Below are 260393 nucleotides of genomic sequence, written 5' to 3' on the forward strand. Positions count from 1 at the left end.
TTGACTGAAAAGGAAAACTCTCCCTGTCAATCCTTATGATGAGTAGAGTTGTCATATTTTGACGGAATCTAAAATGGAGAAATATGACGCATTCCCAGAATAAATGATTGGCGACCCTGGACTCAATTGGAGAAATTGTTCGTCTTGATGTATGCCATCACCCGTCTTATTTTATCGGTAGAGTTTTGAGACAACCTGTAGATCGGGAGCATTCTCCTGAAGACCATGGGATACTGTATATGGCGAATCTAGGCTCACCTCTTCCTTGCACAGAACTCTATCACCTCCAGTCAGGGGAGAGAACTCTAGTCAAAGTGATGATTTGAGACCGAAAGATACCCAGGCCACATCGCCATATGACAATATCGGCTCAATGATTTGAGACCAATGGGACGGCAGAACGAGAGCAGGCCAACACTGTGGCTTAGACCAGTGGTTCTCAACCGGGGGGCCATATGGCCTCAGGGGGGGGGGCCTGGGACATTCCAGAAGGCCACGAAGAAGTTTGTGGAATGAAATTTTTTTAGTCACTCTGACTAAAAAAAATTTAATTTCAAACAAAAAATGCATAGAATATATTTTTCACAATTTTTCCGCTATTCAAGTAGCATTAACATGAGGAAGGAAACGCTTTTTTCAGTGGATTTACGCCTTGGGGGTGACAGTAGGCCCTGACACAAACTATACAAGAGGTTTAAAGGAAAATAGAGTAACTGTAAAGACAGAAAGTTGTGTGTGTTCGATGACTTTTCATTCAAAGAGGGCTGCCATAAAGAAAGCAGACAAAGCTTTGTTGACCATTCATTGACATTCTTTTGAGTGCTGGTAGTAAATGCAATCCAAGAAGTAGATGGGTGAGAAATGAAAGCTTTTAAAAAAAACCCATCGTTTTCATGCAATTACAGACGGATAGCCATCCAGTTTAGCATAAAGCTATCTTCAACCGGCACTGAGTGGTCTGATCATTCATCATTTTTGTCGCACCACGGTCATTTTATGCACACGAGGGCTAATTAGACCGGGACCTACAATTTATTGCCGATTCCGAACGGCAGGCTTGTTTCTTATACTCATCGAGAGGTTGGTATGGTGCGCTAACCCCCTCGATGGGAACTCCCTGCGGTAGCAATTTTCCGCTGCGGTCAAGTCGCCATTTTTTGTTGTACCCCCCTATGTCAGGAAAGTTTTCTTACGAGGACGAACCGGGTATCGAACTCGCGGCACCTCTAAACCTGAGTGGTCTGATGGGGAATATATTTATGAAAATCGAATAAAGAATGATTGCTCTGGGGTGTTTTTTTATGAATTTTTGGGGAGGGGTGTCCCAACACCCATTGCCTCCACTGAAAAGAAATAAAGTCGAATTCAGACGAACTCCATCCAAGAGACCAAATCGTACATGAGGAAAAATACCCGCGAAATTAAATTTTTTAAAACTACATTGCTGTATAACTTAAGAAACTGTAATTTCATAAATTTGCTGTTGTTTCAAAATCGCAAGTGTTCGTATGCCATTCATTTCAATTGAACAGGAAAAACGTGATTTTAAACATATTTACGACGATCTTAACGTCATTTGGTTTGTGCTGATTGGTTTCTATATGCAATTCCAAGCAGATAATGTATGGGGACTTCCTCTAAGATTGACACCACATCTTTAAAGTTTTTTTAATCTATACTGTAATGCTTCCTATTAACTGCCCTACTACGTAAGCCTGCTGCTGGCCTGCAACATCACAAATAATTTCAATGCAATTTTCCTATACTGTAAGAACAATGTTGTGGACATTAAAAAAAAAAAAATTCTAAAATGGCGTATGACCGCATTTAAAGCAATTTAAACCCGTTTATTTGAGACTCGCTGCATCTGCTGATTTCTCAGAAAAGTGCAATAAATTCTCACGTAAGTCTTCACATTATGTCCACAACCGGCTCAATGCGTCTCTTTGTATCTATCAACCTAAAATTTATGGTTTTTAGTGTTGATAACACGCATACAAAACCAATTCAGCGACGCGTTTTCACAATCTGCAAAAACTGCGTGGATTTGATAGTTTGAAATGATGTCATAGGGCCGTATTCACCGACATGGTTTAAACTATAGTCATAATTTTTTTATGAGAGATCGACACGGATCGGTTAAGTTCAGGTTTTTAACCAATCTATGTTGATCTCTTATACAAAAACTGTGACTACAGTTTAAACCATGTCGGTAAATACGGCCATAAATGCCAAAGATTTGGAGTTCGAGTCAAAATGAAAATGCCAAATAATTGAAATTGTGCTTCGTATAAATGAAATATTTTAATATTGAAAGCTTTAATATATATATAGAGAGAGGTTAATCGTAACCATAGTCAAACGTCTCATAAATGTGAAATTTTGTCATAAAACTGAGAGTGAGGCCCGAATCCTCTTGGGAAGAAGTGAAATTTCAAGGCATTTACGCACAACCGCGAGCCCCCTCGGCCATTTTTCTTTTTTTCTCCCCACCCTTTCTTTTGTTTCCTTCTTAAATTTATAAAAGTAAAATGACATAATCATTATAAAAAGGACTGCTTTCACATCAAATTGCAAAAATATCAGATTTTTTTGGTGGGAATACAGTCAACCCCATTATAATGAACTCCAAGAGACCGGAGTAATGAAGAAATTTCGTTAAATTTCATATTATTACTTAGGATATCTCAGTGAATATTGCACTTAGAAACGATGAATTTTTTTGTTGAAGACCGGGAAACAACTTTCCAATTGGGTTTCGGGGCACAGGGTGTCCACATAAAAAGTTAACATTTTTATTTTAATAACTATGTAACCCCTGGCAACATGAATCTGAGTACTACACATTATTCGGGTACTTTTTCCAACTGGAAGTATGCCTCTAGGACCAATGGTTCGCCATTAAATTGCCATATGCCCCGTTACCTATGCGCCTTGTATATTAAATATAGTACAGAATATTATGTGAAATATTGTGTTGTGTTTAAGCCAACTCGCACGTTGCTTCGTTCCCCTGCGAGAGAGCGGCCATATTACGAACCAAAAAGCCGCTTGAATGCAGCTTGTAATCCAACGAAATATCAGATTTTCACCGTATCGAAATTGAAGTCAACAAAGTGCTAAGAAGGGGTTTCGGATTTGCTGACTTTTGATGACGGGGGGGGGGGGGGGGGTTTGAAGGTTGCTTACGTCATCAACCATCCCTTTTTGAAGATATGAAATATTCTAAGCTGCTGACGAAATTTGCTGACAGGGGAGGGAGGGGATCAGTGTTTTGCTGACAAGGGGAGGGGGGAGTCAAAAATGGCTGAAAATCTGCTTACGTAATACTTGAATGGCCCGTTATTTATATTTTCCGTCGGGCTTGAAATCCTGATAATGAATCATTATTATGTTCACATGAACAGTTTTGTCACTGCGTTACGCAATGACAAAACCCGTATATACTGGGTGACTCGAAATGTTACGCCGTCCACCAATAGCAGTTTTTTTTTTTTGCCTTGTAGCATTTGCAGCGAATTCACAACAGCACTAACAATTTTAAAAGGGAATTAAAATTTAATACTCTAGAAGACTTTAAGAAACTCATTTTTAAAAATATTGTTGGTGCTGCTACCTACTTTCAAAATCAGAAGTGCCTTATGTGGTGATGACGAGAAACTCAGGTATAAAAAACTAAATTCTTCATTCAGCTACGCTCCTTATAAACAAAGTTTAAAAACTGACCTGAAAGATCAAAATTCCAGTTCAGTAATTTTTTCAAGACCCAAGGACACATCCAAAACAAAGTACATACCTCCACACAAGCAAACCACAGGAAAGATCGTAAAAAGTCAATTTTTCGACGCTCCACTTTATAGTAATGTGCTGCCATCTAATGTCAAATTTGAAAGCGACTCATGTGGTGATGATGAAGTATAAAGTAAAAAAACTATATTCTTTATTCCGCTCAGTTCCTTATAAGCAAAGCTCGTGAACTGAACTAGAAATTTGAACTATAAGTTCGGATATTTTATTCAAGCATAAGGAGGCGTCCAAAACGAAGAACCTCTTAATGAGCAGACGACAGACAAGAAGTGGGTTCCCTACAAGCTGAGCTCACAAACAGAACTGGAAGTTTGAACAGCCAGTTCGGTTATTTTTTCAGGACACAAGGAGACGCCTAAAACAAGTAACCTGGAGAGAAGCAGACGACAGAGATTATATATTACAGGAGGGAGCATCCAGCCACCTCGACTGCAGCGACATCAAATGCAAGGAAATTACGTCACTCGGAGAAAACAAACTTCCCGCCTGGTAATTTTTCCATAGAAATGTACAGTTCGGTCTCTAAATATTGGGTTTTTAAAAAAGATTAAGATTTAAAAAAAGATAGAGAACTCATCTAAAGGTGAAAAAAGATTAAATTATTTATTTCATTAATACTGGAATCATTTCTTTCATTAATTCTTGAATTTTTCTTCATTATTTTTTGAATATTCTTTCATTAATTCTGGAATTTTCCTTCATTATTTTTTGAATATTCTTTCATTAATTCTGGTATTTTCCTTCATTATTTTTTGAATATTCTTTCATTAATTCTGGAACTATTTCCTTTATTAGTTATTTTATTTCTTTCATTAATGCTGAAATTACTTCTTTTATTAATGCTGGAATATTTCGGTCATTGATTCTGAAATTATATTTCATTAATTCTGGAACTATTTCCTTTATTAATTATTTTATTTCTTTCATTACCTCTGAAATAATTGCTTTCATCAATTCTGGATTTGTTTCTTTCATTAATGCTGAATTATTTCTTTCATTAATGCCGAACTTATTTCTTTCATTAATGCTGAAATTATTTTTTATTAATGCTGGAATTATTTCTGTCATTGATTCTGAAATTATACCTCATTAATTATGGAATTGTCTCTTTCATTAATTCTGGAATTTTCCTTCATTATTTTTTGAATATTCTTTCATTAATTCTGAAATTATATCTCATTAATTATGGAATTGTCTCTTTCATTAATTATGGAATTGTCTCTTTCATTAATTATGGAATTGTCTCTTTCATTAATTCTGGAATTTTCCTTCATTAATTCTGGAATTTTCCTTCATTATTTTTTGAATATTCTTTCATTAATTATGGTATTTTCCTTCATTATTTTTTGAATATTCTTTCATTAATTCTGGAACTATTTCCTTTATTAGTTATTTTATTTCTTTCGTTATTGCTGAAATTACTTCTTTTATTAATGCTGGAATTATTTCTGTCATTGATTCTGAAATTATATTTCATTGATTCTGAAATTATATTTCATTGATTCTGAAATTATATTTCATTGATTCTGAAATTATATTTCATTAATTCTGGAACTATTTCCTTTATTAATTATTTTATTTCTTTCATTACCTCTGAAATAATTGCTTTCATCAATTCTGGATTTGTTTCTTTCATTAATGCTGAAATAATTGCTTTCATCAATTCTGGATTTGTTTCTTTCATTAATGCTGAAATTATTTCTTTCATTAATGCCGAACTTATTTCTTTCATTAATGCTGAAATTATTTTTTATTAATGCTGGAATTATTTCTGTCATTGATTCTGAAATTATATCTCATTAATTATGGAATTGTCTCTTTCATTAATTCTGGAATTTTCCTTCATTATTTTTTGAATATTCTTTCATTAATTCTGAAATTATATCTCATTAATTATGGAATTGTCTCTTTCATTAATTATGGAATTGTCTCTTTCATTAATTATGGAATTGTCTCTTTCATTAATTCTGGAATTTTCTTTCATTATTTTTTGAATATTCTTTCATTAATTCTGAAATTATATCTCATTAATCATGGAATTGTCTCTTTCATTAATTATGGAATTGTCTCTTTCATTAATTCTGGAATTTTCCTTCATTATTTTTTGAATATTCTTTCATTAATTCTGGTATTTTCCTTCATTATTTTTTGAATATTCTTTCATTAATTCTGGAACTATTTCCTTTATTAGTTATTTTATTTCTTCCGTTAATGCTGAAATTACTTCTTTTATTAATGCTGGAATTATTTCTGTCATTGATTCTGAAATTATATTTCATTAATTCTGGAACTATTTCCTTTATTAATTATTTTATTTCTTTCATTACCTCTGAAATAATTGGTTTCATCAATTGTGGATTTGTTTCTTTCATTAATGCTGAAATTATTTCTTTCATTAATGCCGAACTTATTTCTTTCATTAATGCTGAAATTATTTCTTTCATTAATGCTGAAATAATTGCTTTCATCAATTCTGGATTTGTTTCTTTCATTAATGCTGAAATTATTTCTTTCATTAATGCTGAAATTATTTTTTATTAATGCTGGAATTATATCTGTCATTGATTCTGAAATTATATCTCATTAATTATGGAATTGTCTCTTTCATTAATTATGGAATTGTCTCTTTCATTAATTATGGAATTGTCTCTTTCATTAATTATGGAATTGTCTCTTTCATTAATTCTGGAATTTTCTTTCATTATTTTTTGAATATTCTTTCATTAATTCTGAAATTATATCTCATTAATTATGGAATTGTCTCTTTCATTAATTATGGAATTGTCTCTTTCATTAATTATGGAATTGTCTCTTTCATTAATTATGGAATTGTCTCTTTCATCAATTATGGAATTGTCTCTTTCATCAATTATGGAATTGTCTCTTTCATTAATTCTGGTATTTTCCTTCATTATTTTTTGAATATTCTTTCATTAATTCTGGTATTTTCCTTCATTATTTTTTGAATATTCTTTCATTAATTCTGGTATTTTCCTTCATTATTTTTTGAATATTCTTTCATTAATTCTGGAACTATTTCCTTTATTAGTTATTTTATTTCTTTCATTAATGCTGAAATTACTTGTTTTATTAATGCTGGAATTATTTCTGTCATTGATTCTGAAATTATATTTCATTAATTCTGGAACTATTTACTTTATTAATTATTTTATTTCTTTCATTACCTCTGAAATAATTGCTTTCATCAATTCTGGATTTGTTTCTTTCATTAATGCTGAAATAATTGCTTTCATCAATTCTGGATTTGTTTCTTTTATTAATGCTGAAATTATTTCTTTTATTAATGCTGAAATTATTTCTTTCATTAATGCCGAACTTATTTCTTTCATTAATGCTGAAATTATTTCTTTCATTAATGCTGAAATTATTTCTTTTATTAATGCTGAAATCATTTCTTTCATTAATGCCGAACTTATTTCTTTCATTAATGCTGAAATTATTTTTTATTAATGCTGGAATTATTTATGTCATTGATTCTGAAATTATATCTCATTAATTATGGAATTGTCTCTTTCATTAATTCTGGAATTTTCCTTCACTATTTTTTGAATATTCTTTCATTAATTCTGAAATTATATCTCATTAATTATGGAATTGTCTCTTTCATTAATTATGGAATTGTCTCTTTCATTAATTACGGAATTGTCTCTTTCATTAATTCTGGAATTTTTTTTCATTATTTTTTGAATATTCTTTCATTAATTCTGAAATTATATCTCATTAATTATGGAATTGTCTCTTTCATTAATTATGGAATTGTCTCTTTCATTAATTCTGGAATTTTCCTTCATTATTTTTTGAATATTCTTTCATTAATTCTGGAACAATTTCCTTTATTAGTTATTTTATTTCTTTCATTAATGCTGAAATTACTTCTTTTATTAATGCTGGAATTATTTCTGTCATTGATTCTGAAATTATATTTCATTAATTCTGGAACTATTTCCTTTATTAATTATTTTATTTCTTTCATTTCTTCTGAAATAATTGCTTTCATCAATTCTGGATTTGTTTCTTTCATTAATGCTGAAATAATTGCTTTCATCAATTCTGGATTTGTTCCTTTCATTAATGCTGAAATTATTTCTTTCATTAATGCCGAACTTATTTCTTTCATTAATGCTGAAATTATTTCTTTTATTAATGCTGGAATTATTTCTGTCATTGATTCTGAAATTATGCCTCATTAATTATGGAATTGTCTCTTTCATTAATTCTGGAATTTTCCTTCATTATTTTTTGAATATTCTTTCATTAATTCTGGAACTATTTCATTTATTAATTATTTTATTGCTTTCATTACTTCTGAAATAATTGCTTTCATCAATTCTGGATTTGTTTCTTTCATTAATGCTGAAATTACTTCTTTTATTAATGCTGGAATTATTTCTGTCATTGATTCTGAAATTATATTTCATTAATTCTGGAACTATTTCCTTTATTAATTATTTTATTTCTTTCATTACTTCTGAAATAATTGCTTTCATCAATTCTGGATTTGTTTCTTTCATTAATGCTGAAATTACTTCTTTTATTAATGCTGGAATTATTTCTGTCATTGATTCTGAAATTATATTTCATTAATTCTGGAACTATTTCCTTTATTAATTATTTTATTTCTTTCATTACCTCTGAAATAATTGCTTTCATCAATTCTGGATTTGTTTCTTTCATTAATGCTGAAATTACTTCTTTTATTAAAGAGCAAGTATCACCACCGTTCGATGTGATGAACGATGACACTTTAGCATTGGTTCAATTTCCGTAGAATGTTTCGCGGTAAAAATTCAAAATCATGAGAATATTTACTTTTTGTTTACATCAACCGCTGATATCGTATATGAAATACATCAAAATTGTTTCATATTTTTGTTTTTTATATGTTACTGTGCAACACCCGATGTATACGGTCCTGAATCTCGTACACTTGAGGACGTCCAGTAACTATGCCCAAAGATAGAAAACGCTCTTGATTTTGGCATGACCAGGATGGAGATGTCGAACTATGACAAAATATCCTTGGAATTATAGGCTAACTCATCCGCCATCTTTGAACAAATGGGTAACGTCAGTAGCACAGACAATCGCTGTTCCCAATCATTTTAATGATGTTAAAAGACATTTAATCGCACGTTGGACGAATTTTTTTTTTTTTTTTTTTTTTGCCGCTGTGGTGGTCGAGTGGTCTTAGTGACAGACTTGCATGGCGAGGATCCGGGTCCAAACTCCACCGTCGCCGCAGTGTTGGTCGGCTGAAGTTGGTATTTTGGTATTTCCTAACTTCTTGGCGTGAATGTGAGCTGACCTCCCCATTAAAAAGTCCCGCCGCAGAGAGCAACAGGCCTACAACGGTGTATAATTATTCATTCATTACACTTCAAACACAATGAGGTGAGAAAAAAAAACTCAGTTTAAAAAAATTGATTGCAGATGGCTGCACTACACAGAAACAAACTGCACGGAAAGTTCACTATACGTACACACGCACATTCCAAAATGCACCAATTCGTTAGAAGTTCCGCAGAGGAATATGGACGAGGTGCATGTGTGGTTTAGTAGGAGCAGCAAACCGGTTATTAGCTCAAAGACGGATGGCGAGCCCGCTCTCCTTTATTGCCACCTTAAAGCAGGCCACATCCTACTCGATATATATTTGAAATAACGAGCATCAATTTATATTACTTCGCTCCAGGTAGAGGCGTACGAAAACCAGATTTCTGCGTGTTCAGCATCGCGCAGGGTCTGAACCAAAGCTTTCAATGTGAACGCAAATTCACATTGAAAGCTTTGGGGCCAAAGACACTTATGTTATGATCATATATTTTTTTCTTGCTATAAATTCATTATTGAAATCAATGTCACAATAATAATATCATTAATTTATAGAAGATTCAGCCAAAGATTAAAATATTCACAATTGGCTCATAATAAGTACAAGCAAAATAACCTGCCGAGTTATCGCTTATTCAGAAGACAGATGACAGCACTTCTTGAACACAAAAAATATAAATTTATTCAAACACACAGCATCACATTAGGTGCATAACACATTCCGGCATGTGCCGGTTTGTTGGACAACTCCTCAAAGGAGTTTTTACTAGTAGTATATGTAGTTTTGTAGTAAGTTAGCAGAAAGTGCAACCTCTCTCTCATAATGGACAGTCCCTGTTAGCAGACACTTTTGAAGCCCAAATGAACCGGATTTCAATGTATTTCGCTGTATATTAACTGACACTCTCCCTGTTAGTGAACAAAAATTTCAGTCCCGTGGGTATCCGTTGTCGGGAGATGAAACTGTACTGGTACACATTTGAAGGGTTAGGAACTTTTTCAGTGCTGTTTTTATGATCACGCACGTCTTCCCACGCATTGGTACGGGGGAAGGGGGGTTTACCCCCTTCTGTACTTCTTAGGGTACGAAAATACTTCTGTACATTTTTTAGAATACGAAATACTTCTGTGCATTTCTTGTGATGGGGAAATCTACAAAAATGTACTGAATGCCAAAATTCTGTACATTTTGGATTTTTTTCCATCTTCAAACTACGCAAGTCTCCTATAAATTTATAATAGTATGCAATCCTCCTTTTTTACGCATTTCTAATACACTAGACCTTCGATTATCTAGCCTATCCAGTAATCCGGCGTTTTTTCTGAGCAAAGAAGAGGAAAACATGTCAAATACAAATACAAATACAACGCCACAACAGGCAAATTGCCCAACGAGGTGGCTGACTTAAGAACATCATGGATCCCCGAGCCATTTTTTGGAGGCCCTACCTACTACTGCTACACCACAAATGCACCCCCCCCCCGCGGAACCCCCCAACGAATCAGTACATGCGGGAATGTGCGTGTACGTGTAGTGCAACCTGACGTAAAGCTTGCTTTCTGTGTAATGTTTGTTATGTGTAGTGCTGCCATCTGCCACCAGTTTTTCTAACTATGAGTGAAGTGTTATGATTGAATGATTTATCGTTGTAGGACTCTTGCTCTCTGTGACTGATTGTATGTCTGTGCACAGAAGTTTATATTATTTAAATGGGTTTTGTACAATTGACTTCCAGTAATCCGGTGATTTTGATAATCTGGGACGCTCTGGTCTGATATGTGCCAGATTAGCGAAAGTCTACTGCAGTTCGGAAGCTCCTATAATGTATAGAAATAGAAATACACTATATTTCTAGGAATGCGCAAGCCTCATATGCATTTCTAGGAATGCGCAAGCCTCCTAAGTATTTCTAGGAGTTCGAGAGCCTCGTGTGCATTTCTAATTGTACGAAAGCTCTTATGTATTTCTAGGGGTGAGCAAATCTTCCACGCATTTCTAGAAGTAAACATATTTCTAGAAGTAAACATATTTCTAGAAGTAAACATATTTCTAGAAGTAAACATATTTCTAGAAGTAAACATATATCTATGAGCATGCTCATTTCTACGAATACGCACAAACAAGCCTCGTATTCACCTCGTATATGCAAGCCTCATAGTTATTTCTAGTGGTACACAAGCACCCCTCCCCCATGCATTTCTAGTGTTACGAAAGCTACTATGAATTTCTAGGAGTACGCAAGCGTTCCACACATTTCTAGGAGCATGCAAAGCCCCTACTCATTTCTAGGAGTACGCAGGCCTCCCACGCATTTCCAGGGAATGATGGGAGCATAGATACATCTGGTTCTTCAGGTTCAGTAAATAAATAAATGGTGATTGGGTTTGGTATTGTTTTCAACTTCAAAGTACATAAATGAGACACACGCAATGTGTATATATATCGTATTATTTTATTAAAGCTCCAAAAAGTTCCGTATCGAACGGAAATATCCGTTCCAATAAAAAAATCTCGAACATTATATATTACTTATTATCATAAACGATCACCGTGATCACCGTCAGTCATATATAATACGGGTATGATGATAATGAGGATGTTCGTGGTGATGGTGCGGAGATGCTTCTCCGTGATGGTGAGGAGTCGGCTCATCATGATGGTAGTGGTGGTGGTAGTCATAGTCAGCGTGGTGGTGATGATGATGCGGCGGGACGTATTCGTAGTCGTGGTGGTGATGGTGCTGCTGATGATGATGATGTGGATGGTCGTACTCGTAGTCTTCTGGATGTTTGTGATGGTCATGGACGATAATTTCGCGCGATGCGAAAGCCGGTGCTGACTTAGTTTGGCCGAGGAGGGCGGTCATTGCGATCAGCATAACTACAAGAGGCTTCATTATGAGAGAGAGAGACCTTTTTTGTGGTTATTACCTGGAATGATAACATAAAATAATAATAATCTATATATATATATGTATAAATTGTTTTTCTATCTGTGTATGTTCCCCATACGAATCTACAATTTTCATCGATCGTCATCAAATTTTGCATATATGCCAAACGGGACCCGACTTGAACGATGTGCTATTTTAAAAGTTCGTCAGAACTGCACAAATGGGCAAAAACTGTCGGGAAACAATGGTTCCTGAGCCTCAACAATCATTTTTGGAATGTTCACTTTGGTTACTGTGGTTTCGTAGCAATGCGTTTCAGACATTCATAATGGTTTGTCACTTCTTTAATGCTGCCCGTATTATGTGTAATAGTTTGTTCCTTTGTAATGGTTTTGTGACTTTTCCAATCCTCCCAGTAATACCAAACAGGGCCTGGATTGAACGATAGGCTACTATAAAAGTTCGTCAGAGTTGGGAAAATTCTCAAAATGGGCGAAAAACTGTCGGACAACAAGGGTTTCTGAGCCCCAACAATCACTTCCGGAATGTTTACTCTAGTTTCTGAGATTCCCTAGCAATGCGTTTCAGACGAGTATATGTCTATACAATGGTTTCACTTGTTTAACGATGCCAGTATTACGTATAACAGTTTATTCCTTTATAATGGTTTTTGCCACTTTTTCAATCCTTCCAGTAATTGAAGAAACCCGGATACAGCGCTGGGTATTACGGCTAGTATATGCCCAGCCATTCTCGAAGGTTTAAACTAACTCGTGGGTCACAAATGATAATGTGGCCTCTTAACGAATTCGGGGGGGGGGGGGGAGAGACAAAAAATTTCGAAGGCTTCTGTTTTCATATTTTTTTTTATATTTTTATGAGGGGAAATTCATCATTAAAATGCATTTTGTATTGAGATAACACTAAAACTTACACTTTGTAAAACACCAAAGAAATTTAGAAAAGAAATTGGTAAAAAATAGTTTTTTTTTATTATTATGCATTTGCCCTGTATATATGTCCGGGACCATAGAGGGTTAGACACTCGACAGTTTGTTGATGAATATTTATTTTTTGAATGACCCATGGTCTTCTGGAGCGCACTGTGCATCTTTTCTGCATCAGTGAGGAAGGACGTCGGCGTTCGTGAGCGGGCCTCGTGAGCGCTGAAGTCCTCACTGAAGCTGAAAAGGTGCACAGGGTGCATCTTGTAGCTTACCCTGCTAGATGATGCCGGGATATATTGAGTACGCTTCGTGAGCACCGTGGTCTTCACTGAAAGTAGGGAAGATGCACCGGGATCTCACCTAGAACTCTATTAGCAGGATTCGTGAGTACCGAGGCCTTCACTGAAGCAAGAAAAATGCAAAGGGTGCGCTTAGTGCTCTGCTAATTGATGTTTACCAGCAGATCCTGGTACATCAATATACCTGGGCCTATCTCGATACATTCCGACATGAAGTGGCAGAATACTGGGCTCACCCTGTACATCTTTCCTGCTTCAGTGAGGACCTTGGTGCTCACAAATCCTGCTCAATACATTTCGACATCAACTAGCAGAGTACTAGACGTTACTTTCGTCGACGAGCATCTTTCCTGCGTCAGCGAGAACTTTGAGTCCTGCTCAAAACAATTCAACATCAACTAACAGAGTACTAGGCACACCTTGTGCATCTTTCCTGCTTCAGTGAAGAAATGGTGCTCACGAATCTCGACCAATACATTCGACCATCAACGAACAAGGTACTTAGGAGCATCCTGTGTATCTTTTCTACTTCAGTGAGGTCATCGGTGCTGAATCTATTCTGATATCAAATACTGTACTTGACGACTTACCGACTAAAGGATCATCGAAACTATTTGTTTTCATATACTTGTGAGGAGCCAAAATAAAAATTAAAAATGAAAATAAATGAAACGAGAAAAAATATTTATCTCTTATTTCTTACTTTGATCTTCTTTCTTATTTTTTAACCCTTAGGGCGGAGAAATTGAATGAGATTGTTTCTTATGGTATCAAATTGGAATTTCTCCTTAATGGGATTGGTACACCCATCCCTTAAATTCAATATGAGAAGACTCCAAAGGATAGAAGAAAGAAAGGAAGAGAAAAATAACAACTAATGTAACGAGGTCGGGGGGAAAAATAAAGAGAGGAGTAAACGAAGTTTTTTTTAATTGCATTAATTGAACTCTTAATTTGATTTCCATCATCTCAGGAGATAAGATCGAGAAGAGAAAAAAATCTGCCGGATTTTCCCTCATCAATAGATCGGATGGAGGAAATTTCTTCTCATCTAGTCAAGATCGTTTAAGTATTTTGTGGCTTGAACAGATCGTCTTTCAAGCATAATATCAATTACAGAAAAAAAAACCCCATTACTAGATACATTATTTTATTTGGTAGAAAATCATTCGCATTTGTGAATAACATTTGCTAATACCGCTAAACCGCAGATGTGCCTCGTGATTATCACTCATTTTCTCACGAATTGTTGCATGTTTGACTATCTATTGATAGTTGACTAACTATTGATATGAAATTAATTTAAAAAATTTGAATATATTCAATATTTTTTTAAAATACTTCCCATGGGGGGGGGAGGTTAATATTTAAATCTCAGGTTAATTTTACTAACACACATGACGAGTAAACATTTCTGCAAAATTTCAACATTTTTGGGATGTGTTTGTGTGTGTGCGTTGTTGTGTATGTGTGAGTATTTTTTCTCTAATATCACGGATAAATTCAAAAACTGCAATGCCAGAAAATCGTAATAACAACCACGCTAAAATTTGAAAAAAGAGCGCAACCACACTTGCAAACACACAAGAGAGGAAAAACAACTGGTTTTCTGTGTTTCTTTCGGGTTGGTTATACGATGGTTATCTATTCCAAAATCACCAAGTTATATGTTTTGTGTACGTTGGCAAGATTGTGAAGTGACGTAATCAATTTTTAAAGAGTTATAACTGATTAATTATAGGTCAAATTATTGGGCGGTCGATAGTTACCACCCTGTATGATGATTTAAAATGCAATTTTTAATGCTAAGAATTCGATTAAAAACGATATTGCATTGCGGCAAGCAATACATCAGTGTTTTTCATCATTACTTTTCGGGTGGGCTTTGTGGCGGATGCGATGGGACAATGCGTTGGGTTTCTGCACCTAATGGGGTGCTCTGAGCCTCCGTGGGAGGTTTGCCTTCTTTCCTACGTGCTCTCTATACGTTCGTTAGAGGTTCCTCTTGGAATGTTTACGTGGGAACGTGTGTGGTTCTCTCAAGTGTTTTTCATCACGTATTGTTTAATTTCAATTTAACATGTCCGTGTCTAGTTGGCCTGACACTTACATCATATCATTGTGATTTTGACCTTGGCGAATAAAGCACTGTTGGTGAAATTGTTTTACACTAGCCACGAATCTCCGGCTAAAGATTTACGAACGTTTCGGACACAGAAAAAGGTTTAGGTTCAATAATCTGATTTACTTCCGAGCAAAAAGCCCTTTCGTGAGAATAACGGTTTTTTTTTTACAAGCCGCACTCAGTACCAATTCCTTCAATATTCACGAATTTTTGAACTATTTACAAATTTATGGAAATTCCTGTATTTCAAGTATCCTGTATTTTCAAGATTTATGCTTGCATAAAGCTGGGTCAACACCTGCAGCTCAAAAACCGGTTTTGGGGCGTTAGGTACGGAAAACCGATCATTAAAATCACCAGCGCAGTGCTGGCTACCTATGCCTCTAAACCGGTTTTTGCACTACGGGTATGGACCCGGCTTTACAGAAAACCTAAAATCATGCTGATTAGAGTGCTTATTAGTCTTCCTCACCAGCAGGTTGCATTGCAGAATTACTAGGCTCTTTACAGTAGAACGGACTTTCCAATTAGGCATACAGACTATATATCAGGTGTTTCTTGTCCTTTATTATTATACGTCTCTCTACTAAAGGATATATATATCCACGACTCTAGTTAATTGCTCGTTGTCAGTTACGTTGAAAAGGGATACAGAAACGTCCGAATGCAGAGCAAAACGGAATTCTGGCGGCAAGCACGTTTCCCGAAATCGGTGACAGTGGCCCGGTGATTGTTTCCTGGGATTGACGGATGGACCGCAAATTTCCCTTGCCGTCAATCATCCTTTCAACTGAATCCAGAGGAACCTCCGGATCCCCACCACAATGAGACGAGGTATGTAAACTGTAAACAGGTCGATGTCGTTTCATTCTATGTTTACTCCGTGGGTGGGGAGATGCTCTATGGCAGTCTTATTGCCTGAAATAGTATGTATAAACACGATGATTGGCATTCCTATTTTCTGGACATCACTGGTGATTTATTAGAAGTAATTAGTAACGATTTCGAGGGTGAAGAGGCGTTTACCTTGAGCTCGGAGCAAATCAAATCGAATGAATTCGTTCCTATTGACCATGCGCCTACGCCTAGCTGAATGCTCATCATGTAGAGGGTGAATTTCAACAAACATGATTCAGTGCCACATGAAATTTTACCATAAATTTGTGATAATATCAGTGATTTGATTAATCCGAAAGAAATATTGTTGTCAAATCAGGGAAAAGGTTGGCAAAATTAACCAGCTAAAACTATTGGCGAAAACCAGCTGGCGAAACTATTTTTCTCGAATAGGGTTGTGAATAAATGGAAATGCTTACCTCCGTGATCGTGAATTGTAACATAATTGGCATGCTTAAGAAGAAATACGATAGACATAGTGCGATGAATCTAGAAGCTATCAATACTTAGATAAGACCAGGCCTGTAGCCAGAAATTTTGTTCAGGGGGGGGGGGGGACAGAAGTGACAGAACAATAGATGTGGCCATCTTTTTCCCTTTTTTTGTCATTTTCTCACATTCCGGGAGGGGGGGACCAGACCCCCCAATTCCCCCCCCCCCGCTACGACCTTGGATAAGACAACCATAATCTTTTCTTGCGAGCAGTGCATTATATATTATTAAATATCAGTTTTTTATTTCGTAAATATTCTCTAATTTTGGGTTGCTATAGTTTTGCTATATTTGACATCAATATTTTTATGGTCATATTTTTTCAGTTACCTCGTTGAACAATTTTCCTCTTGCGGCCTTTGTGTTTGCATTTGTATCTGAAAGTACCACTACTTTTCCGTACATGCATCTCGTACACATTACTCTACGGGATTTGTAACGAATTGGTACATGCCGGAATGTGTGGTCTGAGTGTATGTGTGCTCCTAACGTATTTTTGTTGTGAGAATTGCGTCTTGCTACCATCTGCCCTCCTTATTTTGAAACAAAGATGGTAAATGCTTGAATTTTGATGTGATGTGAGTATCGTGTTGTAGGTCTGCCTGCTCTCTGTGGAGAGACTTTCTTTTCTTTAATGAAAAAGTTCGAAGTTGGAAAACCGCAAATAACCAACTTCAGCTGCGCGACAACGGGGTTGGAACCTGGCTCCTCACGATCAGAGTCCAGTGCAATGCCCACGTGAAAGCACAGTGGCATCATCTTACCCACTGCACCACTCGGCGCTATGTCCCAGGGCGGCAAATTGGTGGAATGAGTGGTCAAGAAAAGTAGACTAGAATGGGAAAAGGGTGGCTGAATTTGTTTAGCCTCACAGGTGGCAGTGAACATTACTGGTGATTTATTAGAAGTAATTACTAAACAAAACAATAAATCCAGTTTTTCCTGTTCGGTTACATAGTTTTAGAGGTAGTTGATGATCGCGGAGAGCAGGCAGACCTTAAAACTGTATTCGTCACATAAAATTTAAATTTAAACATTTAGCATCTTGACTTCAAAATATGGAAGACAAATAGCAGCATAAGCAAGAATACGAAACAAGCAGAACTTTAACGTATTTATGTTGCTGGAGACGACACATAAAACTCACGCAGATTCCGGCATGTACCGGCTCGTTAGAAATTCAGCAGAGGAATGTGTACGAAGTGCATGTAAGGTTAAGTAGTAGCACTAGTTGATGGTACCAAAGCTCATATGAAATGTTTGGGAATGAAATGATAAAGAGTTGGAGCAGCACAGATATCATGGGATTCCTCTCTCTGGGAGAATATTCTCTCTCCGTGTCTCCAATGGCAATGCTTAACTAATTGCGGTGAAACGGAGATTGATGATCCACGCAATCCCTAGGAGTAGGCCAATGACATTCCTGAGGAATGATATTGGATCCACCCTGTGGATTAGTTTCTAAAGTAAGAGCAAATCTTCAGAGAGAAGGTCTCTCCCTCTCTCCAACGATTAGTCACACCTCTGGCAATTAATTAAAGATGGTTTAGAAGTTCACTCATACGTCATCATTTAGGGCGAATGTCCCCCGACAAAAATTTCATCCGTAGAGTAGTACAAAGAGTAGATACTCGCAAGCATAGTTTGTATAATAATTCAGAATTAAGTTTTATACTCTGTGAGTTTGACTGAAAGCAAGTCTGGGTTATTTTCAGATTGAAATTTTCCAATTTGGAAGGCACTGGAAGCACTAAACAGTGGATTAAAGTGATATTCACGAAATAGAACTTTTAAAAACATTACAAATATATGAGGTAAATATTCTTATTTACACTCGTAATTATCATAATACAAGTTGGGGGAAGATGAGAAATGGTCACCTTTATTCACAACAATTTGTAAAATCACCCCTCCCAACAGCGAGCTCTAGATCCACCCCTGCTTCTTGCGAGGGGTTTTTATGCATGGCCGTCTCAATATCATGGGTCCTTGAACAAAGAGATGCTCTCGGGAGGCCCCCCAATGCTCAGCTGGAAGTAACAACTTACATATTTACAAACTTACATTCGAAAATCATCATCGTGCAGGCCACGATACGAGGCCCCGGGTCATGCTCACATCGGCCGATAGGTAAGCATGACCATAGTTCTATGGATTGCTCTGCTGGATTATGAAAGTAGTCAGATTTTTCCTAACATATTTCACTTGAGATCATTATTTCTCCACAGCCCTCTGTGGCCCCTTTCTCACTAGTCGTGGCTCCCCTTTCCATCTGATTTTCATCCGTGGCCTTCTTAAAATATCTCACGACCACAAGGGGGGTCATATGGCCCCATGTTGAAAACCACTGGATTAAAGCTCTCCTGAAAACAATTCAGTAAATTCAAAGGTATTTATTATATATTGAATTAATCCTCCGTAAATATAATTTTTTTCAATTCCAGTTCCTAACGAATATATTCGGATTAGATCTTCAAGAAAATTCGATGCTTAATTAAATTTGTATTTTGCAACACTTGGCATGAAAAATAAAAAGGGGAATTGCAAACCCCTTTCATAAAACCCATTGCATCAGCATTCTGCTGATGCCATGAAATTAAAATGAATTACTTCTCAACCAAATCCGTTTCCCTCCCCTAATTTTTCAATGCAATTTTCAGAATTTAGGTAACACTTTTTGTATTAAGACGATGATGAGAGAGAGAGAAAAATCATTTTGTAATATTTAATCCAATAAATATCCGAACAGTGTTTCTCCTTAAATTGCATGAAATGAATGTGGTGTGTGAAAAAAATTATCAAATGGAAAGTTGTGATTTTATTTTATGTAACCGATTTCTCGAAAATTAGTTTTCTATGTAACCTTTCCTTCCTTAAACTCGTATAAATCCAGCGATTTCCGTGACATTCCGCAGGAAATTTACGGTTACCATACGTCCGGAATTTCCTTGGACATTGCCGTGTTTTCACGTATTTCCAACGACGCCCAAGTTTAATTTTCATTTCTTACTGAAATGAAGGAATATAATTATCTCTCCCAACTCTTAATTATATTATGATAATTACGAGTATAAATGAGAATATTCATCTCACATATTTTTCGTGTTTGTAAACGTTTTATTTCGTGTATTTCATTTCAATCCACTGCAATTTGCTGTAGTGCTTCATTTCCCCCACCGTTGGCAATTTTTCAGTGATATCAACGATAGTTTGCAAATTTCCTTACCTATAGTGGCATTTTTTGGTGATACAGAGTGTTTTCCCGTGTTTGGGTAATACTAGGCTGATCATATTTGCTGGAGAAAAATACAGGAAACCGGGGTTCGAAATACGGGACATTGCTATTCATCGCTAAAAATGGTGCCAAAAGTAAGCAGAATCACGCGCGCGCGCGCGAGCGCCAACTCGTACTAATCACAGTGAAGTCGCGAATCGCGGGAAATGACGCATCGCTTTATTGCAGTGAATTAAAATAAAACAAAAACATGACAAATATATGAGATGAACATTCCTATTTGTAGCCGTAATTAAGTCGTAGTATAATTAATTGTCGTAGTATAATTTCTGAGTTAGGAAGACGATTTTATTTGTTGATTAGAAGAATAAAAAGTCGAGTTGGCTTCTTTAAAAATACGTAAAAAATCGGGACATTCTTGCAAAAAAAGTCGGGGGCAGCCAGATAAACAGAATTACCGGGATTGTCCCGGGAAATACGGAGCGTATGGTCACCCTAGAGAATACCAATATTTCCATATTACTTCTCAAGGAAATATGGTCACTACAAAAACAATTTGGACTTTTATTTTAAAGGCTGACCATATATATCACCGAGAAAAATACGAAACATCAATTGCCGTCATAAGAGTAGCTAATTACCGTTAAAATCGGGGAAACAGCCAGTGGTGGGAAATAAAAGGCAGGTGCAAATCGAAATGAGTTGCAACGCTTTCACGGAAAAGCCATTTACGTGATAAATTAGTGCGATGAAAATTTTCATGTATAGTCGTAAAATGTCATAGGACTTACTGGATAGGCTTAACTTGCTAAAATTATCTTCATCCACGGGTTTAGTGAAGATTACAAATTCAAATTAACTTTGTTAAAAGAAAACGGGAAGCACCGGGACAATTAAATAAGCAAAGTTGGGACGGACAAATATACGAGAAAATACGGGAATTTCACGTAAAATACAAGTCACATAGTCATCCTATATATTCAATACATTTCATGCTAAAAATCTGTCTTGAAAGGAGACTTCTTTCGACTTTTCTACTCACCCTGTTTTTCAGACGTCAGATACGAGACTCAATAGGAAGTTCAGTGAAAGCTGCAGTTAGTTTCGAAACCGTGACTTCTACGGACGACTCTTGTAACGACAACTGGCATTGGAATCAAATAGTTAGGGGATCGAGCTCAGCATATACGGTGCTCACTCGGTCGTTGTCTATCGAAAAACAAAAAAACAAAAAAAACAATTTAGCTTATAGAATTTAAGTATCATAGAAAATAAAACACGAGTTACTTACCTTGGCCAACGCCTTCTATAGCAGAAAGCCTTCGCGCGAAACTCGTGACGTCACACAAGTCGTCCAATTCTCCTTTCGTCATTGGATTACTGCAAAAAAAAACTTAGATTTCGCATGCGTCGGACCGCTATATCCAATGGCTACAGGTGAAATTGACCATCCCAGTGACGTCGAAGTTCGCGAGGAGGCTTTCTGGTATACAAGGCGTTGCCTCGGCCACCGCCGGATATGATAATTCTCTTCGAAAGTTTCTCGGTATTTTATTTTCTTAAAGCAAAAAAAAAATCTGCATCCTACACCAGGGAGCACCATCAACATCTCGCGAGCAGCAATTTGGTGCCACTGGTCAAATTACAATTTAAAAACAAATACGATGACCATGTTCGGGTGTAATTCGAGAAACTATACATAGAATAATACAACCATGAATATTTTTCATGGGCATTATATAATATCTTTTTCATGCATATATAGTCTTTAGTTTTTACAATTGCATTTTTAATTGTGTTTCTGTGTTTTAGAAATATATGGCATCCATATTTGTTATGGGCATCTTTTTGTTCGGGCCTCCACGTCGGGCATCTGTATTTGTATTATGATTAAGATTTATCATTAGATCAGCGCATTTCACTACTACATTCGATCTTTCACAACATTTTGCATTTGCATCTTTAATTCACAAATACCGATGCTATTATGATTATTCTACCACATATGACGCGTGCAATGTCCACTCCCTTCCAAGTAGATAGGAAATGAAATATGGAAAAATAACGAGGAAATATGTTTACTTAACTAACACCCTGCTGTTGAGGGATCAAACCCCGGGTTTTTGACCCGAAGGTTTTGGCTGAGCCAAGGCCCTACTACAGATATTATTTAAGAATACGAAGCAAATCCAGAGAATTAAGAACAAAAATGACATTTCTGGTCTCACACAGAGTTTTTTCATTAAATACTCATTGACAAAATGATTGAAAAATTTCCCATTTCCTCACTTTTATTGCTGAAAAATATCCCAAATGCATTTCATAACAGAATGTAATCGAATGTATTTCTCCCCATTTACCCGACAAGAAGAGAAAAACAGCTGACTGCCGTGCACGAGACGCGATTTTAATTTCGTTTGCGCCTTTTCCATTCGCATGATATCCAACAGGAATCGAAACATGTCATACGAACTGACATCCAGGCAAGATTAAACGCCCCATTACTCTGAGAGAGAAAAAAAGGAAATCACTCTGCAAATGGACCAGACGCCATTATGAATTCAGCCTTTGTTCGGAGTTGGATTTTATTAAGTTGGACTGACAATCGATTTCTGTCTGTTATACGTGAGTTTTCGTGCCCCTAAAAAATACAAACAGTTGAAAGATGATAATACGTGTATGTGTGCGGCCGCCACCAATGCGTAAATTGATAGTTTCGGCATTTATTTTTGATGCAGAAAGATTTCGGCCTTTAATTATATATAATTTGTTTTTGATGGATAATTTCAATGATATCAATTGAACATAAATGATCAGTATAGCCACCTGTAGATCATTGCAATGACTGTAATATGGGGGAAACTGTTGTACGTACCTTGACCATATCATTGATCATTTGACCATTGACCACGCAAACTTGACCTTTTTTGGATAATTCTAATGATATCAATTGAACATAATTATCAGTATGGCCACCAGAAGGTCATTATAACGACTGCATAATATTGGGTGGTGTTTCTCAACTTATAGTCCAGACTTAACTTATACCAGGCTTGATAAAATTACTCGCCCGTTGCAATTAATGGGCTCAAAAAATATTGTACTTTCATACTCAGGTTCACGAGCCGCCTCTGATAGATTACATTCTTCTTTCTGGCACTAAACGGTCCCAGGCCCTGCCTATTAACTGAAGTTTTCTTCTCCGTTGTGTAATTATGGCTCAACAAAAAACCTGATGACATGTGAATTTTTACTATGTGAAGTTTTGAATGAATTAGAATTTCTCGGCAAAATATTTTACTTAGAAACGTGGATTTTTTTTTTTTCAGGGGAGAGACAGGGAAACAACTTTCTAATTGGATGTGTGAGTGTCTAATTCAAGTGTCCGTATATGAAGATTTTTTTTGAGACCTCAATTAATATACAGTCCCGTACAACATGAATGGCGTATTTCAGTTCTACGTGTTAATTTGATAATTTCTCCAATTGGAAGTACGCCTCTACAATCAACGGTTCGCCAGTAAAATGCGGCAAATGGGAATTAGGTGATCACCCTGTGTATAAAACAACGTTCTTTGTGTTTCATCATAAAATCGTTTCACGTTCACACAACAAAACAAAGTTTATCAAATCCTAGGGAAAAAAATTGTCAAAACGAAACCTTTTTGACAAATCCATTGCGTATATTTATCTTCCATTCCCCTTATATAATATGTTTGGAATATCTCTCAAAATAATCTAAAAATAAATCTGCCAACGTAGGTGTCTTCTTCTTCACGTCGCAGTCATACGCAACTGTCGTCTTGAGATTTCTTATTTCCAGAAAACTCGACGAAGATCCGTTCCCATGTTTTCCGGTCACTTGTCATGAGGTGGGGGCGGGTGGTGGTGGTGGTGTCTCGTGTGTGTGTGTGTGTATACGACGTATATACTCGGCATGTGACGCAACTGACAGGAAAGAGGTGCGAAAAAACATCGATCTTCATCATCGTAACAATTTTATATACAAGGAGCAAAAAAAATCAAATTTTTCTATAAAACCGTAGGGGCCAAACACACTTGTGCTGCCGAAACATTCATGTCTACGCGTTACATTATTGTTCCCTATGTATTTTAAATTCATGGATGTGTCACATTTTGTAAATATCGAACGAAAATGTTTAGCCTTCGAGAACGAATTCATACGGATGGGGGGGGGGGAGAATTTTGGCCATTTTCTCACTCCAAAGAAACGCAATTTTCTTTTTTATAAATTTTGATAGCGAAGAAATGCGTGGGACATTCTTCAGGGGTCTCAGGGTTTCTGCATCAAGCAACTGCGTTCATGATAGGTTTTGAAACACCCCTGTTTATTCCCCCCCCCCATCCTAAATTTATGTCATCAAGGCTCTAGAAAGAAAATTGATGAGTCTAGTGTCGCACATCATCCTAGATGTCCAAATAACAAAAAACTGTATTGAACAAACGCAGAAAGAATTGTTACTTAAATGAGCCGAGGACCGTATAAAAGTTTAGATTTATGTATTAACTATTATTATAAAAAATAGATTATGTATTAAGGGTCCGGACACACCCCGCTTCCCAAGGGCAATCACCACAGGGAATGTAATAAATGCCCCATTGTTCATTCCGTGGTACAGCATCTTTAGGGGACATGAAACCAAAGTTTTTAGTGGGCACATCTACGGTTTATTGTTAGCATAGAAAAAATAATAGTATATATATTTAGTCTATGGTTGTTAGATTAAACTTTTTAAGAATCGGTTTGATCTTTAGTGAGAGTATTGGATCGTAAATCACGATCCATTACATACCGTCACGTCTCGGCATATTCATGGGACCACGACCGGAAAGAATGAGATCCACGATAGATGTCAGGTGCACAAAAGAACGTCGACGTTGGCAGCAACGGCAGAATATGCGTGATAGAATTTCGTTCCCGTCATTCGATATGGAATCCTGGGGAGGTGAAAACGAAAAAAAAATTCGACTCTAATAAATTTCCGCCGGAGCCCATGAGCTCCATCCAGAGAGGGAAAAATGAATAATTAATATTTCAGTGAGCAGAATCGTCGCGGTACTGGAGGCCGCGCTCATACATACCCGTACGTGCCAAAGAGAACGATTAGCTCTCTTAGTGGGTTTCATATCCCTCAATTAATCAGGAACAAGTCACACGCTCCAATACCACATATGTCATGTAATTAACGAGACATGGAGAGATGGCGGATTCCCCCCTTAACCTCTCGGATAAGTCTCACATCAAACGTTCTTGATGCAGAATTCTTGTCTAAAATGCATGGTTTATTCTTTGAAACCTTTGCGTGTACTTGACAGGCGTGTGCAATGTCACTTCTATCTCCCTTCCGAGAGTGTCATTCCTAAAAGCCACGCAAATATTAAAACGTTATCTTACAGTATAATTCTTAGGATGAGTATAAGTGAAAGCGGAGGTGGTAGCAACAATTGCTTCGCTTGATTGCCATGGGCACCATCTTGCCCATGGAACCCCCCCCCCCCCCCCCGCATGGAAAAGCCTGATGAACCTCTATCGGTATGAACTTTCTGAATTTTTTTTAATGTAATTTACTATAACAATTAGATTATAGGGCTCTGCATGTCTTTTACCTACACACATCAAGGGGTCCGTATGCCTCCTACGTATCCCATGTTCCGTATTACTGTGCCTATCTACCTCAACGATTTTTTCTGGTTTTCTGTGCTATCAGCAATTAATTTTATTCACAACTCATCTCGTTATCAAAAGAACCTGTTAAATCCAGACAATACCCCAAAGTAAATTTTTACAGTCCGCCAATCGCAATGTTGTTCACTATAGACTGATAAATAAACTGATTTATTGCATTGCCGAAGCGAAAATCCCTTAGTAATTTATGAGCATTAAAAAATAGAAAAAAAAATTCTTTTCTGATCGAATAAAAGCGAATTTTCAGTTTCGGGAAGTTTCCAAATTTATTATTGAGATTAAAAATGTCTTCGCCTGTGAAATCTCTCGAGGTGCGCGATAACGCATGAGCACGATCTCAATAAATTTAAAAGTCACTTTTCTATTGAATTAATCTTCGGTAGATAAGATTCTTCTTCTCGATTCCCGACGAGTAGAATCGAGATTAGATCTTTCCAGAAAGTTCCACTGTAATGTATTCGGGCTTTGTATTTTGCGACACGCGATTTCTTGGAATGGGAAAAAGGAAGGGAATCGATAGCCAAAGTGTTGGCGACCGAGAAAGTAATTAATAACTTTTCAAGTATAAACCCACCAGATTCTTCTTTTTATCACTTAAAATATCGGGAATGTTTTCTGAGAATGTTTCTGTGAAAATGTGTCTGGCTCAAACTTAGCTACAAAATGTGCAAAAAGGGGAAAACCGGAGTCCTAACAAATTGCAAATGAATTTTTTTCCAGTGTTATAATGTTGGTTACTTGTTCCGTACTTCACGGAAGCGATAATAATATCTAAATTATAACATTATCCATGATTATCGCTTATTAAGCGGACGATTCTAGCGGCGTATACTTTACATGTTTAAAATAATCAAGTTCACTAAAACTGAATTTTTGAAATATTTTGTAACTATTTTTGATTTTCTATACCGGATCCAATTAATTTTTTTCCTGAAGATACAGACGCAAATCCGAATGAAACGGGAAATTAACTATTTATCAGTTGATTTGATTTACATTAATTATCTTTTTCCACTAACTGAAAATTTCTGATCATTTGTTATCAAGTTCTTAAGGTTCGAAATAGTTTCGATGAGAAATTTCTTCTTCCTGACATTGATAATTAGTTACTTAGTTTTCTCCAATTAGTTGTTTGCTATTCGATTCGCTGATTACCGGAGATGAAGCCTCAAAAATTAATTAGTTTGTATTTAATTACGATAGATATATATATAAAAGAAATTAAATTAACTACATTTCACTATGCGTTGTTACTTAACAGATTTCAAGAGAAAATACATACTTGTGAAACATTAGGTAATTTAATACAGGGTAATTTTACATTTTTAAAATTAATTTTAAAATTTAACGTATTAATAGTTTCGAATGAAAATTGCATAATTATGAAATTGGAGAAGTTAATTGATTACTTGAAGCGATTTCGGTGACTTCAAATTCGTAAAATGAAATATAGATGGTGTATGTGTATGCATTAGAGACGCCCTCTAATTTCCAAATAAATGAATGGAGACGTTCGTAAATATAGTTGGAAATTTTTTTTTCATCTATAGTTTATTCAATTATTGCTGTTGCAACCCCTGTGAAAAAATTCATAGCTTTTGATAAGCGTAACATGTAGTAATAGTTGGAAAATCCATGCTGGTATTAACCTTTGATCTCTCTCGCTCTCTCTATGCTGACCCCCGTGGGCCCTTGGCACCCTTCTAGAGCAACGGTTCTTAACCGGTACTCAGTGTGCACTTCCCAGGGGCTTACTAATATTCTGGGGGGGGGGGGCGTCCGCGAACCCAGCTTGGAACTTGAAGGTTGCCTGTGGCAAGTAAGAGATAACCTGTATCACAAGGTTCCTGGGAAGGGGTCCGCGAACTCAGAGCATAGGACTTAAAGGTTGCCTGTAGTAACTAAGATATTATAATCTGATCACAGTTATCCTGGAAGGGGATCCAAAAAGTCAGCATCGGATTTAAAGGTTGTTTACACAAATCAGAGATAATAGCACGATATCACAATTATCCTTTGGGGGAGTATAGAGGGCACGCAAAATCAGCAGGGGACAAAGGTTGCTCGTGGCAAGTAAGAGATAATAACACAATAGTATAAGTATCCCGGAGAGGCACCGCAAAGTCAGCACTCAAAGGTTGAATGTGACAAGTAAGAGATTATAACAAGGTATCACATGTACCCTGGAGGGGAGGGTGTCGCTAGACTCAAAGCGTTTCCTTGGTTAGTAAGAGATTGTAACATGCCGTGCCCTATTTCTGCATGAGGAAAAGAAGCACTTGCGTAGTTACCCATAATTTTGGGAGTCCAAAATTAAATAAAATTGTGTTTGCTAACTCGGCAAACAAGTGTTCAGCCTTGTCCTAGGGCCCCCTCTTTAAATCCAGTTTTGCCAAAACAGGTCGCTGATAACACAATGCCACAAACTTCCTTGGGAGGTGGTTCACGAAGTCGGAAGTGAAACTGAAGGGGTGTCTGTGATAAATAAGAAATCATGATCAATTCAATCAATCATCGTCAATGTCAAGGGAAAATTAAAGGGCAAAAAAATTCGCATGTGAAATCTTGATTGGCCTAAGATTTTCCTAATTTCCCTCCAAGCGCTCTCCAAGAAGGCAACTAAAGTAATTGCTAGACAGAAAGAAAGAGTATAGCGTATATAAAATACAGATCATTCCATTAACACTAACTGAATTTTCTCATCTCACGTATAATAAACTCAAGTAAATGCTTCTAGGTACTTTGAAACAACCACCAGATAGACCCGAGTTGTGCTTGGTTTCAAAGAAACAAAGTTAACGGCATTAAATTGTGATATGAAACAACCTGACTAATTGCTTTCCGCAAGCACGAACACATTCCAGTGAATGTTGCACAAACTACGCACTGAAACTTTTCCCATACTCAAAACCCTGGAACATATTTCCGTAACTACTAACATGGGCGTCTGAACATTAAGGAATTAACTGAACTTTTTCCTGAAGAGATAAATTTTCTCAATTGGTATTTAACACGAGCTGTATATCGTTGGACATCGCACTTGCGTTCTTAAAAGAACGTACAGGTGTAGATGGATGTATAGAGAGCTCTACATTCTTCTCCTTTCCACGTTATGTTCTTCATTGAGTGGAATTTGAAACAACACGTTTTCGACGAGCTTTAAGAGCTTTGAGCTCTTTGTTAATACTCCAGGAGTACTTGGCACCTCTCCAGGGGAGATTAGCAGCCACTTTAAATTTGCATAATAGCTCAATCAACCATTTCCAACACCTGAGAATGTGCTTTGCAAATCTGCAGTTTTACGATCGAGATCAAGGAGGGAGCCTTGTTTGAACATTAAATTTCAGTTTGTTGTTTAATTGCTCAAAGAGTCGCTACCAATTCTCTGCCCGAGACACTTCCAGTTGATTTATCGAATAATTTCTTTCTCCTTCGACTAGAAAAACATTCAATAGATGGAAAATATTTTAGTAATTTGTTGAGCGAACCCCTCCATTAGAAAGTCTCGTCACAACGAGCAACAGACCCTACAACGGTAGAAATAATCAATCATAAAAACTACTTCAATTTACAGATGGCAGCACTAACTTCACATGCAATACCAAATAAGCTACGCACACTCTTCGGCACAACTCATCCCCTGTAAGTGAGTAAAACGACAAAATATTCTACAAATTCTACTACTGGCTCCGCTTCATTAGCAACTGAAGATGTCCGCCTAAGCTTCATTTGCAGCTGAAGATGTCTGTCTTTGCTAAGGCGCGGATCTAGGAGTGACATTGTAAGCAGGAAAATTTGTTACCCCGTAAAATTTTTGGGACGATCCCCCCTACAAAATGAGTCGCCTCTCCCGAGATCCGTTTCTGCCCCGGACAGGAACAATTTCCAGTAAACATTGTTAATAATTTAATAACATTAGATGGAAGGGATAAAAATGGTATCATATTAAGCTAATGAATTAATTTACATAGTATAATTATTTTTCCCAGGTTATCGAATTAGTTGGGGCTAAAAAAAAAGAAATACTTTGATGTCCAGAGAATGAGATTTAATTAAAAGATTTCTCACAGATTTGTTTTCATTAATTAGAAAGCTACGAAGATGAAAGTTTTCGTCAGGAAATTTTGCAAATTTTATATTGATCGATTTATTTCATTGTGTTTTTGCACTAAAATGGCTCTATCCCTGCTTGTTTTCGCTCGTCCCAATAGTAAATCACATGTAACACGAGGGTTCTTAACCATGGGTCCATGGACCCTTCGGGGAGTTCGGAGTTCCTTGGAGGGACTTCAAGGGGTCCGTGAACTCGAATGAGAAAGAAATAAACTTATTCTTTTCACATCATAATATATTGGATATCATTCAGTATATTCATTCCCCCTTATTTTACTGCATAAGAAGGGAATCTATAATCTTCATTTTATTGGCACAGGTGGATCCGTGGACTTACTTTCTTGACACTATGTGTCCGTGGCCTTCATTTTATTTACATGGAGTAACGCGGGTGGTGCAGGATATTCATTTTATTGACAGAAAGTGCATATAGCACCCATTGTAGTAGCACAATGTATTGTTTTCATTTCATTGGCACAAGGTGTCAATTGCTTCCATTTCATTGGCACAATTTGGTATTTGCTTCCATTTCATTGGCACAATTTGGTATTTGCCTTCTATTCGATTTTCTGCGTGTATGTTCTCTATACAAATCTACTACAATTTTAGACCGATCGTCGCCAAATTTTGCATGTAGTATACCAAACAAGGCAAGGATTGAACGATAGGCTACTTTAAAAGTTTCTCAGAGCAGGGCAAATGCCTGAAACTGGAGAAAAAATGTCGGGCAACAATGGTTTCTTGGCCGCAGCAATCACTTTCTGAATGTTTACTTTTATTAGCGTGGTTTCCCTCACAATGCGCTTCAGACATGCATAGGCTTTTGCAATGCTTTGTCACTTGTTTAATGCTGCCAGTATTACGTATAATACAGTGTGGGCAAAAAGTCCGCAAAAACTTTAAAAATTCACAAAAACTGGAAAAATAACCGAAATATAAAAACGGTTTGCAGGGAATTTTTTAAGACCACGGGGGAACCACAAAAACAGCCGATAGGTGGCGCTGACGCAAGAAAGTCGAAGAAAAGATACGCAACTAACGAAGAGAATACCCCCAAAATCGTTTATAACAGTAGCATGTGTTCCACATCACCACCACCACGGGGGTAACACATTTCAGGCGAGTCACAAATCCCGCAACGGCAGAGTGCAGCAGGTCCACATACACGGTTTACAATGGTGAACTGGTTGCGGATTAGGAGCGCAAGTTCTTATAACCGTCTCATTTGCATATTTTCACTGATGTCGCTCGTACCAGCGCCACCTATCAGCTGTTTTTTGAGGGGTTTTTTTTTCCTGTCTTAAAAAGACACCGGTTTTTTTCCGGTTTTTATTCATTTTTAAAGTTTCTACGGACTTTTTGCACACCATGTAGTTTATTCCTTTATAATGGTTTGTCACTTTTCAATCCTCCTGGATCTTGAAGATAACCCGGGCAGCGCCGGCTATTATAGCTAGTAAAAATAAATTCTTCTAAAATTTATACCCGAAAGTTCTACCTGCTGTATAGTTCGTAGATAAATTCCGGATAAGGGAGTGGGTGGTCAGCAGATTGTTTTGGAACTTTATATAGACCATACACGAACTAGAGAAAAATCGGCTGTCAAAGCCAACGGGTGTTTTTCCTGTAAAAACATGAAATTCCACAGATTGCTTCGGCCGAACTTTAGTGGATCGCGATGGGGATCCTGCGATTCTAATGGAGTGTAATGTTCTATCGATAACAAGTTATTAACTGTTTGGAAATTATTAGATGGGATTTGGTCATGAAATGTATGGATTCCATTTTGTGGGGATTCTAATTAATAATTTTGTTTAAAAAAAACAAAGCCGATTATGTAATCATATTAACGGCGATAATGAGAAAATTACGAAATTATGATATTGGGAAAGTTTTTCATTTTGTGTGTATTTTCCGAATTTTCTCACCCTTGAATTGAAATTTAAGGCAATTATAATGGTAATTGCCCGATAAATATGTACTTCAGCATCTTCACTGTGCTGAAATACATATCTGTTTGGCTATAATGAATTAGGTTATATTCCGTTACGAATTATTGGATCATTGAGAGAGTGTATTACGCGCAAAAACTTACTGTTGAGGAGCTTATTTTTTTTTTTCGTGAAGTATTGTTGAAAGATATGTTATAATTGCAATAAAATATTATTTTAAATTGTATGTATCTTTAATGTTTAAAACTGCGTGTGCAGAGAATTGTTTAATAAACATTTTCCCTCTAGTAATTGTTTTAAATAATTGTTAAACATCAATTAAAGAAATCATTTTGAGATTATAGAAACATGAAAAAACTTAACGCATTGTTGAACAGCATCCTTGAAGTATTGATTAAAAACGTTTTGTCTTGACGTATTGTTGAAGGGCATTATGTCTTGAAGAATTTTTGAAAAGCATTCTGTCTTGATTGAAGGATTATTGAAAAGTATTCTGTCTTTTTTGAAGTACTGTTGAAGAGCATTATGTCTGGAAGTAATATTGAAAGTAATTTTGTCTTGAAATATTGTTGAAGAGCATTCTGTCTGGAAGTATTATTGAAGAGCATTATGTTTTGAAGGATTTCTGAAGAGCGTTTTATGTCTTGAAGAATTGTCGAAAAGCATTCCGTCTTAAAGGATTATTGAAAAGCATTGTCTTTTGAAGTACTGTTGAAGAGCATTATGTCTTGAAAGATTGTTGAAGAGCATTATGTCTTGAAAGATTGTTGAAAAGCATTGTCTTTTGAAGTACTGTTGAAGAGCATTATGTCTTGAAAGATTGTTGAAAAGCATTGTCTTTTGAAGTACTGTTGAAGAGCATTATGTCTTGAAAGATTGTTGAAAAGCATTGTCTTTTGAAGTACTGTTGAAGAGCATTATGTCTTGAAAGATTGTTGAAAAGCATTATGTCTTGAAAGATTGTTGAAAAGCATTATGTCTTGAAAGATTGTTGAAAAGCATTATGTCTTGACGTAATGTTTAAAATAATTTTATCTTGAAGAGAAGGATTGTTGAAGAGCATTCTGTCTTGAAGTATTGTTGAAGAGCATTCTGTCTTGAAGTATTGTTGAAGAGCATTCTGTCTTGAAGTATTGTTGAAGAGCATTCTGTCTTGAAGTAATGTTTAAAATCATTTTATCTTGAAGAGAAGGATTGTTGAAGAGCATTCTGTCTTGAAGTATTGTTGAAGAGCATTCTGTCTTGAAGTATTGTTGAAGAGCATTCTGTCTTGAAGTATTGTTGAAGAACATTCTGTCTTGAAGTATTGTTGAAGAGCATTCTGTCTTGAAGTATTGTTGAAGAGCATTCTGTCTTGAAGTATTGTTGAAGAGCATTCTGTCTTGAAGTATTGTTGAAGAGCATTCTGTCTTGAAGTATTGTTGAAGAGCATTCTGTCTTGAAGTATTGTTGAAGAGCATTCTGTCTTGAAGTATTGTTGAAGAGCATTTTGAAAAGCATTCTGTCTTGAAGTATTGTTGAAGAGCATTTTGAAAAGCATTCTGTCTTGAAGTATTGTTGAAGAGCATTTTGAAAAGTATTCTGTCTTGAAGTATTGTTGAAGAGCATTTTGAAAAGCATTCTGTCTTGAAGTATTGTTGAAGAGCATTTTGAAAAGCATTCTGTTTCGTACGAAGCACTATTGAAAATTGTTCTGTCTGGAAGAAAGTTGCAAGCATTCTGTCTTTCAATATTTTTTATATCTATTGTGTCTTTTAATATTGTTGAAAAGCATTCAGTCTTGAACCATTATTGAAAAACATTTTCTTGAAACATTGTTCAAAAACATTTTCTTGAAACATTGTTCAAAAACATTTTCTTGAAACATTGTTCAAAAACATTTTCTTGAAACATTGTTCAAAAACATTTTCTTGAAACATTGTTCAAAAACATTTTCTTGAAACATTGTTCAAAAACATTTTCTTGAAACATTGTTCAAAAACATTTTCTTGAAACATTGTTCAAAAACATTTTCTTGAAACATTGTTGAAAAAAATTATCTCGAAACAATGTTGAAAAACATTCCGTTTTGAAGCATATACAGTTGGAAGCGCATCTCCTCTCGAGGCAGGTGCACATGATGAATTGCTGAGAAGCGTTCTCACTTTATCAATGAAGAAGCATTTAGAATTTTCGAAAAGCATTTTCATTTAAAACATTCTCATGTTTCAAGCATTTTGTAAAGACATTTGGTTACAGGAATTTTCGGAAAGAATTTCATATCGCGAATCTCATCGTTTATAAGCATTTCTTCAACAGCATTTCTGCAAGTTTTGCTAGAATCTCACTGTTGAAACACATTTTTTTCTGAATCATTGTTAAGGAAAGTCATTACCTCAAGCATTCGCAAAACAGTCCCAAAGCATCCTTCAGAAGCTTTTAATCAAGTTTTCTACAGACTAATATATAGAAATTTTTACTAGATCTTTCAAAAAACTCATATTACGAGCATATCTTTTTAAATCCGTAACTATGTGTACAAAACATACCCAGAAGCCGTTTTTATCGAGCAAAATATCAAACGTAAATTGGATAAAACCTTATGATTTTAGCACTTATGAATTATTATTAAAAATAGCACTCGCTAATTTTTTCCTTTAGTTTAATCCCTCGAAGATATGTATTTTGCTTACGAATCAAATTTTAAAATAACTCGCAAGTTTATTTAATCCAATTATTTTAAACTGAAATTATAGAACTTCCAAAACCCGCTACTGCACCTAAAAATGAAATCTTTTGTCAATAAAATATCTTTATAGTTTGAATATTAATTTTTCCCCCATCATTTTGATTTAAAGCTCAAATATACAGGGTGTCCTGTAATCGCTAATGCGACCTTTATCGAATAAACCATCCATCGTAGAAGTGCGGTTGCAATTTAAAAAAAAAAAATTTCAAAAGGCGTTCAAAACTTACCCTATACCAGTTTTGAGAGGTTATCGTGGTGGTAAGATGATCGTCTACCACCGTGAAGGTTGCTGTCACGGTCCCGGGTTCGAACACGAGGGAAGGATATAGATAATACATTTTCCCTAACAAACTTGAGGCGACCATCGATAGACAGCGCCTTCATTTCCAACCCATCTCATTAATGGCAGTAAATAGCGATATGGCCAGAGTTGTTGTTTGGTGAAGTAGTTTTGAGAGTGAAAATATAGTGTGTGACAAAATTAAGGAAATCTAAATTTTTTTTTACGTCCCCAGGTATCTTCTAACATCCAATTAGAAAGTTGTTGCGCGCTGTCTCTCTTGAGACCAACAGAAAAATTTCCCATGTTTTCCAAGTGCAATATTTGCTGAGATTTATTTGAATTCATAAATCGGGGGAAAAGTAATGAAAGAACAGAGCAAAAATTAACGGACAAAGCTACTTTTGATTTTTGAATTCGAATATCTACGTGAATATTGCACTAAAAATACAAATACAAATACAACGCCACAACAGGCAAAATGCCCACGCTTGGAATGCCAAAACTTGGAATTGTTTTTTTTTTTGTTGGACTGAAGACATTGGGAACATATATTTTCAGCCGAAAGTGATATAAGTCAAAAAGTAGAAGTCATAAAACAGAAATGCAGTAGCTGGAATCGAAAGAATGGTAAAGGATAATAATAACTTATTATTAATAAAAAAAGAATTGATATAAAGTAATGCATAAGAGAAAAGTAATTCATAACTACATCGGAAGAATGCATAAGAAAATAACTACATCGGAAGGAACCGAAAAAAAAATTAATAAATATAAGTTGTTTTTATTTCGTATAAGCTAAAGAGAATGTTTATGAGAATTTACGGAGTATTAAAAACTCAGATAAAAAGATCATGGCTTCCAGACAAGAAAAATTACTGCAATAACTGATCATTTCTCATCAAGGTTACGTGATCCCATGCTTATTACTTGTTCGAATTTCGTTGATAAAATAGGAACTGAAAAATTCTTTAATTTTGAATTTAGACAGTATTTTTAAAGTTAAAAAAAGAAATTAGAAATTCAAATTTTCAATTCCAATCTCAATACTCCAGAGGACGTTTGAATATTCCGCATTCTTTCCGGTCTTTCAGTTTGTATCGTGGCGTAAGAATTTCATTATGTAAGAAAGGGGAGAAAAAAAAAGAAGTCTTGTTCTTCGTCTTCTGAGGAATGTTTTACATTCTCTGCATTATTGAGGAAAACCCTGATTAAGAGCAACGAAGAAGAAGAAGAAGTTGAAGCATAATTTTTTTTTTTTACTTTACGGCGATCTCGATTTTCAACAAGGATTTCGGAAGTTTCATTTCGATTTCTTCGAAAGGGGACCGTTCAAAGACCACATTTAGTACAATTTTAAGTTTCAAATTTCCCATTATTTTTTATCCCGTAGTTTTTGGGGAGATGTCTTTTCTTTTCCGTTGGCTAGTTAGTTTCTTTTATCTTCTTTCAACAATCCTTTTTCTCATTATTTAATTATTTATCCATTACCATTTCTCGTCCTTATACATTTATTTTATTATTTTCTCGTATCCTACCCACTGCTACTACAACATTTACGTTTCTTCACTTATAGGTGTTTCCTTCTTTATTGTTCCACTTCTCTTCTTATTTGTTCTACTTCTATTATTTTTTTTTCTACTTCCCTTCTTTTTTGTTCTACTTCTCTTCTTTTTTGTTCTACTTCTCTTCTTTTACTTGTTCTATTCTTTCCTTTTATCTTCCCTACCTCACTTCGTTGTTTTTCTGACTTCTCTCATCTTCTGGTTCTCATTGTGTCTTTAATATCTCTCGTTTGTCTCTCATATTCTACTTTTCCTCTTCGTCTCTTCAACTTTTATTTTTCTATTCTACTTCTCTTGTTTTTCCTATTTATCCTTTCAAATTTTCTTTCGCTATTTATTCTACTTCTCCTGTTTTTCTTTTCTACTTCAGTTGTTTATCCGCTCTACTTCCCTTTTTTTTAATTTTTATGTGCAACTTATTATCTTTCTTTTTTAATTCTTCTCTTCTATTCTACTTCATTTCTTATTTTCCACTTATTTCCTTCATCTTTTCTATTTGTTCTATTTTGCCTTTTGTCACACTTTCACGCTTTTCCGCTTCTACTATTCCTCTTTTTTTTGTTTCCTCATATTCTATTCACATTTCTTTTTTACTTCTTTTTTTCCTAGTTCATGCTTGGACTTCCTTCTTTTCCTTCTCCTATACTTCATCTTAATCTACTTCTTTCACTTATTATTTTACCTCCCTTAACATGTATCATTATAATTTTGTTGAAAAAGCTGCCTAACAAATCTAAAATGTTAATGACTTTAAGAGAAATTGGCATGGTGCTTTAAAACAAAGAAAAAAATTATAATTTTTTTTTAAACCAAAAATTATTCATAACGTCCTCCCAATAAGTATAATCCATCTCGAATTCACATCACGTGATTTAATGAACCGAAAAAAAAATGGAATTAATAATATTAATTTGCTGATACGTGATTGCGTTGTCCCTGAGATAAAGAATAATTCTATAATATTAAAAAAAATAAACGCAGGGTATAATATAAATTATCCAGTGTTATTATTAAATGCATGATTTTTCAAAAAGAATCAGACAAAATGATCGGAAGAAAGAGCATAATTGCGGTACTTAATTAGAATTCAAACTGCGAACATGAATTGCGGCTTTGCAGAAACGTGTATTTAGTGGGTGTTTGTCTTTCTTTTCGAATAAATATACGTTGCCGATCGAATCCGGCAACTAAGGGGGAGAAAAAACTGTATTGATAATACGATTCCCTCGAGGAAAAAATAAAGGAGATTTTGTTGTCTTCCCGACCGAGCGGCAAAGCGGAAAGCCAATATGAAATACTTGGTAAATCGCAAAGATGGAGGAGAGGGGTGGAGTTTGCAGAGCAAAATAAATGTCTTTGCTTTTGCCGAATCCTTACAAAACAGGTGTTGGATAACGTCGGCACGTGCCGTCGACGGTCGATGAAAGAATTGCGTGGGCCGAATGAGCGAACTTGTGTCGACCACCAACGACGTAACGAACAAATCCCGTTGTTGAATCATTAGCATTACGTGCTCGACATTATTCTTACGGATTAAGACCATTTCCTATCGTCGAGGCTTGCGGGGAAAAAAAACAAACATTGCGTAATAAGATGAGGAGGTGCACTCTTCATGAATCCATGCATCTTTAATCTTAAATCTGATGATTATTTATTTGTTTTTATTTATTTATACAATATTGATTGGCCGAGGCCTATACAAGAGGATGCAGAATTATATATGGCAAAAGTGTCGATTGATGGTACGAGAAAATTCGGAAATCGTAGAGCAATCTACAATATTTGATGGTAGGTTGTTCCAGTCGATAATAGTTCTTGGGAAAAATCTAAATTTGTGACAATCTGAAGAGGCAAAGATGGGCTGTAATTTTTTTGGAATGATTGAGTCTAACAGAGAAATGTGAAGGTTGGATTAGAATATTGGATGTGTCAATATTAAAAACCCCATGGAGGAGTTTGTAAAGAAAAGTTAAACGAGAGATAAGTCGAAGAGAGGAGAGCGGTTGGATATTGAGTTGTCGCTTGAGTTCCGTTATGGAGACAGATGAAGACCAACAGTTAAAAATGAAACGAGTGGACTTATTTTGGATAGATTCTAATTTGTCCATGTTGGTTTGGGTGTGGGGGGTCCCAGGCTTCACAGGCATGGGAGAGGGCAGGGAGAATATATGTTTGGTAGCACAAGTGACGAACATGACGAGTGGAGTGTTTTAGGTTACGGCGAAGGAAAAACAGTTTTAGGAGACATTTATTAAAGATATAATCAACGTGAAGGTTCCAGCGGAGATCGGAAGAGATTATAATGCCCAGGTATTTATATTGGGAAACCTCAGAGATCAAAGAGTCGTTTATAGAATAGGGGAATTCGTGAGGAATTCTTTTACGGGTCACTTTCATAAAAACAGTTTTTTGAGAAATTGAGGGGTAATTGCCCAGGTTGAGCACCATTTGGAAATAATGTTAAGGTTGTGTTGGAGAGATTCTTGGTCAGAAAGATTGAACACTGTTTTATAGATGACACAGTCATCAGCGAAGAGTCTAATATGGCAGTTTATGGAGTCGGGTAGATCATTTATGTAAATTAAAAATAATAATGGCGAGAGGACCAAGCCCTGGGGTGTGCCAGATTTGACATGAAGAAAAGGAGAATTCTGGCTCTTGTACGAGACAAACTGGCTACGGTTAATAAGGAAGGCCTCCACCCATTTCAGCAGTTGAACATTTAGTCCAAGGTATGAAAGTTTTAGTAGAAGTTTATTATGGGGCACCCTGTCAAATGCTTTGGAAAAATCTAGGAAAATTATGTCGGATTGGAGGTTTTTATCAATGGAGTCTGTTAAGTCAAGTGATGAAAAGTGTTAATTGGGTAAATACTGAAAACGATGATCGAAATCCATGTTGGTTAGGGAAGAAAAAGTTAATCGAATCGAGGTGGGTACGGATATCCTTGGCAATTATGTGTTCTAAGAGCTTGCAGCAAGAGGAGGTGATTGCAATAGGTCTAAAGTTGAGAGGGTGGGAGAGTGAGCCAGATTTATGGATAGGAATTATCTTATTAATTTTCCAGTCATTGGGTAGGTTAGAATAGAAGTATTCAGTGAGACGTTGAATATAATGAGGAGATAGTTGCAAATTTCATTGGCACAGAATTTTAGGATATGATGGGGATCCCATCTGGGCCAGTAGAGTGGGGTTTCAATTTTTTTAGGAGATTCAGGAGACCGGCTTTAGAAAAGGAGATGGGACAGGAGTTATAAAGTGAATCGAAAAAGACGTATTTGGGGGGGGGGGTGAAGGATCAGAGGAAAAAACAGAAGAGAAGGCCCGGTTAAATTCGGAGGCAAGATCGAGGGGAGAGGTTAGATCCGAGTTGGAAGTTTTGAGCGAGGAGGTACCTGCTGATTTGGGGCGAAGAAAATTCCAAAATTTTGAGAGATTAGTTTTGAGATAGGAAGGCAATGATTGGGATAAGTAGTTGGAGTTGTGGCGAGAAATGAGGTCTTTGAGGTTACGGATGGAGGTCGAGATTTTGTTTCTGAGAGTAGAGGAGTCGTTAAATTTGAGTTTAGAGACGTCACGTCAAATACTTCTTTTGAGATGGATAATGTCACGGTTGATCCAAGGGTTAAAGAAGCTTTTAGATGAAGAGCATTTGGTAGGAACAGTGGCTTTACATTTATCGATAACAGCTTTGAATTTACTCCAGAGACGTTGGATATCTTTGGAAGAGGAGATGAAGTCAGGAAAGTGGGTACGAAGGATATTTTGCATGAGGGGGTAGTTGGCCTTGTTGAAGTTAAGTTTTCTGGCGCGAAAAAAGGGAGGGATGGTATGATGAAGGAAGAAATCTAAAAAAGGGATTTTGTGATCGGAACAGCCATCAAAAACTGAAAAACACTGAAAAATTGGAAACCGGAATTTTGTTGGAAACTGCAATTAGGTCTAATGTGGAGATTGAGTGATTGGATATTCTTGTGGGTTCCAAGATGGTTTGGACGAGGTTAAATTTTAGGAAAATGTCGAGAACTCTATTGTTAATACCATGGTTTCCCGAGAGGGACTGCATTTTATGCCAATCAATACCGGGTAGATTCCAGTCACCGGCTAAAATTAAAAGATGAGAATTATATTTCAGTATTGTTTAAAGTTCAATGAAGTAGTGAGGGTCCGAGGCAGGGGGTATGTAAAGGGAGAAAATTGCAATGGGAGTGCAGTTGTGATGATTCCATTCGGCAGCGACAATTTCAATATTTGATTCAAGAGGGACTTCAATTAGGGGTATAGAACTGTTGAAAACAAGGGCAACGCCTCCTCCGCGTGTGTTTCTATCTTTACGAAAGGCAGAGAAATTCGGTGGTAGAAATTCGGTAGAATAAATAGTTTCTACATTTATTTTTTCAAATACAATAGGACTCGGATTATCCAAGCTAATGTAGACAGGATCTACCTCGGATAATCCGGAAATTACAGAGTTTTGCCGTTAAATCAAATAAATAAAGTAGTAAATTGTGTAAATTACGTTTACATAAAATTTATTTGTAATTGGTGCGTAGTGCAATAAAATAATCAAATGAATATAGTAAATTTACGTGAAATACTGCAACGTATTTGCAGTTCACAGCATTTCGAAAATTACACGCACTGCATTTAAAAACCTATTTTTTCTATGTTTTCTGTCGTCGAGAACTCTTGAATGGAGTGAGCCATTGGTGTGAGCCACTTTGAAAATTTTTTTCAAGACAAAGAAATATGCATTTGAAATCACTAGCAATTACCGTGTCACGAAAATTATATTGTTGCCATATGTAGGCCATTTTATCAACCTGAACTTGCACCTCGTCATTTCTAATAGAGTATCAAATACAAATGCAACGCCACAACAGGCAAATTGCCCAACGGGGTGGCTGACTTAAGAACATCATGGATCCCCGAGCCATTTTTTGGAGGCCCTACCTACTACTGCTACACCACAACCCCCCCCCCCCCGCGGAACCCCCAACGAATCGGTACATGCGGGAATGTGCGTGTACGTGTAGTGAAACCTGACGTGAAGTTTTTTTTGTTTCTCTGTAATGCTTGTTATGTGTAGTGCTGCCATCTGCCACCAGTTTTTCTAGCTATGAGTGAACTGTTATGATTGAATGATTTATCGTTGTAGGACTGTTGCTCTCTGTGGCGAGACTTTTTAACGGGGAGATCGGCTCGCATTTGCGCCTTGAAGTTGGGAACCACAGAAAACCAACTTCAGCCGACCACCACTGTGGGGTTCGAAACCGGATCCTCCCATCGCGAGTCCGTAACTATAACCACTCGACCACCACAGCGGCTTACTACGGCAAACATCTTAGTAATTTTATGTGACTAAGTACACAAAAACCAAATCTGGACTTACACACACACACACCACTTGATTTCCCCACTCTCCATTTTTATGTGATGTGTAATTATTGAATATTTGTACAGTTGCAGGTCAGTTGCTCTCAGTGGCGGGATTTTTTAACGGGGAGATCGGCTCAGAATCGCGCCACGAAGTTGGGAACCCCACATGTTGTATCTGTAACTTTTCCCGACCACTTCCGATTCGTTCTAGTGCTTTTCAAAAGACATTCATTGAACCTTCACAACCCACGGAGATCTTTTACAGGCTGTGGCATCCTGTGAACGAGTTTTTTCGCTACAGTAGGCATTTAGCACGTCGTTTTACTGCGTGTAATTTTTAAAAGGAATTTATGAAAAGTACCTCGGATAACCCGAAATCCAGTTAAGAGGGGCTAGGGTGATAAGGGTCCTACTGTATTCGAAATTTTCGATTACTAACACCAGTTATTTAGGTTGTGAAAGTCTCGGAACTAGTGCTCACTACCATGAAATTTTGTGATTTAAGAAACTCCATGATATATCTCCGATCGGAAATCGAAGACTTGAATTCTGGATCAGCAGAACATGGAACTCAACTCATTTGTTAAGTCACTGTGAAAAATGAGAAAAGAAATAAGAAGATAGATATGAAAGAATGAGAGAAATAAAATTCATACAAATAAATTAAAAAAAACATATTCATTATGCATGCAAAGTTGCAAAATTATAATTGTAAATTTTTGTTTATAAATGATAATTTTTCATTATTTGTTTTTCTTTTAAATAATTAGCAGTAAAGGGGTTTAGTTGATTTCAATTAGCTTTTTACTCCTACTTTAAAAAATTAATTTGTCAACATAACTTCTCTCAAAAAAGCTCAAATTTTCATAATGAAAGGCTTGAATATTCATGTGCACATGCCAAAATGTCGGGAGACATTCTAGCCTTATTACTCTGATCATCAATCCAAATATAAAAAGAAATACCTTTTGAGTACAGTGAGAAAGATGAAAACCAACGATTAGGACTCAAAATACGAAAAAAGACAGCAAACAGCTGTTTCGAGGCTAATTATAGCCCCCCTTCTTCAGTGGTAGAAAAGTCTGTTATAGCGCAGACTTTCGGAGACTACACGCTTGAACACAACACGTGGTTGATGTCAGGCCGAAGCACGATAGTGATGATGGTAGAGGAAGAGACTTGACTTGACTTGATAGTGATGATGACGATGGTTAAACGGGGGGGGGGATGATGTATCGATGATGGAGTCGAAGGAAGGGACGATTTTAAGAATTAGGTCCAAATATGAGAGAAATGTGGAGTACTTGAGAAATCGTTTACCAAAGAGAAAGAAAGTTCATGAATGTGAAGTGCTTCAAAGAAATCTAAGTCCAGAGGTGGACTTTTTTTGAATGATTTTGGCAGAATTAAGGTCAAAATAATTCAAAAAGTGTTCTCCTCCTCTTAACATGGATCTCTTTGGAGCACTTTACATCCGTAAAAATTATTTTCATTTGGGATTCGATTTCTCCGGTACTCCATATTTCTCCAATATTTGGGCCCAATTCTTAAAATTGTCACTTCCTTCCACTCCATCATCGATACATCCCGTGTAACTATCGTAATCGTAACATCATCGTCACTATTAAGTCGAGCCAAGTCTATTCCTCTTCCATCATCATCACCATCGCAAGTCGGCCTCATATCAACCACGTATTGTGTTCAAGTGAGTAGTCTAAGCCAAAGCCGCTAAGTTAATGCACTTTTCTTAATGCAGCTCTTAATGCAGCTTTGAGTCTAAGCAAGTGATTCTCAACCGGGGGCCATATGGCCCCGCCCAGTGGTACTGGGATATTTCAAGGGGGCCATGACATGATTTTCAAGGGGGGCATGGGTGGAGATACGGGGGGGGGGGCATTGTCCCACCAGCACCAAAGGTGAAGTCGAATGATCTAATGCATATATGTATATTAATTAATTGACATCATCATCATCGTGCCCCCCCCCAGACTTCGAAGTCTATTCCGCCTATGATGACAGGTGGTTTGGAGGGCTGCAGAGAGCTGAGGAGAGAAATTAAGGTGTGAAGAAATAAAGCTTTTATATTAGTGACTATACAATTGCAGAATCCAAAAAAACCACCCATAAAACCAGTACCGTCTTAGGGCAAGGGCTCACCCGGGCCTTAACGCGTACATTTTGCAGCAGATTCTCTAGGATGGGGTTTTTCGCAGGCCCCTCCTCTATACAAAATTATAGTGTGAAAAACAAAAAAATGATGAAAACCATATCTCATGTTAAGTGACTCCACCTAATGATATTTTGTATAGTACAATACATTTCGGAAATAAGTGGGAAATATGCAGGCTGTTCATTTCCAGCTAAGTATGGGTTACCATAGCATCACTTTGCCTAGGGGGGGGGGGGCCCATGATGTTGAGACGGTCCTGAATAGAACTCGGACTATTTGGGAGCTCAATAAATTCCAGGCCAGTGGTCTGGAGGCCAATCTTATTTGCAAAATTTTCATTCAGTATGAATTCACTGAAAAAAAAAATCCATTCAATACATATAAAGGATCTTGCTTCTAGATGAGGGTCGGAGATTCTGAGTAAGACAGGGGAGCCACGAGAAAAAAAATATGATTCAAAGGGGGCCACGAACAAAAAGAGGTCTAAGCTATTACAGATTTTCTAACTCTGAAGGGGGGGGGGGAACCATGGTGCCTTATTTTCGGATTTGGAGCTAAAATCGTTGGTTTTCATCTTTGTCACATCACACCCCTTATAACGATCGCAGCTAGCACTCATACAGCAGAACGTTCAACGAAATCATGTATAGCATGCCTATTCGGATACAGAAATGAGCAGTAGAAATTGAGTGGAATTTACGATGAGTTTCCAAATTTTATTTGCATATATGTATACATATATATGTATATATTTCGCTGATGATTGGAGAATTTATTTAGAATTTCAAGATCACGAATCGATTTCTTTAACGGAAAAAGAATCAAATGCAAGTATATATATATTTTTTGGGGGGAATAAATCTCATTTCTATTCGGAAAGATGCAGTTTTTTTGTTGTTGGTTCCTCTTTCAATTCTAAGTTGGAGATATCATAGTTGGTGACGTTGGCGAGTTTCTGAATGAGAGAGAGAGAGAGAGATTGACTGACTCAGCAGGATTTTAGATATGACTTTGAGATAGAAATCATTCCTCCATCCTCTTCCGTGGACTTCCGTCTTTTCCCCCTTGCAAGAGTGTTTCCTGTTCAATTTTCTTCTTGAAAGAATCCATTTGCCACGTTTTCTTCCATTTTTTTTTTGTTTCTTCCATATTTTGGGTTCGGAATTTTATGATGTTTGAAGTCGAGTTTTGGTAGCGAAAAAATATTTGCATAATTTCATAATAGTCTGTAGAAGATATCCGTGAGATGATTTTTTTCAAGGTATTGAAAGAGGGAAATATAAATTATAGGTGAGTATTTGTTTGGGAAGTTTGTTCAAATTTGAATTGCAAATTATCATTTTTTTTTAAGTTTTTTCTTAATTTTTCTCATTGTCTATTTTTTATACAGCGGCAATGAATCTATATTCAGAAGTCACCAACAAATAAGGTAAATATACGAGAAATACAAGGACGATACATAATATAATATAAAGGACTTTTTTGTATTTTTCGGGTATTTGCCTTATATCCGTTGGTGACTTCTTAATATTCTTGGGCAAAGTTGATCTATTCTTCCAAATAAATCTATACCATCATCTTGTGGGTGATTTTCTGTCCATGGTTAGAGACAGTCTTCAAATATGTTGCATTCCCGGTCTAACGATCCTAGGCCATAGCAGCTAACCCAGCCCCGTAGATTGCCTCGGTCTATGGGCCACTCTTTTGGCCGCTCACATGCTTTCGCAGTCTCCTGGTTACTCGCATGATTTCTCTCTCTCTTGGTCTCTCGCATCCTTCCGCATTCCCTTGGTCACTCACTCACATGGCCCTTCGCTTCCTCGGCCACACTTTTGGTCACTCACCTGCATGCACAAACTCAAGGTCACTTGTATGCTTGCGCAAAGTCTAGGTTACTGTTTTGGTTGCTCGCTGAACTGGTTCATCTTTTGGTCACTGATGTGCTGGAACACTGTTTTGACCGCTCATATATGCTTGCACATTGTTTTCATCAATCACATGCTTGCACGATATTTTGGTCACTCACGTGCTTGCGCAATCTATAAGTCAGTGTTTTGGTTTTTCACTGAGCTGGTCCGTCTTTTTGCCACTCTCATGCTTGCACACTGTTTTGGTCATTCCCGTGATTGCACACTTTTTAGTCACTCCCATGCTTGCATCTATCTCTAGGTCACTCTAGAGATAGATATCTTCTTTCCCTCCTTCTTCATCCATTTTCTCACTGAATCCGTTTGCCACGTCTTCTTCCATTCACTATTTGCATCTGTGTTTTCGGTTCAGGATTCAATAATATTCAAAGTTAAGTCTCGGTTTTCAAATTTTATCATAGTCTTTAGAAGTAAATTAATCTCGTTCATCATCTTGAGGTGATTTCCTGCCCATGATTGGAACAGTATACAGTGCTGTATAAAGTGAATAAACCAAAATGTGAACTATCAATTGTACTTTTGTTTTCAGTCTACAGGATCAACCATAAAACTACCACACAATGAACTATAGCAATGTTCTTCAAGATTTTCATAACCGTGGGCCGGTGAAGAAAAAGTGAAAATTTCGTAGACACGTGAAAATGGGACAAAAAGTAAATGCATAGGATAAGTAATTTGAGAACCAGCAAAATATGCATAAATAGGAGGAAGTATTTGCGGACGGTGATAAATAAATAGATAGGAATGTTATGTAGTTTCTTTAGATTAGTTGTTAACGTTTACTATATAACTTATTTAGAAATTTAACTAGGGTTGGCCGTGAAGAGAGGGGAGGGGTATTATTCCACGCACCCAGGCTCGTTATAGCTGCAAAACTTACAACAACAAAAAACAACACAATCTCGACTAACCATTGACACCAGGAGTCCAAGTAATGAGAGATTTAAATAATGAAAATTTTAATGTACAATGAGCAAAACAATAACACTTGGTATAAACTTAGGGGCCCCCTATGGAATTATATAGACAAAAAAATTTAACACATTTTACCGTTTCTTTACAGCTCGCATGACGGTGTAGCTGTCAAGATGGGGGAGGGTAATGACATTACTTGGGCGAAACATATGCTTTGTCAGAGGATTAGAGTTCATTTACTTACGGTCCAGGATAAGAGCATGATCGACGACGGAAGATCTAGTTGACCGTCAGAATTCATCGGGGTTCATCATCATGGATGCGGCCTATCGGAGGAAGACAGCTCTAGTCGCGATGAGGTGGAAGCTGCGTAACCGAGGAAGACAGTGAGGTATTCATTATGAAAGCGGATCAGCGTGGTGTTTTTGATATCGGAGACGTAGCATTCTGCAGGCGGCTGACATCGCAATGGTACTCGGGTAGTGATTGACCAGCGCTCATACGAAGAAGTCGTAGCACACCATGGAAAGTCCTGAGGGTCTTTTATTTAGGAAAGCTCAGGAAGCGGAATCCCCTTGCCTTGATAGACAACGAGAGTTCAGGGGGGGGGGGGGGAGTCGGGGTGAGAGACCCACGGAGACAGAGAAGAGTGTGTCCGAACAGCATCATCCCATCGACAAAAAGCCCCGTTTTTCTCCACTTTTCTCCAGATCTTGAACTTTGTCTGCCTTCCGATTGGACGCGGAGGGGTCACGGGATGACCACGTCATGCTCCTCTCGATGAAAACGCGCGAAAATGGTGACTCACCCCTGGGGGGAAGAAGAGGAGGAGGGACTAGGGAAGGGAGAGCAAGCAAAGTTTCATGTCGAAACACGATCATGATAAATATCTGGAATTTGATGAAAATTGAATCTCTGCTGAAATTATGAGTTGAGAGTTCTGAGATCTTGAATTCGATTTCTTGATTTTATTCCCCGTCGAACGAGACCAATCGCTGCGTCGACGAACAGGGTTAAGTTTGACAAAAGAGGGATTTAACAATTTTAAAATATATAAAAGATAATACAATTTTCAGCCTCGCTGAAACACATAATAATTAATAAGAGTAATTAGTGACTGTGTAGTGTTTGTTTTTACGTGTGGGCCACATATGAACAGGGAGTATTTACGTGTGTGTGTGTGTGAGTATGAAGAATGATAATCACAAAAATAACACCACTACACCTTCCATTTTTCCCATTCTCCATAACAGGAAGAAATAATTTGGGAACCGGAAAAAGACGATTTTTGAAAGGTTTCAAGACCGCTTTTGGTGAAAAAGAGCATCAAATATCTGTGAAAAATTATTCGATGTGGTTTATGGCAAACTAACGTTTTTTTTCCTTTACGTTCCTTCGTAACATAAAAGACGACAAAATTCTTGATAACAAAGGCTTCAAGGCAGTTAACGATGATAAATGCTACAAAGACAACGCTGTGTAGCGAAGAATTCAACGTAGTTCCTGGTAATAATGGCAGCTCTAGTGACAATTTTTTTTAAATCACGGGTCTTCGGGACGCAAAAGGAACAAAATTCTCAATAATAAAGATGATTCCCGGCATACAAAGATTTCGAGAAAATCCTCGCTGAAAGTCTACTAGGCAATCTTTGGTAACAAACACTTAAGAAGCACCCAGCGTTCATTGCTCCGATCAGAGGGTTTTCATACTACATGGTAGTTTTTCCTTGAAAGCAACTTGCTACTTCACCTCTCTTGCCAACCCCTGGTCATATCGTTATATTGCAATTTACTGCCATTAATGAGTTGGGTTGGAAACGATGGCACCATCTATCGGTAATCGCCTCAACCTCGTTAGGAAAATATCTTATGTATATTCTTCCCTGGGCTAGACTGGGACCGTGACGGCAACCTTCACGGTGGTAGACGAGCATCTTACCAACACGGCAATTTCGGGCCCTAATACAAATCAACATGCTGGCAGTTCTATGTTTAGTCGCAATTTGAGTTGGTTTCCTGCCACAGTGATTAACAGCTGAATAGCAATTAAAATATAAAATATTTCACTTACACACAGCAGACAATGAACCCGAGCTCGCTGTTAATATAAAAATAAGGAAAATACGTTGGAAGTGTATACAGACCCAAGATGTAATTAAAATGTACCTAATTAATATCGTCTGAAATTCCAACAAACAGAAAAGTAAATAAATAAAAGGCTCATCCCCATGTAAAGCGGGTAGCAATTAAAGCCATTTCGATGGACAAAGGTTGAGCATCGTCTTGCGATTTACATTTTACTTCATTGTCACTGTAGTTGTTGCTTTACTTAGGAAGACAGTCGTTGTCAAAACAAATAACAGGAGATCTAATTGGATATTTTGTGTTCTTATGTTTTCGAATTAAAAATTATTATATAAAATATTTTGAGGTAGAAATTATTTCTTGCAAAAAAAACATTCACTTAAATATTCGGCAAATACGTGTACGTGCCGAAAAAAATGTTTGTTTCGCAGATCTTTACAGAAAAAAGAAAACACTTTACAACAGAATATTTTTTTCTAGAACGAAATTAGCTTTTCTCTTCATTTTCACTTTCATTTTTCTAAGAATTAAATGTTCTTCCAATTTAATTTACTGCAATAGCTATAATACCCGGACTCTGCCCGTGTTTTCTTCAATTACTGGGAGGATCGAAAAAGCGGCAAACCATTATAAATGCGTAAACGATTATATATATATACAGTATACTGGCATCATTGAAAAAGGGAAAAATAAAACATTATAAAGGAATATGCTCATCGGAAACGCATTGCTAAGGAACTACGGTAACCAAAGTAAACATTCAGAAAGTGATTGCTGAGGCCCAGAAACCATTGTTGCCCGACGGTTTTTCGCCCATTTCGGGTATTGTCCAACTCTGGCAAACGTTTAAAATGGCCTATCGTTAAATCCGATTTCGTATATGTGCAAAATTTGACGACGATCGGTCTAAAATTGTAGATTTGTATAGAGAGACAGAAAATCAGTTTTATATAAGTATAAGATAAATAGATAAGTTTTTAAAGCATTTTCATTTTTTGAAATATTTTTGTGATTTTTTAAATATTTTTATAATTTTTTTTTCTATTTTATTAATATTTTTTTTGAAATACTAGGGTGGCTCTGCCCCCCTGCCGCCTTTGGCAGCCAACCCCCCCCCCACCACTTCTCCTCGCAACATATCTTGTTTATTTCGTCCCACTTCATCAGCGTGCTATGGAAAGGGACGTGTGAAAGCACCAGCTTACTGAAGCGAATTTTGCAATAATAAAGCAACAAAAAACAAATGTGATTCAAGTACCCCCAGAAAACTTGCCCATGGGGTCTCCAGACTCCAATTCGCTGAATTTTAGTGGGGCCCCTGACAGGATTTATCTCAGGCTACAGATGTGTTGCAAATTTTGCAATGTTAAACAACAAAAATCAATGAGATTCATCAAGCGACACCCAAAATTAAACCTGTCAACATTTCCATGGGGCCCCGACCTGGAGTCTTGTCGGACATCTCCCCGGTGAGGGGCCATGAAAAATTTTCGTTTGTATTCGTTTTACCAACGAATAAAATCCAGGGGGCCCCAACCAATTATCTGGGACACCAATTCGCATACTTTTAGTGGGGCCCCAGACTGGCTTTATCTCGGGCTTCCGCTGTTGCAAATTCCACAACAGAAAAGAATGAGATTCATCCAGGACCCCCAAAATGAAACCTGTAAATATGGGGCCCCCCGACTTGAAGCTTGTTGGTCATCCCCCGCTGCGAGTGCCACGAAAAGTTTTCATTTGTATTCGTTTTAACAACGAATAAAATCCAGACCCACTCACGCAACTACCCGTGACCGAATTCGCAAATTTTATGGGGGGCCTCGGGCTGGATATATCCTGGGCTTCCGCTATCGCAAATTTTTCAACGTTAAAGCAGCAAGAAAACAATGAGATCCATATTAAGGACCCTTGGAAATGAAAACTTTTAACTTCCCCATGAAGGCATATGTGGCATCCTTCCCCCAGGTATCCGGACCCTGTGTGTTGGGGGCACTGGTGTTATATATATATATTATACATGTACATACCTCTCGGCATGACCCCCCCACAAGGCCAGGGCTGACAGGGGCCGGAACGATTCATATCACTTTTTGATTTTCTATAAATTAACCACAGAGGGCCCCTGAAAAGCTGGTTTAGGGGCTCGCCATCTAAATTCCAGCCTAGGGGCCCTGCTGTAGGATGTGGGAGCTTCTCGGTACATGCACATAACATGGTCCAGATGGGTCAAATGGGTCCCTATATATGCTAGAGTTAAATGAATACTCGACCAAAAATCGTAACCGCCTTCCGTAACACAAAAGCGTAACAGATTTCCGTCACCCATTTCCGTAACATAAAATCGTCACTAACTTCGGTTGCTTTAGAAACAGGCCCTTTTCGAGTTTGTGAATTTATATTATAGTGTAGATATAAAGTCAACGTGTTGTATCGAAATGTACCTAGTGTCTAATGTCAGCCTAAACTACAGTCGAATCCCGTTATAACGAACTTCAAGAGACCGGGGAAATCGCTTCGTTACAACGAAATTTCGTTATAAAGGAACTCCAAGTTTTTGCATTGTCCCTATGTAAACTAATCTGAGGGGATTAGAAAAGTGTTCGTTAAAACGAGATTTTCGCTATAACGGTATTCGTTAAAACGGAAACTACATTTCGATTTTTACGGTAATCCCTCTATAACAAAAATTTTGCTAGGTTTGTAGAGTACCGTCATATCGAGGTTTCACTGAATTATTTAAAAATATTTTACATACTATTTTTTTTGAAAATTTTTTATCCAAATTTTTTTGAAATATTTTTATTTAATTTTTTTAACTTTTTTTTTTTTCATTTTTTTAAAAAATGTTTTCATCGTGGTTTTATTTTTTCAAGTTTTCAATATTTGGAAACTGATTTGAATTTGTAAATTATTTTTAATTTTCATTTTTCAACATTGATTTTAAATTGAGTTTCTTTTATTCTAACTCTCAAAACTGCAGTTAAATTTTTCTATTGAATCAGTACAAATATGTTTTCAAAGTAAAATATTCATTCATGCCAACAAAAAAGTTATAATAAAGAAACTATAATTAAAAAAAAGAAACAAATTTTCAAAAATTTCCCCTCTTTTGACCAAATTATATTTTCCCGAACAAAGACAAGATTCTCGATATCTCCAATGGATTCTTCCTTTATAATAGGCCACACTGATACGATATCAAACACATATTTATGTGAGAAACGTCACCGAGTTTCATGAAACAGCAGTCGAATACATTTCAAAGATGAGACCATACTGTTTCGGAAACAAATATATTGGGAAAAACTAGTCTGAAACTCTACCTCTTTTTTAGTATTTCAGCCAAAAAAAAAGGAAAATACTTCCTCTGAATACTTGTTTCCAATAAATTGGAAAGAATCGCAATTCTTAATAAGTAACCATTTTCTCTTGTTGCTCTTCCCATCTCTGTTTTCTCCTCGGAGTGCAAATGTTCTCTTCTGTTTCCATTATCAGCTTGTTTTCCTTTTTTTTGTTAGGGGTTTATCCTCTTCTGATTTTCCTGATTTTTCTTTCCTCCCGGAATATCCTTAATCCTTGCTTTATTTTTGTTCTCGCCTACGCTATGTTTTATTGTTCCGATTTGGGAATCGACAGGGAAGGAAAAACCTTTCAAGTCATTAGTGTGTTCGAAATCTAGTTTCCGCCCGAATAAAAACAAAAAATGGCGATTCACACGAATAGCATAAAATAATGAATTGCTATTCAAGAAAACAAAAGTGGAGTAAATGAGAAAATTCATTCTTATTCATTCCCTATTGATGTGGATTTCCTAGTTTGTTTTCTCGGTGAACTCGACCTGAAATCAGGAGATAAGCACCTCTTTCCTGTTTTTCCCCGTCAAGTGTTATCAGGTTTCCTCATTCAGATGAGTTATTAGAGATGAACATACGCTTTTTTTATTCGCCAGAAGCACTTTTATGAACATTCAATTTCATGAGTAATTACTTAAACGTTCTTTGAATGGTTTTTTTTTTTTTTTTTCAAATGCTAGAGTTTATTTGATTACGTTCACGAACTACTTCGAAGATCTGTGAGCGGAGCCATCAGCATGGAGGAAAATAATTGGAAATAATGGCATATTTGTCGAAGGGCATTGATGATTATGCTTGCGAAAGAATTGGAGATTTTAGCGGAACTTGAGTCGCAATCGAATATTTACTGCAAGTAATGTGATTCTATTATTTACACCATTTGTTGAGCTGTTAGACTAAAATTTGTGAATATTAATTTTCTCTTAGAATTTTAGGGGGGAAAAGTTGTGCTTTTATGAGATCGGGTCTGTTTAAAAATGAGGTTGCAATATTTAGTAACAAATGATTCAAGACAATGCTTGATGGTAAAGGCTTAAAGACAATGCCCGGTAACAATGATTTTAAGCCAATACTTGATGACAAAGGCTTAAAGACAACGTTTGGTAATAAGTTCAAGACAATATATACTTGGTAGCAAATGCTTCCAGACAGTAACAAATGCTTTAAGACAGTAGCAAATGCTTCAAGACAGTAACAAATGCTTCAAGACAGTAACAAATGCTTCAAGACAGTAACAAATGCTTCAAGACAGTAACAAATGCTTCAAGACAGTAACAAATGCTTCAAGACAGTATTTAGTAACGAATACTCCGAAGCAATGCTTGATGACAAAAGCTTAAAAACAATGTTTGATCACAAAGGCTTAAAGACAATGTTTGGCAAAAAGTTCTTCAAGACAATACTTGGCAACAATTGCTTCAAAGCCAAGCTCGGTAACAATGACAGCGTGAAACTCAATAACGAATGCTTCGTAACAACGGCAGCTCAGATCTCTACAGCAAATGCTCCCAGACACATGTTGTTAATAAAAGCGTGTGTGTTGGTATTTAAGCCTTAAACTTCCCTTTATAACTGCATCGAACTCCTGTATAATTGCATTTTATGATTTAAATATTTGTTTCCTCATCTATGATGGGATAATATACAGTATATTTTTCAAGAATGTTATCTTTAATAATCTTTTTTAGTTAAAGTTTATTTCTTTTGTTATAGAGTGCATCTATCACAATAACATGCATTAATTAATTATTATGACAAAAAAGTACACAACTGCAAACAGCTGAAATTTTGTTTATTATGAAACTTGATAAAATAATGGTATCATCCAGTATTGATGATAATACTACGTAAAAAAAATATTCATTATATGCCGGTACACACAAGAATCCATGTTCCGAAATGATAACATGCAGGAAAAAACACAAAATGTTTATACCATGGATTATTATTTTTTGTATGAAATTTTGAAACCCTATATTGTTTTTTTTTTCCAAGGGAAATGCAAGTTGTGAAATTTTACTCATTAAAAAAATTATGATTAAAAATATTCAGAACATTAATGAAGTTTTTCCAGCTTCATTTTTTTTTTTCAATAATGAAGTAAAAGTCTAGGTAAATCTTTGGAAAGACGCTAATTAAATGTAAATAAAGCTGATTTCTGAAAGAAATATTTTCCATGTTTTTGTTGTTTTTAGCATTTTTTTTTTCTCTTGCAAAGCTGCAGAGAAACTGATGCATCACTTTTTTTCTAAGTTAATATCTCAATGCAAAAGAAAATCCAATACATACGTCTGAAAAGAAAATTAGCATACACTTATAATTTCAAGCATGAAAGTACTTTTGCAACGGAAATCAGTCCTTTCAAACGAAAAATGCTATGAAATTAAATTCTAATTTATATCTTTTCAAGTTATACATTTTTTTCTTAATGTTTAGAATTATGTAATTAAAAAAAATTGATAGATTGCTAAAAGACATTTTGTGGGATTAATTAAAATGAAACGCAGTTCAAAATATTAATGGGTATCAAGTGCAGTATTATACAGAGTGTTCTGTTAACGGACCGACAAATTCAGAGGATTGTTAGTAGGCACCAAGAGGAACAGAAATTGCTATGTAACAACATGGTGTCGCAAACCCCGTTGAGAGGATGAAAATCGCGAAATGCGCGTACAGGCTCTGAGTCCAGAGGAGATGGAATGTGGATGACAGTTGATCGCTGAATGCGTTCGTGGGTACATCCTTTATATCTGACGTAAGCAGCGTCTCGAAACGCGTGCACAGGGATAGGATCACACGCTGCGGACGACGTAAATCGGCGCTATTGCGGTAGTAAGCACGTGTAGCAGTTAGTTGTCTGTTTCAATGAGTATCGCGATGGCTGAGTATTCGAACGAGCGAGGAATACGCTGATGTGGACAACAGCCTGTGGACACACCGGAGGATCTCATAGCGCCGATTGCCGTGCAGACTAAAAAGCATCCCAGGTATCTTCGAGCGCGACCATGAATCGTTTTTACTTCGTTGTAGACTGTGTGCAATGACGACGTCAGCGGCCGCCACTTCCAACAACTCTTGCGATAATTAATCAAATAAATTTTTTTGTAGTTATTATTGTACTTTTTGTCGTTCCAGCGTGACGTTGAAACCTGTACTCACCCTCTCAACGTGGTTTGCGACACCATGTTCCATTGTAAATTTTGTTCTTCTTGATGTGTACTAACAACCCTCTGAGTTTGTTGGTTCATTAACAGAACACCCTGTATATGTAAGTTGATTTTTTTTTTTCCAAAAAAAACAAAACAAAAACAAATAAATTTTAAAAATATTATTTCGTGGAGTGCATTTTCATTTTCGCGAGTATTCATTTTGTTTTGAAAAAAATTCTGGCTAATTTGAATTTCCTTCAAAATACAGTCGAATCCCTTGCAACGAACTCCAAGAGACCGAACAAGTCACTTCGTTATAACGAAGCGACTTATATATGCGCTATCCATACGAAAGTTTTTAACAGCTGGCTGGTGCGAAAGACATATTTAGGAAAGAGAGAAATATTCGTTTCCTTTATCATCTAGTTACCTAGGGTGCCCTCCCGGCAACAGAGAGTATGTGGGTTCGATTCCCGCAAGGGCCAGCAGAATTTTCTCTCTTCCCTAAATATACAGCGTGGGCGCAAATGCCCGTAGGAACTTTAAAAATGAATAAAAACAGGAAAAATTATCGAAATGGAAAACGGTTAGCATCGCTAGGTCACGAATTTTTTTTAAGACACGAACAAAAAAAAATAGACAACTGAAATACAGCCGATAGGTGGCGCTGGTACGAGCGACTTCAGTGGAAATATGTGAATGAGACGATTATAAGAACTTGCGCTCCTAATCCACAACCAGTTCACCGTTGTAAACCGTGTATGTGGACCTGCTGCACTCTGCCGTTGCTGGATTTGTGACTTGCCTGCAATGTGTTATTCCCTGTGGTGTTGGTCACGTGGAACATATACTGCTGTAATGAACGATTTTGGAGGCATTCTGTTCGTTATTTGCGTATCTTTTCCTTGACTTGTGTACATCAGCGTCATCTGTCGGCTGTTTTTTTTTTAAGTTTTCTTCCTTGTCTTAAAAAATTCCCGTGACCCAGCGATGCTTAACCCTGCAAACCGTTTTTCTATTTCGGTTATTTTCCAGTTCTTATGAATTTTTAAAGTTTCTACGGACTTTTTTGTACACCCTGTATCTTCGCTTTGAGCAAGCTGTTAAAAACCTTCGTAAAAGTTCTATTAAGCAATTAATTAATCTTTCAATCAATGTCCAAATGGTTCATACCTCGGCATTCAAAACTCACTAATTGAAAGCCACCATGTTTTTTTTTTAATTGAAAGCTACGTTTTTTAAAATCACCTCGAGAAAAATATTTCATCCGGGGAAATCCCTGCTGACGTCGAGACTCACGCAGCTTCTCTCAACTCAGAGAATCACAAATACGAATAAATACAGAAGCAAAAAAATGTACCGCGGAGAGAGCAAATTTGCATTAAAATTTAATAATCAACCACCGCGGAGTCCGTGGCGATGCGCTAAAAGACCACTGTTTTAAAAATATGAATATTTCATAGACCCATCCCCTAATTCAGGTAATTAATTCACCACCTGAGTTAGCTCCTGTTATTTTTACTGAATATTTATAAGCATGAGGAACGAGAAATTTCTATTCAAATATTGTGTTCGAAATCCATGGGAAAAAGATCCAAATTATTCAAAATCAGTTCCCGTTTCTCTCATATAATCGCGATTTGAAAACGAATAACGTTCCTGAAACCAATCTTGATTTAAATAACATGATACGGGGCCAGTTTTCATATTATATTCAAATATTTGAATTTTTTTTTTTTCGAAGTTAATAATTTATATGCATCGATCTGTATCTTCTAAATATATTTTTGAATCTTCCGAGGAACGACTGGTTTTATTCGGAGGAAATATTTTGCTGGTGCCACTTGGGAAATCATCGTGTGAAAATGGAATTTTCCTCCGAGAAATGGGAATTTCGGTATGTCATGCGAGATGTGCAGAGTGATTTTCTGCACATGGATGTGTGATGTTGGGAAATATCCTTGGAGCCAATTCGAGTTTTTAAGCGTGGGGGAATCTTCATATATGAAATTTTTAGATTAGTTGGGCATTTATTTCTCTGGAACGAGCACAGCAATTTCTCTCATGAGTTTTCGGGTAGTATTACAGTTTAGAAATTTTAAAGGAGATGCTGTTGAACGTCCCTCGGCAACCGAAGTTATGTAAAATGCATGTACATCCAAACTGGAAAGCATAGAGATATTTATTTGAGCATTCGAAAGAAAGGGCATTGTTTCTACCCGTGAGCTTAGATCCCCCGACATTTCGTGCGTCGTGTACCAGCACCTCCTAGATACAGCACAGATATCTCAATTCTGCGCACAGAGAAGCAACACGTCTGTGGAGGTGAAATTGAAGAGAATGTGTCACCTGAAAAAAGTGAATCCTTGGTACCCCACTGCAACAAAAAAATTTCATTCATCTAAGCAGGATTTTTCTTTCCTAATTTCAGCCTCATTTTCCCACGAAATGCGAGCATTTGACATATACCACATCAGGCGGCCCCCTCCCCCTCTTCGTTGCGGATTTATGGTCTTGGGGGCTGTGGGCAATGCAAATTATTTTGCCACTACTCATTCACCCATTCCGGTCTGGTTTTCTTGACTACTCATTCCTCCAAATTAGCTGCCCTGGATTATGGTGGCGAGATGCCCCGGTTTTTCGCTATTTTTCGCCCTGTCCCGAGAAATGCTCTTTCGGGACGCCTGTCTTTACCGGTTTTTGCTTGCTCAATAAAACAGAATTATGTTTAATATTTTTTTCGAATTTAACATTTAGCTACGTTAGATATTATGCTAATAATTTATTTCACTTATATTTTTTCCATGTTAATATTCTATGTGACCAAAAGACGCTGAACTCATTTTGAGCCACAGAAGCCCGTTCACATGAGCAATATTGTGGTTTGGATCGAAGAATTTGGTGAATATAAACCTGCTCGGCGTATTTTTCCATCCCAGGAGGAATAAAGAGATTCACACCTACACGTATTTTTGCGGTTTCGTGCCCCTTTCTCATAATCCTTTACGATTTTGTTGTCGAGTGTGGCCCCTGCAGGCAGAAATTGCGACTGCTCCGACACTGTGATTATAGATGATGTTAAAGAAAAACCAGACATGGCTTCGCCTTTGCTCCGAATGGGATATAAGCCCGTTATCTCGTAAGGTTGGGATTGTCTTTTCTAGGGAAAAGAGTTTTCAGCGTTAATCTAATGATTTCAATCGGTTTTACGTTACGCGCTCTTGAGCACAAATCACTGCTGTGAAAATTCGCACTAAAAACATTTGGAGTCCTTGGAACGAGTTTATCAATTTTACAGTGAGTGAAAGTATCTCTGTGTCACCACTATCTTTTGGTCACTGATATGCTTTCACACCCTCTAGGTTTTCGTCCCTTACCCACCAGGTTATTCTTTCAATCGCTCACATACCTGCACACTGTTTTGGTCACTCACGCGCCTCCACTGTCTCTAAATTAGTTATCTATGTAATCTGAATATGTTCTAAACGCGACACACACTATCTAGTTAAAATTCAAAACAAAGAACAGCTTTGCGCATATCAGCAACAATTCAACCAGATCGCATTTTTGTGAGGCCCTTCTTCTATTGAGGCCCCTGGGCCCATGCGTTAAGACGGCACTGGAGTTAGCATGCTCACCAGCGACTTGGCATTACGACCAAGTAATGACAAACTGGTAAAAATGATATATTTTTAGGGGAAATTTATCAAACATTCCAAAACGGTCGGCGATTATGCATATAATAACCGGATCAACCGAAAAAATATCTTCATTCCTTACTATGCTATTTAACAATATACAGGGGAAAATATCTATTATAATTAATTTCTTCGTAGATGATGCCAAAGGGAAAATAATAACAAACTATTCGAAACACTTTCGTTATCAGAGACAATGATATTTTTCCCCATGAAAAATTCATAAATCTCTCTGGAATAATTTTTTCCCCTATTTTTAGGGGAAAAAGAGAAAGATGTAATCAAGTTAAGGGTCTTCGGAATAATATGGAAGGGGGAAAAATTCCCAGGAAGAGAGATTCATTAGATGGAGGTTGCGGTGAATATCATGCAGTCAAAAATTGAGAAAATTTATGAACTAATCTCGGAAACGCTTCCTCTTGTTATTATTTTAAGATCTAAGAGATTACGATATTGGGCCACTCTTCCCATGTGAGTAATTAATACATTCTCCATGTTGAGAATGTGGAGAGGAGAAGAGAGAGAGAAACACACACACACACACACATAGTACATTTTTCTAGAATATTCCAAACACAATCGCTTCCTTCAAGAGCTATTTGTCATTGTGTAATCTTGGCGTAACAACGATTTTTCCTCCCGTAGAAAAACTATGTCTAAAAATTCACGAATATTTTGATTTTTTTTTTTCATTGGAAAGAAAATTTCATTACGAATTCATTTTTTTGGCGATAATTCATACGATAAGGAATAACCTTGGCTAAAATCCGTTGAATCACATGTGCTGCTGCAATAAATTTCTTCATGTTACATCAGATAGATGGAAGTCTATGTACCGATGTAGCACACGCAGAGTTATTGGAAATTTTCCAAAGAATGTAAATTTTGACCCCTTTTTACCTGATGGATGTTTTGGCAGCGAATCGCGATAAAGTATAGTTTGTGCACATGGATAGAGGAAAAAAAAAAACTCGCCAAAAAAAGGGAAAAATGAGCATTTTTACTATGACTGCATGTGTCGGACCATATCATAGTATTTTTTTCATTTGAAAGAAAGGAAGGTAAATCATAGCAGCGAATGGATTTTTGTACTGTAAACTCTCTGAAACGTGCGGTGGTTAGGGCGATTTCCCGCCAAGCAGACTGGTGCCGGTCCTCGGAATGTTTTCGCCAAATTCTTCAAGCCAGTATAGGCTACATAGCACGTGCTCAACCTGTCTCGCCACTATAGACTGTATAACCGCTATAGACTATAACACATGCTCAACTTATGTCCCGCGGACCAATTGTGGCCCTCAGAGACATCTGATGTGGCCCGCGACCACAAATTTAATTTTAAAAAATGAACGAAGTGGCACTTTTTGAGATCACTTGAGGGACACGCGGGACACTCACAGATCACTTAAGTAATTCGCGGTGCAGTTTTACATCACTTGAGTACGTTTACAGATTATTTGATTAACTCGTGACGCAGTTAGAGATCGCTTAAGTGACTAGCGGCATATTTAGAGATAATTTAAATCTGTAACTGTGTTGGTACAGTGCCAGAGCACTACGGTGGAGTAGCGCGTCTACAAGCGGCCTACGGTGCAGTTCCACATCACTTAAATTACCTACGGCGCAGTTCCAGATCCACTCGCAGTGAAGTTTCACATCACTTAAGTGGCCCGAGGCACAGGTTCTGAGATTACTTTGAGTATCCCGCGACACAGTTTCCGATTGGTTAAGTAGCATGCACATATTTACAGATCGTTTAAGTGATATGCGGCGCATTTACAGATCATTTAAGCAATATGCGGCACATTTACAGATCATTTAAGCGATATGCGGCACATTTACAGATCACTTAAGCGATATGCGGCACAGCTTCGGGACACTAAAATGGGCTGTGGCGCAAATCCACATTGCTCAACATCGCTTGTGTTACACGCGGCACAGTTCCAGATCACTCTAGCGGCCCGTGACACGTTTTCAACTAGATGAAGCGACCCGCACTGTTCTAAAAGCTGAGCAACCTAGGACTAAATGACTGGATTGCTGCATTGTTGTTGGGTGAGAAATGGACGTTTTTGACATTTCTATGTACACTGCTCAAAACAATTAGGGGAGCACATGGTTTTAACAAAATTACGCGAAGATGTATACCGATAAGTAACATAAAATGAATTATCCATAATTTAAAGCCTAGCAGGAAACGGAAGAAGAAAACTTCAGATGCGGCATATTATTGCTACACTGGAACCACTGTGTCGTCAGGGAGAAATATATCGCCAAAATATCTCACTGCTTTTCACGTTAATTTATATTGATATTCGGCACACAATGAATACATTGTTGAAATTCTGCGAAAAACCTAAAGACATATTAACCGGTATTATGGAGCATGAAATTAACACCTGCGTGCACATGAGAATAGATAATATATGGTGTCATACTGCTTCATTGGTGTCATTTTAATGCTGCTCACCGGTTCAAAACTAACCAACGTTGCACTATTCCAACTTGATTTCAATAATTGACAAAGACAATTCAATATGTCTTTGCGTGGACATGAAAATATTGAATATCCTTCCGCGCGTAGCTCCAGGACGACGTGACGGGAGCAGCGAAATGCATATAAGCTAGTTTTATCGTCCCGTATATTACGGGACAGACAAATTTCTACCTATATTATTCGGCTCCTGGGAGGGACGATCAATCCCCATTGCCGGCTCTGGATCCGCGCTTGTATCCTTCTCAATGCAATTCCAGAAATATTACTGAATATCACTAAACCATTAGTTTCCCACACTTTTTGTTCCATCACCCTTTGTTCAGAAAAATAATTTTTCTCCCTCTAATCCCCCCCCCCCACACCTTAAGCAAACCCATAGAATCCTATGTTGTACCCAGCTTCTATCCTCCCCCCCCCCGGACCATCCTATCACCCACGAGGGGTCGATATCGCCCACTTTGAGGGGGGGGGGGGACACCGATCTATACGATGTTCCGTTTCCAATTCGTAATTTAGATGAGAGTAATTCCAAATACCCACGAGAACCAATTAAAGATAATCGCGTTGACCTAATGTCGTGTAATCAGACTTGTGATGAGGAGAATCCCGACATTGAGTTTACAGCTGTCTCTGTATCTAAATATATACAGTTCCACGCTGTATCTACATGCACATATATATACAGTTCCACAAACGATCCAAGCGGTCGAGTATTTTTTTACGGATATATTTGTATATGGTGGAATTGTAATAAAGATGGTGGAAAGGGGAGGAAAAAGGACTTCGTTACATCGATTCAATGTTTATGTGGCAATAACGTTATGAAAAAAAGAATCGTCCGCTCCTCTCTGTTCCACTCTCCGCACTCATCTCCATGAACCACGGTAATGGCCCGCCTCGGACGAATACGGGCATTAAATCTTGGCGAAAGTGCTGTCCGTGCCTATAAAACACTGACAGTTCGGACCGTACTTATTTTTTTCCTTTGTTGGCATTAAACAAGGGGTGAAAACGCACTATTGTGAACATCGGAAGAAATATATACACACAACGCGGGAGAGTTTCGATCCTTAGTGAGAGGATTCGTAAGAGAAATGGAGGGGGTGAAATCATTAACGTGTCTCCCCGATCGAGTGGACATGTCGCTCTAGCATATAAAAATCTAGCATTAGAAATCTATAGTGCGATATAAAACGATTCTCTATTAAATTCATGAATAAATTTCTGGCTGTTGTGAAAGAAATTCACTATACTGTTTCTATATTACCCACCTGAACCCACACCATCGGTAACGTTATTTTTCTAAATTTTCACAAGAGATGGCGCCACCACATCGAAAATATATATATTTTTTTGGTGCCACTAAAATGTTTTTTCCCCACTAAAATAGCAGCACTGAAAAAAAATATAAGAACAACAACAACAAATAACGATCCGTCTTCTTTTCCTTATAATGAATTGTTCCCACTGTCTGGTCAGCTTTATTGCTTCGTGGTATTTGCGTGGAGCACGGAGATGGTTTTCTTCGACCAAGAGCCTTGTCGTTTTCTATATTTATTGGCATTTCAGGAAGCCTTGATAGTTTTTACCCTCAGAAGATTTAATTTTCTTTCGGGAGCGTTGCTTTTTTTGCCTGAGGCAATTTCGCCATGGGAATCAGAATTGAGTATGTATATTGTTTGCATCCTATTTCTTTCATATCTGAATGGAAAAGATGCAACAGCCCCTCCCCCCACTTCAGTGCACTGCAAGAAATTATATTTTTAAAATGAGTTTTGCAGTTTTGTTCGTACAGTGCTGTTTTTCACATTGTCTTGGGGCATGTTGGGGCCATGGTTGAAAAACATCCGCCAAGCTTAGAGGTAACTCAAGTTCTTGTATTCTGAAAATTTCGACGGCGATTGGTCAATGAGATAAAAGTTTGTGGGGGCGGGGGGCAGAAACAAGAGATGTACATGTTTCATAGAGGGGAAAAAATAGTTTCAAAGACCGGAAAAGGAAGACAAGAAAGGGAGTTTTCTAAAATATAGGGGAACGCTTGAAATGACACCAAAAAAGAGGGCACGTACTCCTGAAGGAGGATGTCCGCTAACTCCACCCAATACGAATTTGATTCAATATACAAGGTGTAAATAATTGAAGCTCACAAAGTTCATAAAGCCTACAGTCGTAGCTATCCAACAGAAAGATACGAAAGTTCGATAATGCCTTAATTAAACCGAAAAAAATGTTAGTTTTCCGAATAAAGTTCTGATCATAAGTCCCTTAAATGATCAGAGGATGGAAAAATTCGCAGGACAGATTTATTTACAGAGAACAGCTATTTACAGTTATTCACAGGAGCGAACTACGAATAAGAATCTCGCATTGACGATAGATTCCAACAACTGACTCTCTTGTGATCTCTCAAACGCAACAAAATGCGCTATCGATAATTTTAGTAACAGTACATTCACCACTGGACAGTGTTTCTCAATCAAATTGCAATGCACGTGTTATTTGTGATCTAACTGCTCAGGCTTTATAGCAGGTTGTCTGAGCATCAGTATTGGAATCATTTTCCCCCATTCCAATTTCTTCACCAAAGACTATGACATTTCATTCGCAAGAACGTGCTTTGCTGATGAAACTATTTTACGAACACTCCGATTTTGTTACCGAAACCTATGTACAGTCGAATCCCGTTTTAACGAATACCGTTATAGCGAAAACCTCGTTCAAAATGCCATATATTTTTTTAATGGAGTAGGATTTCTTCCGATTTCCATCAGGTGCAAACTAAGGGCATGGAGAAAACGTTTTCCTTTGAGAAATCATTTTCATAACATATCTGGGCTTGTTAAAAATCTTTTATGGAGGTGAGATATCTTATAATTGCCACATTAAAGGTTAAAGGCACTAAGAAAGGAAAAAACGAACTCATTGTCTTTCATTTTTGAATGAAAAACAAAGGTTTTTCCGCACTCCAAGTCACACCTAAGGGGCCATTCAAGTATTACGTAAGCAGATTTTCAGCCATTTTCGACCCACCTCTCCCCCCCCCTTGTAAGCAAAAGGCAGCAAAACACTGACCCCTTCCCCCCTCTTGTCAACAAAATTTCGTCAGCAGCTTAAAATATTTCATATCTTCAAAAAGGGTGGTTGATGACGTAAGCAACCTTCAAACCCCCCTCCCCCCCTTGTCACCAAAAGTCAGCAAATCCGAAATTCCTCCCCCCCCCCAGATGCTGACGTAATACTTGAATGACCCCTAATCGTTAAAAAAAACAGCAGCGATTGGCTACAGTGATGATACGCCCGTTACACTCCTCACCGAGACGCCAGATTAGTCAGCCCGACGTTTCAAGGAGCCCTAGCTGAATTTACACGGAATCAATTACCAAAACGAGCATGTTTGTTGAGGTATTTCAGACATACCTATTCCAAAAGTTACTGCAAAGCAATAAGCTCCGTTAATTATAAAACAAGCCCTCTACACGTGCTAAACTTTAATTATCACCATGATATGCAATCGCCAAATTATTTTATCACATATAAAAAAAAAAAACCTACATAAAAACTGCCTTCAACTGAAACCTTGAAACGCCGTTTTTTATCAATTGGGTTATATGATACCCAATTTAAAACAAAACACGGGGGAAACTCCTAGAATACAAGTATTAATCTCATTTGCGGCTCCGCCTCAGACACGTGTTTTTAGAAACGCAATTCACTTTAAGGTTTAAAGAAACAATAAATTTGAAAATACCAATATTTGATTTTTGAAATTGGATTAAAAAGGGTAAAAATTAATTGATTTTCTCTTAAGTGAAAACTTCAATATATTAATTTCTTTTAATTTTATTTCTGACGATATGGAAAAAAAAAGCCATTTATATTAATAATGAATAGAGAAAAGAAATGCTTCTTATTAAAGTAAGAAAAGATATTGATTGATTAAGACTTAATTAAACATTAAAAGCTTTTATAAACACAATGTAGCGTATTTTTCTATTACCTAAAGTAACATTATTCCGCTACTTATCATATGATTTTGTAATGAAGGCTAATTGGATGTGATATCATATAACTTTTAGTTTATATTAAAAAAAATGTATTTATTAGAATTAATGCAAAAAAATATCCATTTATATCACGAAAATGAAATGAGATTAGACAAAATGAGGTCATGAGGTATCAGATCAAAAACAGGAAAAGAGATGGAAAAAAAATTGCACGGTGAATGTCGACGAAAAGTAAAAAACACAGGGAACAAGCTCATAACTAGAGCCCGGATTATATGCACTAAAAAGTGGCAAAATATGCTCTAAAAATATGCAAATATGTACTTATAAATGCAAAAATAAGCACTTATAAATGCAAAAATAAGCACTTATAAATGCAAAAATAAGCACTTATAAATGCAAAAATAAGCACTTATAAATGCAAAAATAAGCACTGAAAATACAAAATGTGCACTGAAAATACAAAATGTGTTTTGGAAATTCCAAAATATGCATTAAACACCCCAGAATATGCATTACAAATCTTGAAAAAGTCAAAAATTCCGAAATATGTATATAAAATGAGAAAATATGCATTAAATAAATCCCCCATGCAAAAAGAAAAGTGTTCTTAAAATGCATCTTTTTATTTCTTAGTGCATATGTATTCATTTACAAAAAAATATCACCTCATATATATATATCCCCGCATATGCAAATAATTTCTACTTATTTTTTAGTTTTCAGTTTGTTGTAGCTGCTCAATAACGAAAATAGCGGTAACAATAGAATTTCGCCACTATTTCGAAAAAAAATTTTTACATTTTGACGAATTTCTAGAAATAGTCTCACAATAAAACAGTTAATATTCGTAAAATACTTTATAAATATGTTTTAATTCACTAAATTTCACATGGGGGGGGGGGGGGAAATCGATGTCATGAAAATATTATGAACAATATTTATTTTGAAAATTTGAAAAAAAAATTGAGTGAGCTTAAATAAACCTTCAAAAATATGCACTTATACTGAAAATTCTTTGAATTTATGCATTTATATGCATTAATGTTAAAAAAGGCCAAAATACGTGCATATGCATTTGCATATAATCCGGGCTCTACTCATAACTTCACAGGGAGAGTCGAAATTCAACGTACAAACTTTAAGGGAAGGTAAAAAAACACAAAAAAACTAAACAGAATCATATGAGAATGAATGACCGGAAACCCCAATCTGATCCCCTGGAGGATAAACGCAGATGCAGAGATGACAAACCAATAATAGGTGGTAAAACTTGTGGCGGCATCTCTCGCCCCTTACGCGCAACTCCTGACTCGTGGGTGTCAGAGGGGAATAAATAGGGACGAGTCGAACTATTTTGCGTGATCTACTTCTTTCTCAGTGTGTTGCTCTAGTACCTCCTAGAGATAGAAGGCCTCCACAGTCTGCTTGTGATGTCAGTAAGTAGTCAATTTTCCCTCAGAATATTCAGGGAGAAAGAAATTCACTGCTTATAATACTGCAGAGGTCTTCTATCTCTAGGTGGTGCTGGTTGCTCTCGCTCAAGTGATATAGTTTGTCTTTTTCCATTGTGTGAAATTAACCAGTGTAAAATAGTTTTCTCTCAATATTAAATATTCTTAATTTTAACCGTTTGTTAATATTGGAGTCAGACTACGGATACACAATCCGCAATGTGATGTCTTCTATTTTGCGATACTTTACGCGCGGACAGTTCTTGTGGGGGATCCTGAAAGCCATGGTCTACGAGACGCGCGTTGACTCTGACACAGACCTCGTCGCACTTACAAACGTCCGCGGAATGCCGGGTACTTTTGAAAGGGTTCGACAATCAATGCGTTGCCGTTGCGAAGTGAAATGTGAATATATATAACTGTGAATGGTAAGAACTTTGAGCACTTGTGAAATTTAACGTGTGCACCCACTGTACTCGCGTAAAGTATCGCTAAATAAAGAGTTTCCTCCCCCCCATTACTGTCTTGTAATTTCTGCATCTTCGTTTATCCTCTAGCTGATCAGGTTGGATTAGTTTCCGGATATACTTTGTATTTGTGTTTTCTACCTACCTTAGAAGTTTGCAAGCTTATACGTTGAGTTTTAAATCACTCTGTATTAAAGACAGAAGGTAAGAGACTGAGAGTGCGAATGAAGAAGGATTTCTTGGGGACGTATCACCGAAAGCAAAAAAAAAAGAAGGTTGGATGAGAAGGTCATCTCACACACTGAAAGCACAATGGGCGCATCAACAGCGGTAAAGAGATAGGAAAGGATATGGGACGTTCACCGAAAGCAAAAAAGATGAGAGAGGAATCGGAATGTCACCGAAGAATATACGAGATACGAAATGTCTCACCAATGGCAACGATTTGAAACGTATGGGGCGTGTCACAGAATTCATGAAGATGAGGAAGAGCATGGGACATTTCTTTGGAGGCAATCAATTTTAGTACAATGGTTTTGTTAGCGAATAGAAACAGGAGTGAAGACACATGGTCATCGAAAGCAAATGAGAAAGAATGTTTTGGCGACGAATGCAATAGATGAGATAGAGAGGAGAGAGAGAATTCAAAAAGATAATTAATCCACAGACGAGTCTATACATTCAAAAAGATAAGAAAGACAGGGACGTGTTACTACAATCGAAAAGAAAGACAAGGATGTGCCGGCGAACTAAAAAGATGTACCAAAAAGACCTTGACAGTTCGGAAAATTAAAAATATCAATGTCCCAAGAAAGATATTGATAGTTTGAGCTTGGGGGTCATTCGAGTATTATGTCAGCATGTCAGTATCGAGAGGGGGTTCCAAATTTGCTGACTTTTGATGACAAGGGGGAAGAGGGGTGTGAAGGTTGCTTACGTTATCAACCACCCTTTTTGAAGATATGAAATATTCTAAGCTGCTGACGAAATTTTGCTGACAAGGGGGGGGGGATGTATTACCGAATTCAAAAAATAAAAAAGACAGGGACGTTCGGCAAATGCAAAAGATAAGGGCGATAGGGACGGTTTGGCATCAAAAAGATGAGAAAATACAAGGGCCTCTTATCTCAGGAAGGTCAGAAAGATAAATAACAACATGGGATTCGCACTTAGTGCAAGTAAATAATTTATTCTTTTTGGGGCTTGCCACCAAAAGCATAAAGATGAGAAAGAAACAAATAACGTTAACAGAAGATGGGGAAAGCAGGGAGTGTCGCCAAATTTGAAATGATGAGGTGAGTCACGATACTGTGTCATCGAAGGCATAAAATTAACCCTTTAAGGGATTTTTGAAACTTTCCCAGATTCGCGTTAAGGTTACAGGCCACAGTAGAAATCACTAAACCTTCTAGAAATTGCCACCTATTTTCAAGAAGAATATTTTTTTTTGATTGCGAGCTAATACATGCTTCCCTCCAAACACAAATTAATAATAAAACAAACAAGGAAGATGTAAACACTCTCGTTTTTCTGTTATTTATGCTGCACGCAATGATCTTATACCACCTCGAAGGGGAAGAGAAAACATCGTCTCTCTCACTTTCTGTTATCAGACTTTGAACAAAAACGGACTCCACCTACTGGCTGTTGATTGACGGGACGGGGGCGGGGGAGGAAAACATGCCATCAAGAGAAGAAAACTTGAAACTGTATCGGGTAGGGTAGCCCAGGTCGATAAAATACTCGCCTAAAGTACCAAAGGATTTTAAAGGAGTCGTTGAGTTCGATACGTTTTTGTCAGAAACTTTCTTGACACAGGGGCACAACAGAAACGGTGACGTGACCACAGAAAAACATTGCTACCACAGGGAGTCCCACACCGAGAGGTTAACACACCAACGTTCGGAACCGGCAATAGATTACAGGTCCCGGTAAAATCAGCACTCGTGTGCGCAGAAAATGACCGTGGTCCGACAAAAACGATCAGGATTATTAGAACCGTATCTGGGCTCGTCAATGCCGAAATGCGAGTGTTTTAAGAACCCGAGATGTCTCGGAATTGCCACCGTAAGAGTAAAGGAAGGTTACAGATTGTGTCTCAAAATGCAAAATGATGGGGGGGGGGGGGAGGGAAGAGAAGGAAAACGCAAAGCTCGTCACCGAAGACGGAATGATCAGAATGCACCGAGCACATCGGGGGGGGGGGGGGGGTTCATTGAAGTCTGAAGTCATAAAGATGAGAAAGAGCATGATTTTCGCCACTGAAGTGAGAAAGATAAGTAAGGACATGGAGTACGAGGCCGAACGCAGCTAGATTAGAAAGCGGCATAAAACCGCTCTTGAAAAAATGTATAAAGGCATAAAGTACGTGACACATGCAAATCATAATCGACGTAACATCAGATCGATGAAGTACGAGAGTCATCAGAATCAACGTAAACTAAAGAATAGGAAAATCAGTAAAGACAGACTTTAAAAAAAATGCTTAAAAGACGAAAGACCAACACAACCAAGACCGTCGCCGTTGATAGTTACTACAGAAAACAGAGCTCCACAAACTTACCTCGTATATCCCAATTAAGTAATTCATAACTAATACTCTAAGCGCCATACTCGCAAGTTGATTTTAAACGAATATCGTATACAATAGACGATATGAGAAAGAAGATTCCCTTCTCTTATTGGTAGTAGACGGAGAAAGCAAATACGGCATTTTTGTTTACCTACATATCAACGTGCCGAGGATATTTGCATGCATAAAATTATAAATAATTGTTGCATAACTAGAAGCATGGGTTATAATTTCCAAGCGTATTTCAATCGAAAGCCAAACTCACCTTACAAGCTTCGGTTAAGCTAACAGCTCTATCATCGATTTAATCAATTGTCTGGCCAAATAAATTCATGCTAATGCTATTTGCTATCTGAATCATTAATTACTGTATATGGCGTTTACACTTCATTAACAAATCATATTATATTATAATCACTCTGATGGGGAGAAAGTGAAACCATGTGAACATAATTCCAAATATAGCAATTTTAATCATTGGGAGAAATATATAAAATGTAATTACTTAATTGACTTTTCCACATTTTACTGGCGAACCGTTGATCCTAGAGGCATACTTCCACTCAGTGCCGTAACTAGGCAGGTGCAATAGGTGCACCCGCACAGGCAGGGCCGTGTCGCCGCTGTGGTGGTCGAGTGGTCATAGTGACGGACACGCAACGCGGGGATCCGGGTTCGAACCCCACCGGTGCCAAAGTGGTGGTCGGCTGAAGTTGGTTTTCTGTGGTTCCCAACTTCAAGGCACGAATGCGAGCCGATCTCCCCGTTAAAAAGTCTCGCAACAGAGAGCAACAGGCCTACAACGTTACAAATATTTAATCATTACACTTCACTCACAATTTGAAGTATAGATGGCAGCACTGAAATATCAGGCCCAACACTAGGTATACGCTCAGACTGTTAGGTGCACTCACTTTGTTCCAGACTCTGCCACGAGGCTGGGCTGGAAGAGATCTCGGCAACGGGATAAGTCCGGTGTGAACCCTGGTGTTCATTCATTCAGGCAGAGCCGTGTCAAGACCATCTCGAGACCCCGGGCTAAGTGATTTTTTATGAGGCCCTACCTGCCGAATTCTTGGAAATTTCAACCAGATCTTATTTTTGTGAGGCCCTTTCCTCTCTCGAAGCCCCCGCCTATGCGTTGAGACGGCGCTGTGCACAGGGTCCACTTGGAAAGGGGGGGGACGAGAATGGGCCTAAATGAGTCATTCTGGGCCCCAAGAATGGGTCAAAGCAACAACAATAAATAAATAATAAATGCAAATTTTTGCATAAGGCACAGGGATGACCAGTTACAGCACTGCTTCCACTTAGAAAAAATACCCAAATAACTTAGATACGTCATTCCTGTTGCAAGGGGTTGTGTATAGTTATTGAAATTTAAAAAAAAAAAAACTACCTGTCTTTGAAAACACAATGAGAAAGTTGTTACCCTGTCTCTCCTGAGGCCACCAAAAAGAAACCTCCACGTGTCTAAGGAAAATATTTTGCGGAGATATTTGAATTCAAAAACTTGGAAGAAAGTTGGGAAAGACCAGCATGAACGAGGGAAAGAAGCGTTGTCCGTTAGTTTATGCTGTTTCTTTTTCTGAACTTTTCTGGTATTTTTCAAGGAAACTTTTCCCGTGTATCATGAAAATTTTATTGCAAAATGAAAGCATTCATTTACTATCAAGATGTTAAAAAATTTCATAAAAGATAAAAAAAAAAAAAAAACTCAAAATATAGAAATTTTATAGTTTTGATGCTGAAAATCTATCTATATATATATAAAATTGATTTTCTGTGTGTGTGTATGTTCACTATACAAATCTACAATTTTAGATGGATCGTCGCCAAATTTTGCATATATACCAAATGGGACCCGACTTGAACGATAGGCTACTTTAAAATTTCGTCAGACCAGGGTAAATGCCCCAAATGGGCAAAAAACCGTAGGCCAACAATGGTTTTTGGGCCTCAATAATCACTTTCCGAACGTTTACTTTGGTTACCGTGGTTCCCTAGCAATGCGTTTCAGACGTGTATATGCCTTTACAATGGTTTGTTAATGCTGTATGTATATGTATAATATTTATGCCTTTATAATGGTTTGCCACTTTATTCAATCCTCCCAGTAATGAGAGCTTTTTGAATACACACAATCATCAGCATCACTTTGAGGGTAAGGCAAAGGATGATGCCCCATAGAAATCAGTGTTAAAATTGCGATTTTACTGTAGAAATGCTGAAATTTTGTGGAGTTTTCTGTCACATACATAATTTTAAAAATTGTATTGAATTCTAGATTTCTGAAATATTGAGTTCGATTAGAGATACGAAGCCCAGAAAGTTAAATATGAAGTAATTATCCGGGCCTACTTTCGAGTTGGACATTCATGCAATAACATTGATTTCAACTTTTTATTTATATCTTCTCAAGCAAAAATTAATGTCTCCGTATTGTCTTTTGATATTCAACTGCATAAATTCATAGTTTAGGATGTTTTAAAATTGATTATGGGCCCGTAAAGTACATCGAAGAAATTCCACAGCTTCAATTAAGCATTTTTGAAAGCTGAAACAGGCAGATGGAGAACTTAAAGTCCGGGGGGGGGGGAATCGAAATACCTAGCACCCCTTAAAAAAGAAAAAAAATATATATTCGTTTCTATGTTCCTTTAAATCTAGATTTGTTTATTTCATGAAGTCGCGCAGGAAGTCGTCATATTGGTTAACTTAGACACGGTTTGCATGTCCCTCAAAGAAAGAGGGAGATATCACGTGATCCAAAAAAAGCCTCATTGAAGAAAACCCGGGCAACGCCGGGTATTATAGCTAGTCACTAATAAAAGGAACATAAAGTACAAATTTTTTTTACTATTATTTATTGTAAATTAAGATTGCAAATAAACAAACTATTCAAATATACTAAATACACAGGGGGGGGGGTACTACAATAATGAAATTATTGTAGTATACTACAATAATTTCATTATTTAGAAATGAATACAAAATATGGGATATTTATTCAAACTCTTTGAAAAATGAGCTCATATCACTTTTTCCAGTCTTTCCCCCCCCCCCCCTGCGTATTTAGTATATTTGAATAGTTTGTTTATTTGTCTATATAGGCCTATACAAATATTGCCGATGATGCAAAAAAATTTAATTTTCGTGATTTTTGTAACATAAATCATCTATTCATTATCGGGAATTTAAAAAGTGGAATATTTAAAATTATAAAGAAAACACGAGGAAAAAAATAATCAGAATTGTTGCCAAAAAGAAAATAATAATAATAATAACTACGCAAACGAATGACAAAAAAAAAATGTATATGCATATGAATTCAAAAACAGCGTAAAAGAACAACTTGCTTTTTTTAGCAAAAAAATGATAATATTAATCCAAAAAATGAAGAAAAAAATAGATTCCAAAAATGCAAAACAAAACCAACAAAATAATGCAAAAAATTGAAAAATGTATATGAATCAAGCTGCGCAGTAAATTTGAAAATTTCTTGGTATTGAAAAGCTTAAGAATGAAAATATAATATTCAAGTAAAAAATTTTCTATTAAAAATTGCTCCTAAAATATCAAAAATACATCAAAGTAGATTAATCGCGCATTTTTCAGTGAAATGAGAGTTTTCTCTTCAATTTTTTCCCCTCATATATCAGGAAACTAGAGGAGCAATTTCATGATTGTGTGGGTCCTGATAAGTCTTATGGTAATTATTTCAGATCATCTTCTCATTTTCAGAAATTACCTTCATCAGAGATTGCGATGTCAAAGTGGCTTTGGAAAAATATACATTAAAAAAAAGAAGCTCGTCTTCGGTAATGAAAGTCATTAGAGACGCTAGTTAATTAGTCATCAAGATCGATTTTTTTTTTTCAGGTGATAGTGAAATAGACACGGGGCGTCCATTGTCTAAAGACAAATTTGAGTTAGAAATCGAAATTTTTACATGCCTTTACTTTGCAAAGCTGAAGCTCGTGTGCGTTTCTCTGTGGTGAGCGCTATTACCACATAGTGCAGGCATCTTCAACCCGTTGCTCGCGAGCAGCCCGATGCTCCCCTGAAGTACCTAGAGTGCTCGATGATCGTGTGCGATTTCGTGCTCGCGAGAATTTGATCAACGTTCCAAGTAAATACCTTGTACACAAATTGCATTGGAGGATTGAAATCGTCCTTCATTGTATTTTCTTATCTTTTCGATGCCAAAACGTCCTTGTCTCCCTTATCTTTTGCATTCGCCGAACGTCCTGGTGTTTCTTATCTTTCGAATTCGGGAATACATCCCTGTCTTTCATATCTTTATTTTTTATTTGGTAACATATCCCTGTCTTTCTTATATTTCTGAATTTTGCTACTTATCCCGGTTTTTCACGGAGCATGTATTTGAACTTACGATCACGTCTCTCTCTTTCTTACTTTTTTGAATTTGCCGAACTGTCAATGTCTTCCTTGGAATATATTTTTGAACTTGATGAACTGTCTATGCCTTTCTTGAGACATCTTTTTGGATTTGCTGACTGTCAACGAATTGTCAATGTCTTTTTTGGGAGATCTTTTTGAATTTGTCGGACTGTCAAGGTCTTTTTGAAACATCTTTTTTCAGTTTGCCGTTCGGCAAATGGAAAAAATTGGCGTGATAGGGAGCCCTATCACGTAGCCTTATCAGTTTGAGAACCCCTGCCATAGAGGAATGTGTAGCAGGTGCCATGTGCGGAAAAGTAGTAGTTTATTATTGATAATTTTTCTTACAACATTGCTTAATTTAGATAGGGGTGGCCAACTTCTTTCTGTTCGCAGGCCAACATAATAGTCAGCTATAGCGTCGAGGGCCGCATCAGTGGTGCAACTTCGGCGTACAAGCCGCTCCATTATTCATTGAATTAATTAGTTAGTAATTAAATTAACGTCGTCACTAGAAATGAGAAGTTTGTAAGCAGTCTGTTAATCAAGAAATCTGCTGTTGGAACCAATAGTTCAAATAATGATCACAAATTTAATTTTTTCACGGTGCTTTTACCTTGCCGCGGACTGCGCAATATCACTTCACGGGCCAGCTGTTGGCTACCCCTGATTTAGATGTCCATTTTCAGATGATGCGCCGGATGAATTGAGAAAACAACGGGGTGCAAACATTCAGAACAATGCAAAGGGGAGAATAAGTTAACAATATTATAAATAACAAGGCAAGGGGTAACAAATTCAGAGAGAGACATAAATTTGCGAAAAGGCAAAAGGGAGGAAGTAAAAACATTTAAAACATTGATTAAAAGGGGAAAAAAACAGGATTGCTGAAAGTCAGAGAAAGACAAAGGAAAGAATAAATTCAAAGAAAGACAAAGAGAAGAATAAATTCAGAAAAAGATAAGGGGGGGGGGGAGACAGAAATTCAGGGAAAGATAAAGGGGAGAATAAATTTATAAAAGCAAAGGTGTAGAAATCGAGAAAAAGACTTGGTGGGAGCAATATATTCAAGAAAAATACGGGAAACAACTTCAGAAAAACGGCATTTATTAACGACGACTTCAAAATATTATCACGTTTTTGTTGATCAAGTCATATAAACATGCTTATGACTAGAGAAATTTTATTCATTCACGACATATTACTTAAATACATTTATATTACTTCGAACTGGTTCGCGTCACAGTATGTTCCTGTCGATGTTAAATAATATGAATGGATCACCTATTCACTACTTGGAAGACTGTTAAAACGCATGTATATTAAAGCAAGCCATGTAAGGGATGATAATAACGTATAAACAGTGTCTTAATGTTATAACCTCGGGAGCATCAAATTTCTGCTCGCGTCCTGTTAATGGTACTGTCCGGGGTACAATGTAAGCTGTATAATTATGTAATTCTATTATAGTTGTAATGTAATGTAAATTTTCCTATGTAAAGGGAATTGTTAACCTCGGGGGCCGATAGTGCTCGATAGGATGTAATTTCTTTTTTTTTTCATTAAGAAAATAAATGTTCTTTCCGGGGAACCCCCGTTTGGAGAATCGCATTCGCTGGGCCAGGGTAAGAAACTCCTACATGCACATGGCACATGAAGTTTACCGCATTTATTGCGATAGATGAATGATAATAATCGAAACCCCAACAGCAAATAACTCCCGGCCCATTTCAAAAATCAAAAGGTTGGGACATTTGAAACTCGGCTGCAATATCCCTTTTAATCTAGATAAAACAAAACAATGGGGAAAAAAAATTCATATGAACTACTTTCTAGAAAAAATTATGAATTTATCTCCACAAAATACAGTAAAAAAAATTTTTGTGGAACTGTAAGGAAGAGAATTTCAAATCTATATATATAAAATTGATTTTCTGTCTGTCTGTGTGTGTGTGTATGTATGTTCTCTATACAAATCTACAATTTTAGATGGATCGTCGCCAAATTTTGCATATATACCAAATGGAACCCGACTTGAACGATAGGCTACTTTAAAATTTCGTCAGACCAGGGCAAATGCCCCAAATGGGCAAAAAACTGTCCGGCAACAATGGTTTTTGGGCCTCAACAATCACTTTCCGAACGTTTACTTTGGTTACCGTGGTTCCCTAGCGATGAGTTTCAGACGTGTTTATGTCTTTACAATGGTTTGTCACTTCTTTAATGCTGCCAGTTATGTATAATCGTTTATGCCTTTATAATGGTTTGCCACATTTTCAATACTCTCAGTAATGAGGCTTTTTGAATAGACGTTATAATCATCACCATCATCGCTTTGATGGTCAGGAAAAGGGTGATCCTCATAGAAATCAGTATTAAAATTGCCGATTTAACTGCATAAATACGGAAATTTAGTGGGGGGGGGTTTCCTGCCACATCAATAATTTTAAAAATTAAATTGAATTCTCGATTTTTGAAATATTGAATTCGCTTGGAGATACGAAGCCCAGAAAGTTAAGTATGAAGTAATTAGCCGGATCTACTTTTAGAGTTGGGTATTCATGCAATAACATTGATTTCAACTTTTTATTTATATCTTCTCAAGCATGAAAATTAATGTCTCCGTATTGTCTTTTGATATTTATTTGCATAAATTCATGTGGGTTAGGATGTTTTAAAATTAATTATGGGCCCGTAAAAAGTGCATCGAAAAAATTCCACAGCTTTAATTAAGCATTTTTGGAAACAGAAACAGGCAGATTTAATAACTTGAAGTGCTGGGGGAGGGAATCGAAATACCTAGCACCGATCAAAAAAAAAAGAGGGGGGGGGGGCTATTCATTTCTACGTTTCTTTAAATTTAGATTTGTTTATTTCATGAGTCGCGCAGGACGTCGCCATATTGGTTATCTTTAGACACGGTTTGCATGTCCCTCAAAGAAAGAGGGAGATATCACATGGTTCATAAAGCCTCATTGAAGAAAACCCGGGCAACGCCGGGTATTATAGCTGGTCTATATATATAAAATTGATTTTCTGTCTGTCTGTGTGTGTGTATGTATGTTCTCTATACAAATCTACAATTTTAGATCGATCGTCGCCAAATTTTGTATATATACCAAATGGGACCCGACTTAAACGATAGGCTACTTTAAATGTTTGTCAGAGCAGGGTAAGTGCCCCAAATGGGCAAAAAACTGTAGGGCAACAATGGTTTTCGGGCCTCAACAATCACTTTCCGAACGTTTACTTTGGTTACCGTGGTTCCCTAGCAATGCGTTTCAGACGTGTATATGCCTTTACAATGGTTTGCCAATACTTTCAATACTATACAATACTACTATTCTACAATACTACACAATACTACTATTCTACAATACTACACAATACTACTATTCTACAATACTACACAATACTACTATTCTACAATACTACACAATACTACTATTCTACAATACTACACAATACTACTATTCTACAATACTACACAATACTACTATTCTACAATACTACACAATACTACTATTCTACAATACTACACAATACTACTATTCTACAATACTACACAATACTACTATTCTACAATACTACACAATACTACTATTCTACAATACTACAATTACATTTCAATACTCTCAGTAATGAGGCTTTTTGAAGAGACGTCACAATCATCATCAGCATCGCTTTGAGGGTCAGGAAAAGGGTGAGACTCATAGAAATCACTATTAAAATTGCCGATTTTACTGTAGAAATGCTGAAATTTGGTGGGGTTTTCCGCCACATCAATAATTTTAAAAATTGTATAGAATTCCCGATTTCTGAAATATTGTGATTGCTTAAAGATATACGAAGCCCAGGAGATTGAATATGAAGTAATTAGTTAGCCGGACCTACTTTTCAGTTGGGTATTCATGTAATAACATTGATTTCAACTTTTTATTTATATCTTCTCAAGCATGAAAAATTAATGTCTCCGTATTATCTTCTGATATTCAACTGCCTTAATTCATACAGTTTAGGTTGTTTCAAAACTGTTAATTATGGGCATTGTTAATTGACATTGTTAATAAACATTGTTAATTATGGGCCCATAAAAAGTACATCAAAAAAATTCCACAGCTTTAATTAAGCATTTTTGAAAGCTGAAACAGGCAGATAATTAACTTGAAGTTGGGGGGGGGGGAATAGAAATACATAGCGCCCCTTAAAAAAGGAAAGGAAAGTATATATTCATTTCTATGTTTCTTTAAATCTAGATTTGTTTATTTCATGAGTCGCACAGGAAGTCGCCATATTGGTTAACTTAGACACGGTTTGCATGTCCCTCAAAGAAAGAGGGAGATATCACGTGTTTCTAACAGCCTCATTGAAGAAAACCCGGGCAGCGCCGGGTATTATAGCTAGTATTTCATATAATCGAAACAATGAAAAATTTGAAATAATCAAGTTTTTAATAAATTTTAGTGTGTCTGTATTAGCTGTATCTTATTTTTTTTTCTCTCTCGATCTCTTTGTAATTAGATACGGATCGGGAGAAAAAAAAACCATGAAAAATCGAAAAAAAAATGGATTAATTAAACCAAAGAATTTTTATAAACAGTAGCCTCAAGTCCCACATTTTCTCTTGATTCTGAGTATAGATAACCGATTTTTAAAACAAAAACATACATAAACTGTATTTTCAATCTTATACTTAACAAATTAGGTCGTGGAGAAATAATTTAATGACTAAGCCATAAATTTCATGTGTGTGTACGGATTTTTTTTCCCCCTTAAAATAAAATATTTTACAGTAGTTTTAAGAGATTGATGACCCCACGCTATACATAAGAAAATGTCACATTAATGGGATTAAAAGAAACTTTCTGAGATAAGTAGGTCTTAAGAGAAAATAGAATAATGCTTTCATGTTCCTTGAAAATTCGATAAATTTTATCGAAATTCAATACAAAAATTGCACGTCAGGGATTTAATAATGCGAAAACACGGCACTTTTCCGTGTGTCGTAGAGGTTCAGAAATTTGTTAAAAATTGGAAAAGAAAAAACTGGAAAATTTTAGAATACGACATGCCACACAGAACCATGAACGACTACTGAACACATTGAGTGATGTCAGCCGCCTATAGTCGCGACGGGTGCAAAGGATGCCGCCGCATTAGGCCGTTTAAAACTATGGTTTCATATGAAACATGATTAAAATAAACGTCGTGTACGCATTTCATTTTGATTTGAATTGCTTAACGGAATTCAGACTTAAAATTTAATCAAGTTATAGCTATTTGATAATAAAATTCTGGTTTTTTTTTAGGATTTATTAACTAACTCATACAAAAATACAAGCAGCCACATTCTAGGCCAGAAATTTTATCGAGTCTTTTACTGATTTGCTAGTAAATGTACATAGAATGAGAGAAAAATATATAGAAAAAAATATATATATACGATTGATCCTTGTCTCAAGGCCATATGCCTAGCTACCGAACTGTTTGTTGTATTTGTTTGATGACCCTCATGCCGACTTGGGTACAATCTCGGGCTGAGTAGTGTGCTGTGCTTTTGGGTGTTGGTATTTGACCGGGCTTACATACAGGAGGTCAGTTTCGAAATATCTTTAAGGATATGAACAGTTGGTTGGTTATGATGCACCTTGTAGCCTCGAAGGGCTATTATATTGTAGACAGCCGCAAAATTGCTTTCACATCATGTCGCAAAATAGCTTTCACATCATGTCGCAAAATAGCTTTCACATCATGTCGCAAATAGCTTTCACATCATGTCGCAAAATAGCTTTCACATCATGTCGCAAACTAGCTTTCACATCATGCCGCAAATTGTTCGTTTCCGCTTCATGCTGTAAAATTGTTTGTTTCTGCATCATGTGACAAAATTGCTCCTTCATCATACCACAATTTTTTTCACGCAACATGCTAAAAAGTTGTTTCCGCATCATGCTACAACATTTTTTGGCATCATGCCGCAAATTGTTTGTTTCCACTTTATGCCGTGAGAAAATGTTCGTTTCTTCATCATCCCGCAAAGTTGTCTCCAAATCCTGCCACAAATTTATTTCCGAAACCTAAAACAAAATTGTTCCCCATCACGCCGCAAATTTTGTTCGTCGTGTCGTAAAATTGTTCGCGCATCGTGCCATAAAATTGTTTGTTTCCGCATTATGCTGTAAAATCATTTTCACATCATGCCGCAAAACTGTTCGTTTCCCATCACGCTTAAAAATTATTTTAGCATTACTCCGCAAATAGTGTACACACTTCATAACAAATTTATACTTAGTAAAATTCAACTAATTAATTTTCTGCTCCGCTTACTGCGATTTTTCCTCTAAGCAAACCTTAATATTTCACTAATAAGTTCAGGCTGTGCTGTCAACTAGGAAAACATAGCAATTATATATCGAATTAAATATTTCCGAGGAAAATATATAGATAATTTGTAGATAAATTTTTGCTAATTACTACATGTATATACCAAATTCATGTAATGAAAAATGCAGTTACATTACCTGTATCTAAAAATTCTTCGTAACAACGTCATCAGTTTAAATAGCGGCACAAGATTCCATGGCTTTCCTGCTGGATTAATCCTGGTGTACTAACTGCTGGAACAAGATCAGTATTTGACGTAAGGATATAACGTATTTTTCCTTTATTTAATTACAGATTGAATTCCTTTAAGACCGACGTAAGGGCAATATCTCTCTCTCCATATAAAAGAATTTATACACTATTATTTTCTTCTTCTTACAACTATGGTATTTGTGTTATAAAGTCTTTACACAGTGATGTCATAAAGGCATGCTCGCTTCACATTTATAATGTGGCTGGTGATCCGAAAATCGTAACGAACACAAGTGTTTAAACAACTGGATCGTAATTGGGCGATACGTATTATTCCAATACTCAACTGTACGTTACTTATTTTACTCAGGAGCAGGAAAAAAAATATTTTTGTGTTTTTTTAGGAGCACATGTTTTGGTGTATACAGTGCTGAGTATTTGTTTTGGTCGTGGAAATATTCGAAAATATTTAGATACCGTAGTTAGAAAAAAAATCTGTGTATTCAGGAAGTGCCTGATACTAATATTTAGATGTTAGATTTAGGCGGAAAATTGAAAAGTTAAACTATTTAATTAAATCGGTATTTGCATTTTCTTTTTGTATATTAAGTATTTATAAATTCGATGTCTTTTGAATAACATGAAGTAATGTTATCTGAATAGTGTGTGTGTGTGTGTGTGTGTGTGTGTGTGTGTGATAGTATAGTTTCGTATTTCATTGCACTAAGCCTTGATTTGGCAGGTCCAGTGCGTCTTAAGACAGAGCGGATGGCAGTGTTGCTTAGTTGTTTTCCAACTGGATTTGGTCATTTTTCCGGCGATTTAGTTGGAAAAATCCCATCTAGTTGTCTTTTTCAACAAATTTTCCAGTAGTGTGTTATTAAAGTACTTGAAAATACGGGAATGTCCCGGGAAATACGGGACGTATGGTCATCTGAATAATAACTAAAATTAATTCTGGCTGTCTTGAGCCCGGTTTCTAGTTGTTTTCTGATGAAGAGTCTGGTTCGAAATTTTTTTTTGACTGCTGTCAACACTGGTGGAGAGCCATGATCTAATAAGTAGGAGAAGTTCCGTCCAGTTCTTTGTAGTCTAATTCACCGTTAGCAGAGGAATACGGACGAGGTGCGTACATGGTTTAGTAGTTGTCTAAGCCAGTGGTTCTCAGCCTTTTTTTGTCCATGGGCTCCTGCAACCATTTCTCATTCCTATGGCTCCCCTCTTGCGAACACGAATAATTTTCTACCACCGTTTTTCCATTAGAAGATAATTATTCAAAAATTATCTGAAGTATATAAATTTTAATTTATGAAAATAACGAAAGAGCAAAATAAACGTAATAGAATACAGTAAAAACAATACACTAAATTATTTTCAATCAATGTAAATTCTTCGCTTGAAGACGACACAATGTCATCAAGTTACTGTAAATACAAATACAACGCCACAACAGGCAAAATGCCCAATGAGGTGGCTGAGAAAAAGATGCCCACAATAAATATGGATGTCATATATTTAAAGAATACGGCAACACAAAAATGCAATTATAAACAATATATACACATGATAAAATACTATACAATGCCCATAAAGAATACTTATGGTTGTCTTATTCTAAGAATGGACAGCTTCTCGATTTACCCCAACATGTTTATCGTATTTCTTTTTAAACGTGTCAATTGTGTTACAATTTAGTACCTCCGGGGGTAAGCTATTCCATTTATTAACAACCCTATTAGAGAAAAATTCCCTTCGACACTATGACCTTGCATTGTCCCTCACCAATCGATACTGGTGTCCCCCTGTAAAAGCAGTCGATTGGCGGTGTAAAAGTTCATGGTCCATCCTATCCATCCCATTGAAAATTTTGAACACTTCGATCATATCCCCTCGACACCTGCGTTCATCCAATGTAAACATATTCAAAAAATGAAGTCTCTCTTCATAACTCAAGCCCCGTGTGCCAATAAAGACACGCGTAGCTCTTCTCTGCACCCCTACAACCAATCTATGTCCCTCTGTACGTATGGTCTCCAAAACCTTACAGCATACTCCAGTCCAGGACGAACTAAGCCTCGAAAAAGCGGAAGAATGACTTTAGGAGAACGCGAAGAAACCTTTTTGAAAATGAAACCGAGCATTCTATACGATTTTTTGACCAACGCTGAACAATGTTCAGAAAACCTAAGCCGCTCGTCAATGACAATTCCCAAATCGGTGACCCTAGTTGCATCCGGGATAGTGACACCATTCAACTCGTAAGAGAACCTTGGGTTGTTCGAACCAAAATGAGTGACCATGCACTTATCAACGCTAAACGTCATGTTCCATTCATTTGCCCATTCTGCAATCCTGTTTAAGTTTTTTTGGTTTATCATGTTGGACACGATCGAATGCCTTCTGGAAATCAAGGTAAACAACATCTACATTTTTGCCCTTAACCAAAGCTTTCACCCGAGATCATAGAAGCAAAGGAGGTTAGTTACACATGACTTCCCCTTCCTGAACCCATGCTGGTGATAAGACAATACATTATTCTCGTCTACCCACTTCACAAATTGCCTTTTGATGATAATTTCCAAAGTTTTCGAGATGGAGCTCGTCAAACTCACTGGACGATAATTGGACACCGCTTCTCTACTATCCTTCTTAAATATCGGAACAACATTAGCAAGTTTCCAATCCCTTGGGACCATACCCTTAGCAACACTGCTCCTATATATCTGTGTGACTGGCTCCAACAATTTATTAGCACATTCCCTGAGGACCCTGGGATAGATATCTCTTGGTGCTTTGCTTGCACATACATTTATTAGAAGATTTAGGACCTCCACGTCTCCTACTTGAATACCGTTGAAGGTTTTATTACCCCATGCAACACCCGTATATCGAATATCATTATCTCCATTAAAAACCAACGCGAAAAAGTCATTGAAAGCACAACACATGCCTACATTGCTCTCTAACCTAGAGCCTCCTATCGAGAGGGGCCAACCGTCATCTTACATCCATTATTGATTTATCGAAAAATGATTTTGGGTCAAAGATAATGTTATCCCAGATTCAACTTCCTTTTTACTATCCCTTATCACTCTCTTCAACACTCTTCTTTTATCAGGAAACAATGATAGGTCACCTCGTTCACTTTTATACTCTCTGAATGCTCTTTTCTTTTCAAGATAAAGGTTACGCACGCTATCCGTGAACCATAGAGGGTGCGATGTACAAATACGCTTTTTTCGAACAAAGGGTATGACGTCGTGCAAAACAGAGAACAGCTTCGTACTAAATTCTTCCCATTGACTTACCACCCCTACTCATTCCAACCGGTCATTGAAAACTTCCTCTGAAAACATCAAAGTTAGTTCTTCGAAAACAAGCAACCAGTCTTTTGTTATCAACCTTACCCAAGGAAAAGTTAGTGAAATCTGACTATACGATGATCACTGGAAGAAAACTCTTCCCCCCCCCCCGAAACATGTTCAACAAAATCCTCAGAACTAGTAAGAACTAAATCCAAAATAGCAGTACCCCTAGTGACTTCTGATACATGCTGATACAAAAAGTTTTCGAGCACCAACTTAAGAAAGTCTCTTTCATACTGATCTCTAGATGAAACGTTCAACCAATCAGTACCTGGGTAATTGAAATCCCCTAGTATGAGAACCCTCTTACGCTTACACATGTAGAAAAACTCATCATGGATAAAATTTGTATTATTTCAAATTAGTTTATTTTTGTGTAAATGATTATGGTTTCGTTGAGAAAATGTCAGTGTTGTAGCTTCCAAAATACGCATTCTTGTAGTGATAAAAATCGCAAAAAGTGGTAGCAAGCAGTTTTGTTAATTTTATTCTCTTCATGCGGATAAAAGTAGTATATAATAAGGGAGTAGCCACACAAATTAATCACAATTGAAAAGTTCAACCTTTCACATCGTTTTCAGCAATAATACATATATCAAGGATATAGGTTCATGTTGTAGCCCTACTATAAACTTAAAAAAATGAACTAAAATACGTGTGAAAATTTTTTAAATATTTGTTTGAAATATTCATTCCAGAGAAATCATGTGCGCAGTCACAGGGCCGGATTAACCATTAAGCAAACTAAGCACGTGCTTAGGGCATCAGTACAAAAGGGGCATCACAAAAAGATATCATATGGTATTTCTTTTTAATGCACGATTTTTTTTTCAACATCCATCATCCGATAGAAGATCCTAAAATTTTAAAAACACTTGACTGTATAGTTGAAGATCGTTATCACAAGGATGGCACGAAAGATGAGAATCTAATAAAACTAGACCACATTATTTTGCTGAGCTTTTTGATTAGCTTTTCACAATTTTCATAAAGTACGCCCAGGGCTGTCTCTTAACATTATCACACGCCTACATACAAAGGTACCTACATACAAAGCGATTTTTCTGAGAGAGGCACTACAACCTAGCTAAAAATTCCTACCTACCTATTTGCATATTTACTCTTGAAAATCGGAACCAGATCTAATTACCACTTGGTTGCCAGAAGTTGCTCAGGTGGGCCCATGCAGTAAACCAAGTTCTACAGAATAAGGACATGATTTTTGTGGGTCATTAGTAGATCAACTGTGTAGTTTGAGCTATAGAAGTAAAAGAAATGTTACCAGGTGTAAATTACGAACTTGACAATGTATCTAAAAAGAAAAAATACCCAATATATATAACGGTGAATCGCCAGAAATAAGATACCTACTGGCAGGGCCGCAACTGGATACTTGGTTAGCCGGGGCAACCACTCATTTAGGCACCCCCCCCCCCCAAAGAAACAAATCCAGAATTGATGAAAGCAATTATTTCAGAAGTAATGAAAGAAATGAAATAATTAATAAAGGAAATAGTTCCAGAATTAATTAAATATAATTTAAGCATTGATAAAATAAATAATTTCAGCATTAAATGCAATTATGTTATATTTAAATGAATTCATGGGGATGGGCTGCCGAACATGGTGTATTTAAGAAAATTTAACTTCCACCGAGATCCATTCATACGCAATCTGCATTGCGATACTCAAATTCATGATTCAAAAATGAAAAGCAATTTAGAACTCAAAAGAGTAACAAACTGAACATTTTTACGAAAATAAGAGGTCAGCTGAACAATATTTTGCAGGAACGAAAAGGGGCTCGTGTCTGAAAACATGACGTATGGTCTCCGTTTATAACTCCTAGAGGGCGCGCACGCATCCAGAATAATCTTTATTGTGGCACAGCTGGAAAAAAAGTTCGTCAGTTCATATCGTGGAATGACCATGTGGATGGGAATCCACATTCTCGTTGGAAGACCAGACAACACCTCCTATATCACTCGTAGCGCATCACTAATTCATATAGTGGCCATACGTCCCGTATTTCCCAGGACTGTCCTGGTTTTTTCTGTTTTTCTCGCAACCCCGACTTTTTTTGTAAAAATGTGATGGTTTTATTTTAAACGAAGCCAACTTCACACTTAATTCTTCAAATCAACAATTAGCATTATCGTCAAAACTCAGAAATTACATTACGATAATTAGGAATACAAATATATTCGTAATAATTCGAAAAATATTCATCTTTGTGTTTTCTTTTTAATTTTAATTCACTATAATTTGAAATGTTGCTTCCACAATTGGCGACTTTTCTGTGATTTTAGTATGAGTCGGCAACTTTGATTGCTTTGGCATCATATTTAGCGTAATTGGCGATGTCCCGTATTTTTCTCAGATTTATATGGTCAGCCTACAAATTTAAAAAATTACAAAATATATGTGTAGTAATTAAAAACGTCAATAGATGGCAGCAGAAACTTGAAAGCAATAAAGCCGCATTTTCCCCGAATAACTTTATCCTTTCCCCTCTCTTCAAGGAGGATTGTAACGTAACCTCCTTGTTTGTAACCCCATGGGGAAAATAGGGCATCTGCCCGTATCCGTCATTTCCACATGAATTTTAACAATATATCTTCTGTAATAAATAGTGTGGCCATACGTCCCGTATTTCCTAAGCATAAACCCGGTTTTTTCTGGCTGTCCCGATTTTTTTTTTGCAAATATGTCCCGGTTTCTTCAAAAGTGTCTTCAGTAGGGTCACTAGCTTCAAAAACTTAGAAAGGAGGACGTCTGCGCTTGCATCCTTAATAATATGTCTTCTTACAATTTACACAATAGATGGCGCCACTATTCTGGCGAATAAATCTATCCACAACAATTATTTTTTTCAACTCTGAAACGGAACTGCTAAAACATCCCACAACAGAAAAAATACTGGGAATTTCCGCGGCTATTGGTGAATGCGCGTGGCAGAAAAAAACACTCATGTCAATGAAGAGATGTGATGATCAATGTTTCAAAGTGAAGAAAAAAATTTTCCTTGGGAAAAAAAGAAAAATAATTCTTTAAACCTGAAAAGGAGGACAAATGGGCGAATTTTCCGAAACATTGGAGAACGTTTGAAATGACATCAGAAAGCCGGACTGTTGGCAATACTAGAATTGCCAGTGGGTGGGGGGGAAGGCTATGATCGCAGATGGACTTGTGCTGCCATCTATCTGCGTATTTTAGAGGGTTCTATTTCTTATCTGTCGCTAGATGGCTGCACATAACTATTTATCAGGGTTTTTTTTTTTTACTCTAATCCCCACAATAAGCTTCAATTCACGTGAATAACCCGTTAAAAAAAACTTAAATTTTTTCAATGAAAATTTATTCGAAAATTTAAATTATTAAGAATTGAATATTGTTCGAAATTCAATTGAAAATTATCCGGGAATTTAAAAAAATAATTCACCATTCATTGTTGCAAGTACCGTGTATAAGAGCAGTAACTGTAGAACTTTCGTTATTTTGTGATACCCCCCCCCCCTCCCCCACCACCACTTTAAATTCTGTTCCTTCCTGTATCCTTCTATTATATGCATGTAAGAGCGAAAGAGAAATCTACTTCGTACCAACTCTATCATCTAGTATATATCTATCTATCTATCTTTCTTTTTTTTTTACATTTATAATTTCGTGACGTTTCTCTTTGTGCCCACCTAAAATTAGCCACCCCTAATTTTTGCCGTAAGGCAATCTTGCTCCTGGATAAGACGGGGAAGGGGCACGAGAAGAAAATATTGTCAAAAGGGTCTTTGGGCAATATTTAGGCCTTTTGGGCTGCAAAGGCAGGGGGGGTGGAAATGGACATCCCTTCATTCACTGCACACACACACCCTCGATGATTCCCCCCCCCTCCTCCTGCAACCGGTTCGAGAAGCCAATGTATTTCACTTGTGATCTCGATGGTGTTTGTTTGGATTCAATCTTGAATTTTTAAAAAGATTAGGCAACAATTTTTGGTTCCCCCTGTACAAAGAGAAATATAAGAAATCACAAAACAAGTTTTTTTTGTCAACATTTTACAACCACTATTTATTCATGAACAATGTGATGTCTAGACAGAGCGAGAACAAAGTTGTATAGCTTCAATGGCTGTCACAAGTCTTTTGGCATTTCCCCTCGCTCGTTGATGATGGCGATCTTGTCCGGAGATCCGGGTCGTGCGTCGTCATTGGTATCGACGGTGTCTTCTATGTCCGGCCTCTTGATCAAACCGATCTCCATCCCGAACCATTTCATCTTCTGCACGAGCTGTTCTTGCATCAAACTGATGCACATGCTAACCAGAGCCATCCCCATGAGCATGTAGAAGCATGTCGCCATCAGACTCAACGTCTTCGCTGATGATAGTTCGTGAAAGATAAAGAATCGGAAAGTATTATTCTACTTAAAATTAGTTGCGTTTAAATATCAGAAGTTCTTAACCTATAGGTCACGACCCAAACATGGGTCGCCAAGTCTTCTGAGATCGGTCATTCAAAGCAATTTGCATCCGGGGTTCTTGACCTCTTGGTTATGACTTGAGCTTGGGTTACAGAGAGGCTTCTAATATCGGTCGTTTAATTACTCTTACAACCAGAGGGATTCTTAAATTACAGGTCGTAGCCGAAACTGGGGCCCCAGTTGCTTTAGTAATGGATCAAATCAACACTCCGAATTATGGTTAGAGTTTCTAAACTTTTGCGATTCTAATGCCAGGGTGGACTCGACAAGTTACCGCATCAGGGAACAACGGTACTTCGTTGTTATAAGAACGATTAAAGAAGACCCCCCCCCCCTCCCGTGAATTTGGCTTCTCAACAGCACTCATTAACTATACAAAACTCGCAAAGGGACAAAAATCCGGGAGGTTCTACATTGCGGGGGAAGGCTCTACAAATTGCGAACTGTACCAACGGAAGTACCGAAAACACATCTGGACAGAAAAGGGTTAATCCAGTGGTTCTCAAACTTTTGCAACTCGCAGGTCCCTTTCCTAAGTTATCGTTCACCCGCTGTTCCCCCTAGAATATAGCATCAAAAAGAACCACTTCATAGTAATGAATAGCACACATCAATGTGAACTGCTCATCGCAACGTCCCTTGGAGCGCGATACACAGTTTGAGAAACACTGAGTTTACCTACGGGTCACACCCAAACTTCGCAGTGGCTTTAGAGAGAGATTAGTCGTACAAACTTACTTGCAAACTTCCGAGATGAGTCATTTACAGCCAGGGATTCTTAACCTATGAATCACTACGCAAACTTTGACTATGTTCACAGGGGCTTCCGACATCGATTACCCCAAATCCTTAGGCAGACGAGAATTTGTAACCTATCTATGGGTCGCATCCCAGATCTGGTTCGTAGGGGCTACCAAGATGGATCATATCAATTCAGCTGTAATCCTGTTATAAATACTCTTATATCGTCACTGGTTTCACTGATTTCGAAAGAACACACAATCCCATGGGTTGCGAGGATGATCGTGCTGTGGATTTTGCGTCGTGGTTTGAATAAGGTCATGAACTCTTGCTTTAAATCTTTCGAAATTAAATCTTCGAATTAAATATTCGAAGTTCTTGAGGTTCCTCATCGCCCCTAAAGTTTTACGCACGTGTGGAATTCTGTAACATGACAACGCGGAGGAGGCTTTCCTATTCCCCTGAACACGTGATTCGTTCAGCGAACTCGATGTTTTTCCCTTGTTTTCAGTATTCATTTGCAATCTTACCCCTCAACTGAGAGGGTGTATAGCAGTCAAAATGACGACCAGAAGCTTTTATTGTTGTGACATTTTTGGAAATCCTAAAGAGTTGGATTCTCGGGTCTCGCCTACATATGGCGATGTTATGCTTTGTTATTTGCTGACTTAACGCAATACGAAAGCACAACAATCAAGAAAAGATCCAGTTGTTGCAGACATTCTTGACATTATCGTGCCAAAGATAGGAAATATTTGGAAAACTTCTTCAATTCCTACGGTTTCTCACCAATGGATAGGCAAAAGTTTCAAAGACGTTTACTGTAAATACAAGAATCTTCAGAAAAATATGAAAGCAAGGAAAGATTCTCAGTCTTTTAGTGCAAAGCGCGGAAATTATTCAACATTGCAGCATGCAAATGTGATTTTGAAGGCTATAAGTGTGACAAGTTGAGAAAGATCCCAAATTTAGAGCGAGTTTTTTGCAAGATCAAAGAAGTACATGCAAGATGGCCATTGTTCGAGTCGATGTCCTAACAACGAAGAAATTGAAAAACAATGAACAAAGGAAAATGAAAACTGTACCCCGTTTGAAGTCATCTCAAGAAGAAACGGTGAGAACTAGTTCATCAACTACTGAAAACTTATCTATATCCAACGATTCTGAGGAAAGTAAGCTATATGAGCCAAAACAATTTGCCATTTTAAGTTAGCATTTCCATCAACCAGTACCTGAAGCGGGTCCATCAATCAGTGCCGAAGCAAGTACTTCATTTGCTTTTGAAGTTTTACCATCATCCTCACAGATGAGAACTAAATTACCAACGGCCGTATTCACCAACACAGTTTAAACTGCAATCGCAGGTGAAAGGATTGAAGATCGAAACGGATTGGTTAAATTGAGGATTTTAACCGATTCGTGTCAATCGCTAATCCTTTAACCTGCGACTGTAGTTTAAACTGTGTTGGTGAACTCAACGGCCGCAAATGTTGCTCTTGCTTGTGGATAGAACTGGTGTGTCTGATCGATCAGCTGCAATTATTGCGAATGCTGTACTGGAAGATGTTGGGTTTGATGGTCGAAAAGACAAAACCTTAGCTAATGTCAAAGAAATTGATTCTTTCCATAGAAGAACCATATCTGAAGAACATATAACTATATATTGCAGGAACCCAGGTCAATTTATCTCGGTCACACAACTCCAAGAAGCAGTATAGCATGGGATATAAAGGCATCAATCCTAGACTTTTTGAAGCAAGATTTCGATACGAAACAATTGATGGCGATCGAATGTGACTGAACTGTTACCAATACTTATAAAAATGGTGTTATCAGATTAATAGAGAAAGAAATAAGCCATTCCTTGCAATGGCTTATTTGTCTTTTTCACTTCAATAAGTTACCTCTAAGGCATCTTGTAAAGCCTCTAGATCGGTGATTCCCAACGTGGGCGTTAACGCCCCCTGGGGGGAGATGGAATGTTCCAGGGAGATGGTAAAGGCTACGGGTATAACATAGGATCCTATGGGTTAGGGTTAGATTGCGTTGGGAGGCTATGAAAGAAAAAATTTCTGGAGAAAGGAGCGATGGGACACAAAAAAGGTTGGAAACACTGACCTAGTTGGATGTTCCATCAGTCCACACGGGCTTCAAGGTGATATCGGAAAAAGTTTGGAAAATTGTGAAAGATTACTTATTGCAAAATTTAAACCAATCTCTAATAACCTTCCGATAATGGACAGTGACAACAGTGATTTAAGTGCAGATCAGAGATATCTTGTGGAAATAGTACGGGTAAAGAACTGGGGATCAAGAGAATTCTAAAAATTAGAAATGAAAGATTATCAGAAGCGCGCAGAAATCCGTACACACCATGTTCCGAAATAAACTTTTCTGCTAAGCACTATTTGGAACTAATTGCATGGGATCAAGTGCGAGTGACTGAACCACCTATATTTTATAAAAAAATCAGGAACTGGACCCACAAAAATTACCTGAACCTGCTTTCCATCTATACCGAATTTTCCTTGCCACACACAAGCAGTTGAACGGTGCATACGACTCGTAACTGAAGCATCTCTTGCTGTATCAACAACCAAGACTCGCGAAGGCTTCATTTAAGCCAGAATAAAATCAAGGAGTACTCTGCCATCGTTTGAAAAAAAGTTGACTATTTTGCAAAAGTTAAATGTAATAACAAGAGCCAATAGAGCCATTCTCCTGACACCTATATCGTCAAACTGGTGTTTTTTTTTAAATTATAACATGGTTATAGTTTTGTCCCCACCCCCAAAAGGGGTTATTTTATATATATAATGTTTAAAAAGATTTTTATAATGTGCCCTTAAAAAAGTCTTTTTGCTCGACCTTTAGGGTCCGTGAGGAACCTCAAGATATTAAAATATTTTCCTAGATTTTGGTATTACGTCTTAAAACCTTGAAAGACATCTTTTATCATTTCTTCTAGTTCGTCTGGAGATTACTGCTGATAATAATGTCATCGGCAAAACCCAAATGGTTGAGAAATTCCCCATTTATTTTCTCCTCCCAATCCAGCTTCATAAATACTTCTTCTAAAACAGCGGTAACGAGTTTTGGTGAGATACCAAGGTATCTACTGGTGTGAGATTTGAGTGCTATAAAATTCAACCAAAAGGCGGCATTTATAATGCAATGCTGGCCTTAGAACAGAACCATCGCAGAATCGAATCAACCGCTACTACATATTTTATACGCGGCGTAAGAACATTGATTGTTTAATTAAGAAAGGTTAATAAAAGACCAGACCAGACCAGAATTGAACGTTTCCGTCGCTGCCCAGCCTTTGCAGGCTGTCTGGCGACTTACAGATCACCAGGGGTGGTATGAGAAGGAAAAAGACAAGTTTGTGCATGTGTGTAAGGTATGTAGTGTATGCGTGTGTGTGTAGAGAATGAATAAGCCAGGAGAGTATTGTTTACAAATCTTCGCGAAATGAATGCTCATCGAGATAAAACACAACACAATCGAAGAACAAGGGGGCAATGTCTTAAGGGAAGTAGCTGATGATATGCTACCCAAAAACTCCAACATTATAAATATTTACATAATCGAGAGACACTAACCAGAGATGTTTGAGGTACTGTTGAACCCTCATCAGTCATATAACCATAATCAAGAACGTCAAAGAAAAAGTTATAATGAAGACATGACACATACCATCTCTGTATTGTAATAACATCAGTTTCAACACGACACGAACCCAAATGCACCATTTTATGCAAGCGCAAATTATGAATAAATGAGAAAAATTATTAATTGCGAAAAAAAAAAAAAAAAAAAAAAAAAAAAAAAAAAAACTTAAGGTGCCTCTGAATTGCGATCACAGCATCCGCAATATCAAACAAAACTGATATTAGATTGATAAATTAATTTGAAAAAAAAAAATCAAAAGGTTAATAAACGTATAAATCAAAAATATATTGATTGACATTTACCTTTTGTTTAAATCAATCGTTATTATTTCTAACTAAATATATCAAAATTGTTTTATATATATTTTATTTATTTTAGGGGTGACTAGGAGATTGTAACGGTGAAAAGTGTTTGCGCGGGAAGGTCTTAACGAGACCAACGTTTTTCTGCAAATTTTGATACCTTGGATTCCACGTCCGAGACATTTAGTGCCTATTGGATATATATCGGCTAGATGAATGGATAACTGTATCAGCGGCGACAAAATGGTAAGTGCTGCTTCTGTTGTCATTTTCTTTTTGGCCGAGTTTCATCTGTGAATAGTAGTGCAAATGTCGCGAACCATGGTTGGTAAAAATAAGATGATGGTATGCTTTGCGCATAGTGTATTGCTAAATAATGATAAGTTAAATGTTGGTAACATAATTGATAAGTTAAATGTTGGTAACATAATTGATAAGTTAAATGTTGGTAACATAATTGATAAGTTAAATGTTGGTAACATAATTGATAAGTTAAATGTTGGTAACATAATTGATAAGTTAAATGTTGGTAACATAATTGATAAGATCAAAGAAACTGTAGATGATGAAAAGCTACCTCTTCAGGACACTATAGAGTTTATTTTTTATGAACTGGATCCAATTATTCAAGAGTTCATAAATCATAATAAGTTCAGTGAATGGCTATGTGAAATTGATAGTGAATGTGAAACTAATGGTATCTTACGTACCATTATAAAATTAGTTGGAGACTACGAAAATTCAAAAGATGCTGCGTCTGATAAAATAATTAGTACCGAAATTCTTTGTAGTATGAAAAAATTGTACAATCGTGATTTCCAGAAATGTGGATTGTATTTAAGTAAGTGTAGGGATGACGAAAAATATCCGATAGGGACGCGAAGTAAAAAGAAAACTAAAGTAACTCCTGACATTATTGTCAACGAAAAGGTAATTGTTGAAAAGGAAACACGGACTGTGGATGAATCCCAGGCTTCCCAAAACACTCAACAAGAAAAAACAAAACTCATAGCAGATGATCAGGTGGCTGGCCCATCTCAGCAACCTGATAATTGTTTGCCCAACAGGGCTAATGGAAAGTCAATTAGTAAAAATGTTGAAAAAGAAAATACAAATGATCCAGATCCCACTAACACAAATGAGTGGCAGTTGGTTGAAAAAAAGAAGAAAAAAGTCAGAATACCCCCATTAAATTTGACAAAATACAAGAACTGGAAAGAACTCTCAGTTAAAATTAGGGGTGTTTGTGAATCAAATTTTGATGCCAAAAAAACTGGCACAACACTGCAATTACACGTAACAACAGAAAATGATCATAGAGCTGTGACTAAAATGCTTGAAAAAGAGGGAGTAAATTTTAGCACATTCACACTAAAGTCAGACAAAAACATAAGAGTGGTTATTAGGGATTTGGATACAACAACATCTTGCGATGAGATCAAAGAATCTCTCGTGGAGTTGGGTTACACAATTATTAGTGTGGTACAGCTAAAGAGCCCCCGTCATAAAGATGGTGAAAAGATTATGGTCCCAATACCACTATGGCTCATTGATTTGCCCAGGACAGATAAAAGCAAGGAAATATATCAATTATCTTCATTAAATTACTTAAAGATAAGAGTAGAAACATACAAAAGAAGGAAGGGGTACACGCAGTGCTACAACTGCCAAGCCTGGAATGGGCACACAGCCCGAAATTGTTATAACGAAGCCCGCTGTGTCAAATGTCCAGAAAAACATCACACATCACAGTGTGATAAGGTAAAGGGTAAGGACTTACCAGTGTGTATAAACTGTTCCTTAAATCATCCGGCGAGTTTCCGAGGATGTAAAAGGTACCCGGGGAACCTTAAAAAACCTGGTCCTAAAGCAATTACTGGGTCACAAAAACTTAGACCACCAAAGCCCAGGCTTTTTTCCGTCACAAGTTCAAGTGACGATGAAATTGAGAAAATAGACATTGCAGCTGAGGAATTACCTCAACAGCAAAAACCAACAGAAGTAAATAATAGACCTACAAGAAGGCATAAGACATATGCAAAAGCTGCAAATGTCCACGAAGAGGTGGAAAATAACAAAATAGAAACTAACAAAAACACAATGACATCAAAAGATGTTAACATGACTGAAACAAACAATAATGTATACTCTGTACCAGAAATTATACCCACATCAACTATTGCAGTTGAACGTAGGGAAAGTGTAAATAATGAGGTAACCGCAAAGATCCCTCCCAACAGGATAGATGGGGAGGTGTCCCAGATTGTGAATACCGGTAATAATGAGATATCATTCCCCTTACAGGAGTTAATGGGTCTAATGAGAAAATGTTTTAATAACATATTACAAGCTAAGACATATCAAGAAAAATACTCAGTATTTATTGATAGCTTTACTGAAATATCTATGAAACTATTATCGGTAAACTTCACCAATTTTCAGTAATAGTTCACAACAAATAAAATATCTCAAGATCATGGCGTGGAACGCCAGAGGTATTATTCGTGATCTCCAAGAATTTAGAGAAATTGTTGCAGATGAAGATTTTGATCTGATGTTAATTTGCGAAACATTTTTAAAACCATGTTATACAGCTAAGATAGCAAATTATGATTGTATAAGGAAAGATAGAACGCACGAAAGAGGAGGGGGAGTAGCCTTATATATCAAAAGGCATTTAAATTATGACATTGTTGACCTCCCACATTCCCGAGATTGCGAAGCGTTGGCAGTGGATTTGCACCTCACTAGCACTAGAAAAATCCGAATTTGTGTTTTATACAAACCACCAAATAATCAATTTGATATCTCTCTGTTAAATCATATATTTGACTGCAATTATGTAACAATTCTTAGCGGTGATTTAAATTCTAAATCACCAATTTGGAATTCAAATAATTACAATGCAGCAGGACGTATATTAGAGCAGTATTGCAGAAATAAAAATATTATTACATACGGGCCAAGTGCTGCGACACACTATCCGGATGACAGCAACCGAACACCAGACGTCCTAGATATTACACTGGTCAAAAACCTCAGTGTTCCTTTAGCAGTAGAGGTAATATCTGCACTTACATCAGATCACATTCCAACAATTATTGATGTTGATTTCGAAATTCCCATACAACAAAAAATCAAAAAAATTACAAACTGGCCACTATATAGGCAAGTGCTTACAGGAATTGAAACACCAGATAATGCTAGTGAGTGTACCATAGATATAGAAAATGAAATAAACTCATTAACACAGAAATTGCAGGACACTGTTAATAATTCCACTCGGGAAAGGTCAAACGAAAACAACCCATTAGCACTCCCCAGATATCTGAGGGAAATGATAAGAGAAAAGAATAGAGCTAGAAGAAGGTGGCAAAGAACCAGAGATGCTACACATAGGCTCAGATATACAACATCACGAAACAATACACGTCGAGAAATCAGGGAATTTACAAGTGAACGATTTCTAAGGTTCCTAGAAGATGCTAATTGTGAGGATGGGTCGTTCTATAAAATTTATAGAGCACAAAAACCCCGTAGCCAAAGACTTACATCTATACATGGCCCGCATGGACTGGTATATACAGATGAAGATAAGGTAGAAGTATTTGCAGATACCTTTGAACTGCAATTCTCACCAAACACTAATACTTCAAATGTTCAGGTCGAGAGAGTGCTTAGAACTATTAATGAATATTTTGATAATCCTCCACCTGAAACACAAACATCTCTCACTCCAACAGATATCAATGAATTAAAAACAATAATAAAACATTTGAAAATTCGGAAAGCATCTGGGCATGACCTAATTTCAAATATGGCACTGAAGAATTTGCCCAATAATATTTTAGAATATATTGTCAAAATTTTTAATAGATTGCTGGAGCTCAAATATTTCCCATCTAACTGGAAAACAGCAATTGTTAAAATTATACCAAAAGCTGGCCAAGATTTGCACTTTCCAAGCAATTGGAGACCCATCTCATTGCTTAGTAATTTTGGAAAGTTATTCGAGAGAGTTGTGGTAACACGTATCAACACTTACGAAAAGTCTCATCCAACAATTGGGCCCGAACAACATGGATTTAGAGACGGTCATTCTACAACCACACAATTATTAAGAGTTATAGAAACACTCCAAGAAGCTAGAATTTATCATGATACAGCTGCAGTTGCACTGTTGGATTTAAGTAAGTCATTTGACAAAGTGTGGCATGAGGGGTTGCTCTATAAAATGATTAGAATGGCCCTACCCTTTAGCATAATTAAAATTGTACGTCATTATCTTGCAGCAAGAACTTTTTATGTAAAAATCAATGACACAATATCTACAACTAGACGAATTAGATCATCTATAGTGCAAGGCAGTGTTTTAGGACCTTGCCTCCACAATTATCACATGAATGATTTTCCAGTGGCAATTAAGGGTATTACTGCTCTGTACGCAGACGATTCAATGATAATTTGTACAGATAGAAAACCACAGAAGGCATTAAGTAATTTACAAGAAATAATTGATCAAGTCGAAACATGGTGCGAAAACAGCAGAGTTAAACTTAATGCAGACAAGACAGTATTTATGTGGATCACAGGAAAACTAGATCTACCCCCAGATGCCGGAATAGTGGTTGGGGGGAAATTCATTGAACCTGTTATAAGTACTAAATACCTGGGAATAATAATTGACAAACGATTGACATTTGTGCAACAACGCAATTATGTAATACGAAGAGCAGACGTAGCAAAACACACTTTAAAACGCATTCTTGCAAGCAGATCAACATTGACAATCAAGAACAAATTAAATGTATACAAAATGGCTATCAGATCCATACTTTTATATGCTGCACCAGTGTGGCTCTACTCGAGCAATCAACACATGGTTAAATTAGAACAATATCAAAACAAAACAATAAGAGCTATGCTGGGAGCCAATTGGTTCATCAGGAATAGAAGTATAAGAAACGATATAGGAATGCCCACCATACACGCCTTTGCTCAAAAGCTGGCTAATAATCTCTTCCAAACTCTTGAAGAGTCAGAATACCAACATCTTAGGGAAATATCCACTTACTCAAAAGATCAGATATCAGCTTTTTCCGGACCCAAAAACTTTCTGGTTATGAAAAGACCGGAGGTACCGGGATTGTGAAAAATGTATATAAGCAACTATATATAGTGTAAATAATTAGACCAACTGCAAAATATCAAATTTTGTAGATAATATATATTTAATCAAATAATCATAATTAACTGCATTTAATAACATATAATCGCATTTATTAATATGGTCTATAGTTGACGCTGAACATAAAAATGAGAGTAGGTAATATATGCATTATGATAAATGATTAATGTTAAAAGAATAGCATTAATTATAACTTAATGACGTCCTAACAGGCTGATGAAGTGACATTCTGTCACTGCCCTGTTGAGTGACACTTTCTGCTTTCTATTTCTCCTCCAGCCTACTTAAGCTTTCTTTTCCCCCTAGATTAATAACCCAATATGGGTAATATTAAACTCTAAGTAGTTTAAAAATAAAACATATACAACCATGGCGAAAATAGCACTACTAGTCCAGGATGGCTAAGAAATGACTCAGGGGTATGCACTGATTGCCAATTTCAGTCGGAACCCACAGGCCACTATGTCATATTTAGGATTTAGGATATTTATTTTTATATATTATTGTGCGAAAAGCTTTTCACCCGCAAAGAATCAGAAGTGTTAAGTCGCGTGTTTTCCTAAATGAAGTATGGACCATACTGCATGGTCATCTTTATTAAAAGTGGGGGAAAAAAATATCGTGGATCGAGTTTGTGCTGCTTCCTGGTGGAGTGTTTTGGAACACCAGTGATGGAAGGGACATTTCTGACTGATAGGTGGCAGCATGAAAAATAAGTAGAATCATTCCGGAGGATAATAATAAATTTGATTTAATATGGCATTTAATATCATAAGAAAGTAGTTAACACACTTCTCGTTAGTCCATTTGCATGGTCCCCTACAAGGATAGGGCAAAACAGGAGGGCTTCAGCTTCGGGGGAAGGGGCAGCCCAAATATTAATTTCATGATTTCTTACACTATGATTCACTTTTCAGGTGCCTATGAGACATCCTGGCTTTAGACCCACAACAGATCTCAGCCTAGAAGCCCCATGTTATAAATTTCTCGAATCAAAAAAATTGGGATACTGCAAAAAATTCGATGACCTAGAAAATCCTGACCTTGAAGCCCTTCCCAGGCAACCAGGCAAAATAGGTGCTTCTCATAAGACTTATACGTCTTCAGAGGATCCTAAACAAGACAATCTTAGGGCGCAGTACCCCAGGTCGATAAGATGTTAGCCTAAAGTGCCAAATGATGCTTAGAGGCGTCGCCAGTTCGATACCCGGTTTGCCCTTGACAGATACTTTCATGACACAGGGGTACAACAGAAACGGTGACATGGCCATAAAAAAAGATTACTACCGCAGGAAATCCCACACCGAGGGGTTAGTGCACCAACCTCTCGCTGAGGGTAAAAAAACAAGGCTGCCGTTTGGAAACGGCAATAAATAGAAGATTCTGGTCTAATTAGCCCTCGTGTGCAAAAAATGACCCGGCCAGGCATGGCTTGAGAACTGATGCTCGTGAGAGATCTCAAACATTCGATCTCATTTTCGTTACATAATAAATATGTGTTATATATAATATAGTTAATATATACGATATCGCAAAGTGTTGAAAACATACAGACGCTTCCTTGGTATCCTTCGAAAGCTTTTCCGGGATAATAATCGCCAAATCCGATCGTCGTCAGAGTGATGAATGTGAAATATCCGGAACTTAGAAGATCCCAATCTTCGACGTATGCGAAAACCACGGCTCCGATCAGCGTGAATAAAGAGATCAGCAGCAAGTTGAGGATGATGGGAACGATCAGCTGAAACATGAACGAAACGATTTATTAATTTACTAATATATAACGTTAGTACTAGACGTTTTGATGAGAAGAAAGGACCCCCCAGGCTACTCAGGAGCCGTAGCTTAGTGGAGTTTTGAACTTCCTGACGTTTAGTCCTCATCTTAAGATAGGGCCTAACTCATGTCAAGGCTGGCTTGATACGTTCTAATGTTAGGCAAGTAGTGTGGCCGCTCCACCATAGGCAATGATCGTGAAATGCTGGTGGCTCGACCTAAGTTAAAGGTGCCGCTTTCCTTTTTGATCTTTCAATCCGTCTAGCCACACATTAGTCGAAGAACAGTCACAACACAGTGTTCTGGAAGCAAATTTTCACCAAGGAATATTGTTCTGAGCTGGTCCAGTGTGTAGCCAGCTTTATGCTGCTGTTGCTCCTTTGTATCGGAGAAGGCAAATATTGGAAGCAAATAGCTTGCGAATGGCAATTAGGCCCAGGCTTGAGATGAGTGTGGCTCTGGCTTCAGTTGCTAGAGGCGAAACGCAGAAGCGAACATTACCACTGGAGATGTTAGCACCGATGTGGATAAAACGTTAAGGGGGGGTTAAAATTCCGTAATATTGCTGCTCCTTTGCCGTAGATAGTGTACAAAGCGTCTGGAAGTTCAAATTCTACTATATCACGGCTCATTGGAAGCTCAAATTCGACTAGAGTGTGCAAATATCAAATTGTACTAGATCACGGCTCTTTAGCTGCAGATGTAAACTAAAAGGCCCCGCGCAGATGTACGTCTGGGTGCTCGGATTCAATAGGACCTTGGCTCCTCATTCGCTTATGCACATGAAATATCTAGAAGCTCCAATTCCACTATACCACGACTTTTCAGCTGAAATGTGGGCGAAACATATGGATGACCTTGGCTCTTCAGCCGCAGATGTGAATGAAAAATCTGGACATTCATATTCCACTAGACAATGATCCCATAGTGTTTAATGCTATGTATTTTGCAGCCGGTTCTTACCCAGCTATCTTGGAAGTGAAACATTTACAGTGATCGCGAACGACTAAAGAATGTATTGAAAGTCATACCTTTTCAGTAGGCATGTATACTTCCTTGCCGACATCATCAGAGCTGAGAGGCGGTAAGCGGCCACCCATTGAAACAATCATCTCCCTTGTGTATTCCGATCTTCTCCTGGAGCTACGGCACCACCGACAGCATAACCGGCTGTAAGTATAACGAAACACTGAAGCCATCAGATCACCAATGTTCGCCAAGAACACCAGAGTAAGTGGGATGCCCATCATGGCGTATAATATGGTTGTCACTTTCCCAAGTTGCGTGTATGGAGTAACGTGCCCATAACCTGTGGGAAATAAAACTTCGCTTACATTATGACACACAGGAAAGAGAAATAAAAAAAAAATCGACACAACGGCAGAAATCGTACACTCACCTATGGTCGTCAAGATGGTCACGGAAAACAGGAGCCCGTTCCCAATGGTCCATTCCCTTCCCCAATTCCTTTCGTCCATGGTACCGTCGTATTTGTAGAGCTTCACCATCTGGACTATGAACCTGTCGAGTTCCTTGAGTTCAGAGTACACCCTTTTATGCCACTCTACGACGTCGATGTCCTCCCGTTTCCTCATGGAGTAGAAAAGCTGGCTCAGGTACGTCAGGGAATCGTTGACGTCCAGAGACTTGAGCTTTCTTTCCACGATCCTCCTCTCTTCATCCTCGTGCTCGATGTGTACGAACAGAAGCGCGCCAAGTACGCAATACAGACACACCAGGAAGAATAGGCCAAGGTGAGAGAACAGCAACCTGAGGATCAACTTCCCGCAAGAATTCTTCTGCTGCTGTTGCTGTTGATCTTGAGCCATTTCTGCCTACGGATCACTGAGATGCATTCTCAGGTTCGCTACCTGTAAAGTAACATTCTGGATTCAAGTCATCTCCAGAATATAATACAAATATGTATATAACCACATTCTAAAGGTTTTGAATGAGGCTACATTGAAGAGTCACATGAGTAGTATAAAAAGGACAGTTCAAACACAGGGGGAGGCGCGGAGGCGCGCGCCTCACATCCGGCCCCCTCACGCGCCTCACATCCGCTCCCTCACACACCTCACATCCGCCCCCTCACGCGCCTCACATCCGCTCCCTCACACACCTCACATCCGCCCCCTCACGCGCCTCACATCCGGCCCCCTCACCGTGAACTTCATCCAAAACCTCATTCACCCAACCCTCATCAGCTGAACGTTGTCTCCCTCCATTCGATGGAGAATATTTATCAAAATCCGAGGAGCGTCGGAAGTTACGGTGGAGTGGATGCGTTGTACAGAGCGTTGAAAGGACAGGTGACACGAGCAAAAATAAGAAAGTGGTTGGAAGGAGAAAAGTCTTACACTCTTCACCGTCAGAGAAGGAAAAAATTTACCAGGAATCCCATTTTGGTAGGTGCCATCGACCAACAGTTTCAAGCCGATCTGGTGGACATGAGAAATCTAGAGAAATTCAACGATGGTCAGCGATACATCCTGACTTGTATCGATGTATTCTCAAAATATGCTTGGACTATCCCGCTGAGAGATAAAACGGGGAGGGCTGTCGTGGGAGCGTTTCAGGAAATATTCCAGGAAAGACAACCGCAAGTGTTACAGACCGATAAAGGCACCGAATTCAAAAACAAGATTTTCCAGAAGTTTCTGAAAGAGAAGGGCGTAAAATTCTTCACGACTGAGAACGATGACGTGAAGGCTGCCATCGTCGAGAGATTCAACCGAACCCTGAAATCTAAGATGTGGCGGCACTTCACAGCGAAGAGCACGTATAGATATATCGACGTTTTACCGGACTTAATATTTAGTTATAATAACACTCATCATAGCAGCATAAAGATGACCCCTTCGGAAGTAGATAAAGAAAACGAGAAGTTGGTATGGGAGAACCTATACATGCGAAAGAATAGGAAAAAAGTTTACCAAAAATTTCAAGTTGGTGACCACGTTCGCATTACCCGCTCGAAACACCCATTCGAAAAAGGTTACGAGTCTAATTTTTCCCACGAAATTTTCGTAGTGGATAAATGTATCGAGAGAGAGGTACCCGTATATAAGTTGAAAGATTTAATGGGTGAAGAAATTAAAGGGACTTTTTATACAGATGAGTTGGTGAAGGTGAAATTGGATGAGACGTTCCCCATTGAAAAAGTGTTGAGGAAAAGAAAGCGGAATGGGAAAACGGAACATCTTGTGAAATTTCAACATTACGGTGACAAATTTAACATGTGGGTTGAGCTATAAATACCCCACTCCGCGATGATCTGGATTCATTACATCGACATGTCTTCTTTCTACCTCACGTTGCCCAGCGATGCTAGCATGAATTTTTTCCCCGATAATACTCTCTCAAACTTCACCATAAAGCTCCCGAATGCATTGGAACTCGAGTCTAACATGGAAGTAGCTCTCTCGGAGCTGATATTTCCCCATTCTTTCCACAACATAACGGAACGGTCTAACGGCTTTGAATTTGATTCTGGAGATGGTGAGTTAAATAAAGGTGTCATTCCTTGCGGTTTCTACGAGACTACCACCGACCTCATTAAGGCGATAACGAGAAATTTTAGAAAGGAAGACATTGATTTGACTTTCAACAAAACCACGAAAAAAGTAAAGGTGTTTACGAGGAAAAGTGCCAAGTTAATTCTGTATACAGGGATAGCAGAGAACCTAGGTTTTGAACCCGGTGAATATAAGGGAATGGTGACCGAAGGACCTTTCACGGCTGATCCGAAACTGGACTTTCATCTGTTGTACGTTTATTGTGATATAGTAGAACCGCAGATTGTTGGCAACACCCTCGCCCCATTACTAAGAATCGTGAAAACCGAAGGACATGATGGTGACATCGTCAATGCTGCATTCGAGAGAGGTCACTACATCCCTTTAGCCCGAAGGAGTTTTGAAACAGTTCACGTTCATATAAGGACACATACAGGTCATCTCGTGTCATTTGAACGTGGGAAGGTGATAGTTAAACTACACTTTAGACTGAAACATTTATAAACATGTCGTATCAACCATACCGCTGCTGTATAACCAGCGTTACCGATTATTACGTCAACCAGGCAGGTGAAGGACTTGGATATTATCAGGGTATACCACTACAACGAGGTTATGGTTTTGGATCCATTTTCAGCTCCTTATTCCGATCTGCTATGCCGCTACTGAAAAGAGGAGCAAAAGTTTTAGGTCGACAGGTTCTGAAATCCGGGGTCGATTTTGCGAACGATGTCGTGCAAGGTAGAGATGCGAAAACGGCAGCACTGGAAAGAGCCAAAGAAGCGGGTCGTTCGCTGAGCGACAAAGCGTCAACAAAGGTAAAGAAAATGCTTGGAGGTCATAAAAGAAAGCGTTTAGCGAGGAGAAACGTCATTCGCAAGAAAGCGAGGAAAGTAACAACACACGATATTTTTGATTGAAAAGATGACTCTAATCATGACAAACTCACCCGAGTGCTTGAAAAGCGAAGTGGACTTGTTTGCTTTACCTCCCACGCAAACCGCTATTGAAGGAGGTGAATGGATCGAATTTCTCCCGCTCTCAGGCATCAGAGACGGTCCGCTGGAGTTTAATATTGCTGGAAGCACTGAAGATTACATCGACTTATCAGCTACACAACTGTATATCAAGTTGAAAGTTACGAAAGATGGTAATCCTCTACCGGATAAAGATCCGGTCTCTCTCGTTAACCTCTCGCTACATTCTCTCTTCTCTCAGGTTGATGTATCTCTAAACGGGAGGAACATCACGAATTCGTCTCACACCTATCCGTATAGAGCATACATAGAAACCTTATTAAACTACGGTCGAGATGCGAAGATTGGGCCGCTCACGATGGAAGGTTATCACAAGGACACCGCGGGACATATGGCCGACGCAACAAATAATGATGGTATGAAGAAGAGAACCAAAAAAATCGCAAACAGCCGATCTTACGATATGATGGGAAGAATTCACTGCTCTTTATTCTTCCAACAAAGACTGTTACTCAATTTGGTGGATTTGAAAGTCCGTCTAGTGCGTTCTAAACCTTCGTTCTTCCTAATCGCAGCAACTAGCAATTATGACATCATCATTGAACATGCCAGCCTCTTCGTAAGAAAAGTAAGGGTTAGTCCCGCCGTTGCCATCGGACATGCAAAAGCTTTAGAGAAGACCACAGCTAAATACCCCATCGATAGGGTTCTCACAAAAGTCTATTCAGTGGCTCAGGGTAGCATGTCATTCGTGCAAGATAATGTGTACCTCGGTGCAATGCCGCGTCGAGTTACAATTGGTTTAGTGGATAACGAAGCATTCAATGGTACCTTTACAAGTAACCCGTTTGATTTCAAGCATTACAACCTCACCTTTGTCTCCGTATACGTAGACGGACGTCCGGTGCCTCATAAACCTTTGGAACCCAACTTTGAAACCGGGAACACAGTCAGAGCATACAACAACTTATTCAGAATCGAGGAAGATCGTGGCATCGATATAAGCCAACAGGAATTCCAAAACGGCTATACCCTCTTTTGTTTCTCGCTGCTCCCCGATCAAAGTGACTGCGGACACCTACATTTAGTCCGACAGGGTAACTTACGTGTGGAACTGAAATTTGCACAGGCATTACCCAAAACCATCTCGGTAATCATTTACGGTGAATTTCAGAGTCTAATAGAGGTTACAAAGTCTAGAAGTGTCTTGTGTGATTTCTCAAGCTAATGGATTCCGATCAAATTCGACGTGCTCTTCGAACAAACCCGATAACTAAGAAAACATTTACAGATGTTTACGCTAGTAATACTTTACCCTTGAAAATACAGAAGTATCCAGCAGCTTTGATCGTTAACACTGATACTAACACTGAACCCGGAACACACTGGTTGGCGATTTATCTCCACGATAACATGACTGCAGAATTCTTCGATTCATTCGGAAGACCGCCTTCTAATTTCCAGAAAGGTAACATAACGAAATTCCTGAAAAGATATCAACGACTCAACTACAACGATGTGGCGCTACAGTCGGCTGATACACAAGTTTGTGGACATTACGTCATTTATTACGTGCACTGTAAATGTCTGGGAGAGAGCATGAATTCGATTGTATCCCGCTTCAATGTAACCAACGATTTGCGCGTGTTCAATTTTGTAAGAAAATATTTTTCTTTCTAATAAAACTGATTTACATAGTACGCATCTCGTCATTATTCAAAATGGAACCATTAACATTACACCACCCGTTCACGGCAGTCTGTGCCGGAGCAAGCGGCAGCGGAAAAACTTATTTTCTGAAAGGGTTGCTTGAACACCGTGATAAACTCATAAAACCATTACCGGAACGAATAATATGGTTCTACGGTGAATCCCAACCACTGCACGCGGAAATTAAAGATGTCGAATTCCGAGACGACTATGATTTTGAGGGGGTTAATAACGCGTTGCTCATTTTTGACGATCTTATGTCTGAGCTTTCGTCCGAGCAGAAGATGTCTAAACTATTCACTAAATACAGTCATCATAGAAATTTATCAGTGATTTTTATAACTCAGAACTTTTTTCATAAAGGGCTGCGGGAAATTACGCTAAATTCACATTATATATTTTTGTTCAAAAATAGGAGAGATTTGAACCAAGTCACTCATTTGGGTAGACAGCTGTATCCTACAAAAATTAAGTTCTTCCAAGAAAGTTACGCAGATGCTACGAAATCCGCTTATTCATACCTCTTGATTGATCTCCGACAAGAGACCGATGAAAAAATGCGTTTACGCACTAACGTGTTACCTACGCAGGTGCAATACGTATATCAACCGAGACGTTAAAAGACTGCGGCAATGAGCGGAGCTTCTTATTTAACGTCATGTCTACGAGAAAGCAACAAGTGTTGAGGTTGTTACGCGCATGTCCTCAAAAACAACGTGCGACATTATTAAAAAGACTTTCAAAATCAGATGTTAAAACAGTTTGTGAATGCGCGTTGAACTTGCTGCACGGTAATATTCCGGTATCGGTCAAGGAGAAGGAGAAACTTCGAAAATATAAGAACACACTCCGAGTGTTAGCAGAGAAGAAGGTACCTTTGTATAGAAAGAGAGAAGTCCTTATACAAAAGGGTGGGTTTTTACAAGTTCTATTACCGGCGGCTATCGGGTTGATATCCAACCTAATAGGATATGGAATTCACGAAAAAAATGGTGGTCACCGTCCCAGAAGAAAGAGTAAATCGTCACGTTGTCAAAGAGTCACAGCTTTCGGAACTTGACCGCGAGATGGACAAGATAATAAACAGTAAACTACCCGACGATGTTAAGATAAAGTTTTATCAACAAGTTTTGAATAAGAGGAACACCACGCTGGAGAATAACTCACCGTTAAATCTTTCTTCGCTTATTGAAGAGGAAGAAGAAGAAAAACCGAAAGTGCGCGATCTCGACAAACCGCCGGACCCGTTGCTGACTATACCGAAATCTCACCGTCCTTTTTCAGGAAAAATTTTGAATTATTTAAAAGACTTTCCAGACGTCATCCGATGGTCGCCGAATGGTCGACTCATATATAAAGGTGTGAAGATGAAAAACTCAAACATTTCCGATTTGATATCGAAAGTTGTTAGTGTACAAAAAAAGAAGAGCCTTCCAGCCGAAAAAGAATTCTTAGATGGTTTACAAAAGATACGCCTACCGCAACACTTGATAAGAAACAAGAAGTTCAAGAAGAAATGGTTGACTCTGTGAAGTTGCGTGTATTTAGAGGGCTGTTAACCGCGGCTTCTCTTCTCTCGCTGATAACGGTAGTGACACTTGTCTCTGAACATATCGTGCTGATATCAAAGAACTGTACTGTTTCCGAGCCGCTCGGTGATAATGTTTTTTTAACTCACTGTAACACAACATACGATGTTAGAATGTTTGTGAATAATAAAACGCAGATAATATTGAATTCAAAACAATTGCGTCTCTTGATAAACTACATTTGGAAATGAATAAAAAATTTATTCAAAATCGTCGTCGCTTTCTGACAAGTATCACAACCTGCCTAAATACTCAATCTCAGGCATCGATGATGTTGAGGGATCCCCAGGTGATCCAGGGTTTGAGGGCGATTCGGGGCTTGAGGGATCCCCGTGGTTTGGAAATGGTTCCGTTGATGCTTCATCATGAGGGGGTGACCATCGTGCATCATCATCTCTGCGGGTGGGGGAAGGTCAAAGATCAGCGGATGGTTCTGATGATGACTCCGGAGTAACCCTCATCCTAGGGAACACAACAGCTACCGGTTTTACCACGACAACGGTTTGCTCTATCTTGAAAAAAAAAACAAAAAAAAACATTGGTTTTCTACTACTTATGTACATATATATATATACACCATTTTTAGTGTATTTTCAAAAGCCAGGGGCCCCCCCCTGACCCTGCCCCAAATGACGGGTCTGGTTCCTGGGCCTCAACAATCACTTTTGGACTGTTTATTCTACTTATCGTGATTCCCTAGCAATGTGCGTTTCAATACATACCCTTACAATGGTTTGCCACTTCTTCAATGCTGTTAGTATATATCTAAAATAGTTTATGCCTTTATAATGGTTAGCACTTTTTCAATCTTCCCATTATATAGGGCTTTTTGAATAGACGTCAGAATCATCATCAGCGTCAGTTTGAGGGTCAGGCAAAGGATGATCTCCATAGAAACCAATGTTAAAATTTCCGATTTAAATGCGGAAATTTAGTGGATTTTTCCGTCCCATCAATAATTTAAAAAACTGAATTGAATTCTTGATATATTGATATACGAAGCCCACAAAAAATCTATCTATCTATATATATAAAATTGATTTTCTGTGTGTGTGTCTGTGTGTGTGTGTATGTTCTCTATACAAATCTACAATTTTTGATCGATCGTTGCCAAATTTTGCATATATACCAAATGGGACCCGACTTGAACGATAGGCTACTTTAAAATTTCGTCAGATCAGGGCAAATGCCTCAAATGGGTAAAAAACCGTAGGGCAACAATGGTTTTTGGGCCTCAACAATCACTTTCCGAACGTTTACTTTGGTTACCGTGGTTCCCTAGCAATGCGTTTAAGACGTGTATATGCCTTTACAATGGTTTACCGTTTCTTTAATGCTGTACGTATATGTATAATATTTATGCCTTTATAATGGTTTGCCACTTTATTCAATCCTCCCAGTAATGAGAGCTTTTTGAATAGACACCATCATCAGCATCACTTTGAGGGTAAGGCAAAGGATGATGCCCCACAGAAATCAGTGTTAAAATTGCCGATTTTACTGTAGAAATGCTGAAATTTTGTGGAGTTTTCTGTCACATACATAATTTTAAAAATTGTGTTGAATTCTAGATTTCTGAAATATTGAGTTTGATTAGAGATATACGAAGCCCAGGAGATCAAATATGAAGTAATTAGCCGGACCTACTTTTGAGTTGGACATTCATGCAATAACATTGATTTCAACTTTTTATTTATATCTTCTCAAGCATGAAAATTAATGTCTCTTTATTGTTTTTTAATATTCAACTACATAAATTCATAGTTTAGGATGTTTTAAAATTAATTATGGGCCCGTAAAGTACATCAAAGAAATTCCACAGCTTCAATTAAGCATTTTTGAAAGCTGAAACAGGCAGATGGATAAATTAAAGTTCGGGGGGGGGGGGATCGAAATACCTAGCACCCCTTAAAAAAGAAAAAAAATATATATTCGTTTCTATGTTCCTTTAAATCTAGATTTGTTTATTTCATGAAGTCGCGCAGGAAGTCGTCATATTGGTTAACTTAGACACGGTTTGCATGTCCCTCAAAGAAAGAGGGAGATATCACGTGATCCAAAAAAAGCCTCATTGAAGAAAACCCGGGCAACGCCGGGTATTATAGCTAGTTAAATATAAAATAATTAGTCAGACCTATACTTTTGAGTTGGATATCCATGCGATGACATTGATTTCAGCTTTTTATTTATATCTTCTCAAGCATGAAAATTAATGTCTCTTTATTGTTTTTTAATATTCAACTACATAAATTCATACAAATACAACGCCACAACAGGTGGATGTAATGCGGCCAGTACACTCCATAGGAAACACTTGTTATCATCATTCTGTATGTTGATGACAGCTTTCTTTTTCGCAATCGATGGAGGAAGAGGAATATATGAGGCCGGTGCTAGGGGTATATATGACGCAACATGAATGTCTAACTTCAACACTTTTTTCGAAGACCCAACCGCTTGATGTATTCGTCGAATGAGGATAAGATTTTGTTGCATGCGGTGTCTATCTTATCATCAAGCCCATCTTCTGAAAGTAGAACCTCAACCCTCGATCTAAAAAATGGTTCAGCGTATTCTATCTCCCCCAACTCGGTTTGTCTCGAAAATAGAACCTTAACCACTATATAAAACTTTCTTCTAATTCTCGGATCAAAATATCCCGCAGCTGACCCCGGGTATGATTTAAAAATGTTATCAAATCAAACTGATTATCAGGTGATGGTTCTATCGTAAAAACGCTAAATGTATTTAACGCCTCTTGTTGTGGTTCTACCTCCGCTTCTGCAAGCGGGGGCTCCACTACTATAGGAGGTTGTTCTGCAACTGGAGTTTCACGGATGCATGTAAGTTCATGCCTCTTCCGATTGTCATCTCGTGCGAAATACCTTCCACATTTTCTGCACGCGAATTTCTTTTCACCTGTGTGCTGCTTGACATGCCTGTTAAAGTGATATTTGTTTCGGAAAGTTTTTCCGCAAACCTCACAAAGGGGAGATGCATTAATGGGTCTGTCACCTTCACCCCGTTGGATGCTTGAACACGTAAGTTCATGTTATCTTTCCTTGAGAAGTGTTTGCCACACTCCCCACACGACAAGTTTTTTTTCCCCTGTGTGGAGTTTACGGTGACGAATGAGGTCGCATGGTTTAGCAAACTCCTTCGCACAGAACTCACATATTCTTTGGGGTTGCTCTACGATCGCACGATCAGCCCCTTTGCATACCGGAAAACGAGTACCGAAAATTAACTACCATTCGGGCGAATTATATTATCAATGTTCGCGAGCGAGGGTACGTTACGGTTATTAAAAAAATTTGATAAATGAAATTTTAAAAAAATAACACTCACAATTCCTACGGGTTGGTCTGCAGTCGAGCAACTAGCCCCGACATTGATTTCACATTCCTGAAAACGAGCACCGAAAATTAACCACGACGAGGGATAATTATATTATCAACTTAATTATCGGAAATTATGGTTATTAAAAAATTACACGAACTGAATTTTTTTAAAAAAAAAGAGTACTCACGGTGACTTTCGTCTTCTTTACCGTTGGATTCAAATCCTCTGCCGGTCTTTTAACACAGATGAATTTATTATTTTTTTTCAAAAAAAATCTTCTTCCAACTCGGGTATCATAAAGTCATCAGACATGTCCGAATTCTCAAAAATTAAGTCAAACTTCCTTTCGGAAATGCCGAAGTTGGTTAAGGTTGATGCTCTATCATCAACAGTTAAATCATGGAACTCTAGTTCCGAAATTCCAAAGTTGATAAACTGCGACATCGTTAAAAGCAGAAACTCGAAGCGAAAAAAAAAACGACTGAGGTGGACTCGACTAAAAGTGAGATGGTTATCATGGTATACCCCGAGTATTTAAACCCTCTTATCTAACACGGTGAGGGGTGTATATTTGAGGAATGAGGGTGAGGATTTTTGAGGTGCGTGAGGGGGAGGATATGAGGCGCGTTGGGGTCATCTGAACACAGATAACAATACGACACATTGCCAAAAATAAAGTCACAACAATACGTAGAACGAAACGAGGAGCAAACATAGGATAGAGAATACATTTAATCTTAGAATGTGAACCAGGAAATCAGCGGGTCTTTTTTTACATACATTTCCTTTACCGCTGATAAAAACTTGTCGACGTTTATTCCATGTAAAAATTTTGGATCTACGTTAAAGTCCTTAGCAACGTCTTTGATATTTATCTTCACAAAAGCCCGATCGAAATACTTGAGAAGCCGTGTCTCGTGAGAAAACTGCAGGCAGTCATGGGAGAGTTGACTCCCCGCTTCGATATCACATCCATCGCACTCGATTATTTCACCTATGCATAGTTCAAGTTTATCACACAGCAGTTTCGCGAACTCGGTTTCAGGATCAGGCAGTTGCACGAAATGTTCTTTCACCCCCATACATTCGCGCATGAAGTCGGTGCACATTACACGGCGTAGGTAAGAAGAGCACTTTGAATCAGTTAGAGTATTGAGATACTCACTGCGGATGGAGATAAAGTTCTTGCACGTTATGTAGGAACCGTCGTCCTTTTTCATAATGGGTTGGAATGACACTTCGCTTCCGTTAGACCAAACTAATAAATCCTGACACACCGTGAAGAAAAATCGTTTTCGTGGTTGCGTAGGAATTAATTCTCTCAGTGACTCGAACACGAAAGGGCTCATTGAGACTCCTTTCTTGGTGGGTATTAGATAACCCTCTTCGTTGTATTCGTATTGTCGCAGATGCACTCGCAGAGTCTTTTTGAAAATGTTCACAGAGAGGTAGACACCGTCGTGCACATGGAAAATATTCTCTTGTTGTGGGTCAATTCGCGGACGTTTCACGGTATCGAAGACTTCAACATCGCGAGTGCGTTTGGTGTTGATGTTGAAAAACGTGAGGCTGATCCGGACGTCTTTAACTTCGGGATCGCTTGGAATGCTGTGGAACCAAAATTGGTTAGTGGGCGGGCGTACCACCAGAAGAGAGTTGTTCCGCAGTACATAGTTCACGGGTTCGAATCCAGAGCGAGTGAAGACGATGTTGCGTTGTGCACCGAGGGAGATAGTGGCAACAGTTGAGTCTTCTTCATCTCGATGACTGCCGATGCGATGCTTACCATTGGAGTACCTGTTTACGAGGACGAAGTTGAACTTGCACTCCGTAGCTAATTGAACTACGTCTCGTACTTTTTGGAGCACTGGAAGCCATTCTTTCGCCGTTAACGTAAGTCCACTGAAGCTGTACGAAACACCTCGGTCTCCATACGCTGCATGCTGACGTGGTATTTGGTAAACCTTTCCTTGCACCGTGACTCGAGACTGTTCGGGAGGTAGGTAATCAACTTCTCTTTCCAACTTTTCGAAGACGTCATCAGGCGAAGTTAGAATGTTTTCTTGATAATTCACGTCCATGGATTTAGCTAATTGAATGAATTTTTTTTTTTTTTTTTAGATTTCAGTCTCTACACTCCACAAAAGTTGCTAGCACATATTTTATTTTATTATTATTACTTTAAAAGAATTTTTTTTTTTTTCTCCTGCTAATGAACGCAGTTCAACCATTCCCTGAATGCAGCAACTTTGGCTAAAGTGCAATGACCTCTCTGCTTTGGGTGATATGGGCATGAAGCCCTACTCTTTGAAATAGATTTAGGACAATCCAGTAGCGTGAAGGAGTGAAGGCCGAATTGCCGCTTCAAAACATTTGCCTTTTCCTCGCCCTTCACGTAGATGGTGTTGAAGTTCTCATTAATTCGGTTAATGTCAACCGTCACCATCTCATATGGGTTAAACCCCTTAGACCAATTTATGTTATGTATGTTCCTATACACCCATGAAACTTGGGTTAATTCCCAATCTGATAAATCATGTACGTCGAATGGCGGCTTATAAACGGTGTGATAAGTTTCACTTGATTCCAAATTGGAAAAACTTAATTCCTTCACGATGAATTCACGTGAATTCAATCTAAAACCTTCGATATCTAACACACAAGACATGACGATTCAAAAAGGAAAATACTTTACTTACAGGTAATGCTAGCTGTGGAGTGTAGAGACTGAGAGTACTCAAACAGGCGAAACGTTGAGTAAAATGAAGTGGTTGCAGTGCAACAGCGGCGCGTTTAAATAAATATGTGACGAGTTACACCAAGTTGGCGTTTACCGCTTGCATGAAATTGTTCCCCAAAAATCAAAGTCTACGTTGTTTGGCGCGGTGCATTGGCTAGGGTGATAAGAGGATTGAGGGAGCGGATGTGAGGCGTGTGAGGGAGCGGATGTGAGGCGCGTGAGGGGGCGGATGTGAGGTGTGTGAGGGAGCGGATGTGAGGCGCGTGAGGGGGCCGGATGTGAGGCGCGCGCCTCCGCGCCTCCCCCTGTGTTTGAACTGTCCTTTTTATACTACTCACATGATACCTAGTCAGGAACTAACTTATCACTCGTTCACTGAAGCACCCAAAAGTGTTCGGTGCAGCACCTCCTAGAGATAAAAGGCCTCCGCGCGGGTTGCCAAGTTCATCTGAACGTAGTGAAAGTAGTCCGGTAAAACTACCTATCAATTTCGCTACATTTTTAAAAACAGCATCCTATTTCGTTTCATATTATTTTGGCGTAGAATCTTCCAGGTTGGCTCATAAACACCGCACGGTGATTGGATGTGGGACATAGAAATCGCCAACTCTGTGCCCGATCGTTTCTTTTCCGCACAACGATGATACTAGCACGTCAGCGGAATTTTCTTCTCTGAATATTCTGAGTGAAGATGGACTACTTGCGTGACGTCACGAGAAGCGATTAGTTGCAGTCAATTACAAGCCAAAATAATGATAAACCATTAACATAGCTAAGAATGATTATTTAAGGTATCCGACTATGTTCGAGAGCACTTTTTTTATAAAATGGTACTAGGGTGAATTTAATGTCATTTTTTTGATATAAAGTGCCCCACAATGGTTAAAACAATAATAAATTTTGGATTACCTATGAAAATGGCATTTTTATGTCAAATTTTAAGCAAAATTCATACGATATTCGAAACACGATTGCAAAAAAATAAATCCATGAATGAAATGTTTTGTTATTTTCACAGTATATTCAGCTAGTGATGGTGCAGGTTACGAACGAAAATTGGAAGGAATTGTATTGATATGCTCATAAGTTACACTCAAATCTGTTGATGTACGTGTGAATTTTTTTGAAATTTCATTCCGCATATCGTCTATGACAGTGGTTCTCAACCTTTGGGAGACCGCGGCCCGGTAAATCTCTTTTGGGTAAGTGAAAGGCCAGGTCATACGCACATAACGAGAAATTTATGGGAAAAATGAAACTGCGAATCACCCACGGCCTGGTGTGACTAGTGTTGGAGCCCGATACTATTCCGCGGCCCGGCGGTTGAGAAACACTGGTCTATGAGACACTGTAATTAGACCGAATATATGTGATATATTCGGTCTTGGACGTGATATATTCAAATACCTTGGATTTTTTTCATAAGCTCACCAATGTAAAGCGGAATATCATATTAAAATTTCGTATCGACACAATCTATATATTCCTAGAATTCATATTTCAAACTGAAGTAAAATGCCAAAAAATTGCATTATTCGTAAAAACGCGTTAAAAGTTTTTATTCACGGATTACTTGTACGTAAAAACGTAGCACTAAAGCGGACGTAACTTCTAACTGATAATAAAACTGATTAATAACTAATGCATCATGTAACTGTTTGTTTATATGACGCTTGAATTCTCAGCGTCAAGTCTGTCCGCTTTCTGTGAATACGCTTTTTTTTTTTTTGGAGTGAATGGCAGTTGTGTGAGACGTCCCGCTTTCACGTTTCAAAATTGGGAAACTGAAGAAAACCAACCGCTGTTAGAAAACCGTATTTTCCGACCGCAAAAATCTAGTCTTTCTGCAGTATTACAATAATAATCAGACATTGTTCGGTTGGAGGATTCAAAATCGCGGTTATTTTGATAAACAAGAAATACTTACGTGCGAAGTTTTCTTTGTTCTCTCATCGTTTCTCTGACCCCTTTGTGTCCTGCGTGTTTTGTTTGCAGCTGACGTCTATGTGCTGCTCACACGGATCCCCATGTGCCAACATTTATTATTATGTAGCAAAACGTTGCTATGATATTTTCTTGTTTGCAAGGTTGTTTTTGTGCCCCTCCATTCCCGCGTTGATTATTATTGTAACTATGCATTCCGTGACCGATGATGATTCGATATCGCTTCTGCGACACGGAAACTTTTGTTATTTCATCGAAAATCCTCGCCCGTTCGCCACGTGGAAAATATACACTCGATATAAGAAAAAACTTGATTTTTCCCTCCGATCTTTGCGAACGCAATGTTCTTTAAACGTGTGAGAGAGAATTCTATGGTTTGAATTGAGAAACTCTTCAAAATTGGTTCCCCCTTCACGAATTTCAATTATTGTTCTCGTCGACTGGGGGTTGACATTGGCTCCTTACTAGTTGACTGAGGACGAAAACAAATTTATTAGATTATTTTTCCTACTTCTTACAGTGGAACCTTGCGGTAAGGGAGAAAATTTTGTCCGCTAAAACGGGGAGTGTCCGTTATGGGAAGTTCTACTGTATCGCAATCCCACTGCAGCGCTACTATTTCGCACGGGCATATTACACAGGGTGTACTGTAAAGTGCTAATGCGGAATTTATCTCATCAAACGTCTGTCGTAGAGGTTTCTATTTACAAAAATGTTCAACAAGCGTTCAAAAATTACCCTCTTATAGTTTTGAGAGTGCAAATACAGTGTGACACAAATAAAAGAATCTAAAGTTTTAATTTGATAATTGGAAACATGATTTTTTTTTCTGTTAAACTCAGGAGATACAGGGCGACAGAAAAAAAATCCCATGTTTTAAAGTGCGATATTCGCTAAGATATTTTAATTCAAAAATTATTGAATTTAACATTTACTCTCTTTGCGGTCCAGAGGGTTTTTCAGGTACACAATTGGTACTACTGGTACACTGAAGAGCCAAAATATCTGGTGAACCTGCCTAATATCGTGTAGCGCCCCCGCGAGTACGCAGAAGTGCCGCAACACGACGTGGCATGGACTCGACTAATGTCTGAAGTAGTGCTGGAGGTAATTGACACCATGAATCCTGCAGGGCTGCCTATAAATCCGTAGGAGTAAGAGGGGGTGGAGATCTCTTCTGAACAGCACGTTGCAAGGCATCCCAGATATGTTCAATAATGTTCATGTCTGGGGATTTAGGTGGCCAGCGGAAGTGTCTAAAGTCAGAAGAGTGTTCCTCGAGCCACTTTGTAGCAATTCTAGACGTGTCGGGTGTCGCATTGTCCTGCTGAAATTGTCCAAGTCCGCCGGAATGCACAATGGACATGAATGGGTGCAGGTGATCAGACAGGATGATTACGTACCTGTCACCTGTCAGAGTCGTATCTAGACGTCCCATATCACGCCAACTGCACACGCCCCATACCATCACAGAGCCTCCACCAGCTTGAACAGTCCCCTGTTGACATGTAGGGTCCATGGATTCATGAGGTTGTCTCCATACCCGTACACGTCCATCAGCTCGAAGCAATTGGAACCGAGACTCGTCAGACCAGGCAACGTGTTTCCAGTCCTCAACAGTCCAATGTCGGTGTTGTCGGGCCCAGGCGAAGCGGAAAGCTTTGGTCACAAAGCTTCATCAAGGGTACACGAGTGGGCCTTCGGCTCACTCGTGTAGCCCCCATATCGATGATGTTTCGTTGAATGGTTCGCACGCTGACACTCGTTGATGGCCCAGCATTGAAATTTGCGGAAGGGTTGCACGTCTGTCACGTTTAATGATTCTCGTCAGTCCCGTTCTTGCATGATCTTTTTCCGGCCGCAGCGATGTCGTAGATTTAATTTTTTACCGGATTCCCGATATTCACGGTACACTCGTGAAATGGTCGTACGTGAAAATCCAAATTTCATCGCTACCTCGGAGATACTATGCCCCATCTCTCGTGCGCCGACTATAACACCACATTCAAACTCACTTAAATCTCGATAACCTGCCATTGTAGCAGCAGTAATACTGCTTACTAAGCAGTAATACAGCAGTAATACTGCTAAACTTACAAAGTTTGTTACTTTGTAACAAACTTTGTAATGCTTAATTTTCAATAATACTGTTGTATACGTGCCCAAGTGCCCCTTCCCCCACTTCCACCTCACGAACTGGCTGGATAAAGCCCGTAATTCGCATTGGCCAAGAAAACATTGGCGGGGTTAATTTACAACAAAATTGGACAATTTCGGGAATGGACATATACAATCGATTCGGAATGTTCAATAATACTGAAATTATTTCGCTCATTAAATCTGAATTTTTGTGAAATTATAAATTCTTGTGTGTGTGTGTACCTACTTCTCTCCCGTCCAAAGTTTTTATTAAATTTGGTTCGAGGGCCCCTCCCCTAAAAAATCTCATTAAGACGACCCTGTTCTTGTGATCTTCTAAGATAGATGATAAACTAAAAAATTCATCATTTTTACTCCGCGTCTCCTGGGTTATGAAATTTTTTTCCAAGTAGAACGGGCTACTCAAGTTGTCCAGTCTCTTGGTCTCCAGGCGACATGGGATCGATTTGGATATCCCGTGAGGAGGGCCCAACGATTAGAGTGTGTGTGTGGACGGCCCTTCACACGTAATAAAGAAACACATAAATACACACGGATTACGTAAAAGGAAATACGTGTTTTTATTTCGAAACAAACTTTGAAAACAGTAACACATACACACGCACATGAATCTCACATACAAACATTATAAACACATAAGAACATACACACATATTCCAGCAGTAGTTTTTTTTCATCATTTCTTCAGTACATTTTTCCCCCATTATGCATACAAATGCATTTTTCAGTACAATACAGAGAAATAATGATTATTATAAGAGTTATAGTCACATTGTCAGAAAAAGAAGTGCTTCGAATCGGTGATAATTTCGATTATTTAATTGATTGATCATCTAACTGGTCCCTGAATTTGCTTTATGATGATAATTTCACGCACAAATTATTAACACAAATAGCTGGCGTTGTGTTCGTGAAATTTAATTCTGCTCTGATTGTATCAAGCACAAATATTCTGCTTCAGAGAGTACAATTTAAGGACAATGCAAGAATAGGGTTACCAGATGTGTCAAGTCGAAGTACGGGACTAGTTTTTCTCTTCTTGTAGCTCGATGGCAGCACTTACTGTCATGCATATTCATGCATAAAAATAGTCATCAACTGGAATCGACTGCGAGTGTTAACAAGTTGTGCGCGTTCGCCCGTATGCGCAAGAACTGATGTGATGAACACAAATTACTTGGAATATCCCATTCAAATACTGGATGGTTGGCAACCCTATTCAAGGATGACGCACGTTGGATGGTTTAATTCCACTCGAAGCAGAGCAACAGCATGAGGGATTAGTGGCATTAGCTGCGGAACAGCGAGGGTCGATAGATGCGTGTACCAAGTATCTTACCACTGCAATCCCTTTAGCGTTTCCCGTTCCCCGGCTACGAAACGTAAACATTCAATTTAACGTCAATATTAAATGCCCCTTTAGGAAGTGGAAAACACTCTAAGCATTTTCGAATTTAGGCGCTCGAGAATTGAGCAGTTCAATTAGATACGCAGAGTATATCAATGACGATATTCATTTCAGATCAATAACCAAATGTACAGGTCAAGCATATAATGAGTTCGCAAGTTTAGAGCATTTTGCAGCTGTATCGGATCGATGCCTAAATTTGTACTAGGTTGAAGAGCACTGGTTCATACCGTTACGGTGTGAGCTCCGAACCTTACTCTTGCATATTCATCAGCCTTCGATAGCCCAGACCAGTGGAATCAGTGTAGGAATTTCGGTATTGATCCGATAACCGATTGCATCCGCAGAATGCTCTGAATAGGCAAACTTATTTTATATCCACTTTGTATATAACAACATGAATTCTAGAAGACATCTGAAAATTTCCAATAGCCCGTGCTACACAGGGTTTGCCAGAAGTCTGTTATCAAAATGGAGAAGCGTGATAGTACGTGTGTAGACAAATATTCGCAATGTAAGCCAGAGTCACAAATGACTTATATGTTTGGCGCATGTTTATATCATTTGAAATTAAGCCACTGGCGCCAAAAAGTGGTGAAAAAAGAAATTCCAAAGTAGCCCTGGGAACACTCAGAGGAATGAATAATTCCCCCCCCCCCCACTCATGCCCAATACTGTAAACCATTTCCTGTGGCTGGAAGGAAGCCATTTTCATGCCGCTGCTCATGATGGAAGAAGGGTTGCCATTTATTGCCGACTTCTGGATAGTGATAATGCATGCATCCCTCGGAAAATTCAGTTTCGACCCTGGTTTCCAAGCAGAAACTGTTATCAAGTGTACTATCAGCTCCCTCTCATTTTTGCAATATATTTCTGACACACCCTGTGTAGTCGTAAAAAGAAATCCAATAATAAAAGTACATTGAGCGTCTCCTAAACATTCAAAAACACCAATAAAACGACTAGGAAATTTTTAGATTAGTTGTAATTTACGATTATGCAATAGAAAAAAAACATGAGCAACATCGATGAAGGGCGGACAGGATTTCATGATCATGTGGTCGTTCATTAAATTCTTAATGAGATTATTTTCAATTAGGAAAAAAACTGCAGAAGAAAAAAGCAAAGCAAGGAATTGCAATAAAAAACAACACAGCTTTTGTTCGAAACTCCATCTTTGAAAAGACCCCGGAAAACAGATTGGGGGGCGGGGGGTCCCTGGAATTCAGGTAGGACATTACACACCATTACACACACACACACACACAGTATATTAGCTATGCGTATAGCCATTTGCAGGGGCCCGAAATTATTTCGGTATATATTAATCATTATTCTCTAGACGGACGTACGCGGACACGTACAGCAGGAATATCGAAGGGTGGTTTGTTTGTTTTTTTTTTCGATACATAATATATAAACAGTGTGTGTGTAACAATAATATATATGTATATATATTTAAAACTAATATCTCTGTTGTATTTCTTTTGTGCCAGTCTTTTCCCGGTCTCAGGAATCGTTCCGCCTCGGAGTACAGAAGCAGGCTGTTCGCAGTACCCTGATGAAGGCTTCACGTACACGGATATACCAAGGCCCGTTCGTTTTAATCAGATCCGAGTCATCTAAGGATTGATTAAAGCATCAGAGTTATCAATACGGAATATAATCTCGAGAGTCTTATTCTTATGCCGGGATTGCACTATAAAAGTTTGATAAAATATATTTTACTAATCTTGAAAAAAAAAAATCAACAAATGAGCCTATTGGTTACAGCGGCTGAGTGCCGGGGTGGAGCAGTGGTAATAGTGTTCGTCGACTATGAAGGTTGACGTCATAGTCCATGGGTTCGAATCCAAACAAAAGAGCATCAGAGAAGTTCTTTAACTATCGAGCCTGAGCAGCACCTCCTAAAGATAGGTGGCCTCTGCACTGTTTGCCATAAACGTCATTCAGACTACCTAGTCGCATTTTGAAACACAGTATCCTATTTCGTTTCTTATTTTAGCGTAGAATCTTCCTGGTTGGCTCACAGATACCGCTTAGTGATTGGATGTGGGGCATAGAAATCGCCAATTCTGAGCCCGATCATTTATTTTCCTCACAACGATGATACTGCTACCTTTTCCCTGAATATATTCTGAGGGAAAAAATGGACTACTTACCGACGTCACAAGCAGTCTGCGGAGGCTTTCTATCTCTAGGCGGTGATGGGCGACCACCGATAAATAGCGCTTTCGTTTCCCACCCAATTCCGATAGTTGGAAATTGTCATATGGCGATGACTGGAGTTGGTGTGCTGTAAAGCATTGGTCATATTTTAGAGCAAATGCAGGGGGAACGAAACGTGCTAGGGGCGAGATGTCGGAGGTGAAATGTCGGGGGCAAAGATTCCATGAACAGCCGCGAAGTGGCCGGTGATCTCTGACCAAAGTCCGATAACAAATGGCATGATACGGGATCATCGCCAAGTTGGCGTATTTTTCGTGAAAATTATGTTCACCTTAGTTACACAATCCATCAGACCGCAGTCACGATGCGGTAATCATTTTTTTTCCTTGGTAAGTCCCCATCGAGGGGTTAGCGCACCAACCTCTCGATGAGTATAAAAACAAGCCTGCCGTTTTCGCAATCGGCAATAGGTTCCGGTCTAATTAGCTCTCGTGTGCAGAAAGGGGCCGTGGTGCGAAAAAAATGGTCAATGGGCATATTTCGATATTTTTAAGTGCATGTTTGGCATGTTCGATTGCATATTTTGGCATTTTTAAGTGCATATTTTGGCATTTTTAAGTGCATATTTTGGCATTTTTAAGTGCATATTTTGGCATTTTTAAGTGCATATTTTCTTTCATTTTCAAGTGCTTATTTTTTTTCAAGTTCATATTTTGACATTTTCAAGCATTTTAATTTCTTTTGGCACTTTTTAAATGCATATAATCCGGGCTCTAGTTATCACATTACAGTGCATATTTTATGTCAGACTTGGGCAAACTTTGAGAAGCAAATGAACTCGCTGCAAAGCCGACCGTTTTTGTTCCAAGGAATTATCTTCCAATTAGAAAAAAGAACACACATTTTCAATTTCAATTCTTACACAAGACAAAGCTAATCACACTTACCAAAGTTAAAAGGCGAACTGTGAACAGCCTTCTGTAATTAAACAACACATAATCAATTACCAAGTAATTAAAGAAAAAACTTTCTTTTCACATCATGTAAATCAATCAAGACACACAGAAATTTGCATTTTCTTTTTTCCATCCAAATTCCAATAATTAACTTCCTAATATTTATTTTTGTCTGGTCTCAGAACATCCAATTAAGAGACTCGAGTGTTAGCGTGACACCACTGTGGGGGGGGGGGGAAGTAACAATGGCAGCTTGTCAAAAAGTATCTTATTGTGTTCGAGATTTTATTCTTTTTTGATGTTTCTGAATGAAACGGTTTTATTCTTTCCTCGGAATTGCATTTTTATCATTTTCAGATATTTTAATGAGGACTGTCAAAAACACGCGGCGAAACATACACGTAACATAACGAGTTAGTTTCACAAGAAACGTTCCAGAACGAAATGTTTTCTTAAATCGGATTTTTTTTTTCTCGCGTCAAAAACTGGAGATTTCATTCCGGAATCATTTAGTTTCCGTCAGGGAAAAAGTGATTTTAACAAAGAGATTCTTGCCTTTAAAACGAAAGGATTTATTTAGAAAATATCGAGGAATTTTTGTCAGGGGGAAAATATGAAGACCTTACATGTCAAGGTCTTCATATGCTGCCGGAATCGAATGACAAATATACACCCAGTGGGCCAAAAAATTAGGAACATCCTGCTACTCACCACTACTGTCGTGTGGGAACTTCCTCTGGCTTTGATATGACAGCAGATAGTCTTCCAGGTATGGACTCTACAACAGTGATTCTCACCATTGGCAAACCCGCGGCACGGCTCCATTAATTTTTGTGAGTGGAAGGCCCAGTCATGCACAAGACTAACGGAAAATGAATGTGGAAGAATGAAACGGCTGATCATTCGCGGCCCGGTATGAATGATGCCAGGGCCCCTGTACCAGGCCGCGGCCCGGCAGTTGAGAAACACTGCTCTAAAAGTTGCTGAAACCGTTGAGGAGGAATATTAGTCCACGCTAAGGAAATGACAGCTCTTTATTCCCTCAGATTATAGAACTTGTTATTTCAGATCTTTTAACAACAAACCTTTCGACCTTGCCCCGCAAATGCTCAATTAGGTTGAGATTGGGTGAGTATAAGGGGGGGGGGCACTAAAGCAATTGAAACTCTGAATCATGTTACTCAAACCAATCTGAGATAATTCCAGCCCCGTGGAAGGGTGCAATGCCCTGCTGGAAATATAGCCATCATCATCAGGAAACATTATCGCCATAAACGGGTGCACGTGGTCAGCAACGATGTGGAAGTAAGCGTTGTCATTGACGAATGTTTCCAATGGAAATAAGGGACCAAGAGTATACCAGGAAAATGCTCCCCAGATCGTGATTCTGCTGCCACCAACTTGAGCAGTTGTCATGTGGCATTGAAGGATCCATGGCTTAATGCTGCTTGCGCCACTCACTGATCCCGCCATCAACATCATGGAGAATAAATCTTGATTCGTCTGACCAGACAACCTTCTTCCATTCATCAGGTCCAATTTCGGCGTTCTCTAGGCTACAAAAGCCGTTTTCTCCGGTTTTGAAATCAGAGACTCTTGTTGGTCACCAATTCGTTTTAAGATCCGTCTTGCAGAGCTTAAGTATATGGTTTGCCATGATCCTGAGTTGAATTGCGCTGCATTTTGTTGCGTTGCAGCTCTTCTGTTGATGCACCCAATGCGTGTCAGTTACCTAGCACCTCTTTCGTTCGTAAGCGATTTCAGCTCGAAGTTTTTTTTCGCTTAGCTACCATTATTTAAAGATTTGAGATATTGTTGTACAAGAAAGGCCAAGATGGTTTACGGCTTCGGAGATACTGGAACCGCCACTTCTGTCACCCACAATCATGCCGTATTCAAAATTTCGTGATTAAGCATTACATACGTACTAGAATGGTTGAATTTCGGGATGAACAAGAAGATCTCTTCAGTTTTCACAAACTTGCTATACTGCAGCGTGCTATAAAAAATCTTTCATGTTTGGAAGACTATCTAATAATTGGCTCAGAAAAACATCTCTAGCGCGTATAAATACAGCTTCGTTTGGGTTTGCCTAGACCGAGAAATAAATATTTCATAGTTGAGCCTCACGAAATATGCATCTTTTGTAATCTACGTAGAAGTGAAACAATCATTGGGAGCACATTGGAGCATTCACGGCAATTTCAGTAACATTTTCGAATCGTGTATATATATATATATATATATGCACATTGCCGAGAATGCTTCAATGTGCTACCAATGATTGTTTCACTTCTACGTAGATTACATAGGACAAAGAATATCGATATTATTAAACACCCTCGAAAAACGAAAACTTGTGAGGAATTTAAAACAAAATTTTTGGGGATTTTTGAGTGAACTATAAAAATACCAGTGAATAATAATATTTTCAGGAAATAGTTATATAAAGGGAGTTTATCGTAACAAAGGGTATCATTTTTCATAGAGGATTTTTGCATTAAACTAGCCAATTCCATACAAGAATTGAAAAGATATCGTTGTAGTGGGATTTGTGAGTAATTATTTTGGGAAAATGTGGATTTTTGCAGGAAATGTTCGAAAAATCACCGATAAGGTCAAATAAATGTGGCGTTGTGAAATTCATTGGTGAGAAAATGTGAAGAGAAATGTAGGGAATATATATATATATATTACGCATTTTTTTTTTCGGTACTCTTCGGTACTTACCTCTTCAGCCGCTGTGACAGCTCGTGCTATAACGTCTTTGATATAAGATTTTGCAAATTCTTGAAGCTGCTTTGGTGCGTCTTTGAATTTCACCTGCATTAAAAGCAAAAAAAGCATTAAGACATTTACAATGACACGTAAAATTTCAAGTAATTCATTTTTTCTCACTTTAGGTGCCCGAACCACTTTGAACATTTTCATGATAGGCACATTTGCGCGTCATCTCATTTAGTTTTAGCGCCATCTCTCCGCCGCAAACGGAATTGTGAGGTCATTAAAAATTTGGACAGAACTTGGCCGATTTTAAACCCATGAATTCATTGTTATTATCGTTTGATGCATATTAGTCGTATTTGTTGTTATAATTTGTTCTTTGTGCGTAGACAATACTCTTACATATATTTAATAGTTATTTACAGTATTTTATATTATAATTTATTTATTTATTGATTAATTTGTAGTAGGTTCACTGAAGGAGGTGTTTAGATTTCGTCACGATCGGTCGCATAACGGAAGTCTACGGCAACGACCAACCGTTGGCCTAATGGATGTCTGCAATGCGGCATAACGGTCATCTGGAGTCTTCGCTTGCTAATTGTGTTACCCCCAGTGTTACGTCTGCCCTCTTTTTAATTTTTTTTTTTTTTTGAGTGCAATCTCTGTGGCTATTTAGCTACTAAATTACTGGATTTCAAGGTAAGTGGTATTGTATGCGTCTAAAATGGGTCGTACTTGCCCTTTTGTGAACTCAAATCAGGTGGTGGTTAAGAATTTGTGTGTATGGGCTAGTAATGCCTTAGAATGTAGTGTCACTAGAGAAAAGTTTGAAAAATTACTGGTTGACTTTGTTGGGGAAAAAAAACGTTTGGGAGATAACCTGAGCCATGTGAGTGATAAGTGTACTCTGGCTCGAGAATTCGATCTCATTGTGTTAGCTGATTTCATTAACTGGGAAAATGCAGTGTCAAAGCAGAAGGAAACATTTTTTGAATCTTTTGTAATGAATTCAATTACTTTTTTTGACGCCCTAAATTTTGATTCTTGTCGACATGCAATGTCACTCACGTTCAGGAAAGATGCTGCTTTTTTGTTATTTTGCAGGAAATTTGAGTTGAAAATTTATAATGTTTTACATTACACAGCATGAATTGAAATTGCTAACAACGAATCATTGTTGCCAATTTCTACTTTACATCTATTGTTCTTCTTACATTATTCATGGTTGTATATTTTCATTTGTATTTACATTCTTCACTAATGTCAGTTTCATTGTATATTTATATAGCATCGGTTGTAACCAATTCTCACCTTATATTTACGATACTCATTGCGTAATCATCATTTTCATCGTATATTCGTGATACGCCCTGAATTGAATCTTCATTTTACATTCACTAGTACATATTCATTGTTATCGAAATTTTCATTGCACATTTATGGTATTTCTTTGTCAAAATTTTCATTGCCTATTTATTTAATTCATTCTTATGAAAATTTCCATTGTGTGTGTCAACGCACATTGTCTATTCACAATTTCATCGCAAATTTCTGGTAGTAATTGTTACCAACTTTCATTCTAAATCTACTGTATTCATTGTTACCAACTTTTGTTCTAAATCTACTGTATTCATTGTTACCAACTTTCATTGAATATCTACACAATATTCATTTCATCAGATTATTTAATACACTCATATTAACTTCCATATGACTTCCATGATTCCTCCCAAGATGCTACCAATCATTCAATCATATTAATCACTTTTCCAAAACACACACAACCCTTTGTAAAACTTATTATAAAAATAAAAATAAAATTGTCTGACTCAAATATGAATCTGTTTCTTAAAGAGAAATTACGATTTTTAAAATTTATTAAATGCTTTTCCGAATGTTATCGATAATAACAACAGTGTGTTTTGTATAACGTCCCCCTACAAAAGCACTAGGGAAAAAATTCGAAGACGAGGAAAACTCGAGAGCATTGCTAAAAACAATAATTCAAAACCATCCTGTGGAATAAAAAAAAAACAGTAATAACTCGTAAATTATGCGCATAAATATTGCGGCATAACCTCGAAGAAGAGGAATCCACAGATCATAAACTGACTTATGATGAAAAATGTCTCACAACACATTTTTTCCGGTGCTCAAGATCCAATTTATGTTCGATCTCCTTATGGTAAATGGTTTTGAAAATTTCAGTTCCGATATTCTTCAGGGTCTTGTATCAGATTTTATTACTGAATCCTGAATATTATTCATGCATTTCCCATAAAGAAATTATCCGCGTCCCTTCCGTCAGAAAATACAGTATAACTGTAGGTAATACAGTTTTTTATGGGTGCTTTAGTTTTTATTGTATTTTGTATAACATGCTAGCCATTTTGTTGGGGATAATTTCTACATGGCGACTATTTGGTTTGAAATAATTTCTTCTGGAAATAATTTTGAAAAATGGTTTTTTTTGGTAACATTTTGTTGGAATCGAAATTTAATAATTAGTTTTTGATACAAATACAACGCCACAACGGGCAAAATGCCCAACGAGGTGGCTGATAACGATGCCCATAAAAATATGGATGTCATATATTTAAAAAAAACCCAAACAGCAACCCAATTAAAAATGCAATTAACACAAATTATAAACAATATGTACACATGATAAAATATTATACAATGCCCATAAAGAATACTTATGGTTGTCTTATTCTAAGGATGGATACCTTCTCGATTTACCCCAACATGTTTATCGTATTTCTTTTTAAACGTGTCAATTGTGTTACAATTTACTACCTCCGGGGGTAAGCTGTTCCATTTATTAACAACCCTATTAGAGAAACATTCCCTGTGACACCATAACCTTGCATTGTCCCTCACCAATCGATACTGGTGTCCCCTTGTAAAAGAAGTCCATGGGCGGTGTACTAAAAGTTCATGGTCCATCGTATCTATCCCATTGAAAATTTTGAACACTTCGATCATATCTCCTCGACACCTGCGTTCATCCAATGTAAACATATTCAAAAAATGAAGTCTCTCTTCATAACTCAAGCCCCGTGTGCCAATAAGGACACGCGTAGCTCTTCTCTGCACCCCTTCAACTAAGTCTATGTCCCTCTGTAGGTATGGTCTCCAAAACCTTACAGCATACTCCAGCCCAGGACGAACTAATCCTCGAAAAAGCGGAAGAATGACTTTAGGAGAACGCGAAGAGACCTTTTTGAAAATGAGACCAAGCATTCTATTCGATTTTTTGACCACCGCTGAGCAATGTTCAGAAAACCTAAGTCGCTCGTCAATGAGAATTCTGAAATCGGTGAGCCTAGTTGCATCCGAGACAGTGACACCATTCAACTCGTAAGAGAACCGTGGGTTGTTCGAACCAAAATGAGCGACCATGCACTTATCAACGCTAAACGTCATGCTCCATTCATTTGCCCATGCTGCAATCCTGTTTAAGTTGGTCTGGAGCAACTCCCTATCGCTTTCATTCCCGATTACCCCCATTAGCTTCACATCATCTGCGAATTTGCTAGTAATCCCATCGATACCCTGATCGAGTTTATCGATAAAAAGTGAAAAAAGTATGGGGCCAAGGACACTTCCTTGAGGAACTCCACTTGTGACGTCTGTCCAACCAGAGAATTCCCCGTTCACCATAACTCGTTGCGACCTATCTCTTAACCACGATTCTATCCAATTCAGCAAGTTGCCCCCAATTCCAATCTCGTGTAAACGCTTCACGAGTTTGCCATGTTGGACCCGATCGAATGCCTTCTGGAAATCGAGGTAAACAACATCTACATTTTTGCTCTTACCCAAAGCCTTAGTCACGTGATCATAAAAGCAAAGGAAGTTAGTTACACATGACTTCCCCTTCCTGAACCCATGCTGATTATCCGACAATAAATTATTCTCGTCTATCCACTTCACAAACTGCCTTTTGATGATAATTTCCAAAATTTTCGAGAGGGAGCTCGTCAAACTCACTGGACGATAATTTGACACCGCTTCTCTACTACCCTTCTTAAATATCGGAACAACGTTAGCAAGTTTCCAATCTCTTGGGACGATACCCTCAGCAACACTACTCCTGTATATCTGTGCGACTGGCCCCAACAATTCATTAGCACATTCCCTGAGGACCCTGGGATAGATATCATCTGGTCCTGGTGCTTTGCTTGCACATACATTTCTTAGAAGATTTAGGATCTCCACGTCTTCTACTTGAATATCGTTGAGGGTTTTATTACCCCCTGCAACACCCGTATATGGAATATCATTATCTCCATTAAAAACCGACGCAAAAAAGTCATTGAAAGCACTACACATGACTACATTGCTCTCTACCCTAGAGCCTCCTATCGAGAGGGGGCCAACTGTCCCCTTACATCCATTATTGACGTATCGAAAAAATGATTTTGGGTCAGAGCCAATGTTATCTGCCAACTTAGATTCAACTTCCTTTTTACTATCCCTTATCGCTTTCTTCAACAGTCTTCTTTTATCAGTAAACCATGATAGGTCACCTCGTCCACTTTTATACTCACTGAATGTCATTTTCTTTTCAAGATAAAGGTTCCGCACGCTATCCGTGAACCATAGCGGGTGCGATGTACAAACACGCTTTTTTCGAACAAAGGGTATGACGTCGTGCAAAACAGAGGACAGCTTCGTACTAAATTCTTCCCATTGACTTACCACCCCTACTGATTCCAACCGGTCTTTGAAAACTTCCGCTAACCTTCCTCTCAAAACATCAAAGTTAGTTCTCCGAAAACAAGGAACCAGTCTTTTGTTATCAACCTTACCCGAGGAAAAGTTACAGTGAAATCTGACGATACGATGATCACTTTAAGAAAACTCTTCCCCCACTGAAACATGTTGAACAAGATCCTCAGAACTAGTAAGAACTACATCCAAAATAGCAGTACCCCTAGTGGCTTCTGACACATGCTGATACAAAAAATTTCCGAGCACCAACTTAAGAAAGTCTCTTTCATACTGATTTCCAGATGAAAGGTTGTCCCAATCAATACCTGGGTAATTGAAATCCCCTAGTGCAGGAAATTTCATCATGCAATTTGCCGATGTAGTTTGGATCCCTATTCGGTGCAATTCGTTGCATTGTAACAAACCCCAACAATATGTTTATGACGTCTTTTGTTCTCAAGTTCAACCCATATGGTTTCAATATCACTTCTCTGCACGTTACACTCTCTAGCCTTCAAACATGATTTCACGTATATCAACACTCCATCCCCTTTCCTATCAGATCTATTTCTCAAAAAAGTATCGTATCCTGAGATGTGTAAGAAAGATTCATCCCCATCGTTTGCCCAAGATTCTGTAATGGCTATAAGATCCAAGCCCTCCACAACTATCATAGTTTCTAAAAAATCTTTCTTATTACCCAAGCTCCTGGCATTTATTAACACACATTTTAATTTGCCCGGTGGTTTGTTGTCAATCGAGAAGCCATCCAAGTCAGAGGTGGGTAATTCCTCGTCAGTACTGTTGTGATTGCCATTAACTAACGCGCATTCCCGACTACGTGGTCTGGGAGTAAAAAACCTGACCTAAGACTATCGTAAACCTCCCAGACCCCCCTCTTATTTAGATGGATCCCATCCGAACGAAGCCACCTATCGGTAAATGCGGGAAGCTCCAAGAACGTGACCCCAAGTGAGGAGCAAATGTCCTTCAGGCCTATATTGAATTGGTGGATCCTATTCCTATACCCCCTACTACCCCTTGGCAGCACTGGAATCACTGCCACATCTGAACCCCCCTCCCTAGCGGATAATAGTAAATCCCGGTACTCTGACAGAGACTCACTAATATTCGCTCCTTCCTGATTTGTTCCCACCCACAGAATCATTGGTGCACATAATTTTTATTTATTATTTTCTTTTTTGGTAATTTATTTATTTATTTGCATTATTTTATTGGGAATAATTCTTAAATGTTTTTTGGAGTAACATATCGGCAAGATCTAATCCATGCTCGATCACCTTATGGTAATGGTTTTGAAAATATCAATTCCGTCGACTGTGGGTTTTGTTTGCGAACAATTCGGTTTACGGATTTCAAGAACGGACGAAGTTCGTAAACCGAGGATTGACTGTACTTGTAGCAGTTTCGACTGCTGATTTGAATTTATATAATCGATTATAATCGATTTAAATACAAAACCTTCTATCAAAAATATGCGTATTTTTAGAAACAATATAACAGAAAAAATCTGTTGAGTGGTTGAAGACAAGTGGCACAACTAATTTGGATCAATACTCAAACCCAAACAAAAGAAGACGTAACAAACATAACACAAAAACATGAAAATTTCTAAACTAATTAACTAATTAATTTACCAGACGTGGTATTTGAGGCACGTCCTCGCTATTTTTTTCGTCCTGAACCTCTTCATCTTCATCTTTGATATCTTCGCTGAAGTCATACGTGATTTCTGGAATATCTCTCCTGGGTGCAGGTGGTTTGTCCTCGGGTGGCCCTTTGTCCTCGTCCCCGACGACGGATTCTGGGCTCGGAGGATTCGAAGCTACCGTATCGATTTGGAACGTTGGTAGGCCCTCCTGCAACAGCAACCAACCAACATTCATCGGAATGTCGACATCTCTCTCTTCCTTCAGGAGTGGGAATTCACATTCCCTGGATCAATATATATATTTTTTCGGGTTAGCGAGGATACCAGTGGACATGCTGTTCCCACTGAGCAGGATGGAGGTTAATTAATCAATCACGACTCCGATCAGGGGGGGCTCTAAGTCTCTTCATTAGGAATCGAGATTTCCAGCCACATGCACGTTTCCACGGATTCGGCTCTAATTAAACGAGGAAAATGCTAATCTGATGTAAGAATTCAGTATCGTCACAATCCATGGATGCATATGTGAGGTGAAAGCCCGAAATAGGATAGTTGGCGAAATGGCGCGTATTGGCCCATTTCACTGTAGATGTGAAAGAGCAAGGAAAAACTTTTTCGACCAAATAAAACGAGGTCGGGGGGCGCAAAAAATAGGTTCCGCATGGGAAGATATTTTTTTTCTCGAGCTCCCTCAGTCACTAGGGTACGGATTTGAAAATTTGGTGCTGTCATTTCCATAGGTAGGAATGACATGATTGATTAGAATAACAATGCACTCATCCTATTTCATGATGGTGCGAAGAGCAATCAGCTGTCTAAGGCCTCACCCCAACTCAATATGCTACAGACCAAAACTACTCATTGCCAAATTGCGTATTGTTGGATGAATCATATTATATATTACGAATTGTACGTGTCTCTGAACAATTAATATGCATTAGGTAGGCAGTGTATGTTCTAAGAGGAACTTTGCTCGTAGATTTTGACAGTTATGCCTCGACAAAACTAAACATCATAGATCAGAATAGCGTTTTCCTCTCAACATGAGCCACACTTAAAGGAAAGTTTTCATTCTTTCATTCCAATGCCAATTCGATGCGGATTTTCTCAACAGGATAAACTCATCTTCAAGGAACTTTCGCATTGCCAATCCGCAAAAAGCCATTCGTAGCCGGGACCAAAATGAAACAAAGCTTCATAGTTCAATATTTGACAATATCACTTTTTACACATGATCATGCTTCGTTCGGGAAATTCACGCAATCTCAAGTTCATGCACGTGAAGCAAACCACACTCATATATGATGAGTACGTTCAATTCTAGCAGCTCCGAAAAAAAAAAAAAACACTAAAATATAGGATAACAATAATAATATCATGCAGGACATGATCAGGAAATCATGCTCTCATGCGTTTTCCTACCATAGCTTATTTTATAGGATTTATAGCATGATTGATGACACATCACATGCATTTTCACCTAAAATCAATTGATCAATGAATAAAAATACATCATGGCATACATTTTAACCAAAAAAAACACATGATAGTAAACTTTTAAAATGTTCATTTTATGATTTTCTTGTAAAATATTTAACATGATCTTTTCAAATGAAGGGAATCAAAGAAGTGGGGGAAGGGAAACGCGGGTTTCGTGTAACAATCCTCTTCTCTTTGGATAAAAAAACACTGAAATTTTCCAGAAAAACTCTTAACAGACAATCTAATGTGAATTTCATTGCAATGTCACCTACACAAAGACCAGAAAGCGCATAGTATTGGTTCCAACTCCATGGCAGAAGGAAAGACCCGTGAGTGCTAAAAGCCTCAATCTATAAAAGCAACAGGAAACAGTATACATAATACTAAACTAGTGCTACGTGTTCAATGATGGGATGTATTCAGTTGCTACGAAATGGAATACCCAGGTAATTTGATAACGAAGACAATGACTGACTCGAAAGATGGAAATGCCTTAGAATTTAACCGGGAAATGAAGAGCCTCGGAATGCAAAAATGCAATGTATCTCCTCGCAATACAGCAGGGACGCAAAGCTCCTCGGAAAGCAACAAAAGAACTCGAGGCATCATAATACAACAAAATAAACCAGTGCCATGGAACACAACAGGGAAATATCCGAATACAACAGAGAACAAAGCTCAAAAAACATCCAGAATAAAACAAAAGAACTCGAGGCATCAGAATACAACAAAATGACCCAGTAACTACGGAATAAGCTCCTACAGCAACTGGAGCCACCAGAATAATAACAAAACTGTGGAATGCCCCAAATTATTCATTGTTCCAATGTCCTTGATATAACTGTATTGGTCGATGTTGGACTGGTGAAGAGAGCTATACCAAGTAATACACTAAAACAAAGGGTCATCAACGCACTTAAGGAGTATGTGGGTAAATCATACTGTCCAAGTATTTTCAAGGTATAGCTTAAACTGAAGGTGTTTAATTAATAGTTTATGACACACTTTCAGTTATGATATGCCGTAATTGCAACTTAATACAAAATAATGATATGTAACGAATTAATTACCGCATGTACTAAACTTGCAGCCGATTTCCTGGAAGCTGATTCGCTGGCTAGAGAAACGACGTCCTCGACGACCTTCGCTGCTATTTCTCTCGCCCTTTCGGTGTCCTCGGCGATTTGCCTCTGGGAATCGGAACAGAGAATCAATTAATTCCATCACACAATTCGCATACTTAACATATACCAGATTTGAAAGTGCCTCATTCTAATCGTTAGCGACTTACTTCCCCAGCGAGCTCGACAGCTTTATCTACGAGGTTGTCTATGTAATTTGCTGCATACTTTTGTACATCGTCCCTTTGTTCGTGTGCTCCCTGAAAGAAGATTTTTTTGAGAATCAAATATTATACGCAAATTGAGTTGAAAATTCCCATATATACATATATTATATATTACATATACTTGAATTAAAATTATCTTGAACGAAAAAGGAAAAAACCGTATAAAGGTAGTTTTAGCTAAATGCAAGATATAGTAATCTGGAAGTTCGAATTCCACACTGGATCATTGCTCCTTCGTCCAAGAACTTTTTTCCCATCACGGCTCCAGCTGTGGACAGACTAACTCCTATACTGAAGATGTCCTCCCGAAGATGTCAACGAATCGCCTAGAAGAAATTTATTGTTTTCGTGGATGGTCGTCAATTAAAAAAGAATTTCGTCTCTTTAAGTGACGTCATCAAGAAAAGAAACTTTGGATATCAATGCGTAGACAGAATTTAAAAAGCAAAATACTGGCAATTGAATCCTGGTCTTCTTACGATCAGGGTAAGTGCACTTACCAATATACCGTGGAGACATCAACTTCTCTTTCCTTATAATAAGCGAAAGAAAGATGATATTTTATCAGCCACACAGAACGGACCGAGCATGGCCAGGCTCTTGTAACTTACGCGATTTTCGCTCATACCCACAGCACATCAATGAAAAAAACTTGCCGAGATGAACTTCGAAAAGGAAAAGAGTAGTCTCCATGGGAATAAACAGCCCCGGTCATTTGCGATCAGGACACACACTCATACCAGTGAGACGTGGACATTACTTTCCTTATAACGTACATAATTCGTTTCGGCATTATAGTCCAGAAAATCTCTCTTTGCTTGATGTGCTATAAGCTGAGAAAAAAAATCTCTCTAAGAAGGAGTTTCTTTGTGAAAGAGTCCACAATGTTAAAATTCTGGGTATCCATTTCAACGACAAATTGGATTGGAAAGACCATATCAGAGCTGAACACAAGATCCAATCACCTACTCACGATGCGTCACTGCATAGCAAGCAGACATTGGGGAATCAACGCTAGGATGCGCAGGACTCTTTACAGGTCGCACAACGTATTCTGGTGTATGGAGCCGCCATATGGGGAGCCAATGCCACCCTATCAATACATAAGCTCCTTGACTCAATTCAGAGAGGATATCTACTTTATATCTCTAAAGTCTACTCAACTACGCCCACAAATGCAATTCCAAGTCATACTAGGATTGCCCCCTCTCAGTCTCGTGATAGAATGTGAAGACAAATTCAGCCTCCCGTCTCAAAACTCCTGTTACGCTGGGGAACGGCGAGACACTTTCCTACGCCCAGATGGAAAGAAGAATCATAGGATGGTCCCAGCATCCTTCACAATGCTGCATCGACCTAAAAGGAGAAATCCACCCACCGACTAAATATAAGATCTACACTGGTGGCTCCAAGACTGAACATGGAGTGGCTTCGGCCATTCAGGATGACTTGGAGATAAGTAACTGGAATAATAAACTCAACGATCTAAATACGGTATTCCAGGCGGAGTTGTTTGCGTTGCTCACAACTATGCAACAGGCAAGCGCCAGCGAGAAGGAAACACGCATTCTTTCTGATTCACTATCTCCGTTATATGCGGTTGTAGATCCCCTATAACGCCAAATGATGGCTAAGAAAATTATAGACCTATTACTGCCAAATAGACATATCAATATCTGGTGGATCAGAGCGCATAGAGGAAATACTGGGAATGAAGCAGCTGATCTGTTAGCCAAAACAACGATAGAAAAAGGCCAGGAACAGATTTCTCTCGAAATCTTGGGTGATGAAGAAGTTGCGAAATGATGTTACAGAAATGGCAATCACGATGGTCAAATGGCACGAAAACAGGTCGCAAGATCTATGAAGTTCTTACACAAGTTAAATGTTCTAGTTACGGCTGGTCAATGGAGGCTATTTTATTTTTTTTCAGAGCATGGCTCCCTTCCCCTCCTATCTTCATCGGGGGGAGGGGTGTATAAATGTGAAGGGGGAGGGAACCGTCTTTCACTATGCCACAGCATGCGAGTATACCAAAGACTTTCATTTTTGCTAGAGTGATTCAGAGCGTTATCAAGCATGTGAATGACCGAAAGAGTGACTTGCAGAGTGAAGGACTAGGTCAGTGAGTGACCTAGAGAAGGTGAAAGCATGTAAATAATCAAGAGTGATATATAAAGCAAGGAGCTATGTCAGTGAACAACCAAAAGCGTAATCTAGTGCTTATGCAAGTATGTAAGTGACCAAAACAGTATGCAAGTACGTCGATGACTAAAAGACTGACTTATAAAGTGTGAGACCATATGAGTGACCGAAAGAGTGACTTGGGTGTACTTGCAGGAGTGGGGGGGGGACCAAGCACGTCATAGCAAAAGGGTGGCGAATTCGAGGAAAGAGTGGTCAAGAAAATTAGACTATAATGGGAGAATGGTGGCAAAATTCATATGTCCCGCTGGCGGAAAAACTAAAAGTGCTCCCACTGAACACCAAGCGTTAATGCTTTCATTTTGCTATCAAAACTATTCTTCGACACAACGCTTATTTTTTTTCTTGGCCGAGACAGATTTGAGGGCTATAACCTCCTGGTTAATGGATCATTAGCGAAGATTCTGTCATTGTTTCAAGTAGGAAATCGAATTTGATTCTTCTTAGTATCTTACAATTCATAAATCATTTCATTTGCCGTAAATGGACCTCTAGCCCTGATTCCCCTCCCCCTTTCATCATTTAGAACGATAGCGACGGTAATTTCCCGGCATCATCGATTAATAGGGTCATTTCTCATCTCTCAACGAAAGCTAGATTAGTTTAAAGAACAAATGACCATTCGTTGGAAAGGCCATTTCCGGGATTGATTATTACCTATTTCCCTGATTCTTTTTCTGTACTTATCACGCCCAATGCAAAACGATTTTTTCCCCCTATGTAGATTAATACATAATGACTCTAGGTTATAACCATTCATGTCCATGACTATCATTAAAATTGATGAACATCATTATAGTACAGTTATAAAAATAAATTGACGGTAGTTAGCCACTAGTGATGTCTATGGAGCTCAGTGTACATATAACTCAGTGTTCCCTCTGGTGGCACAGTCCTGAAAAGGTAATTACGAAGTTGAGCTCAATAGTTGAGAGCACTGCCACCAGGGCAAAATGTAGCTCAATGAGGAAAATGTTACAGAAAAAACAAAAATAACTGTTGCATAAAATAAAAATTAGCTCCAAAGGGCGCACATTGCTCTTTTGACAAAGTTTGGATGTCTCTTGAAGTCCTGTTATCAACTGTTACGTGCAACATTTCAGGTGGTATGTAACAAATTTCCCTCTGGTGGCACTAATTTCAATTATTCTTCCCCCCCCCCCCCGTATTCTCTGCCTTCGTCAACTTAAAAGCATATGCATTCCGAATTTTGTTCAAGTCAATGTATAGCATGTAGACTGAGTTTTACTCGAATTAATATATTATATCTATACAGCACATCAGCACATATACCGGGTTTCGAATGAGTTCACAATTCACTTGTAAATGGAGGGGTTAGAAGAGTGTCCACGAGTGTCAAATTTGACGTCATTTTGATTACAGTTGAACCCCGATTTAACGAATGTTTTGAAGGCTTTGAGCGTATATTTGCATTCATTTCGACGTCGATTTATCAAATAAAAGGTGTCGGTCTCATTCAATCCGTTAACTCGGAGGCTCAACCGTATAATCACCCTTACATGAATTTTCATACTTACATCTTCAAAGCTGAGCTCAATATGATCCTCTCGCAACTCGTCATCGTCTTCTTCTCTTATGTCTGCTTCAGGTGGCGGCGACGGCCACTCCGTTGGGCTTCGTGGCGGAGATGGCACAGTGTCGATCTGTATCGTCGGCAACCTCTGCACACACACACACACACACAACATAATTAAAATTCAAAATAAAATATTCAAATACCGAATTCACGACAACATATATTCAGATACGTGCTACAACACTCGCGATTAATGGTGACCACCGAATATGTAAAGACATCATTTCCTGCTTAAAACTATTCGAATTGGAGTGAGCTAATGATTTGAGCTCGGTCAAGCAAGACCCGCGTCCAACCGAGACTGACCAATTTTGAACGCCTGGTACACCCTGGTCCAAAGTCCCCTCTAGGAGAGAAGGTTACTAATGCAAGACATGCTACAGCTAATGGAATGTGTTAGTGAAATGCCTCTGTGTAAGATGATAGTGACATCGATTGGGTCAACCATGAGAACCCAATTACCTCATGATGACTTCATTATGATAATGTTTAGAACTGAAGGAATTTCGAGTCAAACATGCTATTGGTGAAAACAGAGTACATTATTAAGTTGCGTTCGACTTTAGATACTTACACTTCATCCAAACGGACATTGCTGAGAATTATGGTAATATAATTGATGTTGTGTGTCCTCCCCGTTGATGAGTCATGGGATAAACTACGAAGAGTCCCAAAACTGATGGACCCATTTGAAAAATGAAAAACAGAATTTATATCACAAAACCGAGATTTTAAATTTTAGTTTTTCTAACTTCCGCGCCATCTGTCAATGGTTACTATTCTAATGAGTGATTTCCCTCCAATGTCGTTTATACAAAAAAGAAAATGTTTATCATCGAGGAAAAGCATTAAAATTAAGGAATAATAATAAAAAATACATAAATAAAAAAAAATCGCTTCAAAAATTATCAGTAGATTGCGTAGTAAGTTATACTAATTGATCAAATAATTTTTTGAGCTAAGTGTAAAGTGTTTGTAGGATTTTCTTCTTGTAAAATTTAAGGAAACTTTCCGAAATGTGGAGAATGGCCCTGGTGGAAAGTTTTTACTGTAATTACTTATTACTCATCGTTGTATATCAAAGATATCTAATTTAAAAACGTAATACGAAGTAATATATTAATCTACGGAATATTGCGATTATTAATTCCGTATAAAGGTCCAAATTAATGGCCTTGAGAATATCTTGTCTTTCACAGACGGTAATTGAATCCACGATCGGAATGACCTCCGGCACTAACGCAATAGATGATGACCTTCACCACATGGAAGGTCGCAATTGTCGACAATACTGTGACCAAAACCTAAAACACAAATTTTATATTTAAGGTCATGCACACGATATTAGGAAAAATATGAGTGCTTCTTTGCAAGACGTTGTGTGTGTGTTAGTAAGAGTTATTGAAGAATTTTTTAAGAGGAAGTCTCATATCCGAAAAAGACATTCGTCATGCAAACGTATAAAGACACCAATTCAATTTTCGAGAGAATACAATGCAATATGTACAGTGTGAGCGAAATGTCAATGCAAAAATTTAAAAATTGATGTAAAATCAACCACTATATAATATATATTAACGGAATGAGGTCTGCAGTAATATGTGTATCTCATGATCAGGGAATTCATTTTCGTATGACATTACAATATATTTACGCGATAGATCATTTTTGCATGATTCTCAGTAATTTGGCGGCATTTTTTTAAATTTTTTATAATTACGTGCATTTTTTGTTACGATTTTCAGAATTAAATGCATTTTTTGTTTTGTACTTTTCGTATGTTTATACTTTTTGCATTTTTTGTATGGTTTTCAGTACTTTTGAGGCATTTTTCATGATTTTCAAAAGTTAGTAAAAAGTTGCCAATTACAACCAAAAAAATTCACAAAACTAGTAAAGTTGCTAACCATGTATAATTTGTCGAAAAGTCGCCAACGGTGGGGAAATAGAGGGTCACTGCAAATCCCAACGAGCAAACATTTAATTCACCACAAAATTGCATACGTTTGGCAAATATGTGAAGTGAGTATATTGTACTGCTATATAATTTCTTAGGATAGAACCACCACGTTCAAACTCACTTAAATCTCGATAACCTGCCATTGTAGCAGCAGTAACCGATCTAACAACAGACACTTGTTGTGTTATATAGGCGTTGCCGACCGCAGCGCCGTACTCTGATTGGTTCCTTATCTCTTTATTTGCATACGCATGCCTGTACCAGTTTTTTTTTTTGGCTCTTCAGTTTAATATGAGATAATCTCAATTTTTGATTTCGTTGAAAACAAGAAGAACGGGACATATTATTTTTGAAATGAGTCACAGACTTTTGGTCCACCCTGTATGGTGAAAATAAAGGTAAAGCTATCAAGCCTATTTGTTTTCGCTATTAAATTATTTTTACCGCCGTTAAATGTCATTAAATTGTAGAAATTATGCAAAAAAATATGTATTAATTGAAAGCGGGAGAGAATTAATAATTTTTTTAAGGTAAATACCAAAATACTATAATTATTTTCATCTTCAGTATGTGAATGGAACTGGATTTACATTTTTTCCGATTTCTTAAAATAAATCAAAGAATAGTAATTTATTTTTTTTGTATGTTCCGCGAATGAAATTGAATCAAAAAGTAATTTTTTAGAAAGAAATCAATTTTTATCTCCAAATGTTCGAGTGCCGTTACATTTTTTAGGGATCTCAAGTATATGTACTACTGTGTAATTAATATAAATAAAAGTTTATTTTATTTTAAATTTCCACAGTAATTATAGTTGTTAATTCTTTTTGTTTGTTTGTTTTTTATTAATAGAAAATTGCTTTTTATATTTTATATGTAATAACTGCTAAATAATTTCTATTCTTATTTGGGCTCCTTCTGTATAATTAATCGAAATTATAATTACTTCAATTAAGGATTTTTCATCGAGCCATTGTAACTTCAAACATTATTTTGAAGCATTTCTAGACATTTCCTCTTTGTTAGTGTATTAAAAAATATTGTTGCTTTGAAAAGCATTGTTATTTTTTGTCATTGTGTAAAGAAACATTGCTGTTTTAAAAGGAATTGTTATTCTTTTTCATTGTATAAAAAACATTGTTGCTTTTGACACTGTTACATTTTAATTAAGCAAAATGCATTGTTATCTTTTATCCTTGTATAAAAAAAGCATTGTTATTTTTTTATCATTGTATTAAAAAAAATTAATTTTTTAACTAAACTTTCTTATTGAAGGAAATTTTTACTTTCGTTTATTTCAGGAAAAGAATTCTAAAATGCGTTTTACATCATTTGTTATTTTTGTCATTGAATAAAAATTACTGCTTTCGTCAGTGTTAACTTTTCCGTTGAGGGAAAACGAGTTGCCATTTTTTTTTTATTTACGATCAAGCAATATTTTAAATTTTTATTCATATTTTATAAAATTTTTAATCCAAAATTTGAAAACTCGAAAAATATGAAAATGTTATTTCACAATTTAATTAGGTAACTTTTTTACCAAATCACTAACAAACACCTGCGTCTTCTACGAATTATATAAACGCATTAATTTTACATTATTATTTTTCGAGCTACGAACTTCAATGGGAGTAAATTTATTCCCAGCTATATGATTTTGTATTACATTGTACATAGAGAGAAATACATAGTAATAGTACCAACCACCGAAAGTTAAAAAAAAGCAACAAAAAAGAAAACCACAGCCAAAGAAAAGAAGATAAGGTAAAGTAAATGTGCCAGAGAGGAATGATTGATGAAGGTAACGTCCATGCACCGGTGGTTCCCAACATGGATCCGTTTCGGACAACTCCTGAAATATTAGGTAAATGTTGGTGACAGATTCGTAATATCTTGTTTGGACAGACTTGTCGAACTCGAAGAATGTGACTAAGCTTAAGAGATATTTGAAGTTAAGACTCTCGAAACCTCTAAAATACAGGGCGTCCATAATTATCCAGACCATTTTAAAGTAGCCTACAGGCGAAACCAGCCATCAGAATCCTTTTTTTATTGTTATTATCTCCTATTTAGTTTTTCTTCCATTTTTGCTGGTCCGCAAATTATTATTTCCTATTTATTTTTACTTCTGATTATTTTTCTGATGGACCGCAAATTATTTCTCCTGTTTTAATTTCTTCTTTTTTGCCGGTCCGCAAATTATTATCTCCCCTTCAGTTTTCCTTCTGAATATTTTTTGCTTGTCCGCAGATTATTTCTCCTGTTTTATTTTCTCGTTTTTTGCCGGTCTACAAATTATTATCTCCTATTTATTTTTTTTTCTATTTTTCTGCTGCTCCGCAAATTATATCTCCTCATCAGTTTTCCTTCTGAATATTTTTTGCTGGTAGTATAGTAGCTGTAAATAGTTTGAGGAGCATTGCTCTAACTGGCATTGACGAGTTATCTCGTGTTTTTAAAAAGCCTTTAATTTTAGAAATTACAAGCTCAGACTTCTTGCAAAGCTTATTTCTCATGAAACACATTCTCTCTTTGAACCTTCATAAAACCGAAAGAAAACCTATTTCCTAGAAAATTTATGTCATTTTACGTTAGGTTCAGAGGAAATCGTTAGGCTTGAATGACCCACGTCCGAGATTTTTCTCGAGTGTCAACGGATATCAAGTCGGGAACCACTGGCTCATCACTAAAGAAGCACTCACCTGTAATGACTGATTGCCATATTTAGTTTTCGTGACTTCAGGGTTCGGCGGTGGTGGAAGATCACCAAATTCGTCTCCATCTTCTTCGTCCTCATCCTCTCGAAGGTACTCGAGTTCCCCAAGCCGTTGCTGTTTTTGCTGTTGTGCTGCGGTGTTGAAGCGTTCCATGGCCGTGTGCGGCGCCCGGCGCAACACATTCTCCACGACTTCAGAAGCGATGGCTCTCAATCGCAATTCCTCATCGACATTGCGATGATGGTGATGATGATCTTGGCTGCTACCATCGTTACCGTCCTGCATTGTTCATGAACATCACTGTATCAGAAACATCAATGTTACCACCAGTTTGAACATGATTATTTTCTGCGATTAGCTAAGGAACCGATCACTTACATGAGGATTCATTTGCTGTAGGTACTGAATGTTTTTCCTTCCTTCGGTTAAAGCAACACCCTCCTCCTGCTTTCTTATCCAATTAAAAAAAATGAAAACTCATGTAAGACGTTGTCGAGGGTCATGTGGTCTTGCTGAGAGTCTCAGCGAGAGTTTGTTTACGACCTCGAAAACATCGAGGTCAATCGAGGGAAAAGAAAGACTCGAGAGGAAAGAATAACAGCGACGACATTGCAGCAACATTTTAAGATAATCTCACGGTGAAATTGAATCCATTCCCATGTGTAAGTTTTTTTTATCTAACATTTTATCGCCGTGTTAGTTCCTTGTAATGTCTCGAGATACGACCGATAACTATTTTAGACGTTCAATGTGAACAAATTATCAATGCGTCAACTCGCGATTAAGAGGATACGTAAATTTCGCATTTATTCGCAAAGAAAAATTTTCAAATTAAAAATTTTACATTCGTTCTCTAAAAATGATTGAATTTTTTTTTCAAGTGTAATTACGGCTGTTTCTTAATTACGACGTGTTTTCAATTTAAATTAATAGCTGCCCTTTCTTGAAAATTTTTGATTACCAAAATTTACTTTACATTTGAAACCTGCTACTTCCGTACTTGCAACTCGTACAAACATTTCCTTGGCTAATTTCTAATAAATTGGTACATGTAGGAACATGCTGTGTGCATGCGCGTGGCCCTAACATATTTATACTACCGAAGTTACATGAGGATTCATTTGCTATAGGTACTGGATGTTTTTCCTCCCTTTAGTTAAAGGAACACCCTTCTTTCCTATCCAATTATAAAAAAATAAAAACTCACGTAAGACGTGGTCGAGGGTCATGCGGTCTTGCTGAGAGCCTCAGTATAAGTACAGTCGAATCCCGTTTTAACGAACACTGCTATGACCCTCCAAAAAAAGGTTACATGGGAGCAATGCAAAAACCTTAAATTCTTTTATAAAGAAATTTCGTTATAACGAAGTGATTTCTCCAGTCTCTTGGAGTTCGTTGTAACGGGATTCGACTGTAGTTATACTGATGACATTTGAAGTTTGCAAAAGTCTGTCGGTTTACCATTAGAAGTAGCTGTCACGGCTACAAACTATATCCTACATACTGTACCATACCATGTCTTTCAAATAATTATTTTCAGAATAGGATAATATTATAGTAATAAAATTGGGTTCCTAGGTGATGTAGGTGTGGCTTCAGATGGCCAAAACTATCTATATGCTGGCCGGCTTAGTTGCAATTTTTGTCAATAAAAAGCGCTGCATGAAAATCAAATCATTGGCGAACGGCCGAGAACATTTCTTCAATCTCTCCTGTGTCAGAAACATTCGTCACGCTTATACACAACACAATGAAAACCTTGAGTAACAGGAAAATTCCGCAATACGCTGTTAATCGTACATTTTATACGATTCTGACCTGCATATTTCCAGTGATTCGCTTTCGTGCAGTTTCCTATCGACACAAATTTGAACTAAATTGTTTTTCTGTATAAAAAAATTCTTTCGTGAGAATTTTTTTTTCCCAAACCACATTCAAATATACGATTTTTTTTTTTTTTTGTAAATTTTAAACTGTTTATGAATTTATGGGATATCTTGTATTTTTAATAACAATAAATAAATTGTAATAAATTACCTAAATTAAATCGAATTCATAATTTTAATTGCTCTATTGATATTGAAAGGGTTTGATACACTCCTTGGAGCCCGGTATCACCCTAGTTTTTCAGGTTTAACTACTAACTCGCAATAATAAAATTTTTCAAAATATAAAGTAATCTATTATTTATTATCCATTATTCAAAAAACTCGGGATAACATTTGCCCAAGAGAGTTTTTCCTAGAAATAATAACGATAATATAATTTATGTGATTTCTTTATCAGTAACAAATAAATTTTTTCCCCGATAAAAATAACAAAAAACTGTAACCTTTTCCCAGAAATGGAAACATACGTTAAAACGAAATGACATTACGGGATTAGAAAATAAAAGGATCGGCAAAAGGGGAGGCAAAAAAAAAAAAAAATGGAAACAAAAATCGCTAAAAAAATCGTTCTCCTTATTCTTCTCCTAAACGTATCTTCATTGACGTCACAAACGAATGACGTCAGAGCAGGAAAATTCCGGATAAACAGGATAGGAAAAGAACGTTCCCATCTCACACGAGGCCATTACCCTCCCCGTACACCTTGTGTATATTTTTGTTGCACTTTTATATAGCTGAAACCTACCTTCTATAAGAAGACGAAACAATACCGATAAAACTCGGTATACCTGATTATAAAGCTAAGAAAACGTTTAAAGACGTTTGGAGTTTGGACCAAAAATAACCTTCCTTCTTTCCAAATCAAGAAGGATTTGATTCCTTCAAGGATGACCACGTCTTGACCTGTACTTCTTGGATATACCAACGGTTGTACAATTTTTTCTTAAGGGGAGTTGATACCTTCAACATGTGAAACACTATGCTCTAATAAAAATATCAATAAAAATCATATTTAACTACTGAGAGTGATTTCGCATTCTTTACACATGTTTTCGATTATACGCGCGATCCTATGCTGGCATAAATTTTTACATATCTTGGATACTTAATTTTTTGTAAATTAAAAAAAAAAGCACTAAAAAGCGCTACCTATCTACAAAATGTTGAACTATTTTTTCTGTGGGGCCGTTCAAGTATTACGTCATCATCGATGGGGGGGGGCGGTCCGATTTGCTGACTTTTGATGACAAGGGGGAGGGGGGGGGGTTTGGATTTTGCTTACGTCATCAACCACCCTTTATGAAAATATGAAATATTTTTAACAGCATCTTACTCGGTGCGCCAAAACTGTGCCACGCATCACTCAAGTGATCCATAATTATATGCCGCGGATTACTTAAATAATCTGAGAATGTGTCGCTGGTAACATGAGTGATGTAGAACCGCACTGAGAGCCACTTGAGTGCTCTAAAACTACGTCACATGTCACTCAAGGGATTTCTAAATGTGTCACGGATCGCTTAAGCGTTCTGGAAATGTGTCACGGATCGCTTAAGCGTTCCGGAAATGTGTCCCGGGTCATTTAAGTGATCATTAAGTCATTTGAGTGTTGATGCGATCATTGTTCACATCTGAAAATGTGCAACGGGTCGCATAAATGTTCTGGAATTGTACCACGGGACACTTAAGCGATCAGTAGATGTGCCGCTTAGTTCATTTTTTTTTTACAAAATTAGGTTTGAGGAGGGTAGACCCCATCAGATAACCCCCCCCCCCCCCGGGGCCTTTATGAGATTTATCATTATATGGCTTAGGCTTAGAGGATGGGTCGTAATGAATTTATTAAAGATAAATTTTGCGTTCACATAGCCTCATATATATGCGTTCACAAATAACACTGAAATTAACAGAAATTGATTATAATAACATATAAAGGTATTTTCTTGCGAAATTTCAATTTAAAAAAAAAAAATTTTTTTTGCATTAAAAAAAATAAAGTTTTGATCGTGGGGGAGGATGCCTATGCCCCCTCCCCCGTTACATCTCTGATCCCACCATTCTGCGTTAGGATTCAGAGGGGCAGAGCTGATGACGAAATTTTGCTGACGGGGGGGGGTCAGAGTTTTGCTGACAAGAGGGGGGAAGGGGGTTAAAAATGGCTAAAAATTTGCTTACGTAATACTTGAACGGCCCCTGTACCAAAATAAATCCCCTTCGTCAGATTAACTTTTTCGCAAAACGCACTCAAATATACTCCAATTGTATGAGTTTTCAATCTATTTACGAATTTATGGGACACCCTGTATAACGAACCCTGCTAAAAGTATTTTCTTGGCGTCCTCTCAAAAATCAGGAGCCCCCTCCATGACACCATCTTTCATACGAAACAATCATCCCCATTTTCTGAGCATTACGACGTGGTTGCATTATATCCACTCACCACGAAATAGCATTTATATATTCCGAGTCGAGAGCTCTCTAATTTGAGCTCTCCGACATTTTCCTAAGAGGTTCATGAATATTTAAATCCGATTAAATTCCGATATGAATTGTTAATTCAAGAAATCTTCATCGATTTACGTTCCCTAGCACAAAAGGTTTACAATTTACTTAACAATCCCCATAAATTGCAATTAGATATTAAGTGAAATTTTGCAAATTTAATCGTCATCGCCTCCTATTTAGACACATGATAATTAATTATTAATAATTCACGCATAATTTCTGCAAATTTTTCGTTACCTTTTTACTGCTCGGTCCATTTTCCGTCACAGGTTCGGCACAAATTGAAACACTTTTAGCTGTGAAATAGATAAAGAGACATGTTAACTCATGTTGAACTGCACTTAAACTGAGCAACATTTCAATGTGTATGTTACGGTAAATGTGTGATAGTCCGGTTATTGTACATAATAACCAGTTTTTTTGCATACTGAGCAATCGTATCGTCTTGGTAAGCAGGTAAAAATGATAAATTTATCATTTTTACCGGCAAAAAATGCATAATTCCCAAGAGTCGTTGGCAAATTTGATAAATAGGCCTACTTTGTCTATTTATCTATGGACTTTGTCTGTGATTAGCGCTTATTAAATTTACCAACGATAAAAGTGATTAATTTAGGGAAATTTACCAACGTCGCTTGAGTACTATGCATAATCACCGGTAAAAGTGATTTATTTAATGACAGCCGCATCTGTCGCACATCCCTGAGGACGACTGGTTAATTTAATCGAATACAAATATGTATGTGAAATAAATAGCCTCGGTTGTTTGCAGTGCATTTATGGTGCAAAAAAAAAATCAGCAGAACAAAATGGGACCCCACAGCCCTGTCTGCTCCTACCCAGCCTCGTGTGAGCGTATCATGTTTATGCGGCTTACACATAGCCACATTTAGCCCGCAGGCTATGGGTTGAGCATTTATGACTAACATATTTAATCTCGAAATCCCTAGTATCAGCAGTGCAGTCTTAACTCATGGGCCCACCCGCGCACGGCCGGGGGGCCTCAGAAAAAAAAATAGTAATTGAATTTTTCGGGAACTTGCCAGGTAGGACCTCAGAAAAAAAGTTAGTAGTTGAATTTTTCGGGAACTTGCCAGGTAGGGCCTTAGAAAAATAACTTGGCTCGGGGGCCTATGATGCACTTGAGACGGCCCTGAGTATCAGATCTCGTCGTGTAGAAAGAAAGAGGGGGTCCCCCCTTATGGATAAGAGTACCTCGCCCTATGAGTTTAAATGGTCCTGGTTCACTTTCGTTCCAAAAACTAATTACTCTTTCTTAATTAAATCGATGCAAAATCACAGAAACAGCTTTCGTTCTATAACAGAGGGCCCGTTACCATCATTTCATTCTGGCCATTTTTCTTAAGCACTCCCAGAAAACAATTTTTCGTTATATCCAATAACAAATGTCGCGCCAAATGTTTCACTTCTGTACGTATATGCCAAACTCTCTCCAATGATGAGAATTGATGGTCGTCGACAAACGCTAATTTAATTTGGTCTATGGTGTTTCCTTCCTTCCTTTTCCCGCACGCATCTGAAGCCAGAACAAAAAGCATTGTTGGTAATGGCTTGTTTCAAAAGAGGGCCCCCCAACAGCGAATAACGGGCCCGCTCTCTCTCTCTATCTCTCTATCTCTCTCTGGTAATGGTATTCACTGCAGTATTCTTCGCCGTTATTATCACCAGAAATTCTTTGAAGGTTTTCCCTCTTTTACATGAAAGAGGGGAAATGATGTGGAAAAGATAACTGTTGTTCGCCCGGTATTGAATTTTGGTGCTGGAGACTTGGCTTCACCCCCCAATCAACTTATTCGAATTCAAATTGCGTCTCTCCCACCAACGAGACTGTTCTAGGATTCCTTGGAATGGTCTCGCGGTCGTATAGGGTTTCCGCGAGATCTGACGGAGATAAGTGGAAGAAATGATGTCAGCACGAATGATAAAGTTCAGGATTAACGCAAGAAATGGTGTCAGAATCGAGGGGGGAATTCACAATTTTGGTGCTCGGTATCGTTCCAGGTTTCGGCACATGTACTGCCGAAGTGAACACGTCACAATTGATGTAAGAAATAGCGTCTGAATAGAGAGAGTAGTAGTGAAATGTGCGTTTTTGGGCCGTGGAAGCGTCTGTGGGAGACGTTGAATTTCTCTACTACTGTCACATTTCCGCTGCCCCGTTAGTGGTCGTCGTTTGAAGATTTTACTGTGTATTTATCCATTATTTATTTCGATTATAAATTTCGTTATCGCGTTAGAATACAGTGTATAATCATCCGAATGGCGTAGAAAAAGTAATGTGAAATGGATATTCATCATTCCTGTCAAAATATTGGATGAAGAAAGTGCTGCGTGCGTGTGTTATTATCAGAATAACGTCTCTATAAACAAAGTGTTCTCTCGCTTCCGAAATATACACACACAGTTCTATCATTTATTTTTCCTTACCCAGACAGAAGCTTTTGTTCGAGATGAGGCTCGAGGCCATGTTGCTGCATTTTTTTTCCTGATTCTCCTTCCAAATTCCTTTCATAAGTTTTCCGGAAACTGCAACATGGTGTCCGAAACAAGATACTACATGTTAAAAATACAAAAGGCTACAAGCGAAAAAATACAATTTTGCTGTCTCTTGGAGCGGAGAAAACTCTTCTTTCCCTTCCGATGTTATTATAATTAAGTTCCTTTTTTTGTCCTCCTCTTTCTCTCTCCAGTTTCCTCATTCGATACACACACATTTTACAAGATTAAATTCTCTCTCGATCGAATAATTTCGAAAATGTTCGAAGCGGAGCCATTATTGTATTAGAAGGTATACCGGGAGAACCAAGTTGCGGGAGAGTGTAGATATATGGGGGGGGGGGGAGAGATTCCAGAATGGTTGATTGATTATACTTACATCCAGGAAGGTTAAATCCAAAGTAAAGATTTTGATGGTGAGAGAGGAAATATCAAAACGTATTCACAAGAAGGAAAACACGTGGGTGTGAACTTCACCTTCTTGAAGGCAATGGATATCAGCAACGTAATGGGGATTCTCGAAACAAGGTGCCATAGCCTATAAAAGTACTTCACATGTAGAGAGTCCCCATTCGCCACCACTTTCTGCAGCAGAAAGCCTCCGCGCGAAGCTCGTGACGCATACATGAGTTGCATACATTGCATACATGAGTTGGGAAAAAAATTCATTAAAAATCAAATAAATTTTTTAAAAATTAAAAAAAATATTTTGACAATAAGCGGTTTTTGTGGCATCCGCTCAAAAAAAATTATGAAGTTCTGAGCGTAAAAACTATGCGAAAAAATTCATGAAAAACAAACAATTTTACATTATGCTCCCGTTTGAGTGGGTCACGTGAGGAATCGGGTGACGTCAAAAACCAGTTTCATTCTGAAGCGCGCGCTTGCTAATACTTAACCTTATATATTCTAGAAGCCTTGGCCAGAATGCTATATCCAATGGCTACAGGTGAGATGGATGACTTCAGTGACGTCAGACACTAAGCTATTTTTTACTTCAAAATACGGGAGAAATAAACGTCTCAAAATACATGGTCGGTACACTGGGCCTTTTCTTTGAAATACGATTTAAATTAGGGTCTTTAAAAAAATTCGGCACACTTGGCAATTTCTTTTGCCAAGCAGAGAGGAATTCGAGATGATAATTACGATTCGGAATTGTCTTTAATCATCCCAATTAAAAAATATCGAAAATTCATTAAACTTTGAAGCATAAATATACTGTATGTGTAAATTTGAGTGTATGTAATTGAATACGTAAGTGAAGAGTGGGAGTTGAAAGAGGAGAGAGAGAAAAGAGGATCAAACTTCACACAGACGTCATCGTCACATCCACGTTTAAAGATTTGAGAGCTCATTAGTGGAAGCCATTCATTCCTTCTGTACGGAGAAAATAATTAACCGAACTCATTATAAATTGGCTCTCACTTTCCAGAAGTGTTTTTGGCCCGTGTCCAAAAAACTCACGCGTTTGTTTGTTTTATCTTTCTCCCCCAGATATCCATTCAAGATTTTTCCGATGAGAACTAATCGAAATAATTTTATTGTTATCAAATTTTTTTGTTTTTAAACTGGGATAAAATAAAGAGCCAGCTTTACTTGTATTGTTTTTCTGGGAAAAACAGAGAACCAACTTTCCGTCTGCCATGTGCTTTTTTTCCCAACTTGCACTTGGGTGGAAACATGGAACCAGCTTTCAGTTAGTGTGGCTTTTTGGTTGCACCTGTTGAAAATAGGCGACCAACTCTCCGTGAATATTAGTTTTTGGTTGCACCTGGTGAAAATAGGGAACCATCTTTCCGTGAATATTAGTTTTTGATAGCACCTGGTAAAAACAGGGAACCGGCTTTCAATAAAAATGTTTTTTTTTTTTATATTTCGGTTGCACCTGGTGAAAACAGGGAAAAAGATTTTCCCTGTAAATGATTTTTTGACTGTATAGCACTTGGTAGGAACGGGAAACCGACCTTGCATAAGTATGATTTTTTTTTTTGGTTGCTCTGCGTACGTATGATTTTTCCAATTGTGCACTTCTGTAAAAAACAAGGAGGGAGCCCGTTTCGCGTAAGTATGATTTTTTCGGGTGCACTCTTAGTAAAAACAGTGAAATCAGCTTTCTGTGAGTTTTATTATTATTTTTTTTTTTTGCTTGTACGTGGGTGAAAGGAATTATTTAACGGACGCTGAGATAAGTTATGATGGCCCGGGAACTCAGAATGTCCATTTCAACGTTGAGATCATTTGAGTCGCACCACGGTCATTTTCTGCACACGAGGGCTGATTAGACAGGAACCTACAATTCATTGCCCATTCCGAACGGCAGGCTTGTTTTTTAATACTCATCGAGAGGTTGGTGCGCTAACCTTTCCATGGGGGTCCCTGCGGTAGCAATTTTTTCTGCGGTCAGTTCGCCGTTTCTGTTTTACCACTGTGTCCGGAAAGTTTTCTGACAAGACGAACCGGGTATCGAACTCGTGACATCTCTATACATCCTTTGGTGCTTTAGGCGAGTATCTTATCGACCTGGGCTACCGCGCCCCCATTTCAACGTTGTGCCAAGACTTCTATTCGAGCACAATCATTGTGGAAATCAAAGATCGTGCGCAGATGAAGCAAACCCGTCCAACAGCATGCATCAAATCTCAAGTAACCCGTTGATGTCAAAGCTGAGCAACGGCCGCAACTCGTTATTCGCAGTGATGACAGGTTCACACTGTGCGTCTAATCATCCAAAATTTTGCTTTCTTTATTTTTTTCAAATGCGACCGTGATTAGTTATATTAAAGTTCACACATGAGCCATTGTTCCATTTTCTTTGCATAGAAGTGCCATCTGCACGAAATGCATCTTTTGAGAGATGAATAAATAAAGAAAGGAAACTGTTAAATCGACCGTTTATACGACGTATAGAAATGTGCGAAGTTGGAAACAGTGTTGCTGTTGACCCGAAAGACAGCAACGATGCGAGTACTTGCAGGATTTACATACAATGCGTTATCAATCACTGCACGTAGACGGTCATGTAGACGTATGCATATAAGAATCTTATCTTTAAACTTGTCTGATACTTAGATTTTTCTTTCGGGTCCACGCGAGACGTGTAATATTTGCTTGGTTACCGCTATTGTGACACGAGTCAAACGTTATAATCAGATATTGATTTCGTGTTCATTCTGCCAATTCTAATCATGAAATTGAGTGACAGCAGGAAAACAGACAGGGTTTACGTCTCGTTAGAATGAATTCATAAATTCTAACGAAAGAAAAAGTCAATTGTTATATCTTTAGAGAATGCTGAGATATAACTTGTGAGAGATCTTTCAACTCTTTTTCGAAGAATGCTGAATGTGAATATACCACTGGAAAAACTGCATGTAACAATGATGTGTTTTCGAAGAATACTGAATATAAAAATTGTTTCCCAAGAATTCTGTTGAATGCAGTATATAACAATAGTATTTCTTAAGAAATTCCGAATTTAACAGTGATGTTTTTGAACAATGCTGAATTTAACAAGTATTACTTTGACGAGTGACAGAATGATCTTTATATTGAAGAATTCGCGATTTCAACAATGATATTTTTGAAGGGTGTTTAATTTAACAGTGATTTTTCTGAAGGGAATAAACTTTCAAATACACTGCTGGCCACCGTAAATGCAACACCCTGAAGGAAGCATGCAAATAAAATGAAATTTACAACATGCATTAGCGGAGGTGAGATATGCAAATGATTAGAATTTCAGCGCAGACGCACATCACGCGCGCCTGTGGCGCCACTTCAAAGCGCTATTTAAGGCTTGGAGATTTCGACGATTTGAAGTACGGCAATTGTGTTTTTCTTGTGGTTTTTTCAAAAAAACGATCAATTATGCCTCGTAGAAAACAGCGATCATCTTTCGATCAAGTATCCGAGTTCGACAGAGGAAGGATAGTGGCCTACCGAGATTGTGGATTATCTTTCAGGGAAATCGGTAGTCGTGTTGGACGAAACCAAACAACTGTAATGCGGATATGTGATCGTTGGATGCAGGAGGGACCGACGTGTTCGATCGCATCCACCTCAGTGCACCACTTCACGTGATGACAGGCGTATTGTGCGTATGGCAGTGACGGATCGCTCAGCCACATCACGAACCATAGCACAGCACATTCAGTCTGTACCGCATCATCCAGTGTCTGCGCGTACCATTTGACGCCGTTTGCAGCAGAGTGGTCTGTCCGCAAGACGTCCATTGCTTCGTCTACCCTTGACGCAGAACCACAGACGTCTCTGCCGCCAATGGTGCGATGAAAGAAGGATGTGGACGGCACAATGGAATGAAATTGTCTTTACTGACGAGCCACGCTTCTGTCTGCAACACCACGATGGTCGGATTCGAGTCTGGAGACACCGTGGAGAGAGGATGCTGAACAGCTGCGTTATGCACCGCCACACTGGTCCTGCACCGGGTATTATGGTATGGGGCGGTATTGGATATCACTCTCGCACTCCTCTAGTACGCATTGCCGGTACTTTAAAAAGCCAGCGCTACATCTCCGAGGTGTTGGAGCCAGTTGTCCTTCCTTACCTTCAGGGCTTGCCCACAGCCATATTTCAACAGGATAATGCGCGACCACACGTGGCACGCATTGTCCAAAGGTTCTTCGTCAATCGCCAGATTGAATTGCTTCCCTGGCCAGCTCGCTCTCCGGATCTTTCGCCGATAGAAAACATGTGGTCCATGGTTGCTCAACGATTGACCCAGATTACATCCCCGGCTGCCACACCAGATCAACTTTGGCAACGCGTGGAAGCTGCTTGGTCTGCTGTACCCCAAGAACACATCCAAAGTCTCTTTGAATCAATGCCGAGGCGTGTGGCAGCGGTGATCTCCAACAATGGCGGCTACTCTGGCTACTGATTTTGGCAGGAACCACACTTCACAGAAGTCTATAAATTTAATCATTTGATGCTTGGTCAACATGTTATCTACAAAATAAATACTGTTGCGATATCTCTTGTCTTTCTTGGTGTTGCAATTTGGGTGGCCAGCAGTGTACATTAAATTAATTCAAATTACCTCAATTCATTCAACTTGGGTCTGATATCTTTATATTAAGGGGATGTGTGAGGGCCCATCAAAATTTGCTTTTTTTTAATAACACATATTTTCTGATCAAATGAACATTTTTGTTTTTGGTGCTTTATCCAGGGCCTCTTTTCAAGTGAATGTCGGAGAGATCTTTTTTCTTTTAACAGTGTCTTTTTCAAAGCAATGTAACAATGAAGATTCGGCAGAATAGAAGGAAATTCACGAGACACCAATTACGCGGTAAACAAGCGTAAGTTTTCTTGCCCACCATCAACTAAACATGCGCCACCATCCAGCAAAAAAAAAAAAATAGAGCACAGTAGCTCTAATGACACACTTCCAGTGAATGTAATCTCTTGACCTCAACACCCTTACCAAACGACCGACAACAACAAATTGAGCCATTAAAATCGTGGCGTCACCCGACACGTGACATTCTGATGATGACGTAGGCGTCCTTCTTAATGAGGAGATGTTCTCTCTAACCATGGACTGGAGGCTATGAATTCGAATTGCAGCCTGTACGCGAGAAGTAATTAATTTTCAGAGGAGGAGAGGTTGGACGGGGGTGAGCTCCTTTAATTATTGCTGTAAGGGAATGAAGAGCAGCGCCCGTAATTTTACGCCTACAGATCTCTCCCCTCGCAGTTTCAGGAAAATCTGGATAAACTGGGAGGAAAAAACATTTAAACCAACGCAGAACGCATTTATATTCAAATGCTCATCTTCACAGAGTGCAAATAAACGCCTCTTCGTTAATTAATTATGTTGATTTATTCTATGCATTTCCTCCGCCAAAAGAAGATGATGCTGACAGGCATTGTTATCTTGGTGCAGGAATTTAACAATGACCGTGCGCGTGTGTGTGTGTGCGTGCGGGCCACGCCACTCAAAATTTACTCTTTGTTCAGTGCCGCACTGCACGTTTTGGATAGCCGTGTATATGCAATAATCTGTCTATATCTAATTATTTTTCTTGAGACCAGACACATCTGTATCACGGACCCACGAACACAGTGATGTTCTGAGGCCCCACTTCTACACCTGGCCCTTTAATTGTTGATAGGTTGCCATTATTATTCCTTCTCCGGGCAAAACAATAAAAAACTGGTTTGAAATCAGTGAATCCCCGGTTTTTACCTAGGTGCGATCGAAAAAATATACATACGCATAGCTGGTTTGTTATTTCCATCCGGGGACAACAGAAAAAATAAATCGAACGTACGCAAAGATCTGGCTTCCCGTGTTTCCTCGGGTGCAACCACAAAAAAAAATTCCATACACAACCAAAGCTAGTTTGCTGCTTTCACCGAGGTGCGACAAAAAAAAGAAATAGGAAAACGGGAAGCTGGTTTCCCGCTTCTACCAAGGTACAACCGAAAAAATCATGCACACGCAAAAATGGTTTCTTGTTTTACCCAGTTGCTACTGAAATAAACCACGCATGCGCAAAGCTGGCTTGTTTTGTCTTCCCAGGTGCAAACGTAAAAATCATACATACATATAGCTGGTTATCTATTTTTACCCAGGTGCAAACGGGGAAAATTTTGCATACAAGTTGGTTTCCTGTTTTTACTCAGGTGCAACAGAAAAAAGAATCATACGTACGCAAAGCTGATTTCTGTTTTTCACCAGGTGCAGCCGGAAAAAACCATACGCAACAAAAGCTGCTTACGCAACAACAACCGAAAAAATACATAAAAATTTGCAGCTGGTTTCCTGTTTTTACCCAGGTGCAAACGAAAAAAGAAAAACACATACGGAAAGCTGGTTTCCTGTTTTTACCCAGGTGCCACCAAAGTGTGAGAAAAGGGGGATGAAAGACATGAAGTGAGACAATTTCGTCCCATATTTGGCGGGACACAAACATCATTTACCAATATGGTAATAATCTCTTCGAGAAGGGTGATCGCTCCCTCCACCAACTTTCTATATGTGGGTGCCTAGGTAAATATCCCGAATTCAGTCAACACCTTCTACAGCAGAAAGCCTCCACACGAAGCTCGTGACGTCACTGAAGTCATTTTTTCCATTTCACCTGTAGTTATTGGATATTGTAGTTATTGATACTGTAGTTATTGACTGCAAAAGAAGGTAAAGATTTCGCATACGTCGGACTGCTATATCCAATGATTGACTACAGGTGAAATGGACGACTTCAGTGACGTCAAAGCTTCGCTCGGAGGGCTTTCTGCTATGGAAGATGTTGATTCAGTTCACTTAGGTGGGCATTACACTATCAAAGTTTGATAACGGTTCGTTTATCAAACTTGAAAAATGCAACCAATAGGCGGATCAATCAAGTTCGCTCGAATGTAACAGATGTGCTTATTAGTTACATTTTTCAAGTTTGATAAAATCCCATTTATAAAACAAAAAATGCAACCAATAAAGCTCATAGGTTACATTCGAGCAAATGCAACCAATAAGCTTATTGGTTGAATTTTTCAAGTTTTATAAAAGTTTTGTAAAAGTGCAAACTGATTGGTTGCATTAGCTCGAATGTAACCGATCAGCTTATTCGTTGTATTTTTCAAGTTTTATACAAGCATTTTTCCAAAACTTTTATAGTGTAATCCCGGTCTTACACTATAAAAGTTTTCTAAACGCTCTTTGATGAAACTTGAAAAATGCAAGCAATAAGCGCATCAGTTACATTCGCTCGAAAGTAACCGACACGCTTACTGGTTGCATTTTTCAAATTTTATAAAATAACATTATAGTGTAATCCCGACCTTATTTAATAAGATAAATATACTCCATAATCGTAGTAATATTATCTCCACATGGTCAATTTCCTCCAATATTATCAAATTTCCAACATTTTCTCCACATAGTCGTTTCCATGATGGACTAAACATTTTCAAAAATCAGGTCAATTATTGCCCCAAGAAACTTTCATGTCACCCAGCCGCCATCACCTCGATTGGTTCCACATAACTTGGGAGAGAATCCAAGTTATTAAATTCTAAAATATGTGGGAAGTTCCAACAAACTTTTTTTTTGTTTGTGTGTGTGTGATTCAAAGCCAGTTTTTCTCGGAAAAGTCTCCAGAATGTCCGGATGTTTCTGGCAACTCACCAAAAGAAAAATCCCAATAAAAACAGAGAGAACGATATTTAAGGATGTTGGAAATGGTTGCGGTCGCATCGATTGTGAACTTGTACATAGCATGTGTCCTCGTACGTGTTATGTCATAGCGAAAGCAGTATCTCCCACTTTCTTCGAAATATCATTGAGGTGGAAACCATTCTTGGAGCATTCGGAGAGATGGTTTTGAGTGCTTGTTTAATGGCCGTAAGGAAGTGTTTTGTTTTTTTTCAGTGACTTTTATTGCTCACACGTATTGTATTGTCTTCAGGAATTTGTTGTACTTTTGGCCCAAGATTTGAAATTAGTCATGTTTGTTCTGCGAATTCTTCTCTGGGGAAAATTTCTTTCGTTTCCTTTAGCAAAAAAACTACGCTTGTAAAGTTCGGATGAACATCAAGCAGGTGTCCGCCAAGTCGCATCTTAGATTCTTGATTAACGCATCAAAACCCAATTTCACTCCATCGAATTCCATTAGGGGTCATTCAAGTATTACGTCATCATCGATGGGGGGGGGGGTTCCGATTTGCTGACTTTTGATGACAGGGGGGGGGGTTTGGATAATGCTTACGTCATCGACCACCCTTTATGAAAATATGAGTTAGGATTCAGAAGGGCAGAGCTGATGACGAAATTTTGCTGACGAGAGGGGGGAGGGGGTCAGCATTTTGCTGACTTTTGCTGACAAGGGGGGGTCAAAACTGGCTAAAAATTTGCTTACGTAATACTTGAACCGACAAACGATTCATCGAACGAAAATTCGCCGAATAAAGATTCGTCGAGGTGAAAATTCACCGATAAACGATTCATCGGAAGAAAATAAAATCGACAGGAAATGTGTCGCCGACAACGTATTAATAATCACTCACAGAGCTGGTGAGTGATTGAACTAGTAAGCAAGTGAGTGACCGACATGTTGAACAAGAGAGTGACAAAGTGAGCGGACAAGTTATTCACTCACTTCACTTTCCCAATCTCCTGTTCGCTGGATCTCAATTGTTGACTTGTTCACTCATTTTTGCTTTTTTTACTCACTCCCACACTTATAAAGACTTATAATCCCAAAATTATAAAGACCCTTCTCTGGCCCACTATTATTCTCGCGCTGGGCCATGCGTCTGGCAGGGATGGTCCTAAAAGCGATAAAATATGCTACTGCATATGCACTCATGCATTTGCATATAATATGCAACTCTACTCATGCTCAAAAAACACTTGACTAGAAAGTCATCACACAACATTTCAAAAAAAGTCAAGTTTTACATAAACATACATCGGAAAATACTAAAATTTCTTTGAACATCATGCAAGAAAAGAACATGATCATGTCAAAGAAAGGAGATGACAGAAACGACAGCTGAAGAGCCCGTATTCGACGCTTTGGCATCGATTTCGATGCTTACGGGATGAGGTATTCCAATGGAAATCCATCGACCAACAACAACACATTTCTTTAAAAAAAACGGGGGAAAATCCTCTTCTCCTGGAATTCAAGCAAACCAAAATAATAATAATAAGGAGGACATGTTTTTCCCGGAAAAAAAAATGCCAAAGGTTATATTTTTTTTCCTTATCTTCAAGCTGTCAGATCCCATTTTGTTACACCGCCAATAGCACTTTCATGGCTATAGAAAAGGAAATGTATTGACAGGAGAAAAAAAGGAAACGCACAACTTTTACATCCATTCCCCAAAAAAAAAGCAAGAAGGAATCAATCGAATACTTTATCGATTGAGATGCTATTTTTTTCCAAGAATAAGAAACTTTTTTGGTGTTTTTTCCCCTATATTTCCCGATTTTGGGCCATATTTTCTGGATGAAACATGTTTTGTGGATAGTGAAAAGTCCCAAGATGCGGTCCTGGCATCTTGGGACCTAAAAATTTAAAAAAACACATTTCTACTCACTTTATACACGCATACAGTGGGAGCTCCCCATTAACGGACACCTCACGATAACGGACACTTTTCTAATCCCCGGTCCCGTGCGATAGGTCTTTAATGTACAGGGTGGGCAAAAAGTCAGTAAAAACTTTAAAAATGAATAAAAACCGGAAAAATAACCGAAATAAAAAAAAGGTTTGCAGAGTTAGAGAGTTTTAGTTTGCAGGGTTTCGATAGAGGTCACGGGGATTTTTTTAAGAAGGAAAAAATAACTAAAAAAACAACTGATAGGTGGTGCTGACGTACACAAGTCGAAGAAAAGATACGCAAATAACGAACAGAATGCCTCCAAATCGTTTATTACAGCAGTATATGTTCCACATGACCACCACCACCACAGGGGATAACACAGTCATTCCCAACGTGGGCGTTAACTGGCCGTGGGTGCCCCCCTGAGGGCGATGGAATGACTCGTGGGGTGATGGAAGCTACGGGTATAACATAGGATCCTATGGATTAGATTGCTTTGGGGAGCGATGGGAGAAAAAAATTTCTGAAGAAGGGGGCGATGTGTGGGACAAAAAAGGTTGGGAAACTATGGGATAACACATTGCAGGCGAGTGAGTCACAAATGCAGCAACGACAGAGTGCAGCAGGTCCAAATACAAGGTTTACAACGGTGAACTGCTTGTGGATAAGGAGCACAAGTTCTTATAACCGTCTCATTTGCATATTTCCACCGAAGTCGCTCGTACCAGCACCACCTATCGGATGTTTTTTTTTAGTTTTTTCTTTCCTGTCTTAAAAAAATTCCCGTGACCTAGCGATGCTATCCCTACAAACCGTTTTTTATGTCGGTTTTTTTCCGGTTTTTATTCATTTTTAAAGTTTCTACGGACTTTTTGCCCACCCTGTATTTCACTCCCCGTTAGCGGACGTAAAATCAGGCGAACTCTAATTCTTTCCCAAACTCTAATTCTTCAGATTTTGGTCGGAAAACCGAAAATTAATCATATCCAACTTAGATTGTGTTTTTATCCCAAGCTCGTGTTGGTAAATATGATAAATCGTCAATTAATTACTTAATTAAGTAGACATAACTATGATCCAGCATGGTCAATTCAAATGGTAATGAAATCAATAGGCTTTCTGGATATTTTATGCCGAGGTGAACAGAAAAAAAGTGGCACTTCTCTCCGCCGGGAATCGAACCAAGCGCACTGACCATCATATGATAGAGAGATGTACGCATCGACATATTTACTATTTTATTCCGCTTGTATGTATTGACATCTCCGAAATGTTAGGGGGAATTGCGGAATGTGCATTGGATGCACAGATGTTCTATTTCATTTTGCATTTCAAACGTACTGAAAATATGTTTCCCGGTGATGGCTTTACGGTTACGAATCCAGGATATATATACCAATCACATGGTTAGTTAGTGGACTACTCATCGCCTCTCGCGATATTCTTGGCGATATCTATATAAAACTTTTCACTTTGTGTTGGCTTCACCTTTATTGGTGGGTGAACTTCAATTCCCTTTTTTTTTTCACAATAATAAAACTTTTCACATAATCAACATCACACGTATCTGCCACTTTGCATGATCTTTATTTGATCACTCAATAACGCAAATGGTCTCCATCATTTTACAAACTACACGCCTCACATTCACGTCTGCACATAGGCAGCTCCCGAGACCCACTGATCGTCCAAGGTCTCTCTTCTGTCCTCCTTTGTCCCTCAAAGGCAGGTGTCCCGATGTTTCGGCGATTCCATTTTAAAGAACAAGGAGGGTTCTCTTCGCTTCAACTTCTGCCATTCGTGTCTTTAGGAAGCACATCTCACACGCCCCCACCAAGAGAGAAACTTGCCTAGCAGAGGCTGGTTTTCTCTTAAAAACACAATAAGCATGAGTTTCTAATAAATCTTTCCCTCTCTTTACAAAAATTCACACATGGAATTCAGACTTACATACATGTTCAAAAAAAAAACAAGAATTAAAATTTAAGCCAAAATACGTTCTGCAATAGAGATGACCATATATGCATAAATATACATATCCATGTATTGCATACATACACAACAATATTCACATATATGAAATATATATATTCTGTTCCCTGTCTGTTTGAATGTTCCGGGTACAATACTATGATTAACTCACGTGTACGAAATGTACATAGCAATATCAAAAAATATATATATAGAATACATCCTTCAGATTTAATATCCGAATACGAGATACGCACATACATTACAAAAAAAAATACTACAATCGTGATAATGCATCTGGTACCTGATTTAACGCACCAGCTTTATGTACAATCTGAAAATTCCATCTTTGCAGTGCCAGAGCCCAGCGCATCAATTTTGGGCTTTTGGGTGTTGTATCTTGCAAATAAGTCAGTGGATTGTGGTCAGTTATTATTTCGATTTTCGTCCCAATTACCCATTTTTCAAATTTCTTCAAAACAAAAAGAATGGCCCACGCTTCCTTTTCTATGGTGGCCCATTTCCTCTGAGTATCATTAAGTTTTTGACTCACGAAAGCGATCGGTTTGTACTGGCCCTCGGCATCCATCTGTGTGAGACATCCTCCTACCGCAACGCATGATGCATCTGCATGTACCTGAAAATTTTTGTTGAACTGTGGTGTAGCTAGATAAGTTACTCGGCATAATGCATCCTTTAACTTCTGGAAAGATTCTTCCTCTATCTTTCCCCAACAAACTTTATTTGGAGATCCCTTCTTGGTGAGGTCAGTCAAAGGCGCTGACAGGGCCGCGTAGTTTGGAATATAAGAACGATAAAACCCCATTAACCCCAACACCGAGCGCACTTGTTTTTTATCAACAGGTGCCTTCAGGTTTTTGATAGCCAACACCTTTTCCTCGTCTGGCCCATGTCTTCCGTTCCCGATTCTATGTCCCAAGTATTTTATCTCTTTCGCTGCGAAGTTACATTTTTGCATACGTATGGAAAAACCGTAGTTATCTAGTTCTCTCAGCACTGCAGATATATGCATAAGGTGTTCCTCCCAGGTTTTAGAAAATATTATTATATCGTCTATGTAAGCCTGAGCATATTCATGATGTTCCCTGAGAACCCGATTCATTTGTTTTTGAAACGTACCACTGGCCCCGACCAACCCGAACGGCATGGTCTTCCATTGGTATACGCCATTGTGAGTCGCGAAAGCCGTAAGATGTCGACAGTTTTCGTCCATTTTGATTTGCCAATATCCTTTCAATAAATCTAAGCTGGTAAGCCAACACGCCCCTCCTGCCACGTACATTAGTTCTTGAATGTCTTTCATCGGAAAGACGGGGACCTTAGTCACTGAATTCAGTGCTCGATAGTCAATACACATACGAATGGAGGAGTCTTTCTTTGCAACACATACTACAGGGAATACAATTTCTGCCTCTGATATCTCAATAAGATTCCAGTCTAACAACTCTTGAATTTGTTTATCGACCTCTGCGCGATATGCCATTGGTATTTTGTAACAATGAGGTTTTTTCCGTGTGGCATTGGGTACCAATTCAATCGTGTGTTCGCCAACCTTAGCTGGTTGAACTGGTCTCGTGAACAAGATCCTATGCTTAAAAATGAGATTTTTTAAATCAGCTGATTGCCGTTTATTAAGTGAATCTATATTAAGATCATTTAGCCCTTTAAAAAAATCAGTGGCCTTTGAAGTTTGGGTGGGGCATGTCTCCACTCTTCCAAAATCTTCATCCCCTTCGAAAATAATACTGGCCGAATTTACACATGAGGAGAATTTCCTGATTTTGTTTTCATGTACATGTTTTACACTGCCATCCCCCATCTCAATTAGAAATGAGTGCTGGCCCTTTTGTTCCTTGATAAAACCCGGACCTTGCCACCTAGCGTAGATTTTGCTGTTAGAGTCTGGTATTAACACTATGACTTTGTCCCCCTGTTTGAATGATCTAACCGAAGACCTCAGATTATAATATTTCGCCATTCTATCTTGTTGTACTTGAGCAGTAAGATTTGCTTGTTCCGCTGCTCTTTCCAACCGACATTTCATATCATGTAGGTACAACGATATCGGTTTCGTGTTCAATTGCAACCCGTCATATTTGCCTGTCCATGTATTTTTCAAAATGCATAATGGGCCTTGTGGAGGTCTGCCATATAGAAGTTGAAATGGTGCGACTCCCGTAGTATTATTAGGAATTTCCCGATACGCCCACAAAGCATATGGCAGTTGCAGATGCCATTTCCTACCTTCGGCGTGTATAATGTGGTTCAACATCCTTTTCAACGTTTGATTGAATCTTTCAACCAATCCATTTGATTGGGGGTATCCAGGAGTTGAAAATCTCGGGCACGCTCCAATTCTTCTCTCGAATTCTTTAGTCAACTCCGCATTGAAGTTGGTACCATTGTCTGATGCTATGACATTAGGTATGCCCGTTCTAGCAAAGATGCTTAATAATGCCTCACAAGTGCTTTTTGCAGAGATGCCAGTGAGTGGCAAAGCCTCCGCCCACCTGGTATGTTGATCGACCAGACATAAAATGTATTTATGCCCCTTAGAACTACTAGGGGTTATTGGACCGATTATGTCAACATTGACCACCTGGAAAGGCAATTCTGGTCTTGTTACGGGAGTTATTGGGGCTCTTTCCCTCGTTAATACTCGTTTAGTCAATTGACATTCTTCACACAGCTCACAGTACCTTTCGGCATCCTTCTTCAGAGTGTCCCAGAAGAAAGAGTACCGTATTCTTTCGATTGTTTTTCTTTTTCCCATGTGTCCTGCAAATACCGAGGAATGCGCTAGTTTCAATACTTCATCTCTTCTGCCCTTGGGCAGAACTAGCTGCATCACAGTTTCTCCCAGAATCTTATCTCGATGCCATAAAAGTTCCCCAGCAACAAAGTAGTTTGCTTTCCCAATTTTCGCGTTATCCCATGCTCCACGTAAATCCGAACACAAATTTTGTTCCCGAAGGAACTGATCTGTCGATGACAGCATTTTATCCTTTTCATCTAAATTGCTTCTTTCTTGATCCATCCCTTCATTATCAATTTCCTCGGAAAACTCGTAACTCTTGCCTTCTTGATCATTCTCGGACATTTTCTTGGGTTCCATCATCCCTGCCTTGGAGTTAATCTCCTCTGTTTCTATTTTTCGAGTGTCGAGCGAATTCCCCTCTTCCACACACAGCATATTTCTTACGTCTGGTGGCAACAAAACGTCTTCCACCAAATTCTTGGCTATCGCACACAATACCTCCTGGTGTATCACGTTTGATCTATCCCCAACCGCCATTCCTAAAGGAATGCTTAAAAGTGGGCATTTTACCGCAGGTCCGAAAATACCTTTTAAAAAAATAGTCGGCCTCCCTTCTGTTTGGATTTCAGGAAGTACATCCTGTCTTACTACGGTAATCTCGCTACCAGAATCTACGAGAGCATAAACTAGTTTCCCGTTTACACTTATTGGAATTCTTTCTAATTTGCTAAGATGTTCTCGAACAGACTTTCCCGAAGTTGTTTCCCCAAAAGATCGGACTTTTGCCACCACCACCCTTTCGTGTTCGTCTGTCTCTTCTCCCAAAGTTCGGGTATGGTTTATGTTAGCTTTTTTTTCACCTTCAAATTCAGTAAATTTTCGCTTCTCCAGAATGGGACAGTTACGTCTGAAATGAAATTTTGAATTACATTCAAAACAAGTGGGTTTTCTCCAACTCTCCCTGTATTGTGCTCCTTTACTGTTCCCATCGAAGAGTTTGTTCTCTGTCCGTCTATCGTGAAACTGCCCATGAACTCTGTCACTCCAACTGCCTCGACGTCTTTCCCTCGGACTCGAAGCCATTTCTCTTCCCCTCGATGCGAAAAAAATATCACATTCTCTCCCAAGGTCCCTAGGTTTAAACCACTCCCCGTTTTGTCGGATTCCAATGTGGTACGCTGTCTCCCGGTCCAGTGTCTGGAATAATTTATCGGCTACAACCAATGAGTTCACACTTTCGAAATCCGTGGCTCCTCTCATCCTGATATATTGTTCCCATTGCGACGTAAGCCTTGTGGCAAACTGCATGAACGTCTCTTCCTCGTTCCGACTCGCTTTTTGGAAGTTTTCGAGACATGTCTGCGGGGAGGGCTGATACTCCCTCAACACAATTAATTTCAACTCCTTATAATCATCATATTTGTCACTGCTCAAACATGTCAATAGATTAGCAGCTCTCTCCCCCAGCATGCAAATCAAAATTTTTGCCCTTGCCGCCTCAGGTACATTTTCACTCTCGAAAGCTTTCTCAAGACTGGTGAAAAAATAGCTCCAACCCTCAGGTTCAGACGGGACTTTGACTGTCAACATCTTTACTACCTTCACGAAATCATCTAAAGTCTTAACCTTACTTCCAGACTCGTTTGAGCCACTTTGATTTTCCATGCCAATACGCATTTTTTCTAGGGCTAAACGCTCCTCGCTTTCTAATCGAAATTGGAGTTCTCTTTCTCTTTGATAAATCTCTCTCTGAATCTCCTCCTTCTCTACTCTTTCGCGCCTTATAGTAATTAATAGTTCTCTAACTATTTCCTCATCGTAGGCCTTATTACCCAAAATGATATCTTTCAATTCCATTACCTTGATATCAGGTGCCACTGCCTCACCAAGCTCAATGGCCAGTATCTTCAGTTCCTCTTTGCGGTATTTCATCAGAAAAGTCATTTTCCTGTCACTCAATGAGCCGAAATTCAAAAACACTATCGGATTCCTACTATCTACCGAATTTGTTGAAAAAATTAAAAAGTTTCATGCAACGAATGATCTCACCCACGCATTTTTCTTCTTTTTTTTTCGAAAGGCAAAGGAAAAAAAAAAACCAAACAAAAAGACAGTAAAAATACAAGAAACACACTGATCACGATTTGCGGTTACACTGGCAACAAACACAAAAAAAATAAAATCTTCAAACCAAAACTGTCTGAACTCCATATATTTACCGCCGAGAGAGAGAAAAAAAAAAAAATTACTCACGCCACCGAACTTATCGTTTGTACCAGGAGACTATCGTTTCCTTTTCGTTGTTTGGGTTCTCTTCTTGCCGGCGTCGCCTCGATGTATACGTTTGTTTCTCTCACTCGCTACCGATGTATCGGGCTCATCACATACACATCACCAGTTTCTTCCGAAAGGCACCGCTGCGACCACTGTTGGCTTCACCTTTATTGGTGGGTGAACTTCAATTCCCTTTTTTTTTTCACAATAATAAAACTTTTCACATAATCAACATCACACGTATCTGCCACTTTGCATGATCTTTATTTGATCACTCAATAACGCAAATGGTCTCCATCATTTTACAAACTACACGCCTCACATTCACGTCTGCACATAGGCAGCTCCCGAGACCCACTGATCGTCCAAGGTCTCTCTTCTGTCCTCCTTTGTCCCTCAAAGGCAGGTGTCCCGATGTTTCGGCGATTCCATTTTAAAGAACAAGGAGGGTTCTCTTCGCTTCAACTTCTGCCATTCGTGTCTTTAGGAAGCACATCTCACACTTTGTTTCCCTTTTTGCAGGATTTCGAATTCATTCTTGGCATCTATTGGCATTCAAAATATTAATATATCTACCTTTTTTTGTGACCTATAGTGATTAAACCGGTTGTTTTTTTTTTACATTTTTGGGCATATTTAAATGAGTAGAATCAGTGGTAATTTTTTGAAAACTTTTTGAAGACGTCACCTTGAGACCCTTTCCTTGTCAGGTCAATTGTATAAAGGAAATACTTTTTTCTGGATGTTATGCCAAGGTAAACTCGCAATGGTCGAGACACGACCATTCCTTCCTTATTTACGCACAGTGGCGCCAAGCACCGAAGTAGAGGCTCAGTACCGTGACGTCTTTCTTTGATGTATTGGGCTGGCAATGAAAGGGTGCCAATGCGAAGTCTTCAAAAAGTTTTGGGGGGAAAAAATGCCCGATTGATTTTACTCATTTGGCCACTTTGCGCTCAAATACTGCGTTTAAACGCGTGTGGAATAAACTCACTCTCTCTCTCTCTCTCTCTCTCTCTCTCTGTCTGTTTTCCTTCCTCTTTCCTCATTACCGCGGGCTTTGTTGCAACCCTATGAAGTTATTCTTGTTAGCCTTCCTTTTATTTCCTTACAATTATTAATGATTCTTTCCCACATATGATGTATTATCCTTCTATTATGTACTATAAGAGCAAAAGAGTAGAGGCAGGGTGAGGGTGAAAAGAGAAATATACTTCACATACCCCCTCTTCTCTCTTATCTCTGTCCCCCCTCTCTCTTTCTTAGGGTCCATTCAAGTATTACGTACACAAATTTTTAGCCATTTTTGACCCCCCCTCTCCCCCCCCCACTTGTCAGCAAAATTTCGTCATCAGCTCTGCCCCTCTGAATCCTAACTCATATTTTCATGAGGGGTGGTTGATGACGTAAGCATTATCCAAACCCCCCCCTCCTCCCTTGTCATCAAAAGTCAGCAAATCGGAAACCCCCTCCCATCGATGATGACGTAATACTTGAACGGCCCTGTATCTGTATTTTTCCGTTATACTGTTTTCCTTTCATTTTATTTTTCTTCCTTTTCTTCAACTATCTCCAACTTCTTTCCTTAACGTGCTGCTAGGTTAAGGCAAGGTTACCGTATTTATCGCCCGTTCGTCAAATGGAGATCATCCGAATTTTTTGCCAATACCTTGCAAGCGAAAGGGTTGAAGACCAATTCAAATTGGAGGATGATTCCTGTTCCCCCCCCCCCTCTCGTTGGGCCACTGGAACAGGTCCTACCGACTTTTTTATTCAAACATTTCTCGGAAGTAGATAAGTCTCCTGCGTATTTCTACCGGACAATTCCGGGGTATTTTTGGGGATATGTAAGCCTCCTCCGCATTTCAAATTGTAAGCTACGTGAGCACCGCACGCATCTCAAAGAGTAGGCTACGCAAGCATTCGCACGCATTTCTAAAGTAAGGAGGCCTCTCCGACGCAAGGAGAGTAAACACAGCTTTTCTTCTATGCATTTTAAGGGATAGAAAAAATACATAGAATAAACAAACCTGAATATACAAACCTGAATAAACAAAATTTGAATATAGATTCAAAGGGGTAGATAATCCTCGTATGCATTTCTAGTGGTCAAGATTAAGGTATTTCTGGGGATACGCATGCCTCCTACGCATTTCAAAGAGTATCCATTTCTATTCTGAAGCCCTACGCATTTTCAAGAATAAAAGGCCTTCTGCGCATTTCGTGGAATAAATGAGATTCCTACGCATTCCCAGGAATGAACAAACCTTCTACTCGTTTCTAGCATTGAATAAGTCACCTGAACATTTCTAGAGGATAAATAAACCTCATGCGCATTTCCAGTGGGAAAATCTGAGTCACTTCTAAGGATACACATTTCTTCTGCACATTTGAAATATTACGTATTTTCAAGAAGTAAGCCTCCTGCACATTTGTATTGAGCAAGTCTAAGGCGTTTCTGGGGCTGGGGATACGCATCGCTCCTACAGATTTCGAGGAGTGCGCAAACATGTTATACATTTCAAGGGGGTACGCTCGTACTTTTACGGTTTTCTAGATGTAATCAATCAAGCCTCCAACGTGTATTTTTCAGTAAAGTACAATCCCTCTTTTGCAAGCTATGGCGAAACAGAAAAGTTATCCGTAAAAGAGGGTTGACCGCTTATCAGGGGTTTTAAATGCATACTTTTGTTATGCAAGAGTTATTACGATTCAGCCAAGGCCGTAGCGTGCCTTCTCGGGGCTCTGGGCCCAGCATTTTTTTTCTTGGGGGCTCCCACTGAAAGGGCTATGATCAGAAAAAAAGGGGGTTTATGGGGGCCCAAAGTTTTGACTTTGGGACCAGAAGCGTGGCCCGGTTGCCCCTGCCTAGTTACAGGCTTGGTATTCAGCTGTAAAAGGAGCGTGACCTTTAAGAGGGGGTTTTATTGTATAGGCCTACTCATGATTTCTACTCAATTTTTGAGGTACACAACGCACGTCTCCCACGCATTTAGACTTGGTGCACAAGCATTTCAAGCATTTTCGACGCTGTTCGTATGTATCGTATCCACTTTTTAAATGTTGAATTTCTATATACTAATTTAATAAAACGGGGGTTTTTGTTTTTCGTTCTTTTTAATTACTAAATTCTACTAGAAGTAAAATTTCCGAACAAAAAAATCTATTATTTACTGCAAATTCGACATTTTCTACGCGGAGAGATTATTCCTGGGGGAGATAATATAATGAAAGAACTTGATACTTGAAAGGAAGATGGGCAAACAAAGCTGTTTTTAAGAAAACTAGTAAAATTCTGCAAGCATCAGCAGAAGAAGGAAGCTGGAAACAAACACTGGATGACATTGTGGAAAGCGTGTTGAGGAAGCCCGAAATCCTAGATAAGTGCCCTGACTAAGGCTCCTTTTCAGAAAAAATAGAATGAAGGGATATTTTTAGACAACATCATCATTAGAGTCTACAGCGTAGGGAAAATAAAGACATCAATAAGCACTTTCCTGTAAAGAGGTCTTCAACAAAAACCATACACAAATACTGTGCTTTTTTTTCTCTAAAACTTAATTAATTATATCGAATAATCATTCTGGTCAGTATTGCATGAAATGTGGGCGCTTAACAATAGATGTTCTTTTTTTGATGAAATTTTGTTTACTTTTGATGCTTGGTGCACAAAGTGAATTCCGAGGACCAAGTATTTCCCACAACTTGTGCAGGTAAAGAAAGTGTTCTAGCTTGAAAATGTTAAAACTTACAGATGTGTAAGAGAATATAGCCTGTGTCTAGAAGTTTGTGAGGCTTGAGTACTTCTAAAAATGCATCTTGAAATGCGTAAAAGGCTTTGCGTTGCTCTAGAAATGCGTAGGAGACTTCCACATCCTTAGAAATGCGTTAGACTCAGCGTGTATCTAGAAGTACTCAGGAGACTTCCTTATCGTTATAAATGCTAAGACCCTAGTTTGCATCTAGAAATGCGTATGCGTAGAAATTTTGTGCACCTCTAGAAATGCGTACAATCCTAGCATGTATCAATGCGTATGCGTATAATGCGTATGAGAATTGCGTATTCCTAGAAATGCGAAAGAAACTAGCGTGCCCCTAAAAATGCATAAAAAACGTGGCATGTACCTAGAAATGAGTAAGACTCTATCATGTACTTAGAAGCACCTAGAGTAAGACCCTGGCGTATACCCAGAAATGAGTAAAATCCTAGCACGTACCTATTTATGCGTAAGACCCTTAACATATGTATCTAGAAATGCGTATGAGAATGGCGTATTCCTAGAAATGCGCAAGAGACTAGCGTGCCCCTAAAAATGCGTGGCACCCTCGCACGTATCTAGAAATACGTAGGTGTCCTTATAGAAATGCGTAGAATGCCTGCGTAATTCTAGAAATCCGTTTTAGACTTGCGTACCTATAGATATCCGTAAGACTATGTACGTAGACTTGTACGTGGAAATGTGCGTCCGAGACTTGCGTATCCTTTGAAATGTGCGTAGGAGACTTGCGTATCCTTAGAAATGTGTAGGATTCTTACGTACCCTTAGAAATGCGTAGGAGGCTTACGTACCTCTCGAAATGTGTAGGATTCTTGCGTATCCTTAAAAATGAGTACGAGACTTGCGTAGCTCTAGAAATGTGTAAGACCCTAGCATGCATCCAGAAATGCGTAGGAGATTTCCGCATCCCTAGACATACGTAAGAGGCTGGCGTGTCCCAATAAATCCGCAGGAAGCTGGTGTGTCCCTATAATTCCGTAAAAGAAGCTGGCGTATCCCCTAAAATGTCTAAGACTACCTCATCTCTGAAGTTGCATGATAAATGTGCGTACGTAGTAATTGTAGTTCCATAGTTCCCCAGCCTTTTCTGGTCTAACCTCCCCCCCCCCCCACACACACACACACACACACACCCTTTCCCCTGAAAATAAAAAAAAAATGCCATCAGCCCTTTTTGCGAGTGGATCCTATGTTGTATCCGTGACTATTACCCATTCCCACAATCATTAGGGAGGGAACTTCTAAACTCCTCCATTACTCCTCCATTAAAATGCGTGGCACCCTCGCACGTATCTAGAAATACGTAGGTGTCCTTATAGAAATGCGTAGAATGCCTGCGTAATTCTAGAAATCCGTTTTAGACTTGCGTACCTATAGATATCCGTAAGACTATGTACGTAGACTTGTACGTGGAAATGTGCGTCCGAGACTTGCGTATCCTTTGAAATGTGCGTAGGAGACTTGCGTATCCTTAGAAATGTGTAGGATTCTTACGTACCCTTAGAAATGCGTAGGAGGCTTACGTACCTCTCGAAATGTGTAGGATTCTTGCGTATCCTTAAAAATGAGTACGAGACTTGCGTAGCTCTAGAAATGTGTAAGACCCTAGCATGCATCCAGAAATGCGTAGGAGATTTCCGCATCCCTAGACATACGTAAGAGGCTGGCGTGTCCCAATAAATCCGCAGGAAGCTGGTGTGTCCCTATAATTCCGTAAAAGAAGCTGGCGTATCCCCTAAAATGTCTAAGACTACCTCATCTCTGAAGTTGCATGATAAATGTGCGTACGTAGTAATTGTAGTTCCATAGTTCCCCAGCCTTTTCTGGTCTAACCTCCCCCCCCCCACACACACACACACACCCTTTCCCCTGAAAATAAAAAAAAAATGCCATCAGCCCTTTTTGCGAGTGGATCCTATGTTGTATCCGTGACTATTACCCATTCCCACAATCATTAGGGAGGGAACTTCTAAACTCCTCCATTACTCCTCCCTGTCAAGTTAAAGTAACGACCTATAATCCTCAGTCACTTTCCAATTGTTTTAAAGATTTAAAATTGAAATCATTTATTAGTTCCGTATTAAAAAATTAATCTACGGTATTGAATCTCATGGAAACATGTAATAGGATTAGGCAAATAATAATACATTAAAGGATTCGAATTTCTTAGAATTGCTTAAGAATTTCTTGGAAGGGGACCGAAATAATTCTAGAGATATTTGACTAGTTCTCCGTGAGTTTAAATTGCTTCTTCTAGAACCCCCCCCCCCCCGTCATCAACTAAGTCGTCGTTGTCACCTACAACTGAGATTTCAGACACCTTCCTCCTTGGCCATCTCAGGTATCCACCGACTAAGATCTCAGGTATCCAGGTAACCATGGCAACCAAATAAATAGGGAGGGACAAACTCGACAGAGAGAACTGTCTTTCGCGAACAATTTTCCCGAAAGACGGAAGCTAAGTATGAGGAAAACAGACAGAAATTGGGAAAAGATTCCCGAAGCATCTATTTTTCCCCCCTCGTTTTAACCATTGTTACTATTTAAAGGATTGTTAGCGGATCTGAGAAATCTCCGAGAAAAGAAGCGGCGGGAAAAAAAAGTCCTTTGTTGAAAAAGAGGAAAATGCTATTTCGGATAATGCGTGGGATCATGACAACTGCGAGGCGCATAAGGACGACATAATGATTATTTTTAATATCTTTTCTTTTGACTCGATTCGCAATTATTTTCGAAATAATCTCTTTTCCTGATGCTTGAAGACGTTGGAAGAATTGCAAGGAGAGAGAGAGAGAGAGAGAGAGAAGAAAGAGAGATAGAGTACACTGCCTGGCCAAAAAAATAATACATACGTAATGAAATGAGTAGGTGTGAACACTTCTAGAGAGAGAAAAATGAGTAGGAGGTGTGAATACTTCTAGAAAAATGAGTAGAATGTGTGAGCACTTCTCGACAAACAAGAAGAATGTGTGAGCACTTCTGAACAAATGAGTGGAAGATGTGAACACCCTTCTGGAAATAAGTAGAATGTGATGTATGTGAGCATTTCTATAGAAAAATGAGTAGAATGAGTGTGAACATTTCTATAGAAAAATGAGTAGAATGAGTGTGAGCACTTCTGGACAAATGAGTAGAATGAGTGTGAGCACTTCTGGACAAATAAGTAGAAGATGTGAACACCCTTCTAGAAATAAGTAGAAGGTGTGATACTTCTGGTAATGAGTAGAATGAGTGTGAGCACTTCTGGACAAATGAGTAGAATGAGTGTGAGCACTTCTGGACAAATGAGTAGAATGAGTGTGAGCACTTTTGGACAAATAAGTAGAAGATGTGAACACCCTTCTAGAAATAAGTAGAAGATGTGAACACCCTTCTAGAAATAAGTAGAAGATGCAGGGGCGTCGGAAGTGTTTCGAACCTGTGGGTGCTCGTCCTGAGTTCCCTGTAGGAAATTTCTGAATCAATTCTGTGGGTGCTTGGACCTGTTTTACAAACTTCCGTGGGTGATCGAGCACCCACAGCACCCCCGACTCCGACGCCACTGAGAAGATATGAACACAGATGTGTAATGAGTAGAAAGGTCGCGTATTTCTCGAAAAGCATAGAAGAATTGTGAACTTATAGAAATCCGTTGAAAGCGTGCGTATTCTTGGAAATGTGTAGAAGATGTGTGAATTTCTCTAATATGCGAAGGAAGCTTGCGCACCCTTAGATATCCTAGATCTGAGTGAGAGACATGCATACATTCAGAAATCCGTAGAGGGCTTACGCATGTTTGAAAGTGCGCACAAACATTGCGCGCTCATCCTGGAAGTGCGTAGAAAATTCGCGCACTCATAAAAATGCATAAAAGGCTTCAAACTAAAAAAAAATGCATGAAAATTGTGAGCACTTCTAGAAATTCGTAGAACCTTTGCGCACTCATTGAATTACGTAAAAAGCTCGCGTGTTCCTGCCAATGTGTTGAAAGCTTACGCACTTCTAGAAATGTGTGAAAGATGTCCGCGTGTCCGCGTGTTTCGCGAAATGCGTGGAGTCAACCAGTGCCCTACCAATCAATAAAGCCTGCGATTTGCCGCCTAGAGAAGTTTTTTTTAGGCGGTAGAGACAAAAAAAAACCCGATTCTGACAAGTTCTAGTTGACAGATAGAGCTACTACGCACGAATTGGCGAATATCGATCCCATGTGAATAGAAATTTTGACAAAAAAACCCAAATCAAAATGCATATATCATCGTTGGATAAGTTTAGGGGGTGGGGGGGGCGTATATTTAGTGGAAAGAGCCCTTCCAAACTTGAAAATGATTCAGCGCAAAAGGTTTCCAAATTATTGGTATTTCACCGAAATCACGTCCAATCACACATCAAGAGGTAGGAGGGGTTATAAAGAGCGATACAGTGTTATTAGGGAAGGCGAGACACAGAAAAACGCTTTCCCACGTTTCATGTCAAATTTGCTCTCGGGCTTGATGGCAACTGGTCACGCAAACGGCGGATTTATATTGACCGGAATTCTACCCTCCTTGACATTTCATTCCTCCAATCATTCTACGCTCACGTTTCCGTGCGTGCCGACGTAGATATATCTACTATTGCTGCTACGCTCCTAATCCGAGTATATTGTCTCGTTGAATCCAATCATCGAGAATAAGATATTGAAGTACCTTTCGTGGTAAGTATAAGATGCAGCGCTTTCATTTTCTTATGCGTGCACTATTAACCCTTTAAGCGTTTGTTCTTTTTAATTTTCCAGACCCCGCATTATAACTACCGCAATGGGAATCACTAAACCTACTAGAAATTGCCACATATTTTCAAGAAGAATATTTTTTTTTTCGATTGCGATAGCTGATGAATGATTCCGCCCACCCACCAGGCACAAAATAATAATAATAATAAAGGGAAGAGAGGAAAAAGGGAACTAGTTTTTCCCCTTATTCACTCAGTATTCCCCTTTAGTTTTTTATTTACTCAGTTATCTATGCTTTAAGTTTAATCGTACAGCCTTAAAAGTCCTTCCTCTCCCCCCCCCCCATCTGTTATCAGACAAGCTGACTTCACCTACTTGCAGCTTTTTTACAGTACGTGTGGGGGAGGGGGGCAGAGTCGGACTTAAGCTGAACACACAATGAGGCAAGCGCAAGGTACGGGAGTGCATAATGGAGACCAGCGACAAAAACCACTGTATTGTTCTAAACCTCACATACTCGAGAGGAAGAGAAAGAGGCACTCAACGAGGTGCGCGATATTCGAACAACCGTGTTTGTTTTCATCTTCGAGGTGCGGATTTTCGATATCTGCTAATTGGTCGGTTTCTCCCTTTTTCGTGGAGCGATCATCATCACACCCTTGCATTTCAGAACCCCCTACGGCCATTTTCACTATCCTCTTCTACTATGCGCGGTCACTTCTTCCACCCCCTATGCTTTTTTTTTCTTCCTAGTTGCAATTCTCGGCCAACGTGTTGGCCTATGTGATTTACGAACTATTAGTTGATTGCTGACGCCGTCCATGTACAGTACCTTTCAACATATATATACGCTACAAGGTTGGAACATTCTATCTGCATCCATAGCTTAGATGATAGAGCACTCGTCCGGCAAGCGAGAGATCGGGGTTCGAGTCCCCGTGGGGACAGCGATGAATTTTCTTCCTTGTAATCTTCATCTCCACAAATAACCAGTCTCTCAATGAATCTAGAATTCTCGTACTGCTTATCTCTTCGCTCCACTGTAGCCGCAGTTAGCGGCCCGGTGAAAGAACAGTTTTACGGCCCTCTTTAATTTTTATATGCACGCCCCCCCCCCTCCCTCCCCGCACACGAGACGTAGGATAGTGATTAGGCTTAGAGGTTAACTCTCTTCATTTTTGCTTACACATTCACTGAAAATCAATTTACGGGAACCCTCTGAAGGACTCGGAACTCGAGTCTGTCAAAGAACATTTCCAAGGAAGTTCCAGAGTGCAGGGTCGTCTTAACACACGGATATCGGTCCATAGCCCCACAAGGGGGGAGTTGACAGGGTCCGGGGGATTATAACTATCATTTTTATTTTCACGCAATAAATTTAGTAGATGGGGGTCGTGAAAATTTTCGTCTGGGGGGGGGGCGCCAAAGATCCCAGCCTGGAGGCGTTGTTGCATAATGGGGGAGAACTATGCATATTCCCACTAGGTACTTCAGGTGGATAGGGACCCCTTCTCCCGTAAACAAGACGCCTGGAAAACAAAAATTATGTCTAATACAACGTTGTACATGAAAAAATATTTAATTTGGGGGTGGCTGTGTCACCTTAAGTCTAAAAGGGAGACCTATACATACGATAACCTCTTTTCCCCGAGGGCTCATGGTGCTGTTAAGACCCCCCTCCCCCTCCCCCATGAGAAAAGTGCTCTGGGGCCTTAGGTATTGGTCTTATATTTTTCCAATATTTAAAACTATAAATTTTCTTGTAAATCAATATATAAGAAGCCAGCTAAAAATCTCAATCTGGGATCTTTTCACAAATTAAGGCCCCCATTCAAGGACGATATGGGGGGGGGGGCACACACACACATTAGAAATTCCGTAGGGCAATGTGTACGAGGTGCATGTGCGTTTAAGTAGTAGTAGTTGTACGGGGGGGGGGGGGGGGGGACCTGTTGTCAGGAGAAGAAAACTTACAACGGTGTCTGGGCTCAGGAATGCAGAAAAGATGGCGTTTTAAGAACCCGAGATATCTCGGGATTTCCGCTGTAAGCGGGGATGTAAAAGCCACAGCAAAAAAAATGAGGCAATCGATTTTGATGGAGTTCGTAGGCTTGGGTGCTCTTTGTTCTTCTTTTATTCCTCAATGCAGCAATGCATGGTTAGTAGAGCCCAGATTATATGCAAATGCATATGAGCATATGCATTTGCATATTTTGGCTCTTTCTTTAGCATCAATGCATCGAAGAATTTTCAGAATATAAGTGAATATTCTTGGATTTATTTAAGCTCTTTTTTTTTTCAAATAAATTTTGCTCATAATATTTTCATAACATAGCCGCCCCCCCCCCCCGGAGGTGGGATTTAAAATTCAGATTTTCTCATTTTTGATGCATAGTTGGGAATTTTTAACTTTAGTGCATATTTATGGTTTTTATGCATAGTTTTTTTTTTTAAATGCCTATTTTGGCATTTTAATTGTATATTTTGGCATTTTTATTGTATATTTTGGCATTTTGAAGTGTATATTTGCATTTGTTTCGAGCATATTTCTTTCTTAGGGCACACAATCCGAGCTTTAGTGATTAGTTTTTTCACGGACGAATCTGGCGACACCGGCATTTTTGACAAAACGTTGGCATAGTCGGATAATATGGGAAAAAAACGGTTCTGCCCCGTAAAATACCCAACGTATATTCACTCTTCACTTCACCATAAGCGAGTGCAGGCTCTTCGAACGGGGATGGAGTGAATCAGTAGTGAACGGCGGGGAGGGGGGGGGATTTTCCATCTGCACGTCAGTGCTACTAACACAAATTTTTTAAGGACAGGGGTGGGACTGTCGCCCTAGCCTCCTCCCCTCCTGTATCCATCCCTGTGCATTTCACAATAAGTCATACTTCAGTCGATCACCATCCATTGTACCACATGCGAACTCAAACATGGTGAAACATTACCTCCCAGAGGTCCTAGGAGATAATGACAGAAAGCACTTGTAATGAATGCAGCCCCCTTCTTAAATGATTTAAACCAGTGGATCTCAAACGTTTGCCACACCGCGGCGCCCCTGCCATGACAACGTTTATCCGCTGCTCCCCACGAAAGCCTGAAATTGAAGCAGTTCTAAACACTGAATCGGCAATCGTCAACGGCAACAGCCAAAGCCTCCTAGAAAGAGAGTAGTATCTAGGAGGCTTTGCAACAGCTCGTCGCGACGCCTTTGAAGAAGGATGGTGACGTTCCCCTGGAAAAAGCAACCCACACCAAGGGTGCAGCACACCTTCCAGCCAGGCTAAATGCGGTCTGCGAAGAGTCTCTATCCCACCCGCGAAATAAGGGAGAATAAAATCCATTCATTTCATTGAATAGATTTTATAACGTAGAGTAACAATACTGTGTTTGAATTAATTGTTTAATTTTTAATTAATTATTTCGAAAAAATTGTTTTTTTTTGTCTTTAATTAGAACTAAAGTGACCTACCAAATAGTTTACATGATAAGTATATATTGTTTTATCATTATATATATACTTTTATTTCAATTGATTATAACTTTCTTCTTATTCTACTCTTCATAATGTCGCATATAAAGAGTTAATCGAATGTTGTGTGCTGGAATCGCTGATATCCGATTAAGCGGGGCCATTTATTCCCACTATTGACTACCACTGGAATATGTATGTTCCAATCCGTGGCTTGAAAACTCTTCGATAAAGCGATTCCAAATTCTAAATTTACCTTATTTATGACCAATTTTTGTTCATAGGTAAATGAAAAGGGATTAAATTTTATTTTAATCCGTCGTCAACGGGTAAGGTTCAGATTTCAATGTGTTGTTTTCCGTAAAAAGTGACACCCCTCCCTCGTTAAAAAATAAATTATTTACCCCCCCCCCCCCGACGTGAGAAAATACAGTAGAATTCTAACTATCCGGCCTAGTTTCTTGGCGCCATGACGTCGCCAAATTATCGGAGCTTTCGCCAAACATCGCTAAGTTTGTTGCCAATTTGGTGATATTTGGCGTTTATTTCCATTTTTACGCAAGATATTGACTATTTACAGGCGAAAAATGGCAGAATAAATGATAAGAACTATTTACATAATTTTTTTCGTAACAATATTTATATTCTCGGACTTCCTTTTTTTCTGTAATAAATTTTTACGAGTACCGTACATAACAGACATTTACATTATGTATACATTTATGTATAAAAAGTACATTGCATTTATGTATAAAGTACTGACCTATAGCAAGAGGTCGCAAAATAAGAAACGGAGCGGTTTTTGGTATTAAAATGCCGTTTTTATGGTATGGTGGGGCTTAGGAAGTGAGCATTTATAGAACTCTGACTTATCCCGCTTTTCTGCTATCCGGCCCAACTTTCCGCCACATTAGGCCGGATAATCCGGATTCTATTAAAATGCGTACGGCTATGTGAGGGCACTGTTACTTTAAAATATCTTTTTTTATCATCAGGAAAAATTTTACCCAAAATACCAAAGAATTTCCTACAGGAAAAAAATCGGAAAGTACATAAAAATGTTAGAAGGAATCATGAAATTTACCAAAGAAAATATTCCATTTCTGCCAAGATGGCAACAGCTGTTTCCTTTCTCGGAGAAATGCCGCCAAGAGCACCGCGATCAACACTAATAACACTTGTAGGAGATCGTCAACCATTAGGGAAAAGATGTTTCGGAAAATCTCATCTTATTATTAAAAACGACACTTTTTTTTGTGGGGTTTGTGCGATTTTTGGTTTTTGTTATCATCATTTTTTTTTATCGTTTCTCTTTCTTATCACGAGTCTGATTTGATTGAGCTCGTAACAGATGTCAATAAGATGATAACACGTGTCGAAGTATGTGTCCGGAATTGTCATTATATGTGTCGAGATGTTTTCATTGCGAAAAATTGTCTAATATCAGTGCAGAGGCGCCCTTAAGGGTGTGCGATAGATGTGGTCGCCCCGGGAACTGCGCTTCGGGGGGGGGGGTCCACACTCGCGGTAAATTATTGGAGGCATTGAAATTATTTTTTGCATTAATTCTGAATTTTCCATCTATGCTGGTAAATTTTGGATTTTTATCCATTCAAGAATTATGACTTCCATTAATTCTGGATTTTCAATATTCTGGAATTATGAGTTCCATTAATTCTGGATTTTCAATATTCTTTAATTATGACTTCCATTAATTCTGTATTTTCAATATTCTGGAATTATGACTTCCATTAATTCTGTATTTTCAATATTCTAGAATTATCTCTTCCGTTAATTCTAAATTTCCATCCATATGTAATGATTTCTTTCGTTAATTCTCATTTATCACCCATTTTGGAAGTATCATTTCAATTAATTCCCAATTCTCATTATAGCATGTCATTTCCGTTGATTCTGAATTTTCATCAATTCTGTAATTTTTTCTGCCGTTAATTCAGAATTTTTATCCATTCTGGAATTATTACTTCCGTTAATTCTGAATTTTCATTATCTGGAATTATTTCTTTTCATTAATTCTGAAAGAATTATTTGTTTTTGGTGTTAAAATCATTTGTGTGTTTAAATTATTTTTCAATCGAGTGTTCTAATATTTTCATTAATTTCGTTAGAATAACGAATGGCGAAGGGGCGAAGGTAGTGTGGTGCGGACAACGCCTCATCGGATATTGCTGTTGGTAAATCCAACTGTGCTAAGCGCCCATTGCCATCTGCTCAACCGTAAATCAGATGCGTATCAGCGTATTCCTCGTTCGTGTAGTCTGCCATCACGATATTGAAACAGACAACTAACTACTACACGCGCTTACTACAGCAACAGCGCTAACTTACGTTGTCCGCAGCGAGTGATCCTACCCCAGCGCATGCGTTTCGCGACGCTGCTTACGTCAGATATGGTGAGCGAACCCGCATTCAGCGATCAACTGGCATCCACCTTTCGTCTCCTCTGGACTCTGAGCCTGCATGCGTTTATCGCAATTTTCACCCTCTCAACGTGGTTTGCAACACCATGCTCCATTGCAATTTCTGTTTCTCTTGATGCAAACTAACAACCATCTGAGTTTGGCGGTCCATTAACAGAACACCCTGTATATATAATCGGGTCAAAGGGGTGGGGTGCCCCGGAAATTTCTGGTGACCCCGAAATTGTTGAGATGCTGCTGGCGCTGCTATGGTTTTCGCACCAGGCCCCGCGTCTTGTAAGGGTGGCCCTGTATTAATGAATGAAGATCCTTGCTGTTTTCTCTCGTCAGGAGCACACAGCTACTAGGGCAAATGTCGCCAGTAGTATTCAAGTGTTCTTGATCAATGTGTTGTGACCGAAACTCGGGTCGCAGGGGCTTCCAATATACATCGTTCAAGTCAGTTTAGCAGCCACGGGTTCTTGACCTATGAGTCACAATCCACACTTCGTTCTCGGGGAGGGGGTGGGGTTCCGAGATGGTTTGGTTCGTACAAATCTAACTACATCTAGGGGTTCTTAACCTTGGTCATTTCGGAAACTTGGAGCTTCCGATATTCGTCGTTGAAAACAACTTACAGCCCAGGGATCTTCATCTACGGGTCGTGACAAAAACCTGGGTCGCTGCGGGCTTCAAAAATGAGCCGTACAATATAATTACAGCCAGTGTGTCTCTTGACCTATAGGTTGCGCCCTTAATTTGAGTCGTGGTGACTTTCGAAGTGGGTCGTGCAAACACACTTACAGCCAGAGATTCTTAACCAATGGGTGGTACAAATCCACATGCAGTCAGGGTTTCTTAGTGTATAGGTTTGCCGTGGCTTTCGGGATGGGACATAAAAATACGCTTACAGCCAGAGGTTCTTAACCTATGGTTGAATCGCAGAGACTCCCAAAATGGGTCATTCGAATCCACTCACACCCAAAGTGTTCTTAACCTATGGGTCATGACACAAACTTTGTTCGGAGGAGCTCTTCCGAGATAAATCATACAAATCCCTTTACGTGGACAGGGGTTCTCAACCAGAAGGGGGAAAGGAAACAAATCCACTTACAGACGGGGGGGCTGGATAATAATATGGTTAGGTCACAATGACTTCAGAAATGGGTCGTACAAATAAACTTATTGTACAGTCAAGGGTTTTTAACGAATGGGTCTTGCAAATAAACTTACAGACCCAACTTATGGGTCACGGGAACTTCCGAGATAGGTCGTAAAAACGCACTTACGTATAAAGTTTACGTCCTGTGAGTCGCATTGACTTCCGATATGGGTCGTACAAATCTACTACTTACAGCCACGGGGTTCTTAAGTAGTGGCTTTGGAGATTGGTCATTCAAGTCGAGGGCAACCTCTGTTCATAGGCACCCCCAGACCAGAGATGGACATACAAATCCACTTACAAACTTCACTTCGCTGACGACCCCCTTCCCCCCCGTTGTATTCTCTCTCTCTCTTCACCTAGTCCTTCTCCTTCTCCAGAACCGTTTTACGAACCATTCCAATGACCATTAGCCACCTCGTTGGGCATTTTGCCTGTTGTGGCGTTGTATTTGTATTTGTATTTGTATAATCCATAAAATTTTTGTCAGTTTCAAACCCTTGGTTACAACCTAACAACACATGTTCCATTGGCCACGTCCATACAGCATGCATATACTCGTACATAATCCGGCTTATTTATTATTTATTTCATGTAAAAATAATGTTCTGGAAGTTAGGTTAGCTCTTTTGAGACAGACCGTAAAGCGAAAATTTCTTTCTAAAACCATGAATGGAGCAAAATTTAATAACACATACAAGGTCTATTCAAAGCCAGGAGCAAAATTTAAAGAAGAAAAGAAAAAAAGACGTCCATTGAATGGATTTTATTCCCGTCTTTTTTATAGGGTTATAAACCTTTTAATGATGGTTGCATGTTTGTTATCGTCTTTCCTAGCTCTATGTAAATCTATCATTCATCCGAAAGAAGGTTTATATTTCGGTATATTTTTTGAATTATTTAGTTTTATGGCTCGGTAAATACTCTGAAATTCTGGGAAAAACAAGCACTTATGGCTGCGGTATGGATCTATACCCCCCCATCCCGAGGTTTAGTTTTTCCCATAATTCCCCTGAATTCAAGGGAAAATATGATGAAGAATATATTCCTACGAGGAATTTCTAATGAATTGGCGCATACCGGAAACTTTTGGGTATGTATTTTATGGGGCACTAACGTACAGGGTGTCCCCGAAATTCATAAACGCTATAAAAATTCATGAAAATTGAAGTAATTGGTATATTTGAAAGAAGTCTACGAAACATTATTCACACGAATGAGTTGTTTTTTTTTTCCTTTGGAGGGCAGTCACCACATGGAACGGGATAAATGCCCCATTGGTTATTCCGTGGTATGGGATCCGTTTTAATAGGCACATCTATCGTTTGTTAGGTTTTGAGTGGCCAGATGTCCCGGTTTTCCGCTATTTTTCCGCCCTGTCCCGAAAACATGCTTTCGAGACGCCTGTTTTATCATCGCCATCGTTTTCCGCTTTCATTCAGATTAACCTTTCCACTATGTGGCATTTTAAATGGCCATCATTTAAATACATTAAAGATATTTGCTTATATGGGGGCCGTTCAGGTATTACGGAAGCATCTTTTTAGCCATTTTTGACCCCCCTCCCCCCCCCCTTGTCAGTAAAATTTCGTCATCAGCTCTACTCCCCCCACCCTCTGAATCCCAACGCATATTGGTAGGATCAGAAACGTACACGGGGGGGGGGGCGTAGGGGAACTCGTATCCCCCCTAAATTTTTTTTTTTTTTTTCAAATTTAAAATCTCGGAAGAGAATACCTTTATATGTTATTATAATCAATTTCTGTTAATTTCAATGTTATTTGAAGGCTATGAACTCAGAATTTATATCTTTAATAAATTCATTGCTATCCACCCTCTAAGCCAGTGTTTCCCAAAGTGGGCGATGGAATGGTCCAAGTGGGCGATAGAACCTACTGATTTAACATAGGATCCTATGGGTTTACTTGAGTTGGGGGCGATGAGAGGAAAAAATTTCTGATGAAGGGGACGATGAAACAAAAAGTTTGGGAGACTGTGCTCTGAGCCATATAATGATAATTGGCCAGCGGACCAAATAATGGCCCTGGGGGTTATCTCATGCGGCCTGCCCTCCTCAAACCTAATTTTGTAAAAACTAACTAAGCGGCACATTTACAGATCGCTTAAGTGTCTCCCGTGGTGCAATTTCAGAACATTTAAGCGGCCCGTGACACATATTCAGATCACTTAAATGACCCGGGACACAGTTCCAGAACACGTAAGCAATCCGTGGCACATTTAGAGATCATTTGAGTAGCATGTGACGTAGTTTTAGAGAACTTAAGTGGCGGTTCTACATCACTCAAGTTACCCGCGGCACATTCTCAGATTATTTAAGTGATCCGCGGCATATAATCACTTGAGTGATGCGTGTCACAGTTCCAGAGCACTTAAGTGGCTCGCGCGTACACATTCCAAAAATAAATAGGAGAAATTATTTTGGCGGACCAGCAAGAAAAAAATAAGTGGGAGAAATAGTTGGAGGACCAGCAAAACACATAAACAAGATAAATAATTTGAGCACAGGCAAAAAAATAAATAGTCTGTGCCGTCTTTTAACGCATGGGCCCGCCCAGGCACGGCCTGGGGGCCTCAAGGGAAGAGGGGCCTCAAAAAAATGAGATTTCGTTGAAATTTTCTAGAATTTACCTGTTAGGGCCTCAGAAAAACCACTTGGGCCGGGGGGCCCCATGATGCTCTTAAGACGGCCATGTAAATAGGAGAAATAATTTGTCGGACCAGAAAAAATTTGATAGGGGGGAATACCAGCACTCAATATGTAACAGACCTCTATACGAAAAAAAAAATGAATTAAAGACACACAGCTTATTGACCAGACATGTCCGACCACACCAACAAGCACTGACCATTCAAAGACACAACCAAATGTGCCCATGGCACTCTCGCAACTGTATTTCAGGTCGTGTCCGGAAAATTCACCGACAACAATTCACCGCCGGAAAATTCACCGCCATGCAATTCCCCTCTAGGAAAATTCACCGCCGGTAAATTCACCGCTAGGAAAATTCAAAGACTAACAATTCACCGACAACAGTTCGATGCGAGTCAGTTAGCGTGGGAGTGAGCGATTTTGAGTTACGGAGTGAGTGACCTAATGAATATGTGAGTGAGTGACCTAATGAATATGTGAGTGAGTGACCTAATGAATATGTGAGTGAGTGACCTAATGAATATGTGAGTGAGTGACCTAATGAATATGTGAGTGAGTGACCTACTGAGTATGTGAGAGTGACCTAGTGAGTGATTAAATGTTTGAGTGAGCGAGTGAGTGATTAAGTGTTTGAGTGAGCGAATGAGTGATTAAGTTTTTGAGTGAGCGAGTGAGTGATTAAGTGAGTGAGCGAGTGGCTAAGTGAGTGAGGAAGTGAGTGAATTAGTTTTAACCTAGTAGTGTCACAAATGATTGATTCACTCCCTCACTCACTCGCTCATGGACTCAGTGTAGTTCGCTCGCTCACTCAATCACGCACTCGCTCAATCCCTCACTCACTGACTCAGTAACTCAATCGCTCACTCCCTCGCTTTCTGACTCGCTTCTAACTGTTGTCGGTGAATTGTTAGTCGTTGAATTTTCCTAGCGGTGAATTGCATGACGGTGAATTTTCCTAGCGGCGAATTTTCCGGCGGTGAATTGTTGTCGGTGAATTATCCGTAAACCATTTCAGCTGATCACCACCACTAGAGGTCACAGCGATGGTTATTGGCTAGCTGTTTTCAGAGCGTTCAAACACACACAACAGGAATCATAACCTTGAAGTTAAAAACAGTAATGGCTACACACAAAGTTTAAAAAAAGAAAAAAAGCGTTATGTGTTAAAAGGATCTATTTCCTTAAAGTGTCAAAAGATAAGTTATTGCTTTCTGAACGGCTCGTGTGTGTTTTTCTTAAAAGGGTTTTTACGCTCTTGTGAAACTTCCATTAGTTTCGAAAGTACGTAAAGTGGGAAAAACACTCTTAAGAGAGGAGAAAAGGCAAAAGAAAACGGGATCACGTGTGGGTTGCATGCATTTGCTTCTAACAACACTTATTTCTCTCGGAAAAAGCCACGGGAATAGAAGAAAAAAAGGGTTAATGTCTGCAGTAACAGCAGACGTTTCTCGTGCCTGCTCTCTATTAGACTCTGGAAATAGTCCTTCTGTTGGATATGTTTATATATATATATGACCGACCTTCTAAATGCATCACCATGGCTCTTATGTAAGAATACACATTCGAGGAAAAACTTTTCTTTGGAGCTATTCTTCATTCTTAAGAATGAGATGTTTTTTCGGAAAAATTCTAGCTTTTTTGAATGTCATACCATGCATGATTCATTCCTCACTTATCAATTTTTTTTTTTTCCAGACTAAAAATTTAGTTTATACTTTTATTATATACTAGCTAATAATACCCGGCGCTGCCCGGGTTTTCCTTCAATGAGGCTTTTTTGGATCACGTGATATCTCCCTCTTTCTTTGAGGGACATGCAAACCGTGTCCAAGTTCACCAATATGGCGACTTCATGAAATAAACAAATCTAGATTTAAAGAAACATAGAAACGAATATATTTTTTTCCTTTTTTAAGGGGCGCTAGATATTTCTATTCCCCCCCCCCCAAACTTCAAGTTAATTATCTGCCTGTTTCTGCTTCCAAAAATGCCTAATTAAAGCTGTGGAATTTGTTCGATGTACTTTTTACGGACCCATAATTAATTTTAAAACAAATAATTGATGCAGTTGAATATCAAAAGACAATAAGGAGACATTAATTTTCATGCTTCAGAAGATATAAATAACAAGTTGAAATCAATGTTATTGCCTGGATATCCAACTCTAAAGAAAAGGTCCGGATAATTACTTCATATTTAATATCTCCTGGGCTTCGTATGCCTAAGCGAACTCAATATATTTCAAAAATCGAGAGTTCAATACGATTTTTAAAATTATTGATGGAAACCACACTAAATTTCCGCATTTCTACAGTAAAATCGGCAATTTTAACACTGATTGCTATGGGGATCATCCTTTGCATTACCCTCGAAGTGATGATCATGGCTCTTGTTACTGAGAGGATTGAAAAAAGTGGCAAATCATTATAAAGGCACGAACTATTATACATACATTTGCAACATTAAAGAAGTGACAAACCATTGTAAAGGCATATACATGTCTGAAACGCATTGCTAGGAAACCACGGTAACTAGAGTAAACGTTCGGAAAGTGATTGTTGAGGCCCAAAAACCATTGTTTCCCTACAGTTTCCCTCCGGGGGGGGGGTCCGATTTGCTGACATTTGATGACATGGGAGGAAGGGGGGGGTTTGGATAATGCTTACGTCAGCAACCACCCTTTATGAAAATATGAGTTAGGACTCAGAGGGGCAGAGCTGATGACGAAATTTTGCTGACAAGATGGGGGGAGGGGGGGTCAGCGTTTTTGGTGACTTTTGCTGATAAGTAGGGGAGGGGATCAAAAATGGCTAAAAATTTGCTTACGTAATACTTGAACGGCCCCTAACATTTTCACGACATGCTTTCGCGCTTAGTAACATGTATATGACGGGCCTAATACTTGGAGGCCAATACCTTCTCTCGGTGCCGTCTTAAGGCATGGGCCCACCCGGGCACGGACCGGTGGCCTCAAATGAGATCTGGTTGAAATTTTCGAAAATTTGTTTAGTACGTCCTCAGAAAAATCAATTGGCCCGGGGGGCCCATGATACTCTTAAGACGGCCCTGCCTGCTCTCGCTACCTGCTACACTTCGCATCTCTAGTACAGAGGTCTTCAACCTTTTTGTCGCCGCCGCGAGCACTGTTTGTACCCATCATCAAAAAAAAGAGCACCCCCCCCCCCCACTCACGGCAAATTTGATACCCGTGTGCCTGAAAAACTCAGTATGATTTTAATCCTCCTCTCAATACAATTTGTGTAAGGTATTTAATTGGAACATTGATCAAGTGCTCTTGAGCACAAAATTGGAAACGAGCGGTGGAAACTAACCTCTAGGTGCTTCAGGGAGCACTGTGCAACAGGTTCAAGTTGTCTGGGCTTGTACATATACTAAAATTGGAACAATACACAGTACCTGCTCTATGTTGTTGTTTTCTTTTTAATCTTAACTTTGTTTTTAACACTCCAAATGCTTTATCCAATAAAAATTTTAGAAAAAATTGCTAAACTTATTCGATTAAGCGGGGATCTTTAACATTGTCTCTATGGAAGAAATTTTGGTTCCAGAGATTTTCATCCATTTATGCGGGCTATGGAAATGAGTTATTTAATTAAATAGAAGCCGACTGTGTAATGTTTTTCCCCAATATAAATTTTTATTCCATATATAATTTTCTATGAAAATAAAATTAAGGGTGCACAAAATATTATCTGAGGTATGACAGAGTTTTCGTGAAACGGTACGTACATTTTTACACAAAAAAAAAAATTCTATTCAAACATTTGTTAAAATATTTCATTCTAAACACATGGCCAAGATCCTAGTTCATTGAACAGCTAATGTTATCTGGGACGCTGTTGAAAAATTTCATGAGAATATCATCAGAAATTTGATTTCACGTGGAATAAAGCAACAAAAAAGAATGAATCTTCACAGAACGCATTTGAAAATTGTTTGTTCTTTTTGAAACCATTGTTCCAGAAAATTTAAATCAGCCCTAACTTCTGTTTTTACTTAGGGGCCGTTCAAGTATTACGTAAGCAAATTTTTAGCCATTTTTGGCCCCCCTCCCCCCTTGTCAGCAAAATTTCGTCAGCACTACACCCTACTTCCTAACACATATTGGTGGGATCCGAAACGTACGCAGGAAGAGGGGCATGGGGGGGCTCGTGCTCCTCCCCCACCCCCAGATGAAAAAAAAAATTTAATGTAAAAACATTTTTAAAAAAATTAAATTTTCGAAAGAAAATACCTTTATATGTAATTATAATAGGTTTCTGGTTAATTTCAATGCAATTTGAAGGTTATGAACTCAAAATGTCTCTTTAAGAAATTCATTGCGACCCACTCTTTAAGCCCTTGACCCGCGGACCAAATGTGGCTTTGAAGGTTATGTGATGTGACTTGCCCCCCCAAACCCAATTTCGTAAAAATGAACTAAGCGGCACATTTTTACAGATCGCTTAAATGACTAGTAGCACAATTCCAGAGCATTTAAGTAATCCGCGACACAGTTCCAGAACACTTCCAGAAACTCCACGGATCGTTGGATCCGTGGCACATTTAGAGATCCCTTGAGGATCTCTTGATGATGCGGCACAGTTTTAGAGTACTTAAGCGATTCCCAGCGTGGTTTCACATCACTCAAGTTACCCGCGGAGTATTCCCAGATTACTTAAGTGATTCGTGGCATAATTACGGATTACTTGAGTGATGCGTAGCGCAGTTTCACAGAACTTAAGCATCCCGGACGCATTTCTTGAGCACCTGAAGGATCCGTGAAGCATTTAGAGACCGCTGAAGTGGCTCTGTAAGGGATTTATCATTAGAGAAAATGTTAGTTCTGGTGCCCACAAAGTAGCGAAAGATTTTTCTCGTTTTTGGCCCACCGAGTGAGATGCCATTAAGAATATTTCTTATTTTCATAAAGGGTGGTTGATGACGTCAGCATCATCCAACCCCCCCCCCCCATTGATGATGACGCAATACTTGAATGACCCCTTATTGCATGTATACGAGTAAACCATTTTTTTAGAGTTTGTGCAAAACATTCTTCCAAATAGATCTATAAAACGATTTTTCGACAATTTTCAAAGAAAATCGTCATGCGAACGTAGTCAGTTGCCTTAAATCAATATATAGCTTTTAAATATTTAAACGCCACGGGAATTCTTTCAGAAATTACTCCAATTATTTATTTTATTTTCGAGAGATTTTTTTTCCCCCACTTTTTTTACCAAATTTTATTTTTATACAATTTTCTTCTACTTTTTATGTATATAATTTTTTTTTATATTGTTTTATATTTTCTTTTTTACACGGAAATCACAAATTTGCATTTTTATTTATATATATTTTAATTCTGATATTTTTCCAATGGACATTTTTTTTGGCTTTTCTTATAATATTATTATTTCATTTCATTTGTATCGAATAAAATTGGATTTTTAAATTATTTTTAATATATTTCATTAATTTTAATGAGCAATTTCTTTTTTAATTGAAAAAGAACGTATTTCCGTGTTTTTGTTTCTTATATTTTGAAAAAAAAAAAAAGGCTCCATTTTTGTGAATAAAGAAAATATTTTTTAATTACACATTCAATTTTCGAAACTGAAAAAAAAAATTATTCTTTCGAAAGAAAAATTTCCAATATGCTGTAATTTAAATTAAAATATATAAATCTTTTATCCTAAATTTGAATAGTCCTCATTCAAATAGCAAACAATGCCACCTAAAATTTTAGTCAATTTCGAAGTCTATGGAAATAGCAAAATTCGAGCAATTAGAAAGATAATTTCTCAAAAAATTTTGTGCATCCTATAATTTGATTAGGCTTCGAATTCCCAGTCTTTCTCCGTATTTAAATTGGTCGTTAATTTTAAATCCAAGAAATCTCTCTGTTGCGGAATAAAGTCCTAACTGGGCCTTAATTCTTCCCCCTTTTCAATCAAACGTTAATTTTCTAAAGGAATTTCATTTTAAAGGTTCCATCAACAAACTCTCGAACGAGAAATGCGATGAGTTTGTGTGTGTTGTTGACGGCGGCAGCATCTTCGCCGAAATTCAATTTAATGCCCAGTGATTTTCCCGAAAAAGCAATTTATTTCAAGACTAGTTCATCTCACGCAAATGACAACAAAAGTTTATTGAGATGGACGTCCGCGCAGTCTTTCAGGCAATTCCGTTGATTACCGTGAATTTACGCACATTCTTCGAATATTCTGTGATATATTTTGATAAGCGTCTATGAAGGTTGTGTTGAATAATAGCTGATTGATTGGATATTTACTGTAATTTGAAAATTTTATTTCTATTTCATTCTGAAAACTATTCATTATTATTACTTAAAACGTTATCTCAAGAAATACGATTTCTGCTGACAATTATTTCTTTTAATATTAATAATAATTATTATTTATAGTGACATCAATATTTCATAGAAAATTCATTTTTACGAAAATGATTTCTGGTAGCAACTTGGACATTTGATTTAACATAACGATTGACTTGAAAAATTATTTCCAGTATGTATAACTGAAAAATATATAATATCTATTTCTAGTAAGAATAACTTTGAAAAATATGTCTGGTAAGAAATTACTTTGAAAATTATTCCTCTCAAGAATGAGTTTGAAAACAATTTCTGGCAAGAAATGTCTTTGTGAAAACTATTTCTGGTGAGAAAAAACCGTTTCGAGTAAAAAATAATAATGACTTTGGGGGACGGGGACCACTTCTGTTATTGTAACAATGACCTCAACAATTGTTTATGGGAACGATTTAAAGAAATATTTCTAGTGAGAATGACTTGAAAAATACTTTCAGTACGAGTGACATGGAAAAACAACTTTCTGTACGAGTGACTTTGAAAACTAATTATGGTACGAAATTGATTTTGGGAACTAATTCTGGTAAGACTGACGTTGAAAAACTATTTCCTGTATAAACGGCTTTGGAAGAAGAAAAACTATTTCTAGTATCGTAAAATTACTTGGAAAATTGTTTATGGTGACTAACGACTTCAAAAAACGATTTCTAATGATATTTTCGAAATGATTTCTGATGTATAGCAATGACCAGTGGCGTCGGTGCAATGGAAGCACCCCCAGTATATTGTAGAACCGGTCTGGGCACCCCCAGAATTGATTCAGAAATCAAAACCTCCTATGTAAAAAGATGAAGTTGAGTGGCGCACACACAGGTCTGAAACACTTCCGATTGCTCTGGCACAATGTCTGAAAACGATTTCTGATAAAAATGACATTTCAGGCATTTAAATATAACGCCTTTGAAAATAATCTTCATTAAATACTTTGAAAACGATTTCCAGTTGAAAATAACGTGGTAAAATATTCTGCAATATTTCAACAACTTTTTTTAATCAATAATAGATTTATAACCAATGTATGACATCGATATATATGAAGACCTAATCCAGGCTATTTTAGATTAAGTGGTAAATTTAGATCATCCTGTATAAGGGCAAATTTTGAATAGAAAAACTTTTTACGAACAATTTTAATGATTGATTAGTAAACCATTACAAGATTACGCGCATTGCCGTAACAAGTGCACCCGCACAGGGTCCACTTGGGGGAGGGGGGGGGTCCCAAAAGGGGACTAAATGCAAATTCTCGCACAGGAATGGCTATTTACGGTAATGATTACACGTACAGATATACCTGCTTTATCGGATAACGGACCCGTAGAGACAATGTTAAACTTCCCCGCTTAATATGATAATTACAACGACTTTTTCCGCTTAATAATACATTTACAAATACAACGCCACAACAGGCAAATTGCCCAACGAGGTGGCTGACTTAAGAACATCATGGATCCCAGAGTCATTTTTTGGAGGCCCTACCTACTACTGCTACACCACAAATGCACCCCCCCCCCCAACGAATCAGTATATGCGGGAATATGCGTGTACATGTAGTGCAACCTGACGTAAAGTTTGTTTCGGTGTAATGTTTGTTATGTGTACTGCTGCCATCTGCCACCAGTTTTTCTAACTATGAGTGAAGTGTTATGATTGAATGATTTATCGTTGTAGGACTGTTGCTCTCTGTGGCGAGACTTTTTAACGGGGAGATCGGCTCGCATTTGCGCCTTGAAGTTGGGAACCACAGAAAACCAACTTCAACCGACCACCACTGTGGGGTTCGAACCCGGATCCTCGCATCGCGAGTCCGTCTCTATAACCACTCGACCACCACAGCGGCACATGTTAACTGTTAATACATATCAACAACTATACACATAATGTTTAGACTGAATGAAACATTTTTAATTAATGCAAAATATGTTACACCAAGTAAACATAAATTCCTTCGATAGTAGGTACTGCCCTACAAGTACACAAAGTGTTTTTAATACGTACATTTCATTATTTTGTTTTTGTTCTCTGTTGAGCCAATAGAGGGCGCTGAATTTTCCTAATGAAAAGTTAAAAGTCATTGGTATTGCGATCATTGTAATTAAATACAATTTCAATTTAATTTTTTTTACTTGGCTCTATTAATATTGATCCTTCATCAGTTTTTAATATACAAACTATACTAACGTTGTAAAATGGCAATTGAAGTGTTCCGCGCATAATCGGATAACCCGCTTAATCGGATATTGTGTGCTGGAATCATTATATCCGATTCAGCGGGAGCCGACTGTATATTAATTGCACAAAAGAAAATTAAAAATTTTCTTGAGACTTTATCCGCGTCCGTAAATTGGAATAAATTTAAAAAAAATCTAAAAATACGAAATAATTGTCAAAAAAATTCAAGAACTTAATAAAATGGAATATCAAGGAACTCTCCCGGAATTTTATCTTGACATAAATCGGATTAAATTCAATAAAACTGACTCTTCTTTTTCTTTAACAGAGTTTCAAGTAACTCATTTCCAAGATTAAAATGAAAAAAACAAAATTTCTGTTCAAAAAAAGTTTTCAGGATTATCTTTTTTTCAAAAAAAAAAAAGGAAATTTTTAAACTTTTTTCCAGTTTTTTTTGTTTTTTTTTCGAATTTCTAAGATACTTGAAGACGCGAAGATAAAGAAACAGGATTAAAAAGGTTTCGTTTTCCCCTGAAAAACATAAATTTTTATTTGATGTTTGATCTTCGTTTTGTTTGAAGAATGAACATTCATTTCGAGAAGGAAAAAATGTTTTAATAAGTTTTTTGGGTGTTTCTAATCCATTTTTTGGTAGACGTTCGTTTTTTAGGATCATGAAAAGTAATAATTTAGTGCATGATGAGATATGAAATACCGATTTTTTTCTAGAAACGAATCACGTTTTGAACTCGCAACGTATCACGTTTTTTGGGAACATATTCTGCCGTAAAGCCGAGTGGAGTAGGCTCTTTTTTGGCAACACGTGAACCGAACCTGGATCATTTCGCGTCGGCAGAAACGTGTTACATAACCACGCTACTATAATAATGCGTTTCATTGTAATAAAACGCATTATTATAGTAGCGTGATTATGAATATTATTATAGTAGCGTGATTATGAGTATTATTATAATAGCGTGATTATGAGTATTAGTATAGTAGCGTGATTATGAGTATTATTATAGTAGCGTTCCTATAGTAGATGATGAAACTCGGCTTTACGGCAGAATATGTTCCCAAAACGTGATACGTTACGAGTTCAAAACGTGATTCGTTTCTAGAAAAAATCGAATTATTGTTTTATTGTAATAAAACGCAGTTTATGTATTATTCTGTATTATAATTATTATTAATAATAATTCTTATTATATTAATAATAATTTTAATTATTTTTATATAGTTATTATATAATGTATTTATTATATAATAAATTAATGTATTTATGAAAATAATAAATACATTAATTTTAATGTATTTATTAAATCAATAATGACGTCTTAATGTAATAACCTCGGGAGCATCAAATTCATGCTCGCGTGATGTTAATGCTGCTGCCCCGAGATATAATGTAAGCTGTAATAGCAGTAGTAATCTTTTGTTCTGTTATTTTAATTGTAATGCAATGTAAATTGTTTTGTAAGGTGAATTGTTAACCTTGGGCCAATAGTGCTCTGGGGATAGAATGTATATATATATTTTAACATATTGTTTTTTAATTAAAAAAATAAATGCTCCCTCCAGGGAACCCCGTATGGCGAACCACATTCGCCGGGTCGGGGTAAGTAACTCATAATCACGCTACGCTTTAGTGTTTTCCTAGCGTGGAGCATCAGCGCGGGTCGTATATATAGTACGTGGCCCTGGCATCAGCTACTCCGTAGTCTGCATGATCCGGTTTGAAGGGAACAGAAAGAAAACACGACCATACAAGATGAATGGAAGATCGGTGAAACGCGCTGCGCACGACGCATTTGACTCATCCAGAAGCAGTCAGCCAATCACGCCCGACGTAAAGCGCTGTCGTGAGCCTTATTGCGATCTGTAGGAGAACAGTCATACTGCTTTTCTTACTGGTGAGTGGACAGCGTGTCGCGCTGGGTGATTCATGTTTCACACACGCGGCGCAGAAGACCCGCTCCTAGGAAAACCCGGCTTTAGTGATTTTGCAAAAGCTTCCAATTTGTAAGGCACATCTCGTATATTAACCGTTTCAAACCTGGGCATTCATTTTTTTGGAATTTAAATGTTTTTGAAGTTTTGATACTGAAAAAATGTATGAAAAACATAAATATCAGTAAATCTTCATTTTTCATTCTTTTTGTGAGGAATCAATTTTTTAAAGTTTTTTTTTTTTGCTAAATTTTATGTAATAAATCGCACTTCTCCCGGAGGCACTTTCCTCCTAGAAGCCATATTAAATACCCTCTGAAAGTTCAACTTCAAGTGCTGCCCTCTTATGAAAGCTCCCAAAGTTCATATTCAACATGTTTCAAACTCAAAATTCACACAATCCTTCAAGTCAGAGTTTAACTCCCCTGAGGTCACAAAATGAAAAACTTCTACAGTAAGAGAAAGCAACCCACACACCTGTGATACCAGGGTCTCAAAGGGTTCAAAGGTTCATTCAAAAGGAATCAAAATCATTTCAATGAGAAATAACTCCAGAAACGGCACCACATATATTTAGTGCAAAATATAGTGATGTTGTTCTTGCCGTGCTATAATGGTACAGGTTCCCCAAACTATGCTAATAAATAGTTAACGGAAAACACGAGAGAGAATTCTTTAGTCATATTTTTACTAAATAACAAGCATATACGCTAGCCCAATGATTCTTAACTTTTTTTTGCCCGTGGCCCCCTTTTAACCATGTTTTTTTCTCGTGGCTCCCTTGCCTCACCCAGAGTCTTCGACCCTCATCTAGAAGCAAGATCCTTTATACGTATTGAATTGATTTTTTCAGTGAATTTATACTGAACGAAAATTTTGCAAATAAGATTGACCTCCAGACCACTGGCCTAGAATTTATTGAGCTCCCCAATAGTCAGAGTTCTATTCAAGGCCGTCTCAACACCATGGGACCCCCTCAGGCAAAGTGATGTTATGATAGTCCCATACTTAGCTGGAAATAAACAGACTGCATATTACCCACTTATTTTCAAAATTATTGTACTATGCAAAATATCATAAGGTGGGGTGGGGTCACTTATGGACATGAGGCCTCCAGGCATGAACCCTCACAAAAGTGGGACTGGCAGAGCTGCAACCCGGGGCCTGATGTGGTTTTCATCAATTGGTTTTTTTCATACTATAAATCTTATATAGAGGAGGGGTCTGTGAAAAATCTAGCCGGGGGGGGGGGGGGTGCTGCGAAAAACCCCATCCTAGGGAACCTACTGCAAAATATAGGCGTGAGGCCCGGCTGGGTCCTTGCCCTAAACGGCCCTGATTTTATGGGTGGGGTTTTGTTGGATTCTGTAATTGTATAGTCACTAATATAAGAGCTTTATTTCTTCACACCTAAAGTTTTCTTCTCAGCTCTCTGCAGCTCTCCAAACCACCTGTCGTGGCCCCTTTCTCCATTTTCTTCCGTGGCTCCCCTTGAAATATCCCAGTACCACTGGGGGGCCATATGGCTCCGGGGTGAGCACCACTGCGCTAGCCCATGTTTTTAAGGTCTTTCGTGTTCATATAAATCAAATCAATTATTCACATTTCGAGCCCAAATCAACCTCAATATTATTTTTTTCTAAAATCAAGAAACTCCAAAATCTTTCTTTCTTCAAATTTTATCGAACTTAGACCAAGAACATGCGATCGATTTGTCATCAATGTCTCCAAAGAGATACATAAATTCAATTGAAGCTCATCCGATATTAAAGTATGTATACAGGACACAAAGTTTTGGAGATTCAATCTCATTTCCATTGCGCAATAGAATCCATCTGGTGATTGGAGTATATGTTACAGCATTTTTCGAATTTTTCTTCCAATCAGATCAGGAGCGTACGCACGATCGACCTTTGGTGAGGGGAGGAAGGGACAATTTCTATCGATGAAATTTTGAGTTGCCACCCATCAAAACGCGTTTAAATGAACAGAAATTTATTAAATTGGCATATGAAAGGTATTTTCTTACGGTATTTTATTTTTTTGCACCCGAAAGTATCTTCTTTTATTTATCTTCATTTGGCTTGAAGGGGAAAGGCACGAGACCCCCTATGCCCCCACTCCCTGACGCTTCTGAATGAGATATATCGTATAACCCCTCCTGAAATTCGCTAATATGAAACTAGCATTCATCTTCGCCAGCCAAATCAGCCAATTAAATTTTCTAATGGAATTTTAATCGCGTTTAGTTTATGGTTCATGTATGGCATTATCCTAACTTCATTGACTATTCATACGGCTCCTCGAACCATACGCCCACATTTTCCACCTTTTCCGTGACTTAATTTCAAATTTATCTAACCCGTTGGCAATAAATTTGGCTGATTCGTGGTTTGAGAGCCAGCAAAAATTCTCCAGAGCTGGAATCTTCGTGAAATGTAATGAGCGAATTTAATTTTACTTCTGTTATTGACAATAATAGTTGTCCGAAACCACTCCTTCCATGCTTTCCATTCGACAAGATGGACGAGATTATCACTGAGCTGGATGAAAATAAGCTTTTCTGTGTTCCAACGTCACTCTAAGGTTACTAAACGGCAAAATTTCATACATAAAATCTTCCAAATCGACTAAGACGAGTTATATCGTTTTTGTCAGCAAATTGGTCAAAAATCACGAAAAAATAATATTCGTTTCCAATATCAATTTTCGTCTACTTTATGTGAAAAATGCATAATTTAGATTATGATCGCAATTTGATTCGCAATAATTCGCAATTTGATTTCCAAAAAATAACTTGTGCCATATCATACTCTCTTATATTATTCTAATTATAAAATTAATTAAATTACTGATATTTCTCAGTGTTTTGTCACGAAAAAAAAAACAGATCAACTTCTATTTACGAGAGTGTTCTTCTACCACTGGTCCGTGGACCTGTGACGGTCATTGGGAATTTTCTACCGGTTCGCGAAACATTTCACCCAATTCATGTAGCCACTACACAATTTTATAGATAAAATTTTAAATATTACACGTATCTATTATCTATATAATTTTTTATTTCTGTCTTAGAATTCAGCATGTCTGTGAGTTATTTTCCACCGGTCCGCAAATTATTTCTACTATTTAATTTTTCCCCCACTTCATTTTTCGCCCGTCCGCAAATTATTTCTGTCATTTATTTATTTTTTTGGTACGCAAATTACTTCTAGTTATTTTTTCTGCTGTTTTTACCGGTCCGCAATTTACTTCTACCGTTTATTTTTTTCCTAACTGTTTATTTTCTTGTCCTTACGAAAATTATTTCTGTCATTTATTAATAATAATTTTTTAGCCTGCAAATTATTTCCCTCATTTATTTACTTTTTTTGGTCCACAAACCACTTCTATTTATTTTTCCTTTTATTTATTTATTTATTGCAGGTACACAAATTCCTTTCTACTCATTACTTTCTCCTATTTATTTGTTTTTTACCTGTCAGCAAATTGCATCTATTCATTTTTTATTTATTTATTTTTTGCCGGTCCGCAAATTACTTCCTTCCACTAATAATTTTCTTTCATTTATTTATTGTTTGCCTGTCAGCACATATTAGTTCTATATTTTTTCTCCTATTTATTTTTTTTTGCCGGTCCGCAATTTATTATTCCCTCCTTTATTAATTATTTTTTCTCCGCAAATTATTTCTCCTATTTACTTATTTTCCACCGGTTAGCAAAAATTATTTCTACAAAAAAATTAAAATTTTCTGATTGAAATTCTAAATTTTCATCTATTATTTTTCTTCTATTTATTTATTTTTGCTATTTTTCTTCCAGTCCGCAAACTACGACTATACTATTCATTTTTCCCCTATTAATTCATGTTTTCTGATCCATAAATTATTTCTACTATCCATGTGTTTTGTCCTACTTATTCATTTTTTGCCGGTACGCAAATTACTGCTACTCTTCTATTTTTTTCTTTTTCTTTTTTATTTAGCCAGTGCGCAATTTAGTTCTCCTACTTAACTTATTTGCGCATCGGTCCACAAATTATTTCTACTATTTGTTATTGTTGTTTTTTTTCAAATTACTAATTACTACTACTGTATTCATTTTTTTATGTTTATATTTCGCCTCTCGATCCGCAAATTATTTCTCCAATTTCTGCCGGTCTGTGAAATTGTTCGACTACTTTCACACCAGCCGTAAAAAAGGTTAAAGAACACTGACAAACAATGGAACTTTCTAGAACTACAGTCGAATCTCATTATAACGAACTCCAAGAGACCGAAAAAATCACTTCGTAAAAGCGAAAAATTCCGTTATAAAGGAATTCCAGGTCTTTGCGTTGTTGCTTCGTAAACTTATCTGAAGAAATAAGAAAAACGCTCGTATGAAAACGAGATTTTCACTATAACGGTATTCGTTAAAACGGGATTCGACCGTGTTTCGAGAAATGTTCAGAATATTACAGCAAACACACTCTCGACGACTGAAAAAAAAGGTGGTGTGTGATATAAAATTCCTCCGAGTAATCATCCGATACACTAAATTTCCATTAACCTAATTATCTTTGATGAATTACTGGGACACAATTGTGAACATGCACTTTACATGAAATCGGATTAATCCCCTTTTCATTTTTGTTTTCGCCCCGGGAATATATCTAGGTAGACTTATATATAGAGTGGGCGGGGAACGAAAGCTATTTAAAGAATGTTTCCAAGGTTGGTTAGCGCAGCAGCCCCTTTCCATCATGCCTGAGCATTGCCTTAGTTACTACCTATTGATTGTTTTAATATCGATCAGTCTCCCCTACGGAATTCTCCGCCTACGGCTATAGGGCTGGAGCACGTGGGCATGTCAAATTATACGGGTTACGCTCCGGATCTCTTGTCCCCCTTTCTCAGAACTTCCACCAATCCTTTAAAACAGCGTTTCTCAACCTATGGTCCGCGGACCAGAGGGTGACTTGATAATTCAATTCAAACTGGATGGAAAATTATTCAATTGTTGTAACTGATATTATAGTAATACACCCATATTTACAACATCCATTTTGTCAACTTGACAATGTGACATGAATATTTGTATTTATCCCCAAAATTATAATAAGTTATAAAAACGTTCTTCTTTAACGATTTTAGTGAATACTATAAATATCAATAACATCATTAAAAAACGGGACAAATGCATAAAAATGAATTCAGAACCAATAAGAATACAGAAAGGTCCCGTAATACTAGACGCAAGTGGTCCGTCGAATTGTTTCAGACATTTTACTGGTCCTTGGGTTCAGAAAGGCTGAGAAACACTGCTTTTTAAAACGTTTAGTGACTGAAAATATGCTCAGGATTTAGAGGTTACTATTAAACTACATAAGTGGTTCCCAACCTGAGTTACACAGAGAGCTGTCCTTTAGGGGGGGGGGGGGGGGGTTCAAGAAAACGTTATACAAATAAGAAAATAATATATTAAAGGTTTATTTTTTACGTAAAACAATGTGTCCGCGCTTCAACAATGGAAATTTCTATGAAAAGGGGTGCTGTGGGATTCAATATATACTTTACCGGGTGCTTATAAAGGTTATAAAATAACTATGCCATTATACCTATATCACGAATTTCATTCGTATCCGTTGATTTTTGTGGCCTCGTGATATAGGTATTCGAAGTATGCGCCCGAGAATGAGAAAAGAATCAAAAACTTTAGCTTTCGTAGTTGTGGTTACAGCCGCAAAATTTCGAAAAATTCAAACGGCAACACTCACTTTTATGCATTGCTGCCAAGTCGATCGGTGCTTTGAAAAACCATGGTGTTGAAACGGTAACTGTAGCACCATAAACGCTGGCGCTAGACACATACAAAGGAGGAAGATCTCACCGAGGGGGGGTTGGCGCGCTAACCTCTCTGTGTGAGACTTCCTGCGGTAGTAATGCCATCTTCATCAGTCGTTACCACATGTTCTTTTGTCTGTATCTAGCGCCGGCCTTTATTATGCACAGGTACCGTTCCATCGCCACTCATGGTTTTTCACTGCATCAATCACTTTTCAATGCATAAAAGTGAGTGCTGCAATTTGAATACCCTTGCGGATACTCTGAGAAACACCTATACCTCAAATTTCATTTACATGCGTTGATTTTTGTAGCCACTACAGACTCGTACATCCGTAAACTTGATTTACCCTCTTATCCTGGGTCAACTTCTTTGCAGTCCAGAAGCCAATGGCAGGCGTTATCTCACAGTTAGCCAGAATAACATTTCTCAGCGAAACTAGAATAGAAATGCTTACGCCATCTATACGTCATTTTAAGAACTTAATGATAAATAACGTCGTTTTTTTAACAACAAAAATCCAGATCATCTCAAGATGATGGGAGCAGTTAAGCAAAAAACGTCTGAACCACCAGGTTTGGTCACGCGGACCAGCATTCCTAAACATCCCGAGTGGTGCTATGGTAAGATGCTGGTCATCTGCAATGAAGGTTGGCGTCAAGGTCCACGGGTTCGAATCCGGCCGTAGAGCGTCAGAAGCAAGTTCTTTACCTGCTGATCCTGGAGACGACCACCGATAGACGGCACCTTCATTTCGCACTCAACTTCACCGGTTGGAACTCGCCGTATGGCGATATCTGAATGGAGTTGGTGCGCGGTAAAGTAGTATTTCTGAACACGTGTCACTCCATCCGGTCGGCTTCTCGTTTGAAAAGTCTGCCGGCAGCTGAAGCGCCTAGAAAGCAGGGCGGACTCATCGCCCTCCATCTTCGAACAAAAAAACTGTTTTCGCCTCTCCAACTGACGTCTAATCGTTGAAAAAAAAAGATCAGGATAGTTATAGTGATAACACTGAGCCGCCGCACTCAAATATGGCGGATGAGCCAGCCATAAAAACGGGAGCCGTAGACCCCCAAAACCCACTTGTCGGAAAATTGGTGGCTGAAATCGCATAAGCCTTTCAGACCCTTGCGCCAAAAATGTGTGGGTTGCTTTTTCTCACTGTAGAATTTTTTTTCTTTTTACCTCAGGAAGTTAAGCTTTGACTTGAAGTGATTGAGTAAGGTTTTATTTAGAAATATGGTGAATATGAACAATGGGGTTTCCACATCAAAGGATAGCACTTAAAGTTGAACTTTCAGGAAGGTTTTCAAGACGGCTTTCGGGAGAAAGTGCCTCCGGGAAAAGTGTGATTTATTACATGAAATTTAGCAATGGAACTCTGGAACAAATTATATGTGAAGATGAATATACTCTCCATCGACTTGGCTGAAAAAATTTGAACGATGTGAATTATTTCTTCACAAAAAAATTGAAAAATTTGGAAAAAATAAAGATTTTCTTGCATAATGCATTTTCAAAATTCCAAAAAAAGTGATTGTTCGGGTTCGTCCATAATGCTGTAGGTGCGGGGGGGGGGAAAGAATATTCTGACACAATTCACCTTTTTCCGGTTGAAACGGTAGTAAACTGCTTTAATGGTGATAGTCCGGGTTATGAGCGATGGAAAGAAAGTCCCATGCAGAGAAACAGGAGAATTTCTGAAATACAGAAGCTTCCCTTATTTAGATAGCGATATCCTTAGGAAACATTCGAAACCTCTCTCGAAGAAGAAGAAGAAGAGCGAAAGCAATTCTTTTCCGCCATTTCGGGAAAAGATCGAAAGTTTCTCATTCGTTTCTTCTGGATCTTGGAATTGGCCACAGTAATTAGCTGACGTGGTACAATGGGGATTAGAAAGCTTACGAGGAGGAATGATGATTGTAATGGTTTTCTCGGCACCATTACCTTTTGCACACACTCGTCTTTTTCGTCCCAGTATCATCTCATATTAGCATCGAAATTGGATCGGGGAGAGAATCACCGAGATAATAAATACTCACTGTGTGAAAATTTTCGATCAAGTATTTGCACTAGAATGGAAGTAAATAAATGTTATTTTAACTTTCATTCACTTGCTACTGAAAGGCAAATGTTTAAAAATATTAATGCTGTGTAGTATGATGTTAAACCACATTTTGTATTTGTATTTGTATTTGTATTTATTTGTATTATATTAGGTGCCCAACTATTATTTCATCGAGCAGGTAAAAAGTTTCTTCAGTGATGGTCAAATAGTTGACACTTATTTAACTCCAAAAATTGGCATTTAACTCCAAAAGTTGTCTCACTCGACTTCAGTAATGGTTTCCCAACTCCAACAGTGGTATCATGACTCAAACAGTTTTCACTCAGCTCCGAAAGATATCACTCGACTCTAACAGTGGTATGAAGAATCAAACATACCCCCTCTTAACTGAAACTAATAATGGTCTGGTAACTCCAACAGTGGTATCTTGACTCAAAGAAGTATCTCCAAACTCCAAAAGTGGTATCTTGATTCGAAGAAATGTGTCTCAAATTCCACAATGATTTCTTGACTCAAAGCAAGAACTCCAGCTCTCTCTTTACTCCAGAAATAGTCTCCCAGATCCAACAGTGGAATTCTTGACTCCAAATTTGTTAGATGACTCAAGCAATGATCTCTTATCCCCAACACAATCCAAAAATCGACTCTTCACTCCAAAATCAGTCACGTCAATCTGCAAATAGTCTCTTAACTTCAAAAAATTCAAAAAATTGTCTCTTGACTCCAACAATATTCCAACGGTATTGTGACTCCAAATATCAACCCTCGACTTCGAAATTGCTAATCTTTTGACAAAACTATTCAACTCCAACAGTGTTAGATTGACTAGAGAAATTATGTTGTCTCTTAACTCCAACCGGTGGTGTATTGATTCCAAAAATCATCTCCTGATAACATAAATCATCTTTTGACTCCACGAACGATGTTATTAATCTAACAACCATTCCTTTTTCCCCAGAAATTTTTTTTTGGTTCAAAAGACTGTTCATGACTCAAAAAAAAACGATCTCTTGACTCCACGTTTCGCTTTTCGACCACTAAAACAATGATTGGACTTTTCAAGACTCCAAAAATGATTTTAATGATTTAGTGCAGCGGTCCTCAACCGGTGTTCCGCGGAGCCCTTGGGACTCCGTGTGCACTTCCCAGGGGCTCCGCCGCAGTAAAATTAAATAAATCAGAAAATATGATAGATAAATAAAAAAAGAGGTATGCAGAGGGTTCCGAAACAAAGGGGGCTCCTCCATAAAAATTATATACTGAAAAGGGCTCCGTGAGTCAAGAAAGGTTGAGAACCGCTGACTTGATATATTAGTTTAGTCAATTGTGTTGTGACCAAAGTTCACTCTAAAGGAATCAAACTATAATTTTCTCTTGTTTCTGCCAGTGAGGTAAGATGAAATAGCGTAGTCTGCGCTAATGCAAATACGGTAGAACTTGGTTAATTCGTATTTTGGATGATTCGAACTTTTTTTAAGAACTCCCCTTGAGTTTCCTAATCTAATTAAATGTTAAAAAATTTCTTGTGCAATTCGAACTTTTTTGTATAATTCGAAGTTTGAGGAAGAAAATCATGATTTTTTGTGTAGGCAAATTCAGTTGGGAAAAATTCTGCAACAAGCTGAACTTTACTTTTCTCGATCAAGATGTTTTAAACAACAAAATTCATTCAAGTCCGAAAATTCATTTTTTCTCTATTTTTTATTTTATTTTATTTCAATGCTCATTTTAACATTGTTCAGATGGAGCGCATCGAGATCTATAGAAACAAGGTTTAACATCCAAAATCTGAATCTTTTTGCCGTCATTAAGAGAATGGAACGTATCGGAAAGTTCAGATAATAATACGTTGATATGAAAGTATATTTTCTTGATAGCACAAAAATATAATAGGCAAAATTTTGGAAACAGTTTCATAACGGATGATCATGAACTGTTTCCGCAAATCGCGCTTTGAGCATGGTCAAGAAATTCTTTAGTGATTCTGATTGCAGAACAGTAGAGTAGCGTAGTAGCTAAGATCAGTTATTATAATTACAAATTATTAAAATTTGGGAAACGGTTTCGTTTCTGATGATGAAATTTTAATAACTGGTAATTATTATCCTATGCGAAAATGCTAATGATTAAGTTACAACTTGTAGTCATTTCACAGATCTAGGATAGGTTAATTGGATAATTCTAACTTTTTTCCAGTGACCTTGAACTTCGAATTTGCCAAGTTCAACTGTACAAACACAAAGGCCACAATAGGCAAATTGCCCAACGAGGTGGTTACTACTTCACCGAATACAAACTCTGGCCATATAGCTATATTGCAATTTACTGCCATTAATGAGTTGGGTTTTAAATGAAGGCGCCATCTATCGGTGGTCATCTCAAGTTCGTTTGGAGAAAACATCTATTTTCTTCCCCGGGTTTCAACATGGGACCGTGACTTCAATGAGGTGGCTGAAAAAAGATCCACATAAAAAAAAAAATATGGATGTCAAATACAACTAAAATACTGCAACCCAAGAGTATATATCTCGAAAATAACTCTGTGGTTAAATGGCGAAATGTCACAAGTCACTTTAAACGTCACAATTGTGTAGACCTCTAGAGTACAATAGATGGTGAATTCCCAACGCCCGAAAAAAAAAATTCGGTGACCTGCGCGGTTGCAGACTCGCGTCGCTTAGAAACAAACACTAACGACTCCGTGACTAAACTAACTAAACAAACACGTGACTCCGAAAAAATTGTCTTCCGACTCCAACAAGGATTTAACTCTTTCAAAAAAGTATTTAGACTCATGATGACTCCGAAAATTGTCTTCTGACTCCAACGAGGATTGAACTCTTTCCAAAAAAGTATTTAGACTCATGATAATTACGAAAATTGTCTTTCGACTCCAACAAGGATTGAACTCTTTCAAAAAAGTATTCAGACTTATGATGACTCCGAAAATTGTCTTCCGACTCCAACAAGGATTGAATTCTTTCCAAAAAGTATTTAGACTCATGATGACTCGAAAACTGTCGTCCGACTCCAACAAGGATTGAACTCTTTCCAATAAAGTATTTAGACTCATGATGACTCGAAAACTGTCTTCCGACTCCAACAAGGATTGAACTCTTTCCAAAAAGTATTTAGACTCATGATGACTCCGAAAATTATGTTCCGACTCCAACAAGGATTGAACTCTTTCAAAAAAAATATTCAGACTCATGATGACTCCGAAAAAACTGTCTTCCGACTCCAACAAGGATTGAACTCTTTCCAATAAAGTATTTAGACTCATGATGACTCGAAAACTGTCTTCCGACTCCAACAAGGATTGAACTCTTTCCAAAAAAAAGTACTCAGACTCACGGTGACTCCGAACATGTTTTCTAGACCTCAAACAATAGGAAGCTCCGTTGACTCTACTACCAATCACTACAAAAATTGTCTTTTGACTCCAACATTGGGTAGACTTCTTTCGGGAAATAAATTCTTGACTTCAAAAATGGTCTGTGGATTTCATTAATGGTTCTTTGACCTCCTAACCAATTGTGTCCCCTCTCAATCCGAGTAACCCTACTTCTTATGAAACACATTTTCAACGTAACAGAAGCGGTTTTAAAACCTTTCTTAACGCTGTGAACAAAAACCTAAAACTAATAAAAATTATCGATACAAAGTATCGAATTATTGATCACCTTTAATACGGAACATACGTTTATGAAATGTTAAGTGATCGATACTCGAGGTTCGCTTAAGAGAAGAAACATACTTTCTCCTCTTCCAGTAAAGCTTTTATGAAATATCCTGTAAATATTTTCTACTTGTGGACTCAACAAATTGACGAAACTATTTGATTACGTAAGCTTGTTTTCTGGGAAATTTTCTAGTATGTATTATTAGGTTTTATGGCTTGATGTAAAGGGGAGGGACCCACAATTATTTCAGTATGTACCGATATAGATAACAATGCGTTATGAAAAAATACCACATCAACGGAAACGATGAATGAAGGCGTATATTGGGGGTTTCGTGCTCTTTTCCGAATATCGTCCTGCTTTTAGGGGCCGTTCAAGTATTACGTCATCATCGATGGGGAGGGGGGATTCCGATTTGCTGACTTTTGATGACAAGGGGGAGGGGGGGTTTGGATAATGCTTACGTCATCAACCACCTTTTATGGAAAATGTGAAATATTTTTACTGGCATCTTACTTCTCGGTGCGCCAAAAACGAGAAAAGACCTTTCGATAGTTTGTGGGCAATTGAAGTGACATCCCTCCTATTGATAAGTGCCCTACAGAGTCACTTTAGTGATCTCTAAATGTTTCGCAGATCCAAGTGCTCTGGAAATGTGTTCGGATCGCTTAAGTGCTCTGGAGCTGTGCCACGCATATGCGTGATATCACTTTAATAATGTGAGAATGTGCCGCGGGTAATTTGAGTGATGTAGAACCGCACCTCCATTTATCCTCATTTCAGGATTCCACATGTCCCTGTCCCTATTCTGAATTTCAAACCCCCCCCCCCCCAAAGAAATTCTCTGAATTTTTGCCTTCCTGCCGTTTTCTGATTTCCCTCCTCGTGTCTTCTGACGTCCCTGCGTTGTGTTATCCCATCTCAATGCACTCACACGTAGCCAATATTATTCAAATGTCATCTATTTGTGTGTGCAATGGGTGTCGGTTGCCATGTACGGAATTACGAATATGAATATTTTGTTTTTTTTACATGGTTTCTCCTTTCCGACCCTATACTTTGCATATCACGTCTAGTAGGTCATCTTTCAAGAAAATATCAATCTAGCTATAGCTGGTTTCCGTGGTTCCCTATTCGCACGACGTAAAACGCTGAACACTATATTACCAAAGAGAGAGCCGACACGCCCGACAACGTTCCGTGTTACGCAACATTCACTCGAAACACGAAGCAAAAATTTAATACGAAAATCGCATGAAAAAGAGTGCATATATAACGTTTCCAGGCAACGAATTTCATTATTATTTGGCACCATTCCAACGAAATGTGGTGCTTGATCTCTATGAATTATTATCAAAGTCCCCTTCACAAGAACAGGCGGAGAGTTCCAGTGTGATGAGCCGTGAACGGGGCTGAACCTCTTCTCCTTCCCCCAAGGGTCATCTTAACAGCACCATCGGCCCCTGGGCAAAGTGATCTTCTGGGAGAAAGGGACAAATCAAATCAGTCGAAAGTACCAGCTTAGAAATTACTATGCTCACTCGCGAAGATCATGGTGGAAAAAATTTCATTGCCACGAGGCCTCCGTTATGGAATTTGAGGACCCCCCTGGTCGTGCCTGGGTGGTGGTCCCAATGTTATAGACCGCACAAAGGATGTGTGGGCTCTGGAATTAAGGTCGTATGTTGACCACATATATATCCCGTTTTCACGGGAACGGAACTATTATTTTTCCTGACATGGAAAAAACATTGAAGGAAGGCTGAAAATCGCCATTCGTCACTTTTTACGGGACTCAATCCCGCACGCAGGAGGCGAAATGGTGCGTTGCATTATATATTAATTAATTATCGGAATAGAGCCTCGGCTTCGTCATAAAGTTTATTAGGAGTGGGGGAGAGGGCTGAAATAGCCTCTAGGTTTCAGCAGCTATGACTGACAGAATTCCATCCGGAGGTCATTTTTACGTCATAAATCTGTCAGAAAATCAATGTCACACTGAAAATCAAAACCTTAGGGGGCCACGCAGGAGGATGTAGGGTCCACCATTTGGAATTCACTAAAAAATTTTATAACATTCCTATTCATGTTTCGAATCTTTGGCCTTCTTTCTCAAGCATAACCCCTTCATTACCGTTAATAGCCCATAATAGTCCCGTTGCTCCGTGTATTGTCATTGTTTCAGGATTGTATATACGCATACTGTCGCCGGTTGTTCGACATGTTGTTCTTCTCTCTCTTACAGGTATTTATTTTATTTTTCCCCAAAACAACTCTTACATACACAGAAAAACAAATAAAAAGCGTCCATTTTTTTTTTGTGTGTTTGTATTTTTCGACGATATTCAGTCTCCCCCAGACATGAAGTTATTGGGAGAATGGAAAGAGACTACATCTGTATAGTAAGGATGATGGCGTCTCTGACATGGCATTTCTTTTCGGTCATGTCTCGAAGAAATCAGCGACTTCTGGCGTAAGGGCAAAGAGATCGTAAATATCCAGCCAAAGTGAATAGGACATAAACTTTCTGGATAAACGTTTACAATTGTTCTGTCCACGTAAAACATATATATTTTTCACTTTTTATTTTCAGTGCGGAGTAAATTGTCTCGAGGAATTCCGTGAAAGGCTGTTCCTGATTCACGAGAATGAGGCTGTTTTTTGGATGAGGTGCGGAGTTGCCTTGAAGAGGGCCTACGGGGCCCTTGCCACCCCCGAAGGCTCTGCAGATGTAATCGGTTCTGAGTTTCCGTTTATTGTGAAGTTATTTCTCTGCAAATTTTTATTAGTTCTGATTTTTCTGTTACCAATGAAAGAAAATGATTTTTTTTTTTCCAGTTTTCTTTCAAAAAAATTTTTTTCACCAATTCTTAAACATTTTCTTTTACCAAAACTAATTTTTTTTTCTTTTACTGAATTATTTAAAATTTGTTTTTTCCCTAAATCTCAATTATTTTCTTAAACTAATTCTGAGTTTTTCTTTCAATAATTCTAAAAAAAATCTTTTAATAATTTAAAAAAAATTATTTTAATAATTTAAAAAAATTATTTTAATAATTTAAAAAATTATTTTAATAATTTAAAAAAATTATTTTAATAATTTAAAAAATTATTTTAATAATTTAAAAAAATTATTTTAATAATTTAAAAAAATTGTTTCAATAGTTGTCTTTTTTTCATCTGAATTTATTCTTTAACTAACTCTAAGTTCTTCTTTTAATAATTCTAAAAAATTTTATTTAATTATTCTAACAAAATTTTCTTTTAATTATTCTAACAAAATTTTCTTTTAATTATTCTAACAAAATTTTCTTTTAATAATTCTAAAAAATATTTTCTTTTAATAATTCTAAAAAATATTTTCTTTTAATAATTCTAAAAAAATTTTCTTTCACTAATTATGATTTTTTTTCTTCCACTAATTTTAAAACTTATTTCAACAATAATAACTTTTCTTTTGCTAACTCTAATTTTTTCCTCAATACCCTGACTTAAATTTTTTCTTTTACTAATTTTAAAACGTTTTTTGCACCAATTCTAAATTTTTTATTTCACTACTTCTGACATTTTCTTTTACTAATTCTGTAGGGAGTCAGGCATCTCCAGCTACGAATTGAGTAGAGACAGCCGTCTTCTTCAGCTGCGAGTGAGAAGAGGAAGATATCTCTTCAGCTGCCAATGACGCCGAGGCAGACATCTTCATTTACAAATGAAGCCGAAGTAGACATTTTCAGCTGGGAATTAGAGCTTAGGCAGGCATCTTCAGCAGCGAATGGAGCTAAGACAGGCAGGGCCGTCTTAAGAGCATCATAGGCCGCAGGGCCAAGTGATTTTTCTGAAGATGATTTTTCTGTGATTTTTAACGACTTGGAAAAATTCTTAAAAATCTCAATCTGCTCTCATTTTTGTTGAGGCCTCTCTTTTCTGGAGGCCCGGGTGGGCCCATGCGTTAAGATAGCACTGGATACAGGTAGATCCGACCGATGTGTCAGAAAAGCGATTTATTGTATAGATGCATCGGATCATCCTGTAGTTTACGGGACAAACAAATTTCTCCCGGCTCTAAACTAGGCTCTAATATAACTCGGCTCTTGAGAGGGACGATCACCTCCATCACATCCCCAATCGATCCACGCCTGCAATTGTTTGAACATTTTGCACATATACTCTAGTATATGTTGTCACCCCTTTTTTTTAGGGAATTTCGCACAAGGTTATATGACAGCATGGCACTAAATATAATCGTAAAGACGGATGTGGATTTTACGCGGAGAATATTACATAGTACAAACACACATTTATTTCCACGGACAGCCCGAGATGAAAAAGGATTGTGAATGTTTCTTCCCTTTATATCGTCCAAAAGTGTCTATTGTTTGCTTTTGCGACTTCATCATGCACGTGCGGAAAGTATACGGGAATTATTAACTGCTGTTTCACGAAAACACAATGGATGCTCAGAAATTGTCGTGGTCATTCACAGCTCTGTGATCATCGTCACCAAGATTTACGCCACTAAAATTAAGACCTACACACGGTAATGGTGAAACGCTGAGAAAAGACAGTTTTCTGCGGTTTTGTCATGGTTACTTTTTGACTTGATTTTCACCCGTGTCCCCCCCGACCCCCAGAATATCCAAGGGGACCATTGTATTCCACGTTGACAACAACTCGTTTACAGAACACTTCGAATAATAACAATGAATAATTCTAGAGAAACTTTGGAATTGTACCAATGTACTAGATCGCTTTTCTAATAATATTCATTCTCAAAGTCAAGCAGAGTGGGTAAGAGGATTGGGTAGGGGGTCCATGCCCCCCAACCCCCGAATACGATCAAAAATAAAAGAATTTAAATGAAACACCTATATATGCTGTATTAATCAATATCTGTTTATTTGAAATCCTATTTCAGTAGTAACTTAAATCTTCTCCAGAACTGATTACGCATACCTCCCACTTTCCTGTTCCCTCCAGTGTCCTCCCTTTCAAAAAATATTCATGGTCAGGTTCAAGGGCCTTTCAAATGATATACACCGTCTATTTGGAAGACCTTTCCAATGACTATGGATGACAATTTGGTGACATTTCAGATGATAGCTGTGGTATATAGGCTATGCATATCCAATCTCTAGTTAGAGGAAAGATTAGCTCGATGTTTGAAGAGCACTCAGAGCATAAACTTCTTCTTACTTGCCCCACAAGTCTTTTCCTTACTTCTTTTGAAATCCCAGGCTGCGGTCTCCGTCCCTTGCGTGCCACTGGGCGCACGTGCAGTTTTTCTCCCTAGTCATTGGGTTCAGCTATCAAGTTTAGTCAAATGGCTTGTACGTTGATTGCAGTCTTCATGGGGAGATGATTCGATACTTGCGAGCACGGGACAAGGGGAGCCACCTCTATAAATCTTTGCTAACTTTTCCGGCACAACTCTGCCTCTTTTGAGGTAACGGAAGTAATATGCTTTGCATCAGTCCGGGGTTGTGAGTGCTTCTAGTAAGAGGATCTTTTAAATAATATCCACATGGTCTTGTAGTTCATAGTTTCCCAAACTTTTTGTTCCATCGTCCCCTTCTTCAAAAATGTTTTGTTCTCGTCGCCCCGAACTCAAGCAAATCCATAGGATCTTGTACTAAACCCGTAGCTTCCACCGCCCCCTGGATCATTCCATCACCCCCAATGGGATGATATTGCCCACTTCGGGAAACACTGGTCTACTTAGATGAATTTTCCAATGATATTCATGGTCTATCTATTGAGAGGACTTTTCAAATGATATAGATGGTTTAGTTAGATCTGGAATTTTCCAACGTAGAATTTCTTGTGGAACCCTTGATGGTTATAAGGCTGTTCAGCGGAACCCTCGATTATAATGAGGCTATTTCTCAACTTAAATTTTTGAATATTTAGCCAAAAAAAGAAACATTTGTCCCTACTGCCGTCTCAACAGCAGCTCCAGGCCAAAATGAAAGAGGGCTTAGGCACCATCTCTTTTTTAATCGAGGCGTAGGCAGGATCGATTTTTGGCTTGGGGAAGGACATAAAAATTGTCTTCCCGAGAAATTTTGAGTTATCACCCTTCAAAAAGCATTTAAATTAACAGAAATTGGTTGAAATATCACATAAAAGGTATATTTTCTTCCGATATTTCATTTTTCTTAACCGAAATATTGACCTTTTTTTTAGTTTTTGGTCGGCTTAGGAGGGGGCGTGGTACCCCTATTCCCGGGTATGCGTAGGGGGGGGGGTATGTTTTTAACATACATATTTATTGTCATAAATCATTGCGCCAGATCTTATTGTGGAACAATATTCAACTGAGGTCCCTGCACCGTCCCTACAAGAGGGTGGGGCTGGCAGAGTTCCAGTCCGGGGCCCAGGATTACTCTCATAATTTTTCGTTTTCCACACTATAAGTTCATATTAGAGAGAGCACCTTAATAGTCTTTCCTGGGAGATCTTGGCTCAGGGATCACAGCCTACTACTGCGGGATGGGAAGGGGACATGGATCTCCGTGCCGTGCCCGATTGAACTCATGGTTGGGACTCAAAGGGTTGGAGCCCCGTCATCAAATTGGACGCATATTCACGAATTAAGAACTTTTATTATTATTACCATCATCAGTGCAAGAACTTTGGCACGTGCTTTAAATAATTATGAAAATGCTTCCATGATGCTAATCATTGAAACGCCTATATTTTGTTAACTTATTGACCATGAAAAATGTCTTTTTCAGTTACTTTTGTCCATAATCAACAAACGGATAAAAATAAAAGTCTATAAGCCACAAAATATGGCTTTCAGAAAACAACTATACAGTACAAGATGTATGACGTATTGGAAACATCATTAAACTGGAACACGTTCTGCCACCTAACAAATAAAAACCACAATTGTTTACAGTCCTTCAAATCAGAGAACATTAACAATACTAATGGAACTTTCTTAGGCCATAATCTCAAAATTTTTTTCTTGTTTGTATTACTAATATTATTTTACTGTATTTAAACGTCAACCGCTAAAATTTTGCTCCAAATTTGTTAATTTAAATTACATTATTATTTAAAAAATATTTTTTGATATTAAATTGTATTTTTTATGCGTGAATAATTAATCACTAATTCTATTTCGAGTTGTAATTTTATTCGATAGATGACAGAGAATGGCTCTCAGTTAAGCGATATTACATACCGTATTTTCGTTGATAAAATTTTCCTTTTTCCCGTTTGTTAGTTATGAACTAAGAAATGTTATATTATGTTGATGTTGTATATGTTATGTTGATGACATAATTTTATCATGTAAAATGCAATAAGTTTACAAAATATAGACAGAGTCTGAGAATGAATAAAAATGGGAGTGCTTCCGTGTACACCCCAAATCAGCCACCCTGGACTATAAGCCTGCTTAGCCGCCTTCTCTCCCCCCCCCCCATACCGTAAATATGTCAGTGTGTTTCTTTGTATGTGTCATGATTTTTCGGTCATTCCCATGCTTTCACGTCCTCTAGGTCACTTTTTTCACCTCTCGCTCTCCGGGTAATCTTTTGGTCACTCCCATATTTGCTCACTGTTTTGGTCAAGCATATGCTTCCATATTCTCTAGGTTAGTCATTCAATGGATTTTTTTTTTTAAACGTGACACTATCTCGTTAAAATTCAAAACGAAGATCTGCTTTGCGAATATATCAGCAACAAGAAAGTTTTCTTCTCCGGGATCCGGGTTATTTAAGGGTTCCGTGGCATTTTGTGGAGCCCCCCAATAAACTGTCACGGAACCCTGGGGTTCCGCGAAAGACCAGCCGGAAACCCATGAGTTAGAGGGTCTTTCAAATAATGTCCATGGTCTGGTAAGAGGACCTTCCAAATAGACCTTTCAAATAATATCCATTGTCTAGTTAGAGGAGGACTTTTTCATCCATGGCATAGTTGGATGAAATTTCAAATAATACCCATAGTATGTGATTAGAAGATCTTTCAAATAATATTAATGCTTTAAGAATCTCTTGGAATGATATCCATATTCTCTACAGCATTACTACAATTATTCAAACTGCTATTCAATATTATCTCTCGTAGGAACACCCATTTTTTCTTGAAGAACCCCCATTTAAGAAACGCATTCCCATAGTACAAACACCGCGATTTCTAATAGAAAACATCACGAAAATATGATAATTGTCAAGGAAAATAGAGAAAATATTTTTCTCTCTCCACTATATACAGTATATAAGTATTTCTTCTTTCCCATCGAATTCCTCAAGAAATAACACGGCCGAGTCCATTCAACAACAGGATGAGAAAATTTTCTCTCGCACCCGCAAAAAATCCAACAATGGAATCTTCGACGTGTTCCCACGTCGTTTTCTTTTTCTCAACTGCGCGTTGCGTTGCCTACCTACCTCTCAAGGGCCCGCGTCGTCTCTTATATAAAAATATATTTATTTTTCCTCTCTCTACTCTCTCTCCTATTGTTAAGTCTCAGCAGAAAAAGAGTTCTTTGTCTTGAGGAAGACTTCAGAATATAAGTGATGAATATAGTATATCTCCGGAGAAAGAGGGAGGGAGAGAGAGAGAGAGCCTTCATTCCATTACTAAAACAAAATAAAAACTCCTACGCGCATAAATCAAATTTCGTTCAGAATGGAGGAGGAAGCCACACCATGGTATAGCATAAGTCTCTCATATACCGTGAATTGCAAATACTTGTGGTGAATAAAAATCAGGGCCCATTTCACTATGAATTACATGGATTCTTGCAGTTGTATAATTTACAATCATTTATTTCTCTTTGCAATTTACATTACCCACTGACATAGGGTAATAAGAAAGGTTTTTTAGAAACTATGATAGTTGTGGAGGGCCTGGATCTTAAAGCCGTTACAGAATCTTGGCCAAACGATGGGGATGAATCTTTCTTACACACCTCAGGATACGACACTTTTTTGAGAAATAGATCTGATAGGAAAGTGGGGTGGAGGGTTGATATACGTGAAATCCATGTTTGAAGGCTAGAGAGTGTAATGTGCAGAGAAGTAATATTGAAACTACACTGCTGGCCACCCAAATTGCAACACCAAGAAAGACAAGAGATATCGCAACAATATTTATTTTGTAGATAACATGTTAACCAAGCATCAAATGATTAAATTTATAGACTTCTGTGAAGTGTGTTCCTGCCAAAATCAGTAGCCAGAGTAGCCGCCATTGTTGGAGATCACCGCTGCCACACGCCTCGGCATTGATTCAAAGAGACTTTGGATGTGTTCTTGGGGTACAGCAGACCAAGCAGCTTCCACGCGTTGCCAAAGTTGATCTGGTGTGCCAGCTGGGGATGTAATCTGGGTCAATCGTTGAGCAACCATGGACCACATGTTTTCTATCGGCGAAAGATCCGGAGAGCGAGCTGGCCAGGGAAGCAATTCAATCTGGCGATTGACGAAGAACCTTTGGACAATGCGTGCCACGTGTGGTCGCGCATTATCCTGTTGAAATATGGCTGTGGGCAAGCCCTGAAGGTAAGGAAGGACAACTGGCTCCAACACCTCGGAGATGTAGCGCTGGCTTTTTAAAGTACCGGCAATGCGTACTAGAGGAGTGCGAGAGTGATATCCAATACCGCCCCATACCATAATACCCGGTGCAGGACCAGTGTGGCGGTGCATAACGCAGCTGTTCAGCATCCTCTCTCCACGGTGTCTCCAGACTCGAATCCGACCATCGTGGTGTTGCAGACAGAAGCGTGGCTCGTCAGTAAAGACAATTTCATTCCATTGTGCCGTCCACATCCTTCTTTCATCGCACCATTGGCGGCGGAGACGTCTGTGGTTCTGCGTCAAGGGTAGACGAAGCAATGGACGTCTTGCGGACAGACCAGTCTGCTGTAAACGGCGTCGAATGGTACGCGCAGACACTGGATGATACGGTACAGACTGAATGTGCTGTGCTATGGTGGTTCGTGATAAGGCTGAGCGATCCGTCACTGCCATACGCACAATCCGCCTGTCATCACGTGAAGTGGTGCACTGAGGTGGATGCGATCGAACACGTCGGTCCGTCGTACCCTCCTGCATCCAACGATCACATATCCGCATTACAGTTGTTTGGTTTCGTCCAACACGACTACCGATTTCCCTGAAAGATAATCCACAATCTCGGTAGGCCACTATCCTTCCTCTGTCGAACTCGGATACTTGATCAAAAGATGATCGCTGTTTTCTACGAGGCATAATTGATCGTGTTTTTGAAAAAAACCACAAGAAAAACACAATTGCCGTACTTCAAATCGTCGAAATCTCCAAGCCTTAAATAGCGCTTTGAAGTGGCGCCACAGGCGCGCGTGATGTGCGTCTGCGCTGAAATTCTAATCATTTGCATATCTCACCTCCGCTAATGCATGTTGTAAATTTCATATTATTTGCATGCTTCCTTCAGGGTGTTGCATTTACGGTGGCCAGCAGTGTGTGTGGGTTGAGCTTGAAAACAAAAGACATCATGAACTTGTTACAATCCACTGAATAGGGATCCAAACTACATCGTCAAATTTCATGATGAAATTTCCTACATGTCTAAGCGTAAGAGGGTTGTCATACTAGGGGAATTTCAATTATCCGGGTATTGATTGGGAGAACCTTTCAGCTAGAGATCAGTATGAAAGAGACTTTCTTAAGTTGGTGCTCGAAAATTTTTTGTATCAGCATGTATCAGAAGCCACTAGGGGTACTGCTATTTTGGATTTAGTTCTTACTAGTTCTGAGGATCTTGTTGAACATGTTTCGGTGAGGAAAGAGTTTTCTTCCAGTGATCATTCGTGCCGTAGGTTTTCTCTGTAAGTTTTCTTCGGGTAAGATTGATAACAAAAGACTGGTTCCTTGTTTTCGGAGAATTAATTTCGATGTTTTGAGAGGAAGGTTAGCGTAAGTTTTCAAAGACCGGTTGGAATCAGTCGGGGTGGTTAAGTCAACGGGAAGAATTTAGTACGAAGCTGGCCTCTGTTTTGCACGATGTCATAGCCTTTGTTCGAAAAAAACGCGTTTGTGTATCGTACCCTCTATGGTTCACGGGTAGCGTGCGTAACCTTTATCTTGAAAAGAAAAGAGCATTCAGTGAGTATAAAAGTGTACGAGGTGACCTATCATTGTTTACTGATACAAGAAGAGCGTTGAAGAAATCGATAAGGGATTGTAAAAAGGAAGTTGAATCTAGGTTGGCAGATAACATTGGCTCTGACCCAAAATCATTTTTAAATACGTCAACAAAATGGATGTAAGGGGACAGTTGCCACCCCCCCCCCCCCGACGATAGGAGGGTCTAGGGTAGAGAACAATGTAGACATTTGTAATGCTTTCAATGACTTTTTCGCGTCGGCTATTAATGAAGATAATGATATTCAATGTACGTGTGTTGCATGGGGTAATAAAATCCTCAACGATATTCAATTGGAAGACGTAGAGGTCCTAAATCTTCTAAAAAATGTATGTGCAAGCAAGGCACCAGGACCAGGTGATATCTATCCCAGGGTCCTCAAGGAATGTGCTAATGAATTGTTGGGGCCAGTCGTATAGATATACAGGAGTAGTGTTGCTGAGGGTACAAAATTAAGGTTTGAGCTCACGGGCCACATCAAATGACTCCATGGGCCATGGGTTGAGCATGCATGGATCCCTCTCCACTGCGGGGATCCCTCAAGTGATCTGGGAACGCTCCGCTTAGTTCGTTTTTACAAAATTAGGTTTGAGGTCATGGGCCACATAAAATGACTCCGCTGGCCATGGGTTGAGCATGCATGACTTGGTACGTCTCCACCACGGGGATCCCTCAAGTGATCTGGGAACGCTCCGCTTAGTTCGTTTTTGCAAAATTAGGTTTGATGTCGCGGGCCACATCAGATGACTCCGCGGGCCATGGGTTGAGCATGCATGACTTATTACGTCTCCCAGTCTTTCAACCAATGCCTTCACCATAACATAAATACAAAACAGCGCCAACGTTTATTTCATTTCAGCGCCAACGTTTATTTCATTTCAGCGCCAACGTTTATTTCATTTCAGCGCCAACGTTTATTTCATTTCGGCACCGTTGGAGCGCGCGTTGGTGAAGGCGAAACGAAATTTCCACTTTTTTACGTTTGAATTGTAATTTCTTTTCTACATATTTATTTCCTGTCTCACTCGTCCGTTATTGATTATTCACTCATTCTCCGAAACAGAAAAAAAAAAGGAGGGGGGGTTATTACGTGTTCACGTTCACAATGGGGTCACGGCGGAAAAACCTCTGCAAAAAAAAAACAAAAAAACCCCACAATACACACACAATCTACATAAAGACCGAGCGCTTCAAACTTTACACAGCTGCTTATCGTACGTTTGTTGTTTCAGTGACAGCAGCTATAGTAGTAGTAAGAGACATTTCCTAGAGCAGTGGTTCCTAACGTTTCATGCTTCAAGTACTTCACGGAAATGCGTAGGAGAAATGCTTACCCCCCCCCGCGCCTTTTTACCAGAGGGGGTTTGCACGGGGAGTTTTCTAAAGCTTAAAAATGAGTAAGAGCTGTTCATACTCCCTAAAAGTCAAAGCAGGCCTATAAATGCGAAGAAGACCTATGTGTTTTCATACGCATGCTCAAATTAGCGTTGTATCCAGCTAGAAATATGGAAGAGGCGTTCGCACCTCCAGATATGCTAGGCGGCTTGCGATTCACTAGGAATGAGAAAACCCCCCTTCCCCACAGAGATGGTAGAAGCCGTGTGCAGCCCTTTTTATGCATAGGGGAGGGGGTTCTTATCCCTAGAAATCCGTAGGAGAAGTCCGTACTCCTACAATTACGAGGTAGATGCGGGTAATCCTAGATAGGAGAAGGAGGCTTGCGTGCCCCATGAAATGCTCCATCCCACTAGAAATGCACAGGAGGTATTCCCACCTCTATATATGATTAGCGGGTTGCGTATCACTGGAAATGTGCAGATGTCCATGATCTTGAAAATGCATGGGATCTGACGGTATGATGGGGATCGTGCTTGCCCCCAGAAATGCTAATAATTACAGTAGTTGGTTTTCCGCACACTCCTAGAAATGCTGAGGAGGCTAGAATGTTGAAGCTTATTGTACATCTTCAAATTTATGGACCTGTGCGTCCTATTAGAAATGCGTTTGAGCTGTGCGCACTCCTAGAAATGCAAGAAATAAGGTGGAGCTGACCGTACTCCTTGAAATGCGTTGGAGCTGTGCGTACTCCTAGAAATAGGTAGAAGGCTTACGTACTCTTATTGTATGCTTAAGAGAATTGCTTATCGCTAAAAATGCGCAGGAATCATTCGTTGTCTACGAAATTGCGTGGGATGTATGCGTATTCGTGGGAATGCCAGAGAGTATGTGCACCTAGAATTGCGTTGAAGGTTTGCATACTAGCTCAGGACCCGGTCTTAGTTTTAGAATTACGTGGGACTCTGTGAGCATTCCGTGAAACGCAGAAAATCCGTGCCTGCCCATTGAAATGCTAAAAATACGTTAGAAAGCTGTGCGTACTCCTAGAAATGCTTGAAATAAGTTAGAACTGCTCATACTCCTAGAAATGCATTGGAGGTATACGTACACCCATGCTTAGGAGGCTTGTGTACCGTTATGAATGCGCAGGAATCGTTCTTAATCTTATGGGGGGGGGGGAAGGGGGTTCTGTTCATATTCCTGAGAATGCGGGTAGTTGTGCGTATTCCTAGAAAATATGTTATAAATGCGCATTAAGCGTTATAAACCGCTATAAATGCGCATTAAGCGTTATAAACCGCTATAAATGAGCATTAAGCGTTATAAACCACTATAAATGCGTATTAAGCGTTCTTAATTTCTGAAATGCGTGAGAGATATTCGTACCCAGATAATATAAGAAGTCAACGTAATCTTCCCGTTCCCCTTTGTATATTGCGTCTAATACAAACGTATTTTCCAAACACCAATTATTTTTCACGCACTCCCTGTATGCACTCCCATCGTGTAACAGGTTGAAAAACTACTGTTCCACAGCATCACATACATGCACCATGACAACTTTTACATAGCCAGCTCCCGTACCGCGTCTGGTGCATTACGGCGCTGTCCCCAAGAGTACAGTACGCATCCAAAAAATATTCACGTATATATGACTCTATAATTTTGTATGTAGTATATATGTATATATTTTTTTTTCACCCGGAAAACCTGACAGATATCTGATCCATTATTTGATCATGTGACAGCTGTTAACATGCGGGAAAATGCGACCGCACGAGTTCGTAGTAAGGCGCTTATATGATAAATCTCTCTGCCAAACTGTTATTGAGTAGTAATGTCAGTACGTGTGTGGGTTACTGCCTTTATTCTTTGTGAGCACCTGGAGAAGATTCGATGACTGTAATAAAATTGAGATTCGAGAATACGGTTTCCGAAATGCATGAATATTAAGCGTATGTTTTGAGGAGAGCATCATTAAAATATTATTTCTGATGTTATCAGTATTGGACCATGTGATATTACTTTTTTTTCGGCATGAAATTATAAATAATTTGGACCTCAGAAAATATCGTTCGTTTGGACGACGATCGATTTGCACGAAAATATCCTTTATTTTGAGCGGGAAAATCTTATTCGATATGAGACATGGGGAATGTCTTCCGTTTGGGCCGCGAAACATGTCGCGTGATATGGAACATGGAACATGTCTCATAATATGGTACACGAAACATGCCACGTGATACGTGAAAAAGTTACACATGATATAAGACACGAAAATATCCTTCATTTGAGGGCAAAAATTTCCATTTGTTATAAGACAAGCTGAATATCTTCCATTTGAACCACGAAGCATGTGCGTGATATACGTATACGGGCCACGAAAAATTTAATTTGTTCCGAACCAAAGAAAAATTATTCATTGAACACCGAAAAAATTTTACGCGATATAGGACATGAAAAAGATATCATCACCTCATCTATCATTATGACATTATGACCGTGAAAAAGGTAGCATGATATGGGGATGCATAAAATATAATTCATTTAGACCCCATTAAGTCGGTGTTAGTTCGATGTGCGTATTGCTGTATATATATATATATATGATCATATATCTGTTATATGATCTCAGATTGACGACCGTTTTTATATATATTTTAGTTTTGTTGCCATATTGTCCGAGGCGACAATGTTTTGTTGTTTGTAATAAAACTTTCCGGATACACCCATCCTTCGGGAACGCTTCGATATCTCTCTGAGATGGGAAGCGGGGTGTGTCCGGTCTTCAAAGGTCAAAGGTGTGCATATTGCACACCGAAAAAGTTTCTCGATACAGGACACGAAAAATTTCACTCTGACATTTGATACTCTGAATATCTTCCGTTGGAACCACGAAACATGTCGCTTGATATGGGACACGAAAAAACATTAATAATCTTGACCGTATAAAATTTCGCATAACATGGGATACGAAAAAAAAAAGGAGAAATTTATTTCAAAAATGTCATTCGAAAACACGCAAAAAGTTGAATAGTATAGGATAAGAAAATATCCTTCATGGTTTGAGCACGAAAAATCTCGTTTGATATGGGATACAAGAGACAATATCTAACCTTTGGATCACGAAACATATCACGTGATATGGGACACGAAAAGTATAATTTATTTCGACCTCTATTAATATCACTCATTCCGGCACCGAAAATTTACATGATAGCGGGACATGAAAAATAACACGTATTTAGACAGTGAGAAATCTTTCCTGTTATAGGACAAGAAAAATATCCGAATGGAACATGAACAATATCCGAATGGAACATGAACAATATCCGAATGGAACATGAACAATATCCGAATGGAACATGAACAATATCCGAATGGAACATGAACAATATCCGAATGGAACATGAACAATATCCGAATGGAACATGAACAATATCCGAATGGAACATGAACAATATCCGAATGAAACATGAACAATATCCATATAGGACACGGAAAATATCCACATGGGACACGAAAAATAGTCATTTCGACCGCGAGAAATGTATGATATAGGACGCGTAAAATTTCATTCATTAACACCAAAAGTGCATCGCTTCGGATGGACATTGGAAAACATCGCAAGCCATTCGGCACAAAAAAGTATTGTACACCCACGCTGAGTTGGCCTCTGGCTACGTCATGAAATGTCACGATGGGCGATTCCATTTATCTTCTTTCGGTAAAAAGGTCGCAGGGAAAAGGAGCAGGTTGGCGTTTTCCGTTGGCGTCGTTTGCGCTATTCTAGCGAGGTTTTTCCCCCTTTGCCCTCCCCCCCCCATTTCCCCTCTTGGAAAATGAACCCTCCCTTGGCCAAGGTCAGAGGCCAACTCTCAGTATGGGCATACAATACTGTATCATCAACTCAGGAGCAAAAAGTGTAACAAACGACATTAAAAATATCGTCAATAGTGACCACACACATAACAACATCGATTCGGACACCGAAAACGTCGACAGTTTCAAATCCACAGAAACATCGTCGTTCATGGGACATTCAGATCGAGAAAATTACCGTCAGCTGTAGGAAACGAAAAACGCGATAAAAACTAACTACGAGTAAAATATATCGCCGATCGAAGACACTAAAATTTTCATTTAAAAAAAAGATTACTTTTTCATGGCGGACACTGAAAAAACCGCGAAAAATATCGCCGCTCTTTATCCAGAGAAAGATCTCATTCGTATAAGAATTCAAAAATGACATTTTTTTTTTTTTCATTTTCCCACGATATATCTCCCGTGCACGTACCAGCGATATATTGATTTTCCTGGGCGTTCTTTTAATGAACGGACGAGATAATTTTACTCGTCTCGCGAGTGGAAAGAAAGGGTCAATGTCAAAAAAATAATAATAATGAGCTCATTATAAAAGCAGTTCTTTAAATAGTTTCGCGCAGATGTTACATTAAAAAGGGACCGCACCTCAAGAAAAACGATCAAATCAGGGTAAAATGTCGCCATTTCAAGGCGACTTTATCATTTCTTTATATCAGTTTGATTTTTTTTGGAAAAAAGATTATAATTTAATCAATCATAGGTACGATATTAAGGTTATTTTTAAATCTACTTTAACGAAAACGATAGGACGATATTTTATCGATTAGAGATATTTTATCGGTCGTTCGATTATTTATAGGAAATGCGTCCGATTTTCTAAATTCGGTGGATTTGTTATCAGGGCTCTCCCCCCCCCCCGCATAGGGGAAAAGGGGTGACAGGGCCCCAGCCCGTAGGGCCGGATAATTTCTTTTTTAGACAGTTTCTACGCTGTAAATTATTATGCGAGACCGACAAACTAATCCGCGATTGTGTCCCAATAAATATTTCGACTATGAGCTTTTGATTCTGGGAGGGCCCCTGGACGTGTCAAGTGGTGCCTAAATATCGTCAATCGAAAAAGTCGAGATAAAAATTAATAATGTAATAACGTAATTTTATTATATAGTAAAATCAATCTTAAAGAGTTTAGAGTTTATTATAGACCAGAGTGTTTTTTCGAAAGTATAATGGTAGAAAGGAATTATCATAACACCTCCCAGGGGCCCTACACACACACGTTCCATTGGTGGAAATGAGAGTGTGGGGCCCACTGGGAACCTCTACAGTAAAAAGTTGACTTACTAACCTTCAACAAGCATTTGAAACGAAAACTTCTTTAAACAGGATGTTATTACGACCATGATGCTAAGTTATTTTAATATCTTATTTTATATTCATTTTCTGATTTCCCCCCCCCCCCTTGAGGGTTGTGGGGTCCCAGTTCCTCCGTTGTCCACGCGTACTCCCCTTATCACCCACATTCGCGGGATCATAGGACATTGAATTCCCCTCTTCTGTTCATGGTTGCCAAAACTGATATTAATTGCACATCAAATATTATCATAGGGAGGGGCCCCAAAAAAAGAAAGGCACCCGATGCCCACGTGACTAAAATTCTTTCTTATTTATTTGATCTATCCTTATTCGCAATGTCATTCACGAAATTATTTTCTTAGTGAAGTTGTGTGAAAAGAGGGAATAGTTAATACAGTCGACGCTCGATATAACGACCCCCCTTCGTCCCATCGAAAACGACGTTATATTGGACGGTTGTTGTATCAAAAGTAAAATATGTATGATAGTTCATATGTGAAAACGTTTGGGACTTACCCTACCGGTCGTTGCAATGGAATGGTCGCTACAACGTGGGGTCGTTATAACGAGCTTCGACTGTAATCGAAAGGAAAGCATATATGATAGTCGTTATATGAAAACGTTTGGGACTTATTCTACCTGTCGTTGTAATGGAATGGTTGCTTTAACGAGCGTCACAACAGTAATTCTGTAACCCTCATCTAACAATATCACACCTGAACAGTTAATGATTATTTTCTTCTTTCTTCCCATGATGCAGGAAGCCCATTAGCGACAGGTGGGATCAGCGAATAATATTCATTACGTCTTTTTCGTTACAGCTGCCATCATCATTATCATGATTATTACATGATCGTAGCATGTTACAACACCAGAAGAGAGAGCTACGCATTATGATATTTCTAATTTCTCCTAAAAAAAAAGGAGTACTACCCAGAAATTGACGGCCAGAATTAATTTACAGTCTGGTTCGGAAAAACAAATTCACGTATGGCCTGAATCCTGCATCAGGATCCCCTAGGCTGCGTGGGGGGGGGCAGTTCAGACTTTTTACGGGCCCTTCTATTGTGAATCTATACTGCGGAAAAGATAAAAAAAATGGTAAGAATTATCCCGTGCCACGAGCTGGAGCACTGTTAGCTCCACCTTTCTGAGGGACATGCACAAGGGTGAAGCTGACGGGGCTCTAACCCTGGGGCCCGGGACGATGAACGATTCTCAACTTTTTTTTTTCCATGCTATAAATTTTTCATAAAGGGGGCCCGTGAAAGTCTGGGGGCTCTGCAAAAGATCTTAGCCTGGGGGTCCTGGATGGGGGTCCATGACTTGGCGACTACTTCGAAAATAATACTGCGGCCCTCTACGATGTATGTATGTGTTACATCAGATTTCTGACTGGACTTTAGCCCGGGATGACTGGGATGTATCGTATTTTATGGTATGTATAGTAAGTTTATAAGTGAACATAAAAAATACTGTCCTTGGAGCTGAAAATTCAAGCTATGGAAGGGGTCCGTTTCCAGAACACGGGGAGGGGGCCCTGTGATTGTGATGAAGCATGTAATAAGATGTAATCCATGATGAAATAATTATGCTAGGCTCTTTCAAGCAATTAAATAAAAGATAAAACTCATAGTTAGTGTACGGTATATTGGTCTTCACAATCAGGTTGGAGGACCTCTATTGGGAGAGTCCAGGAGGGATTATGGACCACCGAAATAGAGGGGGGGGGGAACTGTGTAATTCAGTTTCTCCATTAGAGAGTTTGTTTGATATTACAATGAAAGAAATGTTTTTCCTCAAATGATAACTTTATTTTATGAAAAGACTGAAGCAATCAAAACTATAAATCTCCTAAGAAAGGGGGGGGGCGATATCGCTCATTCTGAGAAACCTGGAACTAAACTGATACCATAGTAAATTCAGTCACGTGACTCCGTAGATCCGTAGATGTCAGTTACTTTCCGAGAGATTCCCTAGCATTCTGGCCCCCTTACTACTGCCTTGAGTTTAATCCCGTTCTACGAGGCCATAATATGTAGCGGCCCGATGCCAGGTGCTTGCGAAGCCCAATTGGGAGCCGGTCAAAAACGTGATAAAATCTTGCTTCAACAGATAACAGATCAACAGCATTAGTCCAACCCATCTAGAGCGGCCTAACTTCGGATGCCCTTCTTCTCCCCAGTTGATATGGGAAGAAATCCCCGAGATTACGCTCAATCCCTGCCCAGAGCCTAGCTATGGGCTCGATTTTAATCCAGTTTTTACAGGCTTTTGTGGCCTGGAGATGAAAATTTTAAAAATTATTTAGTTTTCTCAACAAAATTTTAGGCTAAGTTCGGTACACACCAAAGCCAGGCCGTAAGGGCAAACCACGCTCTAGTCTGGGGCCCGGAGTAAATCCTGTTGTTTTGTTTTTCCCTGTAATTTTTTTAGCCCCCCCCCCCCCCCATGAAAGTTCCTAGTATGGGAGACTACACGGAAGACTTCAGCCTAAGGGGGGGCCTTAAACTCCAGCTTTAGTTGGGCTTCATTTCTGGTTAAGCTAAGTAGATGTAGAAAAAAAACTCCTGGGGATTAATTCTGCCGATATCCAAGACCTCTCGAGGCTTTTGCGGCCCGTTGCCGAAATAAACTCAGTTATTGAATTTTTCCAAATTCTAAGAGCAAATGGAAGCCGACCACACCGAAGAAATCTCCCCTAAAAGAAGAGCAGCTCAACCAGGGCCGTAAATATGTTAAGGGCAATAATCCGTTCTCCAGCCTCCCACACAGAAAGTGGGGGGGGGGGGGGGTCATGCCCATTTCAAGGGTGGGGCTGGCAGCGCTCCAGTCCTGGAACGCAGGACGATTCTCATAACTTCTTTTGTTTTTACACTCTATAAATTCACTGTAGGAGGGGAGGGCTGAAGATCCCGGTTAAGAAGCTCTGCTCCAAGACGCGGGGGGGGGGGGGTTATGATGGGAGGCGACAAGGCTGTAGCCCTGAAATTCGGGATAAATCCTGTTAATTTTGTTGTTTTTTTTTAGAGCATAGTGAAAGATCTTTGCCTAGGTTCATGCAAAAGATCTCAGCCTCAGAACCAGTGCCTGGAAGGTGGGAGGCTATCCAGGGCCGTCTTAATAAGCATCGTGTGTGCCAGTGCAAAATTTTTCTGAGGTCCCTCTACCTGTCCAGAAATGCCTGCCTGCCCAGCAATTTGCATCCTTACTCTCGAAAATTTAAACCACCGTTATCATGAGGGCCCCCTTTCGACACTCGAAATCCTCGGGCCGTGGTACCCGGTTGGGCTATGCGTTAAAACGGCACAGGGCCTATTTATAACATGCTCTTCCCCCCCCCCCCCAGCTGAGTTTTCAGGATATATTCTATTAATTTTGTTTTTTACACCATAATTTTTTTACAGGATCAACCAGTGGGAAAAATTCTAGCCGGCGAAAAATTTGAACTGAGGGGGCCGGCACCAGGACGAAGGGCCCTATCTTCAGATGCCTTCATTGTTCCCACAAGGGGGGGGGGGGGGTTTGACAGGGCTCCAGCCCAGAAGCCCAGGACAATTCTCTACGGGGTTTTTTTTTTTTCACTCTATAAACTTACTACAGACGTGGATCATCAAGCATCCGACTCATGGGGAGCCCCTGAAGCAGGTAGTGGGGGCACCCTGCCCCAGCTGAACTATGTGGAAAGAAAAAAGAAAACTGCCAAAACCAACCACAGAAACTAAAATTAATACGTTTTCAACATGAAAGCACAAAAATAAATAACAAAATAAAATTATATAAAAAAAAATGCATGTTTACATGGGGACTTACTTGGTTTACGGCTGCTCCTCATGTTTCCAAAAAACAATTCTAATTAATCCCGTTTAATTAATCTTTTCTTCTTCCACAAAAACCACTTATTTACAGTCGTTGGCGGCAAGAAAATCCATCGGAAATTGACATGATCCTTTAACGTTGGTGGTGGTGGTGGGAAAATGTCACAAATTTCAACATGAACAAAAAATTAAATTCTTCAACACGGGAAAAGAAATGTTGTTGTTGTTGCGTGTGAAATATATTTATGTAGTATAAGCACCCCCTATATTTTAATGAATGAACGTTCTCATCCGTCCATTCCTCCTCCGAAATCGTGAGCACCCGTGACAGGTCCTCCGAGGGGAAAAATGGATTTCTATCACAGAGAAAAAGGGGAGCGACCGACAATCCACCAGAAACAACATACAAATGTACACGGAGCTTGCGCAGTCGGTTTCGCACCTGAATGATCAGTTTCATTAGACCCATTTTCCCCTACAGATGGCGCTGCTTGTCTGCGGCGGTTTTTCCATTGACTAGGAATTTCCCCCCTCTTTAAAATGTCACGGGTACTTTCCAAAGGTTACGTGTGGAGAAATAAATTTATTGTTTTGCGATACGGGGCCCCGTGTAAATGGACCCTCCTACACCCCCCGGGGAAAGTGATGTTCCTGGGGCCCCTCTACCAGACTGAAAATGCCTTCTTCTATCTCTCTGGCTCCATCGTATATGTATTACGCACAGTGCCGTTTTAACGCATAGGACCCTTCCGGGCCACAAGAGACGATGGGCTTCGGAAAAATAAGAAGTAGTGGGATTTTTCGAGAATTTTTTTGTCAGGCAGGGGCCTCAGAAAAAATCACATTTCACCGTTGGCTCATGATACTCTTAAGACGGTCCTGATTACGCATGGCCCCACAACTTATTGACGTGCCCTAGGCCTGTATTTTCTCACGCCCCCCCCCCCTAAAGTGAATGAGTTGTACTGTAAAAAAAAGTGAGAAGAGGATTTATATCGGGGGCCCCCAACGCCCCGTCAGTGCTACCCTCATCGGCTTTATTTTGAAAAATATCAACATCAGATGTCCGTGCAGAGGCGTCAGAAGCGTTTTACACCCGCCCTTATAGGGGTGTGTGACACGTGCGGTCGCACCGGGACCAAGGTTTGAGGGGCCCTGCACTTAGGTAGTACAAGTGAAAAAATATACACACACACACACATATCAAATGCTTTTTTTTTCTTTGTCGTAAACAAAGTGTCTGAGTTTCAACTGATACGATTCTGAAGATTTTTCTTCCATTAATTCTAAGATATTTCTTTCAATTCTGAAATTTTTCTTCCATTAATTCTAAGATATTTCTTTCAATTCGGAAATTTTTCTTCCATTAATTCTAAGATATTTCTTTCAATTCGGAAATTTTTCTTCCATTAATTCTTAATTGCGATCAATTCTTAGATTTTTCTTCAATTAATTCTGCAATTTTTCATTCATCAATGCTGAGATTTTTCTTTCAGTAATTCTTTTGTTTTAGGTGACTAAGTAATCAGTGGGATCTTGAGGGTATAAATTGGATGATAATTTGATAATCAATCAATGAAATCTTTATTTGTTTGGGGTGCATGGACCCATGGCAATACAGATATGGTGGCAATTACAATAGAATTGCGATATTATTAAAAACAGAATTACGAAGTATGAATTAGTAAAGACAATATATAAAGTAAAAGCAAGATAAGTAAGATAAGTAAAACACAAAATAAGAATTACGAAGTATAAAAACTATTTACATGTGCAAAATAAATAAAAGTCTCAAGCAAATACGTCTGGAAGATATGGGGAAAATCAATCAAACAAAGAACGAAAATTACAAGTAGTACGGAAAAAAAACGGAAGATACTATTATAATTAATTGTGGGATCATTATGGTAGGTTACTATATCATCGGTCGAGACTTGCCCCAAAAAATACACTCTATATGAGTTATAAGCAGGGCAACTTAGCAAAATGTGAGACCAGGGTCTCATTACCCCCCCCCCCCACCCTCATGTTGCAAAATGTGCAATTTGAGTCCACATTTGCACAGATTTTATTTTTACTAAAATAAATGATGTGGAAGCCAAAACGTATTGGATTATCAATCGTTTTATATGAATTCCTGTTGAGAAGAGGAGATACGGCTTGATTTCAAAATTTGTTTTTATGCTTTTGTAAAGTGGGAGGTAAATTACGCCACATATTTTAGCCATATCGGACTGGTAGCTCTGATCTTAAATAATTGGATAATGATTTTGATTGTATGTGAAAGAAGAATGAGGGTACAAATTTTATGATAATTTAATAATGATTATTTGATTATATGTGAATGGAGAATGAGGGTATAAATTGTAGAAGAATTGTAGGGTGTTAAAAATTTCTTCTTAATTTTTGATTCATGTGGGAGCCACAGATAGTGATCCGGCCCTTTTTTTACACTAATTAATTAATACAAGAAGGGCCCCCTAAATTTCCAAGTCCAGTATACATTCAAAAAAATGATGGGGTATAAATGGGGGAGGGGGGGATGAAGAGAAATGTTAGAAATATACATATCCCCCCCCCCCACAATTATTTATAGGGGCCATGACATGGCTGTAGCCTATTTTTCTTATATTTAATTTTCACACGCTTTTTCTTTAATTCTTACATTAATTTTTATGGAAGGCCCCCCCCCCCGGAATATCTCAGTCAAGAATATGTAAAAAGATATTCACAAGAAGAGATTAAGGGGTGAAATTTTGCGCGCCCCCCCCCCTCCAGTCCGGAGCCGCCTGTTTACCCCCCCCCCCCTCCATCACCCCCCAGTTGCGGTCCTGAATGGCATGAAGATCAGTAATATAACAATTTCAGCTTGATTATTGATTTCATGGGGGGCCCGACAGAGCTCTAGCTTCCTTTATTTTCTTTTACACTAATTAATTAATATAAGAGGGAGGGCCTATCCCCTACGAAAGTATACTTTAAAAAGAATGATGTATTAATGGGATGGAGTGTTATAAATATTTCCTTCTTAATTATTGATTTTAAGGGGTGGGCCTCACTTGGCTGGAGCCTACTTATCCTGATTTTCACACCCTTATTCTCATATTAATTTTAAATTAGTTAAAAAAAGTGGGGCCCCAAATTTCTTAGTAAAGAACAAAAAAAGAATGATTGTATAATAAGGGGATCATGAGCAGTATAATGAAAATACTGTCTTAATTATTGATTTCATGGGTACCTGACATGGTTCTAACTTTTTTTTTTGCACCAATTAGTTAATATAAGAGGGGCCTACCCCCATCCTGCAGCAGGGTCCAATAGGCAGGGTCCCCCCCCCCTCCGAAAATTTATAGCGTGCAAATGCAAAAAGTGATGTGAATCGTCACGGACCGTCAGAGCTGAAGCCCGGCCAACCCCATCAGCCATTGAGGGCCCCCCCCCCTTAAATTTCTTAGTCGGGGATGTCTGTAACAAGAATGAGGTCATAAATGGGGTGAAGTATTATTCCTAATACATGTTATAAAAATTACAAAAAAATTATTAAACAAGAAATAAAAGTATTATGAAAATGAAAAAATACTATAATATATATATATATAGCCTATTTTACATTCAGCCTATATACCTGTATTCAGCCTATTTTACATTTTTCTTAATTTTTTGCACCAATTAATATGAGGGGGGGACGCCTGACATGGCCATCTTAAGAACATCCTAGGCCCTCGGGCAAAGTCATTTTTCTGAGCCCCCATACCTGAGAGACATATTTACTTCCGAAAATTTTAATCATACCTCATTCAATGAGAGGACCCGTCCCCTTCGCATTTGAGGACCCCCGGGCAGTGCCAGGGTAGGGCGACGGCCCCCACAAGACCGGGGCTGACATGGCCCGGGACAATTCTCATAATTTTTTTGCTTTTTCACTCGAAGGGCCCGTGGGAAGTCTGACCAGGGGGCCCGCGAAAGATCCCAGCCTAAGGGCCCTACTCCCAGATGTGGGGGCCATGGGTGGGGTCCATGTGATAAGACGGCACTGGACCCTGGATATCTTAGCCAAGGAAAATTCGTCTAAGCATGAATATTTTATGAATTCTATCCCACCTTTCCCTCCCTCAAAACTCCCTCTTTTAGTGCTTCCGTAGTTTTCTCACGGCAACTATCACAAAAAATAACCCCCCCCTCCAGGGTACCCCCACTGGAAGAGTACAGCTCCTATTGTGTAAGTAATCCTCCCCCCTTCAGCAGAGGAAAGAAAAGCACCGGGACCCCCACCTTTGTATATCCGCTGAGGTACTGAGTGGAGGAGCCCCCGCGCTTTTTCGCGTCCGCTCCAAGCGCTGAGAAAGGGATCCGCTCACTCACTACACCCTGCCCGGCTCGGTTGCCTGCCTGCTTGCCCGACGATGAGGCGAGGGCGAGAGAGCGCATGCGCCCTGCTAACAAAGCCGTGACCGACGCTGGCTGTTGACGAGCATGTAAGCAAGCAGGGTTTCTCATCATTAGGCCTAAATCAATTTCCCTGTTGTTTGTGATCAATTACACTTTAAACCTCGTCGATTTCACAAAAAAAAAAATCGGCCCCGACGCGTCGAGATCGACGGAATTGGCTCGCATATGGCCTGCAAGGATGGATCGAGGATGGATATTCAGCAGCTGATCAATCTGGTCCATGAGAGGCCCATTCTGTGGGACAGGACGCAGAAGAATCACCTGAATCGATTCGTGACGGCCAAGAAATGGCAGGAAATCAGTGAAGTTATGGATATTGAAGGTATGGATAATGTTTAGCATGATTTTTTTTTTTAATAATGGAAATAATTACCGATATTTTACACGAAATAATTAACCAACTTTAAAAGTGTCTTTAAAATTATTAGTTCAAGTTAATGAGTTAGAGGACCCTAAGTTTCTTAGCCCCCCCCCCTCCCCCATTGTCCTCACAAGGGTGGGGGCTGGCAGGGCACCAACCCTGGGGCCCGAGGCAATGATCTTTTTTTTAATGCTATAAATTCACTGTAGAAGGACCCGCCAAAGATCCCTGTCAAATGGTAATGCCCTAGCTATGGGGTTTTTAGATCCCCCCCCCCCCCCTTTAGGTGAAAAAATAGACATGCATAATGGACATAAATGTTGAAAAATATCTCCACAAAAATTTGCTCATACTAGAAGATATTTATTGATGCTTACAATAATTTTGGGGGGCTCTGACTCCGGGACAGTGTCATCTTAGTAGCACAATGGGCATTGCCGCCCCCCCCCCCCCGAGGTAAAATGAAATGCTGTGCCCCACGGCCGCAACTAGATGCTTTTTCAGCCGGGACAAGTACGCGTTTTGGTACCCCCTTGTTATGTTGAAGTAAAAGTTAAAGGATGAAATTTTCACCCCCTGTGGTCCGGCTCCCGGGCACCACCGGACTTGCTTTATCCACTCCCAGTTGCTGCTTTGCTGCCCCCCCCCCCTCCAGTTTGAAATACTTGCTTGTGAATTTGTATTCTTACTCTCGATAATGATAGTTCGTGTCAAATTTCATAATCATGTGGTTCCAATGTAATTTGAGGCTAAAAACTGCGCTGCTCATCACACCGGGTTCATTAAAGTGCCACAGGGATGGGGGAGGGAATCTGCAGGGGCGGCGCTTTTGGTCGTCATATTTCTTTAACAAAATTATTTTTTTCAGCCCCCCCTTTTTTTTTGATACCCTTTGTCGGTGCCCCTCCTCTTCTGACAATTATATTTTTCTGTTATGAATTTTTTTTCTGTGACCCCACCCTCATCTTTTTGACAAGAATTATTTTCTGCGCCTTCCCCCCATATTTTTGACGAGAACTATTTCCTGTAGGAACCGACCCCCCCCCCCTTCTTTTTGACACGAATTATTTTCTAGTCCCCCCATCCTTTCAATAACAATTTCTTCAATGACCCCCCCTTTTTTTTCTAATGAAACAGTCACTTATCAAACATCCTTTCTGTCTCGTTTGACAGTTAAAACTCCTCTTAACGGACAGGGCTGTCATTTCAACCTTTTCCGGGGGGGGGCGGGGGCGAAGCACATGTACTCAATGTACGTATATATATATTTGTGTGTATATATATATATATATACATATTTCGTATATATACATATAGGTATATATATACCATTTTTAGTGTATTTTCAAATGCCAGGGGGTCCTTGCTCCTCGACTCCCCCCCCCCCCAAATGACGGGCCTGTTAACGGACACCAGATGTGGTCAACCCCCCCCCCTCTTTAATGGCCTAATTATAATTTTCCCCCATGTATAATAAAAGTATGCATATCAAACCCCCCCCCTGAATAAACGGTCAATCCTCTTTTTTTTTGCGGACGAATATATATATTTTTTTGTCCCACACCGGTGTCCGCAGCAAAAAAGAGGCTTTACTGTAAATAGAAAATCAATCGATATTGATTTGGTGCTGTCAGCTTGAAAATATCAAATTTATCAGTTTCTCCCATCAATTTGAAAGGAATAGTTAAAAATTGCACTCTCGCACAGATGATGCTGTATCATTAGGGTGGCCGTACGTCCGGTATTTATCTGGGACATTCCCATATTTTCACATAATTTTGGCCAGCCGTCGCGACTGTTTGAATTCAGAATGTTCATGTCATATCGCACAAATTTGTCATGTTTCTTTGAAACTTTTTCTACGATCTAAAAATATCATTTTTAAAAGAAATCTTCCAAAATTTTTTAAGGGGTATTTTCTGTAAAAAGAGGGACATTTTTTTATTAGTGAGAAATAACCCAGTGAAAAATAAATTAAATTTGAAGGAGTACTTTCACTCCTCAACGAAATTTGGAGGAGTAAAATTGAAAAATTTTGATGCGTATCTCTCGGCGAACACTGATTTCGATAAATAGTGCTTCATTTCCAGGTATTGGCTGTTTCTCAGTGATTTTAGGCAAATTCGCGTTATTTTGACGTCATTTTTGGCAATAAGTGGCTATGTCCCGTACTTGGAATCCCAATGTCCCGTTTTTTTTAATCGAAGAAATATGATCAGCCAATGAATGTTTCATAGAAACTGCTGTCGCTATTTGTGTCGCATTTTATGGTGCGTCGTGTATTTTTTGTGGTGAACTGCCATCTGTGAGTGAAACTTTGAAATACTTTTTACTTTCTTCAAAGGAAAAAATTACACGATGACAATTATTTTAATGCAAACTTCACTTTTTTTATTGATTTTTTTAAAATTAATCATTTGTTTTTAAAATAGTTCGTGGATTTTTCAAACACCCTGTATGATGCTTAATTTTAATGTAGTATCAAGTTAATTTTAAATATATTATTAATTTTCATTAACACCTATTACTACTCTCACTTTGAAAACCACTGCTATGATGCCACTATATTATGCCACCAGAATAAAATTTGTAGCTCGGGGGCGACTGCCAGCATAAAAACTGTCCATGAAGGCCTGTGGAGAATAAAAGTAGAGACTGTGTGTTAACGTGTTGAGGTTAGTGTTTGTATGAGAGAAGAATGTTTGTGTCAATATCGGTCATGATCTGTCGCACTCAAAGTTAACAAGGTAAATGCTACCACAATTAACAGTTCGCCACCCCATTAGCTGCCAAAGCAACCTCTTCAAAAAAGTGGCAATGGGGGGAAAAGACGTATGTGATGTATTTTCTCCGTGGTGTCGTGACGCAAAAAAAAACCCCCAAGGTGTTATTACATCAAAAGTTTTGTTACATTATCATAATTTAAGTTCTGTTCAAGTACTCAGTGCGTCACTGAGTACTTATAGTTGATATATTATATTAACTATATTTACTAAATCCACAGTCACATTGAAAAACAAAAAATGCTACGTGAGTCTAGCAATATTATTCCAATTCTTGTCACATCGAAGGGGTACGGAATTTTTCTCTTATTTGCATCATAGATAGAACCGCTCACAACCCGGGACTGATGCAAAGCAACTTACTTCCGTTACCTCAAAAGAGGCAGGGTTGTGCGGAAAAATTAGCAAAAATTAATAGTAGCGGTCCCCCTTGCCCCGCTCTCGCAATTATCAAATCACTCGCGTCGTTCTCCCTGTGAAGACAGCTATCAAGTCGATGTGACATACAAGCCATTTGGCTAAAATTGATAGCTGAAACCACAATCATAAAATATATGAAATGCATTTTAAATAGTCCTTTTTTTTCTATTAATATATGATAATGCAGCTAAATACTGAGTAAATATTAGTAACATGGATTCAAATCAATCAATAATGTACATAACGAGGGTATTTGCATACGAGGCGTGTATTGGTTCAGCTGTCCATTTCAGTCAAATGTCTTGTACGTTGCATCGAGTTGGCTGTCTCAATGGGGAGAACGACGCGAGTGATTCGAAACTTTCGAGCAAGGGGAGCCACCACTATAAATGTTTCCCAACTTTTCCGACAACTCTGCCTCTTTTGAGGTAACGGAAGTAAGGTGCTTTGCATCTGTCCGGGGTTGTGAGCGGTTCTATCTATCTATCTATATGAGACGTGTATGTGTTACTACCAAAGCCCGAAGTGCTGTCAATTCACGACGGAAATTCAGATGGTTGGTGTCATTGCTGCCAAGCTGATTGCTTTTGTGTGCATTTGTATTATCGTGTAAAAAAATTTTGGCTAAGCCAAAATCGATTACGTCCGGAGACGCACTGTTTTGAGTTGGTTGGGGGGGGGGAGAGATAACTTGAATAGAGTTATCCAAACAAAATTTTCTCGGAGTTTTACCATTTCTATTAGTAGACTTTGAGGAGAATAAAAAGACGACTTACAGTACCAGTCACCTGCTGCAAGAACAGGGATTCTAATGTTGAAAATTTCTCTTAAATTATCCAAGTTATTGTTAGGTGGTTTACATGTGGCACAAATAAGTCATAGGTAATCTGTTTATATGTATTGTTGCTCTGCAACAGCTTCAAGAGTCGCTGAAGTGTGAGAAAATTGTTTGCTGATATTGTATGATGCTATTATTGATAAAAAACCGTGACACCCCCCCCCCCCCCGTCCCGTGTTGTGGAGCCTGTCCTTAAGTAAGCATTGGTATCCATTAACATTAAATTTTGTACTAGGTAAGAACCAAGTTTTATTTATAAGGGTAATATCAATTTGATAATCCAAAAGAATTTGTTTAAATACTTAATTTTTGGAGCCTCTAAGGCTATTTGCGTTCCAGACCCATGCCCCCCCCCCCCACACAAGTGTGGGATTGACAGAACTCAAGCCCTGGGTCCCGGAGAATAGTCATTATCTTTTTTTTTCATGCTATAAATTCACTATAGAATTTCTCGTGTAAAAGTTCGACTTGGGGCTCACCGAGGATCACAGCCTAGTCTCCCTACTCCAGGATGCGGGGAGCCATAACAATTAGAGGCCTGGGAACTGCGGCAATTTGAAGTAATGTCAGAATATTAATCAGAATTGCGAGAATCTGCTGAACTTTTACAGCATCAACGTTTGCATTTCCTAACTTGTTCCCATAATTCTTAATTAGTGTATGAAAATATCTGGGTGTTTCTGTGTATTGTCGTCAATGCTTTGTTGAGTTTTACTTGGAAGATTTGATTTCACACACCATCAGAAAAGTCCAAATGTTCATTAGAGGAGTGATAATATTATATCAGAAAGAAATTTTCCTGTAATATTTGAAGAAAACAATTCTCCAAGATATCGTTAATTGCAAGTATTCAATTATTTCTCATCACTGAATTTGATGTACAGATAGCAGCACTGTTCCCGTTATAACGAACTCCAAGAGGTACCGGAGAAATCACTTCTTTATAAAAGGAATTCCAGATTTTTGCATTATTCCTATGAAAAACTTATCTGGGGGATTAGAAAAGTGTTCGTTATATAAAACGAGATTTTTTCGCTATAACGGGATTTGGCTGTGATTGGCGATGCCCCGTATTTTTTTTTGAAGAAATACGACCACCCTCCCATGTGTCAAAAATGCTCTCTCTATTCACGTCGCATTTTATGTATGTCGTGTACTTTTGTGAGGCAGCGTCATCTGTGAGTAATATTTTTAAATATTCCTTAATTCATAGAAAAGAAAATTTATCATGATAATTAGGTAAATACAAAACTGCACTTTTTGATCGATTTTTCTTATTCATATTTAAAATGCTTCGTAGATTTTTTACGCACACCCTGTATATTATTTAACTTTAATGTAGTAAAAAGTTAATTTTGTGAAGTCGTTAGACAGCTTCATAGGGCTGACGACGAAATAAATTCTGATTTGGGTTCTTGTTTAATGGTGGTTGCCCTTAAGCAGCCAGCCAAGGCATGTTGTAGAGATGTGTCGAATTTAAAATTTTTCCTGATCCGCATTATAACTGCCACACTGGAATTAGTCATGGCAACCCCCAGAAGTGTCAAATAGTATCATTTTATGATTTTTCATGCTATAAATGCCCGTGAAAACTCCGGTTTTGGGGCCCGCAAGATGTGGGGGGGGGCATGTTGGAAGTAAAAAAGCTGTGAAGAACCCGAGATATTTCGGGGTGTGGCGAAGTAAAGAGCAAATCATGTTTGACGAGATATTTCGGGATTGCCGCTATAAGGGTTAAGTTTCCATACGCGTAACGTAGCTCTCGATCGAGGGTTTCATGCAGTGAAAGATGGAAATTTGCTTTTAACTATCAAAGCTTTTATTTATTTATTTTTTTTAACATTCTCTCGCGACTCCCGGAGAATCGCGACCCACTGTTTGGGAACCACTGCTATACAGGACGCTATATTACACGGGGGAAAGAAATTTTCCGGCAATATTTTTGAAAAATTGACCGAGAGATATCGGTTATAAAAATATTTAATTTATTACACTTTATATGCAGATGGCAGCACTGATTTCATGCACGGTTGTAGATACTCACGCATAGACTCTAGGTGCACGCATATACAACATTTCCGGCTTCACTCGATAATTCTTGAAAGGACTGAAACGGTAATAAACTGCCCACAATGGCGAAAGACCGGGGTTGCGCATGGCCTGGAAAAAGAATATCATTAGAGATGACACACGCCATAGGATGGAACGTCCCAGAACGCAGTTTCTCGACCTATGTTCCGCGACGATGGTGTAGGTGGCCCACAAGCAGACCTGATGGAATCAAATTCTATCAAAACAATTCAAACCGAATGAAAAAAAAATTATGCAACCTTTGCAATTTATTTTAGTAACACAGGGTGTCCTGTAAGTGCTAATGCAGCCTTTATCTCATCAACCGTCCGTCGTAGACAGGGCCGCAACTTGGGGGGGGAGGGGTGCAGGTGGGTCTGGTGCCCCAGGCGCTGGACTGAACGGGTAGCCGAATTCACCCTTTAACTTCTTCTTCCACATTACACGAGCGCGATAAAATACACGCTCGCCCCGAATTTGAACAAATGCTCAAAAGGCGTTCAAAACGCCTGTTTACTGATTGAAAACACAATGTGTGTAACAAAATTTAAAATCTAAATTTTCAGACGGTCCCCTTGTCCTTCAACTTCCAATTAGAAAGTCGTTGCCCTGTCTTTTCTGAGGCCAACAAAAAACAAAAGACCCTCAAAACCGGTACAGGGTAATTTCTGAAGACATTCTGAGCATTTTTTAAATTGGAATCATACCTCTACGACAAACGGTTTGCGAGATAAAGGCCGCATTAGCAAGCACTTACAGGACACCCTGTATACGTACAGGTTCAAATAAAAATTATATTTTCATACTTGGGTTGAACGTAACATCATCGTGGAAAATGTAGAGGATTGTGGTCCTGCGGGATGCGATAAAATGCTGGGTATCACTAAATTTAGTCACAATAAAATACAATTTATTGCCTCAAGTAGAGGAGCGACTGTCTACGGCACTATTTTGGTAATGCACATGCTTGCACGCTCTCTAGGCCACTCTTTTGGTAACTGATGTACTCAGATATTTTCTTTAGGTCACTCTTTTGGCCACATGTTGGCCTGATCCTTGAATTTCTAGGTTACTTTTTTGGTGATCCACATGCTTTCACAGGATCTAGATCACTCTTTTGCTCATTCATATGGTTGCAATCGCTCAATGACCTGAGTCCTCGCTCTCTAGATAACTCTGTCTGTCATTCACATCTTGCACATGGTCTAGGTCATTCTTTTGCTCACTTGCGTGATTGCGAACTCTCTAGGTCACTCACTCACCTGATTCCTTCCTCTCTAGGTCAATCTCTTGGTCACTTCCTTGGTCACACACACTTTTCTTTTGATCAACTCAATGCTCACACACACTTTTCGTTTGGTCATTCCCATGCCTGCACACGCTGATTGACCTGGGTCCTCGCTCTCTAGGTAACTCTGTTTGTCATCCACATGCTTGCAGAAGGTCTAGGTCACTCTTTTGCTCACTGACGTGCGTGCAAACTCTCTAGGTCACTCGCTGATTATTTTCGTCGTTGTTTTCGTCTCTCAAATTTCTCTTCCCCCCCCCCATAACCATGCCACGCATTTCCGACACCAAATTAGCACATTATGGTTTTTATTTTTTTACGCGCGCCTTTTTTTCAAAAAATATAGAACAAATTTTTATACACATTACTCCAAAGTAGGAAGGTTTTACAACTGGCTGATGCGCAGATAAATACGGGAAAGAAAATTCAACTGCTTCTGCCGGGAATCGCACCAACGTCCTCTCACTTGACAGGTGAGCGCTCTAAACCACTACGTTACAAGGGCAACGAATTTTTTTTCCCCTCAGAGCTTGTGTGCGCTGAACGGGATCGTACATGGACATCCATCTTCGCATCAGCCGGTTGTAAAACCATCGCATGAATACTGGAGAGATGCGTCAAACATATCCACATAAGCCGCCATCTGGTGGCAGTGGCAGTAATTGCGAGTTTCCGGCTGAGTTAGGTCTGACTGTCCATGTACGGTTCCTTTCGGAGCATAAAAGCTCTAAGGAAAGAGGTCCGTTGCCTTTGTAGCATAGCGGTGCAGCTCGCTCACCCAGCATGTGGGAAGACGTGGATTCGATTCCCTGCAGAGGCAGCTGAATTTTCATTCCTGAATTCATCTTCACATCAGTCAGTTGTTGAAAACCTTCGTATGAATTGCGGAGAGTGACATCATCTCCAGTAACGTAACGTAAATTCGAGGAAAATTGACAAAAAAAAGGCGCCAAGTAGTATTGTTATAACGGAAGAGTACTAAATTTTTCCCAAAATGATTGGATAGATAGAAGAGATATACAGATAGAATTGCCTGTGATTGGTAGACTGATTGATCGATGACCGCTCACGCCCAGAGCTGTTGTGCATACAATCAGGATAAACTAAGAGAAAAATGAAATAAAATATACAAACCATCGAAAAAGATTGAATACACGCTAATTTGCTATGCAGTATTACATACATTCTGTGGAAACAATCCAAAAAAAAAAACCACGTTGAGCACGATTCAATCAAGATTAACATAAAAGAATAATGAAATATAATTACATACCAAAGAATAAACACCAAAAAGCTTATTTACACAGATTTGCCATGAACTACCATGTACATTCTATGGAAACAATAAATCAGAGAACATTCAGCACGATACAATCAGGATTAACAAAAGAGAAAAATGAAAAAAATAAAATAAAATATATATATACCAAAGAAAAAATATTAAGCACACGCTAATTTACACTGACCGACCATGCACATTCACATCTGAATGCAATAATTGGGATGTAGAGGGCATCTCCGAGGGAGGAAGGACTGCCTGGATTGATCTTTCTTTACTGTGATTGTAGAAATAAATTACCTTGTCGCTCCTCATGATGTTTGCAGGATTGTCATTTCTGGCTACTTCTGAGCCCGTATAATGCACCTATCAACCGAATAGTTAGATTCTATTAGAAATATTGCTTGCCTTGACGTTATCAATCACCCCTCTGATTTTGGCGGCATTGTTCTAGGACACTGTATATTTTTGTTCGAGAGACAGCGAGAATCACACTTTTATTTATTTTATTTTTTTTCCAGAATCGAAGATAAGGAAGAAATGGAAGTATCTGAGAGACCAATTTTCCATAGAACTGGCCAAGGTCAAGTCAGCGAGATCCGACAACGACGATTCCGACGAGACCGAAAGTCCCAAATGGTGCCACTTCAAGCACCTGCTGTTCCTCAAGGACAACGTCAAGCCGCGGCAGCTGACATCGACTGCGGAGGAGTACGAGGAGAAGTACTATCCGAACCTGACGGTCGAATCGCAGGAGACAGCGATGTCGTGCCACGCCAGACTCACCGACAACGACGACGACAACTCGCTGGACATAACGAACCCGACGGTGATCTTCGAGGAGGGCGAAGTGGACATCATAGGGACCGGAAACATGAGCCCCAACAATTCCGAAGACACGGACAGCTACCTGCCGCAGATCCTGAAGGTGGTCTCGCAGGCCAAGCAGCCGCCGAAGAAGAAGAGAAGGAAGAAGAGGGCACGGGAGGTCGACTTGTTGTTACAGGAGAATGGTGCCGCCGACGTCGACGACATACAGGAAGAGGTTCCCGAGGACCTGAAAATAATGAGGACCGACGGCGACGAAGATGAGGACCTGTTGTTCTTCAAGAGTCTCCTACCACACATCAGAAGTATTCCGGCTAACAGAAAACTGCCTTTTCGAAGTAGGATTCTTGAGGTCGTAGGACAGTTTGCCCATTATTCCTCCATTGAATTCTCTGATTGAGAGGAGTGATAGTCCATCACTGTGAAAACACTGGGGGGGGGGGCAATTTTCTGGTCCGGAATTTTTCACTAGTCGTTAATTCACTTCTATAAAGAGGCCCGCTTTCTCAGATTTTGTCCTGGATGTCGAATAGCTGTACCGCGGCATAACCTCAATGTGATAAACAAGAAGGGATGAGTCATCCGCCACGAAAATGATTCCGCCTTCAAGTCAAATGATTGGAGATCTACATTGTTGCGGAGCGAGAAGGGAGAGTTTTTGGAATATTATGTGAAAAAAGATTGTTCGACCATGTCAATGATGAAAACCAAAAAAATCGAAAGTAATTGCTGAAATTTTGCGGTAATTTTGAAAATATTGTTTTCGGTATTATGACGCATAACATACACACACACACCTGCGTGCAGCATAAAAAAAGAACAATATATGATATCATACAACATAATATTTTCATGCTGCACACCGGTTTAAAACCAACAGCCAATATTTATTTGAATAATTTCAACAGATGGTTTTGTTTTTATTCGATAGGTGGCAGAAGGAGTCCCACCGGAACTTTTTTTTTTCCTTCTATGTATATTATTTCGTACAGCATTTTATTGTTATTACTTACTGCCATTAACAATAAAAAAAAATGCTCATCGCCAAAAATATTTATTTATATAATTAAATCACGAAAGGCGACTCATGATGCTGCACTCACATCGCGACACAGATATTCAAGAAATTTTAAGGGTGCATCGCTACCAGCATGCACAGTATTTTACTGCACAACCGTTGATCTTAGAAGCATATTGCTTGTTACAAAAAGTATTAGAAAAGTATAAAATGGGGGACTGAAAATGTCGTTTTATTTACCACCATGTTTTTCTCAACTTATCTCCTTGAATTCAAATATGTTGGTAAATATTGCACTTAGAAACGTGGAATTTTGTTTGCTGGCATCAGGAGAGGAAGGGGCAGCCACTTTCTCATTGGGTTTTGAGCGCAGTGTGTCCGTATAAAAAGTTATTATTTTCCATAACTATACAACCCCTTGCAACACAAATGATATATCTGAGCACGTTATTTGGATATACTTTTTCTAACTGAAAAGTATGCCTCTAGGATCAACAGTTCGCCAGTAAAATGCGGTGCGTGTTAGTAGCTATGCACACTGTATGTTAATTTTTCACTCTGCTCACCGGTTTAAAACCAACAGTCAATTCTACTTGAAGAGCTGTACCAAATGTGTTTGTTTTTAATCGGGATAGGTGGCAGCATGAGTCCGCGTGGCTACGGTTTTTCTTTCAGGTTTATTATACAATACAGAATATTATTTTTTAATACTGGAACCACTCCTGCCATTAACAAGAAGTAAAAAAACGGTTCATTGTCAAATATCGTGTAGCCTGTTAGTTTTGCTGGTACTTAGGTATTATCCGTGCGAGGGAGATCAATTGCCAGTACTTTTCGATGATTTCTTTTATTTATTTGCATATAGCCATTGGCCCCCTTACAACACATTGGCAACATCACCATGATTACACAAGAATGAATCATGATTCAAGAAATCACAATCATAATTGTGTGTCTAAATTTTTTTTAAATACAATAAAATAGAAAGGGGAAAAAAATGAATGTCAATTTTTCAAATAAGAATGAACAGACATTGTTGAAAACAAAATTTTGCATTAACCGCCAGTACTGGTACTAGCGATAATGTAAATTATAGCAACCCCCTTTTGATTTGGAAAAAGTAATAACCACATGGTTCGGGGGAGGTGGCGGGGTCCTCAATCTTCATGCATTGCAGTCCAAAATATTTCATCCATGAAGCTCAAGGGCCGACGAGTCATTTCGCGCATTAAATTATACATATAGATTCACACTGTGGCGTCTTAGGCTGCGCTCATAGTGGGACAAAGAGGTAAGAGTTACAAGAATTGCGACCAGAAAGAAAAAATCGCATGGGGGGATTATACCACAGAGTAAGAATAATATCTTTAGTCTATGGTCCGCACATAGTAAAGAAGGAGGAGGATAGAGACTATCGGAGGGGGTTCTGAAATGTAAGGTTGTGATGATGATGATCCCTCCGCAGAAGCTCTTTTTTTTAAAGGGGGAAAAAAAAGAAAACTCACACCAGTCGGAAGACAGTGAAAATCAGCAAATCGTGGTGAAAACAAACACGTTTGCTCAAGTCGCGCAGCTCGTTGAGAGAGAGATTATCCTCTTTCTTGACTCCGTCTCGCTTCTCGAGTATGCGCGGTGTAAAATGAAAGCCAGATGGCAGCAAACAAACGCAGCTCGACATCATAAATACGTTAGGGGGCCACCATACACTCAGAACACACATTCGGGCATGTGCTGATTCTTTTGAAATTCCGTAGAGGAATGTGTACGAGGTGCATGTACGGTTAAGTAGTAGTAGTATGTGCGGTGTAGAACAAAATAATACAATTGTTTTCGCCATTGCTAGTCTCTATTATGCTATCTCACTGAGTTGAAAAAAAACTCATAGTTTAAAAAAAAAATTGATAGCAGATGGCAGCACTACACATAACAAGCATTACACAGAAACAAACTTCACGGAAGATTTACTATACATACACACACATTCCAACATGTGCCAATTCGTTAGAATTCCCGCAAAGGAATATGGACGAAGTGCATGTCTGGTTTAGTAGTAGTAGTCTCTATTATGCACTCCCGTAACTCTTGGTAGCCCCACTATGTACGCGGCCCTGGTGATTGGGGCTCACGGCGCCCATAGCTCTGGAATAAACATGGGGGCCGAATATTATTATATTTATTGTGAGAATTTTAATAATTGCGAGATTTCTTTTTTCTTCATCAAATGCGTATTTTCATTAATATTAAGAGATCAATTTTTCACCGACTATGAAATTTCATTAATTCAAAAATTACTTTTCCGTTATAAAACTTACATCAATTCACGCATAAAAAAATTACAATGTATGGTTTTATGCCATAAATTGTTCATTTTCACGCCGGTTTTAAACGAACAATAAATTTCTTTTTAAGAGTTATCACAGATAATTTTGTTTTTATTTGATAGATGGCAGCATAATTCACTGATGGACTTTTTTTTTTTTTTATAAAAGTGGAATATAAAATATGTCTCTCTCAGGTTAGGAAATTTTCCTCCTATATTATATTTTTTTTCTCCGCTTCGTAAATTTTTCCTCTCATTAATGCCGTGAATTTTGAAAAATTGATTAAAGTCGTAATTTTTTAAATAATTTAATTCGGCATTTGATTTAATTAACTTAGTTCTGAATATATATTTCGAATAATTCTGAAATTATTTCTTCCGTCGATTTTGAATTTTCAGTAATTCTGAAATTGTTTCTTCCGTTAAATCTGAATTCTCAGTGATTTTAGAATTTTTTCTTCCGTTAAATCTGAATTCTCAGTGATTCTGGAATTGTTTTCTTCCGTTGATTCCGAATTCCCAGTGTGTGTGTGTGATTCGGGAATTATTACTTCCGTTGATTCTGAATTTTCAGTGATTTTAGAATTTTTTCTGCCGTTAAATCCGAATTCTCAGTAATTCTGAAATTGTTTCTTCCGTTAAATCTGAATTCTCAGTGATTTTATAATTTTTTCGTCCGTTAAATCTGAATTCTCAGTGATTTTATAATTTTTTCGTCCGTTAAATCTGAATTCTCAGTGATTCTGGAATTGTTTTCTTCCGTTAAATCTGAATTCTCAGTGATTCTGGAATTGTTTTCTTCCGTTGATTCTGAATTCTCAGTGTGTGTGTGTGTGTGTGATTCGGGAATTATTACTTCCGTTGATTCTGAATTTTCAGTGGTTTTAGAATTTTTTCTTCCGTTAAATCTGAATTCTCAGTGATTCTGGAATTGTTTTCTTCCGTTGATTCTGAATTCTCAGTGTGTGTGTGTGTGTGATTCGGGAATTATTACTTCCTTTGATTCTGAATTTTCAGTGATTTTAGAATTTTTTCTTCCGTTAAATCCGAATTCTCAGTAATTCTGAAATTGTTTCTTCCGTTAAATCTGAATTCTCAGTGATTTTAGAATTTTTTCTTACGTTAAATCTGAATTCTCAGTGATTCGGGAATTATTACTTCCGTTGATTCTGAATTTTCAGTGATTTTAGAATTTTTTCTTCCGTTAAATCTGAATTCTCAGTGATTCTGGAATTATTACTTCCGTTGATTCTGAATTTTCAGTGGTTTTAGAATTTTTTCTTCCGTTAAATCTGAATTCTCAGTGATTCTGGAATTGTTTTCTTCCGTTGATTCTGAATTCTCAGTGTGTGTGTGTGTGTGATTCGGGAATTATTACTTCCGTTGATTCTGAATTTTCAGTGATTTTAGAATTTTTTCTTCCGTTAAATCTAAATTCTCAGTGATTCTGGAATTATTTTTTCCGTTAATTCTGAATTTTCAGCGATTCCGGAAGTATTTCTTCCGTCGATTCTGAATTCTCAGTAACTCTAACTTTCTTTCAATAAAAATTGTAACAATTATAATTGATAATTCTGATCAATAATGATCAATAATTCTGAAATTGTTTCTTTTCTTCATTCTCAATTTATTTCTTTCCTTAATCCTGAATTACGAATAAATTTCCAATTATTTCGTTCATTAGGTTTGAATTTTGAATAATAATTCGTTTTTTTATTTTTGATAAAATTATCTAGTGATTCTGAATATAATTTTGGGGAAAAAAAATTAATTCTTTCACTAATTCTGAAATTAGTTCTTTTGCGATTCTGAAATGTTCTTCTATTATCCTCTTACATTTTGAATATAATTTTGAAATTACCTATTTTATTAATTCTGAAATTATTTCTGCCATTAATTTTGAATTTTCAATAATTCTGAAATTATTTATTTCATTAGTTCCGAATTTTGAATAATTAAGAGATTTTCTTCACACTTGATTCTGAAATTCGAATTTTAAATTATTCTAAAATTTCAAAATTCTGCATTTTCAATCATGTTGAATTTTCCACTAATTCTGAGTTTTCTAAAAATATTTATGTATACTTTGCTTGAATCCAGACATTGCTCAGCTACCTCCTCTCCAAAATTTCTTTTTAATGTGGGGAGGCCACCTCCTGGTCCGAACACGTTAAGGTGGCCCTATTTGTGGGCAATGGTTTTTCCAGACACCCTGTAAAATCAAAACGCAAATATGACTTCGAATTAGGAGATACATCTATCTGCCAGGCTCCAAAAACGTGTTCATTTCTGAACGATACTCATTCCAAATATTGGTCCTCGGGCATCCCTCATATTGCTCGATGGAATTTTATCTACCCATTTCCAGAATTCGGTTTTCCCCTTTTTTCCCGGAGTGTTAATCTACGGTTACGAGCGACAATTTTCGATGTCGCTCTGTAAATAATTACTTTTTAATCACCTGTTTCCGCTTCAAACATTAATTCCAGATGGCATTTAGCTCGTGGGGAAATGAATAATTCAGCGTTGTCGCAATGTTGTACGTTAAATGCAATGTTAATGTTGTTGCAATGTTTAATGTTGCAATGTTAAACTTCGTTTCTTTCAAACCGAACACGGCCCAGCCTCCATAGGTGTTAGCTAATTTTAGTCGCTGTTGTACGAACTGCACTAATTTTCCCCTAGCCGCTGTGCGGTCGTGTGGGTATCGTGCTGGACTCTCGTCCTGGAGATCCAGATTCGAACCTCGTTGACGGCACAGTGGTGGTGATCAGCTGAAGTTGTTTCGGCGGTTTCCCAGCTTCGAGACGTGAATGCGAGCCCGTTTTCCATTTGAAAAAGTCTCTCCGCAGAGAGTAGGCAGACCTGCAACACGACAGGGCCGCAACTAGAGGGGGGGGTGGTGGTTTCGTTTCCCGGGCGCTGGACCCGATGGGGCTCAAATTTCATTCGGAAACCTCTCCTTCAACATTACAAGGGGGCGTCAAAATGAGCGCTTGCCCCGGGTGACCAAGCATCTAGTTGCGGCCCTGCAACACGATACTAACAAAAACATGAAAATTCGATCATTTTCATCTTTACTTCATAAAATGAAAGACATGACAGCACGAAAACATGAAACAAGCGCTACTGGACTATATAAATATGTTAGATACACACATAACACACATTCCGGCATGTGCCGATTCTTTAGAAATTCTGTGAAGGAATGTGTACGAGGAGCATGTATGGTTTAGTAGTATGAGAGTAACTTACCCCGGCCCAGCGAATATGATTGGCCATACGGGGTTCCCTGGAGGGAGCATTGCGGTTTAGTAATAGTAGTAGTAATTTTCCCTAAGGCAAAAATATTAAGTCCGAAAGGAATTGTTCATTTCCTTTCGGAAACACATATATTTACATCGTTTCGATTTATATAATGTAAATTGTGGAATTTCCAATTTGATAAAAAATTTACTTTCATTTTGATACATTACGGTCATTTTGAATGAGATTCTTATTAGGCATAAGCTTGTAGTAAGGTCGCTTGTCCAAATGAATACAATGTATAGTTAGAAAAGAATAGGGAAAGAGAGAATTTGTGTGAGAAAAACAAACTGAACCCTTGCCACATTGCCACACAAAAGAATGGGAGAAGGACTTGCACACAAGCCCCATGTGCACTTTCGCAATGCCATCTTATCGTGCGTATACATCTTGTGCGCCGATCTTGCAAAGTACGACCCCCCCCCTCCCCCCCACGCAGCGGTTCTGATCATCCGTTCATGGGTACACAAACTTACTTTGTGTTCGTTAAAAAAAACTATTCCCAGTGGGTCCAGATCAAACAGCTCAAGAATCATGCACAACACCGTACAAATTAATGAACAACCAATTGCGAATGCTTACCTTTTACATGATCCGCGCTGATATACATACGCGCCTTTAGACATTGCGGAACACTGGATCCCCTAAAATTTGATTGTACTTTCAACGTTACTTTAAAACAAAAATATTATCATGAGGCAAGTCTTCATGATCCAAGGTCACCCGATTAATTGTGACAGTGCCGTTGAGTTAAGACTTCCTTGACAGACGTGTTTTGCTCCCTCATTCGGTAAAATACCTGCTCTACTCGTCCAACCGAGTATGATGCTATGGAGCTAACTCTATACTGTAGAGTTGCAGGCCTGGTCTGCCCTACTCACCCTCAAATATCGTCTAAAGCTTTTCGAAAACAGGTAGTCAGTTGCAGACAAAACTGCATTAAGAGTTAACTAATAACTTAAGCATAACTTTCAAGCGGCTTTAGTTACAGACCTAGTCCGACCTACCCTCAAGTATCGTCTAAACTAAAGCATAATTTCCCAAATTTTCTGTTCCACCGCCCCCTTCTTCAGAGAAACTTTCTGTCTCATCGCCCCTAACTCAAGCGAACCCATAGGATCATAAGTTATACCCATAGCTTTTATCGCCCCCCACCCTCGGAACTTTCCATCGCCCACCAGGAGGCGATATTGCCCACTTTTAGAAACACTGGTCCAAAGCTTTCGGACAACCTTGTATATGTGCGCAGACCACAAACCATTTGCAGGGGGACTAATTTTAAATTTCGCATAAATTTTGCAGTGGAGTTTTCCTCAATCGCTTCTTCGTTCCACGAAATGGTCAACTGCGTACGCAATGGGGCTAAAAACAGCGTATCTTTACGATCGAGCTTTGTCATCAGAAATATCACAAGCATCTTAAGTAATTTTTGAACTATTGCATGACAAATTGCGAAAACGAAATATTCTTCCTCAATAGTTACGGAAACTGAACATGTTGAACGACATCTAAAAAACAAAACTGTTTCTAAAATTAACAGAAATAAGATTTCTAGATGAAAATAGAAACAATTATTCTATATTTCCTGGTTTCTAGCATCATTTTCAGCTTCCATTTATCCTTATACAATGGATATTGCTCTTATAATATACAAGTGCATAAGTGCATATGCAGTTGCATGTTTCAACACTTTTTAATAGTTACTGCAGCATATAGCCTACAACGTTATATACTATTCAATCATTACATTTCATGCATAGTCAGAAAATAGCCATTCAGTCAATTCGCGATAAGTCTAGCCTCAGATACCTCGAATATCTGTTTAAGTCGAAGTTTTCACTCGGCCCCAGAACATTTTCTGTATTTTAGTGTTAACATTTTCTCTTAAATCGAAATTTTCTACCTTTAAGTCGAAGTTTTCGGGTATGAGAGAATTTTTGAGTCAAGAGTCCATTGAACACTTTTTCGACAAACTGCTGTTCATACAAAGGTTTTTAACAGCTGGTTGATGCGGCGATGGATTAAGGAAAGAAAGAAAATCCAATTGCCTTCGCGGAGAATCGAACCCACGTCCTCTCACTTGCCGCCACCACCAGACTAACCGCGACCTCCGCTCTGTTCCTAAGGGGATATAAGCACTACCTCTACCTCCTATATAGGAGGTAGTGATATAAGCTGGTTCGCCCCAGGAGACGTGGGCCACGGTAGAAAAATCCACCAGTCCTCTCACTTGCCGGGTGAGCGCACTAGACTACATAGATAAGAAAATAAGATACAGCATGTGGGGTTATATATGGGGTCGTGTACAGCATATTGAGAGGTACTGTAAGTCCAGACGTGGTCCACACTCTGTCCCAAGAGGGATATTGAGAGGTACTGACACACCCCGTTTATAAACACCTATGAATAGGGTGAAGGATTTAAAAAAAAAGCCACTCTCTTGTTCATTTTACGGACAAGAAATAATAATTCGTAATGAAGGAGAAAAGAAAACATTAATAATAATAATAATACATTTTTATTGATTCAACCAGTTGGTCCTTGAATGAGTGGCAATATGTTGTTGCAGTTATTTACAGCCATATTTACAAAATAAGAAAAGAAAACATGCTTTTTTCGAGAATTTCCGTTGCCGTTACAGCGAATGTGTGTTCTCAGATTTTCATTTATAAATAACTCGCTACAAGTGAATACTTATGTATCTTTAACATTAGCTGTTAACAATCACTTGTGAATTACTTCGACTAATTAATTTGACTAACTTCAAGCACGGGAAATAGCCAATTGTCGCGAAGAAAGGCACTTGAGGTAAGCAAAACTGTCAATTATGACTGAAATCACCGGAAAATTTGCCAAATAGCTGGTGAGATAAAGTGCTACTGTAAATTGCAATGAATGGATTTTTGCCTAAGAGCTTCTTTGTTGTAACATTGTTGCCTCGAGAGCTTTGTTGTAGCATCGTTGCCTCGTGAGCTTCTTTGTTGTAGCATCGTTGCCTCGTGAGCTTCTTTGTTGTAGCATCGTTGCCTCGTGAGCTTCTTTGTTGTAGCATTGATGCCTCAAGAGTTGCTGCAAATAAGTTATCTCAAGGGCTGTTGGAAATAGCATTGTTGTCTAAAGAGCTTCTTTGTTGTTGCAGTTTCTCCATGAGTGGTTGCAAACAACATTGTCGCCTGAAGAGCGTATATGTTGTAGCACTGCTGCCTCAAGAGCGTATATGTTGTAGCACTGCTGCCTCAAGATCGTATATGTTGTAGCATTGCTGCTTCAAGAACTGTTGCATATAACATTGTTGCCACAAAAGCTGTTGAAAATAGCATTGATGCCTTAATAGCTTCTCTTTATTAGCATTTCAGTTTCATGAGCTTCTTGGCGACTAGCATTTTAGTTTCATGAGCTTCTTTGCTACTAGTATTTCAGTTTCATGGGATTCTTTGTTATTAGCATTTCAGTTCAACATTCAACATTGTTGTCTCAAAAACTTCTTTTCTTTATAGCAGCGTTCTAACAAGGCAGTAACATTTTTTCCCTCGTGAGCTTTCTCAAACAACTTTGCTTGTTTTCTCAATAGCGTTTTCATCTCAACAGATAAGAAGCTGTAATCAGGGCGGCTTAAGCACGTGTGCCAGAGTGCCATGTTGCAAGGGGTGGCATCCTAGGCTTTTGTTTACACATATAAATTTTCAAAATTTTAAATAAAAATTCATGTCACCAGCACCGTCATTTTGAGCCATGCCTTGACAACGAAGATGTTGAGAAAACCCGAGGGAACAGAAAAAACCTGAGGCCGTTATTCCAGAAACAAGAAGACTCTATCACAAATGGCAAGTGTGCATTTTGATTCCCCCCCAGGAAGGGTCAAATAGAATCAAAGAAAGAATTCGAGTTCTCTCTTGTCCAGGATCTGAAGCACCAGAAAACTCCCCCCTCCCAGTTTCTGACTAGGGAACCTCTTAGACAGGCAGGGACAGGCTTAAGTAATTTTGCGGCCCAGTACAAAATAAAGCTTTGCAGCCCTCTAAAACGGGGTTTTAGAATCTCCCAGTGTCCATAGACATGGACCAGGTGGATCCCTCATGCACGCCAGGTTTACTTTGGCACCTGAGAATCAGAGTTGCCAGATTGGCGGTTTTCCCGCCAAATTGGGCTGGTTTGAAAGCGGTTCGGCGGGAAATTTTTGGCTTTGGCGGGTGGCGGTTTTTTAGGCGGTTTTTCCAAAATTGTGTTCATGGCGGATTTCTCCCTATTTTTCTTTATTTTTCTTTAGCAAAGAAGTTTTTCTTTTCACTTCAGTCCCCTACTCATGTTGTGTTTTCTTCCTGACAAGGCAGAAGGGGTGGGGGGCATCCTTAGGAGAAATAAAGAATTTATTTCTCCTCGATGGGGGCCATGGCCCCCACATCCTGAAGCAGGGCCCCTAGGCTGGGATCTTTTACGGGCCCCCCCCGACTAGACTTTGATGAGGTTAAAGCGTGAAAAAACAAAAAAATGATTAAAATCCTCCCGGGCCCCAGGGCTGGAGCCTTGTCAGCCCACCCCTTGTGGGGGCCATGATGGGGGCATCTCACCCAACGAAGGAAAGCCAGAACTTCCGACCATACTGCCTTTGCCACCCAATAATTGAAGGGGCCGTAACACAAAAACTTGGGAACTGTCCAAGGCTCTAGATAGGGGTTTTCAACCTTTATGATACCACGGCCGGTCGGTTATCATATATCCAATGTAGTGTAAGGGAGGTAGTATGTTGTATATATCCAATGACTATAAGGGAAATGGGAGCCTTTAGAGACGTCACGAGCTTCGCACGGAGGCCTTCGGCTATAGAAGGTGTTGCTCCGACCCGACGGTTGGGAAACACAGTATCTAGACCACAGAATCCTGTGAAAGAAACCGTAGCCTCCACAAGCGTGGAGCTGGCAGGGCACAAGCCCAGGAACCAGTTCTGTCTTAAAGCATGGGCCCACCAGGGCATGGCCCGGGGGCCTCAAGAGAAGAGGGGCCTCAGAAAAACGAGAGGTAGTTGTATTTTTCGGGGATTTTCGATGTAGGGAATTAGAAAAATCATTTGGCTCTCGGGGCCTATGATGCTCTTAAAACGGCCCTGCCAGGAACCCAGAAGAGTTCTTGAATTTTTTGTTTACTAGACCGTGAAAAATCTGGTCTGGGACCCATACCTAATTTTTTAAATCATTGTACCAAATTTCGTAGGCACCTATGCACAATTTGAGGCAGGGGGGGGGGGGGAGGAATGAGATATGGTTAAGATTTGCGAGATTAAGCATGTGAATTGGTAAGTAGGCATTTGCAGTCTGGATAGAGGGCTGAGCAAAATCAATTTGCCCGGGGGCCCATGATGCTTTTAAGACGGTCTCCACTCCAGGCCATCTCTCGGCCGTTTTTCCAGGACAGAGAATGTGTAGCCCTGACTTTCGCCACTTTTCAAAGAAATCAATTTATTCGGTTAAAAAAAACCCATATTTTTACGGAAAAAAAGGGGACTATAACAAGAAAAGCTATAAACCACACCTTTGCAGACTAGAATATCGTCAAACTGTAACTCGCTTGTTGCTTTATAGATGGCAGCACAAGTTCAAATATTTTGGGCTACTTTTTGGCTACTTTTGAAAAGGATTTTGGCTGGAAATTTTTTAATGACCTGGCAACTCTGCTGAGAATGACCATCATACTGTTATTTTATGGTCGTACAAAAGCCATTCGGCAATAAATTTGGGCAATAATGCTCGCTATTTTTTCGCCCAGCAAAAAAATTGCAAGTGCGCACACAGGCACTTGAAGGTTGGGGGCTGTCAGGGCTAGAGTATGGATTATCTATCTACCCAGGGCCGCAACTATATACTCTTACAGCCGGAACGGAATGCATACATTGTGCATCCTCTCGTGTACTTTTTAACAAAGAAAAAAGTGTTTGAAAGAAAAATTTATTACCCACCCCCAGGTCCAGCAACAGTGAACCAGATACACCTGCCCCAATCTTATTGGCTTGGGGGCGGAGGGGTCGTCAGAACCCTAGGCCAGAGAGTTGTAGAGATTTTCTATCTAGGACAACATTTTTTAAGCTATTGTTTTGTTAAAAAGTTGAAGTAAAAATATAATCAAAGTATTATTTTCTATCCGCTTTTAGCGGCCCTGTGCTGCCACACCCTTCGCGCCTGCCTGATTCCGACCCTGCTGTTAGAGTAGGTATTTTATCGTTTACAAAGCTCAACTCTATGTTGGAGGTTTAAAATTAATTAAATAATTCAACCTCAAAAGAGAGGGGAGGGTGAGTATAATGGCTCATCAGGGAGAGCTATAATGTAGAACAAGTTATCTGGCATGATTGAGAGCGGTGAAGTAACGCTCTGGATGAAAAACGGGACAGCTTGTTCAAGAGCGGGGGTGTATGGTCAATTACATACCCATGGGTGAATAATAGTATGCGGTTTTGGACGGATAGAAACCAAATTAGGCTCATCCCAGAGTCCCACAGGATAAAGCTCCTTTGGCCTCGTACCAGGCCCTCCCTCGCCTTCAGGGATGGGCTCATGAGGCTTTGCACCTGGGCGGAAAGTGAGCTCGAGCCCTCCCGCCCCACTGTAATAAAATATCCATAAAATATAGATTTTAAAGCTTAGCTGTCTCAAGAGCGGTTGCCAACAAACATTGTTGTCTCAAAAATTTCTTTTCCTTGATTGCATTTGTCTCAATATCTCTTTCAAATAGAAACATAACTTTAATTTATTATTGAACTCTTCAGAATATTGTTGGATTTTACTTGCATTTGTTCAAGGAAAAAAACCAGTATAAAGAAATACAGATAAAATTTTACGTATAAGGAAATTTCTATAGTGGAAATTTAAAAAAAAAGAATACATATATTTACAGGAAAAAACTATTTATGGTTTACTAATTTGGAAAATATCGGTAGTTTCTATCAATGAAACTTTTACAAAATCGGAATTTTACATCGGATTCGCATTCCGACAATAGGAGTATTTTTTCAGCGATTTTAACAGGGTATATTACAATGTAATTAATCTTATTTTTTCCCCCCAGGGACGAATAAAATTACAGTTTATAATACCCCTTTTAAATGCTGAAATCAAAATATTTCCTCTCATTAAGATATCAGTCAAAAATCACAACAATTTGAAACTTCACGAAAATAATTCAACTTCCTGTTTTTTTTTTCTCAAGAGTCATAACAACAATAATAACTGTTTCACAATAAGCAATGACAGAAACATTGAACAGAAACTCTACTTCATATACTGATTACTATCGACTCTGCAATAAGTTAAGTTATAACTTAGTTTTTGGTAGTCTTTGTGTTCTGCGTACGAGGAAGAACAATTCTGAAATATTTCGGAGGGAGAGAATAACGTATAATTTCGGATGAAAAAAAAATATTGTTCTCAAGGTCTCACGACCCTAAGATTGTATCGCCGTGACTTGATAAGGCTGTGAATGTCAAAGCTGTATATTGTGAGGTGATTTTCTGTAGCGTCGATCATAATAGTTAAGGCATATTATTTTGCTTTGGAGGATATTTACGAATAATGATGCATCTGCTGGATGGGTTCTGATCTTGGAGGAGCAGCAATGCTTCCACAAAATTACGCGAATGTCACGCGAAATACTGGTCATACGGTCGCCCACCTGTATATTGTTTCGTTGAACTTCAGTTACTAGATTGTCCCGTTCGCGCTCATCTCTCCCGGGCTCTCCGCCGGATACTTGAAGATGGGTAAAAACTTTTCAAACATACGTCTTCCCACATCGAATTCTACTGCCCGAGTCCATAGAATTTGATTCTCCTATTCCAACAATCGCATGCCACGCGTACCTTGTATGCGTTCACCAGCCTTCGTAACAATATATACAAGGTGTTCTATTAATGGACCGACAAACTCAGAGGGTTGTTAGTTCCGCATCAAGCGGAACAACAATTTCAATGGAACAAGGTGTCGCAAACCATGTTGAGAGGGTGAAAATCGCGAAGAACGCATGCAGGCTCTGAGTCTAAAGGAGGCGAAAGGTGGATGTCGGTTGATCGCTGAATGCGTTCGTGGGTTCGCTCACCATATTTGACGTAGGCAGCGTCGCGAAACGCATGTGCTGGGGTAGGATCACGCACTGCGGACGACGTAAATTAGTGCTATTGCGGTAGTAAGCACGTGTAGCGGTTAGTTGTTTGTTTCAATGAGTATTGTCAGCCATCACGATACTCATTGTCTGTTTCAATGAATATCGTGATGGCTGACTACACGAACGAGGAATGCACTGGTGTGCACCTGATTTACGGTCAAACAGATGGCGATGGGCGCTTAGCACAGCGGATGTACCAACAGCAATATCCGATGAGGCGTTGCCCGCACCATACTACCTTCGCCAGGGAAGGCTCATTAGTTTAATAATTCAAATAGATTTGGTACAAACCTAATACCATTGAATTTCTTTTTCTTCAAATGAATTTGTTAAATTAGAAAAATAAATATTTTCGGAAAGCACTGATCGAAAAAAAAGCGTCCCGTAAAGTACGGGTCATATGGTCAAGGTTCGGTGGAGCTTTCCATGGAGAGATGCATGTTCTTCTTTCCTCTTTAGTTACTTTCCGTCCTGCGGCCAAACGAGATACCCTTATCACTGAGAAACGCGAGAGAAGGAAGAAAGGGGATAGTGTTAACACAGGCTATTATGCTCGTGTTTTATTTTTTTACTACATAAAAGTTTTGAATTCAGTGTAATACTTTACTATATAATTGTAAATACTTGACTACATATTTTCACCGGTAGATGGGAGTAAATATTTCGAAATCTGCGTCGTCGTCCCCACACACACAAAATATCCGACCACGAGCCCCAGCACTGAAATCGATCAACTACTACGGGACACGGGGACCTTCCACCAAGCACGGCGTGAGAGATGCAGGGAGACCACTAAAAAATGAGATCTGGTAGAAATTTTCGAGAAGTTGTTTGGTAGGGCCTCAGAAAAATCAATAGGTCCGGGGACCCATGATACTCTTAAGACGGTCCTACCCAGAGTAGCCAATTAAGCTATCCGCGGCATATTAATGGATCACTCGAGCGACGCGCGCTACAGTTCTAGCGCACATACTCGACCCCACACAGATTTCTAGAGCACTTAAGTGGTCCGGACACATTTCTAGATCACCTGCAGGATCCGCGGAACATTTAGAGATCACTGAAGTGGCTCTAGTAGGGGACTTATCAATAGGGGGAATGTTAGGTCATGTACCCAAAACATAGGGAAAGGATTTTCTCGTTTTCGGTACACTCAGTAAAGATGTTATTCAGAATATTTCACATTTTTATAAAAGGGTGGTTGATGGCGTAAGCATCATTCGAATCCCCCCCCCCGTCACAAAATGTCAGCAAATCCGAACCCCTCCTCCCCATCGATGCTGACGTAATACTAGAATGACCACTATAATAGTCTAAATTTATTTATGACATTAAGTTACGAAATAACTATCAGTTATTTTTGTTGGTAAGTTATGAATAACGTGACTTTGAAAACCTTTGAAAACCAAACACACTCCGCTTCCCATCTCATTGAGATATCGAAGCGTTCCCGGAGGATGGGTGGATCTGGAAATTTTATTAAATATCTTCAGAATAATAAATAAAAATATTACATATAGATTGCACATATAAATTCACATATAATCAATGTTCGTCAATGGACGTATCATAATATACGGAGGGAGAAATTAAAAATCAACTATAAAATCTACATCATAATCTTCTGAAAGTTCCATCCGAAGATGAACATTCTAGCGTCCACGCGCTCTAAACAGCGTCCCTTGACACTGTGGTCATAGCTTTGTTGAGGTACATTCGTGAAGAGTCCGTTGGTGATAACGTGACTGCCAAAAATACGTGCAGATAAAGGAGTGTTCAATAAAACACGGTACATACGTACGCTCACTTATTTTTACCATTACAAACACTGAAAGCCTTGAGAAAGTATCACACGTGCCAACGAAAAAACACTGACAAGGTTTTTGAACCGTCAAACAATCTTTTCAATTACAGAGAACTTCACTGTTACGGATCTAATCATCAATCTTTTCGACGTGATAATTGCTATTACGAATGTATAAGAAAAAAATTGCTAG

The 260393-nt window shown here is 38.5% G+C and overlaps 5 protein-coding genes across 9 annotated transcripts; 2 read left to right on the forward strand and 3 right to left on the reverse strand.

Moving 5' to 3' along the window:
• Positions 1–11596: 11596 nt before the first annotated feature.
• On the reverse strand, positions 11597–81269 carry LOC149079830 (uncharacterized). Its single transcript, XM_089240321.1, has 3 exons — positions 80987–81269; positions 21091–21257; positions 11597–12090 (listed from the first exon to the last, which is right to left on the reverse strand). The coding sequence occupies exon 3, from the start codon at positions 12054–12056 to the stop codon at positions 11721–11723; it is 336 nt and encodes a 111-aa protein (XP_089096447.1). The 5' UTR covers positions 12057–12090; positions 21091–21257; positions 80987–81269; the 3' UTR covers positions 11597–11720.
• A 7231-nt stretch (positions 81270–88500) lies between these two features.
• LOC149079831 (TWiK family of potassium channels protein 7-like) lies at positions 88501–116530 on the reverse strand. Its single transcript, XM_089239983.1, has 5 exons — positions 116368–116530; positions 101964–102435; positions 101596–101873; positions 100340–100529; positions 88501–88779 (listed from the first exon to the last, which is right to left on the reverse strand). The coding sequence occupies exons 2-5, from the start codon at positions 102391–102393 to the stop codon at positions 88535–88537; spliced, it is 1143 nt and encodes a 380-aa protein (XP_089096109.1). The 5' UTR covers positions 102394–102435; positions 116368–116530; the 3' UTR covers positions 88501–88534.
• LOC149079832 (uncharacterized protein F54H12.2-like) lies at positions 105007–106287 on the forward strand. The gene has a single exon (XM_089239932.1). It carries the CDS (start codon positions 105007–105009, stop codon positions 106285–106287), a length of 1281 nt encoding a protein of 426 aa, XP_089096058.1.
• A 2555-nt stretch (positions 116531–119085) lies between the features above and the next one.
• LOC149079833 (uncharacterized) lies at positions 119086–229688 on the reverse strand. 5 transcript variants are annotated; one of them, XM_089240322.1, is made up of 10 exons: positions 229284–229688; positions 148136–148194; positions 143490–143783; positions 138769–138912; positions 134969–135058; positions 134748–134867; positions 132182–132403; positions 125808–125900; positions 123069–123099; positions 119086–121574 (listed from the first exon to the last, which is right to left on the reverse strand). In XM_089240322.1, exons 1-10 carry the CDS (start codon positions 229303–229305, stop codon positions 121462–121464), a joined length of 1188 nt encoding a protein of 395 aa, XP_089096448.1. In that variant the 5' UTR covers positions 229306–229688; the 3' UTR covers positions 119086–121461. The 5 variants fall into 5 exon arrangements, with proteins under 5 accessions (XP_089096448.1, XP_089096452.1, XP_089096454.1 ...); XM_089240326.1 differs by having other exon boundaries at positions 143490–143804; positions 229284–229687; XM_089240328.1 differs by lacking the exon at positions 132182–132403 and having other exon boundaries at positions 229284–229687.
• Positions 229689–233641: 3953 nt separating this feature from the next.
• On the forward strand, positions 233642–244650 carry LOC149079834 (uncharacterized). The gene is made up of 2 exons (XM_089240329.1): positions 233642–234059; positions 243298–244650. Exons 1-2 carry the CDS (start codon positions 233903–233905, stop codon positions 244002–244004), a joined length of 864 nt encoding a protein of 287 aa, XP_089096455.1. The 5' UTR covers positions 233642–233902; the 3' UTR covers positions 244005–244650.
• The last annotated feature ends 15743 nt before the right edge of the window (positions 244651–260393 follow it).

This window comes from Pholcus phalangioides, unplaced genomic scaffold, assembly GCF_987345545.1.
Source record: "Pholcus phalangioides strain wild (caught in Gottingen) unplaced genomic scaffold, Ppha-v1.0 ptg000012l_1, whole genome shotgun sequence".
In the NCBI taxonomy this organism is placed as follows: domain Eukaryota; kingdom Metazoa; phylum Arthropoda; class Arachnida; order Araneae; family Pholcidae; genus Pholcus; species Pholcus phalangioides.

Excerpts from the sequence above, each read along its gene's own strand:
- LOC149079830 (XM_089240321.1), bottom strand. The coding sequence starts at position 12,056 with ATGAAGCCTCTTGTAGTTATGCTGATCGCAATGACCGCCCTCCTCGGC.
- LOC149079831 (XM_089239983.1), bottom strand. The coding sequence starts at position 102,393 with ATGGCTCAAGATCAACAGCAACAGCAGCAGAAGAATTCTTGCGGGAAG. Across the intron at positions 101,874-101,963 it reads GACCATCTTGACGACCATAG|GTTATGGGCACGTTACTCCA; the intron begins GTGAGTGTACGA and ends TATTTCCCACAG. Across the intron at positions 88,780-100,339 it reads AGGATACCAAGGAAGCGTCT|CGAAGACGTTGAGTCTGATG; the intron begins GTATGTTTTCAA and ends AACTATCATCAG.
- LOC149079832 (XM_089239932.1), top strand. The coding sequence starts at position 105,007 with ATGACTCTAATCATGACAAACTCACCCGAGTGCTTGAAAAGCGAAGTG.
- LOC149079833 (XM_089240322.1), bottom strand. The coding sequence starts at position 229,305 with ATGAGGAGCAGCCGTAAACCAA. Across the intron at positions 138,913-143,489 it reads ATGGCAATCAGTCATTACAG|AGGTTGCCGACGATACAGAT; the intron begins GTGAGTGCTTCT and ends GTGTGTGTGCAG. Across the intron at positions 134,868-134,968 it reads CTGTCGAGCTCGCTGGGGAA|AGGCAAATCGCCGAGGACAC; the intron begins GTAAGTCGCTAA and ends TCCGATTCCCAG.
- LOC149079834 (XM_089240329.1), top strand. The coding sequence starts at position 233,903 with ATGGCCTGCAAGGATGGATCGAGGATGGATATTCAGCAGCTGATCAAT. Across the intron at positions 234,060-243,297 it reads TGAAGTTATGGATATTGAAG|AATCGAAGATAAGGAAGAAA; the intron begins GTATGGATAATG and ends TTTTTTTTCCAG.